Here is a 288,358-nt window from a genome sequence, read left to right on the forward strand (position 1 = left end):
TTATTCAAATAGTGAAGAAGACAGAAGGTGGAGTGGTCATAGTGGGAGTAAAATGGAAAATTCAAGTGACAGGCAAATGACAGTTCAAGATCACCCTTTGACACTGAATGAATGTATTTTTGTAAAGCAGTCAACATGCAGGCTTATTAGAAAGCAAAAATAATGAAAAATATCCCTACAATTCCTGAAGAAGGGTCTCAGCTCAAAATGGCGACTCTTTGTTCCTTTCCATAAGTGCTTCCTGACCTGGTGAATTCCTCGTGTGTTTTGTGGGTGTTACCCTAAAATTCCCTTAAGCAATCAAAACTGTCCATGGTGATCGACGAAGGGTCTCGGCCCGAAACATCGACTGTACCTCTTCTTAGAGATGCTGCCTGGCCTGCTGCGTTCACCAGCAACTTTTATGTGTGTTGCTTGATGATCCTGCTTAGGTTTAGCAGAATACTTGCAATGGAGGGCAATCCAGGGTTAATCACATAAAGGAATCAGCATTTTCTGAGAATGCCAAAAGTCAACCTTTCAAAGGTAGTTCAGCTGATGTCTTGCTCAGCCATGATGTCTTAGAGCTTGTGCCTTAGTTGCTTACTAAAAAGTGATCAGAAGAATCTTCAAATGAGCATTCTGGAATCCCAGTTTAAATTCCTTATAGGTGTTAATACTTTATTTAATTAGGGAGCTGGCCATCTAAACGAATATTCTGAACAGAATATTCTGCTCAATATTAATAATCTTGTAAATGAGTCCTAATGTCATTATTTATAAATCTATACAGTTTCTTGTTTTCACACCAGATTCACACTTGGTCAGCACCTACTGATTTAAAATAGATATGAAATTTATGAATTGCACTAATAATCTTAGATTAACAGTTATGGTTGGATATTTGACTCATTTTTCAAAAAAAATCATTTCCCCTTCATTTTGTTTAATGAGGTTTTGGGGTACTTGGAGACTACTGGTAAAATAAGTTGAAGTCAGCATGGTTTCTATTAAGGGAAATCTTGTCTGACAAATCCGTTAGGATTCTTTGAGGAAGTAACAAGCAGGGTGGACAAAGGAGAGGCAATGGATATCATTAACTTGGATTATCAGAAGGCATTTGATAAGGTGCCACAAAAGAGGATGATTAAAAAGATAAAATTCCATTACATTACAGAAAACATACTGGCATGGATAGAGGAATGGTTGACAGGCAGGAGGCAGCGAGTGGGAAAAAAGGGGGCCTTTTCTGGTTGGTTGCCAGTGACTGATGGTGTTCCTCAGGAGTCAGTATTGGGACAGCTACTTTTCACCTTGTATGTCAATGATTTGAATAATGGAATTGATGGCTTTGTGGCAAAGTTTGCATATGATACAAAGATATGTGGAGGGGTAGGTAGTGCTCAGGAATCAAAGCGATTTCAGAAAAATTTAGACAAATTGGAACACTGGGCAAAAAAGTGGCGGATGGAATATAGTGTTGGGAAATGCATGATAAAGCATTTTGGTAAAAGGAACAAAAGTGCAGACTATTATCTAAATGGGGAAAACTTTCAAGCATCAGAAGTGCAAAGGGACTTAGGAGTCCTCTGCAAGATTCCCAACAGTTTAACTTACAGGCTGAGTCTGTGGTATAAAAGGAAAATGCAAAGTTGGGGTTCATTTCAAGAGGAATAGAATATAAAAACCAAGGAGGTAAGGCTGAGCCTTTATTAAACACTAGTCAGGCCGCACTTGGAATATTGTCAACAGTTTTGGGCCCCAAATCTCAAAAGCAATGTGTCGTCATTGGAAAGAGTCTAGAGGAGGTTCACGAAGATGATTCTGGGAATGAAGGGGTTAACATATGAGGAGCATTTGGTAGCTTTGGGCCTGTATTCACTGGAATTAGAAGAATGTGGGGAGAGCTCATTGAAACCTACCGAATGTTGAAAGGGCTAGATAGGGTAGATGTTGAGAGTATGTTTCCTGTGGTGGGGGTGTCCAGAACTAGAGGGCACAGCCATAAAATTGAGCATTTCCCAACACTATATTCTATCTGCCACTTTTCTGTACAGTATCCCAATCCTTTAGAACAGAGGTAAGGAGGATTTTTTTTTCAGCAAGAGTGGTGAATCTGTGGAATGCTTTGCCACAGACAGCTGTGGAGGCCAAAACTGTGGGTATATTTAAACTGAATATAGATAGTTTCCTGATTGGTCAGGGCATCAAAGGTTATGACAGAAAGGCCATTGAGTGAGATGCTCTGTACTCACACGTTTGTTAGCATCTGTGACTGCCTTCTCGTGCTGTTTAACTCTCGCTGTTTCATCTGTAACTGTCAATGCAATTTGTGATATTTTCTGACATTCAGGCTCATATTCATCACCAATTTGTTGTGCCTGTGCACAACTATGTAAATATTAAATAAAAGCATGCATGTGGGAGATGGATTTAACTGCTGTATTCACATTGCAGAGAGAGAGAGAGAACAATGCACGTACGTAGACAACAGTGCACGCAGAGACAACAGACAAATGTCTAGTGCTGAGGGTGGTTTATTGCCTAAAAAAGATTGATCCATACATTACAGTTTGTTGCTCCAGATTCCAGCGTCTGCAGTCTCATCTTTCATTGTTTCAAGGATCTTGCCTGGATTAGTAAGCAACACCTTCCCTCTCAATATGAGCTCCTTCTACTCCACCTGCACTGACCAAACAGTCCATAAAATGGTGGGTTTCAGTCGTGCATTGACCCACCATTTGATATAGGCTGGGATACCTACTCTTAAAGATATTCTGGCAGGCTGCGTTTTTCTGAATAGCTTTGTTACCAGAACAACATTTGCAATGTCTGAAATAGGTATTTAAAAAATACCAGTTACTTTTGTAAATATCCATTGGCACTTTAATGAGCAGAGCTAGACACTTACTTTTTAAGGTTTGTCAATCACTATTGTTTAGATATAGTTACCACTTACTCTTCCAAGCTATAGTTCTAATACCTGGGACAGCCAAGGTCAATAACTTCTCCACATTAGGTAAAAACTTTTGCAAACTCCAGGAAGGGTCATCAAGCTAATGCTTGGGCAAGTGTCATGATTCATACCTGACTAATGCCCAATTGGAGGTCTAATTAGAAATTCAAACCCTTCGGTTCCACTTATTACCTTTCTGCATTATATTGCTCAGAGCAGCAGGCTAACAAAATAATTTAGACAGTCTGCTTCGACTTTCCAATGTGACATAGGTTGCTCAGAACATAATTTTTAATTAGAAGTGCAAAAACACACGTTATTGGAAAACTTTAATGGTGTATTGTTCAATCATTTAAATGTCATATTCATAATCAAACAAGCATTATTTAGCTGATGGAAAAATTCTACTGTGTGCTGCATGCAATCTCATAATCCTATCTAGAGTGAAACTGCATACAATGTTGTTACAAAACCAAGATGTCTGTTCTCCTTTAAATATGCAAGAGCTGTGTTGAGGGGAAATTTATTTAGCTATAGATTGTACATTGGAATGGAAATACTATGTATCCGTGAATCCAAAGCTCAAGTCCAGAATTCTTAAAAGATCCAAATGGTACATTAACAGTTGTGTAAGGAATTTTTAAACTATTTATCTCTAAGGGATTTCTTGTTTGTATTGTGCTGTCAAAATAATACCCAGTGGCGGAGTGATCATCCAGAAAGTTAATTAGGTGACTTGGATGGACTTTGAAAAATCCTTCTCATGCATACCTGGGAAGTGCTTCTATTATTCACTGATTGAAGCTATGAGCAAGGTTGAAGGATCAAGATGAATGGGGAAGGTGTGCACCAACTACCTGCCTTTTATTCGCTGATGGGTTCGCTCTGATGCTGGAGAGGAAGGAGCCTATTGCCGTGTCCAGAAAGTAAGCCTCTGCATTCGAGCAGTGTCTCTCTCTTCGAATGATGTTTGATAACAAATGAACCTTGAAACTTTTTCTTTTAACATGTAGCCCCCCGGCCACCCTCAGGGTCGCTCGGCTCGCTGTCGTCTAGGGAAACAGCCTCGGCCCCGCCAAACTGGGTAATTCGTTTGTGTGGATGCTGTGTGAGGTAACCCACCCCGCCCAAATAACAGACAATACACCAGATGCAATTAAATGATTTACAGTTTATAGATATTACTAATTCTATGACATTAATATGCATTTGATACAGAGAGGAAAGTAATGGGAAAAAAAAGGCACCAACACTTATCAAAGTTCAATCTCTTCGTGCACAAAAACCATTGGAGCTCAAGGACCTTCTTCTTCACCCTGCGACCCCCTCGGACCACCTCCACCAGCAGCCTGGGACCAACAACGGTTGTCGACCAGATGCTCCACACGAGTCCGTCTCCGTCTCCTCGCCGAACGTCCCGCTCGGGGTCCGACCCCGTTAGCGGACTCACAGCACCTGGTCCATCCTCTGTCTCGCTCTCCCCCCTTCTGCCCCCAAACCCCCTCGCAAACAGTATCTTCAAATACACCAAAACCATAACAACTATCCCAATTGGTTAATAGCACCCTCTTATCACCCTCTAAACCACAATAAGCTGCTAGCGCAAACTTTCTCAGCGTTAAAGCACAACAAAGCCGCATTCCCCAGATTAACATAACAAAAACACCATTTTAATTAGCCTCCGCAGTAACATAAAAGTCGAAACCCCCTTACAAACAATTTTGGTACATAATTAAGAGAGCTACTTCATAAATTAGTCAAGCGGAAGTCTGACATGGTTATTCCCTCAGAATCAGACCATATTGATAATTATGTAATTCTTGTCGAAACAGTAGGGCAGCCCTAGTGGAGGCGGAAGTGGAACAGGGTATAAAGACTGGATGGGGTACTCATAGAACCTTCCACAGAAACCCTAGACTCTACAAAGCCTCATTGCATCTGCCCATATTGTACATGGACAAGGAAGCTTCAATCTGACTATCACCCATTATACTCCCACAGCTGATCAGTCTGTGCTCTACCACAATGATTCCTGATAGTAGCAAGGACACAGGTGAAGTGGCTTGACACAAAGAGTTGACATTTTGTTGATAGCAGCAAAAAATGCTTAATGTATTTTGAGTGGGGGTTGCTTGACTATCCATCGCTGAGAATTGTGTTTGGTAGTATCAGCACACATCAAACTAGCTAAGACTTAAAGGACACTGGTGCTAGACTGGCTCAGTGGCAGATTGTGACAGAACTAATGTGAGGGATAAACTTATTTGACCATCCTCACCAAATCGTGGCTAATTCTTAAGACCGTAAGACAAAGGAGCAGAATAAGGCCATTTGGCCCATCATGTCTATTCTACCATTTGATCATTTTCCCCCTCAACCCCATTCTTCTGCCTTTTCCCACTAAGCGTTGATGCTCATACTACATACGAACCGGTCAACCACTGTTTTAAATATACCCAGGGACTTGGGCTCCACAGCCGTCTGTGGCAATGAATTCCACAGATTCACTGCCCTCTGTCTAAAGGAATTCTTCCTCATCGCTTTCCAAAAGGATATCCTTCTATTCTGAATCAGAGCCCCCTGGTCTTAGACACTCACAATAATGGAAACATCCACTCCACTTTCACTCTATCTCGACCCTTCAATAAACTCCAGCAAGTAAAAGCCAGAGCCATCAAACACGCCACATCATTAACTCTTTCATTCTGGAAGTCATCATGTCTCCTTTGGACATGCTCCAATGCCAGCATATCCTTTCTTAAATACGGGGATCAAAACTGCTAACAATTCTCCAAATAAATTCTGATTTGATGGAGAATGGACGTGAAAGCACAAAGGAACATCTGGAGAAATTTCTGAAACTCTCGTTCGCTGCGGTCGGGAATCTTTCGGAGGGTAGGCCTCAAAATCCCCGGCTTTTCCTGTTGTTGGCGACCGAGGTTGAGGTCTAATAGTTCGGACAAGATGGCGCTCAGTACTCGGTGTTGGAGAGCTGATCAGAGCTCGAAGTTTTCTGATGACTCAGAGTTGGACTGTGGTTGGCATGACAGGGAGAGTTCTTCCTTCTCCCGTCTGCGTGAGATGTGGGACATTTGAGAGACTTTGAACTTTTACTGTGCTCATGGACTTCTTCATCAAGTTATGGTATTGTTGCACTGTTGTAACTATATGTTATAATTATGTGGTTTTGTCAGTTTTTTCAGTCTTGGTCTGTCCTGTGTTTTGTGATATCACACCGGAGGAAATATTGTATCATTTCTTAAGACATGCATTACTAAATGACAATAAAAGAGGACTAAGTATCTTCATAATCTAAAAAAAAATGGACTGACCAATACTTTATAAAAGTGAAGCATTACATCCTTTTCTCTTATATTCTAGTTCTCTAGAAATGAATGCCAACTTTGCATTTGCCTTCCAAAATACAGATGCAGGCTGCAGGTTATTCTTCAGGGAATCCTGCCCTTGGACTTCCTCATCCTTTTGCTCTTCCAATTTGCAAACTCTGCCTCTGTTTAGAAAAATGCATGACCATACACCTCCCACCCTGCCACAACCTTGCCTATTCTTCTAATCTGTCCAAGCCCTGTACATTTCCTGCTTCTTCAATACTACCTACCTCTCTGTCCATCATCTGTAAACTTGGCTACAAAGCCACCATTTCTTTTTTTTTTATTTCAAATATTTTTATTGGTTTTATAAATAAAGAGACTATAGTATAACACAAGGAATTCTGCAGACGCTGGAAATTCAAGCAACACACATCAAAGTCACTGGTGAACACAGCAGGCCAGGCAGCATCTCTAGGAAGAGGTACAGTCGACGTTTCAGGCTGAGACCCTTCGTCAGGATAGTATAAAGAAGGTTTGTGCAGTTCATAACAAATGTATCAAATGTACAATTCAAATCTATGAAAGAGATGCACCCATAATACAATCATGCTTTAGTTGCCTCCCTGCCCCAACCCTCTCCACCAATCCCCATCTCCAAGCTATCATTGTATTAGCAAAAAGGGTAAACAGAACCTTTGTCCCCGCAGAGCTGCATTGGTATAGAGAAGTTGTATTTTCCTAATACATAAGCTGTTGTATGTTTACAAGTCTGGGTCAGTAGAATTTTACCGGGAAATGCTGAAAGTCAGGGATTTATGTGCAGAGGAAAGGAAGAAACGATGGACCTTTAGTTTGGCTAAAAATTCTGAAAGTATTCAAGAAAGCGTCCCCACATCTTTTGGAACTTTATGTCCGAGTTGAGAATTGAATAATGGATTTTCTCAAGATTTAGACTGGACATGATATCCCTGACCACTGAGCTGGGGTAGCATCCCTCCACCTGAGCAAATCTGGCCAAAAGAGAGGCAAAAGACAGTGTGCAACATTTGGTCGGACTTAGGTGCGTATCCTCCTCTCCTGGGGTGCTGAAAAGAGCAATCAAAGGGTTAGGTTCAAAATTATAATTAAGTATTTGGGATAGGACCCGGCTGGTAGCGTAGTGGCATCAGTGTCGGAATTCCAGACGAAAGGCCCCGAGTTCGAATCCAGTCGGCTCCCCTGCACCCTTTCCATCTGTGCTGGGTTACGAGTTAGTGATCTCTTTGGAAACTCACCTGGCAGAAGGCAATGGCAAATCACTGCTGTAACTTGCCTCATATGCGGTTCCCCACTACGTCAGAGAGGTGTGGAGGGAAATCGTCCACTAACCGGAGAAACTCTGGATGCGACGTACCTTTCCTATTTGGGATAGAGTTTGAAAAACATCGTTCCAGTATGTTTCCAAGATAAGGTATGTCCAGTACATGTGAATAAGGGAAGCCTCGCCCCTTTTGCATTTGTCGCAGCAGGGATTAACATCTGGCTAAAAGCGAGATAATTTAGTTTCAGACATATGGGCCCTGTGTACGACTTTGAACTGTAACAAGAAGTGGTAGGCACATAAAGAGGTTGAGTTAACCACGTTTGTAACTTAAGAACTGAATCCCATACATTGTCTGACAGTGAGAAATTTAAACCTTGCTCCCAGGCAGTTTTAATTTTGTCAAGGGGAGCTTGCCTCAGGACTGCTATCTTGTTGCAAATAGTAGATATTAGACCTTTGCATGATGGATTCATGCAGAGAAACATATCAATGACATTTGTGTCGGGTACCTCAGGGAAGTTTGATATCAAAGGGCTGATAAAATGTCCAATTTGCAAATATCTGAAGAAATGAGTGTTGGGTAGGTTAAACTTTGCAGGCAGTTGTTCAAGTGATGCAAAGCAGTTGTCTATAAAAAGATCTTCAAAGCGCCTGACTTCAATTCTGTACCAGTCTTGAAATGTTGAATCATGTATAGAAGGCTGGAAGAGATGATTATATAGAATAGGACTTGAAAGAGAGAAGCTATGGAGACCACTATGCTTTCTGAACTGAGCCCATACTCTCAGGGTGTGCCTGATAACAGGATAAACAACTGGTTTAGGCGTAAGAAAAGGGAGTGCGGATCCAAGAAGTGTGGAGGTGGAGAAATTCTTAATAGAGTTCAGCTCCATTGTCACCCATATTGAGCAGTCAGATTGATTGTAAAAATGACACCAAAAGATGAGACAGCATATATTAGCTGCCCAGTAATACAAGCGGAAATTGGGCAAAGCCATGCCCCCAATACTTTTAGATTTTTGAAGATGGACTTTATTCAGTCGGGGACGCTTGCCCTTCCATATTTAGGATGATATTACTGAGTCTAGCGAGTCAAAGAAGGCTTTAGGAATGAAAGTTGGTATGGATGAAAAAGGTATAAGAATTTAGGAAGGATGTTCATTTTGACATTAATTTGGTCCATCAGGGATATGGACGGGGTGACCACTGTGCTAGGCTCTGTTTTGTGTGATTTAACAAATTAATGAAATTTTCTCCAAAAAGATGATTATGCTTCCTTGATACTGTGATGCCAAGGTCAGTAAATTGGTTATTCACTACCTTAAAGGAAGGTTATGGAACTCTGATGCTTGTGCTTCTCCATTTATTGGAAAAAGTTCACTCTTGTGTAAATAAATTTGTATCCTGAAAACTGGCTAAATTTGTTAAAGAGTGAGAACATGGGGGGTAAGACGGTGATCGGGTTTGATATAAAAAGTAAAAGATCCTCAGCATAAAGGGAGACTTTGTGCTCAAATCCCTGTCAGATTCACACAAATGCGGAATGCAATAGCCAGTGGCTCAATGGCCAGACCGAAAGGTAGAGGGCTTAAAGGGCACCCTTGGTGGGTTCCACGTTTGAGGTTGAGAGGTTGGGATTGCTGAGAGTTGGTCAAAACAGAGGCGGTGGGACGCGAATATAACAGTTTAATCCACATGATAAGACTTGGTCCAAAATCAAATTTTCCTTAAGCAGTAAAGAGGTAATTCCATTCCACGTGGTCCAACGCTTTCTTTGCGTCTAAGGAGATGACACATTCAGGGATCCCAACTGAAGGTGAATATAAAATATTTAATAGACAGCATATGTTAAAAAAAGGGGAGGCAGTTTTTGACAAAACCGGTTTGGTCTTCAGATATAATTGAGGGTAGGATGTTCTCCAGTCTACAGCCCAAAACTTTAGTTAAGATTTTGACATCGACATTTATCAGAGAGATTGGCCTGTATGAGGAGCACTCTGTTGGATCTTTGCCTCTCTTCGCTATAAGAATGATGCATGCCTCATTAAGTGATGCTGGTAGTTTACCTTGTTTAAACCAATCAGATAGAACCAGGGTTAGTTGAGGTAAGAGCAGTGACGAAAATGATTTAAAGAATTCTACAGGGAACCTGTCGGGTCCTGGAGATTTACCGGTCTGCTGTAACGAGATGGCTATGGATATTTCCTCTAATGATATTGGCTCATTCAGTCTTATTTTGAGATCAGGAGAAAGTGTGGGAATATTTAAGCTGTTTAAAAAATTCTCGACCGAAATGTTATCATTTGGGGATTCAGAAGTGTAAAGTCGGGAGTAAAAATTCCTGAATGTGTCGTTGCTTTCAGAATGATTCGAGGTGAAGCTTCCATCTTCCATTCGAATTTTTGTAATGTGATGTTTAGCTTTGAGACCCCTTAATTGGTTGGCTAAAAATTTACCAGATTTGTCACCATGGATATAGAACCAGCTCTTGCTCTTCAAAAGTAGGCGTTCAATTGGAAATAAGATCAAATTTAGTTTGAAGTTCCACTCGTTTTTTGTACAGCTCTGGATTTTTAATTTGAGCATATTGTTGGTCTATTTCTTTAATTTGAATGGCCAGATCTAGTCGTTCTTTATGGGTCTTTCTTTTCGTGTTCGCAGTGTAGGAAATTATTTGACCCCTGAGATATGCTTTCAAAGTGTCCCAGACAACCAGGCTTGAGTTTTCAGGTGACATATTGGTATTAAGGAAAAAGATTATCTGCTCCTCCACAAATTTTACCAAATCATTATCTGACGGTAAGGTTGAATTAAAACGCCAATACTTATTTATTTGAGGAAGGTCAGGAAGAATTATCGACAGGACAGCCAGAGCGTGGTTTGATATCACTATGTTCTGATAAACACAGGAACGGACCGATGGAATCAGCTGGTTATCAATTAGAAAGTAGTCAATTCCAGAAAAGGTGTGATAGATGTGTGAGAAGAAAGAATATTCTCTCTTATTTGGATGGAGAAAGTGCCATACATCAGAGATACCATAGTTGAAGAAGGATTAAATTAATGAGGCAGATTTGCTTAGTACTCTGGGAATAGGAGACGATCGATCCAGCACTGGATCTAACCAACAGTTGAAGTCTCCACCTAGTATGAGAGAGTACAAACTCAGTTCCGGCAGCGCAGAAAAAGAATGTTCAAAGAAGTCCACATCATCTGAGTTAGGAGCATATATGTTAGCTGACACTACCAATGTATCATATAATTTCCCTGAGACAATGACAAAACGGCTGTTTATATCCTGTATTGTATTGTGGAGCTCAAAGAGAACGTTTTGATTTATGAAAATTGAGACCTCGCCCCCCCAGGCTTTAGCCTGAGAAGTGGAGTGTAAGTGCTGCCCTGCCCATCGTGACTTAAGATAGGAATTGTCAGAACTGCGAATGTGTGTTTCTTGTAGAAAAGCAATTGCTGTATTAAACTGTTTGAGATGTGAGAACACCTTCCTTCTTTTAACAGGGTGATTCAGCCCCTTGACATTCCAACTTACAAAATTTAACGGACTAACCATTCTCCTTTAAAAGAGATACAGCTTGCTAGACATAAGTGGTGTCAAGATTTCGGGTATAAGCTCTGAGGTAAAAGTATAAAACAAAGAGAAACAGGGCAGAAATAAATCCTGTATTTCAAGGACCTCTAAAGGTTCTTAAAGCAGTACCGGCATTGGAGTACCCTCCCCCCACCTACACCCCCAACCCACAACAAGACAGCTGCCAGAGAGCATAGCAGCAAGCTCTTAAGAACAATAATCAGCCAACAGTACAACTTCCTGTCACTCGTAGTGTCATCTTCAACTTCGTTATTGATATTTAAAGGAAACAGTAAGCATTCAACACTCCTAAACTGACATTGTGCTTAGTGAGACACAAAACAATTCCCCCAAAGCTTATTAAACGTAGCTCTAAAAAAGAACCATAAAACAGAAATATAAACTGATATTTGAAGAAAATAAATAAACAGACTTTACCTACTGCTCCTCCCACGAAAGGTTGTAGAATTCACTGAATTGAAGATAAAAGGAAATACTCTCTCAAGAGTCTGAATGAATATTATTCCACCGATTGTGGTAGTCAATACCTAACCCGGCCAAGCCAGACCAGACCTCGCTATCCAAGCACTGCTAACATTACCTGGCAGAAGTATGGGAGAAAAGTATTTTATGAAGAATTCGGTGTAGTGGGGAGGCTGTTGATGCATTTCCGTGCTTCGTCTACCGAGCGTAGCCACTTCTTGTCACCGCTGAGAAGTGTGATACAGAACCGTACAGGGTATAGTAGAGAAGGCCTTAGTCCTCGGTTGTATAGCCCCATCATTACTTATCTGTACTCGGCTCGCAGGCTCAACACTTTGGGAGAGTAGTCCTCTACAATCCGAATCTGCTGGTCGTGGTATTCTAGCTTCCCTCTCTGCCGGGCCTCTCTAACCAGATCTTTAATCTGGTAGCAGTGCAGGTGAAGAATGACTGGGCATTGTCTCTGTCCTGGGATTGGTTTAGCTGCTAGTGGTGGGCTCTATCAATCTCTGGTGGGGATGGGAGCGTCTCCTTCCTGAAGATCTCACAAAGCAGACTGGAAAAAAATACAATAGGATGCCCACCTTCAATAGATTCCGGCAGGCCCAGGATGCATACGTTCCGCTGTCTGCTCCAGCCTTCCAGGTCAATAACTTTAGCTATCAGCTTGATATTGTTTTCACGTAAGCTAGAGCAGATATTTTCCAGCTCACTGACGTGCTGGCTCAGGTCGTCCGTAGCGAGCTCGAGAGAGGGTAAGTGTTGGCCGTGGTCCTCCACTTTGCATTGGATTTGGTCGAGTTTCGTTTCCAGCAGGCTAAAAGAAGATTTAAACTCGGCCGCTAATGCCTCACGGTGTTGGTCTAGCAGCATGGAGATAGCCTCAATTGACAAACCAGCCGCCGAATCGTCTTTTTTCCCAGATTTAGTATTCTTTGAGGTCATTGTGAAATGAGCATAGTCGCAGGTAAGGGGAAGAGCAAAAAATCCAACAGTTTGGTATGAGAAAAAGGGGAAGAAGGAGTGTGGAAATAAAAAAGTGTAGGATAGAGTGCCCGTTCTCTGTGACTACTCCATGTGGCTGCCAACCGGAAGTCTGCCACCATTTCTGATATCCAGATCATTGATATATAATGTGAAATGTAGCAGACCTAATACCAATATTTGCAGAATAAAACTAGTCACTGGCAGCCAACCAGAAAAGGACATTTTTTCCCCACTCTTTGCCTTCTGCTAGTCAGCCAACCTTCTACCCATGCTAGTATCTTTTCTGTCATATTCTTGTTTAGGCATTCTACAATTCCTTTTCTTGAGATCCAGCACCAACATGATATTCCCAAACTACCTGCACGTTGACTATGACTATCCTAACCCGAAGGGTCTCGGCCTGAAACGTCGACTGCACCTCTTCCTAGAGATGCTGCCTGGCCTGCTGCGTTCACCAGCAACTTTTATGTGTGTTGCTTTTCTACTTTCTGTTTTAATTTGTACCCCACATGCAGGCTACTCTTTGGAGGCTTGTGTATCGGAGTTTCCAAGAGGATCTTTTTACCCTTACAGTTTCTATCCATAAGGATTCTATATCTTCCGATCAAATGTCTCCACTTTCTAAGTATTTGATTTCACTTTTTACCAAATCAGCCAACCCTCATCAGACCCCTGGAAAAAGATGCAGGCAAGGTAACAATTACATGGCAGATTATCTAAATAAGATCCATTCTTCGGCACACTCCTCTGTTTTTATGGATGTTTGCAAAGAAAAAGAATTTCAGGATGTATATTGTATACATTTCTCTGACATTAAATGTACCTATTGAAACTGATCGAAAGTTCTGCATGTAAACAACTAAAAAGTTATTTGGAGATAAAAGATGAAATATGACGGTAGGCTAGCCAATAATATAAAATAGGATATCAAAAGTTTTTTCAGATATATAAGAGTAAAAGAGAGGTGACTGTGGATATTGGACAACTGGAAAATGATGCTAGAGAGGGAGGAATAGGAGACGAAGAAATAGCTGTTGAACCAAATAAGTATTTTGCATCAGTTTTCACTGTGGAAGACATTAGCAGTATGTCAGAAAATCAGAGTGCCACTGGGCCGAAATGAGTGTAGTTGTTATTAATAAGGAGAAGATGAATGGTCTGAAGATGGATAAGTCATGAGTACCAGATGAATTACACTCCAGTGTTCTGAAAGAGATAGCTGAGGAGCTTGTAGAGGCATTGTTGATGATCTTTCAAGAAATTACTAGATTCTGGAGTGGTTCCAGAAGACTGGCAATTTGCAAATCTCACTCCACTCTTTAAGAATAGATGGATGCAGAAGAGAAGATATTGTAGGCCAGTTAGCCTAAATTCAGCAGTTAGGTAGATATTGGAGTCTATTATTAAAGATGAAGTTTTAGGGTTCTTGGAGGCACATGATAAAGTAGGTCAAGTCAGCATGGTTTCCTAGAGGAAATCTTGTCTGAAAAATCTGTTGGAATATTTTGAGGACGTAGCAGGCAGGATAGACAAAGGAGAGTCAGTAGATGTTGGTTACTTGGATTTTCAGAAGGTATTTTATAAGGTGCCACACTTGAGGCTGCTTAAAAACAGATTATTATTATGGTATTATAGGAACAGATGGAAGATTGTCTGACTGACAGGAGGCAAAGAATAGGAATAAGGGGATCCCTCTCTGATGGCAAGAGGCAAAGAATAGGAATAAGGGGGTCGCTTTCTGATTGGCTGCTAGTGACTAGTGGTTTTCCACAGGAAACACAGTTGGTATGGCTGCTTTTCGCATTACGTCAATGATTTGGATAAAGGTATTGATGGCCTCGTGGCCAAAATTGCAGGTGATACATAGATAGGTGGAGGGGCAAGCAGTGTTGAGAAAACAGAGAATCTGTTGAAAGATTAAACACCTTAGGAAGATGAGCAAGGAAGTGGCAGATAGAATACAATGTAGGGAATTATATGATCATGCACATCAGTAGAAGGAATAAAAGTGTAGTTTATTTTCTAACTGTGGAGAAAATTTAAAAACTAGGGGTTCAGAGGTACTTGGGATTCTTTGTTCAGGCTTCCCTAAAGGTTAACTTGCTGGTTGTATTGGTGGTATGGATGGCACATGCATGCTAACATTCATTTCGAGAGGACTAGAACATAAGAGCAAAGATGTAAGGCTGAGGCTTTATAATGCATTGTCATATCACACGAGCAATTTTGAGCCCCTTATCTAAGAACGAATATACTGGGATTGGAGATGGTCCAGAATGAAAGTGTTACCGTATGAAGCTCTGGGCTTGTGCTTGCTGGAGCTTAGAAGAATGAAGGGGGATCTCAATGAAACTATCTAATGAAAGGCTGAGACAGAGTGGATGCAGAGAGCATGTTCCCTCTATTTGGTGAGTTTAGAACCAGAGGGCACAGCCTCAGAATACAAAGTCCCTTTTGAACAGGTATAGGAAGGAATTTCTTTGTGGTGAATCTGTGGAATTCATTGCGACAGACTACTATGGAGTCCAAGACATTGTGTATATTTAAAATGAAAGTTGATAGGTTCTTGATCAGTTAGAGTGTCAAAGGTTACAAGGAGAAGATAGGAGAATAGTGTTGAGATGGATAATAAATTAGCCATGATGTAATGGCTGTGAAGGCTCAATGGGCTGAATGGCCTAATTTTGCTCCTATGTCTATGGTCTTATACTGTCCAATCTTACCTTTCTTTTACTTTTTACATTTCAGAATAAAGCTTGGTAATCTCTTTTATAAGCTATCTTACCTTAATATTTCATCTTTTCTTTCATTATTGCTTTTTTAGTTGTCTTCCATTAGTTTTTAAAAGTTTTCCAACCCACTTTCATCTCACTAATTTTTGCTATATATTATACATTCTATTTTGCTTTCATGCTTTCTTTGACTTCCATTGTCAGCCCTGGTTGCCTCATTTTCTCTTTAGGATATTTCTTCTTTGGATGAGCTGATCCTGTGCCTTCCGAATTTCTCCCAGAAACTCCAATCATTGCTGCTCTGCCATCATCTCTGCTAGTGTCCCCTTCCAACCAACTTTGACCAGCTACTCTCTCATGCCTATGTAGTTACCTTTACTCAACTGTAATTCTGTTACACCTGATTATCGCTTCTCGCTCTCAGCTTCAGGGTGAAATCTAACATTATAATCAATGTCCCTTAAGGATTCCTTTACTTTATGCTCCCTAACCAAATCAGTTTACTAACACAACACTGAATCCAGAGTTTCCTTTTCTCTAGTGGGCTTGACCACAAGCCGATCTAAAACTCTATCTCGTAAGTATTCTAGCAATACGTAGCCAGAAATGTAGATAAAATGTATGGATACTTCCAGCTAACACACATACCCATGAGATCCGTGTAAACAACTACACAATTATGTGAAATGTTGCTCCTACTCTATTCTTTTTGAAACCTCCAGGATATTTACCACCAGAGCTACTCTTATTACACAGTTTGGCCAAAACATTACCTCATCAATGTAACTGACTCTTACAAGTGCTCTACAGTGAACCAGCCAAGCCATCACTCTAGTAGCAATCATAGATAGATATCAAATACTGCCCTATCCAGTAAGACCCATGTCACTGAATGAATAAATAAAGAATGAAGAAGCTATTTAAAGAAGAGTTTCGGGTTTTCAACAGGTAATGGAAGTGGGAAAGTATTTAATCTTGCATTAACTGTGCTCTTTTCCAACTCTGATGCAATATTTGCCTTGTCCACATAAGTAAACTAAAATTGCAACTCTCCTGAAGTTACATCTTTTTTAATGTTAAAGTGTATCAAATTTGATGAGTTTGTTTACATGTCCATGCCGTTTCAAGAAAAATACCTAGCTGATAAAGGACAGAGAAACAGATCCTTCCCTCATCCTATCATGGGTGCAAACCTCGCATTGCTTGCTTCTGAAAAGGTTATTGTAATAATGGAGCTCATATCTCTTTGACAGATCTCCAGACAACACACGCTTTGATTTTGATAATTTGTCACGCATCTCATCTTTGAAGCCTTTCTGTTACTGTTGTTGAGTACCGTCGAGCTGCTGTCAATCGTTTAGTTGTCCATAGGCTTTTCGTGGCAAGATACAGAAGTAGATTGCCAGCTCTTCTGGGCAGATGTCTCTGCTGCCCAGGTTGGGACCTGGCCAAATTTGAACTCAGGACCCTCCCTCTCGAAGTCCAGTGCTGATGCCACTACACCACCGGCTGGCCCAGAAGCCTTTCTACTTAGAATTAAAAAGTCAAATTATGGCAAAGTTTGATTTATATCTTCCCTGATGTTTTCCATATTTTTCATCCATTTGTCCTAAGATTGCTGATTATGCCATTATCCCCTTAGGTCTTAGATTGCCTTCCTAGCTTTCTCTTGGTGGTTCTTTGTCCCTTCAAAGACTTCACTATTTTTACAGTTTTAGTTTTGCTCATGCTCATTTACAAATGTACAGATTATCCTCTGTGTAAAATATCCTAAGATTTTCACAGTATTTTGTGTAACATGAGATGTAAATGAGTTTTGTGACACTCTAAGTACAATTTAGCACACTCCCTTCCTCAGCCTTATAAGAATGAGGATTTTAATTCCCTCGGCTAAACTTACTTAATACAAGGAGCTTAGATGTTGCAGGCTTTCTTCGATTTACCCAGCAGAGACTTTTGAAACAGTACATGGAGACACTAACTAGAGTAGAAAACATACCGGACCTGTTTGGGGAAATGAGCCAAGCCAGGTACCAGACCTGACAGTGGGTGAACATTTCGGGATAACTCAACAAAGCTCATTATGTTTTAAGATAATTATGAATAAGAATACCTTTGGATCTTGCAGGAAGGTATGAAATTGGAACAGGGAAACTTACAACAGGATAAGACAGGAGCTAGGGAGCATTGACTGGGAGCAGCTGCTGTTGGACAAATCAACATCTGATCTGCGAAGTTGCTTAAAGACCAGCTGATCAGAATTTACTATCGGCATATTCTGGTAAGAAGTAACAACTAGGATGGAAAAGTAAGGGAGCCTTGGATAACCCAAAAGTTCCAAAATTGAGTCAGGAAGAAAAAGAAACTATTTGTAAGGTTTGGGAAACTAAAATCAGACTGAACCCCCATAGAATATAAAGATAGCAGCAATGTACTCAAACAGGTGATTAGGAAGGCCAAAAGATGCCATGAAATGTTCTTAATGAGTAGGATCAAGGAGAATCCAAAGGCATTTTATATTAAGAAAAAGAGGATATTAAGGAGAGGATAGATCCACTCACAGATAAAGGAGGGAATCTGTGCTTCGAGCCAGAGCAACTGCCTGAGGTATAGAATGAGTACTTTGTGTCAGTATGTACCAAGGAGAAGGAAACGGAGGACAGAAAAGACAGTGGAGAATGCTAATGTGCTGGGTCATTTTGAGATTGGGGAGAAGGTAATACTGGGTCTTCCAAAAAACAATACAGTGGATACATCCTCAGGGCCTGATGGCATATTGAACGAAGCAAGAGAGGAGACTGCTGGAGCTTTGTACATTAACTTAGTGTCTTCATTAGCAACAGGTGAGATTCTGGAGGACTGGAGATGAGAAAATGTTCTGCTTTGGTCTATAAAGGAAATAGAGATAATCTAGGTAACTGTAGGCAAGTGAACCTCACATCAGTAGTGGGTTAGTGGGAGAGGATACTGAAGGATAGGATTTACAAACATTTGGAAATAATTGGCCTGCTGAATGACAGTCAGCATGGCTTTGTACAGGGCAGATCATGTCTTACAAACTTGATCAGCTTTATTGAGGAAGTGAAAATATGCTTGTTGTGGGTAAAGTTGGGGACATCATCAACAAGGACCTTAACAAGGCTTTTGACAAGGTCCATCATAGTTGGTTGATGCAGGACACAATGATGAATTGGATCCAGGATGAATTCGGAACAGGCTTGCCACAGAGAGCAGAGATGGAAGGCTGTCATTCTGGCTGGAGGTCCATAACCAGTGATGATTGCAAGTATTAGTTGTCGTTGTTTGTGATAAATATTAATGATTTGGATGAAAATCTTGCTAGGTGGATTTCCTATGATGACACCAGGATTAGCGGAGTTGTGAATAGTGTAAAGGACAGAAGAATATAGACCAGTTACAGATATGGGCAGAAAGACGCAGACCAAGTTTAATCCAGCCTAATGTGAGGTGTTGCACCTTGAAAGGTCAAATGGTAGAAGGAAGTGTACAGTTAATCGTAAGCCCCCTAATGGCACTGAGTCACAGAGGGAGCTCGGAATCCAGGTCTATAGTTTCCTGAAAGCGATTCACAAGTGGATAAGGTGGTAAAGAAGGTGTGTGGAATGTTTGCCTTCACTGGTAAGGATGTTGAGTATAAGAGTAAGAAAGTCATGCTGCAACTAGTCAGACCGCACTTGAAGTATTGTGTTCTGGCTGTCCCTCTACAGGAAGGACGTAGAGGCTGTGGAAAGAGTGTAGGAGAAATTTGCCAAGTTACTACTTGGATTACAAGGTATGAGCTTTAAGGAAAAGTTGGACAAATTTAGGTTATTCTAGAGCATTGGAGTCTGAGTGCAGATCTGATAAAGGTTTTAAAAATAACGTACAGGGTAGGCAGTCAGAATCTTTACCCCAGGATTGAAATGTTAAATACCGAGGGTATCCTTCTAAAGTTAGAGTGGGGAAACTTAAAGCAGCATGAAGCTCCTTATGTGGAGTGGTAGGTGTCTGGACTAGATGATGAGGGATTGTAGAAGAAGCAGGCAGTTTGGTGGAGTTTAAGAGAATTTTAGACAGGCACAATGAATTTACAGGAATGGAGGGATATGGATGATTCTGATATTGAAGTATTATGGTTTAAAATCAATATATGCATTTTTTAGCAACACACATAAAACGCTGGTGGAATGCAGCAGGCCAAACAGCATCCATAGGAAGAAGCATAGTCGACGTTTTGGGCCGAGACCCTTCGTCAGGACCTGAATTTCCAGCATCCGCAGATTTCCTTGTGTATGCATTTTTTTAAATGGTTTATGAAATTTCATTGCTCCTGAGTCTCATCTATATGCTATTACCTTTATTTTGTCATTTCTGTAAGGCATTTAAAGCTTTAATTGGCATTCTATCTGTGAGAATTTTACAATATATTCTGTTACTCAACCAGTTTGAAGATATCGCTACTGCTCTACACTGACTTCCCCTGGAACTGGGGCCTGAGTGCAACTGATGTCAGAACAGAGAAAATACATACACCAGAGATTGAAGAGTCCAGGCTGCCTGATATTTTTATTATATTCCCAATCTTCCTGAGCAATCCTTGGGCTAGACCTCGCTGTATTGACAATGACTAACAGGTAGGATAGATGAACTGAAAACCATACCTACATTTGGAATCTGAAAACTATCTACCTGAGGTCCTTTTGATCTTTGGACACAGAGCTCGAAAAAAACGATGAAAAGGATTTTTAACATCGTAAACCAGTGGGTTGTTGTTATGTCTCCTGCTCGCTGTGAAAATGGGGGATACCTCCTTCTCCCTCGCCAAGGAGAGAGAGAACCTGTGGTTTGCTGAGTGTCGGATGAAATGCGAAGCCTTTTGGGTAACTTTGGTCTGTGTCTTTGCTATTGCTTAGCACATGCTTGGGCTCGGTGATGGTACAGATGTGCTTTTTTTTTGCTGGTGGGGGTAGGGGGATTGTTGCTCGCTGCCGCTTAAGCGCGTGGGGGGGAACTGAGGGGCTTCTTTGGTGTTCTCACATTTAACTTGTTCATTCTTTGGGGCACTTCTCTGTTTTTGTGGATGTTTGTGAGGAAAAAGCATTTCAGGATGTATATTGTATACATTTCTCTGACACTGAATTCGACCTTTGAACTAGCAAGTTACATATCTGAGAGAGTGAGGAAAGTTGCAATGGACCAAAGGCCAAGAGGTTACACAAAATTTTAAGAAATGGAGTACTATGTGGGAGAGTATGAAATTATCTACTTGAGTTCTGAAGGACAAATCATAATGTTTTAAACTCAAGAAATTCTGCAGATGTTGGAATTCACACAACTCACACAAAATTTCTGGAGGAACTCAGCAGGTCAGGCGATATCTAAGGAAATGCATATGCAATCAATGTATCATGCCAACATCCTTCTTCAGGACTGGAATGCAGGGGGGAAGATGCAAAAATGAGAAGGTGGGGGGAGGAGAAGAAGGAAAAGCTGGAAGGTGAAAGATGAGCCTGTTGTGTGGGGGAGGGGGGAGGAAGTATGAAGTTTGGAAGTGATAGGTGTGAAAGGTAAAGCACTGGAGAAGAAGTAATCTGTTAGGAGAGGACAATAGACCATTGGAGAAAAGGAAGGAGGAGGAGGAATGTGATAGGCAGTTGAAGAGAAGAGGTAAGAGGCCAGAGTGGAGAAATGAAGAAAAGCAAAGGAGGAGGGGAAGGAAATCACCGGAAGTTGGAGAAATCGATGTTCATATCATTAGTTTGGAAGCTATCAAGAGGCTATATGAGGCATTGCTCCTCAAACCTGACAGTGGCCTCTTTGTGGCAGAAGAGGAGGTTATGGACCGACATGTTGGAATGGAAATGGGGAGTGGAATTCTGCCTTTCGCAGGTAGAGCTGAGGTGCTCAGCAAAGTGGTCCCCTAACCTCTGCCAGCTCTCACCAGAGTAGAGAAGGCACCAGATACAGTAGGCAACCCCAAAACAGATTCACAGGTGAAGTGTTGCCTCACCTGGAAGGACTGTTTGGGACCCTGAATGGAGGTAAAGGAGAAAGTGAATAATCATGTCTAGCACCTCTGCTGCTTACAGGGCTAAGTACCAGGAAGGAGAATAGTGGGGAGGGACGAATGGACAAGGGAATCATGGAGGGAGCAATCCCTATGGAATGCCGAGAGTTGGGGGGAGGTAGTCATAGTCATAGTCATTATCATACTTTATTGATGCCGGGGGAAATTGGTTTTCGTTACAGTTGCACTATAAATAATAAATAGTAATAAAACCATGAATAGTTAAATAGTAATATGTAAATTATGCCAGGAAATAAGTCCAGGACCAGCCTATTGTCTCAGGGTGTCTGACCCTCCAAGGGAGGAGTTGTAAAGTTTGATGGCCACAGGCATCCTTCCTATGACGCTTTGTGTTGCATCTCGGTGGAATGAGTCTCTGGCTGAATGTACTCCTGTGCCCACCCAGTACATTATGTAGTGGATGGGAGATATTGTCCAAGATGGTATGCAACTTAGACAGCATCCTCTTTTCAGACACCACCGTCAGAGAGTCCAGTTCCATCCCCACAACATCACTGGCCTTACGAATGAGTTTGTTGATTCTGTTGGTGTCTGCTACCCTCAGCCTGCTGCCCCAACACACAACAGCAAACATGATCGCACTGGTCACCACAGACTCGTAAAACATCCTCAGCATCGTCCTGCAGATGTTAAATGACCTCAGTCTCCTCAGGAAATAGAGACGGCTCTGACCCTTCTTGTAGACAGCCTCAGTGTTGTTTGACCAGTCCAGTTTATTGTCAATTCGTATCCCCAGGTATTTGTAATCCTCCACCATGTCCACACTGACCCCCTGGATGGAAACAGGGGTCACCAGTACCTTAGCTCTCCTCAGGTCTACCACCAGCTCCTTAGTCTTTTTCACATTAAGCTGCAGATAATTCTGCTCACACCATGTGACAAAGTTTCATACCATAGCCCTGTACGCAGCCTCATCTCCCTTGCTGATGTATCCAACTATGGCAGAGTCATCAGAAAACTTCTGAAGATTGCAAGACTCTGTGCAGTAGTTGAAGTCCGAGGTGTAAATAGTGAAGAGAAAGGGAGACAAGACAGTCCCCTGTGGAGCTCCAGTGCTGCTGATCACTCTGTCGGACACACAGTGTTGCAAGCACATGTACTGTGGTCTGTCAGTCAGGTAATCAGGAATCCATGATACCAGGGAAGCATCCACCTGCATCGCTGTCAGCTTCTCCCCCAACAGAGCAGGGCAGATGGTGTTGAACGCACTGGAGAAGTCAAAAAACATGACCCTCACAGTGCTCGCTGGCTTATCCAGGTGGGCGTAGACACGGTCCAGCAGGTAGACGATGGCATCCTCAACTCCTAGTCTGGGCTGGTAGGCGAACCGGCAGGGATCTAAGTGTGGCCTGACTATAGGCCGGAGCAGCTCCAGAACAAGTCTCTCCAGGGTCTTCATGATGTGGGAGGTCAATGCCACTGGCCTGTAGTCACTGAGGCTGCTGGGGCGCGGCATCTTCAGCACAGGGATGAGGCAGGACGTCTTCAATAGCACAGGAACCCTCCAGAGCCTCAGGCTCATGTTGAATACATGGCGAAGTACTCCACATAGCTGAGGGGCACAGGCTTTGAGCACCCTGGTACTGACACCATCCGGTCCTGCAGCCTTGCTTGGGTTGAAACGTTTCAGCTGTCTTCTCACCTGTTCAGCTGTGAAGCCCACCATGGTGGTTTTGTGTGGGGAAGGGGTATAGTCATGAGAGCAGGGTGGGGGACTGTGAGGAGGGGTAGGAGGGGAGAGTGGAATATGTGTTGGTTGGGGGCTGACAACAGATGACTCATGTGGGGGATGGGCAGGGGCCACAATGTCATTCACAAAAGGTAAAGGTGTGTTTGGTAGTAGGGTCCCATTGATGATGGAGGAAGTTGAGGAAAATGATGTGTTGGATGCAGATGCTCATGGGTGGTAGATGATGACACAAGGAACTCTATCTCCATTAAGGTGGCAGAAAGATGGGTTGAACGCAGATGTCTGGGAAATCAAGGAGATGTGGCTGAGGGAACCATCAATGGTGGAGGAAGAGAAAGCCTGTTCATTGAAGAAGGAATGCATCTCTGATGTCCTGGAAGGAAAACCTCATCCTGGGAATGGCGTGTTTACAGGAAACAGGGTGGGAAGAAAGCCTTAACTATTAAGAGCTCCATCACAAAGGATTTAAAGCTTTCCATTTCTTTCTTGACAGCAGACTCATTCAGTTTCCACTACCCACTTCCATCTGACAGAACTTGTCCTCACCATCAACAATTTCTCTTCCAGCTCCTCCCACTTTCTCCAGTCTCAAGGTTTAGCCATGGACACCCACATGGGCCCCAGCTATGCCTGACTTTTCATTGGCTACGTGGGACAGTACATGTCCCAACCCTTTCCTGGTAATGTTCTCCAACTCTTTCTGTGCTATACTGATGACCCTTCTGCTATGATGAAGCCACTCTCAGGCTGGAGAAGAAATATCTTATATTCTGTCTAAGTAGCCTCCAACCTGATGATATGAATCTGAATTTCTATCCAATTTCTGATAATTCTTTCCCCCGCCTTCCTTCTTCAATTCCCCACTTTGGCCTCTTAGCTCTTCTCCTCACCTGCTCATCACCTCCCCCGTAGCCAGTCCTCCTTCTCTTTTCCCTATGTTGCACTTCCCTCTCTTATCAGATTCATTCTTCTCCAGACCTCCCAGCTTCTTATTTCATCTCCCCTCCCCTATTCACCTGTCTTCAGCTAGTGTGGCCTCCTTAACCTCCTCCCAAGCTCTTATTTTCGCAACTTCCCTCTTCCTTTTCATTCCTGATGAGGGGTCTCACCTCAAAATGTTGACTATTCATTTCTATAATCTGCCTGACTTGCTAAGTTCATCCAGCATTTTATGTGTCTTGTTCATAATGTTGTGTTTAATGTTTCTGGCTTAAAATTGTGGGCAGTCAAATGTCAAACTTTTAAGGACAAAGCATAAAGAAGATGGAATATGAAAATGGAACAGTTGGATCTGGATTCATGCTCAGTTTTAATTTCCTGGCTATCAACATGTTGAAGGATCTATCCTGGGTCCAACACATTGATGCAATCAGGAAGAAGGCACACCAGCAGTTCTGCTTCATTTGGAGTTTGAAGGGATTTGGTATGTCATCAAAGACACTTGCAAATTTCTATAGATGTACAGTAGAGAGCATTCTGACTAGTAGCATCACCACCTGATATGGAGGTTCCAATGCACAGGGTTATAAGAAAATGCAAAGTGTTATATATTCAATCAAGTCCATCTTGGGCACAGCCCATTGCACCACTGAAGGCATCTTCAAGAGATGGTGCCTAAGGATTATGACGTGCCACTTTCCTGTTACTACCAACAGGAAGGAGATACAGGAACCTAAAGACCCACACTTAATGATTCAGAAACTGTTTCTTCAAAATTCAAAAAATTCAAAGTAAATTTATTATCAAAATACATGTATGTTACCATATACAATTCTGACATTCAGTTTCTTGTGGGCGTACTCAATAAATCTAATAACCATAATAGAATCAATGAAAGACCACACCAACAGGATAGACAACCTATGTGCAAAAGACAACAAACTGTGAAAATAAAAGAAGGAAAAACAATAATAGATAAATAAATAGAGACAGATATAAACAAAAATAAATAAACAAATAAATAAGTATTATGGATTGCTAGATAAATAGATAAATAATAAATATTGAGAACGTGAAATGATGAGCTCATGAAAGTAATTCCATACGTTACAGGAACAGTTCAGTGATGTGATGGGGCAGGTGAAGTTGACTGAACCCTTTGGTTCAAGGACCTGATGGTTGAAGGGAAATAACTATTCCTGAACCTGCTGGATTGAGTCCTGAGTCTCTTGTACCTTCTTCCTGATGGCAGCACTGAGAAGAGAGCATGACCTGGGTGGGGGAAGTGTGTCCCTGATGACGAATGCTGCTTTCCTGCAACACTGCTCCATGTAGATGTGTTCAATGGCAGGGAGGGCTTTACCTAATATGGACCGGGTCGTATCCATTACTTTTCGTAGGATTTTCCATTTAAGCCATTTTGCTATACCAGGCAGTGATGCAGCCAGTCAATAAACTCTCCATCACACATCTATAGAAGTTTGTCAAAGTCTTAAATGTCATGCCAAAGCTTTGTATCCTTCTAAGGAAGCCGTGCTTCATTCATAATTACACTTAAGTGTTGGGCCTAGGACAGATCCTCTAACATGATTACACTGAGGAATTTAAAGTTGCTGACTGGCTCCACCTCTGATGCAGACTGGCTTACAGGCCTCTGGTTACTTTCTCCTGACGTCAATAATCAGCTCCTTGGTCTTGATGACATTGAGTGAGAGGTTGTTGTTGTGGCTCCATTCAGCCAGATTTTCAGTCTCCCTCCTACTTGCTAATTCATCACCACCTTTGATTCAGCCTAGACAGTGGAGTCATCAACAAAACTTAAATATGGTATTGGAGTTGTGCTTAGCCATATAGTCATAGGGGTAGAGCAAATAAAGTAGAGGGCTAAGCACATGGCTTTTGGGTGGACCTGTAGGGATGGGGATTGCAGAGCTGCTGTTGGGGTCTGTAAGTGAGGAAATTGGGGATCTAACTTCCCAACCACCATCAGATTTCTGGGCACTCCATGATTCTGTGAACACTACCTCATTATTCATTTTGCACTACTTATTTTGTAATTTATATTAATTTTATATCTGCTGTCACAAAACAACAAATTTCACATAATACAAAAAGTGATAATAATCCTGATTCTAATTCTGATTTTAATGTAGGACAGATAATTTGTTCCTAGAAGTGGTATTGTGCATATCTATCAATGATAGAGATAGCTTACATAGTCTAGATATGAATGCCTTATAATTTTGAAGATGGTGAGATGATCCAGTTCGGTGGTTTAGCATAGGAATAAACTTGGCAAATACAGAACACAATCTTTCTGTTGTCAGAACCCAGAACTGTGGGGCAAAGCCTAAAGTTAAGACAAGGCTAATTAACAAACAGATTAGGTTTTTCTTTCACATACTGTACATAATGTATATTTCATTGTAAAGTTATGGGTATTCAATTTTCATCGGTAAGTTATGGATATCAGTAATTTTAAATGTTGAGGACGGAAGCTCAAAGATTTATACTAGGTGGTACAAAAGATTACTTGCAGTAAAGAAAATGGCAACTGGAACTGCGAGGTAGATAAGACATGATTTCACTGAATGGCCTGCTTTTTATATATGTTCCCATGTTCCTAATGACATTATTATTGGGGAAGAAACTCAGGAAAGAAGATGGCAATGCGACGCAGTGCGCAGCGGCCACTCCGGTGAACGATATCTGTTATCTGTAAAGTAGGGTGCCGTGCACAATCCTGATTTGATGGAGACAGACGTGAGAGCACGGAGGAACATCTGGAGAAACTTCTGAAATGCCTTCTTCGCTGCCGCTGCTACTGTGTGATCCAGAATCTCTGGAGGAGAGGCCCCGAGTCCTCGGGTTTGCTTATTGCTTGGCGGCTGGGGTGGAGTCGAAGCACTCAGCCGAGATGGTGCTCAGTGTCGGAGGGCTGGTCAGAGGCTTGAAGTTTTCGGACGGACTCAGAGTCTGCTGTGCTCGGGTGCTTCCAATGCTTTGGCAGTTGTCAGCGCCTGGAGGTTTATGCCAGGGAGAGTTTCTCCATTTTGCCACCTGCTATCGGGTCTATCGGGAGTCGATCAGAACTTTGAGACTTTCTTTTACCGTACCCATGGTCTGCCCTTTATCAAATTATGGTATTGCTTTGCACTGCTGTAACTATATGTTATAATTATGTGGTCTTGTCAGTATTAGTCTTTGGTTTGTCCTGTTTTTTTTGTGCTATCACTCTGGAGGAACTTTGTACCATTTCTTAATGCATGCATTTCTAAATGACAATAAATGACATAATCTAATCTAATCTAAGAAAATATGCCTAAACATTACTAATTTTAAAAGTGAGTTTTGACCAAATGATCAAGTAAGTCAAATACTGTGACGTTTTGAAGAAAACAGGCTGATATGCTAGAAGCCCTAAGAAAGAGGAAATGCTGGACTTCTGAAAAACATTAGAACAGGTAAGCCCCAGGGCTGGATGGGATATATGTGAAATTACTGGAAGTGAAGGAAGATATTGCAACACCTTTGGAGATGATCTTTACACCCTCACTGGCCACAGGAGTAGTGCCAGAGGACTGGAGGGTGCCAAATGTTCATCCTTTGTTCAACAAAGGGAGTAAGGATAACTCTGGCAATTATAGATCAATGATTCTTTTTTCAGTGATGGGCAAATTATTGGAGAAGATTCTTAGAGACACAACAAAGAAACATTTGGAGAAGCATAGTTTGATTTCACTGAATGTAGTTTGTCAGCATGGATTTGTGAGGGGCAGGTCATGCTTCATGAGCCTGATCGAATTCTTTCAGGGTGTGACAAAGCATATTAGTGAAGCTAGAATAATACATGTGGTTTATATGGATTTTATTAAAGCATTTGGCAAGGTTATCCATGGTAGGCTCATTCAGAAAGTAGGGCGGCATGGCTGTGTGGTTTCAGAATTGGCTTGCCCATGGAAAGCAAAGGATGGTCATAGATGGAGTGTATTCTGCCTGGAGTTTGCTGACCAGTGGTATTCCACAGGGATCTGATCTGGGACCCTTACTCTTTATGATTTTTATAAGTGACTTGACTGACAAAGTGGTATGGTGGATTAGGAAGTTTGCAGATGATCCAAAGGCTGGTGGAGTTGTGGTTAGTGCAGAAGGTTATCTTAGGATATAATAGGATATTGACAGGATGAGAAGTTTAGCTGTGAATTGCCAGAGTAGACTGAAACCAGAGAAATGTGGAGCAATTCACTTTAGAAGGTTAAATATGAAGGCAGAATCCAAAATTAATGACGTGATTCTTGACAATGTGGAGGAGTAGATAGACCTTTGGGCCCTTGTGCATAGATCCCTCCAAATTGCCACGTGTTGGTAGGGTAATTAAGAAGATATATGGTATGTTAGCATTCGTTAGTTGGGGATTGAGTTCAAGAGCCACAAAGTAATGTCACTTTAAACCCTGGTTAGACCACACTTAAAATATTGTGTTCAGCTCTGATTGCCTCTGGAAAGGTGTGGAGGTATTAGAGAGGGTGCTATCTGGGAAGAAGAGCATATCTTATACGGATAGGTTAAGCCTGTTACTTTTCTGTTTGGAGCAAAGGAGGATGAGAAGTGATTTCAAAAAAGGATGCAAGATTATAAAAGCCATACATCGAGGGGTAGACAGAGGCTTTTTTTCCAGGGCAGAAATAGCTATTACTGGGGGCATAATTTTAAACTGATTTGAGTGAATTTAGTGGGGATGTCAGCTGTAAGTTCTTTACACTGAGAGTGGTAAGTGCATGGGAACTCTGCGACGGGTTGCCGGTAGAGGCAGATACATTAGGGGCATTTAAGAAAATCTTAGATAGGCATATGGATGATGTGGGAGGGAAGTTTAAGTTTGATCTTAGAGTAGGTTAAAAAGTCAGTATAACATAGTGGGCTGAGGGGCCTGCAATGTGTTGAAGTGTTCTTTGTTCTGTAGTCTATGTTAATTATGTTACAAGTCAGTTGCATATCTGAAAAAAATAAAAGATATATATGCTGGAAATCTACAATAAAATAAAAAATGCTGTCAGTAGCTGGTCAGATAACATTTTTTGATAGAAAATCTGAATTAACAGTTCTGGTCAATGACCCGTCATCAGAATAAGGAGTAAGTAAAAGATCAAAAAGAATATTTCCTAGTGTGATGAATGACCATTGAAATAAAAGCCCTATAATTTTATTCTCAAGAATGATTTGACTTGTGGAATATTTGCAATATCTCCTTTTCTATAACATAATATTACTCTTCGACTTGGGATTTGATCATAATAGCATCTATGACTTAATTTTACCTCCGCCTGTACAATCTCGTCCTACTATAATTCTCAAAATGTTGATATTGATGTTGGTATTCTTGATAGACGAGAGGATTTGGACGTTTAGACGAGTATGGGGCAATAACAGCAGTTACCAAAAGGCGGCGTCATTGAGCATTGAAACAGCCAGCCACTACACTGAGAAGTATCGTTGAAGTTCCTCAGGATTCATATTTCAAATTAAAATGGTTTTAATATTCGTCAAGACAAAGAAAAATTAGATTGTTTAGTATTTCCTATATATACAACACTAAGCCACATAAAGGAGTTATAACTCAACGTTTCTAACTATGAAGTTTGAAAAGCTTAAAATTATTTTCCATTGTTAATTTTGTGGTATGAAAATACTCGACTTTAGAAACGTTTCGGATATTTTATGGCACAAACGGGCTCATTTGTGTTCTTTTTATATAGAACGAAAAGTGTAGAAGGAATGAAGCTACTTCAGTAAGCAAGTGTTCAACATACCCTTGCCAATAAAGTACTATGCAATTATCAGTAACATTAAGACAACCTTCACTCATTCATTACAAACATTGCTTGAGTTTTTTATTTCTTTTTATTGATATTTTACTGAACAGAATCATTACAGTTCAGGCAGAATTTGTTAAGAGTATTCATTAGCGCCACTCTTCACAGGTTTGGAAGTGAAGGTCTGTGACATAAAACTGGAGGGACTGCCGATTACACTGAATCCACTTGAAGCAGACAGCGAGCTCGGTAGACAGGAACCAGAACCAGCGCTAACCTCGGGGGTCTGGCTTTGTGTCCCGTCCGAAGTAGGGCAGGGGAAATACGTACTGATGCGATAACATCAAATCATGTTTTGTTTGACTATCGTTTTCCCCATCAATAATTCAGATCGGGACTCCTAGATAAGAAGGTGTTTTATTTTACTTGGAGAAGAGCGATCTACAGGGACTGGTGGACTTTAAGGTGCAATGCAATATTTTCTGCAGGAGGTTCTGCTAATTCGTACTGGGATATCCAGATGTAGAACAGATTAAGTGGAGCTGCTTTTCGCTCGTACAGCAGGAACCCGAGGAGGAGGAAACGAAGTGTGTTGCGGGAGTGCGGCAGGGCGAGAAGGTTTGGTCCCGAGCTTTTGTTGGGCTTGTTGGTTTCTCGGCGTGGCCGTGTTGGAGACAATGCTGTCCATGGTGCTGATTGCAATGGGGTCTCTGGCACTCTGTACCGTGCCGGTGTTCGCTCAGAACGACACGGAGCCCATAGTCTTAGAAGGCAAGTGCCTGGTGGTTTGCGACTCCAACCCGACCGGTGACTCCAAGACATCCTCCTCCTCCCCGCTTGGGATTTCTGTCCGCGCTGCAAACTCCAAAGTGGCATTTTCCGCCGTCAGGAGCACCAACCACGAACCATCTGAGATGAGCAACAAAACTCGGATCATTTACTTCGACCAGGTAACCGGAGACATTGGAGAGAAACCACACACACACACACAACACGGGGATTCTCTTCAGAGCCAACGTTTTTAAACACGGATTAATAACGACGGCGAGATTGCTATATTGTTAAAACAGGGCGATTTAAGAGTTCTCTTATGAAAGCATGGGGATGTAATTGTATTGCGTAAAGGGTTAAGCATTCAGCATGCGATTCTCTCCAAAGGTCCGGTTGTCCACTCTTGTCTGGAAAGGATCCCGTTTTAAACGGGGTTGTTTAAAATAGGGCTCAAACGGATAAAAAAGCGCAACAAGTGTAAATGGAAAGGGAGAATGGGAGCGATTGTGTTGGTTAGAATATTATACCTGACGTTAAACCCACTGAAACATAACGATAGAGATTACGGTGAAACAGTAACCTACTATGTAAGGGCTGCATTTGTAAAATGACTTTTCCCGAGAATGTTTTCAACATAAGTGATTCAGAAAAAAATCATTACCAAGTAAATCGTGGAAGTTGTAGAGCCACTGGCATTCGATACTAACAGCAAAAACTAAATATAAAGCAATTCACTAAAATAACACATTATCTGCTCTTTAATATTCATTGGTTCCAATAGGTAATAAATCCCAACATCGAACCCACTCTCGCAATCTCACCGAGGCTCGATTTTGAAACTGCCCGTTTGCATTTTAATAGATAAATACAGTTACTGGAGAACAGCGGCTCCGGATTCAGGTTTCAGATTGTGGAATGATGCCTCCCGGGTGGGATTGGGTGGGTGTGCTTTGCTAAAAGAAAGCGCGCCGCGTCGGGGGCATTGGATGCTCGCTCTGCGTTAATAACTTCACGCACTCTTTAACGTCAGTTGGCCTAATTACTGCAGCAATTTGTTCCAGAGATGTAGGTGAAAAAAAAAACACAAGGTTTTAATTATCACAACAAGTGGAGAGACTTCTGGATCCAAGGCATTTATCATGGCTAGAAAGTAGCCCTCAGTGAGATTTGCATGCTCTTGGTTGATGAAGAAAGAATCCACTGCAATTAGAAACATCAGCCAGGTGCATTCCAAAATAGTTAAAGGATACTATTCCAAATGAGTTAAAAATTATAGCAATTTACTAAACTTTAGATGTACATTAAACATTAAGAATCAGCCAGTGATGTGGCGGTCTTATCTCTACCAGGTGTCAAAATCTAAATACAGGAGTGAAGAGTTTATGATATTTTTTTCCACGTTTAGTGGTTCTTAGGTAGTTCCACACAGTACGATAATGTTATTTATTATAAATTTTGCAGTAGCTTTGAAAGCCAAAGCTTCTCACCCCCCACCCCCCGCCACTCCCACCGTCAACCCCGGTTTCCAAATCGGACTGACTGACTTCCTTTTGACTCTCTTACAGATTTTGGTGAACGTGGGTAATTGTTTTACCCTGGAGTCAGTCTTTGTAGCTCCAAGAAAAGGCATTTACAGTTTCAACTTCCACGTTATCAAAGTATACCAGAGTCAGACGATCCAGGTCTGTATGTCTGTATTTATAGCTGCTGACATTTTGCAACGCGGCAATTCGATCAGTTAACCCTTACTGTTCTGAATTTCTTTCCTGCCTATTAAAATACGGAACAAAAACTTTAACCCCAATGCACATACCATGCATATTTTCCAGATGAATGCTAAAATCGTTTATAATACCTTGATGAAATAATGAATTTTAAACGCGTTTGTTGTCATAAGTCTACCATAGATGTCGCTGGATCACTGAAAGATACGTCAATGTGGCATTATTTTTATAGAATATTTAAAATATCTTCTAAACTGTGAACTTTTGTTATTTTATGTTATTTCCTGTAAGAAATATGCTCATATTACTGATAGGAAATTGGGGTCAACCCCTCTATAGGTACGTTTTATTTTCTCTTAAAATTAGCTGCCACTGGAATTTGCAGTTGACAAATTGGAACTATTTGCAGGTAAAATAAATCCAGGATTCATTGACCAGTGTGTAGAGAATTTGATTAGGATCACAACAGCGCAAAGCAGATCCAGAAGCACTCTGGCTATAGACAATTTATAAGGAATCTTTCAGCTGTCTTCATTTCTTCTCATGTTTTCTCGTAGTTTGTACCCTATAGCATCAGCCATCTCTTTCAGTATCATTTAGTTTATCCGTTAGCACTGATTTTAGCTTTAAACAGTGGATATTGATGCTTGACTTCCACCATTGTTAGATGGTCATCTAAAACATCTGATTTCCTTCATATTTACGATGCCTCCCATTGACACTTGTGTAATGAAGCATTAAATCATTTATGTTCATATGTAATTCGTGTCTTTAGTAAATCGTGCTGCTTAAGAAGGTTGATGAACATCAGAATTCATTGTCAGCACCAAATGTTCACTGGAGGAGTTCTCTCTGAAGACCACATGACCATAAGATATAGGAGCAGGATTAGGGCTTTCAGCCCATCAAGTCTGGTCCGATATTTTATCACGGCCGATTTATTACACTTCTCAAGAACATTCTCCTGCCTTCTCCCTATAACCTTTTATGCCCTGACTAATTAAGAACCTATCCGCCTCTGCTTTAAATATACTCAATGACTAGGCCTCCACAGCTGTCCATGGCAATGAGTTCCACTGATTCACCACCCTCAGACTGAAGAAATTCCTCCTCATCTCCGTTCTAAATGGATGCCCCTCCATTCTGAGACTGTGCCCTCTGGTCCACCCACTGTAGGAAACATCCTCTCCACACGCTCTCTATTTAAGCCTTTCAATATATGATCGGTTTTAATGAGATCACAGCTAATCTTTCTAAACTCAAGCGAGTACAAGGCCAGAGCCATCAACTGCTCCTTAAACATTAACACCTGCATTCCTGGAATTATCTCGTGAACCTCCTTTGAATCCTCTCCAATGCCAGCATATTTTTTCTTTGATAAGGGGCCCAAAACTGCTCACAATACTCTAAGTGAGGCCTGACCAATGCCATATAAAGTCTTAGCATCATATCCTTGCTTTTATATTCTAGTTCACTTGAAATGAATGTTATCATTGTATTTGCATTCCTTACTGCTGACTTAAACTACAACTTAACCTTTAGAGAATCTTGCACAAGGACTCCCAAGTCCCTTTTCGCCCCTCAGTTCTGAATTTTTTGCCCATTTGCAAAATACTCTACACTTTTATTTCTTCTACCAAAGTACATGACTAAACGCTTCCTTACTCTACTTTCCATCTGCCACTTCTTTCCCCATTCTCCCAATCTGTCTAAGTCCTTCTGCAGACTCCCTTGCTTCCTCAGCCCTATCTAACCTTCCACCTATCTTTGTATCATCTACAAACTTGCCCACAAAACTATCATTTCCATCAATCCAAATTGTTGATGTGCTATGTGAAAAGAAGCAGTCTCAATAGCAACCCCTGCGGAATACCACTAGTCACTGTCAGCCAACCACAACAGACCCTTTATTCCCACTCTTTTCCTCTGGCCAGTCTGCCAATTTTCTATCCATTCTAGTATCTTTCCTTTAACACCATGGGCTCTTATCTTGTTAGCAGATAAAACTATTTTAACAGAATCCAGGTCTACACCAGTATATTTTCCCAAGTCTATCAATATAAAAAGTTGGCAAAGTGTTTTTAAAATTATTCATCTTTTAGCTGATAACCTGTATGTGTTTGCTTCATTAAATTTCTATACTTATTTTAATGAGAGGTTCTTTGTTCTGTATCGTAATCAGTGAAATCCCAAAATAAAAGTGATGTTGTGTTAATCCAACCAACCATCCCTCCTCAAATTTACCCTTGCGCTTTACTTATAATGAGCTATTTGTTCCTCAAAAGGTGTCTCCTTTGCTCTTTGAGGGGCCCTATTCTCTCTCTAGTTACTCTTATTCCCTTAACAGACAGAAAAATCTATTTGAAGTTTTCTTAATTTTAGGTCCTTTTGCACATTGTTAGAATTGTATTATAGGCCCCCAAATTATCAACAGGAATTAGAAGAATTAATATGCAGCAAGATTGTGCAGAGTTTTAAGAATACTATGGTTGTCGAAGTAGGACCCTACAAGGAGAGGTCAAAGTGCAACCTACTCTTAGATGATAGAGGGGCAATGTGATTGAAGTGACATTAGGAGAGTACTTGGGACAGTAACCATATTCTATTGGTTTCAAAATAGTTATGGATAGGGACAGAACTGTTTCACAGGTTCAAATTCTAATTTTGGGCAAGGTGCACTTTGACTTCATGCAAATGTTGATTGCAGCTTTTTTTTTATACAGGCAAAGGGACCACAGGCAATTGGGAGGCTTTTAAAAGTGAAATTGTGAGAGCTCAAGGTCTGCATGTTCCTATTGGAGTGAAGCACAAAGCTGGTAGGAGCAGTGGACCCTGATGGCAAGGGATACTGAAGTCCTAGGCAGGAAAAAAGAAGGATGCATGGGTCATGGTTGGATCAAGTAAATACCTGGAGGAGTATAGGGAATGCAGGTTTGTACACATGAAAGAAATCAAGAGGGAAGAAGAGGGAGCATGAGATAACTTTTACAGAGAATACAAGGGAAAATCTAAAGAGATTTTATAATGAGACTACAGAAAGTAACTACACAGAGAATTGGGCCCTTCAAAGACCCGAAGGGAGTGGCAGGGGATGGGGTAGGTCCTTAATGAATATCTTTCCTCTGTTTTTACTGTGGAGAAATACATGAAGACTTCAAAACTCAGAAAATCAAATGGGGAGGTGTTTGTGAAAGCTCACATTACATCCGAGAAGGTCCTAGGTGTCTTTAGAGGTATGAAGTAAGACAAATCTCCAGGTCTGACCATGGTATCCAAGGGTAATTTGGAAGGCTAGGGAAGAAATGGCTGAGATATGTGCATCATTGTTAGCCTCAGATGAGATGCCGGTGTACTGGACGGTTGCAAGTGTTGTGGCTTTATTTAAGAAAGTTAGCAAAGAAAACCCTGCGATCTATAGGTCAGTAAGTACATCATCTGTGGTTGGGAAGTCACTGGAGAGGATTCAGAGGGATAAGTAGTAAATACATCTGGAAAGGCAGGAGCTGATTAGGTATAGTGAGCATGGCTTTGTGCATGTCTTGAACACTTGACTGAATTTTGATGAGGGCCAGGTGGTAAACACGGTTTATATGAACATCAGTAAAGCCTTTGATGTGGGTTCACATTGTATGGTGCTCTGGAAGGTGAGGTTGCATAGAATCCAGAAACAGCTGGCTAGTTGAATACACAATTGGCTTGGTGGTAGAAAGCAGAAGGTCATATTTGCTCCTTGAACTGGGGGCTCATTACTGGTGGTATACTTCAGTTGTCCATACTGGGTCCATCGTCATTTGTCATTTTTATCAAGGAGTAAGCTTACAGATGATACTAAAGTAGATGGTGTAGTGGACAATGAATAAATAGACTAGGAATGGCAAATGGAGTTTAATTCAGATGAATGTGAAGTGTTGCATTTTGGAAAGGCAAATCCAGATAGGATTTTCACCTTGAGCAGGAGGGGCCTGGGTAGTGTTGTAGAATAGAGAGGCCTTGGAGTACAAGTTCATGGTTCACTTGAAGTGGAGCCACTAGTACACAGGTGAAGAAAGATTTTGGTACACTGGCCTTCAGAAGTCAGGACACTGAGTATAAAAGTTGGGAGGTCATGCTGTGATTGTATAGCACACTAGTGAGGTTGCACTTGCAGTATTGTGTTCAGTTTTGGTTGTCATGCTATAGGAAATATGTCATAAAAGAGTGCAGAAAAGATTAAGAATTTGACAAGACTTAAGGGACTGAGTTATAAGGAGAGATTGGTTAGGTTAGGACTTCACTCCTTAAAGCATAGGAAACTGAGGAGTGATCTTATAGAGATGTGTAAAATGATGTGAGCTTACAGTGAAAGCACTCAGTCTTTTACCCACAGTTGGGACATCAAGGTCTAGAGGGTATATGTATAACAAGAGAGGGATAAAGTTTGAGAGGAACTTGAGGGCCAATCATTTTACATAAAGTATGGTACCTCTATGGAATGAGCTGTCAGAAGACGTAGTTGAGGCATGTAAAATAACAAATTTTAAAAGACATTTGGCTTGGTAGATGGATTGGAATGGTTTTGAAGGTTATCATGTATGGGAATATCTTGGATGGTCATGTTGGACAGCATGGACCATTTGGGCTGAAGAGCCTGAATGACTCTATCAGAATCAAGTTTATGTATCACTGGCATATGTTGTGAAATTTGTTTGTACATGGTTTCATTGTCCATTCAGAAATATGATGACAGCGAGGAAGAAGCTGTTCCTGAAAACCCTGAATGTGTGTCTTCAGGCTCCTGTACCTCCTCCTTGCTTGTAGCAATGAGAAGTGGCCACGTGCAGGGTGATGGAGGTCTTAATGATGGAAGTAAAGTACACTACAGACCCTGATTTCTCCCTGTTACTGTAATCTAGGTCTGAAAGCTTCAATTTTATGTTGAAGAGGCTGCACATTTGCCAGCGGGACTCTATGAAAACAGGTTAAGTGGATGCTGAGCCAACGAGGGAACTAATGTTAATAAGATGGGTGTGCTGGAGGGTGAGAGGAAGGTTTAGAAGACCAACTCTAAAGTATGCAGTATGGATGGTAGAATTTGTGACAATTGTTGCAGTAGAAGGTTGAGATTCACGAGTAACTGATCAGCAGAATCAAATATTGGAATGGGAGTTTAGGAGATAGCGATAAATGTGACTACTACAGATATATCAACCATTGCTGTTGCCTTAAGAATAGTAATTTTAATTACTCCAGGTTTAACAATTTTCTTGCTAAATGTTCCCACTTGGAACTAATCTCAGGATCCCTTATCCTATCCCTCTCTATCACCTAGCAGTGGCCAAAGTTAAACTAATTCCTTTTCACTGCCACAATTGATATTTTCTTCACAATGCACCTTCAGCCATGAACAAAGCATATGGGAAGTGATTGCATTGGTGAGCTATTTTGGAAGTGAGGGAGTAATTTTATAAAACCATTGAAGCGATTGAAAAAAATTGATAGGCCATTCATATTACCTATTTCCCAGTTTATCTCTTCTATTTCGGTGAGCTAAAGTGGTGTAAAATGGATGGTCAATCAAACTTCATGTTGACCACTAGGAAGATTGGTTTAAAATTACTGCACAGGACTTCTCTTGTCATTCCACATGTTAGCTGACATGTTCAAGTATTTCCAGTTTTAAGGGTAGAACATTATTCAAAAGTCTCAATGAGAAACATTTAAATTTTATTATATCATTATTATCTCTGAGACAATATCATTTTCTATCTCTTGCTATATGTGTCTTGATTTTCTTATGCCCATTCATTTTTTAAAGCATAGTGTTTTTGAGATATCCATTCCTTATGGACAAGTGGTAACATTTATTTAAAATAAACTTCCAAAGAATAACCTGAGCCGGGCCCAGTGAAGACTGTCTATCTTTGTAAATTTCAGAATAACTGACTATTGTTTCAATTCTCTCGTCTCTAATACTGCATTCCAATAACTCAGTCTTTCCATTATTATTCACTGGAGCTCTCATCCATCCTGCTTGAGTGACAGCATTATTTATTATGCACTTTATTGCCCATTTTGCTCTTCCTTATCTTTTCCTTTCAGTTTTGTGTCAAACAATTTCTTCCCTCTGTCATCATAACCATTTTCTTGAGCATATTAGCTTCCAGTATTTCACCCAGTGCTATTTCTACATACCTCTTTCATTCCAAATGTTGTTGCTTTTGTCATGGTAGTGTAGCCCAATGTATTTATATGACTATCTCATTGCTGGTCAGATTCATAATATTCACTTCTCATTTCTAAAATGGTGTCCTGTAGTATGGACTTCTAGCTGTGCTCAACGGTGATTATCCGAAGTAGTTTCCGGTTTAGAGTGGTGTGTGGCATTTCATGGTGGACTAGGTTTAGGAACACAATTATGAAATCTGTAGCTGTACTGGGATCCGTTGAAAAGAAAACTTGGAATTGATGTTTTTTTTATAGTTGGCTTACGCTTGCATGATGAGCCAGGTAAAGATTATGCTTTCTGTGTCCATAATGGCAGCTGTAATCCCTAATTTCTGACAGTGAATATATTTTAAAGTCAGGTCATGGATCATGAAGCATTTTGGGATGTTATTTTTTGAACAATCCTATATAAATGTTATATATTTCTTTTTTACGTCGGTTCATTATGAAATCAATAAATATCAATTAATGAAAATCTTAAATTAAGTTGCGGCAAATTAGTTATAAAGTTAATGAAACTGAAGTTCAAGATGTTAAGGAAATACAGGCTTGCAAAGTTTGAAAAATATATCCTAACAAAATCAATGGTGGTTGAAATTATAGTTTGGAATAAATTATTGATCAGGGATAAAGTCTAAGTGTCAGCAGGCATCAGAGGTTTTTTAGACAAAAGTCAAATTAAAAGTGGTAGGAGAGACTGGAAGCACATTGTCAGAAAAGGTAAACCACAAATAGTTGCATAAAATTGATTTGAGAGACAAAAATCAATTGGTTGTAGCAGCCAGAGACCTCATCATCTTTTTGTGGAGTCAGCTGAATTAAAGTCAAGACCAAGAGCTATTATAGTGTTGCAACATAGAGGCATAGAGCAATATGGTAGAGATACAGGTTTGTTCATGCTGACCACACATTTTCGTCCCAATATCCTGCGTTTGGCCCATATCCCAATCCTCAAAGATTTGCCCCTCCATATGCTTCTCAAATGATACTATCATACTTGCTTTCACCACTTCCTCTGACAGCTCATTCCATACACTCCCCACAGTCTACATGAAAAAGGTGCCCCTCAAGCCCCTTTTAAATTGTTTCCCTTTCACTGTCCATCTCTCACACTAAGTTTTGTACTCCCCTCTCTTGGGGAAAAGACTGCTACCAACATGATTTCACCCTTCATTCTACTCGGCTCCAAGGAGTAAAGTCCCAGTGTGACCAATCTCTCCATATTCAGAAATTCGGGCCCTTTGGTCCTTGTAAATCTTTTCTGCATTCTTTCCAGTTTAACTACTGCTTTCCTATGAAAGAGTGACCAAAACTATACACAGTACTCCAAAATGATTTATAAAACTGCAACATAAACACCCAACTCCTATACTCAGTGCCCTAAATGATGAAGGCTGGTGTGTTCAGTGCTTTTCTTACCACCCTGTCTACTTATGATGCCACTTTCAATGAACTATGTACTTGTACTGCTAGGCCCCCTGTTCCACTGCACTCCCTAGTGCACTACCATTTGTAGTGTAAGTCCCATGCTGTTTCGACTTTACAGTGATTGATGTTCTAGGTTGATGGTCTTCAAAAAATAAATTGATCGCAGGTAAATTATTCTCAAAGATGTTATTCTGTCTTGTATTAACTGATACACATTTTTCCAAGAAGAAGCATGCGGGATTGGGTAGCTGTCTTTTATTGAAATCTATCCCTGGAGGTTTTATCACATGGTATCCTGCCTCCGAGAACTTCATCCACTATTGGCATATCAGTCTGGCTAAATTAGTGATAGTTAACAATACCCGCAATTCCAGAAAGAACATTATAAGGTTCAGTTAGAGCACATTCATGGCTGCATCTCTGTGAGGACTGCGAATATTGCAGCTCTTTGCAATGAGTGATTTTTCATTTTGTATTCAGACAGTAATATTTAGGAAACTAAGTTTAATAGCAGGGACTCCAGTTTAATCTGACAGCTTGTGTATCACTAGCTTCATACCATGTAAAGCGCAATATGAAAAGTACAGTTGCAGCATATCCTTTAAATTTTCATTGCATAATATAGTTAAGTAAATCTCAACAATGTTAAAGCAGAGTATAATATTTGTTTGAGGCACAGCAATCGACTTCATTGAAATACGCTCATCAGTTTCAGGTTGCATTTTGCAAACATTCCAATCTTCAAGATTTTTGTTCTGCTCTTGGACATATTGCCATCATAGAATTAGTCTTCTTGCTGAGTTCCACTTCTGGCAATAGTCATAATGAGCCAAATTGTCATTCCGGGTAATGCCCCTGTTGTGTGGCAAATTGCCAACAATTCCCCCCCTGCAAGTTTCAGCATTTGGAACTCCTGCACAAACGCAAAGTCCTGAACATTCTGACCAAACTCTGCAGGGAATATGTCCTACCACTAAGCTTTACATCATGTTTGACAGAACTTGCTGCATTCCCCTGGACTAAGTCTGGTGTATCAGCCTGCAGAACCTGCGACAGGTTAGACCCAGTGCAGGATGTAGAAACGCTGAATTATTTGACTAAAATGTGAGAACAGAAAGGTAACATGTTATTAATATTTGCAATTCCTTTAATGCTTTTAATTTTTGAAAATAAATGTTTTTTCAGTATTTTAGAATATTTAGCTTTTTAATTTTTAACATTTAGCAAATTTTGAAATGCTTCTATTTGATTTTTGGAAAGTTATTGAGTGCTTCAGAATATCTGGGAATTCAAAAGCCTTCAAAATACTTGACAGCTTAGGTAAGCCATCTGACAAGTTTGTAAGGACAGAGTTATTTCTAACCAGCACACCTGAGCAGATCAGATATTACTGCACAAAACCTCATGCATGGCACCACCAAATGAGTACTGGATGCTTTGTCCAGCAGATTCACCCTTCCTGATTTAAATCAGGGTCACACATAAACTTACGGGAAATGTGTTCACAGACTTTCGTGGCAGGCATTAGGTACAGGGACTTACTGTCAAGGTGTGTTATGATTTGTAACCCCAACATATTGAACAAGTTGAAGGAAAAACAGAGCTAGGAATAATATATCTTAGTGCCATATTTTTTCTGTAAGTGAGGCACGTATGTGTGATGTGGTAGTGTAATGATGAATGCAATTCATTTAATGAATTACTTAAACAAATAAAGAATACTTACTTAATATATTTATGATATCACTGAAATATTACATTAAATATTAAATACACAACAAACATCCCTGCTTAGATGTATACAGTACCTGTAAAAAGTACTTACCTCCCTTGGAAGTTTTCATGTTTTATTGTTTTACCACATTGAATCACAGTGGATTTAATTGGTCTTTTTTGATACTGATCAAAAGAAAAAGACTCCTTCACGTCAAAGTGAAAACAGATCTCTACGAAGTGATCAAAATTAATTATAAATAAAAACACAAAATCATTGATTGCATAAGTATTCCCCTCCCCTTAATATGACATACCAACACATCATTCATACAGCCAATTGATTTTACAAGTCACATCATTAGTTATATTGAGATCTGATTTTGGAGACCTGTGTGCAGTTAAGGTGTTGCAATTGATTGTAGTAAAAATACACCTCTATCCAGAGAGACTAATGTTGGTAGTCAGTATCCTGGCAAAAACTACACCATGAAGACAAAAGATCACTCCAAGCATCTCTGTGAAAAGGTTATTGAAAAGCACAAGTCAGGAGATGGATACAAGAAAATCTCCAAGTCACTGAATATCCCTTGGAGTACAGTTAAGTCAGACTTCATGAAATGGAAAGAATATGGCACAGCAGTAAATCCGCCTAGAGCAGGCCATCCTTAAAAACTAAGTGACAGTGCAAGAAGGGGACTAGTGAGGGGGGCCACCAAGAGACCTATGACAACTCTGGAGGAGTTACAAGTTTCGGTGGCTGAGATGGGAGAACTATGCATACAATAGCTGTTGGCCGGATGCCTCACCAGTCACAGCTCTATGTGAGAGTGGCAAAGAGAAAACTACTGTTGGAAAAAACTCACATGAAGTCTTGGCTAAAGTTTGGCAGAAGGCATGTGGGAGACTCTGAAATCAGCTGGAAGAAGCTTCTATTGTCTGATGAAACCAAAACTTATCTTTTTAGCCACCTGACAAAATGGTCTGTTTGGCATAAGCCAAACTCTGGACATCATCAAAAACACACCATACCTATGGTAAAATATGGTGGTGACTGAATCATGCTGTGGGGATAATTCACTGCAGCAGGCCCTGGAAGGCTTGTGAAGATACAGGGGAAAACGAATGCAGCAAAATACAGGGAAATTCTGGAGGAAAACCTGATGCAGTCTGCAAGAGAGCTGCGACTTGGGAGAAGATTTGTTTTCCAGCAAGACAATGATCCCAAGCATAAAGCCAAAGCTACACAGGAGTGGCTTAAAAACAACAGAGTTAATGTCCTAAGTGGTCCATACCTCAATCCAATTGAGAATTTGTAGCTGAACTTGAATAGGGCTGTTCCCTCATAATCCCCATGCAATCTTACAGAGATTGAACAGTTTTGTAATGGGGAAAAACATTACAGTGTCCAGATGTAAAAGTCTGTTAGAGACTCAAGGCTGTAATTGCTGCCGAAGTGCCATCTAACACTGGCTTGAAGGGGGTGAATACTTATGCAATCAATTATTTTGTATATTATATTTGTACTTAATTTAGATCACTTTGTAGAGATTCACTTTGACACAAAAGAATCTTTTTTCTGTTGATCAGTGTCAATAAAGCCAAATTAAATCCACTGTGATTTAATTTTATATATATATTTCTTACTCTTGTGGGATAACTTCTTTCCTGACAAGGGGGGTCACTCTGCTTGGCAGGTGAGACTTGTGGCTGTGAAACAATCTCAGGTTCTGGGGCCTCCTCCGTGGTGGTCGTAGGAGTTGACTCTGGGTCTGCAGGAAGTGGTTCTGACAGCTCTGGACACCTTTCTTTGGGGCGTGTTGGCACACTGAACAGTGCATGGCAAGCTTCACTGGATGATGTGGATCATAATGTGTGAGTACAGTGTCCGACATTACCATTTCCTTTACCATTTTGAAAGCCACATCACACTGCTTTGTCCATTGCTATTTCTTCCCAATCTGTAGTAATGAATTCAAGGGGTGGAGCACAGTAGCCAGGCTCGGCAGGAACCTGGTATAGTAATTGACAAATCCTATAAAGGGCCGCAATGATGACATGTCCTGTGGTCTTGTAGCATTCACCTCTGCTTGAAATTTCTCTGTGCACCTGTGTAATCTTTGCCCATCAATAGTGTGACTGCACTAAGGAATGCTTCTTTTGAAGAATTAACACTTATTGCATTGTGTTCTGAGTCCATAATCTTCCAATCTTTGTAACACTATCAAGAAATTTTGGAGATATTCCTCGTCATTCTTACCAGTAATAGCAATGTGTGCCTAGGCAGCCTTGTAGCACCTTGTCCATTGCTTTCTGCCAGAATGCAGGTGGATATGATTCTCCAAAATAAGCCTATTATAGCAAAAAAGCCTTTTGTGAGTGTTTATGGAGAGAAACACTTTGGACTCTTGTTCCATCTCCAACTGTGGTAGGCCTCAGTTAAGTCCACTTTGCTGAAGTGTTTTCCCAGAAAGGTTTGCAACGATATCCATAATTCTGAGCAGAGGATATTGATCTACTTTCAGTGCCGGGTTGATGGCAACCTTAAAATCACCACAGATCCCGATAGATGCATTTTTCTTGAATACTGTAACAACTGGCATTGCCTTTGGGCTCCACTCAACCTTGGAGAGAGTTTCTTCAGCCTCATGTGAATGAGCTCACTGGCTACTTTATCACAGGTAGTATAAGAAACTAGATATGCTTTGCAAAACTTGAGTGTGGCATTTTCACTTAACACCATTTTATCTTTCATATGTTTGGGCTTTTCAAACGCCATCCTTAAGCATTGTTCTGATATCATCCAGAACCATTCTTAATTCACTTTCAGTTGAATCTACTGCAGGAGATGTGGCATGAAAATGATGGATAGATCTCCAAACAAGTTGTATTTGTTTCAGCCAATCATGGCCGCACACTGTGGGCCCTCTTGTTTTTTATCAGATAGAAGCCTAATGTGCCTTGCTGGTTGTTTTATTTCACCCTAATGAATGTCATTCCCACATGAATTATCTTTTTTCCAGTGTAAGTTCTGAGTTGGATACCTGTAGGTTTCAGTTTAGTATTTTTGAAATGCCATTCAAGTTTATTTTGTGGAATGACTGAAACAACTGACAAAGTGTCCAATTCCATTTTAATTAATTTACAATTCACTTATGATGTAAGCCACATTGCTTGTCACATGTTAGTTTTCAAATGATAAATCTCAAGGCTACATGGTAACTCCCATCATTATCAGATTTTTCATTAATAGTCTGCAGATTAGTGTTCTTTTTGAAACTGCAATTTGACTTTTTAGCTTTTTTTCTTTTCTGCGTAGTCCATTTATTTTGTCTGCCTGAACTGCCCTTGTTCAGGCAGAACTGAATTATGTGTTCTACTTAGTATTTTCTGCATGTTTCACCTTTAAATCTGCATTGGTCATGTGAAAGTGAGCCCCTGCCACAACAGTAACACTATTGTTCGGCCATGCCGATTTCTGTTTAGATGTTTCAATTTTGTTCATGTTCACTTTCCCTCCTACCTGCAATTCGGTTGTGTGTCTGTCTGTTGTTTCCATTGATACATCAAGTTCAGCTGCTCTTTTAAATGTAAGTTATGCTTCAGTTAGGAGCCATTTTTGAATTCTTTCTTGTAAGATTTCACAAACTAAGCCATCTCTCAGTGCATCATCAAACCCATTACTGAACTAGTAATGCTCAGCCAGTCTCTTCATTTTAGCCACGTACATTGAAATGGACACCCCTTGCTTTTGATTCCACTTATGAAACCTAAAGTGTTCTGCAATCAACAATGGTTTCAGTTCTAAATGTCCCTGCAGTGCTTTCACAATATCAGCAATGCTTATTTCAGCTGGTTTGGTTGGAGCAGTCAAACTTATAAGCAAACTGTATGCCTTTAAATCCAATTCACTCAGCAAAATTAGCCATTGCTTCTCATTGGCTATTCCCTTTGTTTTAAAATGCTGCATTATTTGCTCAGTATACAAAATTCAGTTACCTGTTGTGTAATCAAACATGTCAATCTTTCTGCCACATAGTTCTTCTCTTTGTTGACTGCAATCCAGTGAGGTTCTCCCTAGGGTCAGCTATTTTCCTTTGCATGCTCAACAATAGTACAACACATGAACTGAAGGACTCACTTGGTGGAAGACTTGTTTGTAGCTGTTGATGTGCTGGTATAAAACATTAGCCTACCACATTTTGCTTCATTAATATACCATTAAAGACGTGATTCAAGTTTAATAGCTAAACCGATTATTTTTAAGAAGTTGTAAATCACTAAGACCAGATCTGAAACTTCCTTTCTGACAGTCAAGTCATTTCCTTATATCTATTTAAATTAGCACCCGAAAGATTAGAGGATCACATCGACATTGCTCACTTAATGCACCCCATCTGCATTGCTCCTTATCAAGCTGGATGTTGGGAGAAACTGTGTGTACTTCCCAGGCCTGTTGGGTACTTGACTTCATTGTGCTTTTGGTATTATTAACCCAATTATCATAAGGAAAACTGTAACATTAATTTGCCAGAGTTTTACATTATTTGAAAATGGAGTTGGCATTAAAGCAGTCAAGCTTCTGAATTCATGAACACTGTTGAATGGTCCTAATTTTGGTTGTATACCAAGATCCAAACTTACAAGTTGTAAAATCATACAACAAAAACATTTTAATGAATTTTAGTTATAATGATATAAGATTAAATTGTTCTGTGAAATTACAATAAATATGAAGGAAAATTCAATTCCAAACAAATTTGAAATCATTTTTCACTATGATTTAATTCCCTAACATTTTTTATGTAACCGTCCTCTAAAGTAATGTTTTAGCAGCCAAACTTAGCACAGTGCGAGAAGAATTCTCAAAACATTACAAAACAAAACATGTCTTTCACTATATCTGATCTCAGTCACGTGTATTTTATAATGTAACTTTATTCTTCACATTGGCATTGAGAGAAAGAAATTGTTCTGTTTTCAATGCCTTAACCAGAGTATGAGCACTTTGCTACACCCTTCAAACAACATAAAAACAGATCAGAACTATGCATGCAAAGGAAAAGTATCCATATTCTGGTGTGTTCTTTTGATGTTTTAGGTATGGACAATAGTTGTTTCCTAAAGGAGACATTTTGAAGACAACATTATCATAACAGTATTTCACTTTTGTTATGCTGTGAATTCAAGTCTCCGTCGAATTTTCCAGAATGGTAACATGACCCCTTAAAATCCTTCTGAGGTGTTTTTATATAATCTTCCTCTAAATTGCTCGTTAAGCATCCAAACTCAGTATAATGTAAATCCTTTGCTTTTCAGTGCATCTCTATCGATGGCAATTAAATTAGATTGCCTGTGGTATAGTTTCACTGATTCATCCAGAATTGACTATTAGTGCTTACCTGTACTTTCTGATTTTCTTCTCTCCGGGGACAGTCCCCACTCTGAAATTCCTCCCTAGGTTATGAATGACCAACTTCTGTACAGTCAATACATACAAATGAGTATTTGAAAGACTGGTGGTGTGGATTTCTGCCTGCTGTCCAGCGCAGCTATCTTCTGGCTTGAGGAAACTTGGTTTGTGGCAACATCTAAATGTTTGAGTTAGATGACCTTGTTTAATGATATGCTGTGCTAGTTTGGCCAGTGATTTAATTTAGATATATTTCCATCCAGTATTTCGAAATTGTTAACTGTTTAGGTTATGAACTGTTCTCACGAATGAAACCCTGTTGGGAAGAGCTTGTTTCAGTAAGTGGGAATTAAAACTCTGTCTACCTCTCACTGGCTTAGACCTCCACTGGATGGTGAAAATAACAAAGCCATCAGCTCCAGCAATATGTTCTGATATGGATTGACAATGTTCAACAAATGGGTTTCTGTGACACTATTGTCTAGAAGGAACTACAAAATTTTCTTGTGCATTTTTATCCACATTTCTATTATATGAAACAATATGCATTGGTATCCATTATTTGTAAGATTAAACTAAACACTACACTTGGTTTACTTTTGAATTAGCTTTTAAATATGCTCCAAAAGCAAAATACTGCAGGTGCTGGAAACCTGAAATTAAACGTAAGTGCTAGAACTCACAAGATGAGAGCCAAATTGGTGCATGAAACTCCCTGTTTGCTTCCAGTTAAATCAGTTTCCAAATAGCTATGGTACTCCAGCAGGACAAACATTGCTAATCTTATCAATACGTTATGCTCTTAAACTGAGTGATTTAAAAGAGTTGATCATAACGTTCTAGCTGTGTCCCTATGTACATTTGAGGGTTTCTGAAGCTTGATCCTACCACTCTCTCAAGCTGGTTGTTCTTTGTTGAAAATCAGTGGTTAATATTTTTGGAAAAGTGATTAAAATTTATTGTTTCCTCTCTCAACTGATACTGCCTGACCTGTTGAGTGTTTCCAACACATTCTGTTTTATTTCAAATGTTTTCCTGTGGGATTTTACAGAATTTCTTCAAAGTATTTTAATTTATTTAAATAAATAATTGCATTGCAATACTATTAAAGGTTTTCCAAGGACCCAGAAGTTCATTTCATCTGAAAACAATGAACCAGAACTTGTGAAAGTAACATTTAATTATTGTGTTTTTGGTGATCTTCCCTGTGAAAAATGATATTAATCAACATTATTCTCAAAATTTTGAATTATTGACAAAATATTCCCCCGTGGAAAATGGTATTAATTTATATTATTCTCACAAGCTTTGATTCAAACCTAAAACCATTACTGATTTTAGGTTTGAATCAATGTTTTATTTTGAAAAGACTAATGCTATATTTGACAACAAATATACTCCACATCTCCTTTGCAGGTATGGGATTCAAACTACTGTGTCTTTGTTTTACCCGTGTGTTTTGTACCTAGGCAAGATACATATTTTACATGTTGAGAAGTGTTATGGTTCTAAAAGTGTTGTGGTAGATCTAGCCTGAAGGTTAACTTTGATGTTTCTTAATACCAGGTAGAAATTAGAATATTACAGCTCAGTACCGGTCTTTCAGCCGACAATGTTGTGCTAACATTTTAACTTAGTTCAAGATCAATCTAATCCTTCCCTGTCACATAGCTCTCTATTTTTCCATCATCCATGTGTCTCTTAACGTCCCCAATGTAACCACCTTTAGCACTTCCCCTGGCAATGTATTCCATGCACCCACCAATCCTTGTAGAAAAAATCTTACCTTTGACATCCTCCCATACTTCCTATAATCATCTTAAAATTATACTTCCCCGTATTAGAAATTATCATGCTGGGAAAAAGCCTCTGGTCAACTATTGGCCTATACCTCTTATCTTCTTTTACAACTCTATCAAGTAACCTGTCATCCTCCTTCACTCCAAAGAGTAAAGCCCCAGCTTGCTTAATCTATCCTCATAAGAAATGCTCTCTAATCCAGGTAGCATCCTGATAAATCTACTCTGCATCCCCTCTAAAGCTTCAACATTCTTTTAATAATGAGATGACCAGACTGAAAACAATATTCGAAGTGTGGTCTAACCAGAGTTTTATTGAGCTGCAATATTACCTTGTGGCTTTTGAGCTCAATCTCCCAACTAATGAAGGTCAATACATCATACCCTGTCTTAACAATCATATCAACTTGCATGGAGACTTTGAGGGATCTAGGGATGTGGACCCCAAGAATCCTCTGTTCCTCCACACTGCCAGGAATCCTACCACTAGCCCTGTATTCAGCCTTCAAATTCAACTTTCCAAAGTGAAACATTTTACGCTTCTCTGGATTGAACTCCATCTGCCACTTCTCAGCTCAGTTTTGCATCCTGTCAATGTCCTGTTGTAACCTATGACAACCTTTTACGCCATCTACAAAACCACCAAACCTTGTGTGAACGGCAAACTTGCTAACTCACCCTTCTATTTCCTCATCCAAGCCACTTATAAAAAATTACAAGAGCAGGGATCCCAGAATAGATCCCTGCAGAACATCGTTGGTTATCAGCACCAGCCAGAACATGCTTCATCTACAAGACAATGCTGAATCCACACAGACAAGTCTCCCTGGATCTCACATGCCTCCTGACTTTCTGAATGAGCCTACCACTGGGAACCTTGTCAAATATCTTACTCAAATCCATGTACAGAACATCCACTGCTCTACTTTCATTTATGTGTCTTGTCATATCCGCAAGGAATTCAGTCAGGTTTGTGGGGCATGACCTGTTCCTCACAAAGATATGCTGAATATTCCTAATCAGACTACTGCATGCTTCTCGAAATGCTCATAAATCCTATCCCTACCAATCTTCTCCCATCTGTTACATAAGCTGTACTGGTCTATAATCCCCAAGGTTATCACTACTCCCTTTCTTCAACAAAGGAATAATATTTGCCACCCTCCAATCTTCTGATACTAATCCCGTGGCCAGGGAAGACACAAATCTCATTACAAAAGGCATAGCAATTTGTTCATTCACTTCCCATAGTAGCCTTGGGTGTATCCCATCAGGTTCCAGGGATGTAGGTACCCTAATGTTTTTCAAGAGTTCCAGCACATCTTCTTTCTTAACCTGAAAAGTTCTAGCATATCAGCCTATTTGAAGCTCTCCTCACAAACATCAAGGTTCTGCTCACTGTTGAATACTGAAGTAGAATATACATTTAGGATCTCCCATATCTTCTCCAATTCTTGGCACATATTTCCTCTTCTATTCCTGATTGGTCCTACCCTCACTCTAGTTATTCTCCTGTTTTTATACATGCATGTAGAATGCCTTGGGACTTTCCTTAATTCTACTCACTAATGCCTTCTCGTGCCCACTTCTACATTCTTAAATCATTGGTTAAGCTCCTTCCTGGCTAGTTTATAACTCTCTAGAGCCCTGTCTGATCATTGCCTTCTAACCCTTAAGTCAGCTTTTTTCCTTCCTCTTGATTGGATATTTTACATCTCTTCCCACTCACAATCTCTTATGAAAATATATCCACAAATGTGTGTATGAACACATATTTCATTTTTGAAAGGAGGCAAATAGTCTTCTTCCTCATAAGAAAATAACTTGATTAATGTAATACTTACAATTTTATCCATCAGTTAATTTTCAAGTATGGATGTCAACCAGTTAGTCATAAAGGACCAATTGGCCATTATTCCTAAGCTCTATGAAGACTCCAAGCTAAATATTTTATTGAGAGAAAACCTGCTGATTAGCTTTTCTTAAGTACCACGTTTTTCCCTGGTAATTTACAGAAAAATGTCACTAGCTTTAATCTTTAAGAAAAACTCCTAAACATTTCCTACAATGAGTTGCACTCAGATTTATACAATGTTTCATGAAATTCAATAAATAATTTATGACCAGAGAATTCTGTCTTGTCTAGTATCTCATCGGCTGAGTGCACAGTGCATCCATTACTAAATTGTACGATGAAGAGATGTGTGTACTGGACAGACTGACTCAAGCTCTGGCAATAATGGGAGTAGGCAGTCAACAATCGCTTGCAAAACTTGGTGTCAAGTGTGTCTGGGATCCCCAGATTTGATCATTATATGCACGTGTATTTAACTATCAGGGGTGGCCTAGACTAGGCTTAGATGATATTCCAGAAGTTAACTGATGAATCTTATGAACGCATGCTTAGATTTTGATGTACACTAGTGTGAAAGGGTGTAGGAGTATTGGCAACATGTCTTATAGATCTCCTGATTTTAACTAACTTTGTTGGAAGAAGTAAGGCGAGATATGTAAAACAAAGTGGAAACGCTGCAGATACCCAATGCAGATGAAGGAAAAACATGATCTAGCCAAGATTGTCGACAGGTCCTGCTGAAGTATGAACCTTGTTCAAAGTTCAAAGTAAATTTATTGTCAAAGTGAGTTAATGTTAGTTCAGGAGCCTGATGGTTAAAGGTTAATAACTGTTCCTGAACCCGGTGATGTGGATCCTAGGGCTCCTGTACCTTCTTCCTGTTAGCAGTAGGGAGAAGAGAGCATGGTCAGATGTTGAGCGTCCATGATGATGGATTCTGCTTTCTTGGACAGTGTTTTAGCATTGACGCAAACAATAGTTCAGGTGCAAATAAAATCAGATTAGCATCAGTTTGAACTTTTCCCCCGTGTTTCTGCTTGGTATGTTGTATGTCATGAAATACAAACCTATAAAGATCCATTGCAATATGGAAATGCTTAAAACATTGGTCTGCTACCAAAGCCGCCATTGTCACTTACAAGATCATTCTGGCTTTGTGAAATGGAAATACTGGTTAAAAGGGAGATTCTACTGGTCAGCTCATCAATTTGTGAAATGAGCTTTGAACATCAAATGTTAACTATTTAATATACTGTTTTCCTTCTATGACATTTGATAATCTTTTTACAAAATAAAATTTAACTAAACTAGTGATTAACTAAAATTTGCCAAAACCCATGTGATCCCTGCTGATTGGGAATGCTTCCAGACTATTCAGATTTGCATTTTCAATGTCTTGTGTAAATTATTAATTATTTCAAAGTAATTGCTTGCAATCTGCAGCTATGGATAATACGAGTAAATATAATCTGCTGTCCAGCAGAGGTCCAAAGCATTGTGTCAGCAAAAGGTGGAATATAGTTCAGTGAATCAGCACACAGACTGTTGCTGTTCCTGGAGGAGCGTTGGTGGATGAGAGCGACCATCTCAAGCACTTTCACCAGGATGAGTGCCACTGGCTACAACCTAAGCAGGTGGACACGTTATACTTGAAAGGATTAAAATATGTTTGACAAATGCTCCTTTTTTTTCTCATGCCCCACAATCCAGCAAATTATCCCAAGTACTGGGTGGCTAGAAAGAGTCTATTTTCAGCTCTGTTTTGAGACACGGTGGTGAAGCTTCTTTTTGGAATATCCACAGGAAGAGAAGAAGGGGTTTAGAAGTATGATAGGAGCTACTTTAATATTGACATTATGATTATTTTGTTTTCTTGGTTACTTGGCTATCTGACCACAGAAGAAAAAAAAACACAAAACACGGTAGGCTTATTGCATCTGACAAGGTTCCACACGGTAGGCTTATTCAGAAAGTCAGAAGGCATGGGATCCAGGGAAGTTTGGCCAGGTGGATTCAGAATTGGCTTGCCTGCAGAAGGCAGAGGGTGGTGGTGGAGGGAGTACATTCAGATTGGAGGATTGTGACTAGTGGTGTCCCACAAGGATCTGTTCTGGGACCTCTACTTTTCGTGATTTTTATTAACGACCTGGATGTGGGGGTGGAAGGGTGGGTTGGCAAGTTTGCAGACGACACAAAGGTTGGTGGTGTTGTAGATAGTGTAGAGGATTGTCAAAGATTGCAGAGAGACATTGATAGGATGCAGAAGTGGGCTGAGAAGTGGCAGATGGAGTTCGACCCGGAGAAGTGTGAGGTGGTACACTTTGGAAGGACAAACTCTAAGGCAGAGTACAAAGTAAATGGCAGGATACTTGGTAGTGTGGAGGAGCGGAGGGATTTCGGGGTACATGTCCACAGATCCCTGAAAGTTGCCTCACAGGCGGATAGAGTAGTTAAGAAAGCTTATGGGGTGTTAGCTTTCATAAGTCGAGGGATAGAGTTTAAGAGTCACGATGTAATGATGCAGCTCTATAAAACTCTGGTTAGGCCACACTTGGAGTACTGTGTCCAGTTCTGGTCACCTCACTACAGGAAGGATGTGGAAGCATTGGAAAGGGTACAGGGGAGATTTACCAGGATGTTGCCTGGTTTAGAAAGTATGCATTATGATCAGAGATTAAGGGAGCTAGGGCTTTATTCTTTGGAGAGAAGGAGGATGAGAGGAGACATGATAGAGGTGTATAAGATAATAAGAGGAATAGATAGAGTGGATAGCCAGCGCCTCTTCCCCAGGGCACCACTGCTCAATACAAGAGGACATGGCTTTAAGGTAAGGGGTGGGAAGTTCAAGGGGGATATTAGAGGAAGGTTTTTTACTCAGAGAGTGGTTGGTCCGTGGAATGCACTGCCTGAGTCAGTGGTGGAGGCAGATAAACTAGTGAAGTTTAAGAGACTACTAGACAGGTATATGGAGGAATCTAAGGTGGGGGCTTATATGGGAGGCAGGATTTGAGGGTCGGCACAACATTGTGGGCCGAAGGGCCTGTACTGTGCTGTACTATTCTATGTTCTATGTTCTAAAACAAATTAACGCTGAATGCTGGTTTGGCTGGGATAGGAATAGAAAGTCTGTAATGTTTTAAAAATGAAAGTGTGTTTTAATTTAAGTGACCATGAATGTATTAACATCAAAAACAAGATGATATGGATCCAAACTGTCATTGAAATTTTGGGGCAGATAAAGTGTGTACATATATATCCATAAGACATAAAACCACAAGTTATAATTCAATGACTCTGAAAGATATACACATCATCGGCTTGCAGCTAATAAATTTTAATATTTCCCCTTCAAATTTGTGATCTAAAAAAATCAGTGTGTAGCAATGGGTCGTTAAAGTAGAGCATGCTTCATGGATATAGTAGTTCGAATTGTATAGATTATCTTTGATTAATACAGCATGGAAACAGGCCTTCTGACCTAACTCATTCCATGACACCATAATGTTCACCAAGCTAGTCCCATTTGTCCACATTTGGACCATAAACTTCCATGGCAGGGGGATGGGAACCAATATGATAGAACTAAGGATAAGCCAGCAGGTTTACAAGTAAATGATGGTTGAAACATGAATGGAAGGAAGGATAAGCCAATGATAGGGTACAAATACAGACAGGGCAAAGAGTTAAATTGTTCCATGGAGGCAAAATTCAAAAGGCGAAGAATCCATTATTCAAGGTACTGTATTTAAATGTGTGTAACATTTGGATTAAGGCAGATGGACTCAGGAGCAATTAGAGATTGGTGGATATGATGTTGTAGGCATCACTGAGTCATAGCTGAAAGAAGGCCCTTATTGGGAGCTTAACATCAAAGGATACATATTGTTTTGAAAGGACAGGCAGGAAGGCATAGGCGGTGTGGCTCTGTTGGTAAGTGATGGAATTACATCTTTAGAAAGTGGTGACATAGGGTCAGAGAAGATTGAATCTTTGTGGGTGCATTATGGAAATAATATATAGGCCTCTAAATAGTAGCTAAAGTGTGGGGTTGAGATGCAAATGGAGCTGGAAAAGACATGTAATAAGAATAATAACTCAATTGTAATGGGGGACTTCAATATGCAAAGGGTTTGGGAAAATCAGATTGGTGTCAGATTGCAAGAGAGGGAGTTTGTTAAATGCCTATGAGATAGCTTTTTAGACCAGCTTGTGCAAAAGTAAGTGGGAAATTGGATGATTGGGATGATTGTAAGATCTGACAAAAGGCAACTAAGAAAGCTATAAGAGAAAAGATGAAATATGAGGGCAAACTAGCCAATATTATAAAGCAGGATACTAGAAGTTTTTTTTTCAGTTATATAAAGAGTGAAAGGGAAGTGAGAGTTGATATTGGACCACAGGAAAATGATGCTGGAGAGGAAGGAATAGGGGGCAAAGAAATGGTAGATCAACTTATTGGGTACTTTGCATCTGTCTTCACTGTGGAAGATGCTGGCAGTGTGCCAGCACTCCATGAGTGTCAGGGAGCAGGAGTGAGCGCCATTTCTATTGTTAAGGAAACAGTGCTAGGCAAACTCAAAGGACTTAAGGTGGATAAATCACCTGGACCAGATGGACTATATTCCATAGTCATGAGAGAAGCTGCTGAGAAGATAGCAGGTGCATTAGTCATGATCTTTCAAAAACAACTTGGCCCCCAGGACTAGAAGATTGCAAATGTAACTCCACTCCTTATGAAGGGAGGAAGGCAAAAGAAAGGAAATTATAGGCCAGTTAGCCTAATCTTAGTGGTCCTGAAAATGTTGGAATCTTTTATGAAGGATGACGTTGCGGGGTACTTGGAGACGAATGATAAAATAAGACAAAGTCAGCATGGCGTCTGTTAAGGGAAATCTTGCCTGACAAATCTGTTAGAGCTCTTCGAGGAAGTAACAAGCAGGGTGGACAAAAGAGAGGCAGTGGATGTCATTTACTTGGATTTTCAGAAGGCATTTGATAAGGTACAAAAGCAAGGAGATAATGCTAAGGCTTTATAAGACACTAGTCAAGCTGCACTCGGAGTATTGTCAACGGTTTTCAGCCCCATAACTCAGAAAGGATATGCTGTCATTGCAGAGCGTCCAGAGGCAGTTCATGAGGATGATTCTGGTAATGAAGGGGTTAACATAAGAGAAGCGTTTGGCAGCTTTGGGTCTGTACTCACTGGAATTTAGAAGAATGCAGGGGGATCTCATTGAAAGTTGAATGTTGGATGTTGAAGGACTAGATAGGGTAGATGTAGAAAGGCTGTTTCCTATTGTGAGGGTATCCAGAACTAGAGGGCACAGCCTCAGAATTTAGGGGTGTCATTTTAGAATGGAGGGAATTCTAGAGAGTAGTAAATCTGTGGAATGCTCTGCCACAAACTGTGGTGGAGGCCAAGTCCATGGTTATATTTAAAACGGAAGATGATAGTTTCCTAATTGGTCAGGCAATCAAAGGATATGGTGAGATGGCAGGTGTATGGAGTTGAGTGGAATCCAAGATCAGCCATGATAAAATGGTGGAGCAGACTCGATTGGCTGAATGGCCTAATTCTGCTCCTATGTTTTATGGTCTAAGCCCCTCCTGACCATGTTCTTACCCAAATAACTTTTAGCAGTCATCCCACCCAAACATGTTGTACCACTAGTTTAAACATCTTGAAATCTGCTTTCAGTAATCAAATTTATTGACTGGTATATTTGGACTTAGGGAATACCTTTTGATAAGGTTTCATAGAAAATGTTATTAAATAAATAAGAGCACATAATTGAGTGTGATGTGTATGAATATGTAGATTGAAGATTAGTTAATGGACAGAATTTCAGAGGATCTGTCCTGGCTCCAGCACGTAAGTGCCATTATGAAGCATGGCAGTGCTTCTACTTTTTCAGAAATTTGCATAGAATCAGCATGTTATCTAAATCTTTGACAACCTTCTGTGGATATGTGGAGGAGAGTACACCGACTAGTTGCATCACAGCCTGCTATGGAAACACCATTGCCCTTGAATGAAAAAGCTTACCAAAGGTAATGAATATGGCCCAGTCCGGCAGGGGTAAAGCTGTCCCTCCCATCGAGCATATTTGCATGGATTGTTGTTACAGGAAAGCAGCAACCATCATCAAGGACTACCACCATCTTATTTCTTACTGTTGCCATCAGGAAGGAGGTACAGGAGTGTCAGGACACACACCTCCGGGTTCAGGAACTTGTATTATCCCTCAACCATTATCCTCTTGAACCAGAAGGGATAACTTCACTTACCTTCACTCACCCAACATTGAACTGAACATAATCTTTCAACTTACTTTCAAGGACTTTTCATCTCATGTTCTTGATAATTTATTGCTTATTTATTCATTTATTTGTTTGTTTGCTTGTTTAATTATTATTATTCTTTTTCACCCTTGTTGTTTGCCCATTATTGTGCAGTCTTTCATTGACTCTATTGTGTTTCTTTGCATTATTGTGAGTGCCCGCAAGAAAATGAAACTCAGGGTTGTATATGATGCCATGTATGTACTTTGATGACATATTTACTTTGAATTTTGAAGTTCAAGAATATATTGAGTAGAAAGGAAGGGATTGTTACGTGGTTGGAAGGCTATAACTTGAGTGATGCTGCAGGGATCAGAACCAAATTGCCAGCTGTCCACAATTGAAGTAAGTGATTTGATTGAGCAATCCAAGTGCGGTGGATAGAGATAATCTGATGATAGAATTTGAGTGTTGATGTGATCTGTGAGAATGCAGAAAAGCTTCAGGGGACAGGAAGAGTCTAAGTGAACAGGCCGAAGATAATGCAGATGGAATATTATATGGAAAGCGTGATGTTATCCACTTTGGCAGGAAGTTCAGAAAAGAGGAGTATTTTTTAAATTATACTAGCTGTTGGTAATCAACAGAACTTGGTTGTCCTTTACAGAAGAATCACTGAAAGCTGGCAAGTGGCTGCAGCAAGCAACTAGGAAGTCAAAGAGTATTGGCCTTTATTTTACGAGGACACAGCCATCAGAGTGAAAATGTCATATTGGAATTAGATAAAACACTGTTGAAAGTGCATCTGAAGTATTATGTATGGATCTGCTAAGGGATGTAGTACAGACACTGAAACAAAAACACATTAGATTGATGCTTAGACTGAGGGGTTGACATACTAGAAAGATTATGAAGATTGGGAAATGGCCCCTAGAGTTTAGATAATTGGGGGATGATCTAATTAAGATATGTAGGATTCTTAAGGGCTTTAACAGATGCAGGGTTGCTCTCATGGCCAGTGTTTATTGCAGTCAGGGATAGGCAATAAATGCTAGTTATGAGACTAATGTGCAAATCCTGAAAAAAAGATCAACTTTCAAAGGCAGAATTACTGAACCAAATGCTCTTTTTAATAACAACCCAATGCTTCCAGGAAACTATTGCACAATAGCACTTTTTATTTTGTAATCAACATTTTTATTTTATTATCTGAACAAAAATGCATACCTCCTGTGGTGGGGTTTAAGTGAACCATTTAGAGCCTTGGCTATTACTTCAATAACCTCTTGCAAGTCAAAGGACAAGATGTATAATTCGCAGTTCTCAATTTTCCAGAGGTTGTAATTAATTGAGAGAATTAAGAACAAGGTTTATTCTCATGAGTTTGAGCTTGAAGCTGCTCATTTGAAAGGCTGAATCATATTTGAGATCTCCCTGTCATTGAGAAATGCTGCAAGCTAGCCCAGTCTACCAATGGTAGATAAGAAGCCCTTTTGTTTATATTTTAATATTCTAATTAGAGTCATAGAGTCATAGAACACTACAGTACAGAAACAATCCTCTCAACTATTATTCTGCCTAGTCCCACAGACCTGCATCTGGAACATAGTCCTCCTTCTGCCTCCTATCCATGTACTTATTCAAATTTCTCTTTAATGTTGAAATTGAACCTGCATCCATCTCTTCCTCTGGCACCTCTTCTTACACTCGCATCACCCTCTGAGTAAAGAAGTTTCCCCAAGGTTTCCCCTTAAATATTTCACCTTTTATCCTTAACCTCTGCCCTTTAGTTCTGGTCTCACCCAACCTCAGTGGAAAAGACTTGCCTCCGTTTACCCTATCTATACCCATCACAATTTTGTATATCTCTGTCAAATCTCCTCTCATTTTCCTAGGTTCCAGGGAATTAACTTCTAGCCTATTCAACCTTTCCCTATAACTCAGGTCCTCAAGTCCCAGCAATATCTTTGCAAATTTGCTCTGCACTCTTTCAATCTTATTGATATCTCTGCTGTAGATAGATGCCCAGAACTGCACACAACATATTTCAAATTAGACCTAACCCATCCCATCTCCTGAACTCAATATTTTAATTTATGAAGGACAATGTGCCAAAAGCTCTCTTTGTGATCCTATCCCTCTGAGACGCCACTTTCAAGGAATTATGTATCAGTACTCAGTGCCAGACTGCTCACCATGTAAGTCCTATCCAGGTTTGCCACCTGCCCGCCCCCACCTTAGTGCAACCTCATAGCTTTTCTAGCTGGTCCAGATTCCGTTAAAACATTTGATAGTCTTTTTCGCTGCCTGCTTGCATGTAACCTATCTATATCTATCATAATTTTGTATATATCTCTCAAATCTCTCATTTTCCTGTGTTCCAGGGAATAAGGTCCCTATTCAACCTTTCCCTATAACTGAAATCCTCAATTCCTGACAAAATCCGTGTGAATTTTTTCTGCACTCTTTTAATCTTATTGATATCTTTCCTGTAGGTAAGAGACCAGAATAATCCAAATATGGCCTTAAAATCATCTTACACAACTTCAAAATAATATCCCAATTTCTGTACTCAATGTTGTGATTTATGAAGGCCAGTGTACAAAAATCTGTCTTTACGCCCCCATTTACCTGTGACACCACTTTCAAGGAGTTATGGATCTGTATTCCCAAATTGCTCTGTTCAACTACACTTCTCAGTGCCCTACCATTCAGTGTAAGTTCTACCATTGTTTGTACTCCCAAAGTGCAACACCTTACATTCAATTGCATTGAATTCCATCTGCCTTGCTGTGGTCCATTTTCAGTTTGTCCAGATCCTGCTACAAGCTTTTACTGCTTTCCTCACTGTCCACTATGCCCCCAATCTTGGTGTCATCTGCAGATTTTCTGTTCAAGTTAACCACATTATCATCCAGATCATTAATATTGATGATAAACAACAGCGGACCCAGCATTGATCCTAATGGCACACCACTGGTCACAGGCTTCCTGTCAGAGAGGCAACCATATGCTATTACTCTCTGACTCCTGCTAAGCAAATGTTGAATCCAATTTACTACTTCATCCTGAATGCTACGTAATTACACCTTCTTGACAAGCCTCTCATGCGGAACTTTTGTCAATCGCCGTGCTAACTTCCATGTAGACCATTTCCACTGCCTTTCCTTGATCAAGTTTGAGATAATGCTCTTGAGTAGAAATTTTGCTTACTGTTTCTACAAAAAAAAATGAATTCTGGTCCAAGTGTTTGAGGGGCTCTGATAGTATTGTATCCTTTGGTCATTTCAAGCATAGTTTCTTCTGATACTTTGTAATAAATATACCTATTTTTATATTTAAAAAAATAGCTTGCAGCTTTAAATAGTTAAGTTTGCAAGGTTTTTTTTAATGAAACATTCTTCAATCCCACTGTTCAATATGTTTAAGTTAAAGGAGCTAAGGGGCAGTTTGGATAGAATACAAGACCTTATGTATTCTTTTGCTTGCAATTAAGCAATTGTAGATAATAGCCTTGTTCCAATGCAGGTAGCATGAGGATTAGATTGCTAATAATTCAGCCATGAGTGAATAGTGAAGCAGACTCAATTAGCTGAATGGCTTAATTCTTCTTCTATATCTTATGGTCTCATGGTTTTATGGTATATTAAGCATCACTATGACTAACATGTAAACAAAATGAGCCTGTGTCTTGAGCACAATGAAGGTATAGGGTAGGGAACTGGGTCATTTGGGTTTCTGATAACAGCAGGCATCTCAGCAAGGGAAGTCAGAGAGGCAAATGATGAGTAAAGATCAGGTGATACATGGTCTTTGGAAATTGTCCAGAGGCAATGGTGGGAAAGTTCTAACTCTCTCCGGGTTTTCAATAGGAACAGTTCTATTCATATGTCCAGCAACTAATGACCAAATATCCCACTGAGGAAGAGAGAACAGGGTTGTTAAACAGTAAATTAAAATGTTTAGAAAAGAATATAGTGTTCAGGAATCACTAATTAGCTTTGGTCAAATATAATGAGTAACTTGTGATCTCTTTAGGATCATGCTCCTTCCAAAGTTTTATGGAACGTGCTTATTTAATTTTTCTGCTGTTACAACAGCTGCTTTTAGATGTGCTTTAAAATAATGCATATTTCAAGATAATAATTCACTCTGCATTAAGTATGATCAATGATCAATGTCTTCAACTCCAAAAGGAAATATTGGCAATAAAATTGAAAAATCAAAGGGTAGTTTTTCAAATTATCATTCTGACAGAAATGGCCATTTTTCATGTCTGAAATAATAAATCAAACCAAACCAGGTAATCAGTTAATTTCAGCAGTTACTCAATGACAATATGAATTTTGTTCCAAGCAAAAGACACCTTCTTGTCACGATGTATGTATACCTCCCACCGGGAAAACTTGTCATATACATCTGCTTTAATTATTGTCCTTCCTCATAAGTTCTGAGAGAGATTTCATGAAAAAAATTATTAAACTTAATCAGTCTAGTTCTGAGTGTCATGTTATAATTATGAACAAAGGGCTCAATTAGCTTGCCTCCCACAATGCTTTCAGAATTGACCTGTAAAAGCATTGGGTTCTACACCCACACATCAATGGTGGTTCTTGATTAGTCAGGGCATGAAGGATTACAAGTAGAAGACAGGAGATTGAGGCTGAGAGGGAAATGGATCAGTCATGATGAAATGGAAGAGCAGATTCTGTATGCCAAACTGACTAATTCTGTTCCTATATCTTATGGCCTTATGTCCATGTGCTGGAATATTGAGCTTGTTCGTCTGGTACCTGTTGATCAGCATCATCATTAAATCCTTCATAAATGATTAATTGAAACATAACTGTATACAAATAAATCAATTATGTTTGAATAACTTAACTTAGTTTTGGGTTTAGGTCACAGTAGCTTTGACTTTTATTTCTATTAGAAGAGAGCTCAACCGAATTTGGCTAATTAATATTAAAGTATAGTCATTGGTAGCACATTGCACTTCAATGATCCACAGTGTAGATATCTGCTGCAGGAGTCATTTCTTGGGAGAGCTTGACTGGACAATTTCCAAAGAGCAGACCCTGTATGGAGAATAATGAAAAATAATGGTAATTGGATATGGCAAGGCTATTGTAAAAGAAATTGTAGAATGTGCCAAGAATTACTTTTAAGTGCAATATGTTATTGAGCTTACCTAGGAACAAGTTATTTTAGTCTTACGTAGTAAGGAAAAGTTTGTAAAGAACATCATGGTTCAAGACCCTTGGGGGGAGCGGGGCATTAGTGGCAACATATGCTAGAATGCAGTTTGAGGATGAACACCATAACTTGTATTTTCATTTTAAATAAAAACACTTATAATGGTATGAGGGTGGAATTCTTTACAGTGGACTGGGTAGAAAAGCCACGAGATAGGTCAGTAGAGGAAAAGTGGCAGATATTGAAATAGCTGGTCAATAATGCAGATCAAGTATGTAACCCAATTAAAAAGAGAAATTCTATGAGAAAGAGGCACAATCCATGCTTAAAGGAGGTGAAATATAATATTACATTGAAAATTAAAGTGGCAAGGGCAGGTGGCAGACCAGAATTCTGGGACAGTATAAAAGGAATATATTCAGGGGAGACATAATAGAGGGATCAGACACTGAGTCCATTTGGGTAGAACTCAGAAATAGGAAGAGTGCAATCACAATGATGGGATTGTACTACAGACCCCCTAATATCCACCATGACATGGAGGAACAGATATGTAATCAGACTAAGGAAATGTATAAAAATAATAGAATTGTTATCTTGGGGGATTTCAACTTTCCCAACATAAACTGGGACTTTCTTAGTGTAAGGGGTTTAGGAGGGGCAGAATTTATTAAGTGTATCCAGGAGGGTTTCTCAAATCAATATGTGAACGGTCCAATGACAGGAGGGCCATATTGGACTGAATGTTGGGTATTGAGCCTGGCTAGGCGACTGAACTTTCAGTGGGTGAACAGTTAGGGAAGTGTGACCACAATTTTCAGGGTAGCTATTGATAAGGGTAGGTCCTTGTGGAAGAATTTTAAATTGGAGTAGTGCAAATTACAAGGCAGGAACTAAGAAGTGTTGATTGGCAACTCATTTTCTCTGACAGGTCCACGTCAGTCATTGGAAGGAGTTTAAAGATCAATTGCACAGAGTACAGGAAAGGTATGTGCCTGTTAGAAGGAGGATCGGGATGGAAAGATTAGAGAATCTTGAATGTCTAAAGAGGTGATGAATTTAGTCAAGAAGAAAAAGTATGTAAGGATTTAGAAGTCAGAGTCAAACGAAAGACATGGGGAAGAGAAAGAAGCCAGAAAAGAACTGAAGAATGGAATTAGGAAAGCCAGGGGGACCATGAAAAGACTATAAGACGTGGGAGCAGAATTAGGCCATTTAGCCTATTGAGTCTGCTCCGCCATTTAATCATGGCTGATCCTTTTTTTCTCCTCATCAACCCCAGTTTCCAGCCTTCTCCCCATAACCTTTGATGCCATGTCCAATCAAGAACCTATCATTGTCGGCCTTAAATACACCCAATGACCTCGCCTCTGCAGCTGCACGTGGCAACAAATTCCACAAATTCACCACCCTCTGACTAAACAAATTCCTCCACATCTCTGCTTTGAATGGGCACCCCTCTATCCTGAGGCTGCACCCCCTTGTCCTAGAGTCTCCCACTATGGGAAACATCCTTTCCACATTTACTCTGTCAACATTCAAAAAATTTCAATGAGATCCCCACTCATAGAGTATGAGCATTTGGAAACTCATGACCTAATTAGGGAGAGCCAGCATGGCTTTGTTCAGGGCAGGTCATGTCTGATCAACTTGATTGTGTTACTTAACAAGGTGACGAGAGAGATTGATAAGCGTAGGGATAATGTCTACATGGATTTTAGTAAGGCATTTGACAAAATCCCTCATGGGAGGCTAATCAAGAAGATTAGGATGTCTGGGAGCCGCGGTGAATTGGCTATTTAGATTCAGAGTTGACTTACGCATAGAAGACAGAGAGTAGTGTTTGAAGGGATTTATTCGAGCTGGAGGTGTGTAGTTAGTAGTTTTCCACAAGAATCTGTACTGGGAACTCTGCTGCTTGTAATACATAGAACATAGAAAAGTACAGCACAGTCAGGCCCTTTGGCCCACAATGTTGTGCCAACTCTCAAACCCTGCCTCCCATATAACCCCCCACCTTAACTTCCTCCATATACCTGACTAGTGTATCTGCCTCCACCACTGACTCAGGCAGTGCATTCCACGCACCAACCACTCTCTGAGTAAAAAACCTTTCTCTAAAAGCCCCCTTGAACTTCCCACCCCTTACCTTAAAGCCATGTGCTCTTGTATTGAGCAGTGGTGCCCTGGGGAAGAGGCACTGGCTATCCACTCTATCTATTCCTCTTACTATCTTGTACACCTCTATCATGTCTCCTTTCATCCTCCTTCTCTCCAAAGAGTAAAGCCCTAGCTCCCTTAATCTCTGATCATAATCCATACTCTCTAAACCAGGCAACATCCTGGTAAATCTCCCCTGTACCCTTTCCAATGCTTCCACATCCTTCCTATAGTGAGGTGACCAGAACTGGACACAGTACTCCAAGTGTGGCCTAACCAGAGTTTTATAGAGCTGCATCATTACATCGCGACTCTTAAACTCAATCCCTGACTTATGAAAGCTAACACCCCATAAGCTTTCTTAACTACCCTATCTACCTGTGAGGCAACTTTCAGGGATCTGTGGACATGTACCCTCAGATCCCTCTGCTCCTCCACACTACCAAGTATCCTGCCATTTACTTTGTACTCTGCCTTAGAGTTTGTCCTTCCAAAGTGTACCACCTCACACTTCTCCGGGTTGAACTCCACCTGCCACTTCTTAGCCCACTTCTGCATCCTATCAATGTCTCTCTGCAATCTTCAACAATCCTCTACACTATCTATAATACCACCAACCTTTGCGTCATCTGCAAACTTGCCAACCCACCCTTCTACCCCTACATCCAGGTCGTTAATAAAAATCACGAAAAGCAGAGGTCCCAGAACAGATCCTTGTACTGTATATAAATGACCTGGATGATAATGTAATGGGTTGGTTGGTAAGTGTGCAGGTGATACCAAGATTGGTGGAGCTGTAGATATCGTAGAAGGCTAGCAAAGAATACATCACAATAAAGATCAGTTGCGAATATGAGCGGAGAAATGGCAGATGGAGTTTAAACCAGATCCCTGTGAGGTGTTGCAGCTTGGTTGGACAAATGCAAGGAGACAGTAGACAGTAAAGGGCAAGATCCTTAACAGTGTTGCTGAGCAGAGAGATCTTGGGGTTCAAATTCATCACTCCATGAAAGTGGCTACACAGGTCAATAGAGTGGTAAAGAAAGCTTATGGAGTACTTGCTTTTATTAGTCGAGGCATTGAATTCAAGAGTCAGGAAGTTATGTTGCAATTTCGTAAAACTCTGGTTAGGCCATATCTGGAATATTGCATACAGTTCTAGTCTCCCCACTATAGGAAGGATTTTGAGGCCTCGGAGAGGGTGCAGAAGAGGTTTACCAGGATGCTGCCTGGTTTTGAGGGCAGGTGCTATCATGAGAGGCTGGATAAACTTGGGTTGTTTTCTCTGGAGTGCCAGTGACTGAGGGGAGATTTGATAGAAGTTTGAACGATTATGAGAGGTATAGATAGAGTGGACAAGGAGTATTTGTTTCCCAGTGTTTAACTGTGTAATACCAGAGGGCATGTATTGAAGGTGAGAGCAAGAAGGTTCAAAGGGGATGTGAGAGCCTTGGATGCCTAAGAGCGCTATCTGGCATGGTGGTAGAGGCAAGTACATCAGAGACTTTTATGAGACGTTTGGATAGGGGCATGGGTGTAAGGAAGATTGAGAGACATGATCATGGTGTAGGTAGGAGGGTTTATTGCCTGGGTGTTTTTGATTTGCTTCTTAGCTGGTTCAGCACAACACTGTGGGCTGAATAGCCTGTTGCTGTGCTGTACTCTTCTATGTTCTATGTTTTTAGGATCCAACCGCAGAAGACCAAAAAGTTCATAAGAGAGAAAATGAAGTTTGAGAGAAATCTTTCATGTAATATAAAAACAAACAGTAGTAATTTCTGTGGTCATACAGTACACATAGAAAGAGGGTGGGGTCTCTAAATTTGCTGTGAATTTATAACAGCAAACAAATAAATGGAAAATACGTTGGAATAATTTTTATATCAATTTACATTGTGGAAGACACTGTTAATATCGTAAAAAATCAGACCAGCTAACTTAAAATAAAATGTGGTAGAACTCTCACAAAGTGGCTGCAGAAATGGTGGACCAACAGGCTGAAAACCTTTGTAGCATGTTAAATTCTGGGATGGTTCCAAATCCTTGGAAACTGCCAATGTGACTCCCTTGTTCAAAAAGGAGAAAAGCAGAAGGCAGCAAATTCCAGGCCTGTTATTTTAATGGCTAATATTGACAAGTTACTGGAATCAATCATCAAAGAGGAAACAGCTAATCATTTAGGAAAGCTGAATATAATTAAACCTCGACAAGATAATTTTCTGAAAGGTAAATCATGTTTGATAAATTTGCTTTAATTTTTTGAAGATGCAGCAGAGAGAGCTAATGAAAGGGAACCTGTAGAGGTGGTATATAAGCTTTTCCAGAAAGCATTTGACAAGGTACCACATAAGGAGACCGTAGGAAGAGGTGCAGTCGACGTTTCAGGCCGAGACCCTTCGGACGAAGGGCGAAGGGTCTCAGCCTTAAACGTCGACTGTACCTGTTCCTAGAGATGCTGCCTGGCCTACTGTGTTCACCAGCAACTTTGATGTGTGTTGCTTGAATTTCCAGCATCTGCAGAATTCCTGTTGTTTGAGTTAGAATGCATGGATCTTTTTCCAACTGGAAAGAGGTAACTCACTGCTGGGATCTGTTCTTGGCCTACAATTGTGCTCTATTTACACTCATGATTTGGAGGAAGTTGTAGTATGTATGGTTTGAAATCTGCCAATGATTTGAAAATAGGTAAAAGGACACAAATACAGATATAGTGATTCAGCAATGGAAGATAGATCAATTGACTGGATAGAGTTTAATGTAGGGATATATGAGGTCATGCATTTAGGAAATTAAAGAACACGTTATCATCTAAATCTAGGGAGACTGCAAGTGGGTGAAGTACAGAGTACTTCTAATATTCTAGTATTCTAATGAATTAGACCTGAATTCCTTGGAGTATAGATGAAAAAGGGTGACTACATTCACCAACTTTCTTCTCCCAGTGTTCTCTGCTCTGGAAGGTTGTAGAAGCTGGATTATTAGAACTGTTTGAAGTGGATGTGGATAAATATTTGATAGTTTGTGGAACAGAGGTGTATGGAGGTATAACACATCAGAAATCTTGATGCCAACTTTGATCAATCATGATCATAGTAATTGATGGACAGGCTTGAGGGGCCCGATAGCCTACACCTGCTCTGATTTTCTTGTGTTCTTGTGTTGGATTGTGTGTGATTGGACAGCCTAGCAAGTGCAGGAGGGCTCTACATGTCCAGTGGTTCTAGACAATGAACTATGATCTGAGGTAACTGCTGACAATGCAGGAACCAGCCGTCACGTGCAGAGCCGAAAGCCAATACTTTTCTTAGCTGAAGGAAACAGGCAAAAGGTGACATACAGTACTACAGGTGAAAATTTTGAGGTAGTTGGAACACGTTGTTGTGTGTATGGTGTACAGTTCAGTCACCACACTACAGGTAATTTGCACATTATAGTTGGGTTGTATTCAGAATGAGAATCATGTTTATTATCACTGACATGTGACGTGAAATTTGGTAACTTAGAAAAGATCTTAATCACGATTTTATGTAACGTAGTCACATCATCTGCATGTACTTCAAAAATGCTAATAAAAATTGCTTATTTGCTAATATTTTAATATAAATTCTGTGAGACCGTATTCTATTCCCTAACTCAAATATTTGCATATAGATTTATGAATTCTGTAAAAGCTAATTTCTGTTTCTCAAATGGCCATAACATGTGGGAGGGGGTTGTCGTTGTATTTGGAAGCATGTGATAGTACTGAAATAAAAAAAGGAGTTCTTTATTAATGGAGAGAGTCTAGGTAAGCTGGATTTATTTACATTGGAGTAGAGGAACCTAAAGGATTCTGATAGTGGCGAACAAAACTATGACAGGAAACATAGAAACATAGAAACATAGAAAATAGGTGCAGGAGTAGGCTATTCGGCCCTTCGAGCCTGCACCGCCATTTATTATGATCATGGCTGATCATCCAACTCAGAACCCCATCCCAGCCTTCCCTCCATACCCCCTGCCCACCGTAGCCACAAGGGCCATATCTAACTTCCTCTTAAATATAGCCAATGAACTGGCCTCAACTGTTTCCTGTGGCAGAGAATTCCACAGATTCATCACTCTCTGTGTGAAGAAGTTTTTCCTAATCTCGGTCCTAAAAGGCTTCCCCTCTATCCTCAAACTGTGGCCCCTCGTTCTGGACTTCCCCAACATCGGGAACAATCTTCCTGCATCTAGCCTGTCCAATCCCTTTAGGATCTTATACGTTTCAATCAGATCCCCCCTCAATCTTCTAAATTCCAACGAGTACAAGCCCAGTTCATCCAGTCTTTCTTCATATGAAAGTCCTGCCATCCCAGGAATCAATCTGGTGAACCTTCTTTGTACTCCCTCTATGGCAAGGATGTCTTTCCTCAGATTAGGGGACCAAAACTGCACACAATACTCCAGGTGTGGTCTCACCAAGGCCTTGTACAACTGCAGTAGTACCTCCCTGCTCCTGTACTCGAATCCTCTCGCTATAAATGCCAGCATACCATTCGCCTTTTTCACCGCCTGCTGTACCTGCATGCCCACTTTCAATGACTGGTGTATAATGACACCCAGGTCTCGTTGCACCTCCCCTTTTCCTAATCGGCCACCATTCAGATAATAATCTGTTTTCCTATTTTTGCCACCAAAGTGGACAACTTCACATTTATCCACATTAAATTGCATCTGCCATGAATTTGCCCACTAACCCAACTTATCCAAGTCACCCTGCATCCTCTTAGCATCCTCCTCACAGCTAACACTGCCACCCAGCTTTGTGTCATCCGCAAACTTGGAGATGCTGCATTTAATTCCTCCATAGCAGAAATAGTTAAGACCAGAGCAGATAGGTAAGGGAAAGGAGGATTAGAGGTAGTCTGAGGAAGAACCTTTTCTGATACAGGACGTTTGGAATCTGAGCTGCACTGGCTAAGTTGGCAGTGAATTCCCGTGCTATCACAACTTCTAAGGTTTTAGTCAAGCACTTGAATTGCCAATGTATAGAAAGTAACTTTACTTTATTGTCACCAAACAATTGATACTAGAGCGTACAATCATCACAGCGATATTTGATTCTGCGCTTCACACTCCCTGGATTACAAATGGATAGTAAATATTAAAAATTTAAATTATAAATCATAAATAGATCATAGAATAGGGAAAGTAAGGTAGTGCAAAAAAAACCGAGAGGCAGGTCCGGATATTTGGAGGGTATGGCCCAGATCCGGGTCATGATCTGTTCAGCAGTCTTATCACAGTTGGAAAGAAGCTGTTCCAAAATCTGGCCGTACCAGTCTTCAAGCTCCTGAGCATTCTCCCAGAGGGAAGAGGGACGAAAGGTGTGTTGGCTGGTTGGGTCGTGTCCTTGATTATCCTGGCAGCACAGCTCCGACAGCATGCGGTGTAAAGTGAGTACAAAGACGGAAGATTGGTTTGTGTGATGTGCTTCACTGTGTTTACGATCTTCTGCAGCTTCTTCTGGTCTTGGACAGGACAACTTCCATACCAGGTTGTGATGCATCCTAGAAGAATGCTTTCTACGGTGCATCTGTAAAAATTAGTGAGGATTTTAGGGGACAAGCCAAATTTCTTTAGCTTTCTCAGGAAGTAAAGGATCTGGTGGGCCTTCTTGGCAGTGGACTCTGCTTGGTTGAACCAAGTCAGGTCATTTGTGATATTGACCCCGAAGAACTTAAAGCTTTTGACCTGTTCCACTTGCAAACCACCGATGTAAATTGGGCCGTGCGGTCTGCTACTCCTTCTGAAGTCAACAATCAATTCCTTCGTCTTACTGACATTGAGGGATAGGTTATTATCTTCGCACCATGCCACCAGGTTCTTAATTTCCTCTCTGTACTCAAACTCATCATTACCGGAGATACGGCCTACAACTGTCTTGTCATCAGCAAACTTATATATTGAGTTAGATGGAAACTTGGCTACACAATCATGGGTACACGTGCTGGTAAACGGGATTAGTATTGGAAATGGAATTCAAATTGGAATTGAAGGTGGTTCACTATTGTTACGGGTACCAAATATGGTGAAAGGCTTTTGTTTGCATACTATGCAAACAAATCATTCTGTACATAATTATATCAAGGCAGTAAAAAAAAAAGATATGAGAATTCAGAAAGCAGGATATAGTGTTAGGTAATCAACAGGAATTCTGCAGATGCTGGAAATTCAAGCAACACACATCAAAGTTGCTGGTGAACGCAGCAGGCCAGGCAGCATCTGTAGGAAGAGGTGCAGTCGACGTTTCAGGCCGAGACCCTTCGTCAGGGTCCCGGCCTGAAACGTCGACTGCACCTCTTCCTACAAATGCTGCCTGGCCTGCTGCGTTCACCAGCAACTTTGATATAGTGTTAGGTAATTACTTAATGATCAGCATGAAAATGGAGGGGTAAAGGGTCTGTTTCTGTGCTGAATAACTACCATATATGTCTCTTTGATTCTATTATTCAATGACTATGAAAGTGGAAGAAGGAATCTGGCAACAATACTGTTGCAAAACATGAGATAATAAAGATACCGAGATAAAAATGAATGAGGAATGCTGCAGAGAATTTTACAGGAGTGAAATATAAAGAGTCTTGTGCAGTAACTTGGCTCCTGGGCTTAGCCTGATACTGCTGATATAATTGAGGACAGTGCTGTGTGGGAGATTGCAGGAGGAAAGAGAATTTAGTTTTGTCAAGGAGTTCCAGCTCATCTAGCTCTTAATGTTTCAAAGAGAAATGGTGTGAAATGTGATAAAGATGTAGAAAAAATTCAGAAATTGGAAAATGCTGGAAATAGTCAGCAGTTCAGTCCAGATGTGTGGGAAAAGAAACAAGGTCAACATTTCAGATCAAAGGTGCTTCATCAAAACTGAGAAAGAGGCAAAAGTAATTTGACCTGAACTGCTGAGTATTTCCATCATCTGTTCTTTTTAAAGAATTCTAGCATCTGTAGTATTTTCTTACTTTCCATGTAGAAGTTGAGGGACCAGTATTTTCTCCGTATGCATTAAAGATGGATACATGTCTTCAGGACACATTATGCATGGGTGTAACAAGAACAAAAACTGGAAGCCAAAAATGGGGCACTGGAATACTCCATGTTGATCATGTGGGTTTGGAGGAAGTAACCATTGCTCCCACAAACCATTGACCTTCATTAGATCAATAGCTTCAGCTTTTAACATAGAGCATAGAACACTGAACAGTACAACTCAGTACAGGCCCTTCAGCCCACAATGTTGTGTGGACTTTTTCATCAACTCTAAGATCAATCTAAACCTTCCCTTTCAAATAGCCCTCCATTTTCCCACACTTATGTGCCTGCCCAAGAGTCTGTTAAGTGTCTCTAATGTATCTGCTTCTTCTTCCACACCCAGGCATGACAAGCTATCTCTGACCTCCCCCTATACTTTCCTCCAATCACCTTAAGCTAACGCCCCCTCGTATTAATTACTTCCACCCTGGGTAAAAGTCTGTGGTTCCCTACTCAACCTATGCCTCTTATAATCTAGTACATGTCTATCAAGTCACCCCTCATCCCTCTACACCCCAAAGAGAAAAGTCTTAGCTCATTTAATCTAACCTTATAAGACATTTCTCGCCCATGCAGAATCAGAATCAGATTTAACATCACTGGCATATGTTGTGAAATTTGTTGTTTTGTGGCAGCAGTACATTGCAATAATAAAAAATACTATCAATTACAATAAGAAATGCAGTAGTGTAAAATGAGACCAAAATAGTGAGGTAGTTTTCATGGGTTGGTTCATTGCCCATTCAAGAGTTTGATGGTAATGGGGCGGAAGCTGGTCCTAAAATGTTGAGTATATGTTTTCAATCTTCCTTACCTCCTATATGATGGAAGTAATAAAAAGAGAGTGTGTCCTGGTGATGGGGATCCTTAATGACAAACACTGCCTTTTTGAGACATCATCTTTCGAAGATATCCTTAATGCCGGGAGGCTAGTGCCCATGACGCGCTTGCACAGTCTTGCCCCGATCAAACCGCTGAAGAGATAACTTATCTATGAAAAAGAAAATACAAACAACTTGTGTTATTATTGTGCCATTCACAAACTTAGGATACTCTAGAGATAATTAAATACTCCCTAAATATTTTGTCTCTCATAAAATTTGGAAACTGAAACCAATTATGCAAGATGAGGTCCTATAAGTAGCAATGTGAAAATGGCCAACCAATCTATCTTTGGGTTTTTGTTAAAGTTTTGGATTTTGGTGGATGCTTTCTTGTGAAGATCCCACCTCTGCTTTGATAAGGTACAGTACTATGTGAGAGTGGATGAGTTTTTATTTGGATGTTTCACCTAGAGGATGATACCTCAGACAGTCTAGTGCTCTGTCAGCATTGCACAGAGTGTCACTTTGAAGTGGGACTTAAATCTACCAACCCCAGAGGTGGTTATGCAATTGAACACATATTCTTCTCATATGAAGAAAGAAGCATTGTAAAGAATTCCATTGAGAATGTTATGGGTTAATGCAATTACCCCGGTTTGCAGAAACAAAATGTCCTGAGGATTATAACTGGAACCGTTTTTAATTCTTATTTTTAGCAGAGAAATTGACTTTAATCTTTATTATACAATGCACAAGCATTAATCTGATAGGCATCACAAGATGATGGAGTTCAATGAAGCGTTTGAAAGGGAGAAATATGAAACAGTTGGTAAAATTCTAGATTTAGGTAAGACTAACTTTAACGCGATGAGATGGAACTGTGCACATCAAACTGTGCAAAACTGATAAAGGAAGATCAGCGGGAGGCCTTCAGAAAAGAGATTAATTATAAACAGATTAGTTTACATCCACAAGCATAAGAGCTTCACTTGCAGAAAAAAGCCAAAGAGGACATGAAACATGGGATTACATCAAACTAAGAAAACAACAACATAGTCTCCTGGTCACCAGGAGAGTAAAAAAGAACAGTAGAAAAAAGTAGAAATTAATATCAGTGAAAGTAAAAACATAGTACTTAAATAATCTGAGAAAATATCAAAACTGTTGTTTATTTTAACCTATAAAAGGCGATGGGGTAACAAACTCCTGAGAACTGGTTAACAGTAATTTTGTATATTAAAATAAGTAGTGGACATCTTGAACAATAACTTTGCATCTGTGTTTACATTCGAGAAAAAGGCAATCGACCAGAAAACACCAAAGGACAACAGGTCTGAATTATACCTATCTCTAGTTCTTTAGAGGTCTAATCAAAGTAGCTTCTTCGCTGTCTTTGACTTCAGCAGCTGGAAGTCAGAGACAAACTGGAAGTCAAATATGGCTAATCTGACATCTTGCAATGGCATTGGATCGCTTCTGAATCCAGGGATGGAGCACTAATATTCTGAGTGGGTGGCTCATCCTCATTAAAGAGACAAGTACTGGTAACTGTTTTACTTTAACTTTACATTTGTAGCCAAATTCTCATGGCTTAAGATAGTTTAAATGCATTTATTTTTTAATACATTTTTTTTGGCGTGTACCTGGGCGCGTGCGAGCCTGTGCGTGTGCATCTGTGTATGCGTGCATCCGTGATGATGATGTCTTTTTCATGGCTTTTACAAGGAAAGAGAGAGAGAGACTGTGTGGCGCGCCACTCCTCTCACAGACATTTTTGCAGTACTTTCCCTTTATTTTACGAGGTCGAGTTGCGATCTCGACACTCAACCCGGCACGGATGGAAAGTGTACTCGGGAGCGGACCCGACTAATTTTGTTCCCGGGTCCGGCGCCAATGTCGTTGCGCCACCAACCAGCCCTTTTTAATATATTTTAATTGTTTAAATCTATTTGAATTGTATTAAATAACTCTGACCATCTGTGACTCTTAAAAGAAATATTTGAAGACATTGACAACTCTCAAAAGATTGCTGGAGCCTTCCAGGACAATTTTAAATAAGCTTTACTGGGTTTTGTAAGTCTGAAGCTTTTTTATACTTAGCCATTAGCACGAACCACAGAATTTTAAATCTATGAGCTGATGCTACTTAGTACACTCGCCTTTAATAGTAAAAGGTGCATTTGGCAGTTCCAGTTAAGTGACCTTATGGTCTAGTCTATGTCAGTTTTTTCCCACTTTTATCATGGGTAGAATAGTTTCTGTCTTATTTTTTAACAGGGTCATGATATACAGGTTTAACTTTTCTTTGCCTTAATTAAGGAACTATTTTGTATCAAGAGTATAGATTAAATAGATAAATAAATCCCATCTCATTTAACTTAGCAAGTATTGACATAATATTTTTGTAATTTACCGTGAAGCTGCAGGTATACATAAATTACCATCATCGTTATTATCAATATGTGTAGTATTCTAAGACATGAGTTATCATTTGACCATGATTGTTCTTGGCAAATCTTTCTACAGAAGTAGTTTTCCATTGCCTTCTTCTGGGCAGTGCCTTTACAAAATGGGTGACCCCAGCCTTTATTAGTACTCTTCAGAGACTGACTGCCTGGCGTCAGTGGTCGCATAACCAGGACTTGTGATTTGCACCAGTTGCTCATATGGCCATCCACTACCTGCTCCAGTGGCTTCCTGTGACCCTGATTGGGGGTGGGGGGCGGGGTGCTACACCTTGCCCAAGGGTGACCTGCAGCTTAGCAGAGGGAAGGAGCTCCTTGCACCTGCTTTGTTAGAGACATATCTCAAACCTGCCACCCAACTTAAATTAAGTTAATAATAATTATTGTACTTGTTTTCAGCTAGTGTCAGAGCATAGGATATACCATATTTCTTGAGGTAATATAATTAAGTATTGGGACTCTAGAGATAAGATTATATCTTCAGTTTTGATGCTATTCTGTAATATATTTCTAATTTAGTATCATAATGCAACTGAGCTTTGGGTTGCCTATGAAAATATATTGCTGCTGCAGAAATAGTATTGAAGTAAAATAATAGTCTGGCAATACCACTAAATCTCTGTCAACAATGTAATATATTAGTGGTTTTGGGAGAGTGACACAGAATATTATTGCTCAGAGGACACCACTGATATACAGTGGATTCTGGTTAATTGGGATACATACGGACAAATACATTTTGGTCCAATTAAGTGGTTTTCAAATTAGCCAAAGATTTGTGGAAATAGTTAAAAGGTATGAAAAAGACAAACCACCGTTTAACTGAGTAACAATTTATAAGACCATAAGAACATAAGATATTGGAGCAGAATTAGGCCAACTGGCCCATCGAGTTTGCTTTGCCATTTCATCATGGCTGATCCATTTCCCTCTTGGTCCCAATATCCTGCCTTCTCCCTGTATCCCTTCATGCACTGACTAATCAAGAATCTATCAGCAACTGCCTTAAATATACCCAATGACTTGGCTTCCACAGCCATCTGTGGCATGGAATACCACAGATTCACCGCTCTCCGGCTAAAGAATTTTCCTTCTATTCTGAGGCTGTGTCCTCTTAATTTAGACTCTGCCACTATAGGAAACATCCTCTCCACATCTACTCTACTGAGACCTTTCAACATTTGATGCTTCTCAGTGAGTTCTCCCCCTCATTTTTCAGAATTCCCATGAATATAGGCCCAGAGCCATCAGACACTGCTCATATGATATGCTTTTCAATCCCAGAATCATTTTTGTGCATCTCCAATGTCAGCACATCCTTTCTTAGATAAGGGACCCAAAACTGTTCACAATACTCCAAATGATGCCTCTCCATTGCCTTATAAAGCCTCAACATTACATCCTTGCTTTTATATTCTAGTCCTAGCAAAATGAATGCTAACATTGCATTTGATTTCATCACCACTGACTCAACCTGCAAATTAACCTTTAGGGAAACCTGTACGAGGACTCCTAAATCACACTGCATCTCAAACTTTTGAATTTTCTTTCCAGTTAGAAAATAGACTATGCTTTTATTTCTTCTATCAAAGTGCATGACAATATACTTCCTACCACTGTATTCCATCTGCCACCTCTTTGCCCATTCTCCTAATCTGTCTCAGTTCTTCTGTACCCTCACTGCTTCCTCAACACTACCTGCACTCTACCTATCTTCGTATCCTCTGCAAACTTGGCCACATTGCCATCAATTTCATCATCCAAATCATGGACATATAACATAAAAAGAAATGGTCCCAACACAGAACCCTGTGGAACACCACTAGTCAATGGCAGCCAACCAGAAAAGGTTCCTATTATTCCCACTCTTTTCAACCAATCAGCCAATGCTGTATCAATGTAGAATCTTTCCTGTAATACCATAGGCTCTTAACTTGTTAAGCAACCTCATGTGTGCAACCTTGTCAAAGGCCTTCTGAAAATGCAAATACACAACATCCACTGATTCTCCTTTGTCTATCCTGCTTGATATTTCTTCAAGGAATTCCAACTGATTTGTCAGGCAATATTTTTCCTTTAGGAAGCCATGCTGACTTTGGCCTATTTTATCATGTTTCTCCAAGTACCCTGAAACCACATCCTTAACAATTAACTCCAACATCTAACAGGCTAACTGACTGGCCCTTCTTCTGCCTCTCTCCCTTCTTGAAGAGTGGAGTGACATTTGCAGTTTTCCAGTCCTCTGGAACTATGCCAGAATCTATTGATTCTTGAAAGATAATTGCTAATGCCTCCACAATCTCTTCAGCCACAGAAATACAGAAGAAATTGGAACAACATAAATCCCTCTACAGTACTATAAAACTGTGTATTATTTCCTAATAGTTATCGATGGAGGAATTAATCCAGTGTACGCTGCTCTGGTCTTTTGATTGACTGTAAATGAAAAAAAATCAGCACAGACACCTTGTGCAGATAATGGACTCCCTTCCGGAAATGCTTTGGATGATTGCTTCCTCCAAATCTTCATTTTCATTGTAACATTAAAGATGATTGTCAATACCTTAGAATTTTTCATAATTCCTAACTATTTGAAATTATGAAATCATTTCGTTTTCACTCCCAGCCATTTCTGACATCTTCAAGCCTAAATGCTTGAAACTGTTGTGAGCAAAGTGGCTCCAAATTGTCTTACTGTTTATTTCTCACCAGCTGTAAATGACAAAAATCACTGCGTTTGAACACACACAAATGATACTATTTAAAAACTGATTGCTCTAAGCACAGTGTAGTGTCTAATGGCCATGCACGTGCATATGACTGGCACTAGTTAGAAACTGTTCAGCAACAGTCTCTTGCTCAAATTAAGTGACAGTGTGTCCAGCTATTTTCACAATTTAGTTTTTGTTCTTAAAGAGCTCTCCCCAATAATCAGCTGCCCAATTAACTGATGGCTCAATTAATCAGAACCCACTGTATATTCATCGACTGGAGATCAAGTTGTGATTTATCTATGTTCTGCACATGTTACTTCACTCCTTATGCTCTGGAATACATTGGTTCTTTGAGGTTAGTATTGGAATGCATTGATAGTGGTCAGATGTTTCAGTGCAACATTAGCTCTGACGTGTTCTGTCTGGTGCTGTAATACGTTGTAATATATTGTTAACATATAAATGTATAGTATTTCTGGAGAAATGCTCTAAAATCTTCGGCCAGATCAAAATGACAGACAGCTGACAACTCTGAGGAGAACTTCTAGATGCTCATCTAAAGTGCTGTGTCAGATACAGAAGTCTGGAATTACCTGAAGACAGTGGCAGACCAGAAGGCATGCTGAAGATAGGACAGGTACACCTCCCAACTGCTCCTCCAGCAGGCTAACACTAGGCTGGCTAGCATATGGATTTTGGCCCCATTTGCTTGGACCTCTCTGCCATATCGATGAAAGGAGATAGTGCAAGCAAGCACTTGCAGTAATTCACTAAAATTTCATTAGAGTATTGATTGTGCTTTTAATTCTTCAAAATATTTTTTGTATTTTTCATTTATTTAACTCAATAAAAATATGAGAATAATCTATGCAAATAGGAGTAAGAGAAGGTCACTCATCCCCACCATACAATAAGATCAGGGCAGATCTCACTGTAACCTCCAGTCTCCATTTCAGAGTGGAGTGAACCCCATATCCCTTGGCTATCAATAATCTACCCAGCTTAAAAAGCAGTGATGGACTTTGTATCCTCTGGACTTTAAGAAAGTTTTATGGATTCTCCAAGTTAATTTTTATATAGGCAACCCTTGTTTCCGATTCTCCCACAAGAGGAAGTATCTTCTCCATGTTTGCTCTGTCATGGGTCTTCAAGATTTTATATATTTCAAAGACTCCTCTCACTGTTCTAAGTTTTAGTGGTTACTAATTTCTCAGGGTAGCCTGACTATTTGAGTTTTCTATCTGGTAAACCTTCTTTGAACTGTTTCCAATGTAGTAACATCCTTCCCTAAATAAGGAGATATAATTTCATTGCAAGCTTATGTAAATTAAAATACCATGAGACCATAAGACATATAGGAGCAGAATTAGGCCAGTTGACCCATCAAGTCTGACTCACCATTTGATCCTGACTGATCTATTTCCCACTGAACCCCACTCTCTTCCCTTCTCCCTTAACCTTGCACACCCTGACTTATCAGGAATCTATCAACCTCCAACTTAAGACAACCCAATGACCTGGTCTCCACAGCTACCTGTGGCAATGAATTCCACAGATTCACCACACTCTGGCTAAAGAAATTCCTCCTTTATTCTGAGGTTGTGCCCTCTGGTCCCAGACTTCCCCACTATAGGAAACATCCTTTCCACATTCACGCTGTGGGGCCTTTCAACATTGGATAGGTTTCAGTGAGATCCCCGCTCAACCTTCTAAATTCAAGCAAGAACTGGCTCAGAGCCATCAAACGCTCCTTATATGATAAGCCTTTTATTCCCGTAATTATCTTCGTGAACCTCCTTTGAATCCACTCCAATAACTTACTTTCTTTGATAAGGGGACCAAAACTGCTCACACTACTCCAAGTGAGATCACACCAGTGGCGTATACAGTTTCAGCATTACATCCTTGCTTTTATATTCTCGTCCTCTTGAAATAAATGCTAACATTGCATTTGCCTTACTCACCACCAACTCAACCTACAAGTTAACCTATAGCAAACCCTGCACGAGGAGTCCCGTGTCTCTTTGCACCTCGGATTTTAGTATCTTTTACCCATTTAGAAAATAATACATGTTATATTTTTGTTCCCTCTATCAAAGCGCATGACCACACACATTCGGGCACTGTATTCCATCTGACAATACCTTGCTCATTTTTCTGATCTGTCTAAATCCTTCTGCAGCCTCCCTGCTTCCTCAATACTACCTGCCTCTCCACCTATCTTCCTATCATCCATAAATGCGGCCACAAAACCATTATTTCTATCATCCAAAACATTGGCATATAATGTAAAAAGAAGCGCTCCCATCACCGATCCCTGGAGAACACTACTAGTCACTTTCAGCCTGTCAGAAAAGGCTCCGTTTATTCCCACTCTTTTCCTTCTGCCAAAAGCCAATCACCTATTGGTGTTAGTATCTTTTCTGCAATATCACAGGCTCTTGTTAAGCAGCCTCATGTCTGGCACCTTTTCAAAGGCCTTCTGAAAATCCAAGTACACAACATCCATTGATTGTCAGACAAGATTTTCCCTTGAGGAAACCATGCTGACCTTGGCCTATTTTATCATGTGCCTCCAAGCACCGGGCAACCTCATCCTTAACAATCAACCTCAACACATTCCCAACTATTGAGGTCAGGCTAACTGGCCTACAATTTCCTTTCTTCTGCATTCCTCCCTTCTTGAAGCATGGAGTGACATTTGCTAATTTCCTGTCCTCTGGAACTATGCCATAATCCAGTAATTCTTTGCAGATCTCTTCAGCTACCTATTTATAAACCATGGGGTGCAGTCCATCTGGTCCAGGTGATTTATTTACCTTCACACCTTTCAGCTTCCCAAGTGCCTTCTCCTTAGTAATAGCAATTGTACTCACATCTGCTCTCTGATACTTGTGAACTTTCGGCATACTGCTAATGCCTTCTGTAGTGAATACTGGCACAAAATTCTATTTCAGTTTATTTGCTATTTCTTTTTCACCCACTCCTACCTCTTTAGTATCTACTGTTGCCTCTCTTACTCTTTATGTATCTGAAAAAAAAACTTTCGGTATCTACTTTGATGTTATTGGCTAGCTAACCTTTATATTTCATCTTTTCCTTCCTTATGGGCTTTTTAGTTGCCCTCTGTGTATTTTTAAATGTTTCCCAATCCTTTAACTTCCCACTTATTTTTACTATATTATATGCCCTCCCTCAGCTTTTATGTTGGCTTTGTCTTCTCTTGTGAGCCACTGTAGTATCATCCTGCCTTTAGAATCCTTCTTCTTTAGGATCTATCTTTCCTGTACCTTCCAAATTGCTCCCTGAAACTCCAGCCATTGCTGCTGTGCTGTCATCCCTGCTAGTATCCTCTTCCAATAAATTTTGGCCAACTCCTCTCTCATGCCTTGGTAATTCCCTTTACTCCACTGTAATATTAATATATTTGACTTTAGCTTCTCCCTCTCAAATTTCAGGGCGAATTCTCTGATCACTGATTCTAATGATTCCTTTACCTTAGACTCCCTAACCAAATCAGGTTCATTATACAACGACTGATACAAAACTCATCCCCTAGAGGGCTCAAACACAAGCTGCTCTAAAAAGTCATCTTGTTGGCATTCTACAAATTCTCCCTCTTGGGATCCAATATCAGAACCAACCTGGTTTTCCCTGTATCTGCCATGACTACTGTAACATGCACTTTCTATCATGATTGCGATTTGTAGCCCACATTCTGCTAGTGTTCGGAGGCCTGTATATAACTGTCATCAGGGAGTCTTACCTATGTAGTTCCTCAATTCTACCCACAATGATTCTATATCTTCTGATCATATGTCGCCTCTTTCTAAGGATTTGATTTCATTTTTTTTTAACAACAGAGCAACACCACCACCTCTGCCTATCTGTCTGTCCTTTCGATACAATGTGAGTCTTTGGATGTTAAGTTGCCAACTGTAATCTTTTATCAGCCATGATTCAGTGATGCCTACAACATCTCATCTGCCAATCTCTAATTGCGCTACAAGATCATCTATCTTATTATCATACTATTAGTGGTTAGCACAACACTTTACCGTACCAGTGACCTGTGTTGAATTCCCATCACTGCTTGAAAGGAGTTTGAGTGTTCTCCCTGTGACCGCGTGGATCTCCCCTGGATGTTCTGGTTTCCTCCCACTGTCCTAAGGTGTACAAGTTGATAAGCTAATTGATCACTGTAAGGCTAGGGTTAAATTGAGGGATTGTTGGGCTGCACAGCCGAAGCGCTGAAAGGACTTACTCTGTGCTGCTTATCAATAGAAAAAAATATTCTGTATGCTGTGGGCCTTCAGTCCTGTACTTGTCACCCTTCTTGATTTTTGTCCCCCTGTTACACCGCAACTCAGCCCAATGACTGCAATCTTGCCCTGTCATCTGCCTGACTTTCTTGACAATTGCACTACACACTGCCTCTGCTTGTATACAAACAGCCCTATTCTCAGCCTTCTCAATTCAGTTCCTATCCCCCTGCCAAATTAGTTTAAACCTTCTCCAAAAGCTCTAGCAAAGATTATTGGTCCAAGTCAGTTTCAGGTGTAACAAATCCCTTTTGGTTCCTAATGATCCAGAAATTTGAAACTCTGCTCCCTGCACTAGTTCATCAGCCAAATGTTCATTGGCCAAATCATCCTATCCTTACTTTCACTGGCACATGGCACAAGCAGCAATCCAGAGATTAGTACCCTGGAGGTACGGCTTTTCAGTTTTTTACCTAGCTCCATAAATACTCTTTTCAGGTCCTCCTTCCCTTTTGTATCTATGTCATCGGTGCCAATATGTACCAATAATACTGACTCAAACAACAGGAATTCTGCAGATGCTGGAAATTCAAGCAACACACATCAAAGTTGCTGGTGAACGCAGCAGGCCAGGCAGCATCTCTAGGAAGAGGTGCAGTCGACGTTTCAGGCCGAGACCCTTCGTCAGGACTAACTGAAGGAAGAGTGAGTAAGAGATTTGAAAGTTTTAGGGGGAGGGGGAGATCCAAAATGATAGGAGAAGACAGGAGGGGGAGGGATAGAGCCAAGAGCTGGACAGGTGATTGGCAAAAGGGGATACGAGAGGATCATGGGACAGGAGGTCCGGGAAGAAAGACAAGGAGGTGGGGGGGCGGAACCCAGAGGATGGGCAAGGGTTATATTCAGAGGGACAGAGGGAGAAAAAGGAGAGTGAGAGAAAGAATGTGTGTATAAAAATAAGTAACAGATGGGGTACTACTGACTACTCACTTTGGAAAGTTGTGAACGCAATCCAAGACATCCCTGACCCTGGCAATTGGAAGGCAACTGATGATCCCAGTATCTCTATCGCATCCTCAGAATCTTGTGTCTACTCCTCGAGCTATGGAATCCCCTATCACTCCTGCACCGCTCTTCTTTCCACCCCTCCCTTCCCTCCTGAGCCACAGCCCCAGAGTCAGTGCCAGAGACCTGGTAGCTATGGCTTCCATTGGTAGGTCGGCCCCTTAACAGTATCTAAAGTGATATACTTATTATTATGGGGAACAGCAACAGGGGTATGGCTGCCCATATCCTTTCACTCTCCTGACAGTCACCCATTTACCTGCCTCCTGCAACTTAGGGGTGACTGCCTCTCTGTGGCTCCTACCAGTTACCTCCTCAGTTTAACATATGAGCTGCCACACCAGTTCTTTAACACATCCTCTGTTAACACAGCTCGGTGCACCTGATGCAGATGTGGTTATCCGGGAGGCTAGTTGTCCCTGGAGCCATTAAAGGTTAGCCTTCAAAACATTCCTTTGAGTGGGCATTGACTTCCTCCCTATTCTTGATCAGTTCACCTCTGTTCTTCACCTAAAGTAGATGGGTGTCTTGAGAGTTAGAGCAACTGATGAGCTTAACATACTGAAGCTAAAGAATACATGCATGTCATGTCTATCAGTGAGCTGCTGAATATTCTGTGCTCTTTCCATCCATTATTTTTTTCTTTAGGTCACTTGTTGGCTTTACTTCCATCTTCAGGCACCCTTAGAGTTGTTTCTTTTTTCTGCGAGGAATGATGGAACTTCCAATCCGCTAACACCTTAAGTTTGTGGTGAATTTCATATTTACATCAAAGCTATCTTTGCTCCTCTTGGTAGGGAATGCAAGAATCTCTCCTCGGATTCGAGTTACAATGGACTGTGGTCACTCTGCGGCTCCTGTAGGACAGCACCTGCAAGATCATCCACAAAGCTCTGTCTGAGAACAATGGGATCTGAGACAGTGTAGACGTTCACCTTCTTGTTTCACTCTTCTAATTCATTCTGATATATTAGGACCAGGTTGATAATTGCTATCAAATTCCTTCTGGAAAATCAAGTTTGATATATACTCTATCTGTATTTTATTTTTATTTTTTCTCAGTTTTTCTCATAGTGGGTCTTTCAAACATTAAAGTTAATGCTGGCTTTTACAGCATTCCCCGCTTAGTTTTTTGTAACCCATTCTATTTCAGATGCTTTGATTCTCTGTCACCTACTACACAAGGTGTAATTCATAGAAACCAATTAACTTACCACAATGAATTCAGATGTTATACATGAACGCATACAGTATATGGAATAAAGCAGATGATCTGGTAGTGCAGTTAGAGACTGGTAGGTATAATGTGGCCTTTACTGAGTCATTGCTGAAAGAAGATCATAGTTGGGAGCTTAAAATACAAGGATACACATTATATCAAAAGGACAGGCAGGTAGACAGAGGGTGTGTGGTGGCTCTGTTGGCAAAAAGTGAAATCAAATCCTTTGAAAAATGTGACAGTGGATTGGAAGATGTAGAATCCTTGTGGGTAGAGTTAAGAAAGTGCGAGGGTAAAAATAACTTGATCGGAGTTATATACAGGCGTTATACTCAGAACAGTAGGCAGGATGTTGGAAACAAGTTACAATGGGAGATAGAAAAGGCATGTAAAAAGGATTATGTTACAATAATTATGGGTTAGTGCTGGATACCAAGAGAAGGAATTTGTAGAATACCTAAGAGATAGCTTTTTAGAGCAGCTTGTGGTTGAGCCCAGTAGGAAAAAAGCAATTCTGGATGGTGTGTTGTGTAATGAACCAGATTTGATTAAGGAGTTTAAGGTAAAGGAACCTTTAGGAAGCAGTGATCATAATATGATAGAACTCACCCTTCAGTTTGAGAGGGAGAAGCTACAACCAGATGTATCAGTACTACAGTGGACAAAGAGAACTACAGAGTCACGGGAGGGGAGCTGACCAAAGTTGATGAGAAAGGGTCACTAGTGGCGACAATGGCAGAACAGGAATGGCTGAAGTTTCTGGGAGCAATTCGGAAGGAGCATATAGATATTTTCCAAAGAAGTAGTTTTCTAAAGGGAGGATGAGGCAACTGTGGGTGATAAGGGAAGACAAAGACAGCATAAAAGCAGAAGGGAGGGCATATAATGTAGCAAAAATTGTGGGAAGTTAGAGGATTGGGAAGTTTTAAAAAAACAACAGTAGGCAACTAAACAGCAATAAGGAGAAAAAAGATGAAATATGAAGGTAACCTAGTCAATAATATAAAAGAGGATACCAAAAGTTTTTCAAATATATAAAGAGTAAAAAAGGTGAGAGTGGATATCAAACTGCTGGAAAATAACACTAGAAAGGTGGTAATATCTGACAAAGAAATGGCGGATGGATTTAAGAAGCATGTGGTGCAAGACTTCACTGCGGAATGCACCAGCAGCATGCCAGAAATTCAATAGTGTTTGGGGGCAGAAATGAGTGCAGTTGCTACTACTATGGAGAAGGTGCTTGTGAAACTGAAAGGTATGAAGGTACATACATCACTCAGACAAGATGGATTAAGCCTCATGAGTCTGAAAGAGGTTGCTGAAGATATTGTGGAGACTTTAGCAGTGATTCTTCATAAATGAATAGCTTCTGGAAATTTTCAGGAGGACTGGAAAGTTGCAAATGTCATTCCACTCTTTAAGAGGGGAGGAAGGGAAAAGAATGGAAATTATGGCCCAGTTAGTCTGACTTCAGTTGTTGGAAAGATGTTTGAGTCCATTATTAAGGATGAGGCTTTGGGGTAATTGGAGGCACATGATAAAATATTCCAACTTCAGCACTGATTCCTTAAGAGGAACTCTTACCTGACAAATCTATTGGAATTATTTGAGGATATATCAGACATGATAGACAAAGAAGAATTGGTGGATGTTGCATATTTGGATTTGCAGAAGGCCTTTGACAAGGTGCCACACATGAGCCTACTTAACAAGATAAGGGTACATGGTATTACAGGGAAAATACTGGCATGGATAGAACATTGGCTGATTGGCATGTGGCAAAGAGTGGGAATAAAAGCAGCCTTTTCTGGTTGGCTATCAATGACAATTTTGTTCAGCAGGGGTGGTGTTGGGACTACTTCTTTTTAGATCATATGTCAATGATTTTGATGATAGAATTGATGGCATTGTGGCCAGGTTTGCAAACAACACAAAGAAAGGTAGAAGGGTAGGTAGTTTTGCGGAAGCAAGGAAACTGCAGAAGGATATTAGACCATAAGGCCATAAGACATAGGAGCAGAATTAGGCCAATTGGCCCATCAGTTCTGCTCTGCCATTCAATCATGGCTGATCCTTTTATTTCCCTTTTTCAACCCCACTCATCGACCTTCTCCCTGTCACCTTTGACAAATTCACCACCCTCCAGCTAAAGAAATTTCTCTGTGTTTCTATTTTAAAAGAACACCCCTCTATCCTGAGGCTGTGCCCTCTTGTCCTAGACTCCCCCACCATGGGAAACATCCTTTCCATACCTACTCTGTCTAGGCCTTTCAACATATGAAAGGTTTCAATGAGTTCCCCTGTCGTCCTTCTACAGTCCAGCAAGAACAGACCCAGAGCCTTTAAATATTCCTGGTATTATAACCTTTTATTCCCTGAATCATCCTTGTGAACATCCTCTGAATTTGCTCCAGCACATCTTTTCTTAGATGAAGAGCCCAAAACTGTTTAGTATACAAAAGGTGAGGCCCCACCAATGCCTTAAAAAGCCTCAACATCACATCCCTGCTCTTATATTCTAGACCTCTTGAAATGAATGCTAACATTACACTTGCCTTCCTCATCACCGATTCAACCTACGTTAACCTTTAGGGTGTTCTGCACAAGGACTCCCAAGTCCCTTTGCATCGCAGTTTTTTGGATTTTCTCTCTGTTTAGAAAATAGTCTGTACAATTATTTCTTCTACCAAAGTACCTGACCACGCATTCTCCAACATTGTATTTCATTTGCCACTCACTTGCCTATTCTCTTAATTTGCCTAAGTCCTTCTGCAGCCTACCTGCTTCTTCAACACTACCTACATCACCACCAGTCTTCTGATCTTATGTCACATCTTTCTAATGATTTGATGCTATTCTTTACCAGCAGAGCAATGCCACCCTTTGTCTACCTTCCTATCCCTCTGATACAACATGTATCCTTGGACATTCAGCTCCAAACTACATCCTTCCTTCTGCCATAATTCAGTAATGGCCACAACATCCTACCCAACAATCTATAAAAGTGCAGCAAATCATCCACCTTGTTTCTTATACTCTGTGATTTGAGATATAACATGTTGAGTGATGTATTAGTACACTTTTTGATTCTGCATCCCTAATGAACTGATATTCACTCTGCTGGGTGCAATTTTGTTTTCCATCCATCCTCTCCTGAGTCCCTACACTCTGGTTGCCAACCCTCTGCCAAGTTAGTTTAAACCCTCCCCTATAGCTCTAACAAACGTGCCCATGAGAATATTGGTCCCCTAGGGTTCAGGTGCAAACCATTCCTTCTGTGCACGTCATGCTTCTCCTAAAAGAGATCCTAATAGTCCAAGAACCTGAGGCCCTGCCCCCTGCACCAGCTTGTCAGCCACACATTTATCTACCAAATCATTCTGTTTCTACCCTCACTTGCATGTGGCACAGGTAGTAATCCAGAAATTACTACCCTGAAGGTCCTGCTTCTCAGCTTTCTGCCTAGCTCTCTAAAGTCTCACTTCAGGACCTCTTAGCTTTTCCCTCCTATTTCATTGGTACCAATATGTACCAAGCTCTCCCTACCCCTCCAAGATACAGGCTAGACGGATTAGAAGAATGAGCAAAGAATAGACAATTGGAATACAGTGTCGGGAAGTGTATGGTCATGCACTTTGGTAGAAGGGACAAAAGCGCAGACTTTTCTTCTAAATGATGAGAAAATTCAAATATCCAAGGTACAACAGGACTTGGGAGCCCTCATGGAGGATTCCCCAAAGGTTAATTTGCAGGTTGACCCAAAGATGAGGAAGGCAAATGCAACGTTAGCATTCATTTCATGAGGACGAAAATATAAAACTAAGGATGTAATACTGAGTCTTTATAAGGCAATGGTGAGATGTCACTTGGAGTATTGTGAATAGTTTTGGGCCTTTATGTAGCCCCCTGATAAGCCTCAGGCTTGCTCAGCTCACTTTTGTCTAGGGGGGCAGCCTTTGCTCCTGCCAAACTGAGTAATCAGTTTGTGTAGATGCTGTGTGATGTGCCCCACCACGCCAAATAACAGACAGTACACCATATGCGATTAAATGATTACACTTTATAAGTCTTACTGGAACTATGTAATTAATAGAGATACAATATAAAAGGGAAAGTAAAAGGTGCCAATCTTATCAAAGTTCAACAACTTTGTGCACAACAGTTGGAGCTCAATTAACGGAATCTTCTTTCCACCATTCGATCCCCTCCTACCTCCTCGACCGACCACATGGGACCAACCACAGTGGTTGACCAGACGCTCCACATGAGTCTGTCTTAGTCTCTTTTCCTCGCCGAAGACCCTGGGCCTCGGACTCCCACTCGGGGTCCGTTCCGTCGCCCAACTTACAGCATCGCGTCTCCTCTCTCTGTCCTCATCACACCTTCTCCTCAAAACCCGCGAAAACAATAGCTTACAGACACACAAGAATAACATCTATCCCAATTGGTTAGCAAATGAATACAGTTCTTGTTATGAGTAATTATAACCCAAAAATAGCTGCTAGAGAGAAGCACTTTCTCAGTAGTTAACATAACAAAGAAGCCATTTTATTCTAACATAACAAAGAAACCATTTTTATTAGCCTTAGCAATAACATAAAAGAAGAAACCCTACACATATAAGAAAGGATGTGCTGACACTGGAAAGGATTCAAAGGAGGTTCACATAAATGATTCTGGGAATGAAAAGCTTATCATATGAGGAGTGTTTGGTGGCTCTGTGCTTGTACTCACTGGAATTTAGAATAATGAGGGAGGATCTGATTGAAACCTATTGAATGTTGAAAGTCCTTGATAGAGTGGATTTAGAGAGGGTGTTTCCTATAGTGGGTGAGTCTAGGACACAGCCTCAGAATAGAGGAGTGCCCTTTTCGTGTGGGGCTGAGGAGGAATTTCTTTAGCCAGATGGTGGTGAATCTGTGGAATTTGTTGCCACAAGTGACTGTGGAGGACAGGTCACTGAGTTGTTTTAAGGTGGATTTTGAAAGATTTTTGATAAGTCAGGGTGTGAAAGGTTACTGGGAGAAGGTATGAGAATGTTGTTGAGAGGGATAATAAATCAGCTATGTTGAAATAGCAGAGCTGCCTTGATGGGCTGAGTGGCCTAATTCTGCTCCTATGTCTTAATTTTAATGGATTTTTTGATGTGGGAGAAAGCTAAAGCAATCTGGGCATACACAGATTTCACACCAACTGCTGGTTCACTGGAGCCCTGTGCCAGCTCTGTTAACTGTAGCTACACTTGCCACTCCAGCACCTCAAGCACCACCAAGAACAAATTAATCAAACATAATTTCTATTGAATTATTGGAATATATTCTTAAATTGTTGACTTGTGTTAAACATTAGATTTTTCATATGGATCAGCAGTTGATGAAGAATTCGTTTTTCATATTTAGAATACCAAATGCCTGAATCAGGATTCAGTCAAATTTCAGAGGCTTACTGAAATTATGATGTTAATACAAAGCAGGGCATAATTATCCTGCTGAATGTTACCAATGATCAGAACAACTGGCAAAGACAGGATTGGAATTAAACCATGTCAAAAATGAAGTTACAGTGATAAGAATGAGAATCTCCTGGTAGGATTAATAAATGTAATATTACACATAATTGATTTTCTCCCACGCATCTTTGGAAACATATATCTAATTAGTGCAGATACAACTGACTGAGAACCTAAAGTTTCTCATTTCACTGCCAAAGGTTTACATTACAAAGCAAAGCATAGCTTCTCATACATTTAAATGGTTTTACATGACCCTTCAGCAAAGTGTTTAAGCTCTGTAGTGGTGCTCTTCATAAGGCAGGGCCAAAGGCAGCAGTGTGATATTCAATTTATTGTTGGCTGGAATATATTTCACCAGCATGTCATATCCACTTCACAAGTGCTTCAGGCATCTGCTAAATTTACTGGAAGTGTCTTAACTTAGCCATTCTTTATTAAAATATATTAAAAGTGTAGGTGATTTCAGTATTTAAGAAGTAACCCCTTGGAACAGTCTTTTATATGTGAAAATATTTGTGTAGAAAGAACACTTACTCTCTTGCATCTGACTGTGTAAAACAGACAATAGACTAAATGAGTTAAACTTGGCTGTAACGAAGCCTGCAAACAGCCCATCCGTTGATGCAGAATTTTTTTTTAGATTATGAAGACACGTAGTCCCCTGTTATTGTCATTTAGTAATGCATGCATTAAGAAATGATACATTATTTCCTCCGGTGTGATATCACAAAAACACAGGACAAACCAAGACTGAAAAACTGACAAAACCACATAATTATACATAGTTACAACAGTGCACAATACCATAACTTGTTGAAGAAGTCCGTGAGCACAGTAAATTTCAAAGTTTCTCAAATGTCCCATATCTCACGCAGACAGGAGAGGGAAGAAAAACTCTCCCTGCCATGCCGACCACAATCCGATTCTCAGTCATACGAAAACTTCGAGCTCTGATCAGCTCTCTGACACCAAGTACTGAGCGCCATCTCTGTCCGAGCAATTCGACCTCTTTCTCAGTCGCCAAAAGCAGGCAAGGCCGGGGGTAATTTGGTGACCAAAACTGAACACAATACTCCAGATTCGGCCTCACCAATGCCTTATACAACCTCATCATAACATTCCAGCTCTTATACTCAATACTTTGATTAATAAAGGCCAATGTACCAAAAGCTCTCTTTACGACCTTATCTACCTGTGACACCACTTTTAGGGAATTTTGTATCTGTATTCTCAGATCCCTCTGTTCTACTGCACTCCTCAGTGCCTTACCATTAACCCTGTATGTTCTAGGTTGGTTTGTCCTTCCAACGTGCAATACCTCACACTTGTCAGTATTAAACTCCATCTGCCATTTTTTAGCCCATTTTTCCAGCTGGTCCAAGTCCCTCTGCAGGCTCTGAAAACTTTCCTCACTGTCTACTACACCTCCAATCTTTGTATCATCAGCAAACTTGCTGATCCAATTTACCACATTATCATCCAGATCATTGATATAGATGACAAATAACAATGGACCCAGCACTGATCCCTGTGGCACACCACTAGTCACAGGCCTCCACTCAGAGAAGCAATTCTCTACCACCGCTCTCTGGCTTCTTCCATCGAGCCAATGTCTAATCCAATTTACCACCTCTCCATGTATACCTAGCGACTGAATTTTCCTAACTAACCTCCCATGCGGGACCTTGTCAAAGGCCTTACTGAAGTCCATGTAGACAATATCCACTGCCTTCCCTTCATCCACTTTCCTGGTAACCTCCTCGAAAAACTCCAATAGATTGGTCAAACATGACCTACCACGCACAAAGCTATGTTGACTCTCCCTAATAAGTCCCAGTCTATCCAAATGCTTGTAGATTCTGTCTCTTAGTACTCCCTCCAATAGCTTACCTACTACCGACGTTAAACTTACTGGCCTATAATTTCCCGGATTACTTTTCGATCCTTTTTTAAACAACGGAACAACATGAGCCACTCTCCAATTCTCCGGCACCTCACCTGTAGACAGCGACATTTTAAATATTTCAGCCAGGGCCCCTGCAATACTAGAGAGGTCCAAGATATGAACAACAGAAAGCATCTTCTGGGGTCTGTAATTGAACACAAAGATCCAGACATCATTGTCATTGATAGGGTTTTCTTTCACCAGATATGTTGTTTTCTTTATCAATGTAATGAAGTCAGAATTGGTAGTTTGATGGGAACTTCGAATGTTTATGCTTGATTGTCTGTAAGTGCTACTGAAAATACAAACTTTGTTAAATGTGTTAACTGTGTTTTCAGTGTCACAATAAGATAATTAAAGGCTTGAAACATCACAGGGACTAGAAATATAATTGCACCAATTTAGCATGCAATTCCTCATGTATTTCCTTGACATTAAAATAGATAGAATCTTTGTTGATCCCAAAGAAAATTACAGTGTCACAGCAGCAGTCCAAGTGCCCAGATGTACAAATATACAAATATTACGTAACACTCAGCTATATTGGCTGGTGTATGTCTAGGGAAGACTCTGTCCACCACACGCCTGGATGCTCCCGGTTACGTCGGTTGCTGTACAACTGACACCGAATTCAGCTTCAAACATCAATCATCAGCCAGCACACACTGTACGTTTTACCAATTACACTTTATAGATACTACTAAGTCTATGAAATTAATATAAGTTCAATACAAAAAAAAGAAATGGAAAAGGCGCCAGACTTATCAAAGTTCAAGTTCTTCATGAACATGTTGGAGCTCAGGAATTTCTTCGGGACCCCTCTGACCCCGGCGACTCACGGCTCGGGAACACCTAGAGTGATGGACCTGAGTTTTCCCTCACGTCCGTCGTCCTCACGGTCTCTCCTCTGACTCCTCGCCAAAAGCCCCTGGTTCCCAGTCATATGAGACAGCATATCACCCCAAGAAAGAATAACATTGACACCCATTGGCTGATAGTACCTCTGCTCTCTGTATTAACCCAAGCAAATGTCTAGCTGGAGACTTTCTCAGCATTTAACATAACATAGAAGCCATTTTAATCCACATACGCAGCAGTTTAAAAGATTAACATAACAAAGAAGCCATTTTACATTTAACATAACAAAGGAGAAACCCCGTACAATTAGAAGAGAAGTAAAAAAGAATAAACAAAAATTATCTCAAGCAGTCTAACGGGACGGTTGGTCACTTCCTTGGCTATAGGTTGACTCATTATAGAGCCTAATGGCCAAAGGTGAGAATAACCTCATATAGAACTCTTTAGAGTAGCACAGTTGTCTTCGTCTATTACTAAAAGTGCCCCTCTGTTCAGCTACAGTGACATGCAGACAGTGAGAAACATTGTCTGGAACTGCCAGGATTTTCCATAGGGTCCTTTTTTCTACCACAGCTTTCCAGTTTGATGTCTATAACAGAGCAATCCTTTCTAATCAGCTTGTTGAGCCTGCTGGCATCTCTTGTGTTGATACCATTGCTCCAGCACACCCTCACATAGAAGATTATACTGGTGACAAAAGATTGGTAGAACGTGTGAAGGAGAGGCTTCCATACTCCAAAGGACCTCAGTCTTCTCAGGAAGTAAAAGTTACTCTGGCCCTTCTTGTACAAAGCTTCTGTGCAGGTGCTCCATACAAGTCTGTCATCCAGGTGCACCCCCAGGTACTTGTAGTTCCTCATCGCATCCACATCCTCACCATCAATAGTAACAGGGAGCAGTGCAGGCTTGGTCTTCCTAAAGGCCATCACCATCTCATTTGTCTTACTGATATTTAAAAACAACTCACTTTTTAAAATAACTTGTACTGTTTCCACTGTTACCTGAATCCAGTGTGTTAACCTTTTATATGTAATGTGTCTATAAACACATGGTCCCTTCTTATTTCCTGTTATGCTGCCTGTCAGGACTTGTCAGGATGTTTGATGGTTTTACTGTGTCTGTGTGCAGTTAATCTCCTACAATTTTCCAAAATAAATGTCATATGAAAAGAGAGCAATCAGTGTAAGAGAGCCTGGTTAATCTTTGTGGCCAGCATTTTATGAGATCATCATTAAGTGCCGATCCTTTGCTGCTGATCAAAAGCATGGTGTGACATCTGTAATGTTAATGACTTTGTAGGACAGATGTAAGTGTAAAGAGTTGGAAGAGAGTCTACCCCAGTGGAATAATTTTGAGGAATTTTAACAGTTCCGCTGTTGAAATCTCATTAACCCACATGTAGTGGAAGTCAATAAGTAACCCCATACCACCTTACAAAGGCATCTCAGAGTGCTCCGTGCATGCTAAGAGCAAATAAAGATACAAAACAGCAATAATACAGTATGACTTGCCTAACACACTAAATTCTATGCTGGTGGTATGAAACCTTCCAAAGGAGAGACTGTGCAGAAAGAAATAGTAAATTGACCTTGACTGGTCAATATAAGCAGAATGATTAATGCTTTATATGGTTTTGTTCTGGTCTGACACATTTCTCAATGTTCCATAATTTCAATAATTGATCAAGAACCAGCATATAGAAACAATAAAAAGGACCTGGCAAATCTGACTGCCATTTAGTTCATTTGTTCTTCCATCTGCTTATGTTATCTGCTTAACTATTAAGTAAATAAATGTCCAGGAACCTCAAAAAAGAGTTCAGACTTTATGAGTGTTTTCCAGGTGCATTGTTTCATTTTCGTAGGCTGCATGGTGGTGCAGAAGGTAGTGCTGCTGCCTCACAGCTCAGCAGACCCAGTATCCTTGACCCTGATGGTTGTCAGTGTAAAGTTTACCATTCATTCTGTGGCTGTGTGGGATTCCCTTGGATCCTCTGGTTTCTTCCCACATCCGAGCTACTCTGGTAATTTAACTGACAACCATAAATTACCCTTTTGTGAAGATTAATGGCAAAAAATGAGAAGGAAATTAGTGAGAACCAATGAGAGAGAATAAGGGTACAAGGAAATATAATGGGTGAATGTCAATAATGGAATCACTCCCGAGGCAGCCAGTACAGACCCCATGAGCAAAATGGTTTCCCAGATTGTTATGAGATTCTCTTTCAAAATTGCTATTCAATTCAGAATACCACACATTAACAGAATAGTTCTACCAATGCATCTTACCTACATTACAAGGTTTCCTAAAGTCAATCTGTCATATGTACCTTTAATATACGTATCAGTAGGCAGTGACAATAACCTTAAGGTGCTTAACATCCATTAGTTGCAATATAAGCTGGTGCCCCAAGCAATCGCATCCTGTATTTAATCATTTCTTTGGTGTAGGGACATTCCAAAATGCTTCCTAGGCAGGAAAGAGAGATTAGAAAAACTGAACTGAAATGAGGTCACATAGATGGATTTTCTGCAGACTTCTGTCAGCATAAGGATTTGAGGTGATAGTTCCAATGAATCATGAGTTCTGCAATGGGGCAAAGAATCATGAGTTCTGCATTTAAGTGACAGGGAATACAATTATTCTGCAAAATGAGCAGGCACAATAGTTTAATTCTTGATCTCCTAGCTTGTGCAGAACATTACTCAATAAGTAAGGTTGGTTTAATCGGGGGTGGATATTGTGGGCACACATTATGAAGTTAAACTCACAGATCTATTTCAAAATAAGTGGCTAAGAATTCATCCTCAGTCAGTACAAGAAAATATGTTATGTAACAGTGGGACTGCATAGTTTTCCACTTGTGAAGCTCACTTCCAATGATTTCAATACCATTGAAATTTGGACGTGAAGCAGAGAAGGCAGCCATCACTGGAAAATGCATTTCTAGGCACCGGATTTTCAACAAGAGTTATCAAACAATGGAATCAGTATACATCAGCGAGGGTAAGAATGTTGGGTGAGCAATATTCAGTGTACAGCAGATCTCAAGCCCATGAGAAAATGCTGGAAAACGTGCAGGCACAGAACTGCAATTCTGCCTCTCCTTTCTCTGCAGTCTTAATTTTTTCATTTTCTGACTTTTCTCATGAAGGTCACCTATCTAAATTTTTAGCAACACAAGAGACTGCAGATGCTAGAATCTGGAGCAGCACATGAAGTGGAGGAACTCAGTGGGTCAGGGAGCATCTATGGATGGGAAAGGACAGATGAGTTTTGGGGTTGAGACTGTTCATCTGGACTGGATATCATCTGGGCTTCATCTTGCCCGGATGAAGGGAATTAACCCAAAATGTCAACTGACCATTTCCCACTATAGATGCTGCTTGACCTGCTGAGTTCCTCCACTGCTGTATGTGTTATCACAGATATTAACTGTGTTTCTCTCTCCACATTTGAAATATTTTCAAAATTTTACAGTATTTTAATTTTTTTGGAAAATGGTTCATGGGAGACAAATAAAGAGGATCCCTTATGAAACAATAAATTTTACAGTAAACATTATGGTCTCTCTCCATATGAAAATATGTCTCTTGAAATGTGATTTAATCTGAGCTGCATCATTATAATTTGGATAGACCTTTGTTAAAATCAAAGATGAGAAAATCTTCAGATGCTGGAAATCCAAGCAATGCACATAAAATGCTGGAGGAACTCAGCAGGCCAGGCAGCTGAAAAGAGTAAACAGTCATTGTTTTGGGCTGAGACTCTTCATCAGGACTGGAAGAAAAGATGAGAATTTAGCGCAATAAGGTGAGGATGAAGTACAAGGTGGTAGGTGATAGGTGAAACCAGGAGAGGGGGAGGAATGAAGTAAAGAGCTGGGAGACTGATAGGTGAAGGTGACTGAAGAAGAGCGAATCTGATAGGAGAGGGTAGAAGTCTATGGAAGAAAGGGAAGGGGGAGGAGTGCCAGAGGGAGGTGAAGGTCAGTAAAGAGATGAGGTGAGAGAGGGAAACCGGAATGAGACTTGTGAAACGGGGGTAATTATTTGAAGTTCAAGCAATCACAGTTCATGCCACCAGGCTCAAGGCTACCCAGACAGAATATAAGGTGTTGGTCCTCCAATCTGAGTATGGCCTAATCACAGTACTAGAGGAAACCATGGACTGTCATGTTGGAATGGAAGTGAAAAGTAGAATTGAAGTGGGTGGCCCCTGGGAGATCCTGACTTTCTGATGGACGAAGCATTGGTGCTCAGCAAAGCCGCCTCTTAATCTACTTCAGGTTTCAGTGATATGCAGGAGGTCTCACTGGGAGCACCGGATACAATAGGTGACCCCAACAGGCTCACAGGTGAAGTGTCAACTCAACTGTAAGAACTGTTTGGGACCTTGAATGGTAGTGAGGGAGGAGGTGTAGAGGTCAGTATGGCACTTGTTCTGCTTGCAAGGCTAAGCACCAGGAAGAAGATCAATGGGGAGGGATGAAAGGACAATGGAGTTGCGTAGGGAGCAATCCCTGTGGAAAGTGAAATGCGGGGGTGGTTGAGATATGCTTGTGGTAGGATCCTGTTGGGGATGGCAGAAGTTATGGAGAATAATGTGCTGAATGTGGAGGCTACTGGGATAGTAGTTGAGGACAAGAGGAGCCCTATTCCTGGAGGGGTGGCAGGAGGATAGAGTGAGGGCAGATGTGCACGAAATAGAAGAGATGCAGGCAAGGGCAGCACTGATAGTGGAGGAAGGAAAACCCCTTTCTTTGAAGAAGGAGCATGTCTCATTGGTTCTGGCTGGAGGTTGGATGAGCAACACCTTATATTCCGTTTGTGTGGCCTCCAACCTGGTAGCATGAACAGACATTTCCTGAACTTCTGGTAATTGGCCCCCTTCACCATTCCCATTCCCGTTCCCTCTCTCACCTCATCTCCAAACCTGCGTATCTCTCTCCAATGCTCCTCCTCCATCTCTTTCTTCTGTAGTCTTCTGCCCACTCCTATCAGATTCTCCCTTCTCCAGCCCTTTATATTTTTCAACAATCAACTTTCCAGCTGTTTACTTCACCCCTCCCCCTCTCCGACTTTCACCTATCACCTACCAGTTGTACTTCTTCCTCACCTCCCCGCACCTTCTTGCTCTGACGTCTCAACCTGTTGAAAGGTTACGGCCGGAAACGTTGATTGTTTACTCTTTTCCATAGATGCTGCTTGCTGAGTTCCTCTAGCAATTTGTGTGTGTTATTTGCTAAAATCTGTTCTGTTCAGAGACTCATAAAACATAGAACATAGAAAATTACCACACAGTACAGGCCCTTTGGCCTATAATGTTACACTGACCTTTTAACCGACTCAAAGATCAATCTAATTCTTCTTGCCTATATAGCCCTCCATCTTTCTATCATCCATGTGCCTATCTAAGAGTTTCTTAAATGGTTCTAATGTATCTGCCTCTACCCCGCCCCTGGCAGGCCGTTCCACAGGGCTCATAGAGAGATCCAGCATGGAGATGCCTTCTTCAGGCCGATAAGTCTAGCCTGACTATTGTGCATCCTTTTACTCTAATCTCACATTAATCCTTTTTTTAAAATTGTCACCACATTCTTGTCAACTCCCCTGAAATTTGATCAATTACCAACAAACAAAGGGCAATTTACAGTGGCCAATCCACCTACCCAATTATATGCCTTTGGATCGTGGGAATAAACTGGAGAACCTGGAGAAAACCCATATCGTGATTGGAACAATATGCAAAGGCAGTTCCCAAGGTCAGGACGGAACCTAGGTCTCTGGTGCTCTGAGGCAGTGGCTCTACTAGCTGCAACACTGATATGCAAACATTTTCCAAAGTTCAGAGTGTAGTATATTGAGCACATGTTCAGCATGCCAAAACAGCATGAGATTTAACTCATTGTTATCCATTGATAAATCACTATTGCACCCTCACTAGAAGTGCATGTTGGATAATGGTTAAGTAGAAAACAGAAACTTTTGATAAAATTACAGCTGTATGGTAGTTTTGGGTCCCTGACTCATATATATATATCTTAATTTGACATATTATCTTGCTTAAGTTTGCAACGTGGAAAATGTACAGGCTGTTGCCTAAGAACTTGGATTTCATCTTGATTTGGCATGCTGAACATGTGTCAATATAACACAGTCTGTGATCTTTGGAAGGTGTTGAGCAGCCTGCTGTATTTCCAAAGCTGCCTTGTCAGGTCTCCTGATGTCAGTGGAGGATCCGTTTGAACAGATACAAGTGTAATAAATTCATGCCCCATGCACTCCTACTTGTACTGTGAGTGTTCAACAAAGGTCATAGAGGGTTCTTGAGAGCTTCAATTTAAGTCAGGAAGGGAGGAATCGTGTGATGCGTCACTTATCATCAGGTACGTGACTAACACTGACAGGCGTGCTAGGGTGGATTGCTCAGTGAACTAAATGGCCAAATTCCTGAGGGGAGATTTCACTTGGAAATGATTGTTAGCATAATCTAACCGTGGTTAAATCACTTTAATGTATGATTTGTATGTAAAAATAATATTATTACTGTATCAAAATTCTTGGCTGTATTTGAAATGATATGCTTCGTGTTTACATGTAGTTTCTGGCATTGTATGTAACACAGTCCTGAGATGCCATCTGCATTAAGCTTCCAGCACATTCCAATCTGTAAAGCTCCCTTCAGCGAGGCCTCTGTCAGTCAGGGTTGACCACAGATGTTGCAACCTAGCTTTTCAGACACAGAAGCCTGGGAAGTACGATATAGAGAGCAAGCTGTTGTCCACATGGAAAGCTCCCCCACCCCCCCCCACGCACCTGATGAACCTGAAGGAATGTCAGAGACCGATACAGTTTGGTACCAGCAACATTGCAGGAGTTTCCAGTCAGCGTTCAACTCAACTTAGGATTGCCTTAGGGACTCTAGCTCCAGATTTTTACCTCAGAATTACAGTACTTCTGAAACCTTCCCCATGAGTGCGTATAGCCACAAGACAGCAGAGGTTTGAGATCAGGGTTTTCCTTCTCCTAGATGAGAGGCCAACCCACCTTTGTCCCTTCTCCTGTCAGTAGAAACGGTTCAGCCAAGCTTAGTAGCCAAGCCACACGTGAAGGACAGGAACTGGACTTGGTTTGTCAGAGGCTATTTGAGGCACACACCATTGGGAGCATTTAGTAGGTAGTGGGAGCTTATCCCCACTACCACCCATCTTAAGGAACCCAAGTCTCTGTTAGTAAGCATTATTTAGGCTCTGATTGTTCTGTGATTTGGTTTAGTTAGAACAATTCAATATTTATGAGAATGAAGGATCAAGATTGAAATAATCCCTGCTTCTGCAAATATGCTATAATTCTATGGTCCAATTTTCCTCAGACACCATTATATATTTCAAAGTTCATTGGTGACTAAAAATATTTAATTGGCTCTAAGCTCCTTAGAGCACAGACTTTACCAGGTGCGGCTAAGCTGGTGCTTTTCTAGAAACATGTGCAGGTGTTTTTATTGTACTATTCTGTATGCATTTACTCTGACAGACAAGGAGGCCATTCAGCCCATGTGGTTTGTACTAGCTCATAGAGTAGCCCATTTTCCCCATTAATTTTTCCTGTAACCTGTTGTCTCAACATTCTGATTAGCTCCTCCCAGATTCTACTGCTCACATCAATCTGCCAGATCTACTCACATGCTCCCAGATCAATCTGCATATCTTTAGGATGCAAGGTAGAATCAGAACCCTTGGGAGAAACCTACAAAGTTTTACGGTGGATGTGCAAATTCCACATAGACAGCACTAGAGAATAGGGTGAGACCCGAAACACTGACGCTCGGAGGCAGAAGCACTGTTCCGCACAGGTTTTGAAATTGAACAAGTATTTCAATAACTTGGACAAGTTTATCCTTTAAAAGACACGATACACAAGCAAGTCATATATCTAATTGCAAATTGTGGGACTTTATAGTGCGCAATCTGGTGACTACATGCAGAGCCGTAAATACTCTGTAATGCTTTTGGAGATTTCTGGAGATTTGACTCAAATTAAAGATTTAGTTTCAGTTCCTGAGGTTACAGGGGGGCTAATAGTTATTGTTGTGTTTAATTACAAGGTAATTTATTTCTCTGAACTGCTGCCTCTGTACAGAAAGCAAACACAGAATGGCATGATTGATTTTTGTGCTAAACCCACATATTTCCAATAAATGCAGCGAGTGGTGACATTCTATTATATTACACAAGTCCTGAGAGCTGCAGTCAAATGACTGGCAATGTGAGTGGTCTGCATATAGAGTATTCATACAGCTTAACTCTCTTGATTGCTGAGTAAGCTCACAAAAAGTGGTTTTGCAATGGCTTTTGAATCATTTTGAACAGCAGGTAGACCCAACACATTTTTGAAGTATATGAACCATGACCTTTAAATTCATAATACAGGAGTTGTGTTGTAGTCTCAAAATATTTTACATGTGGAATATGTATAGCTGGACTGCCACAACAATATGGTTTGGCAACTGACTGTCATGAGTTGTCGGTGTACTTAATGGCAAATGTCAAATTAAAGATTTGATTCCAACAATGCATATACTTTTCTCTCAAACCTCACTTAAAGACTGAAAGAGGATTTATGTGCAAGGAAAAGTAACAATACATAACCTACTCTGTAACAATTGCAATAGAACTCTATTGTTTAAAGGAGGAATGATCAGAAGTCTAGTTTTGCAATTGGAAGTAAACTTCATATTGGTAGATTATAATGGAACTTAAAATTCTTTTAAGTCTTGTATTCTTCTGTTTTTACCCAATATTAGTTTAATCTTCATTGTGGCCATAATTCCTTCAAGTTTAAGTTCAAGTTCTTGTTTATTGTCATTCATACATGTACAGTATGCTGCCACACAAAATGACGTTCTTCCAGACCTAATATATTGCACTGTATCTCAGTGAACGTATAGTGCACAGCACAGTACATGTAACTCACACACAACACAAAGGTAATATTACCACAAATAATCAAATGCATTAACAATGCAAGTCAAAAGTAAACAGTGTATGTGATGAAAAAGTGAAAATCTGCAGATGCTGAAAATCCAAGCAACACACACAAAATGCCAAGGGAACTTCGTAGACCAGGCAGCATCTATGGAAAAGAGCACAGTTGACATTTCGTGCTGAGACCTTTCAGTCCTGCTGGAAGATATTGGCCTGAAATGTCGACTGTACTCTGTTCCATACTTGATGAGACCTGGGCGGTGGGAAGAAGTTCAGTAGTCTCATGGCCTGGGGGTAGAAGCTCTTTACCATCCTAAGAAGAAGTTCTTGTCTTAATGCTGTGATAACTCCTGCCTGATGTTAGGATTATAGAACAGAACTACATCAAAAAAACATTTTGGCTACCAATCCTAGATTCCTAGCATCATCAGTGATAGCAATATCTTCAAAGAATAGGAATATTAATACCTGTGTATCTCACTAAGGTATTTGCGTAAATTGTACTGACACCTTCAATGCCTGGAGATTACTCTTTAATAAAATTTACATGAATGTTTTGTAATCAAAATGATATGTAATTCTTAAGAGATTAAGTCTGACCTAAATTCAATCTATTATGATAAATATGTACATAGCATTCATTTAACTGAACCTTCATACTGACCAGCAAATCACTGATCTGAATTGGTAATAGCATTAAATCAGATGTGGGATTCTAATCAGCAGTGGTACCCAACAGTTAAACTCCACTGTCACTCACTATTTTCAATGGATATGGTTCATTAACTATTGTTTGATCCTCAAATGGCTATGGCATGCTTTAGCATCAGATTTTTAGAAACCAAAGTGCTTACAGTTCTCCTGCTGATAAATGGCATTTGGATGCTTGTTTATCTATTTACCGTATGACAAGGATTGAATAACTTGCAAGCTATTTCATTAAAGGTGCTGAGTGTAGTTTGCATTCCACTCTTTTGTGTCTGTATACAAACTCTGAAGCCAGATAAATGGAATACATTTTCATTCATCTCTTCTGCTAAAGATATCTTTATGAAAGTTGCTTCCATTATAAAGCAGTAACAGGGAATCCTCTAAATTAATTGTAGTGTAAGAATTATATAAACTTACAGAAAAATTGGAAGCTTGAGGTCAACTACTATGAAAGGGGACTCTGTATCTTTGCAACTTTGCCAGATGGGTTCTGGTTAGCCACTTTTATATTGAAGTAAGAAATAAGTTATTTGTTTTCCTGCTGAAGATCTCTTGGTCACTTGTCCAGCATTATGCCCTCAGTTAACACCAGTTAAACCACATCTTGCTTTTGGGATTGGATGCAAGCAGAGTGCATTTTAAAGTATTTATTAGGACAATGCATTCAGAGAACATGCAGTTGCTCAAAACCTCCTCTAATAACCTCAGACCCAAAAAATACATTGTGGAAAAACAGTATTTTAAATATAGTTTGAAATCACTTAAAATGCAATTACCTGTCCAAGTATTTTAGCAGGTTGACACCTCTGGTGGAATTTGCTCAGAACTGGCCTAGGTTTAGAGGAATTTACAAACAATAGCTACCGGTAAGTGTTGCAAGAACGGGGCTGAGGATGAACCCAAGCGCAGGACATAGGCGCGGAGGCAGAGTCATGAGGCGTTAGCACCGCCGCGAATGGGGAATCGGTATCCAGGAGAGTCTTTACACGGAGACAAGGTTTATATAGAGAATCCAGGAAATGATAAGGAGCTTAGAACTGACAGTCCCAAGGAATCAGGAAATGAGATTTACTCACACTAGAGTCGACCAACGAATTGGCAAAGCATGTCTGTGCCGCCTGAGTTTTACCCTGTATTCACTAACGGGAACCAGGTGTGCTGTAATTAGTGGAACTGGGAATGTTGGAAATCAGACGAGGGGATTAAGGCCCAACTAAGGAGGTAATAGCAAGATGGGGAATTGCCAGACGGGACCATACATTATCTCTCCCTCAACGGGAGCCTCCAGGCGATCCTCCAGACTTGTCCGGATGGTCCCCATGGAAGTCTTGGATGAGGGAAGGGTCTAGGATGAAGGAGTGGGGAACCCGGGAACGCTACTCTGTGCCGTACCCTTCCCAGTCGACCGGGTATTGGAGGCCCCTGCCTTGACGGCACACATCTAGTAGCCGCCGGACGGTGTAGGCTGGATGGTTGTCGATGATCCGGGCGGATGGAGGGGTTTCGGTCGGAGGATGCAAGGGGCTGACGGAAAGTAGTTTTAATTGGGAAACATGAAAAGTAGGGTGGATGTGCATAGATCTTGGTAGTTTAAGTCGGACTGCTGTGGGGTTGATGATACTTTCAACCTTGAAAGGTCCCAAGAAGCGAGGGGCGAGTTTCTTAGGCTCGTTTTTGAGAGGAATATCTTTGGATGAAAGCCACACCATCTGCACAGGTCGATACTCAAGCGCAGGAGGCCGGTGTCGATCGGCAATCCTCCTATTGTGATTGGCTAATCTGAGCAGGGCCGTGCGTGTGTCCTCCCAAACCTTGCGGCACTGATCGATATGGGCCTGAACAGACAGCACCGCAATCTCCTCTTCTTGCGTGGGGAACAGCTGGGATCAGTGCCCAAGGGAGCACTCAAAGGGAGACCTTCCGATGGCAGTACTAACCAGAGAGTTGTGGGCGTACTCAACCCACGTGAGGTGGTCACTCCAGGTAGACGGGTTCTTGGCTGTAGTACAATGTGCCATCGCCTCCAAGTCCTGGTTGACCCGCTCCGTTTGCCTGTTCGTCTGTGGGTAGAAGCGGATGACAGGCTGACCGAGGCACCTAAGGCTTGACAGAAGGCCTTCCATACCTGCGAGATGAATTGGGGACCTTGATCGGAGATGATGTCCGCAGGGATTCCATGGAGGCGAAAGACGTGGTGGATGAGAAGGTCTGTGGTTTCCTGAGCAGAAGGGAATTTAAGGAGGGCTACAAAGTGCACCGTCTTGGAGAACCGGTTTACCATAGTGAGTACGGTGGTGTTCCCGTGTGAAGGGGGTAGACCAGTGACGAAATCTAGGATGATGTGCGACCAAGGACGACCAGGGACAGGTAGGGGATGAAGTAATCCTGCAGGTGGCCAATGGGAGGCTTTTCCACGGGCACAGACGGAACATGCAGAGACATGTTCCGCCTCTATGGAAGGCCACCAAAAATACCTTCTCTGGAGAGCCAGGGTCCGATCACTCCCGGGGTGGCAGGCGAACCAAGATGTGTGCCCTCACCGGAGAACCTGAGATCTGATGGAATCAGGCACAAAAAGGCGATCGGCGGGTTCATTGCCAGGGTTAGGGTCATCCCGTTGGGCTTCCTTTACTGTGGACTCAATCTCCCAAGTGAGGGTTGCCACCACACAGGATGGTGGGAAGATAGCCTCTAGGCTGGCAGTGTCCTCCTTGGAGTTGTATTGGCGGGAGAGCGCGATAGATTTCCCATTCTTGGATCCTGGATGGTATGTGAGGGAAAACTTGAACCGTCCAAAAAATAATGCCCAACAGGCCTGGTGGGAGTTCAAACATTGGCGGTCTGAATAAATCCCAGGTTCTTATGATCAGTCCAAACAATAAACAGGTGTTCCACTCCCTCCAGCCAGTGCCTCCACTCCTCCAATGCTAGCTTGACCGCCAGTAGTTCCCGATTCCCCACATCGTAACTCCACTCGGCGGGGGACAGTCGGCGAGAAAAGAAGGCACAGGGATGAAGTTTTTCGTCCGGACTTGATCGTTGGGGTAGGACTGCTCCTACCCTAGAGTTGGAGGTGTCAACCTCAACAATGAATTGATGGAAAGGGTCCGGTTGGACCAGGATGGGAGCGGTTGTGAACCACCTCGTCAGGTCAGTGAATGCCGAATCAGCCTCAGAGTCCCAACAAGAAGGTGTGGTAGGCGAGGTAAGTCGGGTAAGGGGCACCGCCACCCGACTGTAATCCCTGATAAATCGGCGATAAAAGTTTGCAAACCCCAAAAACCGCTGAAGTTGCTTGCGAGTCATGGGTCTGGGCCATTCTTCCACCACCCAGATCTTCTCGGGATCTGCCCTCACCTGCCCGCTCTCGATGATGTAGCCCAGGAAGCTGACCAAAGAGACGTGGAACTCACATTTCTTTGCCTTCACAAATAACTTGTTCTCCCACAGACTCTGGAGGACCAGACAGACATGGTGAATGTGTTTCTGGGGGCTGCTAGAAGATATTAAGATATCAACTAGGTAGACGAACACGAAGTGAAAAATAAAATCCCTCAGTACATCATTGATTAGCGCTTGAAAAACGGCGGGAGAATTGATAAGGCCAAACGGCATGACCAAGTATTCAAAGTGGACCAAAGGTGTATTAAAGGCCGTCTTCCACTCGTCTCCCTTCCTCATCCTGACCAGATGGTAGGCGCTACGAAGGTCCAACTTTGAGAAAATGGTGGCTCCGTGAAGTGGTTCAAATGCTAAGTTAATGAGGGGTAGTGGGTACTTATTTTTAACTCACAGCACGCTGGAGGAACTCAACAGGTTGGGCAGCATCAGTGGAAACGATGAGTCAACGTTTCGGGCCGGAACCCTTCGTAAGGACTGAAGAAAGAAGGAGGGGGAGGATTTGAAGAATGCTTGTCGGTTCAGTTGAAAAAACAGTAATTTGAAAGACAAAGGGGTGGGGGAGGGGAAGCAGTGACGTCATAGGCAGGAAAACAATAGGTAGCAGAAGAAGGAGGTGGAACCATGAGGGAGGTGATAGGCAGCTGGGGGAGGGGGCAGAGTGAAATAGGCATAGAGGAAGGGAGTGGGAGGAAATTACCGGAAGTTGGAGAATTCTATGTTCATACCAAGGGGCTGGAGACTACTTAGACGGTATATGAGGTGTTGCTCCTCCAACCTGAGTTTAGCCTCATCATGGCAGTAGAGGAGGCCATGTATGGGCACATCTGAATGGGAGTGGGAAGCAGAGTTGAAGTGAGTGGTTACCGGGAGATCCTGTCTGTTGTGGCGGATGGAGTGGAGGTGCTCGATGAAGCGGTCCCCCAATCTGCGTCGGGTTTCACCAATGTAGAGGAGGCCGCACCGGGAGCACCGGATGCAATAGATGACCCCAGCAGACTCACAAGTGAAGAGTTGCCTCACCTGTAAGGACTGTTTGGGGCCCTGAATGGTTGCAAGAGAGGAGGTGTAGGGACAGGTGTAGCACTTACGCTTACAGGGATAAGTGCCAGGTGGGAGATCCGTGGGGATGGACGTGCGGATAAGGGAGCTACGGAGGGACCAATCCCTGTGGAAAGCGGAGAGGGGTGGAGAGGGAAAGATGTGCTTAGTGGTGGGTTCCTGTTGAAGGTGGCGGAAATTGTGAGGATAATGTGCTGGATCTGCAGGCTTATTTTTAACTGTTATATTGTTTAGGCCTCAGTAATCAATACAGGGACGAAGTGACCCATCCTTCTGTACAAAGAAGAAACCGGCGCCCACCGGGGAAGATGAAGGTCGAATAATGCCCGCCGCAAGGGACTCACTAATGTATTTCTCCATGGCCTCGCTCTCCGGTTGGGATAAGCTATAAAGACGACTGGTGGGTAACAAGATCCTGGGGTGAAGGTTGATAGCGCAATCATACGGCTGGTGCGGAGGCAGGGAAAGAGCTCGTTGTTTGCTGAATACCTGTCCCAGGACATGGTATTCTGCGGGGACTCCGGACAAGTCGAGGGGTTCCAAGTCAGGTGCGGTCTACTGGTGAGCCCTCCCTTTTGGCCGCAGAGGACAGGTATCCCTGTAATGTCCCGGCTGGCTGCAATAGTAACAATCTCTAGCTCTCTGCCTCCGAAGTCGTTCGGCAGGGGAGAGACGGTTCCGTCCCAGCTGCCTCATTTCCTCCCCCAGGGTAGTAGGGACGGTCGGAGCCGGAGCATTACTTGGAGCGGCTGGGGAAGGGAGGCTGGCTGAAGGTGTTAAGGTGGGACGTGGGATGATCCGAGGAGCGGGGCGACTGGTCTCTTCTTTCAGATGCTCTTGAAGTCAATTATCGAGCCTGGTGGCTAGAGAGATCAGAGAGTCCAGGCTGTCCGCGTCATCTCTCACTGCCAGTTCATCTTTCATCTCATCTGAGAGGCCCTGTCGGAACACTTCCAGTAGTGCCTCGTCATTCCACCCAGAGTCAGCTGCTAATGTTCAGAACCCGATGGAATATTTTGCCACGCTTCGCGAACCCTGACAGAGAGTTAGCAAGTGCTTAGCAGCGTCCTTACTGTGAACGGGCTGTTCAAAGACCTTCCTCATTTCAGAGACGAAGGAGGGGAAGGAGGAACAGACCTCTGGTTGGTTGTCCCAGATCGCGGTGGCCCATGCCAAGGCATCCCCTCGTAGCAGCCCCATGATGTATGCAATCTTTGATCTGTCCGAGGCGAACGTATGTGGCTGTTGCTCAAAGACCAAAGAGCATTGTAATAAGAATGCCCAACACTTTCCTAGGTCCCCAGCGTAGGGTTCCGGTTCGGGTACGTACGTCTCTCAAGGGGATTGTGTTGCCGATCCAAGGGTCGTAACCATCCCGGGCTGTGCGGTTTGGTCAGTCAGGGTTTTTGGAAGGGACGGAGTAAGGGAAGCGGATACCCGGTCAACCTGCTCACTGACCATCCTCACATTCGTGGACAGTGCACAAAGGTTTTTCGTGACCTCTCTGAGCAGTTGGTCATGGACGCCCAGTTTCATCCTATGTTTGCTAATGGGAACCAGGTGTGGTGTAATTAGTGGAATGGGGAATGATTTGGAAATTAGACGAGGGGATTAAGGCCCAGTTATGGAGGTAATAGCTAGATGGGGAATTGCCAAATGGGACCATGACAGGAAGGCCTTGTAGAAATCTTAGTCCATCCAGAAAGCTACATGACCAGTAATATCAGATCCAAAAACACTATTAAGCATAGAGTGCCATTCCTCAGACTTAATACCATAGGTTCAAAAATTCAGTCGCACCCATGATAAAATGCTAGAGCATTAACAGCAGAGCACTAATTCCAGAACACTACCTTCATAGCACTCATGATATGGGAGATTATTTACAGGATACTACTGATATACAGCATTCTTCCATAATATTCTGGGCCAAAGTTCAAATAGAATGTTACCTTGAGGGTGCTGAAAGAACACAAACACTTTTTCTATTTTGATACTATATCTGAGCTGGACCATATTGGATCTCTTTAAGCAATATGAAGCATGTAATCATCTGACCTTCTGCATCTTGTCCATGGAGCAAATAATCTTCAAGCTGCCGAGGCCCCATTCTGAAAATACCCTGAAGACCTCTGACAACTTGTTAATAAATTAGGTTCTTGATAGAGATATTTGAACACTATTGAATTTGAAACAAAGTAATAAAGACATATTATCTGAAGGGTGATAGAATGCAGACCACTGAGATGAAGAGGGATTTGGGTGTTGTTGTACGTGACTTGTACGAGGCAAGTAATTGGGAAAGCTAACAGAATGCTATTATTTATTGCTTGGGGAAAATGAATATACAATTAAGGAGTATTTGCTCTGGTTATATAGCACATTCATGAACATCACGTCTGGTGTACCATGCACAATAATAATCTAGTTATTTAAGGAAGCATATTAAGAAGTTCAGAGAAGGTTTGCTGTACTGGTTGTATTGCCTATGAATGATTGGACAGACTACAACTGAAGTTTAGAAGACTCCTTTTGGGCAGCGTACTTTATAAGTGTAACGTTCCGTTTTATTGGCTCATGTATGTCTAGGGGAAATCCCGCCCAGCACTTGCTGCAACACTCCCCTTAGGGTCAGTCGCCACCCGAGTCAATCACAAACATCAATCATCAGCCAGCACACCCAGTAAATTTTAACAAATACACTTTATAGATATTACTAATTCTATGACATTAATATGCATTTGATACAGAGAGGAAAGTAATGGAAAAAAAAGGCGCCAACGCTTATCAAAGTCCAAGTTCTTCGCGCGCTACCATTGGAGCTCAATTCGACGTCAGACGACCACCCGAATTCCGTCGACTCATGGCTCGGGACCACCCTTAGTGATCGACCGGAGCCTCTCCGCACGTCCGCGGTCCTCCTCGTCTCTCCTCCGACTCCCCGCCAAAACTCAGTCCACAGTCATATCATACAGCATGGCATCCGAAAACAAAATGATACATAACCACCTATTGGCTAATAGAACCTTGTTATCTTATTTTAAATTAAACAAACTGTTAGCGCAAACTCTCTGCAGCGTTAAAACACAACAAAGCCGCATTCCCCAGATTAACATAACAAAATCGCCATTTTAAATGTGACAAAAGAAAGACCCCGTACATAAGAAATAACCTGGCTGACCACTTAAGATCTGCAGAGACTTGAGGTTGCATGAGGAGACAATGGTCCCTCTTGCGGGGGAGTCAACAACTTGCGGTCACTACTTAAAATTAAGGAGTTGCCCACTTAAGACAACAGTAAGCACAAGGCTTTCTCTCTGAGGGTTATGAATTTTTGGGACTTTCTCAAAGGCTGGTGGAGTGTACTGGGGAACACTTAACAGATCAGCCATGATATTATTAAATGATGAAAAATTCTTGAAGAACCAAGTCGTCTAGCTCATCAAGAATCATACACCAAGGAAGCAGCCCACTGAGTCCCCTCATTTATACTAATCCTTCATTAATTTCATATTTTATTCACCTGCTTGGGGACGCTGTTATTTCTCAGTTCCCCCTTTAAATCAAACACCATCCTAATGTGGACATATATTCCTGTTCCTTTATTATTTCTGGGTAGGCCATCTTAGACACTGAGGTCAAAATGATGGATTGGATGTGGGCACAGGTGAGGGAGGAGTGGTAATATCTTCATACCACCGACTGCGGTACTTTATGAAGGCAGGCATCTTCTCGAGGGTACCTGGGGTGTCTTCGCAGTAGTGCTCACATCCTGACTATCAATCAAAATAGCTACACCCGTAAAGCAGAATAAACAGAAACAAAAATCAGAAAAACAAATTGCACATGGATGAGACAAAATAATATGTTGAATAATAACTAAACAACTAATAATTAAATACATGCATGGCAGAATAATTTCCAATAATATTGTGACTTGTACCGCAGTCACCATTCATAAATATAATGAAAGTAAATTATAGTTTTTATAGCTGATGCACCAGAATTAAATTAGATTTATTATCACTGACATATATGACATGATATTTGTTGTTTTGTGGCAGCAATACAATGCAAGGTTATAAAATTACTATAAGTTACAAAAAAAATGCAAAAAAAATGGAATAACAAGTAGAGCTTATGGGTCCAAGGATTGTTCAGAAATCTGATGACAGAGGGAGAAAAGTTGCATCTGAATTATTGAGTGTGGGTCTTCATGCTCTTCTACCTCCACACCACTGAGGGAAAGAAAATGCAAAGTTTATCTCTGTAACATCTGCTAATTTGAATGTTAGCACTGCCAAGATTGGAGCGACTTGGGTTGTATACTCTGGAATTTAGAAGGATAAGAGGGGATCTGATTGAAACATTTAAGATTATTAAGGGATTGGACAAGCTCGAGGCAGGAAACATGTTCCTGATATTGGGGGAGCCCAGAACTAGAGCCCACAGTTTAAGAATAAGGGGTAGACAATTTAGAATGGAGTTAAGGAAAATCTTTTTCACACAGAGGGTTGTGGTTCTGTGGAATGCTCTGCCTCAGAAGGCAGTGGAGGCCAATTATCTGGATTCTTTCAAAAAAGAGTTAGATAGAGCTCTTAAAGATAGCAGAGTGAAGGGATATGGGGAGAAGGCAGGAAAAGGGTACTGATTGTGGATGATCAGCCATGATCACAGTGAATGGTGGTGCTGGCTCGAAGGGCTGAATGGCCTACTCCTGCACCTGTTGTCTATTGTCTATTGTCTAATATGGCAGCTGATGTGCTTATATACATCTGCAATATTAATTGGTTGAGGGAAAAGTGGCCTGCACTTCCTAGAAGTCAGAGGATGAAGAGAGGATCTAATTTTCTGTTTTCATCATCGATTTCCAGCATCTGTTTTTTTCTCATTGTTTCCCTCTGTAGCTGTGGGTGGATATATTACGGAAATATTGTAATAGCACCCTTTCACCAATTAGATTAGATTAGATTATGAGGACATTCAGTCCTCTTTTATTGTCATTTAGAAATGCATGCATTAAAAAATGATACAATGTTCCTCCAGTATGATATCACAGAAACACAAGACAGACCAAAAGACTAAAACTGACAAAAACAACATAATTATAACATATAGTTACAACAGTGCAAAGCAATACTGTAATTTGATAAGAGCAGACCATGGGCACGGTTAAAAAATTCTCAAAGTCCTGATAGCCACAACATCTCACGCAGATGGTAGAAGGGAGAAACTCTCCCTGCAATGAGCTTGCAGCGCCACAAACTTGCCGATGCAGTATCCTGGAAGCACCCAATCACAGTCCGACTCCGAGTCCGTCCGAAAACTTCGAGCCTCCGACCAGCCCTCCGACACTGAGCACCGAGTACCATCTCTGCTGAGCGCTTCAACCCCGACCTGGCCGCTGAGCAACAAGCAAAGCCGAGGATTCGGGGCCTTCCCCTCTGGAGATTTCGGATCACACAGTAGCGGCGGCAGCGAAACAGGCATTTCAGAAGTTTCACCAGATGTTCCTCCATGCTCTCACGTCTGCCTCCATCAAATCAGAATTGTGCACAGCATCCTACTTGACAGATAACAGATATCACTGGAGAGGCCGCGCGCACTGCGTGGCGCCGCCATCTTCTCCTCCACCTTATATTAAACTTCATGATCCCGGCAGCCCCAGCTCAATTATTTGAAGGCTGAACTTGCATGAGAGCAATCTGAGTTTCCTAGGTAAGTTTTCGAGTTTTCACTGCAGCAGTCACATATTCCGCCTGTCCTGCAATGGAACTTGAGGCATTGAATACCTGAGGTATTCTATGTTTGCAGGTGTTGAAATCTTGTTCGCTTTCCACAATGTTCACTCCTCTCTCCAGGGTGTGGAGCCTTTTGCTGTTCTGTTGTTGGGTCAATTTGAATGCTGGATCAGACAGACGGAAAAGACAGGGTATCTGTCAGGATGAGAGCCGATTCTGCTCCTTCTCCATGATAGTCATCTCCATGGTGCCGAGGCCATGAAGACTACCCCGGTTGCTGTACACCGTGCCTGCTAATATGATCAACTGATAAAGCGAGGCTTTGAGCCTGCTCTGAGGTTGGAATCTGAGGACTCAGTTTGGTTCAGAATGTTGTTGCTCACTTCAATCGCTTGCATGGTTTTTTCCCCTTTCTCTTGTGCCGATCGAGGTTTATTATCTTTCCTTAATTGGGTTCTTTCAGGTTTCTTGTTTTGTCGTTACCTTTGAGCAAGCAAATCTCAAGGTTGTGTAATTTATGCATTCTTTGATAATAAATTAATCTTGTATCTTGAAATGACTGCTGCCTCTGAGTTGACAGAACAACCCACTTATCAAATATTTGTGTAGGACACAAATAGGCTTGTTCTATTCAGCTAGTTTGCAGCAGATCACATCCTGCTTCGGTGTGCTCTGAGTACAAAGGGTTACAACATGAGTTGGTGACTTTGGGATTGGATGCCTTGATTTTAATTCTTGCATTTGAACTGCTGTGAATTGAGAGAGTGTTAAGGAAGGCGTATAGGCAAGCTTGCCTTTATTAGTCAGGGCACTGAGTTCAATTATCAGGAAATCATGTTGAATTTTTATAAAATGCTACAGTAGCTAGGCTATACTTGGAGTATTGCACACCATTATATTTTGTGTATGGAGCTATGAAGAATAAGCTTAAGAGGTTTACCATAAGACCATAAGATATAAGAGCAGAATTAAGCCATTCAGTCCATTAAGTCTGCTCCACCATTCCATCATGGCTGATCCCGGATCCCACTCAACCCCATACACCTGTCATCCTTTACAAGGGTGCCTACTAGATTAGACAACATATGCTATGAGGAGAGGTTGGAAACCTTTGGATTGTTTACACTGCAGCAGGGTGGTAGCTGGTAGTTTATAATATTATGATAGTAGTTTATAATATTATGAGAGACATAGTTAGAGTAAACTGCCAGTTCCTTTCTCCGAGGGTCAGAATGTTAGACACTAGAGGGCATGTGCTTAAGGTGAGAGGGGGAGAATTCTGTGGGGTAGGTTTCTTACACAGAGAGTGGTGGTGCCTGGAATACAGGCCAGGGTGGTGGTAGAGGCAAACACTATGGAGGTATTTAGGAAGGATTATGTGCCATTAGTTGTGCACCACATCACAGTTGGGCAGATAGGACAGATGGAGGGCTCTTTATCCTTAATAGATTCAAGACAAGGAGTAAAGTGTCAACTACTTCCATCATGGATCTCCAATATGAGGACAACAACGCCATTGTCGCTCACTTCGAGGAGGATTTGCAGCATAATGGATGGCTTTGCCAGAGCATATAAACTCCTGGGACTTGATCTAAACATCAAGGAAACCCAAGTCCTGCACCACCCTGCTCCAGATCAAGCTCCTAAACCTCCAATCAACCAAGTTGTCAATATCCTTTTGGAGAACTCTGATAATTTTTCATATCTTGGCAGTCTTTTTCCTTCAAGAGCCAACATTGACCTTGAAATAAATGGCAGAATAGGCTGTACCAGTGGAGCTTTTGCCAGATTGAGATGCGGGGGAGGTGGGTGGGGGTGGGGGAGGTTTCTGAAGATTAGGAGAGCAAGACCAACCCTAAACTTCGGGTCTATAAAGCTATAGTCCTCCCCTCCTTGCTATATGGAACAGAGTCATGGACAACATACAGCAGGCATACAAAATCCCTAGAAGCTTACCATCAAAGATGCCTCCAAAAGATTCTGAGAGTTAGGTGGAAGAACAAGTGTACTAACTCCAGCATCTTGGAGGAAGCTAATATTAACTCTATAACCACAATTATGACTCAACACCAATTTTTATGGGTTGGCCACATCATCCATATGCCTGACTCCTGCCTCCCCAAACAAATCCAAGTTCAGCCAACTGAAGGATGCAAAGTACACTCCTGGAGGGCAGAAAAATCCCTCCAAGACAATACCAAAAACCACTTGAGGAAGTGCCACATCAACCTGAATGGATGGGAGAAACTAGCACATGATATGAAAAGCTGGAGAAGGACTGTCTATGAGGGGACTGCACAGCTTGAAGAGTACCTCCACCATGCTGCTGAGACTAAGGAGAGACTGGGAAAGGCCTGACCAGCTACATCCACCACTTCAATGACCCACACCTGCCAAAACTGTGATAGGACTTGTGGATCACGGGTTGGCTTCTTCAGTCATCGTAAGACCCACACGTGACCAGATCAACCACCAGGAGAAGAATCATTCTTGACTACAAGTGATTGTTGATGATGGTGATGAGCAGGCTGAAAGCGGTGATCCTGTGCTATATTCTATTTAAAGACTATGGAAGTTGCCACTTGAAATTGTTTCTCACTTGCCTAGACAACAGATATTAGGTCATTGAACATTTCTTATTACTGCAGGTGTACTTGACGCCACTGTCCTGGCTTTCATCTTAACTATTGCCACGTTAGCATTTGACTGGAGGGTTGAAGACGGAGGAAACTTTTCCGGCTGTCCCAGCTTGTCTACTAAGAATTGTAGTAATGCATTTGAAAGCTGTGGTGCCTATTCTCGCTCACGTTCTACCATCCTTCCTGCAAATCTTGCAAATGCTACGGCATCAACAGTGATTTCCTCCAGTGGTTTCAACCTAGAAGACCTTTGAGTTGTAATCACAGCTTTATACATCACCACTTAGGTTAACCTGGTGCTAATCCCTCATAACATTGTATTCCATGGGAATAACATGAATCAAGGCAATAAAGAAGGCATTAATGAAAAAGCAATACAAATATTGAGTGCATCCTGCAGGTTAGTTATACATTGCAATCCCGTTAGATCCTTTTCAGCACTGTTCAGTTTAGCCCACAATGTGCATAAAAGGCTGAAATTCTGATGATGCTGTCAAAAGATTCAAGGAACCTGCTATGTAATACTGCTACCTTGTGAGAAATGATAACCTCCTACCTCGTTTCACTGAACAAGTGTGGCTCAGGGAAGTAATGGTGTCAGCGGATTAGTTATTGCAGAGCAATCACCTTGCACTCTAACCTACATATCCACTTTTTGAATTTTGTATTGTTTAGGTTATATTACATGGAGTACTCATTGTTCAACACTGTTTGTCTCCTCAATTTCAAAACTGCAGTAAAAATATCGAAAGCACACTGAGAAATCTGACATCATTCACACTTCATGCTTCTTTTATTAAGTCTGTAGAGCTGGAAATGAGATAGTAGCATAAATTACATTTCTAAAAAAAACGCACCCAACAATAACCCACCCTGATTCTTCAAACCAAATAGAGTACCTTGAAAGCAAAGGGAGCAAACCATAGTGACTACAATCACATATTTGCTGGAGAATATGTATAATACAGAAAGTAGGCTGTGAAATTAAGATGGTATCCATATATGTCTCAGAGCACAGATTTTACCTGAAGAATTTAGCTTTGATGCAGAGCCAGAATATTTCTACCCAAGAACACAATACAGTGTGAATAGAGCCAAAGAGAACTGAGCACTTTGATCAAATATGTTGGTTTGAAGATGAAGCCCAATATGTATAACATTAACTGGTTTGTTCTGGGTTAGCTGTTTGTTAAGTTCAAGTGTAATTATCGTTCAACATTGCATGAATATGCATGAATACAGCGAAATGAAACAGTGTTCCTTCAGGGTCAATGTGCAAAGCACAGCACCAACAGTTATACACAGCACAAAGCAAATATAGCACATACAAGATAGCAGTAAACATACAGTCATACAAATATATATATATATAGGGTCTTTTAAGAGACTCTTAGATGGGTACATGGAGCTTAGAAAAATAGAGGGCTATGCGGTAAGGAAAATCGAGACAGTTTCTGGAGTAAATTATATGGTTGACACAACATTGTGGGCCGAAGGGCCTGTAATGTGCTATAGATTTCTATGTTCTATATAACCCAGGTTCCTAGGTTACATGTCCTATGAATTAATAGTGCATGAGTATTGTCGGCAAGAACAAGCAGTTCTCAGCAGTACACAGATGAATGTACAGATACACCGACACAACCCAGCTTGTCTCCTAGCCAGCGAACACTGGGGAGCAGCACCAACACAAAGGTCCAAACCCCAATTGTATTTTAAGCCTAATCCTCTGACTGCCCTATTTGGTATTTTTGGAAGGAAAGATATCATCTTGAAGACATCTGATTTGCACATTCTGGCTTTTACCTCTCTTATGGCTAGGAGGATGCTTTTGTTTAAATGGAAGGATGCTGTTCCGCCTAATCATGGTTACGGGATGTTATGGCATGCCTAAATTTAGAAAAGATCCATTGTTCAATTTCTGAATCTAACCAAGATTTTCAAAATATGTGGGGGCCATTTTTAAATTATTTTCATAATCTTTGACTTCTGTTAAAGTACAGAAGTTGGTTAACAGCGTATTTTATTATCTGATAAGGTTTTTTTTCCCAAAACAGCCTCGACTTTGGTAGTGGGTATAGATCTTTGTTTTTTATAAAACTGTTTCTATGCTAATATAGGAATTAATCTAATCTATATGAATATAGGGTAAGGAGTTTGTTAATGTGATTCAATATACTGTATCTGGTATTATTATACTTTTTATTTTGTTTCATAATATTTATTCTCTTGGACGCTGTGTTCTTCTATATAGAAATCAATAAAAATATTGAAAAAGAAAGAAACCCCAATTGAGATTGAATGCCACACTAAACCACCTCTGATGTTTCCCTTCCTGGACTATTACAACAGCCAATCCTGAGGCATGAGGCCTAGTCCTCATTATAACTGAGGTCATGCAGCTCTCCCGCCATCAATCTCGCCAATAAACCAGTGAACCAGATTTGCAGTATTTGACATTACCAGTATCAGAGTCTTGCAGTTATAAGAGAAAAGCCCAGGACAATCATTTGCAGTTAAACTGCACACCACCTTTGCACGTTGACTCTGATGCCTTTCTGTAGTGGACAACAACATGGTCTGCACCGTCCTTCGCCAGTGAGTGACTGTGACCTGCAGTGCTTGAAGTTGTTAATGCCCAACATTGCTTTGCAATTGTAAAAAGAAATTTTTAATAGAGATTAAAACACTTTTGGTTGGCCACGAAGATGCTGCTGCATCCAGTGAACAGAAATAAAATCTAGAAGAGTTTAAACAACACATCTGAGTCTCTCCAGCCACTGTTGCCTCACATCAAAATGACCACTTTTGAGATTATATATCTCCAGCTGATACTCTCTTATATGCTTGCACATGCACATTTCTAATATACTTTTTTTGCCCAGGACATTGGGCTGTTGAGCTTTATACTGGATATTTTTACAGGATATGCACAGAAAGATTCTCAGGTCCAATAACACAAATGCACTGATTCCTACCCGACAGTGTTGTGCTCACTGATTTTAGTGCAGTAAGAAATAATATTACTTACAGCATGAGTGAGATAGATGATTAAAGATAATCACAAAATAGTTCTGTTTGGATGACTAAATATATGAATATTAATTATTATAATTCCTTTCTCCTGTAATTTTACAGCAGGAGACAAATTTAAAATTTAACTTTCAATTAGAACTCACCTTTTATTATTTGCATTAATTCACCGGTACCTTCAACCATAGAAAAAACAAGCAAGGATTCGTGCCTGACTGTTGAAGATAATGATTGAGATGAGGTTGCTAAAGAGTATTACAAATGAAATAGATGAAATAATAATAGAGAATTACTTTTCAATACTATATGTAAAGGAACATAACAGTTTAGGTGACAAATTTATATTCTCAAGTAATTGTTGTTTCACGGCCCCAGGTTTGGCATTTTATGAACTGATTTTTAGTTCAGTATTACAATTTTGTGTTTGAACACAATTATTATAATTCTAGCCATTATCATTGTAATTCTTAATCAGTATTTAGTAATGCTCTATTGAGGCAATAGAACTCCACTATGGCAGCTTGATCTCTAATTGTACCAATGATCAGTTTGGTCATTGACACATCACTGAAAAATTCAGAATCAAAGCTCAAAAGTACTGTGAGTGACTTGACAGCCCTTACACACTTCCCTTCATCTTCTGTACCATTGTGGATCATGCAAAGAAAACCTGCAGCTAGGAGCAAGACAAATATGAGAAAATCTGCAGCCGCTGGAAATCCAAAGCATCACATAAAAATGCTGGATGAACTCAGCAGGCCAGGCAGCATCTAAGAGAAAAAAGAAAACAGTTGACATTTTGGACTGAGACCCTTCATCATGCGCGATAGATTTGGGCTTTGGTTCTGAATTTTTCAGTGGTATTCTGATGAAGAAGGGTCTTGGCTGTTTTTCATAGATGCTGCCTGGCCTACTGAGTTCCTCTAGCATTTTGTGTGTGCAGCTAGGAGCAAGATGCAGGCTGTATCCAGGGTTTTGGCAAGGTCTTGGGGAGGACACCTGCCTGTCATTTGGTTAGAATTATAATAATTGTGTTCAAGCACAATGTTGTAACAATGAACTAGAAACCAGTTCATAAAAAGATAAACCTGGGGCCGTGAAAGAACAATTATTTGAGGAGATAAACGTCTCCTAAACTGTCAATTTTATTGACATATAATATTGAAAAGTGATTGCATTTTTTCTCGTCCATTTCATCTCATACTCTTTTCCTTAGCAACAACAACATCTGTTAGAGTGGGACCTAGTGGTTGACGAAGCCACTATTCAGTCTCTGGGAGGTAAACAGTGACTTAACTTCCACTGTGAATAGTAACTGGAGTTCTGCACTGGGGTCACTTGAGACTATCAGATATCCCACCTCTCCCGGAAGTTCCAAGAGTCTCCCGCATATTAATGGTGGCTTCCTGATGCCCGCAAATTATATATAACATCACGGATATCAATTTTTTGAGACAGAGCGCACGAGAGAGCCAGTGCAAGAGCAAGAAAACAAGCACAAGTGAGAGTGACCACGAGAGAAAGCATGATAGTGCGCACGCGAGAGAGAGAGAGCGAGAGAGCGAGAGCAAGAGCGAGAAAGCAAGCGCGAGAGAGAGAATGAGAGCGAGAGCAAGAGCAAGAGAAAGAGAGTTCCAAAAAAAGTCAGAGTGGCAGAGTGTTCCAAAAAAGGAAAACAGAAAACGTACGTCACCCCAGACTACACTAAAGTGTATCCCTGCTTAATAGGGGTCAAAAATAATGACAGTGTTGCTCACTGCAATGTTTGGAAAAAGTGACTTTTCTATTGCCCATGGTGGGTTAAGACTGTAAAAGACATGTTGAGGTGAGTTTAACAGTTGTCATTTGTTCATTAGCATAGCTAACGTTATTTAAACTAGCTGGCTAGCTGCTAAGGAGCTACTCTATTGCAGACATTCCACCTCTCCCACAAGTTCCAGGAGTCTCCCACAAACTGATGGTGCTACCTCCCTGAAATGAGTTTATGCAGAGTGGGATGTCTAGACTATGCAGCAGTAAATGGGATCTGAATAATGTAATCGGGGATATACACAATGTCCTTAGAATCAAAGAACTCTGGCCTAAGCTATGACTGGGCACAATGTCCACATACTGTGAATTGGGGCCTTGCAGTTGGATGAGAATGTGGTTGAGAATAAGTCATTAAAATAGAAACATAGAAAATAGGTGCAGGAGTAGGCCATTTGGCCCTTCGAGCCTGCACTGCCATTCAGTACGATCATGGCTGATCATCCAACTCAGAACCCTGTACCTGCCTTCTCTCCATACCCCCTGATCCCTGTAGCCACAAGGGCCATATCTAACTCCCTCTTAAATATAGCCAATGAACTGGCCTCAACTGTTTCCTGTGGCACAGAATTCCACAGGTTCACCACTCTCTGTGTGAAGAAGTTTTTCCTCATCTCGGTCCTAAAAGGCTTCCCCTTTATCCTCAAACTGTGACCCCTCGTTCTGGACTTCCCCAACATCGAGAACAATCTTCCTACATCTAGCCTGTCCAATCCCTTTAGAATTTTATACGTTTCAATAAGATCCCCCCTCAATCTTCTAAATTCCAGAGAGTATAAGCCTAGCCGATCCAGTCTTTCATCATCTGAAAGTCCTGCCATCCCAGGAATCAATCTGGTGAACCTTCTTTGTATTTCCTCTATGACAAGAATGTCTTTCCTCAGATTAGGGGACCAAAACTGCACACAATACTCCAGGTGTGGTCTCACCAAGGCCTTGTACAACTGCAGTAGTACTTCCCTGCTCCTGTACTCGAATCCTCTTGCTATGAATGCGAGCATACCATTCGCCTTTTTCACCACCTGCTGTACCTGCATGCCCACTTTCAATGACTGGTGTATAATGACACCCAGGTCTCGTTGCACCTCCCTTTTTCCTAATCGGCCACCATTCAGATAATAATCTGGTTTCCTGTTCTTGCCACCAAAGTGGATAACCTCACATTTATCCACATTACATTGCATCTGCCATGAATTTGCCCACTCACCTAACCTATCTAAGTCACCCAGCATCCTCTTAACATCCGCCTCACAGCTAACACTGCCGCCCAGCCTTGTGTCATCTGCAAACTTGGAGATGCTGCATTTAATTCCCTCGTCTAAGTCATTAATATATATTGCAAACAACTGGGGTCCCAGCACTGAGCCTTGCGGTACCCCACTTGTCACTGCCTGCCATTCTGAAAAGGTCCCGTTTATTCCCACTCTTTGCTTCCTGTCTGCCAACCAATTCTCTATCCACATCAATACCATACCCCCAATATGGTGTGCTTTAAGTTTGCACACTAATCTCCTGTGTGGGACCTTGTCAAAAGCCTTTTGAAAATCCAAATATACTACATCCACTGGTTCTCCCCTATCCACTCAACTAGTTACATCCTCAAAAAATTCTATGAGATTCGTCAGACATGATTTTCCCTTCACAAATCCATGCTGACGTCATCTGATGATTTCACAGCTTTCCAAATGTGCTGTTATCACATCTTTGATAACTGACTCTAGCATTTTCCCCACCACCGATGTCAGGCTTACCGGTCTATAATTCCCCGGTTTCTCGCTCCCTCCTTTTTTAAAAAGCGAGGTTACATTAGCCACCCTCCAATCCTCAGGAACTAATCTGGAATCTAAAGAGTTTTGAAAAATTATCACCAATGCATCCACTATTTCTTGTGCTACTTCCTTAAGCACTCTGGGATGCAGACCATCTGGCCCGGGGGATTTATCCGCCTTCAATTCCTTCAATTTACCTAACACCACTTCCCTACTAACATGTATTTCCCTCAGTTCCTCCATCTCACTAGACCCTTGGTCCCCTACTATTTCCAGAAGATTATTTTTGTCCTCCTTAGTGAAGACAGAACCAAAGTAGTTATTCGATTGGTCTGCCATGTCCTTGCTCCCCATAATCAATTCACCTGTTTCTGACTGTAAGGGACCTACATTTGTCTTAACCAATCTTTTTCTTTTCACATATCTATAAAAGCTTTTACAGTCAGTTTTTATGTTGCCTGCCAGCTTTCTCTCATAATCTTTTTTCCCTTTCCTAATTAAGCCCTTTGTCCTCCTCTGCTGGACTCTGAATTTTTCCCAGTCCTCAGGTGTGCTGCTTTTTCTGGTTAATTTGTATGTTTCTTCTTTGGAATTGATACTATCCCTAATTTCCCTTGTCAGTCATGGGTGCACTACCTTCCCTGGTTTATTCTTTTGCCAAACTGGGATGAACAATTGTTGTAGTTCATCCATGCAACCTTTAAATGCTTGCCATTGCATATCCACCGTCAACCCCTTAAGTATCATTTGCCAGTCTATCTTAGCTAATTCACGTCTCATACCTTCAAAGTTACCCTTCTTTAAGTTCAGAACCTCTGTTACTGAATTAACTATGTCACTCTCCATCATAATGAAGAATTCCACCATATTATGGTCACTCTTACCCAAAGGGCCTCGCACAACAAGATTGCTAACTAACCCTTCCTCATTGCTCAATACCCAGTCCAGAATGGCCTGCTCTCTAGTTGGTTCCTCAACATGTTGGTTCAGAAAACTATCCCGCATACATTCCAAGAAATCCTCTTCCTCAGCACCCTTACCAATTTGGTTCACCTAATCTATATGTAGATTGAAGTCACCCATTATAACTGCTGTTCCTTTATTGCACGCATTTCTAATTTCCTGTTTAATGCCATTCCCAACCTCACTACTACTGTTAGGTGGCCTGTACACAACTCCCACCAGCATTTTCTGACCCTTAGTGTTATGCAGCTCTACCCATATCGATTCCACATCCTCCCGGCTAATGTCCTTCCTTTCTATTGCGTTAATCTCCTCTGTAACCAGCAATGCCACCCACCTCCTTTTCTTTCATGTCTATCCCTCCTGAATATTGAATATCCCTGAATGTTGAGCTCCCATCCTTGGTCACCCTGGAGCCATGACTCTGTGATCCAAACTATATCATATTCATTAATAACTATCTGCACATTCAATTCATCCACCTTGTTAGGAATGCTCCTTGCACTGACGCACAAAGCGTTCAGGCTTGCTTTTACAACACTCTTAGCCCTTATAAAATTATGTTGAAAAGTGTCCCTTTTTGATTTTTGCCCTGGATTTGCTGGCCTGCCACTTCTACTTTTCACCTTACTACTTTTTGTTTCTACCCTCATTTTACACCTCTCTGTCTCTCTGCACTTGTTCCCATCCCCCTGCCACATTAGTTTAAATCCTCCTGAACAACAGTAGCAAATGCTCCCCCTAGGACATTGGTTCCAGTCCAGCCCAGGTGCAGACTGTCCTGTTTGTACTGGTCCCACCTCCTCCAGAACTGGTTCCAATGCCCCAGAAATTTGAATCCCTCCCCCTTGCACCATTCTTCAAGCCACATATTCATCTGAAATATCCTCCTGTTTCTACTCTGACTAGCACGTGGTACTGGTAGTAATCCAGAGATTATTACCTTTGTGGTCCTACTTTTTAGTTTATCTCCAAACTCCCTAAATTCACCTTGTAGGAACTCATCCCATTTTTTACCTTTATCGTTGGTACCAATGTGCACCACGACCACTGGCTGTTCACCCTCCCACTCCAGAATGTCCTGCAGCCGCTCAGGGACATCCTTGACCCTTGCACCAGAGAGGCAACATACCCTCCTGGAGTCTTGTTTGCGGCCGCAGAAACGCCTATCTATTCCCCTTACAATCGAATCCCCTATCACTATAGCTCTCCCACTCCTTTTCCTTCCCTCCTGTGCCACAGAGCCACCCATGGTGCCATGAACTTGGCTGCTGCTGCCTTCCCCTGATGAGACATCTCCCCCAACAGTATCCAAAACAGTATATCTGTTTAGGAGGGAGATGATCCCAGGGGACTCCTGCACTACCTGCCTACTGCTACGCCGTTTAGTGGCCACCCATTCCCTTTCTGCCTGTGTAGCCTTTACCTGCGGTGTGGCCAACTTACTGAATGTGCTATTCACGACTTTCTCAGCGTCGCGGATGCTCCAGTATGAATCCAATCACAGCTCCAGTCGCTCAATGCGGTCTGCCAGAAGCTGCAGCTGGACACATTTCCTGCACACATAGTTATCAGGGACACTGGAAGTATCCCTGTTTTCCCATATGCTGCAGGAGGAACAAACCATGGGGCCGATCTTAGCTGCCATGACCTACCCAATACGCTACAGCCTCGCCGCCTTCCTTGCTTCAAATAAAATACCGCTGCAGACCATTCACCTTTTAGAGGAACTTACTCAGCCTGACCTGACTTCGAGTGAAGCTCGTCCTCAGCATCTGCTCGCCGAAGCCTCTCAAGCCAAAGCCTTCCTACTCTGTTTCCCTCTACTCCGTCGCCCGCTACGTAAAACTGCTCTCTTTTGAATACTCCCGCTGCTTCACGGACTGACTTACACGCGCTTGCAGGGGGATGGCTGGTAGTCTGTCAAGAAGTTAGTGGATAGCTGTGGCTAAGATTTTCTCAGGTAGGATCCCTTTAGATCATAGTGCACAGCAGTGCAATTACAATTCTGCCTAAGTATTTGCATATCTTTGAATCAACAAATAAACTTCTGCAGCAAAATAAGTTGGAGAAACTCAGCAGGTCACACTGTATCTGTCAGGGCAAAGGGATAGTTGACATTTTGGGCTGAGATCTTGCATCTAGATCTGCACCTTCTCTGATACTCTAAAGAAATGTTCGAGATGAAATGACAGAAACAAGTCACTGGCATATTAGCATGTCATGCCTGGATGTACCTGACTGAATTTGACCCAGAAATTATTGTAATTCCCTTCCACCTTAGGGAAAAATATTCAGCTCTGAAATAAATAGCAAAGCACATTTAACTTTTAAAGCCAAAGTGTTTTTTTTAAATGTTAGAACGTGTTTTAAATGTACAATCAATCACACACAACTGCATAAAAGCTAATTACTTCAGCCCATAAGGTTGAAGGAATGGGAAGATCTAGGCAAGGCCAATACTTTGATGTTTTTCCTGCTGCTTTACTGAAAAAGACAATCAAGCAGTGAATAGTCATCTCCAGCAGTAAACATTGTGAAAAGTGATGTCTCTGAATAGAAATTATGGAGGTCGGGATTATCCTTATAGAAAGTAAGGATAATAGAGTGGATTTGTGCCCAAACTCAAACTTTCTTCAATAGGCATTTACTAACCTGCTGCAAATTAGATCTCTAAATTCATATTAGAGATACGAATTTATCTCTAATAAATTAAAGATAAATTATTGTCTCTAATAACTTTATCGCGATAAATATAGAGATATTTATAGAGATAAATACTCCAAGTACAGCCTGACTAGTGTCCCTTAAAGGCTCAGCATTACCTCCTTGGTTTTATATTCTATTCCCCTTGAAATAAATGCCAACGTTGCATTTGTCTTCTTTACCACAGACTCAACCTGTAAATTAACTTTCTGGGAGTCTTGCATGAGAACTCTTAATTCCCTCTGTACCTCTGATGTTTGAACCTTCTCTCCATTTGAATAATAGTCCGCACTATCGTTCATTTTTCCAAAAGGCATTATCATATATTTCACAAAACTGTATTCCCTCTGCCATTTTTTTTCCTATTCTTCCAATTTGTTCAATGCTTCTTCCTCAATGCTTCTGATCTGACTCTCAGCAGATTATGCACCTCTTTGTTCATTCAGGGCTTCTGGTTGGGGAAGACTCTGAATGATTTTATGGGGACTCACTTGTCTACAACTGTTTTAATAAAGTCAGTTACAAGCATGGCGCATTCACTCAGATCTACAAATGAGTTCTCAAACATGGCCCAGTCCACCGACTCAAAGTAATCCCATAGTTGCTCCCCTGCCTCTTCTGACCACCTGCTTGTTGTCCTAATCTCTGGAACTTTGCTCTTTAGCCTCTGCCTGTACACCAGTAGGAGCATAGTCAAATGATCCAATTTACCAAAATGTGGCCTCAGCATTGAACTGTAGGCATTCTTTATTTTAGCTTAACAATAGTCTAGTATTTAGACCCCTGCTGCTATAGGTTATATGCTAATATTAATTGGACAGGGTTTTCTTCAAACAAGCATAGTTGAAATCCTGACTATCATTTGAAATGCATTGAGATGAACTGTTTCGTAATTAGAGATGGCATCATGCAGTATCTTACGTGCTTGATTATAGTTGACCGCTGGTGGTATGTAAACTGCAGCCAGGGTTATGGAGGAGAACACCCTAGGTAAATAGCAGGGATGCCGTTTGATCATTAGATGGTCAAGGTCGGGTAACACAAGTTTGACTAAACTGCTACATTGGAGCACCACTGAGAGTTTATCATGAAACATACACTGCCACCTTTTGCCTTTTCCGTATCAGTAGTTCGATCCATTCTGTAAACTGAGAAGCCATCTCTTCATGCATATAACCTGAGGAAAATGAATTAGCAAGAGCTATGCAGACTTAATCTTTGGCGTAAGATATCAAAAATAAAGTAAGCATGGACTCAGCATTTTGTTTTCAGGAATAACTTGGATGGTAAAATTTAGGTAAAATGAAATGTACCAGAACTTGTTCCCACAGATTACAAGTATAAACACTACACTTCTGTGGATCAGATAATGTTTGTTCTGGTATTCATTGCTGTATCCTGAGGATGAAGCTTAGAAGAGTGGTGGAGCCCTGGGTGATGTAATTCGATTATATGAATGGGTTAAGACATCCACAGAATGGCGGAAAAGTGTTGACCATTGAAAAGTTCCAAAACTTTTAAAAGCTATTAAAAGGCAGAACAACTACCTGAATGTCTACTCTTTTCCAAAGTGCTCAGAGATTTCAAAATGCTTTTGACTATTCCTGATTAAAAATCAATGCAGCAATTTAGAAGTTCTAATTAGTAATTAAAATAAATAATTTGATTAGATGTGCTTAAAAATATTCAAACAACCAGAATTAAGTAAAACAGAATAAAAATTACTGTTTTTTTTTCCTCCTAGTCATTCCTCTGGATTCAGAATTAGAATTGGGTTTAATATCACTGGTATATATTGTGAAATTTGCTGCCATATGTTGTGAAAATGGGTTCACATGAATTAAGCTCAACTTTCTAGTGGCAGATTTGACCTGTCACTGGTTGAATGATCCATTTTTCTGGCATGAATACCAGGAGGTGGCAACACAGTTGTCCAGTATCAAAGGGTATCTGTGAATGGTAGAGCTTGGCCTCCAAATTCAGGTCTTGCAAATTCCAACTTGTTATTACTAATGATGGAAAATATTTGCGGTTTGGCATTAAACTGCTGGTACTTAATATCAAGTTCTAGACCAGTAGCTGCTAATAAGAAGATAAGCAATTGTTGATTTGACCCTGATCCAGTCATTGGTGGAAAGTTGAGAAGGTCATTTTGACTGCAAGAAGCCACAATTTTACCTACAAAAATGAAGACAATTTGGCCATTTAGAATGAGCACATAGAGTAAGTATTAATTCTAAGTGCTAGCTATTTATGTAGGTATTTGCTCTATCTTGCTTTATGTTGTTTTGAATAACCTATGAGCTCTTTATTAAAATGATTTCCCACTGCAACTGGATCCTTGACTTCCTGACCAACAGACCATAATCCTTACTGGAAAGGTAGCAATACCTTCACCACGTTTATTCTCGACACTAAAACTCCATAGGGTAGAATCACCAGTTTCCTACTCTACACCCTGTAAGTTCATGACTGTGTGGCCAAATTTTGCATTAGCTCCATCTACAAGTTTGAAAGTGACACCACTGTAGTGGGTTGCAGCTCAAATAACTATGAGTGGAGTACAGGAAGGAGATAGAGAGCTTAGTGACATGGAGTTATGAGAACAACCCTTCCTCCAATGTCGACAAAACAGGTCATTGTCTTAATTTAAAGAGTGGTGCCCAAGGTCCTATCTGCATCAACAGTTTTGATGTTGGAAGTTTGCATTCCCAGGAGTGATCTGTCCTGATCCAACCACATAGATGCCAAGACAAAAAAGCTCACCAATGCCTCTAGTTCCTCATGAGGCTAAAAGATTTGTCATGTCCCCATTGACCCTTACCAATTTTTATCAATGCACAATTAAAAGCATTCTGTTTAGATGATAATGGCTTGGTATGGCAATTGCTCTGCACATGACGACAAGAAATTGCAGAGAGTTGTGAGCACAAATCAGCGCATCATAGAAATCAGCCTCTGCTCTATGGACTCTGTGTAAGCTTCACACTACCTCAGTAAATTAGCCAGTATTACCAAAGACCCCACACACCCTGGTCATTCTCTCTTCTCCCCTTCTCCATTGGGAAGAATTTACAAAAGCCTGAAAATGCCCACCAGTAAGCTGAGTACAGTTTCTGACCATAAGACCATAAAAACATAAAATATTGGAACAGAATTAGGCTACTCGGCCCCCTGAGTCATTTCATTTCCATTATTTCATTATGGCTGATCCCCTTTCCGACTCAACCCTATTCTTCTGCCTTCTCCACCATAAATACACCCAATGAGCTGGCTTCCACAGACTCTGTGCAATGAATTCAACAATTCACCATCCTCTGGCTAAAAAGATTCTTTCTTAACTCTGTTCTAAATGGACGTCCCTCTATCCTGAGGCTGTTCCCTATGGTTCCAGACTCCCCCATTATAGGAAACATCCCTTCCACATCAACTCAATCTATCCCTTTCAACATATGATAGGTCTCAATGAAATACCCCCTCAATCTTCTAAATTCCAGAGAGTACAGGCCCAGAGGTATCAAATGTTCCTCAGATGATAAACCTTTCATTTCTGGAATCATTCTCATGAACCTCATCTAGACCCTCTCCAATGTCAGCACACCCTTTCATAGATAAAGAGCCCAAAACTGCTTATAATACTCAAAAGGAGGCCTCACCAGTGCATTATAAAGCCTCAGCGTTGCATCCTTGCTTTTATATTCTTGCCCTCTTGAAATAAGTGCTAATAATTGCATTTGCCTTTCATACCACCAACTCAACCTTTAGGGAATCCCACACGAGGACTCCCAAGTCCCTTTGCATTTCAGATTTTTGAATTTACTGCCCAGTTAGAAAATAGTGTATGCTTTTTTTCCTTCTACCAAAGTGCATGACCATACACCTCCTGACACTGTATTCCAGCTGCACTTCTTTGCCCATTCTCCTAATCTGACTAAATCTTTCTGCAGCCTCCCTGCTTCCTCAATGCTACTTGACCCTCCACTTGCCTTTGTATCATCAGCAAACTTGACCAAAAGCCATCAATTCCATTATCCAAGTCATTGACATGTAACATCAAAAGAAGCGGTCCCAACACTAACCCCTGTGGAACATCACTAGTCACCAACTGCCAACCAGAAACAGCTCCCTTTTTTCTCAATTTTTGCCTCCTGCCAATCCATTCTAGTATACTTCCTGTAATACCATGGGCTCTTATCATGTTAAGCAACCTCATGTGCGTTACTTTGTCAAAGATCTTCTGAAAATCCAAGTACACAACATCCACTAATTCTCCTCTGTCTATTCTTAAATAATTCCAACAGATTTCTCAGGCAAGATTTTCCCTTAAGGAAATCATGCTGTCTTTGTCTTATTTTATCATATACCTCCAAGTACCCTAAGACCTCATCCTTAACAATCGATTCCAACATCTTCCCAGCCATTGAGATCAGGCTAACTTGTGTATAATTTCCTTTCTTCTGCATCTCTCCCTTATTGATGAGCAGAGTTTTATTTGCTATGTTTCAGTCCTCTGGAACCATGCCATAATCTACTGATTCTTGAAAGATTATTACCTGCACAATCTCCCCAGCCACCTCTGTCAGAACCCAGGGGGGTAGCCCATCTAGCACAGACCTTTCAGTTCTGCTGATATCCCACTGATATAAGACTATTAAATGGTTCTCTAGTATGATAAGATGGACGCTTGACATCATATCTACCTTGCTATGATCTTGCATGTTATTATTCACTTGTACGATACTTACTGAATTCTGCATTCATATTGTTTTACCTTGTTCAACCTCAATGCACTGTATGATGATTCTATCTGTATGACTAGTATGCAAGACAAGCCTTTCACTGTATCTTGCTTTGTGTGGTAATATTAAACCAATTTCAATTCCAATTATAGAGAGCAAGCATATACACAATATAAGTAATTTTCAACCTTACTTGATTTATGGCTGTGAAATACAAAATAAGCTGGACTGTTTGAAATCTGTGTATTGAGTTACTTTCAACTAAATAAGGTAGGATATACAGTCTAAAAGTATTTAAGAGGCATTCAGGGAGGCACATGAAACTTTCAGGGAAAGGAGAGATATGGGGCAAGTTGAAGGAGATAAGTTTAGTTTAATTTAACATCATGGTCAGCACAGACATTGTGAGCTGAAGGGCTTGTTCCTGTGCTGTACTATTCAACCAAAATATCTTTTACAAAGGTGTGTGTACATTCATAGATTATAGAGTCATAGAAAAGTACAGCACAGAAACAGACCCTTCAGCCTATGTAATCTGTGCCAAGCCATTTAAACTCCCTACTCCCATTGACCTGCATCAGGACTATAGCCATCCATACCATCCCTGTACCAATCCAAACTTCTGTTAAACATTGAAAGTGATCTTGCATGCACTATTTGGGCTGGCAGCTTTTCCACTCTGCACTACTCTCTCAATGAAGAAGTTTCCCCTCATGTTCCCCTTAAACTTTTCAATTTCACCTTTGTCCTATGACCACTCGTTGTAGACCCACCCAACCTCAGTGGAAAAAGCCTGCTTGCATTTACCCTGTCAATACATCTCATACTTTTCTATACTTCTTTCAAATTTCCTATCAATCTTCTCCGAAGAATAAATCCCTAACCTATTCAATCTGTTTCTGTAACTCAAGTCCCCCAGACACGACAACATCCTTGTAAATTTTCTCTGCATTCTTTCAATCTTACTTACATCTTTCCTGTAGATAGGTGACCAAATCTGCGCACAATGCTCCAAATTAGGCCTCACCAATGTCTTGTACAACTTCAACATAACATCCCATCTCTTGTACTCAATACTTTGATTTATGAAAGCCAATATACTTAAAGCTTTGTTAATGCTCTATCAACATGTGATGTCACTTTTGATGAATTATGGACCTGTATTCCCAGATCCCTTTGTTCTACTGTACTGCTCAGTGCCCTACCATTCACTGTGTAAGACCTACTCTGGTTGGTCCTACTGAAGTGCAAAACCTCACACTTTTCTACATTAAATTGCATCTGCCATTTCTCCATGCTGGTCTAGACCCCGTCGCAAGCCGTGGTAGTCGTTGTCGCTGTCCATTACACCCCCACTTTTGGTGTCATCTGTAAATTTGCTGATCCAGTTAACCACATTATCATCCAGATTGTTGATACAGATGATAAACAACAACGGATAAGGCACCGACCCCTGTGGCACACCACTAGTCACAGGCCTCCAGTCAGAGAGGCAACCATCTACTACCACTCTCTGGCTTCTCCCACAAACTCAATGTCTAATCCAATTCACTAGCTCGTCTTCAATACTGAGCAACTGAACCTTCTTGACCAGCCTCCCATGCGGGACCATATATTCATGATTTAAGTTTGGCAAACTTATTAGCCTGAAATTGGCATGCCCAAGTTCTAAAGTACAGTCATATATATATTGAATGTATTATAAAACCATGACTCAGCACCTGGAAGGTGGATCAATCAAATAATATACACACTTGAAATATTTCTTTGTCCTCAATTCTTGCCAATTTTCTTTTTTGGAGTTTCCGTCACATAAACACTGGCAAGGATTAGCAGGGTAATCTTCATGACCCTCAAAGACAATTATAGAAGCATTTCAAATACTAACTCCCTTTGTCAATGTGTCCACATTATAAGCAATGAAAAGAAAGTCAAATTCTCGTTTTCTCATTTTGACCAAAATCCCATGTAGCAGTCTCTCTGATTCTGATCATCTTTACCTCCTAGAATAGAAGCAAGCAAATCAGCATTCTACTGTTTCTTACCAAGAACAAAACTAAACAATCCTTGACTTATCACCTTTTGTGAATACCCTTAATACCTGTCTCATATATGCTTGTGCACTATATCCAGTGTCTAATGAAGGGATCTTTATTCCAGTGAAGGATGACCTAAGTGACCTTATCATCTTTGTGCAGAGGTATTTTGTACTGAACCATCCATTTAGCAGCCTTGGCAGATCAGCTGATGGGCATCAGTAAGGTCACAGCTCGATTTGAAACAGCAGGAGTAGGAGTGTTGTCATGCTAAGAGATGACAGATGATGGGAAATACAGGATGTTGCCAGTTTTTTATACCATGGTCAATATGCTAAATCGGAAACCCAGAATTCCAAGAAGTAATTCTGAATTGAAGCATGATAACTGAGCATTTTAATCTCAAATGTTTATATAATCATACATAATAATCAGTAATAAATTGCTGGGTTGCTGTAAAATCACATGGTTCTTTAATTACCTTTACTGTATATTACAACAATAGTAGTTCAGTTTGCTATTAGAGATGGGAAGTAAATGCTGGTTTTGAAGGGAGATAGAGCATAAGTGAGATGCTGCAACTCTGCTTCAATTCTGAATGTTATTGGGACCATTTCTGGATTACCTGGACTCAAGGATTAATGTTTGCCAATGCAGAAAGCACCATAATTGACTTATGTGCCCAAAGCTTTGCATAAATTATGCATAGAAAAATCTTATAAATACAGTACCGGAACAAACATCTGTAGGTACCCAACATAGTGGCATTTTAGCATGTGGAATTGAATTTCTATGCCAGAAGTCATCCCTGAGTGGCAGCACATAGCTGGCTTTACAGCAATGGTGATATTTGTACTCCAATTGACTTCAAGACAACCAGGTTTCAGAAGCAGAATGCAACTTGCTTTTGCTTATCTATGGTGTGCTCAATGCTAAAGACTGTGGATCAACTTCTAAGTAAACACAGAGAAGCTTGTTGGGAAAATGAGATCTGGAGTTGTAAGGTTCTTCACAAACACTTGTGAAAAATACTAAGGAATGGTTATTTTTCTCTTTTAATAGCAACAACAGTTGTATTGGGATTCAAGAGTGATGGAAATATTGAAGAGCGAATGAAAGAGTTAGGAATTGCTGGATGCTTCTGACAGTAGAAAAGGATGAGACAAGTCAGAGTATTTGTGAGCAAAGGGCCATGAATGGTTGCAGCTCTGCATGAACCATGAGGTAGAGATAAGGAATTCATAGGGGCTAGACTACAGGGAAAAGACTACAATGTGGGGCTTTAAGAGTTTATAGAAATAGAATAGATTAATGCCACTGCGGAATCTGTAAACAATAATGTAAACTTTGAACACAGCCCACAGGGAGATGAGATTCAGAACGTCTTCAATTAGATTTACAGAAGAATCAAGCAGTGATAATACTTCAAATGCTTTGGAGGATCAAGGCTCTCAATAGGCAAGGATTGACCAAGAGGTTATAGAATGATACAACGATTAAAGCAAGGTATAGTGAGGAAATACTAAAGGACCATAAAGCTTTGAATATACCATGCAAAAATAATTTCACCTAAGAACATGAAATGGAAATGAAAGTTTTGCTCAGCATTTGTAGTGAGACTGATTTGTAATCTTCTGCTTCCCACCATTTTCTTCAAGCCTGCATTCTCTATTCTTTTTGAATCAAGAACCTAAATCACTTTGTATTCTTTTTAATTATTTCAGCTGGCTCGATATTTCTGTGGCAGGTTCAAAACTACAGCAGAAAAACACATTCTTTAGAAGGAGAATAATTGTAAATACGTTTTGTATGATGGATTTGTTATTCTCCTACATGCAATACACAAGAATATTTTCCCAGTTATTGCTGAGATTTATACAGCTAACAATGTTCAAGTTTATACAGCTAACAATGCTATCATATTTACTTCTTGTTAATAACAAAGAATGCCTCCATTTTTCACTTTATGATTCGAAATTTAAAAAAATTAACTTTTCCTCTCCAGAATAAACTGAATAAATTATGCGCCTTCCTATTCACGCACAACTTGGAAGTTTATTTTGTTTTTTCATGAACTTTTTGGTTTTTCATGAACATAATGAACATAATTATGTCTGTCTGTAAATGTAGTAAATATTTCATACATATTACTTTATTAGTGTATTGGTTTTGTTTTCTTATTGTCTCATGCAGTGAAACATTATATATATTGGTCAGTTGATGAGATAATGTCCACGGTGGGTGAACATCATGATAATCTTCTTTAGTCTCCTGAGGAAACAGAGGCATTAGTGAGCCTCTTTTGGCCATGCTGCCTACATGGTTCGACTAAGTTTGGCTATTAGTGATGTTCACTATTAGGAACTTGAAGCTCTCAACCCTTCCAACCTCAGCATTGTTGATGTATACAGGAGCATGTGCAGTGCCTCCCCCTTGAAGACAATAACCAGCTCTTTGTTTTGCTGACATTAAGGGAAAGATTATTGTGATGACACTATATCACTGGTCTTTCTATCTCCTTCCTGTACTTTGTCATATTGTTATTAGGGATATGAGTCCACTCCAGAGGGATAATCTGAAGACTTGCAGGTTGAGTTGGAGTACTCATGAGTGTGGAAGGAGCAGAGTAGGGGGTTGTCAACACAGCCTTATAGGGCACCAGTGTTGAGAATAGTTGTGGAGGTGTTGTTGCCTATCCTTATTGATTGTGAATCAAGAATCCAGTCCCAAAGGGAGGTGTTGTGTCCCAGGTCCACGAGTATGCAGATGAGTTTGCTTGGGATGAATGAATTGAAGGCAAAATTGCAGTTAATAAACAGTAGTTTAATATAACACACATAAAAGTTGCTGGTGAACGCAGCAGGTCAGGCAGCATCTCTAGGAAGAGGTACGGTCAACGTTTCAGGCCGAGACCCTTCGTCAGGACTAACTGAAAGAAAAGCTAGTAAGAGATTTGAAAGTGGGAGGGGGACGGAGAGATCTGAAATGATAGGAGAAGACAGGAGGGGGAGGGATGGAGCCAAAAGCTGGACCTTCTGAGGATCCCAGGTACTCTCATTTTATTGACTCTGCTTTGTTCACCAGCAACTTTTATGTGTGTTGCTAGAAATTCCAGCATCTGCAGATTTCCTCGTTAATAGTTTAACGTAGGTGTCTTTGCTGTCCAGATATTCCAGGGATGATTGCAGGGCCATGGAGATGGCCTGATTCAGTTGTAGGCAAATTGTAATGGGTCAAGACTGGAACCCTGGAGTTAATCTGTTCCATGAACAGCCTTTTGATGCAGTTCATGATGATGGATGTCAGACATTGGACTGTAGACATCAACAGACATTACCTTGTATTACTCTGGTATTGAGATGAATGTGGTCTCAGACTGAAGCAGGAAGAGGTTAAGAATATCTGCAAATACCATGCAAGCTGATCTGTGCAGTGTCTAAGGACACAGCCAGGAACATTCTCCGGGCCAGATGCTTTCTGCAGGTTCACACTCTGGAAGGCTAACTGTGGGTTCAGGTGCACCGGAAGCTGTTGGCTTGCGTGGTGACATTCCAATCCCCTTCTGTTCAGAACATGCTTGAAGTCCATTATGTTCATTAGGAAGGAATGTGCTATTTTCAGTAATGCTGACTACCTTTACTTTATGGCCCATGATTGCAAGAAAACCCTGCCACAACTGACAGACAGTTCGTCTGGGACTCAGTTTTGGAATGGTATTGTCTCTTGGCATCCTTGTTAGCTTTATAGAAGTTGTATGTTTATATCTAGTTACATACTTCTTTTAAATTTAAACATACAGCTTAGTAACAGGCTCTTCCCGCCCAAAGAGCTTATGCCACCTAATTACATTCATGTAACCAATTAACCTACTAACTAGCACATCTTTGGATGGCTACTTGTTACTATTGTTTTAGCCCTGATTGTCTGGAGACTGCAAGCACATTTTTTGCCTATTCATTTTTTGAGATCTAAGCATAATTGGCAAAGCTGCATTTATTACTTTCACATTAGATGGCTTGCTAGGCCATTTCAGAGTGCATTTAAAAGTCAAGCACGCTGGTGGGTCTGGAGTCACATATAGGCCAGACCATATAAGTGCAGCTTAATCCTTCTATAAGGACAATAGTGAATCAGACATGTTTACAGAACAACCCAGTAGTCATGCAGTCATGATTATTAATGACTAGTTTCCTTTTGAAATTTCAGTATATAATATGAATTGCTCAGCAGCCACAGGGATTTGAAGTTAAATCCCTAGATTGTTGTTCATGTCTCTGTATTATCAATCCAGTAATTTCAACACAGCAGTACTACCACCAAATCCCTGCTTTAGGAACCAATAAGGTATTGTCTCTTGTTTTTAATTTTTTCCTTCTCTGGCTGCTCCCTCTACTCTCCTCTTGTTGTAGCTATTTGTAATTTTGGTTCTCTAAGTTATAAATGCACCCTTTGTTTTCTGGGATATGGCAGCTATTTCTGACTTGGGACTTTTATCAAGGCTCATCAATTAATCATTTTTACAGGAATCCAAATACTTGACCATCACTTTATAAACTGATCAGAAGTAAAACTATAAAAAGCTTTCACATTGCTAAAATCATAAGGATCATCTTGGCTACTCAGTTCCTAGATTTAGTGATGGAGATCGCAGTAATCAACTCATACCATATGCCAGTAATTTTCCATACAGCTCTATGTAATTTACAATTTCAGCAATTCTGCTCGTATTACCTGTAATACCTCATATGACAGTAATAAAATAAGTTGAAAGTGGGGAGAAAATGTACTATCTCCTACTATCGATTATCCACTCTATAGCACCAAACATTCACACACCGGAGACAATTTAAAACAATATTTATAAATGACTGGGAGTGAATGTAAAGGAAATCAGATGCGTAGGAACATTTCCTGATGAAAGAAGTTTAGTTTTCCTGCAAAGTTATAAAGAGTTGCATAATAAAAATAATGCAGATAAAATCAGTCCCAGTGACCTGATACCTTACAGCGGTGATGTAGCCAGACATGATTGACAGGGGAGGAACTGGGGGAATTATCCAACATTGTTCAATCAATTGGAAAGGTGTTTTCATTATGTGATACACTTAACATGTAATAAGGGTGTGATAATCCATCATATTCATTTACATAGCATTAGCATTTATAATTATAATTTAGCTCCCATCACTGAGGAAAATAATTGTCAAATACATACGTTAGTTTTGATCCTGTAGTTTGAATGTTTGGCTCCCATGACGGATGTGATGAAAATTCCTTCTGAAAACAATATGCAGGATTGCACTTGGCAACTCCTACATCATCAAAGAATTCTTAGTTATCAGATAGAATCTATCTTTCATAACTCATATTGAGCCTACTGCTGACAATTTTACTATTTTTTCTTTCACTGTTTGAGATGTTTTCCCATTGACAATATCAGAGCAGCAGGAATATAGCTTTGAACATTATTTTTAATTTTACCGCAGCAAAGACAGATCTATTTCTCGATCTTTTAAATTTGTTCCTATAATATGTCATTTTACCTTAGTATCCATTAAGTTCTGGATTTATATTAAATTCCTCTGGGTAAATTCCCTTGTACATCATCAAAGTTTAATCATTTGACATTCTAATTAAAATTTTTATGTTTTACAGTTACACTGCTTTTTAACTTGAAGAGGTTCACAACTATTTTTGCTGATGATTGGAAAGGCCTAGATTATATATTTTGGCAGTAATCAGACTAAATTCCTCAAGCATACATATCACACTTCAGTTGAAAACTCATTCATAGATTTCCAAGGAAAATTGACAGTAGCAACTAGGTAAATATAAAATAAACCAGTTATGATTTTATATTTTGTTGTGTTTCTTAACCTAACTTACAACAATAACTAGTTTAAAAGAATAAATTAGATGCCAGTCTGAATTATAATCCATAAATAATATTTTAATAAACCATCAGAATATGAGTTTTCTGCTTGTGATAAAAATGTTACCACAGTTTACTGTAATTAGGTACTATGTATTAACAAAATAATGTTTAATTTATATGTCTTATATTGAAAAATGTTTAGAATGAACTGAATGTTTTTTCTTGGAATAAGCTACAAGAGTATACAAAGATGATTTTGCAAGGTAAATTCGAAAACTTAGATTTTTCTATCCCTCAAAGCATTAGATAAGCTGTTATAGAACTTTATTTGCTGTTGTATTAAAAGTTTTGTCATAGAATGATGATGAATTTATGCATGCCCACTTATATTAAAAAGTTAATGGCACAAGACATCTGCTAAAACCATCGGTGAGCTGTCCTCACTTATCACAAATTGCAATGCTTAGTTTACAACTAACTTTCCCAAATACCTTTAGTACAGTATCAATTTACTGGCACATTCTTTAATGGTGAGATCTGGATGCACGAGTTTTGTAAGGTAACTGAGCTACAAGGCACAAATAACTGAAAAAGATCTGTTGACTTGTTAAGCCATGCCCAGTTTAGCCAGCTGCTAAACTTCTCAAAAATTATGAATGTTTCAGAATGTCTTTGATATTTGACATGAAAAAAGTCAAAATTTAGTAAATATTATTTAGTCAATAGTATTAAATGCAAAATGGTGAAAACCAACTAAAACATTTGACTGAATGAAGTTAAAAATGAAAATTAACTATACTAAAAGTAAGATGCTGGAAAATCTCAGCAATTTAGGTAGCAGCTATGGAAAGGGAAAGTCAATATTCTGATTTTTAAATTAACTAAACCTCTAATCTGTCAAAAATATATTTTCGTCCCCAAATGGAGACACAGTTTATGCCCCAGGATGAATCTAGAGTGCAAACTTTCAGGCAGATTTTGGTACTTGGTACAACTGCATCCAGAGTCCAATGTTTGTTCACAGTGCAGAATTGATGAACGTATTCTGGACTTCCGTGTTGAACTTGCACGTGTGGGACTGCAGGATGTGACGCAATATACCTGCAATATCAGCAATCATCAGACAACAAGTTCCAGCATCTGCACACATACAGATTAACTCTGAAGTTTGCAAGTTCTTTTCCAGACTGTCCTGATTCTTCACAGATTTTGCAGTTACAGTGTTTCACAAGCAATGCATATGTGAAGGCTATGACGTTTCTGTACTTACCTGAACATGCCAGGGAAGGGTATGGGTATTCCTTTCAACTGTGGTTACATTTAAAAAGTATACATCTTAATTACATTGTACTCTCTTTTCTGCTACAGATAATTAACCTTCACAACTGCAAAATATTAATTCTGCATGTTTTAATTATTGTTGCTGGGGTCATTGCAGCACTGGCTGTGAACAATGATGGTTATTTTACAGCTGCCACACAGATAAGAGCTAATCCTTCTAAATTACAGCTTTCTGTAAGTTTTCCTAGTAGATAGATGTGGAAAGAGCACTTGAAAAAAAACACGTTATTTGAGCTCATTGTGTCTGCTGTGGATAATTCTGTACATCCCCCACTTGACTTCACTACAGATTAGGAAGTTTCTCCCCCTTATTTACTCTGCCTATTTCTGAGCATATAACCTGGTGAGTTGGATTCCAGGAGTAAAGCTATGGTTGAGAATGAATTGAAGCTTTAATGTCAAAGCATGCAATTTTTCAGAGATTTCTCAACTAGAAACTATTCAGAATGCCAGGCTTGACTGCTTATTTTGCACTTGTAAAAATTAGTTTATGGTGGCATATAAGTTGGAGTGATGTAATTAAGGTGTACTTCACTTTTAAAAGTTAATTACTCTTGAACAGATTTCCCATAGCTATTTTAGCATGGTTATTGGGTATCTGGTGCATAAGTATAGAAACTTCAAGCTTACATTGCTGAACTACTGTCAGAAGGAGCCAGATGGTCTCGGCGACAGCTTGCTAACTACTGAACTAACGTGCATGTGCGCAGGTGCAGCAATTTGCTGTCTGATGAGTGCTGATTATTGTAGGTGTTTTACATCACATTCAACATTCCCACATCTGCACGTGTCAAATAGTGTTTGGGAATACTGCTTCCAGGTCGAGGTGTGGTAAGAAAAGGGCAATGCCTTTAAGAGAAGTGGATACACCTTGCACAGGAGGGGCAAGTGATCACAGGTGAGGTTGTAATCTCAAAGGAAATTTGGAGAGTGGTTGATGACTGTGTAAAATGCTGGTCAATAGTCACAAAGGGACCCTGTGTTTCTATGAATGTTTTTGGTCTGTTAAGAGGATCAGAAACAATCATTGTGAAGGCTATTTTCCTGTACATATATACCTGGTCATGGCCATACTGACTAACTATTTATGTGCTTCACACTCAGTTTAAGCCCAAATTGCAAATTCAGTTCATTTGCTCTGAATGTTTGCTTCATCAAGATTAATAGTTCACTACAGACTTTAACCTTGTTCATTCAGTGAATTACTCCAATCAGCAGACAATATACTGGGGTTTCAAAACTATATTTTCCAAAGTTGAAAGCAGGTTGGGTATCTTACTTCTCTTGGTTCTGTAATAAAACAAGAAATGAAAGATAAATGACTCCCATTCCCCTGGAACCATTCTTATCATGAATGCTCCAGATTCATCATAGGCTGTCAGTCAGTATGGCTTCTATCTGGCCTTCCTACCCCAGCAGTTCCTTGACAGGAACTTGATGAGACCAGCAGGCTGTTGTTGCACAGGCATCAAATATTGGAACAAAAGCATCAAATTATTTGGAAGACAAGTTCTGTGAGAAGATAATATTCAAAAACTCAAAAAAATGTACTTTTGTTTGTTCTCCTATGGATGATCGGAAGTTGTTAGTCTTCATTAGTCATGTCGTGCATACAATCTCCTGAGGCAATTTGTAAAACATTTGTGAAGATGAAGTCATAACTTGATGGTGTGATCTGAATCCTGATACCTTATTTGGTTGATGAAGATGAGCAAAGTAAGTCAGGAATTGTGATTAAGGCTGATGTTCGCTCACTTGGCAGATATTACAAAAGATATTCTGAATGGACTTGTTTCATTCTATGTTAAGTTGGTAGTATATTGCAAATGTTGCATTTTATAATGTTGCTATCTGTTATCTAAAAAACTCCTTTATAAGAACAATGAGCATGTTCACCTGCTTTTCTCTTTCTAATCTGCAGATTTCCAGCACTTTTTTATAATAGTGTAGCAACAGGATATGAGTTCAGAAAAAGAGCAACTGAAGTGGAGAAATACTGCATATTTACCTGCTTGTCACAGTGAATAACAAGCAATTAAGGACAGTCAATTGAACAGCAATGTTAGCAACAAATAAGTTTATTTTCATCTTGGCAAAGTATAACTACCTGTCAATCAGAATATGTGTTAGAATTAAACAGACATGCATTGGAATTGATTCCAAGGAAACTGTGAACTCACATCCCATTCAACCCAGTGGTAAGAATAAGCAGATAAATTATTTTATTTATGTTCCAAATGCAAGTAATTAATTATATTTGTAGTTTAAGATTATTAATAACTATTAATAATTATTGAAACCTGAAACACTAAACCACTAAGCACTTCATTTCCTTTTAGTTTCCCTTTCACAAAAATAAACTAATATAATAATGAGTTTGAATCGTACGAGATAACCTAACAAATAGCGAACAAGGTGGATGTAATATCAAGGCATGCATCCTAGATTTATATCACAGTAATTTAAAAAAACACTTGAAGACTATGAAAATCTGAAATAAAAACAGAAAATGCTGGGCACATATCAGGTAGCCACCTGAGGAAAGAAAACTAGTTAATGGTTCTGGTCTGGAACTCTTCATGATAACTCAGAAAGAAGAAATTAGTATTGAGGAAAAGCAAAAATGTGAAAGAGATAGCTAGAACAAAGGGAATATCTCTTTTCATTGCACATTCTGCCAATTGGATTCACCCTATTTGTAATAATCCTTTTGTTCTATCCATTCCTCCCCCACCATCCCTACTACCGAAAACTAATTTGCTTTTATCTTCAGATTCTAACAGGGCTTCTGAATCTGAAACACTAACCATTTCTTTCTCAGCTAATGCTGTCTGACCTCCTGAGTGTTTCCAGTGTTTTCTGTTTTATGTTTTTAATCTGCATAGTCATAACTTATTTCTATCAAAAATTTCCTGTAATAAAATATGAATTATATTGTCCTTACATGGTCAATTTATACTTTAGGGATTCAAAATACAATTATTGATCTCCTTTCAAAATATTGTGTAATGTTTTGTGCTAAAATATCATATGATTTTAAATCTCCACTCCCTTTTATATACACATTGAGGACCCAATCCTTCGTCATTATACCTTATATCCCAGATTTCTATTATGAGTCATTCTACAGCTAATGCAACAGCTACAATTATATGGCATCATGGTGAAAAATAAACATTACTTAAGATCACAAGACATAGGAGCAGAATTAGGCCATTTGGCCCAACAGGTTTTCTCCGCCATTCAATAGCGGCCGATCCTTTTATTCCCTTCTCAACCCCATTTTCCAGCCTTCTCCCCGTAACCTTTGATACTGTTATATATCTATCGACAACAGACAAATGAGTTGATTCTAGAGAAGAGCTGAGTTCAGTGACAGGAACACAGAGGCAGGAGTAGGCCACTTAGCCCCTCAAACCTTCCTTGCCATAGCTAATATGCCCCAGGAATCAATTCCCGAATCTTACAAAAATGTACTTGGTTTCTCTTCAAGTACCCTCTGGAGTATGAGAATTCCAGAGATCCGGAATCAGAATCAGGTTTATTATCACCAGCATGTGTCATGAAATGTGTTAACTTAGCAGCAGCAGTTCAATGCAATACATAATATAGAAGTAAAAAGTAATAATAATAATAAATAAATAAGTAAATAAATTACAATATACGTATATTGAATAGATTAAAAATCGTGCAAAAAACAGAAATAATATATATTTAAAAATTGTGGTAATGTTCACGGGTTCAATGTCCATTTAGGAATCGGATGGCAGAGGGGAAGAGGCTGTTCCTGAATTGCTGAGTGTGTAACCTCAGGCTTCTGTATCTTCTACTTGATGGTAACAGTGAGAAGAGGGCATGCCCTGGGTGCTGGAGGTCCTTAATAATAGATGCTGCCTTTCTGAGACACCGCTCCTTGAAGATGTCCCGGGTACTTTGTAGGCTAGTACCCAAGATGGAGCTGATTAAATTTAAAACCCTCTGCAGCTTCTTTCAGTCCTGTGCAGTAGCCCCCCACACCCCCATACCAGACATTGATGCAGCCTGTCAGAATGCTCTCCACGGTACATCTATAGAAGTTTTTGAGTGTATTTGTTGACATACCAAATCTCTTCAAACTCCTAATGAAGTATAGTCACTTTCTTGCCTTCCTTATAACTGCATCGATATATTGGGACCAGGTTAGATCCTCAGCGATCTTGACACCCAGGAACTTGAAACTGTTCACTCTCTCCACTCCACCCTTCATGAGAAATTCCTAGACACCTCAGTTTTAAATAATCAGCCCTTAATCCCATTACCATGTTTCCTCAATTGTAATTCTCCTGCCAATGGAAACATCTAGATAGCTTCCCTGCAAAGCCTTCATCTTACAGCTTTCAATGATGTCACTGTTTATTCTTCCCAATCCAAAGAGTATAGATCCAAATGGTTTAGGACAACCCTCTTAAACAAAAATACTCAAGAATCTTTTGGAATACCTCCAGTGCCAGTACTTCCATTCTTAAATGAGGGGACTAAATCGCAGCCAGTGCTCCAGGTTATCTAATGGTCTGAAGTACCTAACTTGCCAGGTTCTTGCAGCACCATGGTCTTGAAAAGATCAGCTTCACTGTCATTCTTACACTTCACCAACTAAATGTTCCTGCATTGGATGGGAGTGGAATTCAGAGTGGGGAAATATAATAAACCTAATCACTTACACTGCACTACACACTCAGCACTTCTGAGTTTGTCAACAATTATGCTTTTTTTAACCTGATTGCACAGACAGCAATAATGAAAAAAAAACACACACACACAGCTTAATAAGTGCTGATTCAATTGTTTTGATGAAAAGAAATTGGGAAAATTTACAAGTCAGCATGTAATAAATGAGCTTATGAAAAGAAAATGATTTACTGGTCAGGATTTATAAATAATACATCTTTCCAAGCTGCTGCTCTCTACAACTTTTCCCAAACCCTTCTCACCTGCAATCACCTTATTCGCCAGACACAATTTACTTATTAAAGTTAACAGTGACACCATATTAGTGCAAAGAATCCAGAATGAGATAGCCTAGAGTCAATTCAAGAAATGGGCCCATTCTGACACTGAGGTTCTTTACTGAACAGCTAGTTATGATGAACTAAATGTCAACACATTTTGGGACTTCTAACTGTGCTTTCATCTGAGATTCTTGGATTAAACTATATTGTTTTTATTATTGCTAATATATTGCTTTGAAGATTTTACAATCACAAAAGTACTAACAAAATTTACATGAAGATCCATAGGAAACATCTAAACAGTTTGCTTCAGATAATGAAGTATGGTTCAAAGAACTCTGCAATGTTGATAAAGCATTGTGTAAAAAACTTCCCATTCCAATGAGCTCAATGAAATAAATTTTCTAGGGTTAATTCATGCAGAGTTGGTTTTGCTTACAGGCTTCTTGCAACTAGCTTCATGAGGCATGACTTTAACATCATGCAATATCACTCCTGCAAAATCCCATACAGAATGATGAAGAAGGCTCTACTTTGTCAGGAGTTTGAGGAGATTTGGTATGTCACTTAAGAGTCTTGCAAATTTCTATAGTGACTGTCCTGATTTCTTACATTAGAATCTGGTATGGAGAATCCAGTGCACAAGACTGCAAGAGGCTGAAGAAGCCAGCTCCATCACCGGCACAACGTTCTCCTCTTTCGAGGACATCTTCAAGAGGGGATGTCTTAAGAAGATGGCATCCACCATTAAGGATCCTCATCATTCAGAACTTGTTATTGCCATGAGGAGGGAGGTACAGGAGCCTGAAGACACACCCTTAATTATTCAAAAACAGCTTCTCCCCTGCACCATCAGATTACTGAGCAGTCTATGAACAATACCTAAATTTCCATTTTTTTCCTGCACTATTTATTTATTTATGTATTTACGTATGTATGTATGCATTTATTTATTTATTCTGTAGCTAAGTAATTTTATTGTGGCACTGATGCCACAAAACATCAAATTCCATATCATATGAGAGCAATAATAAAGCTGATACTAATTCTGAAGAAGCAAACAGATAATTCTTCTCTGTCATCCAATGACAGCACTAAAGAAGAAGAGAAACTCTTAGAGTAAGTTAAGTTAGCCTGGTAACGGGTATGTGGGTATATTTTTCAATTAACTTATTTAAGAAGGCTCTATCTTTGGTTGAAGAGAAGTGAGATTTGAACACCTATGTTACTGTGAAGTCATTGACCAGCAGCTTATAAAGGAGTCCTGGTAATGGATCTCCTCCCAAAACATCGACTATTTATTCCTCTCCATATATGTTGCCCGACTTGCTCAACAATTTCTGTATGTTCCTCTGGATTTCCAGCATCTTCATAATCTCTTGTGTTTACAGATTTTTGCTTTTCCTTATCTTGTTGCAGTACTTTCGTTCACATTTGCATAGATTAGTGCACTTAAGAGCTTTTTGATAGAGAATAAAACATCAGATGCAAATGTGTGACATATGCACCACAAAAGCAAAACATAGAAAAAAGATCAATACAGAAAAATAAGAGGCACTATGGCCCATGGGAAATGATTTAAAAACAACTGCATCTAATGTAACTCTTGCAAATACTGTACATTCATTCAGATGTTAGGACAGATATAAGTGCCTTTAAAAGTAAGCCAATTTAAATTGACTCTGAATGGAGATGATAACTAACACACTATGTGGAGAACCAGACAATTGTTACACTCCCAACGTTTTTCTTACAGGAATAGAAAGTTCCTCACTATCTCCCAAAATGTTAAACACAAAATTTGTAATTGTGTCTAATCCTATATTTTCATTTTGTTGCACAAAATAAAGTTAATGGCTACTTCAAAAAAAGACAACGAGACACACAAAAAAACTTGGAAATATTCATTAGCTTCTGACAAAATATGGAATGGAACCAAGAGCAGAGGTTTTGCCACCTCAAGATTTTTCTGCTTTTGATGCTATCTGTAGAATTTCCATATTCTCCCTGCGACCCCATTGGTTTCCCCTGAAAACTCTGCTTTACTCCCACATTCCTTAGTAAGGAGCACCAGGCTATTGTCTCCCACACCAACACTAAGGAGCACCAGGCTATTGTCTCCCACACCAACACTAAGGAGCACCAGGCTATTGTCTCCCACACCAACACTAAGGAGCACCAGGCTATTGTCTCCCACACCAACACTAAGGAGCACCAGGCTATTGTCTCCCACACCATCACCAACTTTATCAGCTCAGGGGATCTCCCATCCACTGCTACCAACCTTAGAGTTCCCACACCCCACACTTCCTGTTCTATCTCCTACTCAAGATCCACAAACCTGCCTGTCCAGGTAGACCCATTGTCTCAGCTTGCTCCTGCCCCACCGAACTCATTTCGGCACACGTCGACACGGTTTTATCCCCCCTTGTTCAATTCCTTCCTACCTATGTTCCTGACACTTCTCACGCTCTGAATTTTTCAATGATTTTAAGTTCCTTGGCCCCCACCGCTTTATTTTCACCATGGACATCCAGTCCCTGTATACCTCCATCCCCCACCAGGAAGGTCTCAAAGCTCTACGCTTCTTTTTGGATTCCAAACCTAACCAGTTCCCCTCTACCACCACTCTGCTCTGTCTAGCGGAATTAGTCCTTACTCTTAATAATTTCTCCTTTGGCTCCTCCCACTTCCTCCAAACTAAAGGTGTAGCCATGGGCACTTGTATGGGTTCCAGCTATGCCTGCCTTTTTGTTGGCTTTGTGGAACAATCCATGTTCCAAGCCTATACTGGTATCTGTCCCCCACTTTTCCTTCCCTACATCGACGACTGCATTGGCGCTGCTTCCTGCACGCATGCTGAGCTCGTTGACTTCATTAACTTTGGCTCCAACTTTCACCCTGCCCTCACGTTTACTTGATCCATTTCCAACGCCTCCCTCCACTTTCTTGATCTTTCTGTCTCTGTCTCTGGAGACAGCTTATCTATTGATGTCTACTATAAGCCTACAGATTCTCGCAGCTACCTGGACTACTCCTTTTCCCACCCTGTCTCTTGCAAAAATGCCATCCCCTTCTCGCAATTCCTCCATCTCCGCTGCATCTGCTCTCAGGATGAGGCTTTTCATTCCAGGATGAAGGAGATGTCCTCCTTTTTTAAAGAAAGGGGCTTCCCTTCCTCCACCATCAACTCTGCTCTCAAACGCATCTCCCCCATTTCACGCACTTCTGCTCTCACTCCATCCTCCCGCCACTCCACTAGGAATAGGGTTCCCCTTGTCCTCATCTACCACCCTACCAGCCTCCGGGTCCAAAATATCATTCTCCGTAACTTCCGCCACCGCCAATGGGATCCCACCACCAAGCACATCTTCCACTCCCCCCGCCCCGCTTTCTGCAGGGATCGCTTCCTATGTGACTCCCTTGTCCATTCGTCCTCCCCCCCCCCATCCTTTCCCACTGATCTCCCTCCCGGCACTTATCCTTGTAAGCGGAACAAGTGCTACACATGCCCTTACACTTCCCCCCTCACCACCATTCAGGGCGTCAGACAGTCCTTCCAGGTGAGGCAACACTTCACCTGTGATTCGGCTGGGGTGGTATACTGCGTCCAGTGCTCCCGATGTGGCCTTCTATATATTGGCGAGACCCGACGCAGGTTGGGAGACCGTTTCGCTAAACACCTACGCTCTGTCCGCCAGAGAAAGCAGGATCTCCCAGTGGCCACACATTTTAATTCCATGTCCCTTTCCCATTCTGATATGTCTATCCACAGCCTCCTCTACTGTCAAGATGAAGCCACACTCAGGTTGGAGGAACAACACCTTATATTCCATCTGGGTAGCCTCCAACCTGATGTCATGAACATTGACTTCTCTAACTTCAGCTAATGCCCCTTCATACCCCATCCGTTATTTATTTATTTATTATTATTTTAATTATTTTTTTCTCTCTCCATTTTCTCCCTCTGTCCCTCTCACTATACTCCTTGCCCATCCTCTGGGCTTCCCCCCTCCCCCTTTCTTTCTCCCTAGGCCTCCCACCCCATGATCCCCTCCCTTCTCCAGCCTCGTATCCCTTTTGCCAATCAATTTTCCAGCTCTTAGCTCCATCCCTCCCCCTCCTGTCTTCTCCTATCATTTCAGATTTCCCCCTCCCACTTCCAAATCTCTTACTATTTCTTCTTTCAGTTAGTCCTGACGAAAGGTCTCGGTCCGAAACATCGACTGTACCTTTAGATGCTGCCTGGTCTGCTGCATTCACCGGCATTTTTTGTGTGTGTAGTTAGAATCATATTAATGTTAAAATGGGAGTTTGATGGTCAGTGCAGACTTGGTAGACTGGTGGCCTGTCTCTATGTCCTATTTCTCCATGATTTTTTCTCTGTAAGATCATGGCTAACCCTGTGCCTCAAATCCCGCATCCGGTAACTTCTATTTTAATGTAAAAAACAATACCTACATCAATCTTGAAGAAACACAATGACCCTAATCTCATGAAACAGTTCTTTAGATTTAATACTATTTTTTCTGCATTTCATTATTTACCTTTGTAATCCCCTTTAGAATTTTCACTGAGATTTTTTATATTCTTGTTTTTCCCATATGCCCTGAAATGAGATCACATCTTATCCTACAGATAAGAAGATACTCTCAACCAATTCATATTAATCTCCTAAGACTTGCATTATCAAGGTATATTAGGCGGCAGACCAAACTGTCAGTACCTCCAGTTGAACTCTGTCTTTTCCCATCTATCACTCTGTGTTTTTGTATTGCCATGTGCCCTTGTTTGTGTTCATGCCCCATGTGCTCCTATCCCTGCCTCTGTTCTACTCTGGCCCCTGTATCACTGAATACCCTACCCCTCAACTGTTTCCTGTGTTGCTGCCACCTGTGTCTCATTGTGCTCCACCTATCATCTGCCTCTCTGATTATTGCTCAGTGTATTTTAATCTTATGTTTTCACTTGTGTTTTGCCAGATTGTGCCAGTGAGTTTCCCTGAGCCTTTCCAGCATTCATATCTAAACTCTGTCTTTCTGAGTATTGACCCTACCTGTTTATCCTGGTTGTTCTGGTTTTTGACTCTGCCTGTGTCCTGATTCTGATTTTTGGATTTCTCTGTATTTTTTGATCTCTGCCTGAACTCTGATGCCAACTTTGTTGCCCCTCTGGATTTGTTACTGAATAAATATCACAATGTGTATAGTACTTGGTCTGTGATTGGGTCCCTGCTCCAGTGCTCTGCCATAAACACTAGTAAATGCGATTAAGATGGGTAGGTACTTGATGGCTTTCATGGACATGGTGGGCAAAATAAACTGTTTCTGTGCTTATTGTCTATATAATTAGCATGTAATGTTGATATGGCTCAAAGTTGACAAGGCCCATCAATAAGATTCCTCTAACTAGGAGAAAGGAAGAAGGTCACATAGAGCAAACAAGCTGTTGAAAAAAATGAGAGAGGAAGTTTGTTAGGAATGTGGAATAGTCTTCCCAGAAGATCATATTCAGGTTTTTCAATAGGGTATTTTCTAGCTGGAATCTCTCTAATATCTGTGCCACATTCAATTATTGTCACTAAAATCTTATGACCAGTGGTACCTGAGAGCAGGATATAACCCCATTGACTCAGAAGGGGACAATGGAAATAAGCTTTCTCTAGTTTTGTCTTTCCATCATGATGATGGGAATTATAACAATGTCTTATAATTTAGTGCCCTTTATTTGCTTGGGTGAGGTTATCTCTTCGCTTTCTTCTGAGAGACAAAATACAGAATTGAATCTCTAGGATATTTCCTGAAATGGAGAGATGTAGTTATGAGAAGAGGTTGGATAGGCTGCATTTACTCTGACTGGAACATAGGGGATGAGGAGTGACTTTTTCAAGGTTTGTAACATTTTGTGGGGCATAGTTAGGGTAGAGGAGTCCAGAATTAGAGGGTACAAGTTTAATGCAAAGGGGAAATATTTAAAGGTGTGTCAAGGAGTAAGTTTTTCACACAGAGGGTGGTGGTTATCTGGAATGAGCTGCAAAAAGATATGGCAGACACAGATAAAATTACAACATTTAAACGGCTTTGGACAGGTATTTAGAAAGAAAGGGCATAAAGGAATAAGGCCTAAAGAAGGAAAATGGAATTAGTGTATATAAAATTGCTGTACGCATGGACAAGTTGGGCTGATGTGGTCTGTTTCTCTGCTGTATGATTCTTTGGATTTATAATTCATATTTAACCTGTGTGACACCATTTCACATTGAGAAAATGGGCAGTTCATATATTGGAATTGTATTGAAGGATCAGACTGGGCATGATGAGACATTGACATGAGAGAGCAACCAGTATTGCTAATGGGTGATTGGTCATTATGATGTTGGAGTTAGAAAACCTACAATATTGAAGCAGAAAGTGTACCTCCACGCTGCATGCCAAATGGAAAAAAAAGGCTTTACTTGGAAAGAACATGTTGTTCATTTGCTTAGAGAAAATTGGTGGCTTGTTTCAATGGACAGAGAGAAGGATGTCCCCAAACTCAACCTCAAGCAGACAGACCATCATCCTACAAGACAAACCCCATGAGTGTACTTTGGTGTTCATGTGAGCTCTAAAGTTGCAGCAGAAACATTAACCATGCATTGTGTGGATGTAGATGTCAAAGTATACATGCATGTCTTATACTTGGAGGCCAGTGAATCAATTTAACTTTGTGAACTCAGACTGTGCTTTGCACTTCTACTCAGTTGTGTAGGGAATGAAAATAAAGTCAATATAATTGAAATTCATATCAAATTTTATCAGTGCTCTCTACCCTTTAAAGAAGCTTAACCTTAAGACTGCACATAATCTCACCGGTGTGTTGCATGTGATATGAATGATCTGCTTAGGATTCTAAAGGGAATAGATGATATTGGCTATACTAAGCATTTTCACCTGGATCAGAGTATGGAAGAAAAAGTCACAGCAAGTTCCTGAAGAGGATTAAACTCAAATCCATTGGTGAATGTGGTCAATCAATGGAACTGGGTCCCTGGAGAAATGGTAGAAATATTTGTATTGATTTGTTTAAATATAATTTAGATGCATTTCATAAAGTAATATTTCCATTAAAAAAAACTATGTCGATAGTGAAAGATTCAAAGTAATTTTAGAATGTGCTATGTGAGAAGTGCATCAAGTTAAAGGAGACTAATGACTTTGGACATGAGCCTTTCAAAGCTACTGGGCTTTCCTTGCATCATGTAGGTTGTTTATGGACTAATTGATGGAGATTGATTGCTGTGTCCAGCCAACACTCCATTATCATCACAGAAGATGACTGCTATTAAAATGTGAACTGGATGGGCCTTGGCCATTTTACATCGATTAGTTCCTGTTTTCCTATGCCTAACCTTCAGTGCTGAGTGATTAATCAACATTGCAACTGTGAGTAAGATATAAAACTCGTGCAAAGCTTAGAGACAATTCCAAATGAGAGCATGTTTACTGAAATATTTAAATGACAATGATTGGAAATTCTGACGATGATATTTCTCTTCTTCAATTTTGAGCCTGCCACTGTTGAAGAGGAAGGCAGTCAATCTTAATAATAATGATAAAGTCCCAGATAAAAAGCAAATTAGATTCTGACAGCCATCTGTCATCCAACTTGTAAACATTCTAAATGAAGCACACTCAAATGTGGGGTCCTTTATTTAGTTAACATTAAATCAGGAAGTTGACACAGTTTATTCATCATTAAGATTAACGCTATCTTAACATCAAAGGGTAAGAAAAAAAATCAGCCCCCTTTAGCAATCAACTGTAGTTAAAGTTTCCAAATTATTGTTGGCAGTTAAATTTTTATTAACAATTACACAACTTCCAAAGCTAGAATTCAGATTATGACAGTTTGCTAACCACTTGTAAAATGACTTTTCAAGAGGCAAACACACAATATGGTTTATATTATTAAGCAAAATTAAGTAATGAGCCTTGAGTTACACTTCACAATGTTATCCCAATGCAGGAGATCAGTTATTAATCTACAATGTATAGTGAAATCTGTTGTGTACATTGTAATTTCTGATTTTACAGTTAGCTTAATTTTCACATATCATAGCATCATATGGACAGGGTTCACTCTAGCTGGCACACTACAGCCTTGTAAGATCATGCTATTTCCTGTTTTTATGTGATCTGATATACATAATAAACAGAAAGTGATTTAAAACTGGGCAAATTCTACATTAACAAAGTAATCTGCTTTTTAAATTGGATTTCACTAGAAGATCCCAGGTAGTTCCTGCATCCAACAAATATACCTTTAAATAATTCAGTTAATTGGCTTTTCTTTAAGCTCCCTGCTCTCACTGCTGCCTCAGAGTGATAGCACTCATTTGAACCAAACACTTTTCACTAAACCTCCAACCTAATCTTCCCATCTACCAACTAATCCACCAAAAATCGAACAAACCAACAATCATCATCCCTCTCGACCAATGGAACTTGTACTGGAACTTGACTCCTCTCTACCCCCACCCATTCACTGAACCCTGACCCAATCACTCTATCGATCACACTTTCCAAATATTCTCCTTAATCTGCAGGAATCTTTTGCAAATCCCTTTAGCCTGAACATACCCACTTGTCTTAATGCATCCTGTCAGTGCACTGAGGGTGAAAGGTATACTTAATCCAGGGCTTGTACAGCAATGTATAGAGCCATAGGCTTAGGATGCAATTGTTTTTTTTAGATATACTATAAGCAAATTGCTTGTGAACTGCTTAATGGCACTAATAGAGTTCTTGGTCCTTAATTTTCTCTTCTCATTCGTTTTCTTGACCTTGCCCTCTCCTCCCATCTGTCTCTCTCTTTCCCATCCTCTATATATAGTGTTAATGTACTTACAGTAAGCTTACACCACACTAGTGAGTTTGTTTATTTATGTTATGCATTGGTCCTGAGGTTCTTTGATTATGTGCACTTAATGGCCACTTTATTAGGTGCACCTGTACACTTGCTTGTTAATAAAAAATATCTAATCAGCCAATCATATAGCAGCAACTCAATGCATAAAAACATGCAGACATGGTCAAGAGGTTCAGTTGTCATTCAGACCAAATATCAGAATGGGGAAGAAATGTGATTTCAGTGACCTTGACTGTGGAATGATTGTTGGTGCCAGATCCGGTGTCTGAGTATCTCAGAAACTGCTGACTTTCATGCACAGCATTCTGTAGAATTTACAGTAAATTGTGAGAAAAACAAAGTGAGCAGCAGTTCTGTGGGCAAAAACACATTGTTAATGAGAGAAATCAGAGGAGGATGGCTATACTGGTTTAAGCTGGCAGGAAGGTGACAGCAAGACAAATAACTATGTGTTACAAGTGTGGTGTGCAGAAGAGCACATCTGAATGCACAACATGTTAAACCTTTATGTGGATGGGCTACAGCAGCGGAAGACCAGGAACATGCACTCAGTAGCCACTTTTACAGCTACAGGAGGTACCTAATAAAGTGGCCACTGAGAGTATGTGGAATGTGGGTTACATGGAAAGGGAAGGAAAGGGAGCTTGTGGGCTATTTGATCCACCAGTTTTCTTCCCATTTATTTTGTCCATGTGGGTTTTTAGGTGATGGATGCTTATCCCCAACTCAATTCATCCTGATATCATCAAAAGAGGAAAGAAGGAGTAATGGGCTAAATTTCTCTTGCTAATTCTGTCATGACATTGTACAGTATGGCTTTGATCTAGAGAGAAATGATCATATAATGACCAATTACAAATAGAGAGGTAATAACTTTGAAATTGATGGTTTTCTTTTTAAGTTACTTTTGAGTATGATGGGTTTGAGAAGTGGAAATGTACACTTCTGGTATTCTATGTATACAAAGGAAAGAGCATTCAGGAAGTACTGAGAAAACTGCAGCCACCTCACTCTTGATGCCTATCCTTCTGCCCCTCCCTAGCTTTCACTTTTTGTAAACTAAAGGGACATGGAAGCTCAGTGGGAAATTAAAACTAGAAGCATCATTGAGGAGAAAACTCAATGTAGTGAAGAAGCAGCTTGGAAGTCATAAATATTAACAATTTATAAACTCTACTGTATGACAAGTAGTCAGGGAAATGTACTGGCAGAGAAAATTCATTAATAAAAGAAAGCATTTTCATTTACATTGCAGAGTGATGAGTCAGAAACATCTGTCAATTCAAATTCATACTATTATAAATTAAAACAGATATGTCATAGCTATTTCAATCTGCATACGTTTATTGATACTGAATCAAAGCCTGTGAATTATTAAAGTCACTTTTTGTTTTCTAATATATGTTGCAAATCATATTCCATAAGTGCATCTAAAATCATTCACTTATAGAAATGTCATAATGTACATTAATGTTCCACATCTTAAACTGCACATACATTTTAAGCAAATAAGTTGTCCATTTGCAAAGCTTGTTAATTAACTTTTGATTGTGTAATCCATGCTTTAAAGTCTAAGTAAGTTTACCTGTGTAACTCTTGCTTTGGCTAGCGGCTTAATATAGGGGCAATCGCCCCCGGCCCGGCCAAACTTAAGAAATCTCGCTTGGGTGGATGTTGCGCGATGTGTCCCCTGTTTCAAATCGGTACCGCGAAATAACAAACAGTACACAATATGCGATTAAACGATTAAGCTTTATAATTCTTACTTTGACTATATAGTTAGTAAAGAAAGGAAAGAAATGAAAAAAAGGCCCAATCTTATTAAACAGTCTGTTGCGCAATGTTGGAGCTCACTGATAAGCCAATTGTCCACCATCGACCTTCTCCGATCTTCGCTGCCCTGCGGACCCTCGCTCCAAGTCTGGCGGTCTACCCACTCTCTCCATTCGCGTCTTCTCTCCTCATCTCTCTCCAGCAAAAGACTGTATAATTCGAGTCTTCCAGACTCACAAGAAAGAACAACAGCCTTCCAAACCCCATTATCTATAGTCATAACCCAAACATTGCTGCTATAGAGAAACCATTACATTATCAGTGAAACCTTACAGCATGTTACACCCGCATTAAGAAAAGAAGGTGTACTGACTGATCTCAAACAGCAGCTTGAGATTGCTGCCTGTTTGGAGCCATGAAGAACTCCTTAATTCAGCATGTACTTGAGTTTATGGTCTGCTTCTGGGCAGTGCAATAGCACAATTTCCCAAAGTGATGTAGGTTTACTCCTTGCCTCCAGTACTATCTGTCTAAAGTTTGGATGTTCTCACTATGACTATATGGTTTTCTCCTGGGTGTTTTGCGTTCCTCCACATCCCAAAGACATGCAAGTTGGTAGGTTACTCGTCTGCTATAAATTGTGTGTAGTCTGGAGGTGAGTGCTAGAACTAGGGGAAAGATCATGGGAATGTGGGGAGAATGAAATAGTATGATTAGTGCAGTGGGTCAAAGGGCTTGATCCATCCTCTACAAGTCCATGACTCTATAAGTAACTGGCCTCTGTGCATGCGTAACTGTATAGGTGAAAAGAGATGAAGAAAAAAACAGGAATTTACAGCAAATGTAATGCATTGGTCACTCATACACAGGAAGTCCAATCTACAATAGATGATGTGTGCAACTTGGTGGCAACTTAAGTCCATAAAGCAGAGTTTGCAAACTAGAGTCCATCAGGCATCTGTTATAACACTATGTATACAGTGCATGATATTAAGGATCATTTCTATTGTAGATGCCCCCACCCGGTCTTTAAAAAGCTCCCAGCATGATTTCCAGCAATTGTGCTAAATCTAGTGGCTGCTTTTCCTTCTGTGACTGTCTTGACTGCAGAAACCATCAGATTTAATGTGTGCGATATGCCTCTTAATAAAAGAGCAGATACTGAATTGGGATAGTCGTCACCACAGTGGTTGTAGAGCCAGCTACGAGAGAGTGGTGGTGGCATCCATTAGTCTCACGAGACTATGGATCTGTGCCTGGCAGGTCTCCAGAGTGCAGGCCTGGGCAAGGTTGTATGGAAGACCGGTAGTTGCCCATGCAGCAAATCTCCCCTCTCCACAACACCGATGTTGTCCAAGGGAAGGGCAAGGGCTGATACAGCTTGGCACCAGTGTCGTCGCAGGAGTTGCCAGAACAAGGTTGAAGGCAACATCGGACTGCCTAAGGGACTCCAGCTCCGGATTTGTCCTCAGGTTTTACTCCTGAAGCCTTTCCCATGAGTGGGTATGGCCGTAAGGCAGCAGAGGTTTGAAATCAGAGTTTTCTCTCTCTTAGATGGACTGCCTTCCCATCTACCCAAAGCACCAGTTTTAAGGCGCCAGGACCTGCCTTCGCTCCTTCTTCTGTCAGTAGCAACAATTCCGCCGGGCTTGGAGGCTAAGCCACACGAGAAGGCCAGGAGTTGGACTTGGTTGTCAGAGGCTATTTGAGGCGCATGCTGTGAGGGGCACTTTTAGGTAGTAGAGAGAGTAGGCAACTTTTAAATCAGGAGTAGTGGGTTCATATCCCACTCAAGATGAGCACCAAAATCTAGATAGATGTATTAGAGCATTAAGGAGGGAACACATCATTGACAGCAGCTCAGTCATGCATTTGATTGTTTAAACCTAGACTTTGTTTGCTCCTTCCAATAATTGACATCCTTTGGTATCCTAACCAATATTTATCACTAATGGACTTTTGCAACACATTGATGGTATGCTTAGGCAGTGTCAATCACTGTTACATCAAAACTTTTGCATCAAATAGGACAGTGAGCAGCCAGAAGTCTTGGTGCATATTGCCACCAATGACATAGTTAGACTATGTGAGGAGGTCCTGAAGAGAGATTTTAGGGAGCTAAGTAGAAAGCTAAAAAACAAGACCTCCATGGTAGTAATCTCTGGATTGCTGCCAGTACCATGCACCAGTGAGGGTAAGAGTAGGAAGGTTTGGCAGGTGAGTGCGTGGCTGAGGAACTAGTGCAGGGAGCAAGGGTTCAGATTTATGGATTATTGGGACCTCTTCTGGGGAAGGTATAACCTTTTCAAATGGAACAGGTTACACATGAACCTTAGGGAGACCAATATCCTTGTGGGCAGGTTTGCTAGAGTTGTTCAAAAGCTTTTAAACTAATTTGGCAGGGGGATGGCAGTGATAATGCTGAGGACGAGGTAGTTTGTAAACAACAGCACTAATAGTGAGACTAGCAATGAGAGGCTAATGATACAGTAAAATTGCAGTCAACAGGATGAGTTGCAATGTAAAAGATGGACAAAATTGAAAAAGGTGGATACATGACTAAAGGTGTTATATTTGAATGTGTGCGGTATATGGAATAAGTTGTAGCACCGTTACAAACTGGCATGAAGGGGGAATGAATTGGTCAAAAATTGATTGGAAAAGAACACTGGCAGGGATGGCAGCAGAGCAAAAATAGCTGGAATTTCTGGAAGCAATTCAAAAGGCACAGGATTTATACATTCCAAAGAGGAAGAAGTATCCTAAAGGCTAACAAGAGAAGACGAAGCCAACATAAAAGCCAAAGAGAGGGCATATAATGGAGCAAAAATTAGTGGGAAGTTTGAGAATTGGGTTGCCGGCTGGTGGCGTAGTGGCATCAGTGCCGGACCTCGGAGTGAAGGCTCCAGATTTCTAATCCAGCCGACCCCTTGCACGCTTTCCATCTATTGCTGGGTTGAGTGTCGAGCTAGCAACTCGGCCTTGTAAAAATAAGAAAGCCTGCTAAAAAAACGCCATCATGATGACGGCGTCCCGATGACTCCACTTGGAGTTAAGCGCTTTCCTCTTCTTCTTCTTCTTGAGAATTGGGAAGCTTTTAAAAACCAACTGAAGAAAACTAATAAAGCCATTAAGAAGGAATAGATGGAATAAAAAAATATAGCCAATAACATTATAGAGGATACCAAAAGTTTTTCCAGATACATAAAGGGAGAATGGATATCAGACTGCAGGGAAATGATGCTGGAGAGGTAATAATGGGGGACAAGGAAATAGCAGACAAACTGAATAAGTATTTTGTATTAGTCTTCACTATGGAAGACACTAGCAATATGGTAAAAGTTCCAGAGTGTCAGAGGTCAGAAGTGTGTGAAGTTGCCATTATTATGGAGAAGGTTCTTAGGAAACTGAAAGGTCTGAACGTAGATAATTCACCGGATGGTATACACCCCAGGGTTCTGAAAGTGATGGCTGAAGGAATTGTGGTGGCATTAGTAATGATCTTTCAAGAATTGAAAGATCAAGCATGGAATTGTTCAAGCAGATTAAAAAATTACAAATGTCACTCCACTCTTCAAGAAAGGAGAAAGGCAGAAGAAATGAAATTTTAAGCCAGTTAGACTGACCTCACTGGCTGGGAAGATGTTGGTGTCAGTTGTTAAGGATGTGGTTTTGGGGTACTTGGATGTGCATGATTAAATAGCCCATAGTCAGCATAGTTTCCTCAAGGGAAAATCTTATCTGACAAATCTGCTGGAATTCACTTAAGAAATAACAAGCAGGATAGACAAATGTGAATTGGTTGATGTTGTGTACTTAGATTTTCAGAAGGCGTTTGAAGGCCATACATGATTCTGCTTAATAGGTTAAGAGTCATGACTTTACAGGAAAGATACTAGCATGGATAAAGCAGTTGACTGGCAGGAGGCAAAGAGTGGGAATAAAGGAAGTCATTTCTAGTTGGCTGTCAATGACTAGTGGTGTTCCACAGGGCTCTGCGTTGGGATCGCTTCTTTTTACATTATACGTCAATGACTTGGATGATGGAATTGATGGTTTTGTTGCAACGTTTGCAGCCAATACGAAGATAGGCGGAGTGGCAGGTCATTTTGAGGAAGCAGGGAGGCTACAGAAGAACTTAAATAGATTAGGAGAATGGGCAACGAAATGGCAGATGGAATACAGTGTTGGGAAGTATATAGTCATGCACTTTGATAGAAGAAATAAAAGATTTGACTATTTTCTAAATAGAGAGAAAGTTCAAAAATCTAGAGTGCAAAGAGACCTGAGATTACTTGTACAGAATTCTCTAAAGGTTAATTTGCAGCTTGAGTTGGTGGTGGCATTTATTTCAACAGGACTATACTATAAAGGCGCGTGGCCAAGTGGTGAGATTGTTGGGCTCACAATCTGAAGGTTGTAGGTTCAAGTCTCGGCCAAGGCAGCATGTTGCGTCTTTGAGCAAGGCACTTAACCACACACTTCTCCAGCCCACCCAGCTGAACCTTGCGATAGACTGGCGACCTATCGGGGGGGGGGGGGTGGAGTCTCGTACTCTCAGTCGCTTCACGCCACAGAAACCAGCATATGCACCGGTCTGATGGGCCACAAGGCTCGGGACAGACTTTAGTTTTAACACTATAAAGGCAAGGATGTAATGTTGAGGCTTTATGAAGCACTGGTGAGGTTTCACTTTGGTTATTGGGAGCAGTTTTGGATCCCTTATCTTAGAAAGGATATGCCGACACTGTAGAAGGTTCAAATCAGGTTGAGGAATAATGATTCCAGGATTGAGCAGCTTGTACTTCGAAGAGTGTTTAATGTCTTTGGGCCTGTATTTACTTGAATTCAGAAGAATGAAGGCTGACCGTATTGAAACCTATCAAATGGTGAGAGGCCTTGTTGGTATGGATGAGGAGAGGATGTTTCTTTTGATGAGAGAAGCTTGGCCCAGAGGGCATAACCTCAGAATAGAGGGCGTCCTTTTAGAATGGAGATGAGGGGGAATTTCTTTAGCCAGAGAGTGGTGAATCTGTGGAATTCATTGGCATAGATAGTTGTGGAGACCACATTTTTATGTATATTTAAGGCAGTGGTTGATAGATTCTAGATTGGTCATGGCATGAAGGGATATGGGGAGAAGGCAAAAGAGAGGGAAATGGTTCAGCCTTGATGAAATTGCGGAGCAGACTCAATGGCCCAAATGGCCTACTCCTTTTCCTTTTCTTATGGTCTTATCGTCTAAAATTCCAGTGTCCTGGGGTTTGAACCTGATCTCATGTGCTGTCAATGTGACATTTGCATCATCTCCCTGTGCCTGCATGTATATTCTTTGAATGCTCAGTTTCCTTCCACATTCCAAGGAATCGTTGGTCAGTAGATTGCTTGACTGCTATAAATCCTCCCTGGTAGGTGATTGGAGAACAAGGGAATTTAGTAGGAATATGTGAGAAGTGGACATAAATTCAATAGGTCAAGCAGCATCCTTCCATGTCATGAGAAAAATGAAATGGAAGTATGTTTGAGAAAGAAAACCATTGCTGTTTGTTGCTGTTTGTTGGAGCTTGCCTGCAGAATTTGACAGTAGTATTCCCTACATGACAGCAACATGAACATAACTTTGTTGGCTTTAAAATGTTTTGGGATAGTCTAAGGCAGGGGTCCCCAACCTTTTTTGCACCGCGGACTGGTTTAATATTGACAATATTCCTGTGGACAAGCCAATGGGGGGGGTTCAAGTTCAACAGTGCATGACAGGGATTGAGGAAAGGTGTAGCTGACTCATGTCGTTTCATATCGCCAAATCATATCGTTTCCTCGCAGCCCGGTAGCACATGCTTTGCAGCCTGGTGGTTGGGACCACTGTTCTAAGGTATTTTTTTTATTTAAGTTAGTCATGTAGCATGAGAATGACAAGCTAATGCCATGCATTAATTACTGGGCTGTTGACAAACAGCTGCAGAGAATTTTGAGTCTGCAATCCACTGGTTTGCCCTGCTTCCGCTCATGCACTGGGAAGCTAAAATTCTGCCATTCCATTTATATCATGTGGAAGATGTATCGTAAGGAAAGGGGATAGAATTATAGGGTCACAGAGCAGTGCAGCACAGAAGCAGGTGATTCAGCCCATCTAGACTATCCTGGCCTATTATTCCACCTCGTTCCATCGACCTGCTCCTGAACCACAGTCCTTCATACACTTCCAATCCATGCACTTATCTGAACTTCTCTTAAGTGTTAAAAGCAAGCTACATCTACCACTTCTGCTGGCAGTTCATTACACCTTCTCACCACCCTCTGCATGGAGAAGGTCCCTTTCATGCTCCTGTTAAATATTTCATCTTTCACTCTTAACTGATAACCTTAAGTTTTAGTCTCACCAAACCTCAGTAGAAAAAGCCTGCTAACATTTATCCTCTCTATATCCTCACAATAAGATCATAAGACCTTAAGACATCGGGGCAGAATTAGGCCATCTGGCCCATCGAATCTGCTCTGCCATTCAATCATGGCTCATCCTTTTCTCCCCTCCTCAACATCATCCCTCGGCCTTCCTTCCCATAACCTTTGATGCCATGTCCAATCAAGAACCTATCAATCGCTGCCCTAAATATACCCAATGACCTGGCCTCCACAACTGCCTGTGATAACAAATTCCACAAGTTTACCACCCTTCGGCTAAAGAAATTTCTCCACATCTGTTTTAAATGGATGCTCATCAATCCTGAGGCTGTGTCCTCTCGTCCTAGACTCCCCCACCATGAGAAGCATCCTTTCCACATCTACTCTGTCTAGGCCTTTCAACATTCGAAGGGTTTCAATGAGATCCCTCCTCATCTTTCTAAATTCCAGTGAATACAGGCCCAGGGCCATCAAACGTTCCTCGTATGATAACCGTTTCCTTTCTGGAATCATCCTTGTGAACCACCTCTGGACCCTCTCCAATGCCAGCACATCTTTTCTTAGATGAGGAGCCCAAAACTGTTTTCAGTATTCAGGGTGAGGCCTCACCAGTGCCTTATAAAGTCTCAACTTCACATCCCTGCTCTTGTATTCAAGAACTCTTGAAATGAATGCTAACATTGCATTTACCTTCCTCACCACCTACTCAATCTGCAAGTTAACAAGGACCCCTAAGTCCCTTTGCATCTCAAATTTTTGGATTTTCTCTCTATTATTTACAAAATAGTCTACTACCAAAGTGCATGACTATGCATTTTCCAACATTGTACTTCATTTGCCACTTGGTTGCCCATTCTACTAATCTGTCTAAGTCCTTCTGCAGCCTACCTGTTTCCTCAAGACTACCTGCCCCTCCAACAACCTTCATATCATCTATAAACGCAGCTACAAAACTATCTAATCCATCATCTAAATCATTGATATACAGCATAAAAAGCTGTCCCAACACTGACTCCTATGGAACACCACTAGACAAAGATCCTTTTATTCCCACTAGCTGCTTCCTACCAATCAGCCAATCCTCTTTACTTGGTAAGCAGCCTCATTTGTGACACCTTGTCAAAGGCCTCCTGAAAGTCCAAATATACAAAATCCTCTCACCCTCTTCATCTATTCTACTTGTAAATCCTCAAAGAATTCCAACAGATTCATTAAACAAGATTTTCCATTAAGGAATACATGCTGACTATCTCCCATCTTGTCCTATGTCACCAAGTACTCAATAACCTCATCCTTAACAATTGAATCCAACTTCTTCCCAGCCACTGAGGTCAGGCTAACTGGTCTATAATTTCCTTTCTGCTGCCTTCCTCCTTTCTTAAATTGTAGAGTGACATTTGTGATTTTCCAGTCCTCTGGCATCATGCCAGATTCCAATGATTTTTGAAAGATCAATACTTATGCTTCCACAATCTCTACGTTACCTCTTTCAGAACCCTAGAGTGCCATTCTTCTGGTCTGGATGACTTATGTACCCTTAGGTCTTTAAGTTTTTTGAGCACCTTCTCCCTTGTATTAGTAACTGCACTTACAGTAATTCTCTTCCTTCACACACTACAAAATCGGGCAGACAGCTAGTGTCTTCCATGGTGAAGACTAATGCAAAATACTCATTCAGTTCATCTGCCATCTCCTTGTTTCCAGTTATTATTTCTCCAGCCTCATTTTCTGATAGTCCTTTATCCACTCTCATCTCTCTTTTATTTTTTACATACTCGAAATAGCTTTTACTATCCACTTTGATATTGTTTGCTAGCTTGCTTTCATATTTCATCTTTTACTTCCAAATGACTTCTTTAGTAGCTCTCTGTAGGTTTTTAAAAGCTTCTCTATCCTCCATCTTGCTGCTAATTTTTACTTTGGTATATGCCCTCTCGTGCTTTTACATTAGCTTTGACTTCCCCCGTCAGCCAAAGTTGTACTATTTTGCCATTTGAGCATTTCTTCATTTTTGGAATGCATCTATCCTGCACCTTCCTCATTTTTCTCCGAAACTCACACCATTGCTGCTCTGCTGTTATCCCTGCCAGCAGCCCCTTCCAATTTACTTTGGCAAACTCCTCTTTTATACCATTGTAATTTCCCTTACTCCACTGAAATACTGCTATGTCAGCCTTTACTTTCTCCCTATCAGAGTTCAAGTTGAACTCAATCATACTATGATACTTAATTTTGTATACCTCTATCAAAGCTTCCCTCATTCTCCTGTGCTCCACGGAATAAAGTCACAATCTATTCAACATTTCCTTATAACTCAGGACCTCAGCCCTGGCAACGTACACTTCTCTGTGCTTTTTCATTCTCACTGATATATTTCCTGTAGGAGGGTGATGAAAATTGCCCACAATACTCCGAACAGGAGCCTCACCAATATCTTATGCAACTTCAACCTAACATCCCAACTCCTGTTCTCAATTCTTTAATTTACGAAGGCTTAGGTGCCAAAAGATTTCTTTAAAGCCCTATTAACCTGTGACACCACTTTGAAGGAATTTTGAATCTGTATTCTCAGATTCTTGTGTTCTACTGCACTCGTCAGTCCCCTACTGTTCATTGTGTAAGTCCCACTCTGTTTTGTCCTCCAAATGTAGAACATTCTGTACTTTTCTAATTTAAATTCCTTCTGCCATTTTTTCAGCAGCCACAGATCCTGCTACAATCTTTGATAGACTTCCTTTCTGTCCACTGCACACCCAGTCTCAGCGTCATTGCAAATATACTGATACTGTTTACCACATTGTCATCCAGATCTTTGATATTGATCGCAAACAGCAGAGAGCTCAGCACTGATCCTTGTGGGCATTCCTAAACACCGGCCTTTAGTCAGAGTGGCAATTCTCTGGTTTCTCCTCCAGAGCCAATGTTGGATCCAATCTACAACTTCATCTTGAATACCATGTGAGTGAACCTTCTTGACCAACCTCCCATGCTGGACTTGTCAAAGGCCTTGCTAATGTCCATATAGACTGCATCCACTACCATTTCTACATTAAATTTCTTGGTAACTTCCTTAAAAAAACTCCCTAAAAATGGTTAGGCACAATGTACCATGCCCAAAGCCATGTTGATTGTCCCTCATTAGGAACTGTCTATCCAAGTATTTATATATCTGCTCCCTTAGAATACCTACCAATAACTTACCCATCACTCACATCAGGTTCACTGAACTATAATTTCCCGAGTTAGAGCCTTTCTTAACAACGGATCAACAAAAAGCATCAAGAGGTGAAGGGATTCAGACAGGAAAAGTTTAGCAGAAAGTGACACAAGTTGAAGGAGGGGCAGAAGAAATAAACGAACAATATGTCAGAAGTTAATAGAGGATTCTGAAGACTTAGGAGTCAGCAATGGCTTTGAGAAATTAGATTTTTTTCATAATTGTTTGACGTAGCCTGTTCCAAAATAGTGGGTCAAGTCTTAAATAAAAAATATATTGTATTAATATTTCAAAAGATAGAAAGATGGAGGGCTATGTAGGAGGAAAGGGTTGGTTAAAAGGTCAGCACAACATTGTGGGACAAATGGCCCATACTGTGCAGTAGTGATCTAGGTTTCATCTAAAAGATATGGAAAATACCTCTATATTTCAGTAAATAATTTCAACTGAGCGTCAGAGAATGATGAAAACTTATAAATTAAAAATGCTGGAAACACTCAGCAGATAGGCAATGTAGATGGATCAAGAAACATCCTTCATCATATGGGTTGGCACAACATCGAGGGCCGAAGGGCCTGTACTGTGCAGTAGCATTCTAGTCTCTAGAGTCTAGTGTCTAGTGTCTAGAATTGGAATAGAGTGAAAGCCAGTTAATGTTAAGTCCCAGAAATTTTGGGGGTGAAGAGTGGGGAAGGGAGGGGTAGGAGAAGGGAATGATCTCTTATAGGGCAAGGCCAGGGTTTCTGTGGTAATAAGCTGTTGATAAAGCAATTGGATGATGAGTAGTTAGAGAATTAATAAAGGAACTTGTAATAATATGCCTTGCAGGTCAGAAGCTGTAGAAAATGCCCATCTGCTCTGGGAATGTTAAACATAGAACATAAAATAGTACAGCACAGTACAGGCCCTTCGGCCCACAATGTTGTGCCGACCCTCAAACCCTGCCTCCCATATAAGCCCCCATCTTAAATTCCTCCATATACCTGTCTAGTAGTCTCTTAAACTTCAATAGTGTATCTGCCTCCACCACTGACTCAGGCAGTGCATTCCACGCACCAACCACTCTCTGAGTAAAAAACCTTCCTCTAATATCCCCCTTGAACTTCCCACCCCTTACCTTAAGGCCATGTGCTCTTGCATTGAGCAGTGGTGCCCTGGGGAAGAGGCACTGGTTATCCACTCTATCTATTCCTCTTATTATCTTGTACACCTCTATCATGTCTCCTCTCATCCTCCTTCTCTCCAAAGAGTAAAGCCCTAGCTCCCTTAATCTCTGATCATAATCCTTACAGTCTAAACCAGGCAGCATCCTGGTAAATCTCATCTGTGCTCTTTCCAATGCTTCCACATCCTCCCTATAGTGAGGTGACCAGAACTGGACACAGTACTCCAAGTGTGGCCTAACCAGAGTTTTATAGAGCTGCATCATTACATTGCAACTCTTAAACTCTATCCCTTGACTTATGAAAGCTAACACCCCATAAGCTTTCTTAACTACCCTATCCACCTGTGAGGCAACTTTCAGGGATCTGTGGACATGTACCCCGAGATCCCTCTGCTCCTCCACACTGCCAAGTATCCTGCCATTTACTTTGTACTCTGCCTTGGAGTTTGTCCTTCCAAAGTGTACCACCTCACTCTTCTCCGGGTTGAACTCCATCTGCCACTTCTCAGCCCACGTCTGCATCCTATCAATGTCTCTCTGCAATCTTTGACAATCCTCTACACTATCTACCACACCACCAACCTTTGTGTCGTCTGCAAACTTGCCAACCCACCCTTCTACCCCCACATCCAAGTCGTTAATAAAAATCACGAAACGTAGAGGTCCCAGAACAGATCCTTGTGGGACACCATTAGTCACAATCCTCCAATCTGAATGTACTCCCTCCACCACCACCCTCTGCCTTCTGCAGGCAAGCCAATTCTGAATCCACCTGGACAAACTTCCCTGGATCCCATGCCTTCTAACTTTCTGAATAAGCCTACCATGTGGAACCTTGTCAAATGCCTTACAAAAATCCATATAGATCACATCCACTGCACTACCCTCATCTATATGCCTGGTCACCTCCTCAAGGAACTCTATTAGGCTTGTTAGCCACGATCTGCCCTTCACAAAGCCATGCTGACTGTCCTTGATCAGACCATGATTCTCTAAATGCCTATAGATCCTATCTCTAAGAATCTTTTCCAACAGCTTTCCCACCACAGACGTAAGGCTCACTGGTCTATAATTACCCGGACCATCCCTACTACCTTTTTTGAAGAAGGGGACAACATTCGCCTCCCTCCAATCCTCCGGTACCATTCCCATGGACAATGAGGACATAAAAATCTTAGCCAGAGCCTCAGCAATCTCTTCCCTCGCCTCGTGGAGCAGCCTGGGGAATATTCCGTCAGGCTCCGTGGACTTATCTATCCCAATGTATTTTAACAACTCCAAAACCTCCGCTCCCTTAATATCAACATGCTCCAGAACATCAACCTCACTCATATTGTCCTCACCATCATTAAGTTCCCTCTCATTGGTGAATACCAAAGAGAAGTATTCATTGAGGACTTCACTCACTTCCACAGCCTCCAGGCACATCTTTCCACCTTAATCTCTAATCGGTCCTAACTTCACTCCTGTCAACTTTTTTTTCTTCACATAATTAAAGAATGCCTTGGGGTTTTCCTTTACGCTACTCACCAAGGCCTTCTCATGCCCCCTTCTTGCTCTTCTCAGCCCCTTTTTAAGCTCCTTTCTTGCTTCCCTATATTCCTCAATAGACCCATCTGATCCTTGCTTCCTAAACCTCATGTATGCTGCCTTCTTCCACCTGACTAGATTTTCCACCTCACTTGTCACCCATGGTTCCTTCACCCTACCATCCTTTATCTTCCTCACCGGGACAAATTTATCTCTAACATCCCACCAGAGATCTCTAAACATTGGCCACATGTCCATAGTACATTTCCCTGCAAAAACATCATCCCAATTCACACCCGCAAGTTCTAGCCTTATAGCTTCATAACTTACCTTTCCCCAATTAAAAATTTTCCTGTCCTCTCTGATTCTATCCTTTTCCATGATAATGCTAAAGGCCAGGGAGCGGTGGTCACTGTCCCCCAGATGCTCACTCACTGAGAGATCTGTGACCTGACCCGGTTCATTACCTAGTACTAGATCTAGTATGGCATTCCCCCGGTCGGCCTGTCCACATACTGTGGCTGGAATCCGTCCTGGACACTCTTAAGAAACTCTGTCCCATCTAAACCCTTGGAACTAATCAGGTGCCAATTGATATTAGGGAAGTTAAAGTCACCCATGATAACAACCCTGTTATTTTTGCACCTTTCCAAAATCTGCCTCCCAATCTGCTCCTATGTATCTCTGCTGCGACCAGGGGGCCTATAGAATACCGCCAATAGAGTAACTGCTCCCTTCCTGTTCCTGACTTCCACCCATATTGACTCAAAAGAAGATCCTGCTACATTACCCACCCTCTCTGTAGCTGTAATAGTATCCCTGACCAGTAATGTCACCCCTCCTCCTGTTTTGCCGCCCTCTCTATCCCTTTTAAAGCACTGAAATCCAGGAATATTGAGAACCCATTCCTGCCCTGGTGCCAACCAAGTCTCTGTAATGGCCATTACATCATAATTCCATGTATGTATCCAAGCTCTCAGTTCATCACCTTTGTTCCTGATGCTTCTTGCATTGAGGTACACACATTTCAGCCCTTCTACCTTACTGTCTTTACACCATTTATTCTGCTTCTCTTTCCTCAAAGCCTCTTTGTATGTTAGATCTGGCTTTACTCCATGCATTTCTTTCACTGCTCTATCGCTCTGGGTCCCATCCCCCTTGCAAATTAGTTTAAACCCTCCCGAACCATGCTAGCAAACCTACCTGCAGGGATATTTCTCCCCCTCGAGTTCAGGTGCAACCCATCCAATCTGTACAGGTCCCACCTTCCCCAGAAGAGATCCCAATGATCTAAAAATCTAAAACCCTGCTCCCTGCACCAACTCCTCAGCCACGTATTCAACTGCCACCTCTTCCAATTCTTACCATCACTGTCACGTAGCACTGGCAGCAATCCAGAGAACGCCACCCTTGAGGTCCTGTTCTTCAGCCTTCTGCCTAGTTCCCGAAACTCACACTTCAGGACCTCATCCTTCTTCCTGCCTATGTCGTTGGTCCCAACATTTATCACGACTTCTGGTTGCTTTCCCTCTCATACCAGGATTTCATGCACCCGGTCAGAGACATCCCGGACCCTGACACCCAGGAGGCAACAAACCATGCGGGTGTCCTTCTCATGTCCACAATATCTCCTGTCTGCTCCCCTGACTATATAGTCTCTAATGACGACAGCTCTCCTCTTCTCTGTCCCACCCCTCTGCACCACAGGGTCAGACTCAGTGCTGGAGACCCTGCCACCGTGGCTCACACCTGGTCGGTTGTCCCCGCCAACAGTATCCAGGATGGTAAACTTATTATTCAGGGGAATGGCTACAGGGGTGCTCTGCACTACCTGTCTGCTCACCTTCGCTTTCCCCCCTCTGACTGTCACCCAACGACCTGCTTCCAGCAGCCTAGGTGTGACTACCTCCCTGTATCTCTCATCTATGACTGCCTCATTCTCCCTTATGAGTCGAAGGTCATCCAGCTGCTGCTCCAGATTCCTTACACGGTCTTCCAGATCGCCCAGCCATATGCACTTCTGGCAGATGTGACTCTGCGGGAGAGGGGAGTTCCCCCAAGACTGCCACATCTCACATGAGAGGCACATCACCGTCTCAGGAGACATTATAAAAACTAACAGCGAGCTAGCTTGTCCTCTGCATCTTCTCATCAAAGCCTCTCAAGTCAAAGCTCCACTCCTTCACCGGCCGCTTAGCTTGAGCTATCCCTCTATTTATCTGTTTGAGCTTTTCAAAATGTTTGGTCACCTGACTTCGACTGCCCAATCAGCTGCTTTCTGCTGAGTGTGAGCTATTCAAATCTTGATTGTCTAATTAATAGAGGGAGTAAATGAGTTTACATAACAAATGAATTATCTTTCATCAAAACTGTCAAATCTGACCCAAATGGAGAAAACAAGTTGCCTGAAATTGTTGAATTCAAAGATTGTGATGTGCCCAGACAAAGATAAGATGCTATTACTCAGTCTTCCATTGGGTTTCAATAGCACAGTGCAGGGGAGGGGATGGTTGTTACATGAGGTGGACAGCTACATTGGTCAGAATGGGAGAGGGAACTAAACTGCTGGGCAGCAGGAAGCTCAGGATCTCCTCTGCTGAAGGAACAGGGAAAAGTCAAGTGAAACTGAGAAAGATAAGTGGAACCAAACTAAATGTCATGCACTTGTATGTGAGACAAAAGGATTGCCATAAGAAAAGACTCCAACAGCTTTACTGTTGGATTCTAATTTGTTCTTTTCTACAAAACCCCATCAAAAAGAGGAAGGTAGCAGTGTATATAATAGAAAGGGATAAAAGAAGATGGGGGAATTTTACAGAGGTCACAATGGGAAAAAACAAATATAGAATGAAAGAAAAAGAAATGGAAACTAGAAAGATGGGAAGCTGGTTTGAGGTGCAACACGGAGTTGTACAGAAATTATGGTATAGGTGGAAGATTTTAACCAATCTGTGTATTAGAGATGAGTATAAGACATAATTAATGAAAAGAAAACTTCAGGTTGAATAGAAGCAGGAGAGTTCCTCATTGCTCTTAAAGGATTCAGGTTGTATTCTTGGACTCTTCTGGGTAATACCAGAGGAGGTTAGTTTTTAACAGAAACTCATTCAGTATGTGGTATGTATTGTATTTTTCTTTTCATTATCCTGATTTTCCATGTAAAGATCTTTGCTGTCTAACACATCAAGTTGATGGACAGCGTATCTTACAACAAAACCTCTGTGTATTTTTGTAAAATGTCATCACCAAGCTTAATTTGTGTCTTGTAACTCAACATGGATTAGGCTGGCTTCAAAAGATTTAATGCAGAACAACTGTTATGAAGGAACATGATCTTTCCCCAAGGGAAATAAATCACATCTTCTCATGTCATCTGCCAAGTTCAGAGCGTTTCTTTTTTTCACAGTGTGCTTCTTGTGTTAAGATTAAGATTGTAGTGTACCATTGAATGAGGTTAGGTATTGTTATAATATTTCAGTCCTTTTTTCAAACATAAGAAGCAATTAAGATTCTCAGCATTGATTCAGGATTCAAGACTCAAGCAAGTTTAATGTCATTTCCAATACACAAGTGTGAGGGAGAATGAAATAATTGCCACTCCCGATCCAATGCAGCACAAAAAAGCACAATAAGATGAAGAAGGCAATAATAAAAAACACAATAAATATAAATACATAAGACACATATTGATTGTATGTACATAAAGGGATGCCATGTGCAGGAGTGAATGTACATAAGGTGACTGACAGGAAATGATCTGGTTGTGGGGGGTTTGATAGGATAGGTTAATGGGTGGAGGTGCTGATCATCTTTACTGCTTGAGGAGTGAGAGGGGTGAAGAAGAACAATAAGTTTTTGTACTTTAAGTAGTTTAAAAGACAAAAAAAGTTGACAGTAACACTTCTTTCTGTGTGTTGTCTGTCCCTATGTGCCTGTTGCAATCAGGTTTTTCATTGTAATTATTCTTGTGCAGATGACAATAAACTGGGTTCAGCTTGAAGTTTAACTGGCACTTGATCACGCTGGAGCCATGTTTGGTCCATGGAATTATAGAATGTAGTAAATTTCTGATAATTTGGCATCATTTTATTCAGAAATCCTGATAGTCTAGCTAGCATCTCTCTCACTCACTAGCCAAGAAGGTGAGCTACATTTCTGGAGTGTGGCCAGGACAGGGGTTCAAACAGTGAGTAGGTTTGCAACCAGATCCAGGGTGGGTATATACACTGCCCTTTCATATTATTAGGTTTATAAAAATATTTATTACAGTATGTGACTATGGAACAGAAATAGTTATTATGTGACTATGGAAGGTTCAATCATTAGGTATTAATATTGAGAAGGTTCAATCGTTAGGTATTAATATTGATGTAGTAAAATGGATTCAGCAGTGGCTGGTTAGGAGACACCAGAGAGTAGTGGTGGATAACTGTTTGTCAGATTGGAGGCCGGTGACTAGTGATGTGCCTTAAGGATCTGTACTGGGTCCAATGTTGGTTGTCATATACATTAATGATCTGGATGATGGGTGGTAAATTGGATTAGTAAGTATGCAGATGATACTAAGATAGGTGGAGTTGTGGATAATGAAGTAGATTTTCAAAGCTTGCAGAGAGATTTAGGCCAGTTAGAAGAGTGGACTGAAAGATGGCAGATGGAGTTTAATGCTGATAAATGTGAGGTGCTACATTTTGGTAGGACTAATCAAAATAAAACATACATGGTAAATGGTAGGGCATTGAAGAATGCAGTAGAACAGAGGGATCTAGGAATAATGGTGCATATTTCCCTGAAGGTGGAATCTCATGTGGATAGGGTGGTGAAGAAAGCTTTTGGTATGCTGGCCTTTATAAATCAGAGCTTTGATTATAGGAGTTGGGATGTAATGTCGAAATTGTACAAGGCATTGGTAAGGCCAAATTTGGAGTATTGTGTACAGTTCTGGTCACTGAATTATATGAAAGATGTCAACAAAATAGAGAGAATACAGAGAAGATTTACTAGAACGTTACCTGGGTTTCATCACCTAAGTTACAGAGAAAGGTTGAACAAGTTGGGTCTTTATTCTTTGGAGCGTATAAGGTTGAGGGGGGATTTGATAGAGGTATTTAAAATTATGAGGGAGATAGACAGAGTTGATAGGCTTTTTCGATTGAGCGTAGGGGAGATTCAAACAAGAGGACATGAGTTGAGAGTTAAAGGGCAAATGTTCAGGGGTAACATGAGGGGGAACTTCTTTACTCAGAGAGTGGTAGCTGTGTGGAACGAGCTTCCAGCAGAAGTGGTTGAGGCAGGTTCGATGTTGTCATTTAAAGTTAAATTGGATAGCTATATGGACAGGAAAGGAATGGAGAGTTATGGGCTGAGTGCAGGTCAGTGGGACTAGGTGAGAGTAAGCATTCGGCACGGACTAGAAGGGCCAAGATGGCCTGTTTCCGTGCCGTAATTGCTATATGGTTATATGGTTATAAAAACTGAAGTAAAATGTGGTTGTGTACTAAGAGAAGAAATATCCAATGCTCAGAAAAATCTGTTCATCCAGTCTAGAGTCCCAAGATGCAATATTTTGCTGTTTGTACTGAGTATACATTTCCTGCTCTTCGTGCCAATCTCTGTTAATTTGTTCAGTTTGGAATAGATAACTTTTAAATTAAGCTGTGAGTAAAATGTATACTGATGTTGACTGTCCAGATAAAACATTTAAAATCCTAATATTTAGCTACAGCCTTGTGGAGAAAAGGTGAAAAAGGCTTTCTACATCCTGTCCTGAGACAATGCCCTTCTTGATACTTCTGAGGTATCAAAAAACAAATTAGTTTGGCACACTGACAGATAATTGATTTATATTTTGTAAACAGCAGTGGTATTGTACTGGCACAGTAACTCCTGTAATTGGCTTGCAACCCAGGATTCTGAAAGATAACTATGGGTTACCAGCCATTGTGTAAAAGGCAGGAATACCATGTTCATCCTTGGCAAGTTTCTCTTGTGATGGAATATGCCACGAAATGTAGAAGAGTCTCAATGGCTTAGCAAATTCGTTTAGGCTACTGTTTTAATCAAGTCCCTTTAGCCACTTCTGAAGGAAAGAACATAACAAAGAGAATAGCTGAACAATTGTAAACAGGCATTTTCCCTATTCTGTACATAATCCTCTTAACTCATTACCTGCAATCTTTCATCTTAGCATATTAAGTGCATTTTATGGGTTTACCTACTACATGCAGCATTTGAATAAAAGTTAAAGGGAATTGAAAATGCCACTGTTTGATTCAGTAGAAAATGCCACTGAAGACTCCCTTAATTCTATATTTTTCAAGGTGACCATCACTAAAATAAGCTGCTGTGTGTTGTAGGAGTTTTTAAGACATAAATTCAATAACAAGACAAAAGGAGTAGATGCCTTTAGTAGTGTTGAGGTAAGCCTTAATTTTAAAGGGAAAAATTACATTTCATTTTCAAATTTTACAGCACTGATGCAGAAAAGTAAAATAATACAGAATTCATGAGATAACTGAAGTAGAAAAATAAATTAAACCTTGCAATGGTATATCAGTGGCTACACACATATATTACACTTTGAAAATTATTGGCATGGAGACAGATTCTGTTGTTTGAACTACAATAAATTTAAAAATCAGGAGAATAATAACCATGAACACTGAGATGAAAATTAATTTTTGTTACTGAAGCTATAAGATACTAAGCTAAAGAACAAGCACTTACAGAGAGTGGCAGATCTTTTCTCCAGAAAATAACACAGAATTATCCATAAAGATTGTCCATAAAGCTATTTGATTTTATTTGTTGATTTTATTGTTTGGATCCCATAATTAATACTGATTATAATAAATTAATACTTTAGAACTGGTTTGCATATTTAATAGTGTTTGTCATCTAGCATAGCTGATCTATTATTGGTATCCATTTCCTTAATAGTTAGGATTGAAATTCCTTTTGGAATTGCTTGCATCATCAATGTTAGCTTTTCTAAGCATTTCAAAATTTCAATGACAAATTTGAAGTAAATATAAACAAATTATTCTCAGCAACATTACTTGTATTGGTTACATTGGATGTAGGTAAGCAGCCTATTGTCTAAAAGCCAAGAGCCTCTGTGAATTGGTTATATCTGATTACTCCGCTGACATTATATCAATGATATTTAATGAATGATATATTGCATTAAGGAGAAACAAGAAATTGACAAAAATGAAAAGGAACTTAAACTAACAGAGAGCATAAAAGTGTTCAGTAAAAACTTATTCAAGTCTGCAAAAAGGAAAGGATCCATTAGGGTCCCTTACTGTAGGGAAATAAGGAACAGGCAAAAGAATTAACAACTATTTTTGATCTATCTTTATGGAAGAAGACACAAAAACCCATCAGAAATGTTGGAGGAGCAAGAGTATAACATACAAAGAGAAAATGCTGAAGCTAAGTATTAGTTTAAAAAAAGTGCTACAGAAATTTGTGAGACAAAGCAAATATGAAGGACTTGATGATGTATAATTCAAGAGTTTATAAGTAGGTCATATAGACATAGTGGGTGTTGTAGTTACCATCATCCAAGGTTGACTTTTGAATTAACCTTGTGGGTTTGTGGGTAGTAAAAGTGAACTCACTACTTGGAAAAGGAGGGAGAGAGAAAACAAAACTACAAACTTGACAATCTTATGTCAAATGCTGGAATTTCTAGGAATACTAAGATTGAGTGGATTCAACGTGGAAGCAAAATCACATTTGTCTCATCAACAGGTTGGTTTTCCTTAATGATATAACTGGAACTACAGGGAACAACTGTGGTGTACTTGGAGTTTCAGAGGGCTTGATAAGGTCCCATATATAAGTTTGGTTGACAATGTTAGCGTACACTAGGTTAGAGGCAACGTTACGATACAGCTTGAGAATAGGTTAACTGACTGGAAGCAGAGTATAGGAATAAATAGGCCATCCTCAGGTTTTTTTGGCTATGACAAGGGGATCAGACCTTAGTTTCTAATAATTCATAATCTATGTCCACAGTTTAGCTACATGGATGAAATTTCCAAGTTGGCTGATGAGATAAAACTAGGTAGAATTATGGATAGGAAGGATGATATAAATAAGCTTTAAAGGGATATAGACAAACTGTGTGAACGGACAGAAATATGTAAGATGGAATTTTAGAGCATAGAACCTAATACAGCACAGAAGCAGGCCCTTTGGGCAACAACACTGTGCCAAACTTAATAAATTAGAAATTCAAGGCCCAATTAAACTGATTCTTTCTGTCTACATAATGTCCAAATCCTCCCTTTTCGTGCACATGCACATGTCTATCTAATAGCCCCTTGAACTCCCTTTTGTATTTTCCTCCACCACAACCCTAGGCAACGCATTCCAAGTACCCACTGCTCTGTGTAAAAAAAACATGGCCCCACAATTTTCCCCTATCACCTTCAATACATGCCCTCTGGTATCAGACTTTTAAATCCTAGGAAATGCCTCTCATATTCTTATAAATATTTATCAGTTCTCTCCTCAGCCTTCACTGCTCCACAGAAAGCAATGCAACTTTTTCTACTCTCTCCTTATAGCACGCACCCTTTATTCAGATAGAATCCTTGAAGACCTCTTCTGCACCCTTTTTGAAGCCTCAACATCCTTCCTAAAATGGGGCAACCAAAAATGAATGTAATACTCCAGGTGTAGTCCAACTTGAATTTTATAAAGCTGCAACATAACTTCCCAAACTCTTGAACACAGTTCCTCAACTAATATAAGCAAGTATGTCATATGCAACTTTACCACCCTATCAAGGATCAATTTCATTCACATATGCATTTACATGTATTACAAAATTATTGTGGTGTGTTGTCACTATGTGCAACAAAAGATGAAATATTCAGCAATTATACAAGATAAAAAATTATATAAAAATAAAGTTAGAAGTATAGGTATGGAATAAAATGTGCATAAATACCAGCATACATTTGCAACATAAATAGCATCATTACAAATTCAAAGTTCAAAGTAAATTTTATTATCGAAGTACATATATGTCACCACAAACTCAATAAATTTTCAGAATAATAACTATAATAGAATTAATAAAAGACCACCCAACAAGGGTATTCAGCCAGATTGCAGAAGACAACAAACTGTGCAAATACAAAAAGAAAAAAAAAGAAATAAATAAGCAATAAATATCGAGAGCAAGAGATGAAGAGTCCTTGAAAGTGAGTTCTTTGGTTGTGGGAACATTTCAATGATGGGGCAAGTGAGTGTAATTATCCCCTTTTGATAAAGAACCTGATTGTTGAGAGGTAGTAATTGTTTCTGAACCTGTTGGTATGAGTCCTGAGGCTCCTGTACCTTCTTCCTGATGGCAGCAGTGAGAAGAAAGTATGTCCGGGGTGGTGGGGATCCCTAATGGTGGATGCTGCTTTCCTGCAACATTGTTTCATTAGGGTTGCTGTATTCAATGGTTGGGAGGGCTTTATCCTTGATGGACTGAGCCGTATCCACTGGTTTTTGTAGGGTTTTCCATTCAAGGACATTGTTTCCATATCAGACTGAGAGGCAGCCAATCTACACATCACATCTACAGAAGTTTGTCAAAGTTTTAGTTTTCATGCTGAATGTCCGTAAACTCCGAAGGAAGCAAAAGAACTGCCTTGCCTTCTGTGTAATTGAATTTACGTGATGGACCCCGAACAGGTCCTTGGAAGTAATAATACCAAAGAATTTAAAGTTGCTAACCCTCCCCACCTTTGATTCTTCGATGAGGACTGGCTCATGGACCATGCTCATTTATAATCAGTTCCTTGGTCTTGCTGATATTGAGTGAGAGATTGACACAAACAAAATGCTGGAGGAATTCAGCTGGCCAGGTAGCATGTATGGAAGAATGTACAGTCAGCATTCCAGGCCAAAACCATTGTCGACTGTACTTTTCTCCATAGACGCTGCCTGGCCTGCTGAGTTTGTCAACCTGACCGTGTTGCTCAGATTTCCAGCATCTGTAAATTTTCTCTTGTTTGAATAAGATGTTGTTGTTATGACACCACTCAGCCAGAGTTTCAATCTCCATCCTATATGCTGATTCATTACCACCTTCGATTCTGCCTATGACAGTGGTGTCGTCAGCAAACTTAAAATTGGCATTGGAGCTGTGCTGAGCCACCCAGTCATAAGTGTAAAGTGAGTAGAACTGGGGGCTACGCACACTCCTTTTTGGTGCACCTGTGCTGATGGAGATCGTGGAGGAAATTACAAAAATGTCTTAGTCTTTAGATTGGAGGAACTGAAATAATAGATAGAGTGAAGGGGAGGTGCTTCTTAGAATGATTGATCAGATTAACTGCATGGGGGAAGAAATATTGTTTTTCCTCTCCATGCCTTGTGGCACATCTGGCGCTAACCCATGGAAGGTGTGAAAAGAGCTGGCCAGATTCGAATTTGTGACCATTCGCCTCAACGTCCAGTGTGGATGTCATTACATCATCGGCCAGCAAACTTTTATGATGGCGTGGTTTTTATTTTAATAGCACTGTAGGGCTTTCCAGAAGGGAACGTGTCCTGCAGTGATAGTAGACTGCAGCCAATGATCTTTTCAGCTAACCAGCCAGTTTGCAGTAGTTCTTGTACATTGTGAGAAGATGTTGCACCAAACTAGACAGTAATGTATGATAGGAGGATGATCTCTATGATGGCAGCGTAGAGTGCACCAGTATGTTCTGGGGAAGGTGGAATTTTACGAACTGCCACAAGAAGAACATCTTCTGCTGAGCCATTTTGTTAATGGAGGGAATATGGTTTTCCAAATAGGGTCCTGCAAAATAATGATGCCCAGAAGCATTAACATTGAAATGATGCTAACTAGGATTGTTAAATGAGTGGGTGGTGAATAGACACATTTCTCCTGAAGTTGATATGCATCTCCTTGGTTTTGAGAGCATTCAGCTCCAAGTTATTGTGGATACACCAGTACACTAGCTTGTTTACTTCCTGGTGCTTCTTGCATTCGTCGCCTCTGGTGATTAGTCCTATGACAGAGGAGATGTTCACAAGCTTTATCAGTTTAACTGATGGATGATTGGAGATACAGTCGTTGGTGCCTAGAGAAAATAGGAGAGGGAATAGAACACCAGGTGGTGCATCACTGATGAATGAGCAGGATGTGGAGATGTGCTTACCTAGTCTCATATACTGCCTCCTGTCAGAGCGCAAGTTTGAGACCCACCTGATGATAGGACCTGGTATACTAAATTTGGAGAGTTTCCCTTGCAGAAACTCAGAGATGTTATACATATGACAAGGTTCTGTAGCATAAAGTTCTGATTGATGTAAACTGCATCATTTGCAAATCTATTGATTCTGTAGATGAACTGCAGTGGATTTAGATATTTTCTGAGTTATGGAATTAACCTATGTAGCTACTTTCAGGGAACTATGCACTTGGACTCCAAAATCCCTCTGCTTATCAACACTGTTAGGTGTCTTGACATTAACAGTGTATTGTCTCTTGACATGCAATCTCCCAATCTGCCACATTTCACATTTGCCTGGGTTACTCTCCACCTGCCATTTCTCTGCCAATATGTGTGTATATACAGTATATCCTGTGCTTCTTAATTTTCCGGTCATCAACTTCAATAGGACTTTGTCAAACAACTTATTGGAATCCATGTAGATATTATCATCCACTGACAATGCAGTGACCTCTGCCCTCTACTCACTCCCAGTTGGAGAATGGTGTCTCTGATATCAGAATGCTATTCATCAACTTCGGTTTGAATTCAATGAGATTAGTCCTTAGAAGCTTGTGGATAAACTGTCCTTGTTGGAACTCAATGTCTCTGTCTGAAAATGGATCTTGGAGAGACCTTAGGCAGCCCATGTTGACAACAATATTTCTAGCTCTATCATGCTGAGAACCGGTGCCCCGCAGGGTTGTGCGCTTAGCCCACAATTCATACTGCTGATGCACAACTGTATTGCTAGATCCAGCTCTAACCATATCATAAAATTTCCTAATGACAAAACAATGGCTGGCCTCATCAAGAAACAATGACGAGTTGGCATACAGAGAGGAGGTAGAGCAGCTTGTGCACTGGCGCAAACCACTCGAGTCTCAGCATGGACAAGACTAAAGGGATGATATTTCACGTAGGTATAGACTGACCACTTCCCACAGCACATCAGCACCAAGTTTGTTGGAGTGCACATAGCAGATGATGTCAACTGGTTCCTCAACACCATCCTTTCAGTCAAGAAAGCACACAGTATCTCCAGTTCCTGAGAAGATTGAGGCGATCAAGCCTCCCTGCCCTACATTCTATGGGAGCACCATCAAGAGTGCCCTGACCAGCTGTATCAACATCTGTATAGGAATTACAAGGCCTCACCACAAGACCCTGTAACTCATGGTGATAACTGCTGAGAGAATCACCACGGCCTCTCTCCCTCCATCCAAGACATATACCAGAAGCACTGCATTCACAGAGTCCTCAGTGTCATCAAAAACCCCTCCCATATGTCCTACAATCTCTTTGACCTCTTGTCACCAGGCAGAAGGTGCCGCTGTATAAGAACAAGGACTGTTAGGCTGGGTAACAGCTTCACCCACTAGGCTGTGAGACTTCTGAACACCTTGCTACCATCCAGTACACATTATTTATGACAGCACTATTCTGTTGTACTGTATATTTAGCTATATGTTGTATAGTACTTTATGTCAACTTCTATATCCACAGAATATTTTGTTATTTTCTGTTAATATCATTGTGTTAGCATTAATTCATGCACTGTACTGAGGTTTGCACCTTGGTCTTGGAGGAATGTTGTGTTGTTTTGTTGTACATTGTACATGTGTACAGTTGAATGACAATCAACTTGATCAATCACCTCTGTTATCTCTTCGAAAATCTCAATCAAATTAACAAAACAGAACCTCCCCTGCATAAAGTGATCCTGACCATCATGAATTTAGTAATGTTTTTCTAATGGCTCATAAGTCCTATCCCTCAGAATAGGGGATGCTGTTCATTCAAAGGGATGTAGGTACTCATGTACAGAATTCACGGAAAGCCAATATGCAGGTAAGACAATTGATTCAGAAGGAAAATGCTATTCTGGACTTCAGTGCAAGAGGATTTGAATACAGATCTCTTGCTGTAAATATCTAGGACCTTAGACATACAGATTTAGTCTGCTTGTCCGAATAAAGAATACACTTGTCATAAGCGCAATGCAGTGAACACTCACTGGGCTACTTCCATTAATGGCAGGTGTGTCATATGAGGCGAGCTTTGGCAGATCAGGCCAATATTCTCTGGAGTTTAAAAAATGAGAAATTTTGTTGCAATTTACAGATTTCTTGCAGGAATGATATGAATCCTGACTAAGGAATCTTGAACCAATCATCGTAATAAGTCATTATTTCTCAAAAAATGTGAATGAATAATTACTGGGTCATTTATAAATAGCATCAAGAGATGTTTCTCTTGAAGGCTCTGTCAGTGAGTTCATACAAAGCAGACAACAATAGGTTTCTAGATATTGAAGTCATCGAGGTATGGTGCAGGAAAATATCAATGAGGTAGACAGTTTGCCTTTGATTTTCCAGAACTAAAGTTGCGGAGTCCTTACTCAAGGAGAATATAGAGAAGCAATTGAAAGTAAAAATATAAGGGTGAAGAGCCTGTATGGACGTAAGAAAACTAAATGCTACTTGGAGCTATTGGAGATTGGGAGAAGCAATTAAATGAGACCTTAACTCTATTTCACTGTCTACATATGCTGCCTAACCTGTTCAATGTTTTCAAACCTTCATTTCTTGCAGTGATACACTTTACAATTATTGCCCGTAGAACTGGTCATGGCTCAATGTGAACCATTTGTCATCTTATAAATTTATGTGATCTCATTTCATTCCACAATTATAACTATGTTCAAACTGTGTGCACCAATTTAGAAAGATTGCTGTTAGGATTGAATGTTGTTTTACCTTTCCATATCATACAATGGTTCAACATTTACTCTTTGTTCTTAGGAGGCCCTCAGTGTATTTTCGTCTGAACAATCCTTACTTTATTTCAGAAGGACATGAGAGCATAGAAACTAGAAGCCATAGTGGGCCATTTAGCATGCCGTGTCTATTCCACCATTCAGTGAGATCAGAGCTAATGTATTACTTTAGTACCATTTTCCTGCAATAGTTTCTCAATTCTTGCTTCTCTGACTATTCAACAATCGATCTGTCTTGAATATGCTCAGAGATTGAGCTTCAAAACCCAAATGGGTAGAGAGTTTCTTACGGAATTCCCTGTCAACTAATCCTTAATGGATAACCCCTTTTTAGAACATGACCCCTCATTCTGGATATCTCTGCAAGTCGAATCACCATCCTTCCATCCAGCCTGTGAAACTCTAAGAGACACAAGAGTTTCTGTAGATGCTGGAAGTCTTGAACAGCACATGCAAAACGCCATAGGAATTCAACAGGTTAGGCAGCATCTATGGAGGGAAATGAACAGATGACATTTCAGGCTGAGCCCTACGGAACAAACTCAGCCTGAAACATTGACTGTTCATTTCCTTCCATAGATGCTACCTGACCTTCTAAGCCCCTTAATACTTTTGTATGTTTCAATGAGATCACCTTTCATCCTTTTATTCCTCTAAACCCTGAAGCTTCCTGGCACATTCTGTGTGGATTTTCCTCATACAACAAAGTCAATACCTCAAGAATCAATTTGGTGAATCTTCATTGTACTTCTGTTTGAAGTAAATTATTTTATTAGTTGAAAGACCAGACTTCTATACCAATATTTTAGATCTATATTCCACAAAGTCTGATAAAGGACATTTGTCGTAACATTTGAACTCTAATCCTCTTTCAGTAAATCCAACATGCTGCTTGTCTTCCTAATGGCTTGCTCCACCTACATCTTAATTTTCAGTGATTTTTGTACGGCACCAACATTCCTTTGAACATTAACAGTTGTTAATCTGCCACCTTTAAAAACAGAACACCATTTTCTATTTTGTTTCCAGCCTTACAGGGATATATTTTAGAATGAAGGTCTCTGTTAAATACATGCAGATTCATTGACAAAATTAAGATTGGTAGACTAAAGCAGGTGTTTAGATAAATTCATTACACATTTTATATATTTTCACTAAAGGAAATGAATTGAAGAAAATCTGTATTTCAGCTTTAAAAGCACAATTTATTCACATATATTTTTGACAAATAACTGAAGTGCAAGTACATAAAATATAAGAAGGAACTGGGAATGATTTATTTCTCTCCAAGACTGGAAGCAACAAGAAATATATGAGTCTGACTAGTAATCAATATAAACTCACAAGCATTTAATTTGGAAGACTCTCATCCTGGATGCTTGTTCAGATTATCTGGAATAGATACAGCTGTCTTGTGATGAATAAAGGGAGCTACATTCTGTAAGTGTGCTACATGTTATTATAAAGTGCAAATTTCAGTAAAGATGGATTTGCAGTCCGGCACTATAAACATACTTTGTTGATTTATTTCATCATAAATATCAGTTAATTATTTAAAATTAATGTATCTATGAATTTGTTGTTGTTTTCTAGCTGAATGATTTCCATCTGACATCTCTCTGAATATATTTTTAGAACATATGTAAGAGGGTTTCGACTTTTATGTTACTGCGGAGGCTAATTAAAATGGCATTTTTGTTATGTTAATCTGGGGAATGTGGCTTTGTTGTGTTAAACGTTGAGAAAGTTTGTGCTAGCAGCTTATTGTGGTTTAGAGGGTGATAAGAGGGTGCTATTAACCAATTGGGATAGTTGTTATGGTTTTGGTGTATTTGAAGATACTGTTTGCGAGGGGGTTTGGGGGCAGAAGGCGGGAGAACGAGACAGAGGATGGACCAGGTGCTGTGAGTCCGCTAACGGGGTCGGACCCCGAGCGGGACGTTCGGCGAGGAGACGGAGACGGACTCGTGTGGAGCGTCTGGTCGACCACCGTTGTTGGTCCCAGGCGGCCGGTCGAGGTGGTCCGAGGGGGTCGCAGGGTGAAGAAGAAGGTCCTTGAGCTCCAACGGTTTTTGTGCACGAAGAGATTGAACTTTGATAAGTGTTGGCGCCTTTTTTCCCCATTACTTTCCTCTCTGTATCAAATGCATATTAATGTCATAGAATTAGTAATATCTATAAACTGTAAATCATTTAATTGCATCTGGTGTATTGTCTGTTATTTGGGCGGGGTGGGGTACCTCACACAGCATCCACACAAACGAATTACCCAGTTTGGCGGGGCCGAGGCTGTTTCCCTAGACGACAGCGAGCTGAGCGACCCTGAGGGTGGCCAGGGGGGCTACACATAGAAGAGTGATTGGATTAAAGCAAATGGTAACAAGGGGGTTACTTTCACAGAGACCATTACTATTAAATATGACACCATGTAACGAATAGAAGACACTATAAATATTTGAGTATAAGAAAGAAATATGACTACAATAAACAGGAATTCTGCAGATGCTGGAAATTCAAGCAACACACATCAAAGTTGCTGGTGAACGCAGCAGGCCAGGCAGCATCTGTAGGAAGAGATGCAGTCGACGTTTCAGGCTGAGACCCTTCGTCAGGACTCGGCTTGAAACGTCGACTGCACCTCTTCCTACAGATGCTGCCTGGCCTGCTGTGTTCACCAGCAACTTTGATGTGTGTTGTGTGACTACAATAAACATTTTTTGTAGTCGAATGACTAAGAGCAAAATATAAATGTCAACTTCCTATAAATATGTATAAGCAGAGAAATCCAAGAATAGCCCAATGATCAGGACATTGGAAGTCATACATCACAGAAGAGGTGTGCAAAATATTGTATTTATTTTATCTTTTGTGTAGACAATAGAGTCTGTAATTAAAGAGGGATTATTATTTGGTTATACAGGTCCACAATCCCTTATCTGAAATCCTTGGGGCCAGTTGCATTTTGGAATTCAGAATTTTTCGGATTTCAGACCTCCCCCCCGATACCAAAAAACACGTATGCTCAAGTCCCTTATTTAACCTGTCTCAGTGCAGTGGTCTCTAGGACCCGGTGGCACACCAAACCTATGCACATCCTCCCGTATACTTTAAATCATCTCTGGATTACTTTTAATACCTAATACAATGTAAATGCTGTGTAAGTAATTGTTATACTGTATTGTTTAGGGAATAATGACAAGAAGAAATTTTATTTCCAACAAAAACATTCAATAAAACATAAAAATATACAGCTTCAAACAAATCAAATCAAACACATGGTAGATGACTTATTGGAATAAATGTAGAATATCACTGTCACTGTCACTATAAAATTTCAGTACCTTGTCTTTCTGTTTATTTAAATCATATACAATGGTAGTTCCGACAATATTTTCTTAGTAAGACGCCGCACAGATACACCACGATCAAGCTTCTGTAGTAACCCCACTTTCTGCGCTATTGATAGAGAAGATTCCTTCTCTTTTTCTCATTGTTACCCATAGGGGTATCTGTAGCTCTTTTTGACATTTTCACAGTGAAATTAAACACAAAGTCAACAGTGAACACAAAATATCAGTGAACAGCAAATGCACGTGTAACCAATACGAGCGCTGAGCCACAACTGACGTCTGGCGGCCTCTGCTAGTGCTGCCACGTCACACCTGAGTGATGTCAGCTGTTGGCGAAAAAAGCTTCGGTTTTCAGAGCTTTTTGGATTTCGGAATTTCGGATAAAGGAATGTGCACCTGTATTGTAGTTATTTATACTACTGAGTTTTGATCTTGTTTGGCACAAAGTACCACAAATGTTAAGTATTTACATTCCCACCTCATCTTGAGAGAGCTGGAAAAAAAACTGTGTTTTGGCCTATATTAGATTGTAAAAACTTAAATGAGGTGAAGATATTGTTTACCTGGATTTGCATGCATTGCTAGAAAAACTAAATGCTGCAAATTAGTGTTATTAAATTAATTTTACAGACAGATTACAATTCATTCATGCTACTCCATAGAATATTTAGCAGTGTTGACTGAAAATAAACTTTAAGGCGGTCAGTCCTTTGTGACAATGGGAGCTATTCTTTTTAGTATCTGTACGCCCTTAAGTTGTGAGCTCCAAAGGTTAGGCTTTAAAATAAGAGTTGGTTAATCACTCAGATTAATGATTTAAAATACAACTTGGATTTTTTTTCCACAAGCATGAATGATTAGGATGGGGAGGATTGAATCCTGGGAAGCTCATGTAAGAAATAAATATTGCTTTGTTTAATATTCTATTTATCATGATTCATTTATTCAGATACAAATATAATGACAAGATAGAATAAACTAACATTCTTAATATAAGGTTGTGACTCAGCAATGATTCCCATGTGATGTGGATTTAGTGATACACTAAAACATGCATAAAAATGATATTGTGTAAGAAATCTGCAGTAATTTTGCCTTGTTTCCATTCGAGCATGAGATTATGTGTGGGTTGTTATGTTTTGTAATTCCAGAAATTAAGTGAAAGATAAACATGGAAGCCCGGGGAAATACCTGTGTACTTAGTTTGTCTTTTAGTGAGGTGGTCACATATGATGTGATGATGTAACACAGTATGCAATTCAGGCACTTCTTACATATAAAGTGATGCTGGTGTTGGAGTGGTGTGGCTCTACTAGTAAAGAGTGGCATCAAATCAGTAGAAAGATGTGACATAGGATTGGAAGATGTTGAATCCTTGTGGGTTGAGTTAAGAAACTGCAAGGGTAAAGGACATTGCTGGCAGTTATATACAGGCTGGGAGGTGGACTACAGGTTGCAACAGGAAATAGAAAAGGCGAGTCAAAAGGATAATGTTATGGTAGTCATGGGAGATTTTAACATGCAAGTCAATTGGGAAAATCAGGATGGTAATGGATCTCAAGAAGTGAGTTTGTTGAATGCCTAAGAGTTAGCTTTTTAGAGCAGCTTGTGGTTGAGCCGACTAGGGGATCAGCTATACTGGATTGGGTGTCATATAATGGATGTTGTATATTTGGACTTTCAGAAGGCCTTTGACAAGGTGCCACACAAGAGGCTGCTTACCAAGTTAAGAGCCCATGGTATTACAGAAAAGTTACTAACATGGTTAGAGCATTGACTGATAGGTAGGAGGCAGAGAATGGGAATAAAACAATCCTTTTCTGGTTGGCTTCCAGTGATTAGTGGTGTTCTGCAAGGGTCAGTATTGGGACCGCTTCTTTTGATGCTGTATATCAATGATTTAGGTGATGGAATAGATGGCTTTGTTGACGAGTTTGTAGATGATATGAAGCTTGTTGTAGAGACAGATAGTGTTGAGGAAATAGATAGGATGCAGAAGACATTAGACGGATTAGGAGAATGGCAAGAAAGTGGCAAATGAAATACAATGTTGGAAAATGCGTGGTCCTTGTGGAGAACAGCCTAAAGATTAACTTGCAGGTTGAGTCGGTGGTGAGGAAAGTAAATGCAATGTTAACATTCATTACAAGAGGTCTTGAATACTAGGGGTATGATATTAAGACTTGATAAGGCAGTGGTGAAGACTCACCCTGAGTATCGTGAACAGTTTTGGGCTACTCATCTAAGAAAAGAAGTGTTGGCATTGGCGAGGGTCCAGAGGAGGTTCACAAGAATCATTCCAGGAATGAAAGGGTTATCATACAAGGAATGTTTGATAGCTCTGGGTCTGTACTCACTGGAATTCAGAAGGATGAGGGGGGATCTGATTGAAACATTTTGAATGTTGAAAGGCCTAGACAGAGTAGATGTGGAAAGGATATTTCTCATGGTGGGAGAGTCTAGGACAAGAGGGCACAGCCTCAGGGTAGAGGGGCATCAATTCAAAACAGAGATGCGGAGAAATTTGTTTAGTCAGAGGGTGGTGAATTTGTGGAATTTGTTGCCACGTGCACCTGTGGAGACCAGGTCATTGGGTGTATTTAAGGCCGAGATTGATAGGTTCCTGATTGGATATGGCATCAAAGGTTATGGGGAGAAGGCCAGGAACTGGGGTTGAGGAGGAGATAGAAAAAAAGGATCAACTATGATTGTATGGTCTAATTCTAAGACTTGATGGGCCAGATGGTCTCCTATGCTCCTATGTCTTATGATCTTATAACCCAAAAATAAATTTTGTAAACAAACAAAGAATGCTTAATTGAACATCATACAGAGTTACAGTCTCACATTCTGTGGCCCGCCTCCGTGGGTTTGTAGGAGTTGACTCTGGGACTGCAGGAAGTGGTTCTAAAAGCTCTGGACACTTCTTCTCTGACAATTGACTCTGCTCTCCTCAATTAATCGATGTGTCTAGATCAGGGGTCCCCAACCTTTTTTGCACCGTGGACCGGTTTAATATTGACAATATTCTTGCGGACCGGCCAACGGGGGGCGGGGGGGGGGGTTGTTCAAGTAAGGTTAAACTCACCCCAACATGTCTTTTACAGTTAGGGTTGCCAACTTTCTCACTCCCAAATTAGGGACAAAAGTAGCAGTCAAATCCCGGGACACTTGTGTTTACCCCAGGAAAGACTACTATGACCATGAAGCCTTGCGTGGGCAACTGTGTGCGCATGCGTGACATGCGCATGCACGTACGTACTTTTTTTTTTCCACAAATCGGTTTTGGCTTAATCTTCCCCATTATACTGTACATACATTATTTCTACTTTATATAGGCTGTGTATTTATCATATCATTCCTGCTTTCACTATATATTAGTGTTATTTTAGGTTTTATGTGTTATTTTTTGGGTCTGGGAACGCTCAAAAATTTTTCCCATATAAATTAATGGTAATTGCTTCTGCGCTTTACCCCATTTCGGCACAAAAGGTTTCATAGGAATGCTCTACCTTAGCGGGGGAAATATGGGACAAGGGCAGTCCCATATGGGACAAACCAACTTAGCCCAATATACGGGATGTCCCAGCAAATACGGGACAGCTGGCAACCCTATGTTCAAGTTCAACAGTGCGTGACAGGGAATGAGGAAAGGTGCAGCTGACTCGTATCGTTTCCTCGTGGCCCAGTAGCACATGCTTTGTGGCCTGGTACTGGTCCACCGCCCGGTGGTTGGGGACCACTGCAGTGTAGTGATATCAGACATAACTTCCACTCTATAGGAGAGTTGTCTTAATCTTTTCAAGTACCCACCTGGATCATCACTGTAGTCCCTCATCAGGACAGCTTGTCAAAACTTCTTGTTTGAGGAGCCTCAATTTGTCTCAGCTGCATATCCTTTCTGAGACTGGGCTTGAGGAGATCCAAGTGAGAGCATAGTGATGACCCTGGAACAGCATTACTTGTAAGTTGTTGATTGTAGATGGTGTTGCTTTGCAATAAGTAAAGAGGAAATTGGCGAGTTTCTGGTTCAGTGTCAGTGCAGTGTGTTCTGCTGACATTGCTCAGTGCATTCTTTAGACTCTGAACAAAACTTTCTACTGAGCCATTTATAGCTGGGTGAAACCATGCAGATGTAGTATATCTTATTCTGTTCATTTTCGGGAATGACTGAAATTTTTCTGCAAACAAACTGTGGTCATTTGTCACTGACTAAGTGTTCTGGAACACCAGTCTGTGAGATAACGCTGCTCAATTTATTGATCTATCCCAGGCCACCTGACAAATCTTTGAGCCAACACTTTCATTTTGACAACACCTAAATGACGAGCATGTTGCTCATCCAACACTCAGTTTGGATGGAACAACAATGCTCAATCCCCACATAAGGCAAATCCTGGCAAGGACAAGTTCATTCGGGCACTGGTAAATATGGGGGAACTGGAATTTCTGTTACACATTCCAGTTATTTTGGGGTGCCATGTAGACCTGGGGTAGTATCAAGTCTTCTCTGGTTTCTCTTTGGATCATCTCTGCTGTAATAGGGGACTTCCGACTTGCATTAAAGAGGATACATCATGAGGAGTGTCTACTTCTCTGAATTATGTAAATAAACAGGACAATACATCAGGATTTCCATCACTAGTTGTTCTCTTGAATTCAATCTTGTCATTGCAACCTCCAAAAAACAGAGCCCATCTCTGCACTTATGCTGCTGTGTTAGTGGAACACTTTTCTGTGGATTGAAAATGGACACCAATGGTTAATGGTAAGTAATGCGGGTAAACTCCCTCCCATACAAGTACTGGTTAAAACTTTTAAGAGTTTGAAGAGACTTAGTATGTCATTTTACATTCCAAACCAGACTCAATACCTCTGTCAATCTGTGCGTAATTTGTCTCTGCAGAGGTAGGGGAACAGGAAGCAAAGGCTGTGGGGCATTCACTTCCTTCACTTATAACATGTGACATTTCTCACCTATATGATAAGACAAAGCATCACAGGCAAGCTTCACTGGACGCTGCGAATTATAATGTTTGAGTACAGTGTCTGACATCACAATTTCCTCTTCCTTTTGGAAAGCCATCTCTTCCTGATTTATAGTACAGAGTTCAAGTGGTGGAGCATAGTAGCCAGGTTAGGTAGAGTTTATTATAATTATAGACAAATCCTCAAGAGGACTGAAAAAGTGACACATCCCTTGGTCTTGGGGCATCCACCACTGCATGAATTTTCTCAACACTCTTGTGTAAATCTTGTGCATCAAAAATTCACACTTGTTCCATCGTGCTCTGAGTCCATAATCTTTTTTTTTAGATTATGAGGACACTCAGTCCTCGTTTATTGTCATTTAGAAATGCATGCATCAAAAAACGATACAATGTTCCTCTGGTATGATATCACAGAAACACAAGACAGACCAAGACTAAAACTGACAAAAACCACGTAATTATAACATATAGTTACAACAGTGCAAACCAATACCATAATGTGATAAGAGCAGAGTATGGGCACGGTAAAAAAAAAGTCTCAAAGAACTTTTTGAGAAGGGAGAAGGTAGAAGGGAGAAACTCTCCCTACTATGAGCTTCCAGCGCCGCAAACTTGCCGGTGCAGCATCCTGGAAGCACCCGACCACAGTCCGAATCTGAGTCTGTCCAAAAACTTTGAGCCGCCGACTAGCCCTTCGACACCGAGCACCGAGCACCATCTCTGCCAAGCCCTTTGACCCCAGCCCCAGCTGCCAAGCAATAGGTAAAGCCAAGGATTCGGGGCCTTCCCCTCCAGAGATTTTGGGTCACATAGTAGAAGCAGCAGCGAAGCAGGCATTTCAGAACTTTCAGTAGATGTTCCTCCATGCTCTCACGTCTGCCTCCATCAAATCAAAATTGTGCACGGCCTCCTACTTGACAGATAACAGACATTCATCACCAGAGAGGCTGAGCGCGCTGCGTCGCGCTGCCATCTTCTCCTCCTCCCGAGAGTCTTCTACCCTTTTTAACAGTATCTTGAGATTTTAAAGATGTTCCTTGTCATCCTTACCTGTAAAAATGATGTTATCCAAGTAGCACTTAGTTCTAGGGTAGCCTTGCAGCACCTGGTCAATAGCTTTCTGCCAGAGTGCTGGTGCAGATGCCACTCCATAAATAAGCCTATTATCTCATGATAAAATCCACTGAGAGTGTTTACGTTGAGAAACACTTTGGACTCCTCTTCCATCTCCATCTGTAGGTAGGCCTCAGCTAAGTCCACTTTGTTGAATTGTTTCCCTCTAGAAATGTTTAAATAGATACCCTCTATCCTGCACGGAGGATATTGATCTACTTTCAGAACTAGGTTAATGGTGACCTTAAAATCACTACAGACCTGAAAGACCAATTTTTCTTGGCTACTGGGACAACTGGTGATGCCCATGGGCTCCTCTCAACCTTGGAAAGAATTCCTTCAACCTCTGTGCAATCTAGTTCAGTAGTTCTTTATCATAGATGGTATAAGAAACCAGAGAAGCTTTGTAAAACTTGAGTGTGGTATTTTCACTTAATGCTATTTTACCCTTGATATGTTTGAGTTTTCCAAATTCATCCTTGCATACTGCTCTGGCATCATGCACCACCTTTCTTAATTCCGTTTCAGTTGACTCCATTGCAGGGGATGTGGCATGCAAATTGTGGATGGATCTCTAAACAAGTTGAAGTTGTCTCAGCCATTCATGGCCCCACAATGCGGACTCTCCTGTTTCTACCACACAACCAATGTTGCTTGTTGGTTGCTGTATTTCACTATTACAAATGTCATTTCCACAGAAGTCACGTTTTCTCCAGCATAAGTTTTTAATTGGATATCTGCAGGCTTCAGTTCTGTATTTTTGAAATGCTACTCAAACTCACTTTGTGGATTGACTAAAACAGCTGACCCAGTGTACAATTCTATTTTGTTTCATATGCCCTTCACTTCTGGTGAAAGCCATACTGCTTGGCCCTTGTTAGTTTTCACATGGTAAATCTCAAGACTAACTAGTCCTGTGTCACTCTCATCATTATCAGATTTTTCATCAACAACATGTAGATTGGTACTCTTTTTGAAAGAGCCACTTGACTTTTTATGTCTATCTCTTCCCTGTGCAGTCCTTTTATTTTATTATGTTCTTTGTATGTGTCCTTTAAACATGCATTGGACTGGTGTATGTGAGCCCCTGCCACAATGATAACACAATTTGTTCGGCCAGGCGGGTTTGCACTAACTAAATGATCTCTCAGTGCATGATTAATCCACCACTGAATTGGCAATGCTCAGATAACTTTTTCAATTCAGCCATGTAAGCTGAAATGGACTCCCTTTCGTTTTGATTCTGCCTATGAAATCTGAAGCATTCTTCATTCCACAATGGTTGTTATGTTCATGATAATAGCAAAGCTAGTTTCGGCTGGTTTGGTTGGAGTAGTCAAACTTCTAAGCGATCTATATGTTTTTCTGTCTACTGCAATCAATAATGCTGCCACCTACTTTTCATTGACTATTTCATTTGGTTCAAAATACTGCTCAAATTCATTCGGTATACATCATCCAGTTATCTGTTGTGCAATCAAATGTATTTATCTTTCCAATATAGCCAGCCATTTTTGATTTTTACTAAATTTACCATTATTATCACTGGTACTCACTGTTTATGAACCTGTTAATTTTGTCTCTTTTCTGCCTTTTTTTGAACTCGACCATCTTTCTCCCTTTTCAATGAAACAAATGTTGCACCTTTTTTTGTAACTTAAATGTCCCGCTCCCACTTCCGAAGCAAAACGTGCTGCACTTCAACAGGTACAATAGTTAGTCATTTTCGGTTAATTTTAAAACCTCCCTGTTGCCACTGTAATGCTTTGTAACTCCAGAAGCTAAGCAAAAGACAAACATGGGAGTCTAGGGTGCTTGTCTACTTAGTTTTTCTTTTAGTGAGGCACTGAAGTATGATGTGGTAGTATGATAGCATTTGGTAATTACACACTCTTCACATATAATCCAGAATGAATTATGTAAACAAACAAAAAATGCTCAATCAAGCAATGTACTTACATTTTTCAAATTTACTGAACTATCAAATATACTACATTGGTATCTTATGTGAGTACTTGAGAGCAGAGAAAGTGCCTGACTTCATCCTTTCTCTTTTAGCATACGTTCTCCAACCCTTGCCATAACTTTGTGTTATGTCAGTGTCATTTGAAGAGGAGCTGACCATTGGATTCAGCCATCAATACTGTGCTGTACGGGTGCACTGACAACAATGCGTGGGTTAATGACATCCACTTCACTGATATTGGCCTGGAGATCCTAATGAAGAGTTAGTTATCTGGAAGGATATATGCACACAGGAAGTTACTAATGGATAAAATGGTCCCAGAATGAGGTACTAGACATAGAGCTAAATTGATGGAATCATTCTCTGATGATAAGTGCCCAGAGATGGAAAATATTGACTGAACTTGTACAGGTGTCCAAAGTCAGTGGAATTAGCAACAAAAGCCATCAGGCAACAAATGCAATGCCATGCCTGCATGTTTTCCACTCTTCCTGCGCTCTCACACTGTCTTTTCACATCCTCTTGCTGTGGTGTGATCTAATAGGTATAGGATGCATTTACTTTACAAGATTCATTAAATCTACTCTCTCTTTTGCAAGTAGCATTGGGTTGTTGGGTATGTTCTATGCTGTAAGAAATTATGAAAATTATATGAAATGGCAGCATCAACAGATAATATGTTTGATTAGATTAATCATCTGGTTGGAGGTTATTGGTGATGATTGGACTTGACTGCCACAGGGTAAGTGGACAGCGGAGGCTTCGAATTCATGGAGGATCCTGATTGCTCACACCACAGTCTCCTTCTCAGATTGCACAGCCTCCTTATCCCACAGTCATTTCTGCTTTATGAAGCACAAGTTGTTTACAAATACCCACCTCACCTGCAACATCTCCTCACCATTTTCATGCACTTTTCATTAAAAATACACACTACCCACACCACTCTTTACATTGGCGGCACAGCAGTGGAAATTGCTAACAGTTTCAAACTCCTGGGAGTGCAAATCTTGCGTCTCTCATAATCCCAGAACACTTCCTGCACAATCAGGAATACTCACTAATGCCCCTAGTTTTGTGGTGGTTGTAGAGACCTGGACTATACACATCTACAGTCAAGTCATTTTACAGGTGCGCAGTAGAGAGCATCCGAACATTTGCATCACTGCAATGTATGGGAACTGCACTGCAGTGGACAGGAAGATTCTACAGGGGGTAATCAAAATTGCCCAATATATCATTGGTACCAGTTACCCACAATGAAGGACATATACACACAAAGATGCAAGACAAGGACCAGTAACGTCATGAAGGATCCCACCCACCCTGCTCATGGACTGTTTGCCCTACTCCCATCAGAGAGAAGGCTACTAGGACTGCTAGACTCAAATCAGTTACTTTCCCCAAGCAGTTAGGTTGATGAGCACCTCCACCACAGACCCCACTACCACTACTTTATTATTTCCTGTCAGTCTCCTTCTGTACTGCCACGCCTCTGCCTATTATAACCTCAGAGTCAGAATCAGGTTTAATAACACTGGCACATATTGGGAAATTTGTTGTTTCACAGCAGCAAAACATTGCAATACATAATTATAATAAAAACCTATAAATTACAATAAGAAGTATATTAAAAAAAATTAAACTAAATAATTAATGCAAAAAAGAGCAAAAAAAAAATAGTGAGGCAGTGTTCATGGGTTCATTGTCCACTCAGAAATCTGATGGTGGATGGACAGAAGCTGCTCCTGAAACCTTGAATGTGTGTATCCTGTATCTTGTCCTTGATGGTTGCAATGAGAAGAGGGCAGGTCCAGGGTAAAAAGGGCCCTTCATGATGGATGCCACATTTTTGAGGCAATAACTTTTGAAGATGCCTTCAGTGCTGGGGAGGCAAGTGCCCATGATGTAGCTGACTGAGTTTCAACTTACTGCAGCTTGTTCTGATTTTGCAGTTCCCCCCTCCCCCCACCCCCCATAGCCGACAGTTTTGCAACCAGTTAGGATTCTCTCCACGATACAGCTGTAGAAATCTGTAGGAGTCTTTGATGACATATCAAGTCCCCTCAAACTCCTAATGAAATCCAATCGCTGTCATGCCTTCTTTGTAATTGCATCAATTTGTTGAGCCCAGGATAGATCTTCAGTGATGTTGACACCCAATGACTTGAAACTGCTCACCTTTTCCACTGCTAATTCCTCAATGAGGACTGTTGTGTATTCCCCTGACTTCCCATTCCTGAGATTCCTCAATGAGGACTGTTGTGTATTCCCTTGGCTTCCCATTCCTGAAATCCACAATCAATGTCCTGGTCTTACTGACATTGAGTGCAAGGTTGTTGTTGGGACACCACTCAACCAGCTGATTTATCCCACTCCTGTACTCCTCTTCATCACCATCTAAAATTCTGTCAACAAAAGTTCTGTCATCAGTAAACTTATTGATATTTTTTGTGGATGATATGGTCATATAAACAAACTATGTATATTAGCTATCTTATGTATTCATATTTATTGTTTTTTTAATTATTGTGTTCTTTATCTTATATATTTTTTGTGCTGCATCAGATCTGGAGTTGTAATTATTCCATTTTCCTTTACACTAGTGTACTGTTAAACAATCTGGAAATCTTGAATATAATTGCCTGGAAGTTGAGGAGAAAATAGACATCAACAAAACATTAGAATCATGGGTAGGAGGAGGTATAGGCTGTTCAGCCTTTCATACCTATTTTGCTTTCAATTTCATGGCTGATCTTTTACCTCAGTACAAAGTTCCTGCATTAACCCCCACCTGCTTTGATTTTGTTCATATCTAAAAAAAACCTATTGCTCTCTGCCTTGAATATACCTAGTGATTGTGCTTGCACAGGCTTCTAAGGTCGAAAATGCCAAAGATTCATTCCCCTCTGGGGGAAGAAATTCCTTCTCATCTTGGTCCTGAATGATCAATCCTTTATCTTGAGATTATGACCCTTGGTTTTAGCCACATAAGCCAGCAAAATCAACTGCTTTGAGAATTTTGTATATTTCAACAAGATCAGTAAGATCATGAAACTTGGTGTGTCAGTTCATCCATCTGCTCAATTTCTGACATTTAGTGGAATTAGAGGTTTGATCTGCACATGGTGATTTATCACCCAGGGGTGGGCTACGCCCAGGCTAAGGGTTCATATTGGTCAAGTGCCAACTCTCTGGAAGGTTAGTTTATGTAAATTTTCTGTAATGGAGAGTTCACATGAAGGCTAAAATCTGATAACCAACAGATGAAGGCTGATAGTGCATACATCCCAAAATGCTTGAGCTATATCCAGTTTACTTGCTTGTCCAGTTTTAGTCATGCAGTTCTTTGTATGGAGCCCGGAGCCGATGCTTCTCAGCAAGGAAATGGTGACTACTACAATGCCAGCATTCATGGCCCCAGCCAGTGTGTGCAGCATCCAATAGCAGAGGTCAGCGCCTCTCTACTAAACGTGCAGAAACTATCTAATGTATGAGGAGTGTAGTAAAAACTCTCACTCCTTCCTTCCAAATTCTACTGGTTGCCATCCTACCTCAGAATGCTGTATCCTTGTCTGGTGCTTTGAGGATTTTGAGAAACTGATGGTTCAGTAGGTCACTCATATAGCCGATGTGCTAACTGAGAGATGGCAATAAACAGGCTCCCACCTACCACTGCTGTCACTCTAACACTGTGGTGGCTGTTCAGTCAGCTGGCACCAATGTTGCTGCAAGAATTTAACCAGCTTATACCAGCTGTATTTAACATAATAAACTCACATCCATTTGACCTGCAACCCCCTCAATAAACCTGCACTAATTGCAGATGCTTGCATCTGTGGCAGAAGCCTCACTACCATCCCCCACTTCCACTATTCATACTTCCTGGTATATGCATTCAGTGTGTGCTGACTGCATGAAGCCAACCCGTTTTCCAAGGATGGCAGCAATGGATATTGTGCAATTATTGATGTCACGTCCCTATGCTCTGCTTTGTTTGTGAAACTTCTGCATGCATGGAGTTGCATAATTGAAAATTTGCATTAAGCACTATCAGTTCCTGATCACACTTTTTGATCGATTTTATGCTGCAAATTAATGCTGTAGTGCAGAAAAAATTGCTGTAAGTGATTAGATTTCTAGGTCACAACCTTATAATTAATTCTCAGTGAGTAGTCTTAAATAGACAGTATGGCAGCATCAAAGGAGCTGGATTTTGAAGGCAAAATTCAAAGTATTGTATAATGTGCTTTATTTTGGTGACCAGGAATGAGTTTCTGGCTGGTGCTTTTTATCCTGTGATGCAAGTGCATGGAGAAATGGTTAGCTGACTGTGGTTATCAGTAGGAGCTGACAGGGCATGAGAGCAGATATAGATACCATAGTGAGTATTTTTTAAAGTTTTATGATATTTACTCTGTGTTCTTTAAAATCATTGCACATGTAGCAATTTTTGTGGTTTTTATTTTAAGATTTTTTTTGCAAGATGGAAGTACAAGAGACCCACATCAAATAATAACTGTGAGAGGCTGAAATATGTTAGGTCATCAACTTCTAACTGAATCACATCTCCAAGTTCCCAGTTTGGAGAGAAAGATTTATGAGCATTCAATAGCTACTTAAAATAGTGTTTTATATCTCCTTGGGAAGTATATGTCCCTTTCAATATGGAAATCAACGACTTTTTGGAACCTTCTGTGATGCATATATTTGCAAGGTTCCTTGCTTCAGTGATGCAGCAGAGGAAGTCTTGATGCAGAATGAATAGGTGCAAGTCCCTGTCTGCTAAAATGTTAGGCAGTCACCCAAGGAAATATTGAAACTGAAGATGATCGTGAACATTACCACTGACTGAAAACAAAAGATGACCTTGAAATGCAACACAGATTTAGGTATAAATGACTGAATGCTTCTCAGATATTGAAAGGCTGAGTAACAATACTGCTGGAAGATTCAGTATAACCCTCAAAAATCACCTTCCGTTCAGCGACAGTACTGAGCTATATCTTTGCAGAGAAAATGCGACTGAAGTGATACATATATATTCTCTTCAATTCCCTCAGCTAATGTTGGTTTTTGTAACAGCTGAAACTTATTGAGTGGAATCTAGCTGGTGTAAGTAGCTATCTTTCTTCAGGAAGTTTCATTAACGTAAAATATGAGCCAACAAACAAAAAATGAACAAAAGAAAAACAGGCCATTTTCACCTTGGCAAGCTATAACCAACAGACTGCTCTGGGATTATTTTTGAGACCTTAGTTATTTATAACAAACATTAATAAGGTGGAAGACAGGGCTGTATTATAACCAAATTTGTGGACAATACAAAGATAGATGGTGACATGTGAGAAGGACACAAGAAGCGTGCAGAGCAATATACACTAGGTCAACTTTGAATTAGAAAGTATAATTTTCACATAAAGTATATAACATATGGTTCTTGCAAGGTAGCATTTGTATTGTTAATGGCCTCTTCATTAAAAGAAGGTCATTATTACAATAAAAAAAACAATGATGGTGAGCTAGCTTGATCTCTTGGATGAAGTGGGTTGCCATGCAAGGAAATATTGAACAGAATGGTCTGTTAGACTCCCCGGGCCTCCAAGATATCCTACCTGGTGCTGCTGGTGTTCCTCTTCTTTCTTTACTATGGCCAGAAAGGGCTGACCAAACAGTCCCACCTATCAGTAAAATAAGGAGCCTTATTTACTCTGCTAGCAGAGTGGTTAAAAAGATACTAGATGGAAAACATGACACCATACTTCTTTTCCAGAAATAAACTTCATTCATAGTACATATAGTAAATACAATTTTCTATGTGCATCATGCCAATATATTCTCCTACCATGTGTCACTCATGTTTCCCCTTAACAAATGCTTCCTTGAGGTATTTAAGAAGCTGTTACACAGGGCCCATAGCAATAATAGGCAGAATTCAACAGTGTATGAGGTACAGTATGTATGAGGTGATATACTTTGGGAGGATAAATAAGGGTAGGTATACACAATGTATAGCAGCACATAAGGGAGTACTGAGGGAAGAATGACATCGGTGTACAAGAAGTCCATGAAAATGCACCACAGTTTAAAAATAGGTGAAGAAGCCATATGACAAACAAGAGAAAATCTGCAGATGCTGGAAATCCGAGCAACACACACAAAATGTGGAAGGAATTCAGCAGGTCAGGCAGCATCTATGGAAAAAAGTACAGTCGACATTTCCGGCTGAAATCCTTTGGCAGGACTGGCAAAGGGTTTCGGCCTGAAACGTCGACTGTACTTCTTTCCATAGATGCTGCCTGGTCTGCTTAGTTCCTCCAACATTTTCTGAAGAAGACATGTGGATTTTTTGTGTGGCATAGAATATAAGAGCAGGTATGTCATGGTACAGCTTGCTGTGTGCAGTTCAGGTCACTACACTATGGGAAGAAGGTAAATGTAATGATGAACACATGAAATTCTGCAGTTACTAGAAATCCAAACAACACACACAAAATGCTGGAGGAACTCAGCAGATCAGGCAGCGCTCATGGAAATGAACAAACAGTTGATGTTTCAGGCCAAGACCCTTCTTCAGGATTCAATGTAATGATAGTTGCCTTTAATTACCTCTCTTACTTAATTTACAAGTTCTACTAAACAAAGCATATAGGGTTGACAAATGTATGTCCCTGCACCATAATTTGACAAGTTTTATGGGCTATCCTTACCAAAAAATTTATCATCCCTGCTAACACGGTGCATGGCACTCTGCATCTGAAAATCGTTCCATTGACCTCAGAGGAGTGAATTTCTGAGGTAGAGTACTATGGGCTGTTGTTATCATATAGTTTGTTTTCAGCTATTGGCCAGCAAAGAATTTCGGGCTACCATTATTTCCAAAATTGCAGTAAGCTATTGAAGTAAAGGTTTCAAAATTATACTCTAATTAAGACCATAAGATATTGGAGCAGAATTAGTCCATTTGGCCCATGGAGTCTGCTCCGCCATTTCATCATGGCTGATTCATTTTTCCTCTCAGCTCCAAGCTCCTGCCTTCTCCCTGTATCCCTTCATGCCCTGACTAATCAGGAATCTATCAGCCTTACCCTTAGGTATGCACTATGATTGGCCTTCACAGCCGCCTGTGCAATGTATTCCACAGATTCACCACTCTCAGACTAAAGACATTTCTCCTCTTCTCCATTCTGAAAGGACAACCCTCTATTTTGAGGCTGTGTCTTTTGGTCTTAGACTGTCCCACCAGAGGAAACAACCTCTCCACATGCACACTAACAAGGCTTTTCAGAATTTGATAGGTTTCAATTAGGTCACCCCTCAGTCTTCTGAGTTGTAATGAGTACAGGCCCACAGCCATCAAACACTCTTCATATGACAAGCCATTCAGTACTGGAATCATTTGTGAACTTCCCTTGAACCCACTCCAGTTTCAGCACATCCTTTCTTAGATAAAGGGCCCAAGACTGTTTAGAACACTCCAAGCGGGGCCTCACCAATGCTTTATTATGTCTCAACATTACATCCTTGCTTTTATATTCTAGTCCTCTTGAAATGAATGCTGGTATCACATTTGCCTTCCTCACCACAGACTCTACCTACAAAATAACATTTAGGGAATCCTGCAAAGGATTCCCAAGTACCTTTGCACCTCAGAATGTTGTATTTTCTTTCCATTTAGAAAGAAGTCAACTTTTTTTATATTTTTTCTACCAAAGTGTATGGCCATGCAATTCCTAACACAGTATCTACCACTTCTTTGCCCATTCTCCTAATCTGAGTCCTCCTGTAGCCTTTCTATTTCCTCAAAACTACCTTCCCCTCCACTTATCTTTGTATCTTCTGTAAACTTTGCAGCAAAGCTATACATCCCATCATCCACATCATTAACATCTAATGTGTAAAGAAGCAGTCCCAACAGTCCTGACAGTCTGACCTCTATGGAAAACTACTTGTTACCAGCAGACGATCAAAATAGGCCCCCCTTTATTCCAATTCTTGGCCTCCTGCCAGTCAGCCAATCTTCTACTGATGTCAGTATCTTTCCTGTAATACCATGGGCTGTTATCTTGTTTAGCAGCCTCAGCTGCTGAACCTTGTCCAAGGTCTTCTGAAAATCCAAGCAAACCACATTCATTGAGTGTCCTTTTTCTATTCAGTCTGTTATTTCCTCAAAGAATTCCAACAGATTAGTCAGGGAAGATTTTTGTTTAAGGGAACCATGCTGACTTTGGCCTATTTTATCATGTGCCTCCAAGTAACCTGAGACTTCATCCTTAATAATCAATGCCTACATCTTCCCAAAGATTGAGGCCAGCCTAACTGACCTATAATTTTCTTTCTTTTGCCTCCCTTCCTTCTTGAAGAATTGAAAGACAGTTGCAATTTTCCAGTCCTCTGGACCCATGCCAGAATTTGGTGAGTTCTGAAGGAGCATTACCAATACCTCCACAATCTCCCCAGCCACCTGATTCAGAACCATGTGACATATCCACCTTCAGTCTTTTCAAATTCCCAAGCACCTCTCTCAAGTAATAGAAATTGCTGTCACCTCTGCCCCCGACTCTCTTGAACTTCTGGCACACAGCAAGTATCTTCCACCATAAAGACAGATGCAAAATACTTATTTAGTTTCTGTACCGTATCCTTGTCCCATATTACTACATTTCCAGTGTCATTTTCCAGCTGCTCCATATCTACTCTCACTTCTCTTTTACTTTTCCTGTATCTGAAAAAAAACTTTTGGTATTCTGTTTGATATTATTGGCTAGTTTACCTCTATATTTCATCTTTTCCCTCCTGGCTTTTTAGTTGCCTTCACTTGGTTTTTAAAAGCCTCCCAATCCTCTAACTTTCCTCTTACTTTTGCTCTATTGTATGCCCTCCTTTTTTTTGTCTTTCTGTTGCTTTGAATTCCTTTGTCAGCCAGAGTTGTGTCATTTGACCTGAAGTATATTTCTTTCTTCTTAGGGATGTATTTATCTGCACCTTCTGTATTGCTCCCCGAAACTCCAGCCATTGCTGTACTGCCATCATCCCTTCTAGTGTCCCCTTCCAATCAGCTTTGTCCAGTTCCTTTCTCATGCCTTTATAATTCCTTTTATTTCACTATAATACTGATACATCTGCCTTGAGCTTCTCCTTCTCAAATTGCAGGGTGAATTCTACCATATTATGGCCACTGCTTCCTTAGGATTCCTTTACCTTAAACTCCTTAATCAAATCTGATTCATTACACAAAACCCAATCCAGAATAGCCTTCATCCCTGTGGGCTCAACCACAAGCTGCTCTAAAAAAAATCTTGTAGGTATTCTACAAGTTCTCTCTCTTGTGATCCAGTATGAGCCTAATTTTCTCAATGTACCCACCTATTGAAATCCCCCAGGACTATCATAACATTGCAGTTTTGACATGTGTTTTCTATCTCCCATTGTAATTAGTAACCCATATCCTGGTTGGTATTCGCAGGCCTGTATATGTAGTTCCCATCAGGGTCTTTGTACCCTTGCAGTTGCTTAACTCTGTTCACAAGGATTCTACTTCTTTTGATCCTACGTCACATCTTTCTAAGGATCTGATTTCGTCTTGTTACCAACAGACCCACCTCACATCCTTGTCTAACTGCCTGTCCTTTTAATACAATGTGTATTCTTGGATGTTTAGTTACCAAGTATGATCTTATCAGCCATCACTCACAATGTCATTCCAACCAGTATCTAGCTGTTTTAGAAGATTACCTACCTTATTCCACACACTGCTTGAGTTTAAATGTAACACCTTCAGTACCGTATTCATCACCCTTTGTGATTTTACATTTGGATAGATTTTGTTAATGCAGTTCATTGAGGCATCCTACTGCCTGAGCCAACACAACCTGTGAAAGACATAGGACAATTGAAAAAGTTTATCACGTAATGAGTGCCTAATCAGGTAAGAATTCCATGAATATGATAGCATTTTGTCATGTTTTAAAAAATATAGCACCATAAAGATATCTACAATACCGAAATGTAAGACTTTAAGAAGGAGTTTGTATTTTAGGGCTGATAATTGGTAATTGATCATTGGTTTATAACTTCTGTTTGCATGCTATCCAAACAGATTATTGCATACATAAATGTATCCAAACAGTAAAAAGTAAAAATATAAAAATGCAGACTATAGTGTTACAGTTACAGAGAAAGGGCAACACAGACAAAGTGCAACAGCCACGACCAAGTATATTGAGAGTTTAAGAGTTCATCCTTGTTGCATAAGAAGTCCATTCAATTGCCTTATAATAGCAAGACTGAAGCTGCCTTTGAGCCTGCTGCTTAGTGTTCCCAAACTTTTGTATCTTGCAAGCAATACCATAGCAAGTGAAAAGACAAAGGCATAAAGATCTTTCAAAACATCAGTTAACAACAAACCAGTTTTATGATGTCACTAGTTTCAGCTTGAACAGCAAAGTTGCTTGGATCCATGGTGTAGCTGACCATTGGAGCCAAGGTTAGTTGGTTAAGGAATTTTGAGCATCAAATATATTTAGAATAGATCATGTTGATAGAAAAATACATTTAAGGATTTAGGGTGGCACTTAGATCTGGCTTTGATAAAAAGTTAATCTGTTTGGAATATGGCAGATTTATAATAATCCACTACATTCCGTGTCTACTTTAATAGGTACTTCGTGTACCTAATAAAGTAGCCCCTGAGTGTATGTTTGTGGTTTTCCACTGTTGTACTCATCCATTTCAAGGCTGTGCATTCAGAGATGCTCTTCTGTACACCACTGTTGTAATCTGAGGTTATTTTTTACTGCTGCCTTCTTGTTAGCTTGAATCTGTCTGGACATTCTCATCTGTGTTTTCTCATTAACAAGGTATTTGCACCCACAGAATTGCTGCTCACTGGATGTTGTTTTGTTTTTCACTGTAAGCTTTAGAGGCTGCTGTGCATGAAAATCCCAGGAGATCAGAAGCTTCTGAGACACTCAAACCACCCTGTCTGGCATTAACAATCAAAGTCAAAGACACTTAGGTCACATTCCTTCCCCATTTTGATATTTGGTCTGTAAAACAACTGAACCTCTTGACTATGTCTGCATGCTTTTATACATTGAGTTGTTGCCTCATGATTGGCTGATTAGATATTTGCATTAATGAGCAGGTGGACAGGTGTACCTAATAAAGTGGCAACTGAGTATATATTTTGTTGCTTAAAATGATTTTTGGGTTCTCAATATGTGGTAATCAACTGTTTTCTTTCTTTCTAATCACAGGTCAATCTTATGCTAAATGGTAAACCAGTAATTTCAGCCTTTGCTGGGGATAAGGATGTGACTCGTGAAGCTGCCACTAATGGAGTCCTGTTGTATTTAGACAAAGAAGATAAAGTATATCTGAAACTGGAGAAAGGTAACCTGGTTGGAGGATGGCAATATTCAACATTTTCTGGCTTCTTGGTTTTCCCTCTGTAAAGACCAACTGAATACCCTTGAATCCACATACGTAATTTTCTTGATATGAACTGATTGTCCTACATGTTGTTTTTGAGGATTATTTAAAAATTGTGGATCATTGTTCCAAATCTTAATCTGGACTATACCTGGTCGTATGAAGCTAACAGTCTGGTGGATCTGAATTGTCCGTTTTCTTTTCCAAACTGCTTCAAAGACCTTTGGAAGAAAAGGGAAGTTTTCAGTCCCTTATCTCTTCCCTGCAAACCGGATAGGACTTAAAGTAGGGTAAACAAATGGTACGTACCCTTGCTGCAGTGGATGTAAAGTGAAACAGTTTGCCTGTAACATTAGTGACAAATTGTCTGGACTGAATACGTCTGTGTACCTTCACAAATATTATTTTGCCTTTAACAGCCTTGCTAATAAGGTTAAATGCATTTAAAATGGCTTAAATTTTTGTTCTGTTATTTAATATATCAGAATGAGGAGAACAATATACTAATTTACCATAAATGTATTGTGGATTTGGGATGCAATATGTTCATTCCCATGCTATGTATGCTTACATTGCCTTAAAATACATGGAAATAGATGTACACTTCTACTTTGTCATAATGTATTCTTAATATTGAAAACTGGATTGTTGCTTTAGGTTTTCAATGCACTCTACCCGAGGATTCTCTTATTTTGAAATTAAATGATTTTAGACCAAATGAACTTTATTAATTACATTCAAGAATATAAGCAGAATACTGTGGAACAATATTATTTGCTTAATGGTACAGATGTAATGCCGCCTTCAGAACATTTAATATCAGAGAGGATTTCCAGCTGATGCAGTTTGAAAGTGGTGAAAATTGCCACATATGGTAGCATTGTTTCTGGCACATGCATGTAAACCTGAAATGGCTATATACTGAGTTAACATGTGGAAAAAGGTCAATAATATCCCAACTCTGTTTATTGTTGCACTTTCTTTTCAGTTCATGACTCATTTACTGTTGAGAAATGAGAGGCTTGACTCATTTATTAATAAAGCTACATTGCTCCATGTTTAGATTCTCAAACATTTTGTTTTCTGTGATCAAGTTTATATAAATGTGATAAATGCATTTTGTTACCCATAGAACCACAGCATAGTCTTTGAATTTTAACATTGATTATTATAATAGTAAGGATTTGGTGAATCTGAAACTGACTTTACTACTGAGCTGAATTCATATAATTTAGTGGAATGTCTTGCTAGCATAATTTTCAATCTAGTTCATTTCCCAACTGAATGAACAGGAAACAAAATAGATGAGTTCAACATATTTTATATAGTTTTGCCTGACAAAACTAATGGGAAGGAGTTCATTAGTATCTCAGATCAAGAATAGTCCAACTTCATAATGTCATTGTTCCTAAAGATTTAACTAAGAGTAGTAATGATGCAAGAACAATATAATTGAACAAATGATTTATTCAATAATGTCCATAACATAAATATATTATTTCTGAACACAGTATTGGCATACTAAATTTGTGGTTGGTCCTTTTGTAGCAATAGCTTAATATTTGAAAAAGGATCTAGTGCCTTCCCGGCGTAGATGACGAATAAACTCTTCTCAAGCTTCTATCTGGGTACAGATATCAATTAACTGATGTTTCGATGACCAACCCTGCCATCTTCATCAGGGATAATCAATACCTATACCCAGCTGGAACCCCAAGAAACGTTTATTCAGCTTAATATTTACACGAAGATTCCCTTTATTTGAGTATAGTGTTGATTTTACCAGAATGGAGGCAGAATCAATTTATTAACCTGGAATAAACTAATGGTAGCAAAATGCAAACACATTGTCAGTTAGCAACGGTCACCAAGAAATAGCATTCCTACTGGACTTTGTTTTTTCCCTAACTGGAAATAGCAAAAATACAACTATAATTGTGCAGAAAGTGGTTTTCAGATTTCCTGCATCTGTAGTGTTTAGCATTTGTAATCTTTTTGTTTCAATGTTGTTGTTTCAGATGATTGAAAGAGCAAGAAATCTGGTAATCACCTGTTAAGAGAGCAGCATGAGCCAAACAAACACATCTTTGTTTCATTGGTGTGCAAGATGTACAAAAAGAGCTTATTGATAACTATTAAACATTCTTTTCCTGTTGGTTTTGATATACTTATATAGGAAACAAATGAGCAATGCAATTGTATTAGTGTGCAGGTAATATTTGAAAGCAGAACTAAAATAATAATTGAGTTTGGTATTCATAATTTGAAAAATAAATGATCTCTTTCTCTTTTGAACTCCACTAGAAGTTTCAATTGCAGTTTAAATAGTGAGTGTGGATAAGATCGATAATACTTTCCACATGATATGGAAGTAGGAACAGTGCAAAAACAAAATTCTAATGAACAGTCTCCAGAGAATATTTCAATCTTGTTAAACTTTTTTTTTCATTCTAGTTGCATGAGCACATATTAATAAATCAAAACATGTCAAAAATTAATCCTTAACCATAAGAACATAAATATGTTGACCCTAGTAAGACAACTTCACAGAAATGTCAGACATGTTTCCCATTCCATTTGTGCCAAAAGATCATGTCTAAAATAGAATGAACGATAGTTGGGTGACTTACATGTCAACAAGGTTTTTCTAAGCTCAATGTCAGTTCTGTGGAACACTTATTAAAACTAATCAGTTGTGGATATTTTCAACATAAATATAAAATTTGTGAAGTGCATTGAAACTTTATCATATTCAATTTTACTGTTTGAAACTTAACGTTTGTTTGCAATAGTTCATAATGAATTCCCACTTTTAGACATGTTGAACAGTGAGCAGTTGCTTGCTTCCTGACTCAGCGGAAAATGGGGGGGGGGGCTCTAATGAGTGCTATTTCCATAAGCAGCAGACTATAAAGTATGCAGCAGAATTAGATTATTTGGCCCATTAAGTCTGATCTGCCATTCCATCATGGTTGATATATTATTCCTCCCAATCCCATTCTCCTGCCTTTTCCTGTAACCTTTGGCACCCTTACTAATTAAGAACCTATCAATCTTCACTTTAAATTCTCCCAGTGTCTTTCCTTCGACAGCCACCTGTGACAATGAATTTCACAGATTCACCACCCCCGGCTGAAGAAATTCTTCCTTCCTTCTGTTCGAAAGGGATGTCCTTCTATTCTGAAGCTGTGTCCTGTGGACCTAGACTCACCTACTATAGGAAATGTCCTCTCCATATCCATTCTAATTAGGCTTTTTAATATTCCATCGGTTTCAGTGAGATCCCCCCAGTATTCTTCCAAACTCCAGCAAGTACAGGCCCAGAGCCATTAAAGGCTCCTCGTACATTAACCCTTCTATTGTCTGGATCATGCTTGTGTGCTTCCTCTGGACCCTCTCCAATACCAACACATCTTAGGTGAGGGACCCAAAACTGTTCACAACACTTTAAGTGCCTCAGCATTACATCTTTGCCTTTATATTCTAGTCCTCTTGAAATGAATGCGAAATTGCATTTGCCTTCCTCACCACCGACTCTACCTACATGTTACCCTTTAGGGAATCCTCCCACAGTAGTTCAGTGGTTCCAGCTCAGTGCGTCAGAGTTCAGAGTTCACTTCTGCTGTCCTCTGCAAGAATGTTTGTACGCTTTTCCCATGTGCGTGTGTGCTTCCTTTGGTTCCCTCCCACTGTCCAAAGGCAAACCAGTTAGTAGGTTAACTGGTCATTGTAAATTGTTTTATGATTTGGCTAGCGTTAGATATTGGATTGTTGGGCAGTGCAGCTCATGGTGCCAGAAGGACCTATTCTGCACTGTAACTCTAAATAAATACAATAAATAAAATAAAAGCTCTCTTTGCATCTCTAGATTTCTGTATTTTCTCCCCATTCAGGAAATGGTTGATGTCTTTATTCCTTCTAACAAAGTACATAATCATACACTTCCCTGCATTATATTCCACCTGCCATTTCTTTGCCCATTCTCTGAATCTAAGTCCTTCTGCAGACTCTATGCTTCCTCAATACTACATGCCTCTCCACCTATCTTCATATCATCTGCAAACTTGTCCACAAAGCTATTAATTCCATTATTTAAGTCATTGACAGATTTGTCAGACAAGATTTCCCCTTAAAAGAAAATCATGATGACTTTGGTCTGCTTCAACATGTGCCTCCAAGTACCCCGAAAACTCATCCTTAAAAATGATCTCCATCTTCCCATTCGCTGAAGTCAGGCTACCTAGGTTTATAATTTCTTGTCTTTTGTCTCCCTCCCTTCTTAAAAAGTAGAGTGGTAGAGCTGTAGATTATGTGGCTCACCTTTACTGTCCTAAATCTTCAGTTATAGAAAGTCTTCAGAATGGGGTAGGAAAGCAAATAAATGTTTCAAATGAAAATGGTTCATATTGTAAAGGAATAGACAAAAAGTCATCAAATCAGAAAAAAAACTCAATGTTTGATGCTAAGCTGTTTAAAGTGAAAAATGGCCCAAATGGTAGATTATGAAAAGACATTCTAGTGATTTTAGCATAGTTTATAGCATACCCAGTTTGCTTTACAGGAATGTTGACAAAAAAAAAACAGTTTGGTTTTAAATTATGAGGTGGGGTTGGTAAAGCAAAAATGGTCAAGAGGATTAAAGCACATGGCATGAATATATTTTATGCAATGGAATATTGAACGATTAGCCATTTAAAGATTGTAGCAAGTGAGCAGATACTCACTATAAATATTATAACAGCATTCAGAGTACAGCTTCCAAAACATTTCTCTCTCTCTCTAGAACATTGATGCTTGTCTCCACGAGGCAGGCACATAAACAGGAAAAGGATATTTGTCCCTCTTCTGTGCAATAAATCAGTTAGTTTAACTTATCCTCCTAAATCCTACAAAGTGATAGTGATACAGAGTCAGAAATGTATAATAAATCCATAAAATTTAAATTTCCTGCCTGAACATTAAGGTAACCCATATATGCACAAGCTGCCTAATTCAAGTGAAATACGTGCCACACTAAGGAGGATGCCTAAGCCATTGGGTTTCTAAGCAAGCATTTCACTTAAAGAATGAAGAAAATGTAAAAATAAAAGAATTTATAAATATATATATCTTAAGTTGATCATCAACAGAAAAAACAATTATATCTCATAGACTAGGAGGGTCTTGTCAAACCATGGAACATCATTTAATATCAATACATTGCAGGCTGAATAGAAATGAAACACTTGACCAGTACTTGTTTTTCCCACATAATCAGGAACAGAGAAACAGGGAGAAATCCTTTTATAATTCTTAACAGGGATGATATAATCAGAAGGAGGTATTCCATAACTCATACAACATAGGTAGAACATAAAGCAGAAAATACAACAGTATTGTGCAGGAACAGCCCATTCAGCCCACAATTTTGTGCCAAACCAGCTAAAAAGCAACAAAAACACTCCAACACTTATCCCTCCTACCTAAACCATGTCCATATTCCCACATCTTCTTTACATCCATGTGCCTATCTAAATATATCTTAAAAATTCTAATATGTTTGCCTTTACCACCATACCAGGCATTCAGGCATCCACCACGCTCTGAGAGAGAAAAAAAAGATGAAGAGTTAGTGTTTCAAATCAGCGCCCTACATTAGAAGCATCAATGCTTTTCTGGAATCACTGATTAGAAGGGTAATCTTGTGATAGTGGATTATTTCTGGAATCTGGAAATCCAACCTGAGAGAGCTGCAACTAAGCGAAACAGAGATGACATAAAATAGAGATGCGTGGAACCATTTAAAGCTTAGGGAATTGTCAGGTGGTCAGCAAAAAGAGAGGAAGCAGTGAAGTACAAGACAAAAGGTAGAATACTGAAAGTACAGCTGAAGTCAGACAGCTCTTACGTGTATCATGGACAAAAATATAGCAATTGTAAAAGAAATGTACCATGTTTGGAGAAAAATGTGCATTATGTAGATTGGAAACTCAATCCTATAAATATGGCACCATGAAGAGATGATCAAATGTCCAAGGAGTGGATGAAATAAGCTGTGAGGAAATTAGATTCAGATTTCCACTTGAACACAACGGCCTCATGCCAAGATGGAAGACCCACTGGATGCATTTACGCTAAGGTATTGATGTAAGGGCAATCTGTGATATTTCATCTCTCGCAGGAGCAAAGTACAATGTCCTCAAAACTGGCAACCAACCTCAAGATTAAAAACAGTGAGACCTGCTGTTGCTCAACAACAAGACTATACTGAAACCTGTAGAAATGCTCTCCAAGAGTGGAAGTCCAAAAAAATAATGATAGATATCAGGTTATTTTCATCATATGATTGGAGAGATGTCACACCCCTATCTGGAAGTAATGTAGTCTAGCGGATGGGAGTAATAAAGATATATTATGACAGGACACTAGAAGCATCTAAAAATGACACGTTCACCATACAGGAACTGAAGATCTGTCATGATTTAGGGATGCAGTTATAATGAGAATGAAACCAGCATCAGACATCAGGCAAGCAGTGTTGCAACCTACCTCACACTCCAGATCATATGAGGTTATGGTGAATGAATATTCTCAATCAGCAGAATCATTTTAGGAAGACCATTGGAGAAATTTTGTGGATAAAAGCAGGTATTGAGCTACTAGAGGATGCATCATTCAGCAGTAAAGTGAGAACATAATAGCTGAGTATGTTCTGCGTTGTATTCATATAATTATCTGCCAAAGCATAGACTTTGTTTCTCATTATTATTAAAAAATGCAGCATGTATAGTGCATATCATTGGTAATATTAATGTTTATCCCCTTAAGGATTATATCATGTGATTTGGGTACAATCCAACAATGTTGAGAGAGTAGGTTTCAGAAGATCTATTACTGATTGTCTATTTCAAATTTCAAACGGATTTATTATCAAAGTATATATATGCCACCATATAATACCCTGAAATTCATGTTCTTGCAGGCAATCACAGTAGAACAAAGAAATACAATAGAATCAATGAAAATCCACACACAAAAGAGACTGACAGACATCCAATATGCAAAAAAAGATAAACTGTCCAAATGGCAGAACAAATAATAAGAAGAAGAAGAAGAAAAAGAATTAAATAATTAATACATGAGAGCATGAGTTGTAGAGTCCTTGAAAATGAGTTTCTAGGCAATGGAAGCAGTTCAGTGTTGAGATAAGTGAAGTTATCCACACTGATTCAGAAGTCTGATGGTTGTAGGGTAACAACTGTTGGTATGTGACCTAATACTCCTGTACCTTATCCCCTACATCTATTTACAGTGAGCACACAGCAAAGAAAAGACATAGGCCGCTTTGGAAGTTTTTATAAACTAGGCAGGTCCCCATCTGGCATGTGAGAGTTGTTTAAAGACCAGGTGATCAGATTTCAGGGCCAGCATGTTGCCATACTATAAGGAGGAAGGACAAGGTAAAGGAACCTTGGATGGCAAGAGAGATTGTGAATTTAGTCAAAAGGCAAAAAAAAAGGAAGCATGTATAAGGTTTACATAGTGAAAACTAGACAGGACCATTAATGATATGAAAAATCAGGAAATAAATCAAGTAGGGAAATAGAAGGGGCGAGAGGGCAATGAAATTCCTTGCATTTAAGCATATCCCAAGACATTTTTAAAAATGTCTACTTTGTGATGGGATTCACCAAGGAGAAGGATGTGGAAGATAATGAAAGTTGTGTGGCATACTAATATGTTAGGTTAGTTGGAAGAGCATTGTAGTGGATACATCCTCATCATCTGAAGAAATATATCTAAGTTACTAAAAGAACTAAGAGAGGAGATTGCTGAATCCTTGACAAAGATCTTTCTAACATCACTGACAGCAGGTGAGGACACAGAATACTACAGAAAGGTAAATGTTGTTCCTTTGCTCATGAAAGGAGATATAATAATCCATGAAATTATAGGCCAGTAAGCTTCATTTAGTGATTGGGAAGCTATTGGAGATGATTCATAGGGATAGGATTTCACCACATTTGTAAAGATTTGGCCTGATTAAGGTAGTCTGTATGGCTTTGTGTGAGGCAAGTCACGTCTTCCAAACTGGAATGAATTTTTGAGGGGGTTTGGCTTGCCATAGAAGACAGACGATAGTGTCACAGCTAAGAATATTGGAATATAGGTTTGAGCATTTTAAAATAGAAACTCTGCTTAACCACGGCAGTGAGTTCAGGGTTGAATGTACTGTATGTGATACTAGTTAAGAGTTTATATGGCACTAGTTGGGATGCAAGTTTACAAAAGTGTAGAACAAGTAGCACTGTCCTAAGATATATAAGATTATTAATTATACAGGTAGCAAAGTCACAGTTCAACATTCCAGGAGAAATTGCATAAATTGAATGGGGTGAAGGGAGATGCTATGAAAGTGGTAACAGAAGGTTTTATTATGGCAAGGTTATATAGTCCAATGTTTATCATTGGATCTGTTTCCAAAAAGCTGTAGGGAGAGAGATGAAGTCATGGCTCAGGAAGGGACCAAAAATAATGGGGAGTATACTTCTGGGAGAGATATTTTTCTGCATCCAGTGCTGAATGTTGGATAATGAGGGAGAGGGATTGAAACAGTATCTAGTGAGGTAGAATTAGGTGATGTCAGTGTGCTGTTGGAAACTGTTGCTATTTTTGGATAACTGTTTTGAAGGGCAGTGTGTAGTTGAAAAATAGGAAAAGACAAAGCATGGATTTCTGAGGAAATACCGAAGGTAAAGATAGAGGAAGAAAATTCATTGCCAGTGGTGCTCTGAAAATAAAAATGGAAGTAGGTACACATCGCCCCATTTGAATAATGGTATGGTCATTTCTAACAGAATATTGCAGATAGATTGAAAATGGAAGTTTTAGTCAAATTTAGGTAAGGTGTCAAAATTCCCTTTTGTTCAGTGAAATTTCAGCACAACTGCAAAGGAAGAACACTGAATGCAAAATTCAGACATGATATTTGAGTAAAGGATGCTCAAAGTTGAGATCATATAATACATTTCTATGTTCCTGTGAAGAAAAGGCAAGGCTAACTTGATTTTCAAGAGATATTGAGGTCCTGGTTAAGAAGAAGAAGGAGGTGCATTGCAGGATTAGGCAGCAAGGAAGTAATTAAGTATTTAAGGAGTAGAAGAAATACAAGAGAGCACAAAAAAAAAAATTAGGAGGACTAAAAGGTTGCTCTACCAGACAAGGTGAAGGACAAGGCTGCGTTCTAGTTCAAATCTAATTATCATTCAACCATAGATGAATAGTCCTCTGGGGCTGAGGTGAAAAACAAATTAGCAGCAGCACACAGCACAAATAGTTACGATAGCAGAAAAACATAATTACAAAAGAAAATAATATAGCCCAAGTCCCTAAATGGCATACCCTGTAGATTGATGGTGCTTGGGATGTTGTCCTGGTCTTGTCTGTTCTTCAACCAAGCGAACACTGGAGAGCAGAACCAAGCAAACACTGGAGAGAAGCATTGAGTAGACACTGGCGAGCAGTACTGACTGAACACTGGAGAGCAGCTCTGAGTGAACACTGGAGAACAGTACTAACTGAACACTGGAGAGCAGAACCAAACAAACAATGGAAAACAGCACCAAGTGAACGCTGGAGAGCAGCACTGAGCAAGCACTGGAGAGAAGCACCCAACCCAGTACACATTCCAGCATGCCTACAGAGGTCTCTGCTCTCTCCCACACCAGCTCCAGCATTTTCTCCCTGGGTGGCTGCAGCAAGCATCCACGCAGTGTAAGGGCCTAGTCCATCCCACAACCAAGGTGATGCAACTCTCCTACCGTCAGTCTTGCCAATGAACCAGTGAACCAGACTTGTAGAATTCTACATTCCCAATTTCCAACAGGGTCTGACAATCGCAAGAAAAATATCCAAGACAAATACCCATACCACCTGTTGGACGGTGCACAGCTTCAGCACAATAACTGCGTGCAACAAGCCCAGGCCACAACATGACAATGATACGCAATAATTCCAGCTTCTTCGCTATCAAGCAGCCCACTGATGGGGTGGGCTGCAGTACTTGATGTTCTTAATATCCAGCAGTATCTTGCAATCATAAAAAGTCATAAAGGATGAAAAGTTGCACATTTAGTTGGACCCAGAGGCACCAATGCATACAAGTACAATGCCATCTTAAATAGTAAGAACCAAAGGACAGCAAGGGGCACAAGTGGCCCTCTTGAAGACCAGCATGGCCATCTATGCATGGAGCCTAAAGAAATGTGGAGGATATTCAATGGTTTCTTGCATTTGTATTTACTTGGGGGACAGATGCAGAGTCTACAGAACTAAGGCAAAACAGCAAGGAGGTCATGGACCGTATATAGATTTCAGAGGAGAAAGTACTTGATGCCTTGAGGAAAATTAAGTGCATAATTAAGAAGATTAAGTGGATAAGGCAGGAGGAGAGAGAAGCAGCACGCCGCGCGTGCGCAGCCCTCTGGTGAAAAATGATATCATATTTGTTGAATAGGGGCCGTGGACAATTCTGATTTGATGGAGATGGACGTGAAAGTACAGAAGAACGTCTGGAAAAATTTCTGAAACGCTCATTCGCTGCTGTCATTACTGCGCGGTCAGGAATCTTTAGGAGGGTAGGCCTCAAAATCCCCGGCTTTGCCTGCTGTTGGTGACCGAGAAGGCGGTCAAATCATTCGGATAGAGATGGCGCTCAGTACTCGGTGTCGGAGAGCTGATCAGAGCTCGAAGTTTTCGGATGACTCAGAGTCGGACCGTGGTCAGGTATGGTTGGGAGAGTTTTTCTTCCTTCTCCTGTCTACGTGAGATGTGGGGCATTTGAGAGACTTCGAATTTTTACTGTGCTCATGGACTTCTTCATCAAGTTGTGGTATTGTTGCACTGTTGTAACTATATGTTATAATTATGAGGTTTTGTTAGTTTTTTTCAGTCTTGGTTTGTCCTGTGTTTTGTGATATCACACTGGAGGAAATATTGTATCATTTCTTAATGCATGCATTACTAAATGACAATAAAAGAGGACTGCGTGTCTTCATAATCTAATTCCCGAGGACCTGACTAAGTGTCCCCTCTGAACTAGTGGGAGGTGAGTGTAGAAATTGCAGGCGCTCTAGCAGAGATATTTAAAATATCTTTAGCCACAGGTGAGCTGCCAGAAGGTTGGATGAGAGGGACTGTTGTTCTGTTATTTAAGGAAGGCTGTAAGAATAAGCAAGGAAATTGTAATCCTTAGAGCCCGGTGCTAGTAGTGGGTATGCTTTTGAAGGTATTCTAAGACCTTAAGACTATGAGAGAGAGGAACAGAATTAGGCCATTTGGGCCATCGGGTCTACTCTGCCATTTCATCAAGGCTGACTTATTTTCCCTCTCCACAAGGATTTTCTTACTTTCTCTCCATAATCTTTGATGTCCTGACTAATCAAGAACCTATCAACCTCTGCTCTAAATATACTCAATGATTTGGCCTTCAGAGCTAATCGAGATAATTCCACAGATTCATCACCTTCTGGTGAAAGGAATTCCACTTCAACTCTGTTCTAAGCACAAGCCCCTCTATTTTGAGGCTGTTTCTTCTAGTCCTCGAATCACCCACGACAGAAAATATCCTCTTCACATCTAGGCCTTTCAGTATTTGATGGATTTCAATGAGATCCCTACTCATTTTTCTAAACTGCAGCAAGTACAGGACCAGAGCCATCAAACGCTGCTCATACATTAACCCTTTCATTCCCGGAATCATTCTTGTACACCTCCTCTGGATCTTTTCCAATGCCAGCACGTCATTTCTTAGATAGGGGGCCCAAAACTGCTCACAATTCTGAGTACATCCTGACCAATGCCTTATAAAGTCTCAACATTACATCTTTACTTTTATGTTCTAGACCTTTCAAAATGAATGCTAACAATGCATTTGTCTTCCTTACCACTGACTCAAATGCAAGTTAACTTTAAGAAAATCTTATATGAGGAATCCTGAGCGTTTGCACCTCTGATTTCTGAAATTTCTCCCCATTTAGAAAATAGCCTACGCCTTTATTCGAACTGTCAAAGTGCATGACTATACTCTTCCCTGCACTATATTCCGTCTTCCACTTCTTTGCCCATTCTCCTAATCTGTCTAAGTCCTTCTACAGATTTCTTGTTTCCTCAATGCTACCTGTCTCTCCACCTATCTTCATACCAACTGCAAACTCGGTGACAAAGTCATCAATTCCGTCATCCAAATCACTGACATATAACATGAAAAGAAGCAGTCCTAAAACGGAGCCTTACAGAACACCACTGGTCAACCAGCAGCCAACCAGAAAAGGCTCCCTTTATTTCAAATTTTTGCCTCCTTTCAGTCTACCAACCTTCTATCCATGCTAGTATTTTTCCTGTAATATCTTGGGCTCTTATCTTGTTAAGCAGCCTCATGTGTGGCACCTTATCGGTAGCCTTATCAAAATCCAAGTAAATAACATCCACTGATTCTCCTTTGTCCTCCTTCAAGGAATTCCAACAGATTTCTCAGGCAAGGTTTTCCCTTAAGTAAACTTTGCTGACTTTGGCTAATTTTACCATCTGCCTCTAAGTACCTCAAAAACTCATCCTTACCAATCAAGTTCAACAGGCTCCCAAACACTGAGGTAAGGCTAACTGCCGATAATTTCCTTGCTTCTGCTTCCGTCTTTGCTTGAAACATGGAGTGACACTTGCAATTTTTCATTTCTCTAGAACTATGCCAGATAAGCACTAATGCCTCCATAATCTCTTCAGCTACCTCTTTCAGAAACCTGGTGTGTCATTCATCTAGCCCAGGTGACTTATCTACATTCACACCTTTCAGCTACCCAAGCACCTTCTCACTAACTAGAGCAACTGCACTCACTTTTGCCCCCTGATGCTCTCAGACTTCCAGCGTACTGCTAGTGTCTTCCACAGTGATGAGTGAGGAAAAATTCTTAATCAGTTCATCTGTCATTTTCTTGTTCCCAATTACTATCTCTCCAGCGTCATTTCCAGTGGCACGATATCTACTCCTGCCTCTCTTTTGCTCTCTATATATCTCAAAAAATCTTTTGGTATTCTCTTTGATATTATTGACTAGCTTTTATTCACATTTCAACTTCTTCCTTCTAATGGCTTTTTTAGTTACCTTCTGTTGGTTTTTAAAAGCTTCTCAATCTTCTAACTTCCAACAAATTTTTGCTCTGTTATATGCCATCTCTTCTGCTTTTATGTTGGCTTTGACTTCCCTTGTGAGCCAAGGTTGTGTTATCCTGCCTTCAGAATACTTCTTCTTTGGGATGTATCTATCCTGCACCTTCCAAATTGCTCCCAGAAACTCCAGCCATTGTTGCTCTGCCATCTCCCTTGCTAGTTTCCTCGTCCAATCAACTTTGCCCAACTCTTGTCTCAAGCATCTGTAATTCCTTTACTCCACTGTAATATTGATAAACTTGACTTTAGCTTCTCCATCTCAAATTGCTGAGTAAATTCTATCTTATTATGGTCACTGCTTCCCCAAGTTTCTTTACGTTTAGCTTCCTAATCAAATCCCGTTTATTTCACTGCATACAATTTAGAATAGCTGATCCCCTGGAGGACTCAACCACAAGCTGCTCTAAAAAGCCATCCTGTAGGCATTCAAGAAATTCTCTCTCCTGGGAACCTTTTTCTCCCAATCTAGCTGCGTATTGAAATTTCCTATGATTATCGTAACATTGCACTTTTTGGAGATGTTCTTTGTCAACCACATTGGTAACAATGATGTTATCCATGTAACACTGAGTGCCTGGATATCTTTGCAGCACCTAGTCCATAGCCTTCTGCCAGAGTGTAGGTGCAGATGGTACTCCACAAATAAGCCTATTATAATGATAAAGCCCTTTGTGAATGATTATGGTGAGAAACACATTTGATTCTTCTTCAATCTCCATCTGCTAGTAGGCCTCAGTTAAGCCTACTTCACTAAAGTGTTTCGTTCTAAGCAGTTTAGCATAGATATCCTCTATCCTAGGCAGAGGATATTGATCTACTTTCAGTATTGGGTTCATGGTGACCTCAACATCACCACAGATCCTGACAAATCCATTCCTCTAGGCAACTGGGACCACTGGCATTGCGCAGTCAACCTTGTAAAGAACTCCTTTAGTCTCCCTGAGATCTAGCTCACTGGTTGCCGAATCACAGATGGTATAAGGAACCAGACAGGCTTTGTAGAATTTGGATGTGGTGTTTTCATTTAACACTATTTTATCCTTGATATGCTTGAGTTTTCCAATGCCATTCTTCAACACTGTTGTGGCACTATCCAGTACATTTCCTAATTTGCTGTCAGTTGATTCTCTTGCAGGGGTTCTCCAATCAAGTTGTAGTTGTCTCAGCTATGCACAACCTCACAATGTAGGCCCTCCTCTTTTACTACATATAAGCCCAATGTGGCTTGTTGATTGTTGTATTTCACTGTTATAAATTTCATTTGTGTTGGTGTGTGGCCAGGTGGTTAAAGTGTTCGTCTAGAGATTTGAAGGTTGCTAGTTCGAGCCTTAGCTGCGGCAGCATGTGTGTCCTTGAGCAAGGCACTTAACCACACATTGCTCTGCGACAACACCGGTGCCAAGCTGTATGGGTCCTAATGCCCTTCCCTTGGACAACATCAGTGGCGTGGAGAGAAGAAATTTGCAGCATGTGCAACTGCTGGTCTTCCATACAACCTTGCCCAGGCCTGCGCCCTGGAAACCTTCCAAGGTGCAAATCCATGGTCTCATGAGACTAATAGATGCTTATTAAAAATGTTATTCCCACAGGAATAATGTTTTCTTCACCATAACTACTGAGATGGATACCAACAGGCTTCAGTTTAGTACCCTTGAAATGCCATTCAAACTAATTTTGTGGAATGGCTGAAACAGCTGAGTCAGTGTCCAGTTCCATTTTAATTAATTTGCCGTTTACTTCTGTTGTAAGCCATATTGCTTGCCTGTTGTTATTTTTTACATTGTAAATCTGAAAGTTACTCAGTCATGTGTCACTCTCATCATTATCAGATTTTTAGCGACATCAAGCAGATTAGTGCTCTTTTTAAATCCGCAATTTGACTTTTGATCTTCTTCTCTTTCCTGTGCAGTCTGCTTATCTTTGTCTGCCCGACAGCTCTTTGTCAGTGTCCTAATTTGTTGCTTTTTCTGCAAGTTTTCCTTTAAGCTTACATTTGTCTGGTGAATGTGAGCCCCTGGTACAACAGTAACACAATCTGGTCACCAGGCTTGTTTCTGTCTAGACGCTGCAATTTTGTTCATGCTCACTTTCATTCCTGACTGCAACTCAATTGTATCTCTCACTGCTGTTTCGATTGATACAGAAATTTCAACTGCACTTTTAAATATGAGTTGTACATCAGTTAGGAGACATTTTTGAATGCTTTCTAGTAAGATTCCAATAACTAAATTATTTCTCAGTGCATCATTAAGCCCACCATTGAACTGATAATGCTTAGACAATCTCTTCATTTCAGTCAATTGGACTCCCTTTCTTTTTTTATTCCACTTCTGAAATCTCAAGCATTCTGCAATCAACAATGGTTTTGGTTCTTGCATTACTTTCACCATATCTGCAAAGCTCATTTCAGCTGGTTTGGTTGGAGCATTTAAACTTTGAAGAAAACTGCATGCCTTTAATTTCATTGAACTCAGCAGAATTGGTACTTGCTTCTCATTAGCTATATAATTTCCTTCAAAATGCTGCTCAATTAGCTCAGTGTGCACAAGCCAGGTATCCATTGTGTAATCAAAATGTGTCAATCTTTCCGATATGTCAATTTTGATCTTTTTATAATTATTATCACCCAGTATTCACTCTTTATGAGCCAGTGAATTTTTTTGTTTACTGCATTTTTTTCTTCTTTCTCAATCATCTATCCTGTTACAAAGGATACTTGCTACTCAGAGGAATAAAAATGAGCTAAGCTTTCTCTTAACTCCACTTTTTCTCTCTGCACTTTGCTTTTAACTTGAATGTGTTACTGCACTTCAGTGACTAGGTGGTTGTCTCAGGTTCATTTTAAAAATATTTCATCACCACTGTTACTTCAAAACATAAATCTAATTGCAAGAAAGAATATTACTTTAAGTGAGTTACACACAGAACATTTGGTCGCATGATTGCATATGCCAGTTAAATACTTTTACACATAATCCATAAAACATTATTTAAATAAAAAATAATGCTTAATGAAACAATAGATTTACAATATAACTCAAATATTACTGAAATATTAGATACTTATCAAGAGGTGTTTCTCTTTGGGAGGACATACCAGGGTGGAACTTTCACAGTGAATGGCAGGGTACTGAAAAGTGCAGTGGAAAAGAGGATCTGAGAATACAGATCCATAGTTCCTTGAAAGCGGTGTCACAGCAGACAGGAGAAGAGAATTTCTCATAAAGAGAAATTTTGACATATTGATCTCCAAAAATCATAATATTGGGTACAGGAGTTGGAATATTATGTTGATGTTGTTTAAGATGTTGATAGGGCCTAATTTGGAGTATTGTGAGCAGGTTTGGTCACCTAGCTACAGGAAAGATATCAATAAGATTGAAAGAGTACAGATATAGCTTACAAGGTTGAATAGAGGAAGTTTGAATAGATTGAGAATTTATTCCCTGAGCATAGGATAATGGGGGGGGGGGGGAGATTTGTTAGAGGTATATGAAATTATGAGGGGTATAAATAGGGTAAGTACAAGCAGGCTTTTTTCACTAAGGCTGGGTGAGATTAGAACTAGAGGTCATGGGTTGGGGTGAAAGGTGACATATTTAGGAGGAACTTCACTCAGAGGGTGGTGAGAGTTTGATGAGCTACCAGCAGAAATGGTGTATTTGGGTTCGGCTTTATTATTTAAGAGAAATTTGAATTACATGGATAGGAGGTGTATGGAGGGCTGTGGTCCAGGTGCAGGCTGATGGGACTAAGCAGAGTAATTGTTTGGCACGGTCTGGATGGGCCTGTTTCTGTGTTGTAGCGCTCTATGGCTAATACTACAACTCTATATTTAAGGAATTCGGAGAGGAAATACAGATTGAGCAGTTATTTGTAAGGTTAGAGAGGTCAAGTTCAGTTTCTCCTTTGAAGAGAAGAAATATGGTGCTAGATTTAAGGAGAGAAAGAAGAACAAAAATTAACAATTTCAGCTTGAAAGTAAACCAGGGATAGAGACTGTGATTTATTCTGGGTTCCAAATTTATTGGTTATTTTTCTATATTATCCTATTATCCTCATAAGGGTTTTCAAATAGAGTAGGTTGCCTATTTTGTACCTGTGTGTTACCTGAAGAGGTTGGAAATTTAGATCTAGGAGGGTTTTGGGCATCCTGATTCTGATACTGGACAAGTGAAAGGTGCAAACCACCAACATCCCAGCTGCCCTGTACTCAGCCAATAAGGAGCTATTTAGTTTCTGGTGCCTGTCAAAGTTGTTTCTGGATTGTCATTTGGATCACAGTTCCAAAGTCAGCATAAAAACATTACTTATATGGGCTTGTACCATTAGATGAAAGTCGAAGAATAATTCCTTAGCATTATGAGAAATAATGAGAACCTTAGGGAGAAAAGATTGCCTCTTAATGAGATGTGATGAAATATCATGTTGGTGCAGAAAGTGGGAGTTCTTATGAAATTGAAATTTGATGTATTAGTTTGATTTACCATGCTTTTAGTTATAATGCCTGCCCACCCATATTTGTGACTTGTGTAAATGTAGTAAGAATTTTTTCAATGTTTTACAATTAATTTTTAATAAATATGAAATATTAACAGAACTTACTTCTTTAAGCTGCTTTTCCATCAACCCCATAGCTAGATTGGGCAGCACGGTAGTTTAGCGGTTCCTGGAACACTACTACAGTGCCAAAGATTACTGATTGGGGTTCAATTCTCGCTACTGCCTGTAAGGAGTTTGAAAGTTCTCCCAGTGATCTCATGTGTTTCCCTCTATATTACAAAGTTGTACAAAGACAAAGGGTTAGTGGAGTTGCTGCCATGTTATTTTGGCACCTGAAGTATAGCGACACTTGGGGGGCTGCCCAGCCCAATCCTCACTGATTTAATTTGACACAAACGATACAATTCTCTGTGTTTTTTGATGTACATATGACAAATAAAGTGAATCATTAATCTTTCATATTCAGTTTGAAATTCTGAAATGTACCTTGACAGTTAACTTGCCAGTATTGAAAATATTTTACCTATACTTTCATAGAATAATAGTTTTCTCTTACTTATCTGTCATAACTACAAGCGTGCAAAAACATTTCAGGCAGTATGTCACCTTCTTGCTTTTTGCTGATTTAATGATTGTAGCCTGGAGCCAGAATTATCTGCACTATTGATGCCACTATCCTGTGGGTCTTCCACTGCTCAAAAGTGGGCTGCACCTTGAAGGCGTTAGGAGAAGCAGTTCAATCTGACCGATGATGAAATTCATGAAACCTAATTTGATGTGGGAAAGTTGCATGAATGATGCAACACAGGGAAGAAATTATTTCTGACTTTGCAATGGAGAATTTGATGAAGGAGAAGATGCCCAGGAGGCCCCTCTCATATAGGATCATCTTTGAAAATCAGTGCTCATTAGACATGAATACCATGTCACAAAAGTTAAAGTACCTGATAGGTGAGATTATGATGAGAGATTGCTTCTTCAAAAGCCATACATCATTAGCTTCAGTTATAACATTTTTCACCTAATAATATCTATATCCTTCAAGGCTCATGCCTTATACGTGTGCCTTAATATGTACTGAAATATTTAGCACTTCTGCAAGTGGTTTTTCCACATCTCAAGGCTGGCATCACTGCAGCTTATTCAAACAAAATAATGAAATTACTCAAGTATATTTTGTCACATGACCTAGGCTCGGGCAAAGAGTCAAACTGACAAGACAGAAGATGATGGTATCATCAATTCTCCTCATCACCCACAATCTGACTTCTTTCTCATATCTTCAGCTGTTTCCTTCTGTTTAAAGACTTTTCTCCCCTCTCTTATGTCACTGTGTCAGTGCCCGTGATAAGAAGATATGGTCCAGGTGCAAGTTTTTTTAGTCTCAGAGCATCTCAAGTTTTGTCCTCCAAGCCTCGTCCACTGCAAGTCAGCATCATTTCAACATAGCAGGGTATTTTGCATAGAAACACAAGAATAATCACAGGTACACAAAAAAGGAGGCCTCAAGAGAATGTTAGAAAGTGATTAGTTCTATGTGGCACAGGATGTTTTTAATTATAATAATTATTTTGTGTTGGATTTTAGCTTTAATTGCAGACACATGAAAACTGTGAAGATCAGTTAGAGAGGGAAGGTGCTGTTACTGATCAATGGGAGATCAAGGTTTCATTTACTAGCATCCTCAGTCGGATGAATTATTCTCAGAGAGCCTAGGAAGGTAAATTAGATTTGTCCTTCCTCTTCCTCCTCATGCTAATACACATTTGCCTGCAATATAGTGGTGGCAGTGACTGTGATCTTCTAAAGCAGACTTGTGAAGCACACAGCACAGCCTTCCAAACCTTGGTATCTGTTCTGCAGTGTTGGTCAAGTGGTTCAGAACACAAAGTGTTGCTGCACCACAGAGCTGCCTCCTCCAACACATTCTATGTGGTGGCATAACATTTGTTCTGTAGATACCACTTGCAGATGCAGCAAAGCCTTAATGTTGAGGGAGGTGCAATAAAGAAGGGAAAACATAATACATGGCAGATGCTTAGTAGTATGGCAGAATAAAGGGAGTGTGCACTCGCAGCTTCTTAAATCATTCCACAGGCTTTTATTTAAACACGCTTATTTAGCTATCTTGTTTAATTGAATAATATTGTTCAAAAAGCAAATGGGGTGATTTCTTTCATTAGCTGAGATTGTGAATATAAGATCACGGAGGTTATGGTAAGACTGATTAGCTCCTGTGTAGAGTTCTGATCACCACAGAGATATGTTGAAAGTATGAGTAGTTGTAGGCCTTTTGCCCTATAAATCTGCCTCACTATTCAATAGAATCAAGGCTGATCATCCAAATTCTGTACCCTGTGGTGCTAAGAGCTGTTATGGAACTCCTTCTTAATATTTGTTAATGACTTGGCCATAAAAAGACTGTGTAGAGAAATTTAGCCACACAAGACATTGCCCTTCTTTCAAACTGGTACATGGCTTACCTAATATACTTACAGTGTGGCCCTTGATTCTGGAACATTGTTTCTGCACCCATGATATCCATTCATATCCTTATAAACTCTTGAGAATACTGTATAATTAACTGCCAACTTTCACACAAATTGATTAACTTCCTAATGTAAAAAAAATCCCTCAGAACCCTGCACTGTTGTTATTAATGCAACACAGTTTCCTACAAAAGTATCTCCTGTAATACATATGCATTCAGAGGAAGAAAGAGGGAAATAGTTGGCTTGCTTCAACATGCAGCATGCTTCTGTTCTTGTTTGACTTGACCAGTTCCCTTCATACCTTCAATTGTCCAATTTCTCTGCAATTCAATCATATTTAATACAAATTCAGGAGCATCAGACTACTAAGTGGAACATGATATTGTATTTGACTGAAATAATGTAAGACATATCAACAATGTTGGAACCGTGAATTATACTAAAATTTCTGAAAGACATTTTATGTGCTATTTGATGGCAATGGTTCTTTTCAGATGAAGCTACCAGATCTTACCTACACAGACTCAAAAAGAAAATTAGCCATGATGGTTCTTAAGTTATAAAACCATTTTATCTCTGGAGTTCTTTTAGATTTTACTTTACGGGACTTTAAGAAAGACAGAACAGCAATGGATCATCTTTCTAGGTAAATACAAACTCCATCAATAGCTGCCCTTGTGACTATTATTTTCACATAAATGTAAATCAAATGCAGTGTAAATTCAAAGAAAATAAAATATTATAAATTGGAAAATTATCCTTTGAACAGGTGCATTTTCTTTAAAATAAATAGAAGTTATAAATTAACTTTGTCTGTAAGTATACAAGACATAATTGGCAATCAGATCCCTAAGTAGTTTCAGATTTTTTGTATGCAAGAATGCAGTTATGTATGATTACTGACACGGTACTTTTGATGCCTTTTGATACCTTTTAAAGGATGTTTTGCAATGTCACATGATGGGAGTTAGTAAAGATCATTCGCTGCAATTGCAACTTGAAAAGAAAAAAAAGTATATTTGCAAAATGAATGTGGTGAACTATTGTTAAGGACACAAATCTGGTAGATTGAGACCAACCAATCAAAGATAATTTCAAATTATTAATATATTAATGTGATGGTTTTGCCCGTATTATTGTACTGAACTTCAAATGCTGGTAGTGAGATTCTGTATCTCTGTTTATTTCTTATGACAATAAAACATCACAATAACCATCATAGTAAAAGTGTGCAATTATCATTTAACCACTGTAAAACATGTGTCAACTGCAATGTTGATTTTATTACAGTGCATCTTACTTTGTCTTTTGCTAACATAGTATATGCAAAATGTTTTCTCTCTTGCATAATAATGAATATAAATCTATACGACTTAAATGTGGATGGATTTCTTAATTTCTTACAGTTGGGAATCTCATTGGATAATGATATTGATATAATAACTTGAATGTATTGTTATAAGAACTTTGACTTGAAAAACAAATCGAATTTATTACTTTACATTATATTATATCGTAGCTCCCCCTCCCCCATAAATAGAATGGCATCTTTCTTTCAAGACGTTTGAATAAGCAGAATGAATTTGTCAGGTTCATAATGTCTTTCTTGCAAATCAGCCAGGACTAGATTGTTTTCCTGCTTGCATGTCATCAAGCATTGATTCAAGATTCAGGATGTATTTGAGAACATAATTTAAGCTGTCTAATTCACTGATTCTTCTTGTATGCATACGAATCATGCACTTTGACAGCAGAACTGCAAAAGAAGATCCAGGCAGTAGAAATGAGATGCTTCAGAAGGTTCCTCGGCATCTCCTATACAGACCACGTCTCAAATGATGAAGTACGAAGAAACATCACCCTGCACATGAGACACTATGAAGATCTACTGTCCTCGGTAAAGAAGAGGAGACTGAGTTGGTATGGCCACGTAAAAATATCAAGTGGACTCTCAAAACCATTCTTCAGGGAACGGTGCGGGGAAAAAGAAAAAGGGGCAGACAGTGGAAGAAATGGACAAGTAACATTGCACAGTGGACTAGAGAGAGCTTTGTTGCAGCCCAGGCACTCTCCCACAACCGTGAAAGATAGAGGCAACTGGCACAACGCTCATCTGTACAGTGCCCCTATGACCCAAGTGGGTTGCAGGAACCATAACCGTAACCTTCATTGATACCCTGGAGGATTTCAGAAGTCCTGCCTTTCAAATGAGATTTCAAATTTAGATGTATCTTCCTAGTCAGGTGGATATACAATATGTGCTATTGGTTGAGGAAAAAGTTTTTTTTTAAAACATTCCAGATTATTATCGCAAACTTGCAAATATAACCAAAGTCCTTGCCCTTCATTCATTTGGTATCTGCCGATTTTTTCTATAGTTACCTGAATACAATTTACTATACCTTCAAACATTTAAAAATATTTTTATGTATCCTACATGTTAGTTAAATATTGAAACATTTAAGGAGAATCTGAGGAGATACTTCTTCACTCAGAATGTTCAGAATGAAGTACAAGCTACCAGCAGAAGTAATGAACGTGTTTGATTTCGACAGTTAAGAGAAGCTTTGATTGGCACATGGATGGGAGGGATAAGGTGCAACTCAGGTGCACGATGATGGCATTAGGCAGAATAATACTTCGGCGCATACTAGATGGACCTGCTTCTGTGCTGTAGTGCTCTATCACGCTACAATACAATTCTATTTTTCCTTTTCAACAGGTCCAAAATTAGGGACAACAACCATGTTTAGACAAGAGATTCCTGTGTGATAAAATCAGAAACATCTGGAAATACTCATCAATTTAGGCAGCATCTGCAGAAAGAGAAACATTGTTAATGTTTCAGATGGATGTCTGTTCATCAGTTGTTAAATTTCCAGCATTCTTTTATTTTGTTTTCTGAACTTCAGAATTAATGTTTTGCTTTAATGAGTGGTAAATTAATTGGCTCAAATTATTTGCAATTCATCTAAAAGAATTAAAAACATTGTGGTTGCAATTTGCAAATACAGGTTCACTGCTGACAGTTTTACCATGCATATTTGATCAATAAATATCTTTCTTTTCTTTATTATAGTTTGCTCATCTCTCCTTTCTTCATGCACTGAACCCAGAACATTATTTTGCTTATTGCAGACAGACTAATGTAATTCTTCCCAATGAATTGACACCGAACCCTTGGGGAGAATACTGCATAGTAGCGATGACATTTGTTTTTAATTATAGTAATTGGAATTAGGGGTCTGTTGTTTGTGTTAGGCTTTATAGTGTAAATCGCTAAAATATTAGAGACCTGCGTCATCCATCTGGCCACTTGGAGAGTTCATGTTGTGACTTAAATTATAGAAAAAAAACTCAGAACTCTTTGTAAGAGTATGATGTTATTCTAATCCAACTTTGAGCTTTTTAAAGAATACATTGGAAAAACATAAAGATGGAATTTCAGTTTTATTACTACTTCCATGGAATTTCACTGAATTCTTTACTTTTAAGGATATACAGATAAATGTTATCATTAATTCTGGATGGATTTCCCCTATGGATTAGGATCCCTCATTCAGTATTCCAATGCAATCTAGATCTGTACTGTCCTCTTGTGAAAGGCTTCCGACAGTAAAAAAGTTTATAAGGTTAGTGAGCCATCAACTCAATTCTCATTAAGTGCAAGACTACAAATGAAAAAAAAACTACCTGAAAGCTGTCAGAATTGAAGGTTGAATTGGTCACTGCAAGAAGAGGCCACCGTGGGAAATGTCACAACAGTCAGGTAGGTTGCTTCTCTGCATACTTTAGGAGATTAAATCATTTAGGACACAATGTTAACTGCTACCTAGCTGTGTTCTGCCTGGGCATGGAACATTTCGTGTTGAAATCATGTGACCATAATAAAAGAAAACTCTTAATTTTCTGGCACAGACTTCCCTCTGCTTAATGAATGCAATCTAACACGAAATAATAAATGATGAGATTCCAATCTGTGCATGTTTTCACATGGAACAATTTAAAGACTAACACTACCTTTAAATTTTTGATTGATGTGGTGGATATGAAGAATACTGCAGTTAAATACTTTGAAGAGAAATAAAAGTTGCTCTGGATTATCAGACATTCATTTAAGTCTATAGTGTGGAACACTGCTCAGGAAACTTGTCAGACAATTTAAAAGGTAAGAATAAGCCAAATTAGGGAGTCCTATTCTCACTTCTCATGTATATTTGGAACTGACTGGTCACAACGTTTTACCATGCCAGCGACCCAGGCTCAATTCCTGCCACTGTCTGTAAGGAGTTGCAAATTCTCCATATCACCACATGGGTTTCCTCCTACAATCCAAAGACCTACCAGTTGGTAGGTTAGTAGGAGGGTAGGAATTGTCCTGTGATGAGGCTAGTGTTAAATTGGGGGCTGCTGTGCAATGTGGCTTGTAGGGATGAAAAAGCCTATTCAACATTGTATCTCAATAAATAAATAAATCTTAAAGAAGTGATTTATTCCATACTTGACTCATTTCCAAAGGAAATAGAACAATTCCGATTGGGAATACAAAAAAGCCTATGCTTGAAGAAAGACACAAGAAAGATTAATATATTTTACGTTGGTCCATTTTGGGGGGAATATCATCGGATTAGAAAGTCTTGTCTCATCCTTACTTTCTGTCCTTCTTACCATTTATTGTTGAGACTTCTTACATCTCAAGTTGAGATTTCTTACGTCTCAACCCAAGCACGGCTGCAGGACCGGATGGTGTCAGTACCAGGGTGATCAAAGCCTGTGCCCCTCAGCTATGGAGTACTTCACCATGTATTCAACCTGAGCCTGAGGCTCCGGAGGGTTCCTGTACTGTGGAAGACATCCTGCTTCATCCCTGTGCTGAAGACGCCGCGCCCCAGCGGCCTCAATGACTAAAGACCGGTGGCATTGAACTCCCACATCATGAAGACCGTGGAGAGACTTGTTCTGGAGCTGCCTATGGTCAGGCCACACTTAGATCCCCTCCAGTTCGCCTACCAGCCCCGACTAGGAGTTGAGGATGCCATCATCTACCTGCTGAACCGTGTCTACACCCACCTGGACAAGCCAGCGAGCACTGTGAGGGTCATGTTTTTTGACTCCTCCAGTGCGTTCAACACCATCCGCCCTGCTCTGCTGGGGGAGAAGCTGACAGCAATGCAGGTGGATGCTTCCCTGGTATCATGGATCCTTGATTACCTGACTGGCAGACCACAGTATGTGTGCTTGCAACACTGTGTGTCCGACAGAGTGATCAGCAGTACTGGGGCTCCACAGGGGACTGTCTTGTCTCCCTTTCTCTTCACTATGTACACCTTGGACTTCAACTACTGCACAGAGTCTTGTCATCTTCAGAAGTTTTTGGATGACTCTGCCATAGCTGGATGCATCAGCAAGGGAGATGAGGCTGAGTACAGGGCTACGGTAGGAAACTTTGTCACATGGTGTGAGCAGAATTATCTGCAGCTTAATGTGAAAAAGACTAAGGAGCTGGTGGTAGACCTGAGGAGAGCTGAGGTACCGGTGACTCCTGTTTCCATCCAGGGGGTCAGTGTGAAAATGGTGGAGGATTACAAATACCTGGGGATAGGAATTGACAATAAACTGGACTGGTCAAAGAACACTGAGGCTGTCTACAAGAAGGGTCAGAGCCGTCTCTATTTCCTGAGGAGACTGAGGTCCTTTAACATCTGCCGGACGATGCTGAGGATGTTCTACGAGTCTGTGGTGGCCAGTGCGATCATGTTTGCTGTTGTGTGCTGGGGCAGCAGGCTGAGGGTAGCAGACACCAACAGAATCAACAAACTCATTCGTAAGACCAGTGATGTTGTGGGGATGGAACTGGACTCTCAGTGGTGTCTGAAAAGAGGATGCTGTCCAAGTTGCATGCCATCTTGGACAATGTCTCCCATCCACTACATAATGAACTGGGTGGGCACAGGAGTACATTCAGTCAGAGACTCATTCCACCGAGATGCAGCACAGAGCGTCATAGGAAGTCATTCCTGCCTGTGGCCGTCAAACTTTACAACTCCTCCCTTGGAGGGTCAGACATCCTGAGCCAATAGGCTGGTCATGGACTTATTTCATAATTTACATATTACTATTTAACTATTTATGGTTTTATTACTATTTATTATTTATGGTACAACTGTAACAAAAAACAATTTCCCCTGGGATCAGTAAAGTATGACTATGTGAATTAAGATAGTGGAAATGATGATGAATTAGACTATCTGATGTAAATGAAGTGCTAACAGTACCATAATGCCGAACTGGCTCTAGTTAAACAAAGCTCTTTCTTGACAAACTGCAGCATCCTTGATGCTGGCATTATCTAACATTTGGTGTGTATCAGTACTCAGCTATTTCGAAGCTAAATTTTATTTATTTATTTATTGAGATACAGTGCAGAATCGACCCCTCCGGCCTTTCAAGCTGCATTGCTCAGCAACCCCCGATTTAGCTCTAAACTAATCACGGAGCAATTTACAATGACCAACTGGTAGGTCTTTGGACAGTTGGAGGAAACCCACGTGGTCACAGGGAGAGCATACAAACGCCTACAGGCAGCAGTGGGAATTGAACCTGGGTCACTGGTACGGTAAAGCGGTGTGCTAATGATTATACTACCATGCCACCCTTGTGCCCCAACCTGATGTTATCTTGGTCATGGTTGCACATCAACTTACTAACTTTAAATACTAAATTTTACTGTTCTTGAGGGTGAAGGAAATTAACACTGGGAAAAGGAAACTTCTTAGATCACTGATACAATGCATTCCCTGGCTTTATTTACATTATTTCTATTGTGTGCAATATCTTACTCAGTGCCAACATTAACCTTTCTTCTCTAAAAATCTTCTGCTGATATGGGGTAGAACCAACAGGTGAAAATATAAACAGAAGAAATCTAAGAATTTTTCATTCCACGGGATACAATATGAAATATATTTTGATATCAAAGAAACTGAAAGCATTCAGTAGTCCAAAAGGATTGACTTTCCTGCTGGAGTTGTTATAGCTCAAGCATGAGAGAGGGCAGAATAAAAACCCAATGTTATATCCCAATGATCTGGCTTGAATACGAACCCAAAAAATCAAATAATTTGCAGTAACACCACTGCTTAACAGTAACAATTTCTATTATAAAATATCTTTTCTGTTTATCCTAGGCTTCTTTAGAGGAGAAATATCCATGCCTGCTGTTACTGAGCTACATACTGAGATAACATGCACAGCAAGTTCAAACACATTTTAAAGGAAAGAGAAATAAATGGGTACAAAAACCTTAAAGGGGAAGCCTCAGATCCTGGGATTTATGTTAGCTGGTGGAACTCACATCCAGCAATGATAATGTCATTAGCATTGGAGAAGCGTAAGAGGGCAGAACTGGAGAGCAGATATCAGAAAGGTTTTGAGTAGAAGGGAACGGGAGAAAGGAGGGGTTAAATCAAAGAAGGATTTAAAGACTATACTAAGAATTTTCTGCCATCTCGGCCGGCTGGTGGCACAATGACATCGGCACCGGACCCAGGAGTGGAGGTTCCTGGGTTCGAAACCAGTCGGGTCCTCTCCCGAGTACACTTTCCATCTGTGCCGGGTTGAGTGTCGCAACTTGACCTCCTAAAATAAAGGGAAAAATACTGCAAAAACGTCTGTATGAGGAGTGGCACGTCACACAGTCTTGCTCTCGCTCCGTGCCTTGTAAAAGCCATGAAAAAGACATCATCATGGATGCACGCACACACAGACGCACACGCACAGACTCGCACACATGCAGGCACATGCCAAAAAAAAAAATTCCGCCATCTCCAATGGGATCTCACCACCAAGCACATAATTCCCTCCCCCCCTCTTTCTGCTTTCCACAGGATCACTTTCTACGCAACTCCCTTGTCCAATCATCCCCCCCCGTCCCTCCCCACTGATCTCCCTCCTGGCACTTATCCTTGTAAGCGGAACAAGTGCTACACCTGCCCTTACACTTCCTCCCTCACCACCATTCAGGGCTCCAGTCAGTCCTTCCAGGTGAGGCGACACTCCACCTGTGAGTCTGCTGGTGTGATATACTGTGTCCGGTGCTCCCGGTGTGGCCTTCTATATATTGGTGAGACCCAACGCAGATTGGGAGACCGCTTCGCTGAACACCTATGCCCTGTCCGCCAGAGGAAGCAGGATCTCCCAGTGGCCACACATTTTAATTCCATGTCCCATTCCCATTCCGATATGTCAATCCATGGCCTCCTCTACTGTCAAGATGAAGCCACACTCAGGTTGGAGGAACAACATCTTATATTCCGTCTGGGTAGCCTCCAACCTGATGGCATGAACATTGATTTCTCTAACTTCCGTTAATGTCCCTCCTCCCCTTCTTACCCCAAGCCTATTTTTTTTTCTCTCTCTTTCCCACTCACAATAACTCCTTGCCTGTTCTCCATCTTCCTCTGGTGCTCCCCTCCATCTTTCTTTCTCCCAAGGCCTTCCATCCTATGATACTTCCCCTTCTCCAGCCTTGTATCCTTTTTGCCAATCAACTTCCCAGCTCTTAGCTTCATCCCTGCCCCTTCTGTTTTCTCCTATCATTTCGGATCTCCCCCTCCCCCTCCCACCTTCAAATCTCTTACTATCTCTTTTTTCCATTAGTCCTGACAAAGGGTCTCGACCCGAAACATCAACTGTACTTCTTCCTATTGATGCTGCCTGGCCTGCTGCGTTCCACCAGCATTTTGTGTGTGTTGCTAAGAATTTTAAAGTTGATGTAAAGTTACTTAGTCAGGCATAAGCTTAAGTCAGTGAACATTACTGGGTGAACGAGATGTTCTCCTTCTGAAGTTAAAGAAAAATGAATTCTACATTAGCTAATTTGAGTTTGGTGTGTGTGTCAGTTGACCAATTTTGATATTGAATTGGATTGATCTTTCTATCCACTTTTTTTTTCTTCTTCTTTGGGAATGGAGGAAAAGCCCAGTTTGACTTGCCAGGCTTGTCTTGCTGCTCTCTATTTCACAACTCCTACATTTATTTGAAGATGTACTATCATCAATATTCTCATTGATTAACTGCTCCCATTCACATATTGATCATATGATCTTGCTTAAACCTAATGCTTATGGTCGTTTTTACCCTATCAGAGATATCGCTCTCCCTCATTCTCTTGGGAACTCAACACATTTCATTTGTCTCCTTCTTAGGTCTGACAAAGAGTCTTAGACATGCAATATTAACTCTGATTCTCTTCTCCCACATAGGGCTTGACCTGTTGAGTACTTAAAGATTTTCTTTCATTTATTTTAGATTTACGACATCTGCATTTTTTTAAATTTTAAGGCTGCTAGGTACAAATGAATCACTCGACAAATTTATAAGAAAGTTAAGAGCGGGCATAAGAAAGCGAGGAGGAGAAATAGAGGGAATGAGATGGATTTGGCAGTCAAAGTTAAAGATAATTCCAAGAGATATTTCAGTTTTATTACCAGTAAGAGAGTGACAAGGGAGAACTAAATCCTCTTAAAGACCAGCAGGACTGAAAGGAGCCACAGAAAAGGGCTGAGATTTTTGACTGTCTATTTCTCTTTGGTGTTTATTATGGAAAATATTATAGATGCCAAAGAAATGAGGATAACAAGTCGTGAGGTCTTGGGATATATCCCCAGGGTCTCCTAGTCATCCCCAGATAATGAAGCAAATTTCTCTATAAGGGCTTCCACAATTTCTTCTCTAGCCCCACATAAGTTCATCCACAGACCCTGTGGGAGGCTAGAGAAGAAATTAAGGAAGCCCTTACAGAGAAATTTGCTTTGTCGCTAGCTATGGTGAAGTTCCAGATGACTAATGTTGTTTCATTATTCAAGAAGTAAGGACCCACTGGAGAAATACAGACTAGTGAGCCTGAATTCATTTCTAGGGAAGTTAGTGGAGGCAATTCTGAGGGAGAAGATCTACCATCACTTGGATAGTTGAGGCCTGATCAGGAATGGTCAGTGTGCCTTTGTGTGTGGGAGGTCATATCTGATGATTTTTTTTGAGTTGTTTTGAAGAACTAATGAAGGGGTTAGATGAAGGGTGGTCAGTGGATAATTTCTTTGTGGACGTTAGTTAAGCTTTGCCAAGGTCCCCCACCTATTTCTACCTCCTTCAGGCATACTTTCTCCTTGACTCCTTGATCTACTCATACCTTTTCCCCTCACCCGTCTCTGGAACTTGCTGCTGATATTTTAGAAATTCCAAAACATGTTCCTGCATCTTTTTCTTTATCACCATCCAGGGACCTAAAGAGATTTTTGAGTTTGGCAAATATTTACATGCATCCCCTCCAGCATTGTCTATTCAAATTGGCACTCACAATGTGGCCTCCTTTACCTTGGTGAGACCAAGTGCAGATGAATCGACTGGTTTGCAGAACACGTGTGCTGTGCAGAACATAGTGGAGATCTTGAATTCCTAGTTGCATCCCATTTCAACTCCTTTCCTATTCCCACATTAAACTGTCCTTCTTCACTCCAAGCTGAGCCAAATACAAACTAGAAGAACAAACTATCACATTCTACCTGGGTAGTCTAGAACCCAATGGTAGGAACATTGTATTTTCTATTTTCAGGTAGCCCTCTCCTCTCTTTCCATCTGCTCCACCTTCAGTAATATTATATACTTCATTTCCAGCCCTCTATTGTCCTCCTTGGTCCATCCACCTATTAAGCACACTGTTCACTCACTGTATCCCCTCCATAAAGAGATTCCACCTGCACTTCACCTCTCTCTTAAATAGTTTGTGTTGCCACCTTTCTTATTAGATTCCAGCACTTGTCCCCTTCTTGCCCTCCAACCTCTGTCTCCATCTTTACCCTCCCATCCTGCCATCTTGCAGACCTATCCCTTTTTATTATTGATGATTCCCACTGATCAGCCACATGCCTTGTCTCCCACTTCATCCCTCCCCCTCTCCTCTATTGCTCCACCTGGCCATCTATCCTCACCCCTTCTTATTCCACCTTCTCTGACCCAGTGCTCCCCTTCTTCTTTTATACTGGCTGCCTTCCTTCTCCACACAGTCCTGATGTAGGGTCTTGACCTGAAATATTGTCAGTTCCCTTCTCCTCACAGAATCTGCTTGACCCATTGAGTTCTGTTGGTAGTTTAATTTTTGCTCCAACTTTCAGCCTCTTCAGTCTTTTGTGTTTCTGAATTATTCTTGGTCGATTTGCTTCCCTGTCTTTTTGTCATGTGCACCAACATGGGCATAGAAACTTTGATAGTGGCAAGTTTTTTACCGTTAACTCTTGCTTTCACTTGCCATAATCTTCCAGATTAATTAAGCTCCCATTCCACCTTATCCTGGAGCAGGTGAGTAAGGTAACTTCTTTCCTCAGTTGCATCCAAATATTCACTTTACAGTAGCCAATGAATTGGTGAGATGATTGAGACAAATAGCTTTTGATATGGTGATGATAGAAAATTCACCCTCCAAATCCCATTAAAGCAAAAATGAAACAGAGTACAGCATGCATTTTTTAGTTAAAGCATACAATCAATGGGGAATCTCAACCCCATGACCTTTGTAGATTAGGAGAATTGATTTAATTGTTGAACAGAAATAGGAATGGATCCCAGATGTAAGCTTTTTCATCCTTACCAATGTGAGGGTTTGGTAGAAAATCAATGTAAATTTTCTATTAACCTGCTTGACTTCCATTTTCAACACAGTCAACTGCTGGATATTACATATGAACGTGTGTCCAAATAGAATAATTCCAACATATTACGAATGTGTTTGTTGTCATTATTATGTTCATTTTATTCTATCTCACAGTCACAGGGCCCAGAATAGGAGAAAAAAATATTTAAATTCTGAATGCAAATATATTTTAGCTAAATTTATTCATCTTAATTACATCAGAATTCTAGGTCACAAAATTAACTGTAAGGTCTACAATCTCAATATATCCAATTTCTGGAAGATATTTCAATTACACTGTACCTTCAAAAGCAGATTCTTATTTAAGTTATTTAACCGGGCCTGGATCTTATCAGTTCCATGCTACCATTCACTCTTAGTGGCCCAGAAATTTTAATGAACAGGGATGAGTGTACTGGATGAACGCAACAGCTGAGTGCTAATGAGTAGTTTGTACATGAGTCCATACTGCAGAATTCAGTAGTATCTGAGTTCCAAAGCCTCAGTTGCTTCGATTTAATTTTAAGAATTCAAAAGAAAGCTTAGGTCCACGGTTTGCAGAATGCACAAGCTTGGCAGCCATAAGACAAGGATTGGATTACCCAAGAAGACAAGTGTCCGGTGGACATGCAGGCAATGATTTGCATGATTCTGGACCAAAGACTGAAGACAGGGACCAGATAAGTAAGTGGATGGATTTGGTTGTGGAGATAAATGCCCCTGAACGGAAAAGCTTACAAAAACTAGCAGTTACAGCTCAGTCCCTCAGGGATAACGTCCTCCCCAGCATTGAGCATTGTAACGTTCCATAACTCCAAGCATAAAATTAATTGAAAAGAAAGCAAAGGATTCTGAAATGTGAATATAACTTTGTGATTACCTTAATTGTGACACACAGGAACCACGTAGTTGCATGATGATGTATTTTTTCAGGTAACCAGCAGTGCATTATAAACCATCTGGGAAAAAGCACTGCAGCATATCAGTCAGGACCAACAGGTTCCAGGACAGCTTCTTCAACCAGGCCATTAGACTGATTAATTCATGCTGATATAATTGAATTTCTATGTTATATTGACAGTCCTGTTGTACATACTATTTATTAAAATTACTATAAATTGCACATTGTACATTTAGATGGAGAAGTAACGTGAAGATTTTTACTCCTCGTGTATGTGAAGGATGTAAGCAATAAAGTCAATTCAATTCTATTAATCAAGAAAGAATGTTTAATAAACCAATATATTTACAATATTAGTCAAATATTAAATACATTACATACCTCCCTGCTAAGTCATAAATTCCAAATCAAAATAGAGTGCATCTCAACTATATACTCAGTATACTATATAATGCAACAACAATATGGACACCCCCAGCATGGTAAATTTTAAATTCTGTGGTTAAGAAGGCATATGGTGTATTGGCTTTCATCAATCGTGGAACTGAATTTAGGAGCCGAGAGGTAATGTTGCAGCTATATTGGACCATGGTCAGACCCCACTTGGAGTACTGTGCTCAGTTCTGGTTGCCTCACTACAGGAAGGATGTGGAAACTATAGAAAGGGTGCAGAGGAAATTTACAAGGATGTTGCCTGGATTGGGGAGCATGCCTTATGAAAACAGGTTGAGTGAACTGGGCCTTTTCTCCTTGGAGTGACGGAGGATGAGTAGTGACCTGATAGAGGTGTATAAGATGATGAGAGTGATTGATTGTGTGGATAGTCAAAGGCTTTTTCCCAGGGCTGAAGTGGCTGCCACAAGAGGGCACAGGTTTAAGATGCTTGGGAGTAGGTACAGAGGAAATGTCAGGGGTAAATTTTTTTATGCAGAGAGTGGTGAGTGCGTGGAATGGGCTGCCAGCAATGGTGGTGGAGGCGGATACGATAGGGTCTTTTAAGAGTCCTTTGGATAGGTACGTGGAGCTTAGAAAAATAGAGGGCTATGGGTAACCCTAGTAATTTCTAATGTCAGGACATGTGTGGCACAAGTTTGTGGGCCGAAGGGCCTGGATTGTACTGTGGGTTTTCTGTGTTTCTAATTGATCGACATGTCATCTCCAGATGATATCAGAAGCAATTTCCGCTATGTAGAAGAGTGGTCTAGTTCTGTCCTTAATCTTTCGGAGCACCCAGTTTTGATCACCTCTGTAAACCCTCAACAGAAGGCTTGTCCAGGAGTGAAACATCAAACCTCCTTGCTTGAGAAGCCTTCAGTTCGTCTCAGCTGTTTATCCTGCATACTCTTCAGACTGGGTTTGAGGAGATCCAGGCATGAACAAAAGCACAATCCAGGAACAGCTTAACTAGTGAGATATTGCTTGTGGAGTGTGCTGTGCAGCGATGTGCAAGGAGGAAATTGGTGAGCTTCCGTCTTGGGACAAAACTTTCCAGTAAGCTATTTGCAATTCAGCAGTACAGCACATATGTAATATGGCTTATTCCATTCATTTTCAGGAATGACTGTTCTGCAACAAATTATAGTCCATTGTCACTAAGTGTTCTGAAACACCAGACCTTGACAAGAGGATTCTCAACACATCAACAATGTGCAAGGTTGTAGTGGAGGCTTTTGGGAACACTTCTGGCCACTTTGAAGCTGTATCCAGGACTGCCAAGAAATCTGTGCTCTTGTATGGTCCAGCAATATTAACATAAATCCTCTGCCGGGGCAATGCAGGTTGTTCACAGGGATGAAGAACTGCTGCTCCAGGGATCTTCTGCACATGTTGGCATCCCAAGCAGTGCCTAGAAAGATGATCAAAACACCAATGCTCCTCTCCTGAATGGAAAAGCCTACAAAAAGTAGTGGATACAGCTCAGTCCTTCAGGGAGAAAGTCCTCCCCACCTTTGAGCATTGTTATGTTTTGTAACTCCAAAACATAAAACTCATTGAAAAAATCGAGCCAACATTTTCATTTTGACCATGCTTAGGTGACCAGCATGTAGCTCCACAATGCTGTAGCTCAGCTTGGATGATACAACAGCTTTCGGTCACCACATAAGACAATCTTTGTCAAGAGCAAGTTCATCCCAGAGCTGGTGAAAATAGAAGGACTGTGATTTCTGCTGCACAGTCCTTCCAGCATTTTGGTGGCCATGCAACCCTGAGACATCATTATCATCAAACGTTTGTTACACTGCTGGCATGTAGGACAGCAGACCTGAAATAGTATAGAGTCTTTTCAGTTTTCTCTTGGATGATCTCTGCCGTAATAGACTTTCGATTTGCATTAAGGAGAATACATCAAGAGGAGAGTCCTCTTTTGTAATTTTTTTCAGGTATTTCCTTTTCCAAGGGTGAACAGGACAATGCACCAGCATTTCAATGATTAGTTGTCCTCTTGAATTCAAACTTGTCATTGTGTCCTCCAAAAAACAGAGCCTATCTCTACAGTTGTGCTGCTGTTTGTGGAACACACTTCTGTGGATTGAAAATGAACACGAAATAGTAATGATTAGTAATAATAAACTCTCTCCTATATGAGTACTAGTTAATTTTCTCTGCAGCAGCAAGGGAACATGTTGTAAAGATGTTCACTTCTATCACTTGTAACATGTGACATGATTGCACCTATATTATGATTATCCATAGAGTATGACTACCAGAAGGTGAGGCATCACAGGCAAGTTTCACTAGACTATGTATATCATAATGTGTGAGTGCAGTGTCTGACATCATCAGAATCAGAATCAAGTTTATTATCACCGGCATGTGGCGCGAAATATGTTAACTTAGTAGTAGCATTTCAATGCCATACATAATATAGAAGAAAAAAATCAAAATAAAACAATAATAATAATAAAGAAATAAATAAATTACAGTATACGTATATTGAATAGATTAAAAATAGTGCAAAAACAGAAATACTATATATTAAAAAGTGAGGTAGTGTCCAAGTGTTCAATGTCCATTTAGGAATCGGATGTCAGAGAGGAAGAAGCTGTTCCTGAATCGCTGAGTGTGTGCCTTCAGGCTTCTGTACCTCCTACCTGATGCTAACAGTGAGAAAAGGGCATGCCCTGGGAGCTGGAGGTCCTTAATAATTTATTCTGCCTTTCTGAGACACCGCTCCTCGAAGATGTCCTGGGTACTTTGTAGACTAGTACCCAAGATGGAAGTGACTAAATTTACAACCCTCTGCAGCTTCTTTTGGTCCTGTGCAGTAGCCCCTCCATACCAGACAGTGATGCAGCCTGTCAGAATGCTCTCCACGGTACAATTATGAGTGCATTTGTTGACGTACCACATCTCTTCAAACTCCTAATGAAGTATAGCTGCTATCTTGCCTTTATAATTGCATCGATATGTTGGGACCAGGTTAGATCCTCAGAGGTCTTAACACCCAGGAACTTGAAACTGCTCACTCTCTCCACTTCTGATCCCTCTATGAAGATTGGTATGTGTTCCTTTGTCTTACCTTTCCAGAAATCCACAATTAGCTCTTTCATTAACTGACGTCATCATTTCCTTAACACTGCTTTGTCCATTACCATTTTTTTCCAATCTGCAGTAATTTGTTCAAGGGGTGGAGCACAGTGGCCAGGTTTGACAGGAACCAGTTATAGTATTTGATAAATCCGGCAAAGTACCACAACTGAGACACTTTGACTCTGGGGCATTGACCACTGTTTTAATTTTCTTACCACTGGAGTAATCCTTGGATGTTAATTACGTGACCACAGTAAGTGATGCTTGGTTTAAAGAATGCACACTGTTGCTGTGAGCACTGTGTGCTCTGAGCTTATAATCTTCTAATTTTTTTAACACTGTCTTAAAATTTTTGAGATGTTCCTTGTCATCCAGGCAACACTGAGTACCTGGGCAGCCTTGCACCACTTGGTTTGTAACTTTCTGCCAGAGTACAGGTGCAAATTCTATCCAGAAATATGCCTATAATAGCAATAAAGCCTTTTGTGAATGTTTATGTTCAGAAACACTTTAGACACTTCTTCCATCTCCATCTGTAGGTAAGCCTCAGCTACTGTAAGTCTAGATTGCTGAAACATTTCCCTCTAGAAAGGTTTGCAAAGATATCCTCTTTCCTGGGCAGAGGGTATTGCTCTACTCTCAGTACTGGGTTGATAATGACCATAAAGTTACTACAGATCCTGACAGACCCATTCTTCTTGGCTACTGGGACAACTGGCTTTGGCCATGGGTGCAACTCAATGTTGCAAAGAATTCCTACGGCCTCCATGCACTCTAGCTCACTGACTAGTTTATCATGGATGGTATAAGGAACCAGATGGCTTTTGCAAAACTTGAGTGTAGCATTTTCATTTAACACTATTTTGCTCTTGATCTGCTTGCGTTTTCCAATGCCATCCTTGAACATTGCTGCAGCATTATCCAGCAGCTTTCTTAATTTGTTTTCAGTTGACAGTATTACAGGTGATGTGGCATGCAAATGGTGGTTGGATTTCCAAAGAAGTTGTAATTGTCTCAGGCAATCACGCTCCCACAGTACTCTCCCTCCTGCTTTGACCAAATACAATCCCAATATGGATTGTTGGTGGTATGAATATCATTCCCACAGGAATTATATCTTCTCTAGTATAAGTTCTTAGTTGGAAATGTGCAGTCTTCAGTTTAGTACATTTGAAATGCCGTTCAAAATCATTTTGTGGAATGACTGAAACTGCTGAGCCAGTGTCCAATTCCATTCTAATTAATTTGCTGTTCATTCCTGGTGTAAGCCATATTTCTTGTCCCATGTCAGATTTTGTGTTGCAATTCTCAAGGTAACCCAGTCTTGCATATCTCTCGTCATTATCAGGTTTTTCATCAACAGCGTGCAGATTACTGCTCTTTTTGAAAATGCAAATTGACTTCTTAGCTTTTCCCTCTTCCCTTTGCTGTCCATTTATATTTGTATTCTTTGTATGTGTCCCTATTTGTTGCATTTTCTGCAAGTTTTGCCTTTAAATCTGCATTAGTCTTGTGTACGTGAACTTCTGCCCCAACAGTAACACAACTTGTCCGGCTTGTACTTCTCTGGTTTCTATTTAGATGTTGCAATTTTGTTCACGCTATCTTTCAATCCTGAATGTAACTCAATTGCTTTTCTGTCTGCTCTTCTCATGTACTGCAGTTGTTTCAACTGTAGTTTTAAATATAAGTTGTATTTTAGTTAAGAGCTGTTTTTTGAATGCTTTCTTGTAAAATTCCACAAACTAAATGATCTCTCAGTTCATCATTAAACCCATTACTGAACTGACAACGCTCAAACAACTTCTTCAATTCAGCTATGCACGCTGAAATGAACTCTCCTTCCTTTTCATTCTCCTTATGAAACATGAAGCAATCTGCAATCAACAATGATTTTGGTTCTAGATATTCCTGCAATACTTTCATAGTCATGGCCATAGTCATAGTCATAGTCATAGTCATAATTTATTAATCCCTGGGGAAATTGGTTTTCATTACAGTTGCTCCATAAACAATAAATAGTAATAGAACCATAAATAGTTAAATAGAAATATGTAAATTATGCTAGTAAATTATTAAATAAGTCCCGGACCAGCCTACTGGCTCAGGGTGTCTGACCCTCCAAGGGAGGAGCTGTAAAGTTTGATGGCCACAGGCAGGAATAACTTCCTATGACTCTCAGTGCTGCCTCTCAGTGGAATGAGTCTCTGGCTGAATGTACTCCTGTGCCGACCCGGTACATTATGTAGTGGATGGGAGATATTGACCAAGATGGCATGCAACTTAGACAGCATCCTCTTTTCAGACACCACCATGAGAGAGTCCAGTTCCATCTCCACAACATCGCTGGCCTTACGAATGAGTTTGTTGATTCTCTTGGTGTTTGCCACCCTCAGCCTGCTGCCTCAGCACACAACAGCAAACATGATAGCACTGGCCACCACAGACTCGTAGAACATCCTCAGCATTGTCCGGCAGATGTTAAAGGACCTCAGTCTCCACAGGAGATAGAGACGGCTCTGACCCTTCTTGTAGACAGCCTCAGTATTCTTTGGCCAGTCCAGTTTATTGTCAATTCATATCCCCAGGTATTTGTAATCCTCCATCATGTCCACACTGACCCCCTGGATGGAAACAGGGGTCACCGGTACCTTAGCTCTCCTCAGGTCTACCACCTGCTCCTTAGTCTTTTTCACATTAAGCTGCAGATAATTCTGCTCACACCATGTGACAAAGTTTCCTACCGTAGCCCTGTACTCAGTCTCATCTCCCTTGCTGATGCATCCAACTATGGCAGAGTCATCAAAAAACTTCTGAAGATGACAAGACTTTGTGCAGTAGTTGAAGTCTGAGGTGTAAATGGTGAAGAGAAAGGGAGACAAGACAGTCCCCTGTGGAGCCCCAGTACTGCTGATCACTCTGTCGGACACATAGTGTTGCAAGCACACGTATTGTGGTTTGCCAGTCAGGTAATCAAAAATCCATGATACCAGGTAAGCATCCACCTGCATTGCTGTCAGCTTCTCCCCCAGCAAAGCAGGATGGATGGTGTTGAACGCACTGGAGAAGTCAAAAAACATGACCCTCACAGTGCTCACTGGCTTGTCCAGGTGGGTGTAGACACGGTTCAGCAGGAAGACGATGGCATCCTCAACTCCTAGTCGGGGCTGGTAGGCGAACTAGAGGGGATCTAAGTGTGGCCTGACTATAGGCCGGAGCAGCTCCACAATATCAGCAAAGCTTATTTCAGCTAGTTTGGCTGAAGTAGTTAAACTTTGAAGCAAACTACATGCCTTTAAACCTAATCACTCAGCAAGATTACACTTACTTCTCAGCAGCTATTCCATTTGCTTTAAAATCTGTTCAGTATACAAAATCCAGTTAGTTATGTGATGGATTGTATTTCTCTTTCTGAAGTTGCCAACCATTTCTGCTTTTTTTGTGATTATTATCACCTGGCACTCACTGTTTATGAATCCATAAATTCTTCCACTTTTTGCCTTTTTAAAAATTTGATTGTCTTTCCTTTGATGAAGAAAGCATACTGCTTCAAAAAAGAAGTGTGCTGTGTATTTTTTAACGACTGTTTCTCGCTGTGTGTCTTTCTGTGCTTCAACATGTAGGTAGTTGTCTCAGGTTCTTTTTAAAAATACCTTGTTGCCACTGTTATGTTTTGTAACCCAAAACCTAAAATTCGTTGAAAGAAATTCAAAGGGGTCTGAAATATGAGTCTAAATTCGTGTTTACTTTAAGCAAGGCAAGCACTTATTATGAGGTGTCATAATGATATATGCCATTTATGTTTTAAATGCCCTGATTAAGATTTCTACTGCTATGTTGTGTGTTTTTTATTTTAGCAGTTTTCTGTTAAAACAGTGTGACCTGCTAGAAAGAGTGTTTTGGCTTTGGCTAAAGACAAGGAGCCATATTGTGTCAGCCAATCAGGATTGTCTTGGTACATGTTGTAATTTCCTTCCCAGTGGGATGCGATGGAAGATTAGAGAGGGCTGGGGCGGTTAGGTTTCTGAATGACTGTAGTCTGGTTTGGGGTCTTGTTGCCAGGAGTGGGGGACAAGAGAAGATGCCTGCTGAATGCTGCCTGAATGAGAGACCCTGTTGTAAGATGTGCTTTGTGCAGCTGAATGGTTTAAAGGAAGAAGTGCTAGTGGTGTCCTTCACACAGAACATCGTTTCAGCACATGAGTAATCAAAACAAAGCATCCCGACTACTTCAGAGACAAGCTCCAACGTTTATGTGCACAATTGCTCCTGGTTTAACTGTAATGGGCCCTTTTATGTATTTATTTTTCTTTTCTTGTTAACTATTTGATAAAGTTGAATGTTGGCAAATATACTTCCTTTATAATTTTATGCTGCTGTATGGTCTGTCATTTCTTAGTGATGACAGGAGGAAGAGGAGAAGATGCGGCCACTTCAGTGGTGATGTTTGTTATTTGTCAAGTAGGGCCCCATGCACAATTCTGATTTGATGGAGACAGACGTGAGATTATGGAGGAACATCTGGAAAAACTTCTGAAATGCCCGCTTCGCTGCTGCTGTTACTGTGGGGTCTGGAATCTCCAGAGAAGAAGGCCTCAAATCCTCGGCTTTGCTTGTTTCAGCAGCTGGGACGAGGTCGAAGGCGCTCGGCAGAGGATAGCGCTCGAGAGGCTGTATTGGAGGGGCTGGTTGGAGTCTCAAAGTTTTCGGATGGAGGGGCTCAATGTTGGCTGTAGTCGGATGCTTCCAATGCATCGGCAGTTTTTGGTGACTGGAGGTTTATGGCAGGGAGTTTCCCCCTTTGCTGCCTGTTATCAGGGACTCGGGAGTCAATCGACTTGGGACTTCGAGAATTTTTTTACCGTGCCCATGGTCTGTTCTTTATCAAATTATGGTATTGCTTTGCACTGCTGTAACTATATGTTATAATTATGTGGTTCTGTCAGTGTTAGTCCTTGGTTTGTCCTATTTTTCTGTGATATCACTCTGGAGGAACATTGTATCATTTCTTAATGTATGCATGCATTTCTAAATGACAATAAAAGAGGACTGTGTGTTATCATATCTAATCATTAGTTGTGTATGGGCAGTACTTGCACAGCATTCACTGCAATCAATGTTCTTTAACTGGAACATTCCAGCTTTCCTGTTTGGTGAACCTTAAATCATAGCGACTGTAGTCGTATATTGTTTATGAAAGGTAAGTTTGTATCTGAAACCTGGTGAGAGAGTTACAATTGTGGGGGCTTGTCCAGGGTTTAGATGCTTCATAAATGGTGATTAAGAATTGAGTAAACGGTGTAATTGTGTTTTAAACTAGTGCTTGTTTTGAAGTAAGATGTACTGAAATTAAGGAACTTTATTATGGATACTGCGGGGAATAAGGTCTGGTGCAATTCGAAGAGGGTATCTACACATAATGCTTGTGTTCAGAGTGGGGTGGATATCTGAATTCCCGATGAACTGCTACTTAGAGTGCTGAGTACAGTACGCGTTTCTGAGGAAGTTACACTGATTGAATGACGTTTTGACCAATCAGCTGGTATTGATGTTGTGTTGTCCAGACTAACAGTGACATGACTGAATTTGTGCTTCCCAATAGGTTAGAGGCACCTGAGAGGCGGGGCTCTGGTCAGTTCATATCTTTAGAAAAGTGGGGAATGTAGCTCAGGGTGAAGACATTAAAGACAAGTTGTTCTTATTTCTGCAAAGTGAGGGAAATGAGTTGTCTGATGTGAAATGCCTAATAAGTCCTTTATCTTTTGATTTAAGTTCTGAGCTGACCTCAGCTATTGCAACACTGGTTAATAAATATAAAAGTTACCCTTGGAGAGCCAAAGTTATTGTAGGCTGAGAATGTTGTTTGGAGTCAAGCCTACACTCGATCGGGAAGAGGAATATGATGCTTAGGCAGAGAAGACATCTCAGTTACTGGATGAATGGCAGTGCTCAGATAATATGAAAAAACAGAGGCTGGTAGAGAGGTTAAAGGGTCCAGCGGCTGATACAGTGACGATCCTAAAGTCAGAAAACCCATTAGCCATTTCAGTTAATTATATACAAACTCTGGAAGATGCTTTTGCCACCTACTAATAGATCAGCCAATTTTATGATAAAGATTAGGTATACATTCCAGGAGGAAAGAGAGAAGTTGTCTGCCTACCTGTTCAGTTTGTAGGAACTGCTGCACTCTCTGTGCCACAAAGTGGGTATTCAACTGTCTGACAGAAATTGCTTGAGGGTGGTGCAATTTTTGAATGGTGTGCTGTGTGTGTCACACGACATGATTGCTCAACATATTTGAATGAGCTACAAGATGCACCCTCCTCCATCTTTTACCAAGTTACTCAGAGAAGTTAGAGAGGAGGAAAACTTGACTGAGAAGCGAAATGTTTCCAAAAGCCGAGAAATGTCTTTAGTTGTAGCTTCTGCTTCTAAAGTGACCCCCGATGCCATAGAAATAGTGCTTTGGAGGAATGAAAACCAATAAAACTGAGCTGACTCGATGGATATCTGCTAATGTTTCAGCTGTGGAGTAGTTGAAGCTGTAGAAGCTGAAGATGAGGTAAAGAGGTCACAGAGATTCAGGAAACCCCCAGATAGGCTGGCATGTGATGCACTGGGGAAACCGGGTGTTACATCCATCCCAATAGTGAGATATGTAATTTCCATTCACAAATGGATTGGGCATCCTGATGTCATGACATTCATTTGAATACTGAGTTATTAATAATGGTGTATTAAGTTCCAAAGTCATGAGGACATGAGTATTTTTGGTGGGGGAAGAATGTAATGTCCTGTTTAAAATTTCTACTGCTATGCTGTGAGGTGTTTTTAGTTTAGCAGTTTTCTGTAAAAGCAGTGTGTCCTGTTAGTAAGAGTGTTTTGGCTTTTGCTGAAAATAAGGAACCTTGTTGTTTAATATAGGAATATTGTGTCAGCCAGTCAGGATTGTCTTGGTACATGTTGTATCTTTCTGCACAGTGGGATGCGATGGAAGATTCAAGAGGTCTGAGCTGGATCTAATTTCTGAAGGTCAGGAGTCTGGTTTGGGGTCCTTTTGGTGGGAGCGGAGGTCAAGGGAAGATGCCCGCAGAATGTTGCCTGAAAGTGAAACCCTGTTGTATGAAGTGTTTTGTGCAGGCCAACGGTTTAAAGGAGGAAGTGCCAATACCTCTGAGTTAGCCAGTTTGTTCGAAATGGTCTTCAAGGAAAGTTTGAACTGTGGCTGGTGTCCTTCATGCTGACTGTGGGTTCAGCACATGACTAATCAAAGTGAAGCATCCCAATTAGTTCAGATATGAGCTGCAACATTTATGTGCACATCTGTACTGGTTTAACATATTGAGCCCTTATGTGTGTGTGTGTGTGTGTGTGTGTGTGTGTGTGTGTGTGTGTATATATATTTCTTTTCCTGTTAACTGTTTGATAAAGGTGAAAATTGGCAAATATACATTCTTTATAATTTTATGCTGGTGTACAATCTGTCATTTCTTAGCAACCATTAATTGTGTATGGGACAGTATTTACACAGCATTCACTACAATCAATCTTCCTTAATTGGAATATCCCAACTTTCTTGTTTGGTTGAAACCAAAATCATTTTTTAGACCATAAGCCCATAAGGTATAGGAACAGAATTAGGCCATCTGGCCCATTGAGTCTGCTCCACCACTTCATCATGGCTGATCCAATTTTCCTCTTAGCTCCAGTCTCCTCCCTTCTCTTCGTATCCCTTCATGCCCTGACCAATCAAGTATCTACCAACCTCCGCCTTAAATATACATAAAGACAGCCTCCACAGCAACCTGCAGCAAAGAATTCCACAGATTCACCACTCTCTGGGAAAGTAATTCCTCCTCATTTCCATTCTAAATAGATGCCGTCAATTCTGAGGCTGTGTCTTCTTGTCTAAGGTTCTTTCACCACAGGAGAGATTCTCTCCACATCCACTCTATCCAGGCTTTACACCATTTGATAGGTTTCAATGAGGTCACCCCTCATTCTTCTGAATTCTAGTGAATACAGCCTCAGAACCATCAAACACTCTTCATATGATAAGCCCTTCAATTCTGGAATCATTTTTGTGAATCTCCTTTGAACTCTCTCCAGTTTCAGCACATCCTATCTAAGATGTGGGGCTCAAAACTGCTCACAATACTTCATATGAGGCCTCACCAGTGCTTTATTAAGTTTCAACATTACATCCTTGCTTTTATATCTTGGTCCTCTTGAAAATAATGCTAACATTGCATTTGCCTTCCTCACCAAGACCCAACTTGCATATTAACCTTTAGGGAATCCCGCACAAGGAATCCTAAGTCTCTTTATGTCTCAGTTTTTTTTTGTATTTCCTCTCTATTTAGAAAACATTCATTTCATTTCTTCTACCAAAGTGCATGACCATATATTTCCCAACACGGTATTCGATCTGCCATTTCTTTGCCCAGTCTCCTACTCTGACTTAGTCTGTCATGGTCCGGTCCGTGAATACCGCATTCCGGTTCACGGTCTTGTCCATCGCTCCTTATTCCAGGTTTTCTGGTTTTTCCTTGTCCTGTTTTGTACCTTAATTGAGGCACATGATTCCCATTTTGGGCTGGCTACATAAACAGCTCCTGGGTTCAGCTTCGGTTGCTGGACTGTTCCCTTCCCTTCTGCTTCCTTCTGTAGCCTCGCCTGCTACCTTCACCTGAAGCCTCGCTTGTGTCCACGCTGCCGCTAGGTAGATCCGGCCGTTTGCCGTTACCTTCTGTTGGGAACCATCTCTTTGTGCCCTCGCCTCCGCTGGGTAGGTCTGGCCGTTGGCCACTACCTTGAGTGGAGATTTGTCTCTCAGTGTTCTGTGTATGAGTCCCGGCCCTACGTTCTGTTCTCAAGGAGGGGTCCTGGCTCTGTGTTCTATGTACCTGTCTCTCAAGACCAAGGCTCTGTGTTCTGCATTCCTGTCTCCCAAGATTACTAAGGCTCTGTGTTCTGTGTTCCTGTCTCCCAAGATTACCAAAGCTCTGTGTTCTGCATTCCTGTTTCCCAAGATTGCCAAGGCTCTGCACTTCAGCCCTCCCTCAGCCAAGGCTCTGCGTTCCTGTTCTCCCTCGGCCAGGTCAAGGCTTCATGTTCTCATCCTGTCCATGTGCCTCACCCAGCCCAGGAGTACCTTGCCCAGCCCGGTGCTGGGGTTCCCTCGTCCTGTCCAGGAGTCTCACATCCAGTCCTGTAGCCACATCTTGTCCTCGCCTAGATCCGGGGTCCGAGCCCGTATCAAGACCCAGGTTCCGGGTCCCTATCCAGTCTCTAGCTTGGAGTCCTAGCCCACGCTCCTTGTCCCTAGTTCCTTGTCTGGGTTCTGTGTTTCCTGTCCATGTCCTAGCCTAGGCCCTGCATCCTAGTCTCATCCAGGGCCTGTGTCAATGTCCAGTGTCATTTCTTCCCCACTTCCCTTGCTTGCTTGACTCACCTAGTCCTGTTCCTAGTACTTCAGTGTCTGTGTCTTGCATTTGGGTCTGCTCCCAGTGCTCCCCTTATGACATAGTCTTTCTGTTACCTCTCTACTCCCTCAAAAGCCACCTGCCCCTCCACCTATCTTCATATTATCTGCAAACTTTTCAACAAAGCTATCAATTTTATCATTAACAAATATCATATAAAAAAATTGGTCCCAACACCGACTCCTGTGGAACATCACTAGTCACTGGTAGCCAGCCAGAATAAGCTCCCTTTATGCCCATTCTTTATCTCCTGTCAATTAGCCACTGCTTCATCCATGTTAGAATCTTTCCTGTAATACCACTGGCTTGTAGCTTGTGAAGCATCCTCATGTATGGCACCTTGTCAAAGGCCTTTGAAAGTCCAAGTATATAACATCAAATGATTCTTGTTTGTCTATTGTACTTTTCTTCAAAGTATTGTAACAGATTTCTCAGACAAGATTTTTCCTTGAGGAAACCATGCTGACTACTGCCTATTTTATCATGTGCCTCCAAGTACCCTGAGAACTCAACCTCAATAATCAACTGCAGCATCTTCCCTACCATTGAGGTCAGGCTAACTGGCCTATAGTTTCCTTTCTTTTGCCTCTCTCCCTTCTTGAAGAGTGGAATGAAATATGCAATTTTCCAGTCTTCAAGAACCAAACCAGAATCTCGTGATTCTTGAAAAATCATTACTAATGACTCCATGATCTCTTCAGCCAGCTCTTTCAGAGCTCTAGTGTATACACCATCTCGTTCAGGTAACTTATCTACTTTCAGGTCTTCACATTTCCCCAAGAACATTCTCTCTAGATATGGTAATTTCACACACTTCATACCCCCTGACACCTGAAATTTCCACCATACTGCAAGTGTCTTTCACAGTGAAGACTGATGCAAAATACTTATTCAGTTCGACTGTCATTTTGTTGTCCCCCATTACTACCTCTCCAACATTGTTTTCCAGCAGTCCGATATTCACAGTTCTCTCTCTTTTACACTTTATGTATCCGAAGAAACATTTGGTTTATGAAAGGTGGCGTTCTCACCGTTGAGTCATGTGGCTGTTAGCAGAGTGATTGAACGAGCCAATTTTGTACATGAGCAATGGTGAGAAGGTTACACGTACTTTTACAGATATCATGCAATGCATTACGTAAACAATAAAGAATGCTTAATTAAACAATATATTTAGAATATTACTCAAATATAACTGAAATATTAAGCACACAACAAACCCAACACTGAACTGTTCCCACAACCTATGGACTCACTTTCAAATTCTCTTTGTTTTGTGTTCTCAATATTTACTTCTTAGTTATTTGTTATTATTATTATTATTCTGTTTATTTTATTTATTTTTGTATTTGCACTGTTCATTGTCCTTCGCACATTGGTTGTTCATCCGTCTTGTGCGTAGTGTTTCATTGATTCCATTGAGTTCTTTGTATTTACTGTGAATGCACACAAAAAATTAATCTTAGAGTAGTATATACTAACATATGTAGTTTGATAATAAATTTACTTTGAACTTTGAACTGCCTCCATTAGGGGCCTTCAGAGAAGGCTGGATCAGGTTTGGAGTCTTGTTTGGTCTTCAGAGGCCGTTAATAAATTCAGGGCAATAGAATGGGCCTCAAAGACTTAGGTCCATCTTGAGAATCAAAAGGTCAGGAGGGATATTGGGGGAACATATTTTAAGGGGAGAAATCAGATTGTCCAGGAAATCTCATCAGCTGTGTGATGGTAACTTGTGGTGTAAAAATATTCAGAAATGATCTGCACATTTAGCTATGTGGCCAGATTAATGAAGATGGAGTTGATTTTCTTGGAAAAGAGAAGACTGAGAAGGGATCTGGTAGATTTGAAATATTGAGTATTCAAAATACTGAAGCCTCAAAAATAAACATCAGGACAGAAACCTTCCACTGACTGAGAACCAAAGGATAATGAAGGTGCTGGGAAAAGAACCGAAGGTGACATAAGGAGAAAGATATTTATGGAATGAGTGATTGATCAGGAATGTACTAATGGTAGTAGTGGATGTGATATTATTTATACGTACATTCTTTGATAATAAATGAATCTTGTATCTTGAACCTTGAATCTTGAAGTACTCCCTGGTCCACAACAAGCCTATAAAATTTCTCCCTGCAATTTTCCTGACCTATTCTGCAATATGTTTCAGTGCACTGCCAACACCATCAGCATCACACTTCACCTTCATCACTGATGATATTATTTAAAGAGCACATCATTTACAGTATGTGATCCTGTATATGGCTTTGTTATCTTTGCTACTTGGTTTTTTTTTTGTGCTGCATTAGATCTGAAGCAACTATTATTTCATTCTCCTTTGCACTTGTGTACTGGAAATGGCATTAAACATTCTTGAATCTTACATCATCTTCGGTGCAGCTACACATGTCTTCTATTCATAAACTTGCTTCAATAGATTATAGCTCATTGTGCCAGAAGTGTTAGCTAATGCTGACTGAAATATTGAAAATGGTTGCGAGAATTCCCAAGGTTTGAGTCATAGTACAGTAACTGCGTCCTCAGACCTATTCAGACGGGGGAGATATTCGAGCAAAAGAGTCACCTGATTAGCCAGCCACTGGTCTTGCTGAGGAAGTTGAAAAGCTACAACAGTCCTTAACATGAAATGATTAAGCTGTTGGTGAAAACAATGAATAGACAAGGAGGATAAAAAAATAAACTACAGAAAGTTTGACAGGAGCTGGAAGCAAAGGCAACATATGTGAGAGGTATGTGTTCATTCAAAAAAATCTTCAGTGATGGGCAGTGGTTATCCATGCATTGTGCAATATTATTACAAAGATGTTGATGAGGTAAAAGAACAAGAAAGGATTACAAAGCATAAAGGCAGTAAGATGTGGGGGCGAGTGATGGAATGTGAATACTTGCATAATTGCCATGAAGCATTCTGGATGAATAAGCTGAACAGGATTAAATTTCTTGATCATAAGCCTGAAAAATGGGAAGCCAAGACAGCTGAGAGGTAGACTGCTAGCTGCTTCAGTGGCAAGAAACTTTATCAGATTGGAATCTTGTATTAAAACTACTCCGCAAGCAGCAAGGAGTGTTTTTGACTTGCCAATCGGTTGCCAAATGGAGAAGAAAGAAGAAATGGAAAAGCACACATCTATTTTAAATTGAATCTAACAATGAAAGCATATCGACATGCTGTCTTTGTACTAGATAGCATATCCTCCTAAGTTACACAAAGTACAAGTTATACAAAGAATGGAAAAGCATAGGATTATAGTCCATAACAGCCCTGTTAAGATGGAAGCCTGAGGTGTTTGTAACTGGCCTCGCATAAATGTCATATGAGACATTTTGGGCTTGGTAACAGCTGTTTCATGTTGTTAATGCTCCTTGTTCCTAAGTGTTATCTGGACCACAAAAGCACACTATGAACAAAGAACACACTTCAAGAAATATGCAGAGGCTTAGACTGTGGCTGAGATTCTATGTACTTTAAAAGAAGGGTCTAAAATGTAATAGATATGTAATTTAAAATAGTGGTGAAACTTCTGTAATAACCATTTTTGAGTTCCCTTGTGTGTTACTGCAGTCCAATTGTGTACTTCCCACCCTGAGTGAAAAACTTGCAACGTATCTGAATCAGGTGATATTATTCCCAAATGCTATCTTTGGAACATTGCTGGAGCAACTACTTTTTACTAGGAGTGCACCAAACTAACTTACTTTGGGAATTCCCTCCTACTCAAATATTACAAATCTACTGCTTCCGCAACCCACTGATTTCACCCTAAGCTTCCTCTGTTACCCATGAGCCCCAGTATTTAAAACACCTGATTCTCTGGTCATCACTGATCCTATATACTCTTGATAACCCCATCAATGATCAAACCACACACCACCTACACATGTTCAAATTAACCCACACCAGGGATACTGTGAACATTTTTTGTTACAACATTTTAAGATAGATAATGACCTTTGACCTTTTATAATTTTACTATAATTCCAACTGGAGCTTTGGTGAAACATTACCAAATCCAATGTTATATATATTAGAAATTCAAATGATTGATTTGAATAATTTTTAAATTTTTACAGGGAGAAGGTGAGAAACAAGTTATAAGGAGACAATTTAAAAGTTTGAGCATTGCCTTTTAGCTAGAAATTTGGAACTCATCTGCAACTGGGAACAGATTATTAATTTTAAATCTGAGATGAATAATTGCTTTAAACCAAGGGAATAGAGGAAAGGAAAATATATGCGTTTAGGTTGCAATTCAACTATAATCTCATTGAAGGGCAGAACATCATGGATGGGCTGAACAGCTTAATTGGGAGTCCTACCTAGGAGTAACTCAGTTGCCTACTTTTACCTCTGCTGAAGCTGTGAGGTTTGGGGGAAGTAAAGGTTGGGTGAAACAAATTAAATTACCTTGAATGTGTTGGAAAAATTATGTTAAGTTTCCAAACTTTAAATCTCAAATCGTAATTGTTTTATAATTTGGGAATACTTTCCCACCATGGCAAATCTAGTCACAAGTTGAAGAGGAATGGAGAAGGGCTGGTTTTGTAAGGAAGGTTAAAGTACTCTGAAATTGAAGCAATAATGTAAACAGCAGACACTGGATTATGCCTGTCACATTCCTTTCCTTATTTTCTTTGTCACCCTGATCACTCCATTCCCTGTTTTACCTGTAGGTTCAGTCTTGGCTATTGTACAGAGAAGTGTGAGCCATTACCATTCTGGTGGAGCAAACAGAGGGCATCTCCAGCTCTCGTCGTGAAAGTCAATCATACATTTTCCTTCAAATAAGCGATTAACATTGTTTGGAGTAACTAACTGTGAAGTGAGATCAATCTAAAACATGCCACCAACGCACAGAGAGCTAACGATAGAAATCTAAAGTTTTTAGAATGAGATTTGCTTCTTTTATTTGCTGTAATAATACTTGTCAATTGATTATGAATTGCATTCAAATCAATTCATTAGCGTGTGTAGATCACTACTCAACCAGCTGTAAAATTAAACCAACTATATTAGAAGTAGATGAACTATTAGAAGCATTACTAGTCAAGGAATCAGAATCATAGAGATACAGGATGGGAAAAGACCCTTGAGCTCACTGTGTCCATTCCAATCATCAGGCACCCACTTTTACACTAATCTTGCCCTAACTACTTTATTTTCCTTAAATGGCAGTAATATACTATTATAATAATTGTGAATAATGTTCAGTTTTACATAGAACATAGAAATTTACAGCACATGACAGGACCTTCAGCTCACAATGTTGTGCCGACCACTCTAGACACCACCTAGAATTACCCGACTGCATAGCCCTCTATTTTTCTAAGCTCCATGTACCTATCTAAGAGGCTCTTAAAAGACCCTATTGTATCCACTTCCACCACTGCCGCCGACAGTGCATTCCACACATCTACCACACTCTGAGTGAAAAGCTTACCCCTGACATCCCCTCAGTACCTATTTCCAAGCACCTTAAAACTATGCCCCCTTGTGTTAGCCATTTCAGCCCTGGGAAAAAGCCTCTGGCCATCCACATGATCAATGACCCTCATCAACTTATACACCTCTGTCAGGTCATCTCTCATCCTTCGTTGCTTCAAGGGGAAAAGGCCAAGTACACTCAACCTATTCTTATAGGAACGCCCTATAATCCAGGCAACATCCTTGTAAATCTCCTCTGCACTCCCTATATAGTATCCACAACCTTCCTGTAGTGAGGTGACCAGAAATGAACACACTACTCCAAGTGGGGTCACACCAAGGTCTCATATGGCTGTAACATTACCTCACGGCTCTTGAACTCAATCCCACAGTTGATGAATCCCAACACACCATACGCCTTCTTAACAAGACTGTCAACCTGAGCAGCAGCTTTGAGTATCTTATCGACACAGACCCCAAGATCTCTCACATCTTCCACACTAGCAAAAGTCTTAACATTTATATTATATTCTGTTTTCAAATAGGACCTACCAAAATGAACCACTTCACACTTATTTGAGTTGAAATTCATCTGCCACTTCTCAGCCTAGTTCTGCATCCTATCGATGTCTCACTGTAACCTCTGACAACCCTCCAGACTATCCACAACACCCCCAAGCTTTGTGTCATCAGAAAACTTACTAACCCACCCTTCTACTACAGAATACAAACCATCTACAACCACCCTTTGCCTTCTGTGGGCAAGCCAATTCTGGATCCACAAAGCAAGGTCTTCTTTCTGAAGGAGGCTTGCATGGGGAACCTTATCAAATGCCTTACTGAAATCCATATACACTACATCCACTGCTATACCTTCATCAATGTGTTTTGTTACATCCTCAAAGACTTCAATCAAGCTCATAAGGCACTACCTACTCCTGACAAAGCCATGCTGACTATCCTTAATCAGATTATATCTCTCCAATTGCTCATAAATCCTACCTCTTAGGATCTTCTCCAACAAATTGCCCAACACTGAAGTCAGACTGAGTGGACTATAATTTCCTGGGTTATCTCTACTCCCTTTCTTGAACAAGGGAACAACATTTGCAACCCTCCAGTATCTGATACTTCTCCTATCCCTACTGATGATTGACCTTGTTTGCTCGAGCAACCTCATGCCTTCCTTTATCCCTCCTGGTTTCCTTCTCAAGTGTTCTCTTACATTTCTCTTTCCTGCATATACCTTCTAGACACCTACTTCTTCTTCTTAACCAGGCCTCAATATTTCTCGAAAACCAAGGTTCCCTAAATCTGTTAACCTTTCCATTTATTCTGACAGGAATATATAAACTCTATACTCACAAAATTTCACTTTTGAAGATACACCTTTGTCAGAAAACAAACTGCCATAATCCACACTTGCCAGATTCTTCCTAATATCATCAAAATTCTTTGACTTGCAAATCTTGTAGATCTTATTTTTAAGATAACATTTTTATTCGTTCTTCTCTTCTAATATTTGTATATCTGTGCAATTTTAATGCTACTGTGACACTGTAATTTCTTTTGGGATCAATAAAATATCTATCCATCTTCTCCAATTTAGAATCTTAACCTGAGGGCCAGGAAATAGAGATGGAAACAGGGTGGAGCTGAGGACAATACAGAGGGACCTGAAAGCCAGGATCAGAGAGGCTAAAGACAGGTATAGGAGGAAGCTTGAGTGGAAACTACAGCGGAACAACATGAGAGAGGTCTGGAGTGGGATGAGGACCATCACTGGGTTCCGGCAAACTGGCAACAGAAGAACTGAAGGCAGTGTGGACAGGGCCAATGAACTTAACCTGTTCTTTAACAGATTTGACATTGTGGCCCCTGCCCATCCCCCACATGATTCATCTGTTGTCGGCCCCCAACCAACACATACTCCACTCTCCTCTCCTACCCCTCCTCACAGCCCCCCACCCTGCTTTCATGACTACACCCCTTCCCCACATGAAACCACCACGGTGGGCTTCACAGCTGAACAGGTGAGAAGACAGTTGAAACGTCTCCACCCAACCAACGCTGTAGGCTCGGATGGTGTCAGCACCAGGGTGCTCAAAGCCTGTGCCCCCAGAGTACTTCACCGTGTCTTCAAACTGAGCCTGAATACCCAAGGGTTCCTGTGCTGTGGAAGACATCCTGCCTCATCCCTGTGCCGAAGACGCCGCGCCCCAGTGGCTTCAATGACTACAGACCGGTGGCATTGACCTCCCACATCATGAAGACCCTGGAGAGACTTGTTCTGGAGCAGCTCCGGCCTATGGTTAGGCCACACTTAGATCCCCTCCAGTTCGCCTACCAGCCCCAACTAGGAGTTGAGGATGCCATCGTCTACCTGTTGAATGGTGCCTACGCCCACCTGGACAAGCCAGCCAGCACTGTGAGGGTCATGTTTTTTGACTTCTCCAGTGCGTTTAACACCATCCGCCCTGCTCTGCTGGGGGAGAAGCTGACAGCGATGCAAGTGGATGCTTTCCTGGTGTCATGGATTCTTGATTACCTGACTGGCAGACCACAGTACGTGTGCTTGCAACACTGTGTGTCCGACAGAGTGATCAGCAGCACTGGGGCTTCACAGGGGATGGTCTTGTCTCCCTTTCTCTTCACCATTTACACCTCAGACTTCAACTACTGCGCAGAGTCTTGTCATCTTCAGAAGTTTTCTGATGACTCTGCCATAGTTGGATGCATCAGCAAGGGAGATGAGGCTGAGTACAGGGCTACGGTAGGAAACTTTGTCACATGGTGTGGGCAGAATTATCTGCAGCCTAATGTGAAAAAGACTAAGGAGCTGGTGGTAGACCTGAGGAGAGCTAAGGTACTGGTAACCCCTGTTTCCATCCAGGGGGTCAGTGTGGACATGGTGGAGGATTACAAATACCTGGGGATACGAATTGACAATAAACTGGACTGGTCAAAGAATACTGAGGCTGTCTACAAGAAGGGTCAAAGCCATCTCTATCTCCTGAGGAGAGTGAGGTCCTTTAACATCCGCCAGATGATGCTGAGGATGTTCTACGAGTCTGTGGTGGCCAGTGCTATCATGTTTGCTGTTGTGTGCTGGGGCAGCAGGCTGAGGGTAGCAGACACCAACAGAATCAACAAACTCATTCATAAGGCCAGCGATGTTGTGGGGATGGAACTGGACTCTCTGACGTTGGTGTCTGAAAAGAGGATGCTGTCCAAGTTGCATGCCATCTTGGTCAATGTGTCCCATCCACTACATAATGTACTGGGTGGGCACAGGAGTACATTCAGCCAGAGACTCATTCCACTGAGATGCAACACAGAGCGTCATAGGAAGTCATTCCTGCCTGTGGCCATCAAACTTTACAACTCCTCCCTTGGAGGGTCAGACACCCGAAGCCAATAGGCTGGTCCTGGACTTATTTCCATCTGGCATAATTTACATATTAATATTTAACTATTTATGGTTTTATATTGCTATATTTATACTCTATTCTTGGTTGGTGCAACTGTAATGAAACCCATTTTCCCTCAGGATCAATAAAGTATGTCTATCTATCTATCCGGGCCTATCCCTCTTCAATTACTATCTTGAAACTAATGGCATTTTGATCACTAGATGCAAAGTGATCACCTTCACAAACCCTGTCACCTGCCCGCTCTCATTCTCTAATAGCAGATCTAGTATTGCACTCTCTCTACTTGAGACCTCCATGTATTGATTAAGGGAACTTTCCTGAACACATTTGACAAGCTATCATATCCAGTCCATTTACAGTATGGGAGTCCCAATCAATATGTGGAAAGTTAAAATTACCTACTATCACCAACCGTGTGTTCTGTGGAAGTCATAGTAAGGCAAAGAATGCTTGGCACTGTTGTAGTGAAGTGAGATCGTTAGAGATATCTCTGCTTACTACAGATGAGATAGTGTGTACTCGAGTGAAACGTGTGAGGTCTTTTCCAGAAAGGTCTTCCTAATGCATAGCGCCTCTTTACTCAATAGGGAATGCTGGGGATAGACGAGAGAACAGAACGATGTGACACATACCAAACAACTAAGGCTCTATTGACTTTAATAAATTCAAAAACAACTTGTAGAGGGTCTTGCATTGGAGTAGATTTGGGCTGGTGGAGGCTTTCACTGAACAGCCTGCAAAAAAAAAATCTCTGGACAACTGTATAAGGTGAACAGTGAAAGCCATTTCCCTACCAATCTAAAGAAAATACTAATCCATATCCTAATAACCAATCCATTGCTCCAAAGAGATAATGCACAGGCAGCTAACAAACCCATAGTTCAAATGGCTGCTTGAAACATTTGCAGACCTATCCTTTACTGTTTTTAACAACCCACTTGCATCTAAATCCACGTACTCCAAATTAAAATGACCTCTGTTATTGCTATGTTAATGAGTAATAGCTCTTTGTATTAACATAAAAGGAGCATTAGTTGCTATAAATGTGCCTAAAATTGATTTTTTCAGCTCAATTTATTTCTAATGGATACTAATACACATTTCGGTCTTAACTTTTACTTGTTAAGTGCTTGTTCACAGATATTAACATACACCCATGTGGATTTATCTCGGATTCACTTCATTCCCATGTGATGTTACCTTCTCTCTTTAAAGCTGAAACACAGGAACAAATGTGAGTGGTGAGCAGAGGAGATTATAGCTATTATCTAAAAAATTACTGACAATAATGCTTTAGGATAACTTGCATCAAGTCCTTTCATACTAAATGTTTTGGAAAAATAAAAGACCAACACTCAATGCACAAGGGGAAAAAAATCATGCAGACAATTGAAGCAAACTACAGCATTCCAAACCAAAATTGAGTCCTTAGGTCCGAACGCCAGAGCAGCCCGGAGGTGGTTCAAAGCTTCACTTGTCAGTTCATCATATTAGTGGGCAAGGAGCACAGCAGCTGGGATAGTCTTCATAGCCTCAGCAACATGAAGGTGACCATCGTGGTGAACGAGTGGAATCTGCTGTCCTCCTGACCGACTCCCTGTCTTTTCAGTCTATCCGGGCCAGCATTTAAATTAACCAAACAACAGAATAACGAAAGACTCTGCGTCCTGGAGAGAGGAGTCACCATTTCAAAGAGTGAGTGAAATTGGCTCTCAGCTCTGATCTGGGCTGGCGTTTAAATGGTCTAAACAGTGCATTTTACCTCACGAGGACTCAGGCACCACTGTTGCAAAAGGCTCTGGGCCCAGATTTCGCTGCCCAGCAATGTTCCGGACCCAGATTTCACTACCTAGCAACGTTCCAGGCCCAGATTTCGCCACCCAGACCGAAGCCACTCTCAAGCTCTTCAAATCAGATTGGCACCCAGAGCGATCCAACCTTGCACCTGAGCCAGCAGTATGGGCACCCAATCTCTCCTGCCCCAACTTCTCCTTTCAGCGCCCAGAGATAACTAACCCCACACACGGGCCAGTTGAACAAGCAAGGGAGCTTCTTCTCCTGGAATTCTGCAACACACCATCTCAGATTATCCCTTGAACTCACTTTGGCATTGTTTGTCCCTTCACTGTTTGTGTCCATAATTTAACACAATTTCCTTAGGAAAGGTATTTTTAGTGATGTTTTTGTCAGGTTTCTTAGCTTCTTGACCATCAGAAGCTGTCGCACACATTCAGTAGCACCATCTTTGGTAATTCCTCAACCGTGTTGGGTAGGTGAAGTTAAATGGTGTGAAAGAATCCGAGAACACTTTTTGCGATAGAGGACCAACATATGAATACAAAACAAAGCTGAAACACTTGCAATTGTGCTTTACCAGAACTACAGAGAACTCTACTATCACAAAAGCAAACAGAGGCAATGTGTAGTGAGGAGAGGCTGTTGATAGGACAAAATTGCAGTCGACAGGATGAGTTGCAATGTAAAAGGTGGACAAAAATCAGAAAGAGTGAATATAGGACTGAAAGTGTTGTATTTGAATGCGCACAGTATCCAGAATAAAGTAGATGAACTTCCTCGGAGTCAGTGGTGGTACAGAGTGGTCAAGGTCTCCTCGCTGCAGCCCCACTCCTTGGCTGAAGTCTGAAACTCAATAGCAGAGTCGGCTGGTGACCAACGACTCTGACACACCTTCATCAGATGGTCCGAGGGTCTGTTAGCTCCGGCGAGATGATGGTACACCCTCTTTATGGTGTCCTTGAATTCTTTTGAATCAGAGCAGATCTCCAACTGCCGTCTTCAACATGAAATGTCCACACCAGTGTGCGCCTGTTCAGGAGGGAGATCACAAAGGCCACCTTTCCACCCTCTGTAGGGGCCTGGGACAGTTGGAAATTCAAACACAAGCTAACACTGAGTGAGGAAGCCACGGCAAGAACCCGGGTCATTGCTGAATCTCTCCAGGGTCAGAAGATGGACCGACTCTGCAGAGCGACTGACAGCCTCGCCCAAGCAATTCTGGTTTCCTCCTAATGACAGTTGGTATACGGCAACCTGGAGGTCATGTACCTCTCGGGTCTGTCTTGAAATTTTCTCGCGGTGGATGCCCATAGCTGATGAGAGGCTCCAATACCCTGCGGGTCCATGTTAGGCTCAGTCATACTGTGACAAGACACCCAGGCAAGGATGGTTAGGGCCCAACTGCTGGCATATCCGGGACTAGAATCAAGACATGATACAAGACTGAAATGAGGACAGGGTTCTGAACAAGTCGCTAGTGGAAAATCCAAAGCTGATCTGACGATTGAGCACCGGACCTCAGTTCAGGTGCTCTTTAAATATCAAAATCCTGGCACCAAAACATGGCCTCAAATCAGTGGGTCAGGCTTGAGTCTTTAAAGGAGCCATGCCAGCTATCCATATTTCAGAGAATTGGAGTATCTAAACCCCGGAAGCTGGTGCAATTGGGTGCATACCGTAATACCTTTAGCCCATTGCTGCAGAAAGCAGGACACCATCTTCTGAAGGACAGTAAGGAGCAGGCAATAATTGCTGGCTCTGTTGTGAATCCTGATGAATGGTTAAATGAAAAGATAGTTAGAGTGCTTCTAATTAAAATGCACTAATTTTGTTATAATGATTCTTTGTTGTTTTCTTGCACAGGTTGGCTGCAAGCAATGAGTCCCAGACACATGCATTCAATAATAAATATCTAAATGAGGAATTAGCAGGTGATGCATCTTTACTGAGACAAAGCTTCTTTGAAGCTGGAGCACGTTTATCTAAAAGAAGGCTTTAGAACACTATTAATGTTTCCAATGGAAAGAGTTATTCATAGTTCAATACAATTATATATTCAGTGCAAATTCTGGAATTCCTATTAACTCCTGAGTCTGCTGTGGATTTATGTCATTGTATTACTTTCAAATTTCCCAGAAAAAGTTTTTCTGTATCAATGTAGCTTTGTTACACTAGTTTTGTTGACTGATTGGCACTATTCTGTGTTTATGCCATTGATTTCTCTTTGATTCCAAATGAAAGGTGGAAAGTTTTCACAAATTTCGAATTATCTTTGTTCTATATTGTTTTTCAAAAGTTGTGAGCCCTTTTCCCTTAAGCACTGTCTCTGTGAGAAAATGAATAAAATAAAATATTCCTTTGTTTTGCTTCCATGTCATTTTTTTCCCAAAAGATTGTCAAATTAGTTGTTGGTCTGGATCTTCTCGGACTTGAACTGTTGATTGAAACTTCAGCCAGTAGACCATATTAGTTCATGCTCCCCTGTCTGGATACAGAGGACGGGTGTGACTGCTCCTTCACATCCTGGGTTTCCATGGTGAGTGGGAGTCACATGACATACCACATGGGCCCACCGTTAATAGGAACCTGACAGACTTTCACTCAAGGAAAAGTTGGAGGCGGAGCTTGTATTCTTTCATTGCTTTCAAGGAATTTAATGATTTTTAAATGCTTTTTCCAGTCACAGACACATAAAAGCTGTTAAATTGCAGCCAACAATTAAATTAAAAAAGTAAAACATTCTTTCAAATGAAAGCAAATACTGAAAGCACATTAAAACAGAAATAAATAAAAGCATTCATCTAGAGTAAATCATTTAAAAATAAAATTACTTTTTTCTAATTTTTACATTATAATCTAATCCCCATTCAGTGCAGTGCAGTCTCTGTAAGATTAAAAAAAGGATTCCTCAGAAAGGCATGATAGGGCCATTGGCAGACCATCATGCCAGGTAATCAATACAGCAACAAGCATAAAACTACAAAACTGTGCAAAGACTATGATGAAATCAGAAGAAATAGAGAAACAAATGCTCAAGTGAAAATAATGGAATTAAGTATCTGGAAACGTGGTAGTACCACTGAGATAGGGTTTTGAAAAAGATGATTGGTTCAGAAGTCTAAAAGAAGTGAGGGAAGAAGCTGTTCTCATGACAATTCGCTTAGAAGTTCAGATCCTGTATCTTCTCCCAGAAGGTAGAAAAAAGAAAAGACAATGGCCAGAGTGCCAGGCATCCTTGACAATACTGCTTTTCTTTCTGAAGCAACACACCTTGAGGATGGATGGGATGGAAGAAAGTGATGAACCTGTGTTGGATTGAGCAGCGTTTACCATACTCTGCAAGTTCTGTCAGTCCAGAACAGAGTAGCTACCATACCAAGCAGAAATCCAACCTTTCAGGACACTTTCCATAGCATTTCTGTAATAACTAGGGTAGAATAACTGAGAGAATCATTGTGTCCAAGCCATATCTTTGCTATAAAAGAAAGGATGTAATTTTAAGGTATTATAAGACACTGGTGAGGCTTCACTTGGAGTATTGTGAGCAGTTTTAGTCCTCTCTTCTAAGAAAGGATGTACTAACACTGGAGAGGGTTCAAAGCATATAGATGAAAATGATTCCAGGATTGAATGGCTTGTCACATGAAGAGCATTTGATGGCTCTGGACCTATACTCACTGGAATTCAGAGGAATGAGCGGGATCTCATTGAAATCTATCGAATATTGAAAGGCCTCAATAGAGTGGATATAGAGTGGATGTGGAGAGGATGTTTCCTATGGTGGGGGAGTCTAAGACCGGAAGATGCAACCTCAGAATACAGGGATGTCCATTTAGAACTGAGGTGAGGAGGAATTTCTTTAGCCAGGAAGTGTTATTTTGTGGAATTTGTTGTCACAGGTGGCTGAGGAGACCAATTCTTTGGATATCTTTAAGGCAGAGGTTGATATATTCTTGGTTAGTTAGGGCATGAAGGGATACAAGGAGAAGGGAGGAGACTGGGAATGACAGGGAAATGGATCAGGCATGTTGAAATGCCAGAGCAGACTAGATGGGCCAAATGGCCTAATTCTGCTCCTAGATCTTATCACCTAATGTCTTTATCTTCTCAGATACATCAAAAAGTACATATGCCGATGTGTTTCCTTGATTGCATAAGCCTGGAGGGACCAATTGAGTTGTTGTTGATATTGATGCCAAGGAACTGGAAGCTGTCAACCAGCAGTTCCATGGAAAAGAACACAGTTGTGTTCACTTTCCCTGCTGATGCTAAGGTCTAAATTGTTTGTTCTGACACCAGCCTAAGATATTCATCAATTTGATTTACGATTCTTGCCCTGTTCAGCACAATAGCTGGGAAAGCTGCCAACTAAACCAGCTCACAACTTTTCATGAATGAATCTCAACCAGATAACCCCAGAATATCTTATGTGTGAATGCTCACAGGAAACCACTAAAATAAGACTTCAAAAGTTGTCTGTTGTTCCAGAGTTTCATTGACTGCCTGATTAACACTAGGTGGTCTCAGTAATATATTGTGTTGTTTTGTCTTGAAGGCACTAGGTAGCTCTCTGTCAGCTAAGGATACTACTTCTTTGAGAATTGATACTTGTAATAAAATCTGTGTCTACAGTATATTACAAGCATATTATTATCTGAACCGAAATTCCCTGCTGGGTTAAATAGTTGTTGCACTCTTTTGATTTTATTTACTTTCTCCTTTCTCAGCATTACTAAAATCTACATAGAAATACAAGTTGATATTATATCAGGGTTAAGGAACAAAAATACTCTTGCAAATAACCAGTTTTCCTTTCTTCTGATCTCCAAGCAATAGTTTTTCCACAGTAGAAAATCAAGGTTGAACGATAGGGGCTAGAAGATCTCTGAAGATTATTTAAAGATCTTCCGGTCAAGATAGCGCCAGCATATGATGCTCCCTCTGTCAACATCTTCCACATTGCTCACGAAAATGTCTTTTTTTACTTCTTTTATGTCTGTTTTACACCTTAAGTGTGTTTCTGGGACTGTTCGAGACTGCAATTTACAGTTTGCAGTTTATTGGAGTGATCCAGCGCTTTGCCGTCTCCAACAAGATTCCGGAAAGAAGGCGAATACTCAGATGCCCTCGATGCAAGGAAACTTTGAATTGGGGTGCAAAGTCTATTTCACCAGTTAAAGTGTCCATTAATTGCCAATTGAAGCATTGAGGAAGATTGAGACAATAATGCGAATGCAGAAGGCGAGCGAGAACTCAGCACTGATTGCCTTCCTTTTGGAACCAGTAACAGATCCAGTAACTCTTGAATTTTTTTCACTGAAACCAAGCTTGAAGAAAAATTTAAAAGCAGGGAACCAAAATCTCAGTCATGTTTGATGACTGTCTTTTGATAAATTTTCCTTGTAGAATTAAAATAAAAGCTGCACTGAGCAGTAAAAATTCTGGATTGTGAAAAAAAATTAAGTTTAACCAGGTGCTGAAGCTGTAATCAAATTTTTCAGGATCAGAAGATTATGCTGCAGTTGGACTTGTAGATATGCATTAAGTTTTTCAGAAGCAAGTTTAAAAAGGATATAAGTGGGGAAGAGGGGAATAACGATATCAAAGCACCTTCAGAAGCACCACACTAAAGGGTGGCTACAGAAATTCATGAACAATGGGGAAGACAAAGACATCAGCCCATGATGATAGGGCTGCTACTTTCACCAGTTAATTACCTTACTTCATTATTGAGAGAATGCTAGCTGAGTTGCAAAACATGGAAATTATTTGTCAGCTTACGATTCCAATGACTTCTGCTTTGATGACAAGACTAAGATGTTATGGTGTAACACTAACCTGTTAAAAGACACATTAAAATAGCAACTTAATTTAAAAAGGTAATCCAAGGCTGTACAAGGCATCTACACTACAGTTATTTAACTGTTAATGTAGATAACTAAATGTGTCCTTGGTGATAATAAATTGAAATGAACTGTTTAGAATTCTTTTTCTTCTCTCTTTTAATTAGGACTATTTATAAATCAGAACTTTGTTCTTATAATTTCACTACGCTGGCAGTAGGACCAATGTTACAATGTTATTTGGTCTATAAATCCAAATGAATTATTATTTGACTTTTTAAACTTAGCTCAGGTCACGCAGAATGCTGGCATCCCCATAACTTCTCAGCTTTTGAACATAGTGAGCCATGAAGTATTCTGTTTCTGCCTCCCTAACCCAAACTGCAAGAGAACCTGATTTTGCAATTGTTTGTGGAGTTTTTAATCGCCCAACACCCTTCAACTCCTAATCCCAGGTAGAACTCATCTATTTTCTGCACCATTGCAAAGAGGTCTAATGCACAATTGAGGAACAGCATCGCATTATCCCTCTTGGAGGTTTCTGGACTTGATATTGAATTCTACAACTACGGGTAACTTGATTTCTGTCTGTATCAATCATCCTCCTGCCATATTGTTCTCAGCCCAATAAATAAGGCACAGTTGCATTTAGCTATTTTAATGTTAGTAATACCTTTGTGTACATAATAGATTTTTGACACCAAAATGAATACTCCTCCAATTAAAGTCCACAAAGAGTAAATTGATTAGTATATTTTGATTGTTTCTATACACATTGTTTCATGGGAGTTTTTTAATTGACTTCAATTGGAATAAAGTAGAGTATATCACTCAGAATGAATTTGTAGGATGAGTTGTAATGAGCTGGGTTGATCAGACTCAAGGTATCCGAAGGTCCAGAAGATAAGGTAATAAGTGTACAAGCACAGCAAAGTAACTTAAGCCTAATTTATATCATAAAATAGAAAGCACAATTAAAGCACACACAATACTATGTCATAATTCACAAAGATTTCCACAACAATTTCAGTGTTTATGATTCTTAGTCACCACTTGATTGTCGCAGTTGTTGGGGGAACTCTGAATTCCAATTTACTTGTGAAATCACAATTGGTCCTAGGCACCAATAGCAATTCTTTGGTCTAGGCTAGGGTTTCCAAATTTGGGGTCCATGGACCCCTTGGTTAATGTAGCATAAAAAAGATTGGGAACTCCTGGTCTAGGCGAAGTTCAAAGAACCAAGAGAAAGGTACCCCAATAAATATGAGTTCCACAAGCATAGGGAGACACACAGTGACAGACAAACTTCTTGTTCTTTTGTTCTCATGCTATTAATTCAGACTGGTTTCTTTCATTCAAGCAACTCATATGTCCATTAAGAAACCATTCAGTATAGCCTCATAAATGAATTAGACACTTTAATGGTTCCATCAGTTCACCATGTTTTGGACTTGGGTTACAAATGAACATTAATATTACATTTAAGTGATATTCCTGAGTCCGAGTCCAAAAGAGAATTCATCAAGCTAATCTGACAGACACTAAGACATAATACATCAACCTAGCTCTCAAAGTGACCAATAGACAATCAGTCATTAACAGACATCCACTTGTTGCTGGTGCTTGAGAGCAAGAAAGAATCCAACTGCTATCAACAAACATTAGACATTCACAAACCTACCGATTTTAACTTGTACAGACACACTATATGCTGCGAGCTCACAAAAAATTAAACTGTCATTTTAAACTGTTCAGACAGTCATCCAATATATTACAACATTTAATACAACACACTAGTCATTTGCTGTTTACTGGCTAGTTAGCATCTGTTTACTCTTATTATTATGGAAAACATTATAAAATTCACTTTGTTTAATTGAAATTCATTTACAAGAATATCTGATGTTCATGAGGTTCAGTGCAAATCAGTGATCATTTGAGGAAGGAAGAGGAATTAGTTACTTTCTAAAATTCTTAGCAATGTGGAAGAACAGAGATATTTTGGCATATACATCCATAGGCCCCTTAAAGTTGCCACACAAGTTGATAACGTGGTTAAGACACTATCAAAGACATCCTCCCTTCTCCACCCTCCCTACGACTTGACAAGTTTTACTGTTTCTTTCTCAATTCTTATGAAGCTTCTTTAACCTAAACATTAACTCTTATAAAGATGCCATCTAACCTGGTGAGGGTATTTTTAACATTTTTCTGTTTTCTTTTAGATTTCTAGCATCTGCAGTCATATTTGATTCACCGCTTTTTAATAAGTTTTGTTGTTTTTCCAAGTATCAAGTTTAACATCCTCACTTTTTCAACTGTGACCAACTGTATGTTTCCTTCTGTTTTCACTGCTAATAACTCCAAGCTTTAGTAGTACCTTTCTAACCACTTACATTGGTTTTAATTCTCATGTTCAAAATTGTCCTACACTTGTCTCGTTGCACTCCTCTTCACCTGCCATCCTCTTTCTACTTCTCATACACTCCAAAACGAAATATTAATGACCTAATATGATGGGAAGTTCTTGCAATGTTGCTTTTCTGTTGTTAATTTGGGATGTTTTGTTATTTACTGTTGCACAGAACGATTTTGAGTTGTTGCTGAACAGTGTGCTTGTGTGTCAACTGAGGGAAGCTCTAGCTGAAAGCTAATGACTTGCTGCTACCTTAAGAGATGGCTTGTAAGTGCTTTTACCTTGCATAACAGGAAGATCAGCTGGCACAAAGGTTATGCTTAATTGATGCCTCCTGTCCGTATGTGCTGTGTATTGCAGATTTTTGCTATATTTAGCTGGGATTTACATGAACTCATTATGACCAGAACAACCAAGTAAACACAGATATTCACGACAGTCAGCCTTCAACTGAAGTGTACCTTATACTTTATGCTTTATCGTTGCCAAACAATTAATACTAGAGCGTACAATCATCACAGCGATATTTGATTCTGTGCTTCATGCTCCCTGGAGTACAAATCGATAGTAAATATTAAAAAATTAAATTATAAATTATAAATAGAAAATAGAAAAGGGAAAGTAAGGTAGTGCAAAAAAAAACGAGAGGCAGGTCTGGATACTTGGAGGGTACGGCCCAGATCTGAGTCAGGATCCGTTCAGCAGTCTTATCACTGTTGGAAAGAAGCTGTTCCCAGATCTGGCTATATGAGTCCTCAAGCTCCTGAGCCTTCTCCTGGAGGGAAGAGGGAAGAAAAGTGTGTTGGCTGGGTGGGTTGTGTCCTTGTAGTCATGATCCAATGTGACAAGTTTTAAACAGTGATTCTCATTGGATGGTAATAACCCACAAACCAGGCACTAATGACAGACACCTTATTACTTCCCCTTTAAAAGGGATAAAAGTACTAATAAAAATATAATATGCTGGAAGCTGATGTACACTGAAAAGTCAAAGTAGATTAGGTATAAACTTGCAAATTTCAAAAACTTAAATGTGGTTACATTTCAAGAACTTATCCACACATGATATACATAATGGTTCTTAGGCAGTCCCTTGGGACAGAGGATGATGTTCCTTCATTGAAATTGTGATGAGTGAAGAATAACTTTGTGTAAATTATTTTGATAGGAAGTAGCTATTGAACACCAGTTTTCACATCTTGAACTTTCAATCTTTTCCTTGATTCGCTCTCTACCTGCTACCCTAATCCTCTCTCTGCAATATTCTCCTCTTCCTCAGCTGCACTCCCCCACCAGCCACTATTTCCTTGCCTCAGCACCCCTATCCTAACATTTTCTCCAGTCCATCTCTCACACCATCTCAACTCCCTAACTTTTCATTGATCTTTACCCATCTCAACCGCATCATCCATCACATCTTCTCACTCTCATCTTTCTACCCTTACCCAATCTCTATGTGCTGACTCATTGCCCTTTCTAAAAGCCTTTCTCATTAAGATTTGTACCCCTTCAGTTTCCTATCTCGCTTTGGCCTTTGCTCTTTTTTCTCTCGAATCCCCCAGCACCATCTCCCCAAAACCCTATTGAGTGCCATGAACTAGATGACACTCAGGTCTGGTGACCAATCAGCATATAGAAGGGAGATTGAAAACCTGGTTGAAATGTGTCACAACAACAACAGCCACCTCTCACTCAACGTCAGCCAAACCAAAGAGCTAATTATTGACTACAGGGGGAAGAAGCTGGACCCCCATGAACCAGTCCTCATTTGGGGATTGGATGTGGAGAGAGTGAGACAGTAACGTTATGTTCTTTGGTATTATCATATCAAAGAACTTATCCTAGGACCAGCACATAAGTGCCATCACAAAGACAACACAACAGCACCTCTATTTTCTTAGAAGTTTATGTAGATTTGGCATATCATCTAAAACCTTGACAAACTTCTATAGATGCACAGCGAAGAGTATCCCAACTGGTTATATCCCAACCTGGTATGGAAGCACCAATGCCAAGAAACAGAAAGTGGTGGATACAGCCCAGTCCTTCAAGGCAAAGCCCTCCCCACGACTGAGCACATTTACAAGGAGTGCTGCCACAAGAAATCAGTATCCATCATCAAGGATCCCCATCAATCAGGCCGTGCTCTCTTCTCATTATTACCATCAGGCAGGAACAATTATTATCCTACAGCCATCAGGCTCTTGAGCCAGCACGAATAATGTCATTCACCTTGTCTTCATTTGTACATTGGGTGTTTGTTAGTCTACACTTCTGTACACTTTTTTTAATAAATTCTATTGTATACCTTTATTTTCCTGTAAATTCATGTAAGATGAAGCTCAAGATAGTACTGCATGTGGTGACACACTGTATATGTACTTTGATAATAAATTTACTTTGACTCAGGTTTGGAATACCTGTCATTATTCATCTATTGACCTGTCTCTCAGCTTACTTTCCCATTCTACCTTAGACATCTCCACCTTCAGTTAACTTATCATTAGAATTGACCTTATTGAAATTGAAGTCAAGGGCTTTGTTCCTGTGCTGTTCATCCCCAATCTGTATACGGAGTTATTTCTCCTCATGGTCACTACCTCCTGAGGTAGGATGGTAAACCATTTTGAGATCGTGTACCCAAATTAGAATAATCTTGCCAAAAAATAAATTCCCTTGCATGCCATGGTAACTTTGAACAGAGAATATCATTAATTAATAAATTAGTAACAATAATTATTGACTCTTTTAAGGATGTTCTGTTGTTTATTTACGTGTGTTCATTGTTTTACTATTTACAGGAGTATAACAGAGGTGCATCTTAGAAAACCTGTTCAAAAATTATTAATGTTAATCTTTTAAAAGTCAATTGAAGTAGAACATCATTTCAACTCCTGAAAATCTCTGCTGGTTCTTCAATTATTTGAGTGTTTTTGTTTCTATGCTGCTGTAGCTGACATGCTAATCAAGGTGAAAAGGGTAGACACAAATTAAAAATATCTCACCAACAAATGCAGATAGCATAGTCTTGCTAATATAAATAAAACAGACACAAATACAAATTCAGAATCATGGTAATTATCATGGTACGTATACAGCAAAACCTGCAGTGACAAACAACACAACTTAAGAATGTAGTGGGGCTAGCCCGCAAGTATTGCCATACATTCCAGCATCAGCATGGCATGCCTATGACCCTCAGCAAAGCAACACAGAGCTCAACAAGAAACACAACAACAACAGCAAAGCAAGTCCATTTCCCTCTCCCACCCAGCCACTTATACACACTCACACCATCTCCAGTCTACAGTCTCCAGTGGACCCGTGGACTCGCAGACACTGGGCCTTCAATCTGCCCTGTAGATACACCAACTTATAACTCCGGCCATCGGGCCTCGACTTCAGGACTTTGATCTTCAGTACCGATGCCAGAACCCACCAATGATGTTGAATGACCCTGGATTCTCCAATGATTGAATCCCAAACATAAGGCCTCAAATTCCATTCTCGCCAACTTGCATACCTAGGGGGCCACTGGTTCTCATGCCTCCTGCTGCATGGAACTCTGAATTTGAATTTGAATTGAATTGACTTTATTACATCGTTCACATACATGAAGATTGAAAATCCTTACGTTTCGTCTCAATCTAAATGTGCAATATGCAATCATAGTAATTTATAATAAATAGAACAGTCAATATAATATAGAGTACACTCAAATCAACGTGCTTTTATCAGTCTGATGGCCTGGTGGAAGAAGCTGTCCCGGAGACTGTTGGTCCCAGCTTTTACCAGATGGTAGCAGCTGGAATAGATTGTGGTTGGAATGCTTTGATCCTGGAACCCACAATCAACCCTCATCCTCACTGGTCTGCTGGTCCAATATTTGACCACAGATGTCCTTCATCACACGTCCATGTCACTGGCCTTCAAATGCAAATGTGGGACTTGCAGTAGTGGCCTGGACTCTTTCCTGATCTCCAACTCCCTTGCATCTCTGTCCCTAAGTACTAACCTGAGCCCTAATTTCCCTCTTTGTCTCTAAAACCATTGCTACAAACTTACAAAAAGCACAATTCAATCAAAGCCTTGATGGAGACCATCTTGACCAGAGTTTAAGATAAAATATGCTTATTGCAAAAAAAAATTCATGGGGGTGCTAAACTATATGCATAGTATTTATCATTATTATCACTGAATACCCAGTGTTCACACACAAAGGACAGAAAAAAGAAAATAAGCAGAACAAAGTCAATGCCAACTGTCTCATCTGCTGCAAATACCAGGTCCCTGAGGATTTCAAAATGCATCATTCAACGTCAACTGTTCTTGCAATGATCTAACTGGCACCAAACCAGTGTGAGACACTTCCTGTGAAAACATTTCACTACTCTTTGGTTGTAAAACATCATTTGCTGCTTCATTTGGCAGGAAAGATGATCATTGTGTATCTTTTTTATTATAGGTGATTAGGCAAGGTGTAAAGAATCAAGGGGTGACTTTGCATGCCACATGCCAATACCTTTTGCTCACACCATCATGGGAATGCATGCCATAGGTTCACCACCCCGGTATTTTTAACAAAAATATCTCTTATTACTCCTTGTTCATTATTCATGACAAAATCTAAAATCGCTCGTTCCAAGTAAAATCTAGAAAATTGTAGGAAATGATCTGAAATGAACCACTCAACTTTTTTGACACCTCTGCAAATCAATTCACCCAGCTAATGTGCCTTTCAAAATCACCCATAACACTTGCAGTCTTCTTCAAATATTCCCTAGATAATGAATAAACTCTTCTCAGGCTTTCAGTCAGATAAAGGTATCAATTATAAGTGACATTTTGATGACAAACTCTGCCATGCTCTTCAGGATGATGGCTGGGCCTGTCCAGTTTAGTGGTATTTTTACCCCCATAATCCATCCCTTCTGATTGGTTAGTTTTCATCCAATCAAGTTTCCACTCTCCCATCTTGTTTACAATCAAGTTCCAGTTCTACTTAGAGCGAGAACTTAGAGGATTCCCTGTGAATGTGGAGCAACGTATATCAGCCTGACAAGATGCACAGTGGAAACCTACATCAAGGAGCATAGGAGGTGTATCTTTTTGGGTTACCTGGAGAAGTTGGTAGTAGCAGAACCTTGCAGTCACAACGGCCGGAGGATTGACTTCAATGACACAAAACTACTATGGTACGCCAATGGCTTTTGGGACCACCTGTAAGGGAAGCCATTGAAATAAAACTAGAGGAAAAGAATTTTAACAAAGATGAAGGTCTTGTTCTAAGTAAGAATTGGAATTTGATTGTAAACAAGGTGGGAGAGCAGATACCTGATTGGATGAGGACTAACCAATCACGAGGGACAGGCTATGGGAGTGTAAGTACTACTGGACTAGACATGTCCAGACATCATCCCTGAAGAAGATGGCAGAATTTGTCGTTGAAACATTGGTTATAATTGATATCTGTACCCAGATGAAGCTTGAGAAGAGTTTATTCATCATATACACTGGGAAAGCTCTAGACCCTTTTTCATTCCCTAGATATATCCCCATATTGGTTCTCCTGATTGATAGATCAAATTCTGGAGACCTATGGACTACTCCCACACATACTTTCTTTCTCCTGCTGTTCATGAGTTCAATCTGAATTGATTCTACTTCAATATCCAGGGCCTCCATGTCACTATTTTACCCAGTGTTGTGACTCACTCTGTCCTTACTGATCTACTTCCTTCATGTCTAGTTACATAGATCTACAGAGTAACAATGCATGGAAAAGGACTCTCTGGCTCAACTGGGCCGGTCATCCTCCGTGCGGGTCTTGGTAGACCACATTCAGACCATGACTCTCCAGACATCTCCCCTTCATGAACCTATCCAAATACCTCCTCAATATTGAAATTGTACCCACCTTGACCAGTTCATTCCAGGTCCTCACTACTCTCTGTGTAAAAAAGTTATCAAATATCCTCTATTTTGTATTTCCCAACCCTGGAGAAAAGACTATGACTGTCCTTGCTATCCATAGCTCTTATGACTTGATAAACTTTAATGAGGTCACCTCTCATTCTCCAATCCTCCATGAATAAAGATCTGGCAGGGTCAACCTCTCCCTGTAATTCAGGCCCTCTCGTCCAGACAACATCCTCATAAATCTCTTCAGCACCCTTTTCAGATTGTCAATGTTTTTTTCTAAAAATAAGGTGACCAAACTGAGTACAATACTCCAGGTGCAGTCTGAATAATGACTTACATGACTGCAACATAATATCCCTACTATTAAACTCAGTGCCTTGGCTGATGAAAGTCAGCCTTTGTCACCACCCTGTCTATTTGTGCAGCTGCTTTCAGTGAACTGTGCTCTTATACTCCCAGGTTCCACATCACTCATTAATACTGTACCATTCATTGTATCTGACCCATCCTGATTTGAATGTGCAAAATGCATCACCTCACACTTACCTGAGTTGAAATCCATTTGCCAATCCACAGTCCATCTCCCTAAATGATAAAGATCTCTCTGTAGGTCATTGTACTTTGCATCACTATCAACAAGCCCCCCCCCCCCGCCCCCCCCGCGCCTAATTTAGTATCATTAGCAAACTTGCTAATCATACCATGTGCATTCACATACAAACCATTTAAATAAATAATGAATAATGGAGGTCCCAACACTGACCCCTGGGACACATCTCTAATCACAGTTTTCCTGTTGGAGAGTCAACCTTCAATCATCACTCTGTTTCCTGAGGCTGAACTAAATCTGAATCCAATTTGTTAGCTTCTCCTGGATCTCATTCAACTTAATGCTCCAGATCAGCCTGTCAAATGGGACCTTGTCAGAGGCAGAGTTCATATAGACAACATACCTGGCCCTACCTTTAATTATCCACTCAGTTACTTCTTTGAGAAGCTCCAAAATATTCAACAGTTATGACCTCCCATGCATAAAGCCGTGCAAACTATTCCTGATCAAGCCTTGACTACCCAAATAATGGTAAATCTTGTTCCTCAGAATGCCTTCCTATGGGTCAAAACACTGCATAAAGAAACATTCATCCCCCCCCCCATAGATTCTGCACAAGCCACAGAGTTCCTCTAGTAAATTTTCTCTTGCTTTAGATTCTAGCATTTGCAGTCTTTTGTGTCTACAAATCTGCTTCTCTTCTTCTGGTTAAAACTTTAGTGCAAACTTGCAACTTGAGGACTTGTATCCTGCTGACTGCTGCAAAGCATATTCATACCTTTCACAACCTCTGGATGTAATTTATCTGTGGTTACTGTTTAATTCCTCAGCATACAGTACCTTGTATCCACATGCATCCGTTGTTAGCTTTATTTGTCACAAATACATTGAAACTTTGAAACATAAAGTGAATTGCAACATCTATGTCAATGAGCAAGGCAATCTGACAATTCCACCGCTTGCAGCCCAAAAGTATCACCATGTTTCTGGTGTCGTGCATGTAGTTTACTAACCCTAAGCCATTCGTCTTAAAACATGGGAGGAAACCTACACATTCACTATTTTCACTATGAACATAGAGTATAGAAAAGTAATGAACAGTAACATGACCTTTGGCCAACGACTTGCCAAATTAATTAATTTAGAAACCAAATGCCAATGAAACTTATCCCTTCCGCTTTGCACAATGTCCATAACCTTCCATTTTCTGTACATTTATGTGCCTATCTTAGAGACTATTGAATGCTTCCATTCTACTTACTTCCACTACCACCTCTGGAGTGCATTTTAGGCATCCGTCACTCCCTGTGTAAAAACCTTCTGCATAATCTCTTTTGAATTTAGCCCCTCTCATCTTAAGTGCATACCTTCTTGTTTTAGACATTTCAATGCAGTAAAAATACACTAATCCATCTATGCCTCTCATAACCTTATAAAGTTCTATCAAATCTCCCCTCAGTCTTGGTCGCTCCAGAGAAAACAACGCAAGTTTGTCCAATCACTTGTTGTAGCAAATGCCCTCTAATCCAGGCAGCATCCTGATAAACCTCTTCTGCACCCTCTCCAAAGCTTCGGCAACCTTCCTATAATGGAGCGACCAGATCTGTGTGCAGTTCTCCAGTTGTGCCCTAACTAGAGTGTTATTAAAGCTGCAACTTAACTTCCTGGTTTTTGAGCCTAATGCTTTGACTAACTATGGCAAGCATGTCACATACCTTCATCACCACCCTATCAAACTGCTTAGACACTTTCAGGGAGCTATGGACTTGATTCTCGTGATCCCTCTGCACATCAACACTCTTAAAGGTCATGCCACTAACAGAGTACCATCCCTTTACATTTGATCTCCAAAAGTACAACACTTCACATTTGGCTAGGTTAAACTCCATCTGTCATTTCTCTGCCTATATATGCAACTGATCTTTGCTCATTCTCTACGTTATCCAAAACACTATCACTTTCATATCATTTGCAACCTTTCTGTCTTTTTCATCCAGGTTATTTGTATCTAACACAAAAAGCAGAGGACTCAGTATGGATCCCTGTGAAACACTATCAGTCACAGATGTTTGGCCAGAATAAGCCCGTTGACAACTACACTCTGTACATCAATGGACAAGCCAATTCTACATCTAAACAGACAATACACTGTGCATCCCTTCATCTTAACCTGGATGAGGCACTCATGAGGGACCCTGCAAACACCTTACTAAAATCCATGTGGACACCATGCACTTCTTGTGTAATTTCCTTTCTTGAATAATGGAACATCATTAGTTACTCGTCAGTCCTCTGGACCTGACCTATGGATAGAGAGGATGCAAAGAAAATGGTCAAGGCCCCAGAAATCTTGTCTCTTGCCTCTCTCATTAACTTGGGGTATATCCCTGTTAGTACCTCCAATTGAACTCTGACTTTTTGTGTGTTTTCCCCCCAGCTGTCAGTCTGTGGTTTTTTATTGCCATATGCTCTTGTCCCCAGTCCTGCTCTACTCCATCCCCTGTATTACTGAAACTCCGTCTCTCATCTGTTTCTCATTATTACCTGTATTGTTGCCACCTGTGTCTCATTGTGCTCCACCTATCACCTGCCTTTCTGTTTATTTCTCAGTGTATTTCAGTCCTGTGTTTTAACCTATTTGTTGCTAGATTGTGCCAGTGAATTTTCCTGAGCCTTTCCAGCATTTGTATCTGTACTCTGTCTGAATATTGACTCTGCCTGTTTCCTGATTCTGGTTTTTGAAATTCTCTGGATGTTTTGATCCCTGCCTGAACTTTGATGCTGCCTTTGTTTGCACCTTGGGAGTTATTACTCAATTAATATCACTGTGTGCACAGTACTGGGACTGCAACTGGATCCCTGCTCCAATGTCCTGACAGTACAATCTGGCCATAAAGGATCCAGAAGACCCCGGTCATCTGAGAGCTGCCCTAGAACAACAGGGGGTGATGCTGGGGAGAGAACAGAACCAGCTGGACTTTGTTCAGGGCAGTGGAGTTGCTTTCTGCAAATGTAGCCAATTTTGTGGCCCAAACTCAGTCACTCCAGCTGTCCCAGAGCTCCCATCAACATTCTGCGACTACATCTTCCACCCTGCCCTCTGTGTTCTCGCTTACTCCTCCAGTCCAAGAGCCCTGTCTGCCTCCTCCAGAAAAGTACTCAGGTGAGCCAGGTACCGGATGCTCTTTCCCTTCCCAGTTCACCCTCATTTTTGAATTACAACCAACAACCTTTCTGACTGATCGAGCCAAGGTGGCCTACGTCATCACCCAACTGTCTGGTTGGGTGAGAGAATAGGGAACAGCTATCTGGGAGGCAGGCTCACCTTTCTGCATCAGTTTTCAGTTATTTTCTGAGCAGATGAGAAAAGTGTTTGATCACTCCAAACATAGGAGAGAGGCTGCCTGTGAAATGCTGCACATGCACCAGGGACACAGATCTGTATCAGATTACGCCATCGAGTTCTGGACCCTATCCACTTCCTGCGGCTGGCACTCGGAGGCAGAGTACAACACCATCCTGAATGGCCTCTCCGAAGATATCAAGGATGAGCTGGACACGCAGAACCTTGCTGCCACCTTTGAAGCCCTGGTGGATTTGGCCATACATATTGACGTCTGCCTTCAGCAGCGCAACAGAGGGAGGGATTCCAGATGCTCTCTGGGGGTGCTGGGTGAGTTCCAAGCTCCTCGTCAATCTATATTGCCCTGCCATTTGCCCTCATCTACAATTTCCATTCCAGAGCCCGAAGCTATGAAGGCTGACTGTACACACCTGACGCTGACTGAAAGACAAAGGAGAATCAGCACCTGTTCCTGTCTGTACTGTGGCCAACCAGATCACTTCATCTCCATCTGCCCAGTAAAAGCCAAGTAGGATGAGGAGTACTGGTGAGCGTGGCCCCAGTCTGGCATTTCTCAATGCCACCCACTCATACCTGCTTCTCTGAAGTGGGGTGTCCAATGGCGAGCAGTCTCCATCTTAATCAATTCTGGTGCAGAGGGGTGTTTTATCCATTCCAGCTTGGCTGCCTAGTGGGGATTACCCACGGCTGTTCTCCAGTCACCATTGATGGCCGACACCTTGAATGGTCAGAGGCTGGCTAACATCACTCATGTCATGGCCCCGGTGAGTCTCAGTTTATCCGGCAACCAACATGAACAGTTAACCCTTTATGTTATTGACTCTCCTCAAGCTCTCATTGTCCTGGGTCATCCCTGGTCAGCTAAACACAACCCCCACATTGACTGGCTCAGTCACAAGATTGTAGGCTGGAGCCCATTCTGTCACTCCCACTGCCTCCAACATGCTCAGATCCCCTTGTCTCCAAGCCCAGAACTTCTTTACCTCCCCACCCAAGGAATTTCTGTATGTTAGTTCCATCCCTCCTGAATACATGGACCTCAAGGCTATGTTCAATAAGTCCCGGCCACTTCTCTACTCCCTCATCGTCCATATGATTGTGCCGTTGACCTCCTGCATGGCACATCTTCCTCAAGGGACTGCCTGTATTCCTTGTCTGTACCTGAAACAGAAGCCAGGAGTAAGTACATTCAAGAGTCTCTGGCTGCAAGCATCATCCGGCCATCTTCCTCACCTGTTGGTGCTGGATTTTTCTTTCTTGAAAAGAAGGATAGCTTCTTGTGTCCATGAATTGATTACCAGGGACTGAATGAAGTCACTGTTAAGAACCGTTAGCCTCTTCTGCTCATGACCTCAGCATTTCTACTGCTGCAAAGAGCCTCAGCTTTCACCAAGCTTGATCTCCGTAACACCGACCATCTTGTCCGCATCAGCAAAGGGGACGAGTTGGAAGACTGCTTTCATCACCACCTCAGGCCATTATGAGTATCTGGTCATGCCATTCGGTCTCACCAACACCCCTGCCGTATTCCAAGCCCTGGTAAATGACATTCTCAGGGACATGCTGAACCAATTTGTTTTTTTGTATCTCAACAACCATAGAACTATAGAAACTACAGCACAGAAACAGGCCTTTTGGCCCTTCTTGGCTGTGCTGAACCATTTTCTGCCTAGTCCCACTGACCTGCACACGGACCATATCCCTCCATACACCTCCCATCCATGTATCTGTCCAATTTATTCTTAAATGTTAAAAAAGAACCTGCATTTACCACCTCGTCTGGCAGCTCATTCCATACTCCCACCACTCTCTGTGTGAAGAAACCCCCCCCTAATGTTCCCTTTAAACTTTTCCCCCCTCACCCTTAACCCATGTCCTCTGGTTTTTTTTCTCCCCTTGCCTCAGTGGAAAAAGCCTGCTTGCATTCACTCTATCTATACCCATTATAATTTTATATACCTCTATCAAATCTCCCCTCATTCTTCTATGCTCCAGGGAATAAAGTCCTAACCTATTCAACCTCTCTCTGTAACTGAGTTTCTCAAGTCCTGGCAACATCCTTGTAAACCTTCTCTGCACTCTTTCAACCTTATTTATATCCTTCCTGTAATTTGTTGACCAAAACTGAACACAATACTCGAGATTCGGCCTCACCAATGCCTTATACAACCTCATCATAACATTCCATCTCTTATACTCAATACTTCGATTAATAAAGGCCAATGTACCAAAAGCTCTCTTTACGACCCTATCCACCTGTGACGACGTTTTTAGGGAATTTTGTATCTGTATTCCCAGATCCCTCTGTTCCACTGCACTCCTCAGTGCCTTACCATTAACCCTGTATGTTCTACGTTGGTTTGTCCTTCCAACGTGCAATACCTCACACTTGTCAGTATTAAACTCCATCTGTCATTTCTCAGCCCATTTTTCCAGCTGGTCCAAGTCCCTCTGCAGGCTCTGAAAACCTTCCTCACTGTCTATTACACCTCCAATCTTTGTATCATTAGCAAACTTGCTGATCCAATTTACCACATTATCATCCAGATCATTGATATAGATGACAAATAACAATGGACCCAGCACTGATCCCTGTGGCACACCACTAGTCACAGGCCTCCACTCAGAGAAGCAATTCTCTACAACCACTCTCTGGCTTCTTCCATCGAGCCAATGTCTAATCCAATTTACCACCTCTCCATGTATACCTAGTGACTGAATTTTCCTAACTAACCTCCCATGTGGGACCTTGTCAAAGGCCTTACTGAAGTCCATGTAGACAATATCCACTGCCTTCCCTTCATCCACTTTCCTGGTAACCTCCTCAAAAAAACTCCAACAGATTGGTCAAACATGACCTACCACGTACAAAGCCGTGTTGACTCTCCCTAATAAGCCCCTGTCTATCCAAATGCTTGTAGATTCTGTCTCTTAGTACTCCCTCCAATAACTTACCTACTACTGACGTTAAACTCACCGGCCTATAATTTCCCGGATTACTTTTCGATCCTTTTTTAAACAACGGAACAACATGAGCCACTCTCCAATCCTCCGGCACTTCACCAGTAGACAGCGACATTTTAAATATTTCTGCCAGGGCCCCTGCAATTTCAACACTAGTCTCCTTCAAGGTCTGAGGGAACACTCTGTCAGGTCCCAGGGATTTATCCACTTTAATTTTCCTCAAGACAGCAAACACCTCCTCCTTTTCAATCTGTACAGTTTCCATGGTCTCACTACTTGATTCCCTCAATTCCATAGATTTCATGCCAGCTTCCTTAGTAAATACAGACGCAAAAATCCTATTTAAGATCTCCCCCATTTCCTTTGGTTCTGCACAAAGCCGACCACTCTGATCTTCAAGAGGACCAATTTTATCCCTTACAATCCTTTTGCTCTTAATATACTTGTAAAAGCTCTTTGGGTTATCCTCCACTTTGACTGCCAAGGCAACCTCATGTCTTCTTTTAGCCCTCCTGATTTCTTTCTTAAGTATCTTCTTGCACTTCTTATACTCCTCAAGCACCTGATTTACCCCCTGTTTCCTATACATTTCATACAACTCCCTCTTCTTCTTTATCAGAGTTGCAATATCCCTTGAGAACCAAGGTTCCTTATTCCTATTCAATTTGCCTTTAATCCTGACAGGAACATACAAACTCTGCACTCTCAAAATTTCCCCTTTGAAGGCTTCCCACCTACCAATCACATCTTTGCCAGAGAACAACCTGTCCCAATCCACACTTTTTAGATCCTTTCTCATTTCTTCAAATTTGGCCGCCTTCCAGTTCAGAACCTCAACCCTAGGACCAGATCTATCCTTGTCCATGATCAAATTGAAACTAATGGTGTTATGATCACTGGAACCAAAGTGCTCCCCTACACAGACAACATTTTGATTTTTTTTTTTCTAAGACCCTTGCTGAACATACAGTCACGTCTGCAGAATTCTCCAGCACCTTCTGGAGAACCAGCTCTTTGTGAAGGCTGAGAAATGTGAGATCCTTTGCAATACTGTCTCCTTCCTGGGGTATGTAGTTTCAGATGTTTCCATTCAAGTGGACCAACAGAAGGTCAAGGTGTGGTTGAATGGCCCCAACCCTTGACTCATTGGGAGTTGCAACGCTTCTTGGGCTTTGCTAAATTCTGTCGCCGCTTCATCAGAAATTACAGTACACTGGCTGCACCACTCACTGCTCTTACCTCATCTGCTGTCACATTCTCCTGGTCCCCTGCTGCTGAAAAAGCATTCTCTGACCTGAAGGAATGTTTCACCTCTGCCCCCATCCTGATTCAACCTGACACCAACCAGCAGTTCATTGTGGAGGTGGATGCATCTGACTTTGCTGTAGGAGCTGTTCTCGCTAAGTGCGCGGCCAAGGATGAGAAGGTACACCCCTGCGTCGCCTTCTCTCACCGCTTCACTCCCACGGAATGGAATTACGCTGTCAGAAACTGGGAGCTGCTGGCTGTGAAGCTAGCTCTGGAGGAGTGGAGGCATTGGCTTGAGGGAGCCAAGGTGTCATTCTTAGTCTGGACTGATCACCAGAAACTGGAATATATCTGTACTGCCAAGTGTCTCAACTCCCGTCAAGCTTGTTGGTCTGGGTTCTTCTCAAGATTCAATTTTACTCTGTCCTTCCACCCCAGTTCCAAGAATGGAAAACCTGATGCCCTCTCTCGGAGATTTCCCCCCTCTGACACCCCAGCAGTACCCGATGTCATCCTCCCTGCTCACTGTCTTGTGGGTGCAGTGCAATGGGTCATTGAAGCCATGGTGCAAGCTGCTTAACAGAGCGAGGCAGCCCCTAGTCAATGCCCCACTAATCGTAAACACAAAGCAATCTGCAGATACTGGAATTACAAGCAACACACATAAAAGTTGCCGGTGAACACAGCAGGCCAGGCAGCATCTCTAGGAAGAGGTACAGTCGACGTTTTGGGCCGAGACCCTTCATCAGGACTACCTGAAGGAAGAGCTAGTAAGAGATTTGAAAGTGGGAGGGGGAGATCCAAAATGATAGGAGAAGATGGGAGGGGGAGGGATAGAGCCAAGAGCTGGACAGGTGATTGGCAAAAGGGATATGAGAGGATCATGGAAACAACAGGAATTCTGCAGATGCTGGAAATTCAAGCAACACACATCAAAGTTGCTGCTGAACGCACCAGGCCAGGCAGCATCTATAGGAAGAGGTACCGTCGATGTTTCAGGGCGACATCCTTCGTCAGGCTTGTTGAGAGGATCATGGGACAGGAGGCCCAGGGAGAAAGAAAAAGAGGAGGGGGGAAAAGCCCAGAGGATGGGCAAAGGGTATAGTGAGGAGCACAGAGGGAGAAAAAGCAGAGAGAGAAAAAGAATGTGTGTGTGTATATAAATAAATAACGGATGGGGTACGAGGGGGAGGTGGGGCATTAGCGGAAGTTAGAGAAATCAATGTTCATGCCATCAGGTTGGAGGCTACCCAGACAGAATATAAGGTGTTGTTCCTCCAACCTGAGTGTGGCTTCATCCTGACAGTCGAGGAGACATAACAGAATGGGAATGGGACGTGGAATTAAAAGGTGTGGCCACTGGGAGATCCTGCTTTCTCCGACGGACAGGGAGTAGGTGTTCAGCGAAATGATCTCCCAGTCTGCGTCGGGTCTCGCCAATATATAGAAGGCCACATCGGGAGCACCGGATGCAGTATATCACCCCAGCCAACTCACAGGTGAAGTGTTGCCTCACCTGGAAGGACTGTCTGGGGCCCTGAATGGTAGTGAGGGAGGAAGTATAAGGGCATGTGTAGCACTTGTTCTGCTTACAAGGATAAGTGCCAGGAGGGAGATCAGTAGCCTCACTAATTGTGTTTATGTTCCCAGCTCTGCCCGCTCACAGGTATTGCACTGGGGTCATTCTTCCTGGTTACCCTGTCACTGTGGAATCAAGCGTACTCAGGCCTTCATCAGTCAGTGGTTCTGGTGGCCCTACGTGGGAGATGACATCCGCAACTTCTTCTCAGCGTGCATGGTCTGTGCTCAAGTCAAGAACTCTAACCGGTCACCCGCTTGTCTGTTATAACCCCTATCTACCCCCAAGAGACCCTGGTCTCACATTGCCCTGGATTTTGTCACCGGTCTTCCCCCATCAGATGGTAACACCACCATTCTCACAGTAGTTGATCATTTCTCCAAGTCTGCACACTTTATTCCTTTACCTAAACTTCCCTCTGCCAAGGAAACAGCCAAATTACTAGTACTGCATGTTTTTAAATTACATGGTTTACCTGTAGATGTTGTCAGACAGGGGCTCTCAATTCACATCCAACTTCTGGAGGGCATTCTGTAATCTTCTGGGTGCCTCCGTGAGTCTGTCTTCAGGATTCCACCCACAGACCAATGGCCAGACCGAATGGGCCAACCAACAGCTAGAGACAGTATTGTGGTGTCTGGTCTCCCAGAACCCCTCTGCGTGGAGTCAGCAGCTACCCTGGGCCGAATATGCTATAAACTCTCATCCGTCCTCATCCACTGGTCTGTCCCCCTTTGAGTGCTGCCTTGGCTACCAACCTCCTCTGTTTCCTGCCCAGGAGGAGGAGGTTGGCATCTCATCTGCTGTTGTCAGTGGATGTGGAGGCACACTCGCTCTGTCCTTCTCCGTGCCTCTGCTAGAATCAAGGATCAAGTGTCAAGCTGACTGCTATCGCTCCAAGGCCCTCGCATTAGAACTTCGAGTTATGTTCACTGTTTCCTAACTGTTCTTCCACTGAGTAGTCAGTCGATTTGCCAGGTTCATTACACAACATCTGATCAAATACAGCCTCTCCTCTTTTGGACTTTCTACATAGTGATTTAAGAAACCTTTCTCAATGCACCGAACAATTTCTGCCCTGTATAAACCTCTTCCACAAAAGTGGTTCCAGTCTATATTAGGGAAGTTGAAGTCTCACAGTAAAACAGCCTTGATGCATTTACACCTTTTCCTAATCTGCCCACATATCTGTTCCTTAATATGCCAGTGGCTATTAGGGGGATCATGTAGTATAATCTTATCAGAGCGATTTTTGAGCTCTAACCATATAGGCTCAGTGGATGAGCCCACCATCATGTCCCCCATGGATGATACTGTAATACTGACCATGATTAGTAATGCAACCCCACCCACACCCACCTTTACCTCCTTCTCCATATTATATAAACATCTAAAACCTGGAACATTAATGATCCATTCCTGTCCCTATCTCAATGAAGTCTCTTCTATGGCTGAAAACCTGCTTAGGCTTTGTTCTCTACTGGTGTCAATATATTGCCAATTATTCAATGAACCCCCTGTTAATAGCAGTGTCATACTCAGGGTATAGTCTGTTACGGTTTGTGGTGTTTCTTCCCCCGGATATTCAACAAGCATGTAACTCTCTTTTTTTTCACCAGAGTCTGCAAAACTTCTCCTGTTTATGTGTGTCGATGCTGATAATAAATAAAATAACTAACTCGACCCAGCACACATGCACACTTATGACTCAAACATATTATATTCTACTTGTGCACAAGGAAACCAGCATGGCTACTGTCACCATATTGTTCTGATATCTGGAAATATGCACAGAAAACTGCAACTCTATACAATAATGGCTTATTAGCTACAGATATTGACCATTTGGTGAACCGTGTATCCTTCACCTCTACCCTCCATTTTATTCTGATGTCTTCCCCCACCCTTTCCAGTCCTGAAGTACAGTTTTGGCCTGTAAAGTTGATAGATTGTTCATTCTCATGGAAAATCCTGACAATTCTGGACAATGTTTCTCACCTACTATACGCCACCTTAGTTGAACAGAGGAGCACTTTTAGTGATAGATTAAGACAACTGCGCTGCTCCAAGGAGTTCTTACCCTTGGCCATTATACCCTATAATGAACAAACCTATAGCCAGGGAAGTGATGACTCCCTAGTGCTTGTCTGTTTGTGGTAACTTGTTTTTCTATTATTTTGCTTCTCTTCTAATATTTTTATCTGTGCACTTGTAATGTTACTGGGACCAATAAGGTATCTATCTATCTTTTCATAAAAACTGCCTGACCTCCTAATGTTTCTCCAGAATTCTGTGTAGGTTATTTTGGATTTTCAGTATCTGCAGAGTTTCTTGAGTTAACTTTATCCTGTGCTTCCTGCGGGACCTAACCTGGGCCAGTGCTATTTTTTCCTGTGCTTCCTGTGGGACCCCAGCAGAACAGGCACCCCTTTTTTAATGTTGCAATTTTCCTAGGTCAGTGGCTAAGATGTTGGCGTAGCTTGACTCCTCCACACAGGAAGAATTTGCATTCCAGTAGCAGACTTGGTCCCTTGCCCAAACATCAGCCACTGAGAATTTAGGACTGATCAGTTCGCAGGGCTAAATTCCTTTCTCCAGTGTAACAAAATCGAAGGTTAGCCATCTCAGTGGAACTTCCAAATAACTGTTGTCACTGATAATTAAATAAAGTATCTAACTGGACCTAGAACACAAGCACACTTGTGACTCAATCACACTTTAATTTACTTGTACACAAGGAGGACAGCATTGCCCCTGTCTCCACACTGTTCTGAAGTCTGAACAGAAAACTGCTATTTTCATACAGAATTGGCTGATCGATTATGGAAACAGACCGTTTGGTAAATTGTGTAGGTTTGAGTTTCTTACTTGCAAGAACAATCACCATCCACAATACAGTTGTTAAAACTCAATAGAAACTACAACCTTACAACCAATGATACTATGAAGTTAGTAAAACAATTATCCCTTGAAATTGCATATGCCTTGAAATGCTTAATTTTTTCTCCAGGACCCTGGTGTGCAAAGAGAAGCTTTGCTCTTCAAAGACCATCCTTGCCTGGGCTGTCTGCACTCTATGTACAGGCTATCCTTGCCTGGATATCATGTTAACCCTTACCTTGCTGCAAGTTCCATATGTGTATAATAGGTTCTTTACTATTTATTAGGGAGTCCTTTATGAAGTGAATCCTTTGGGTATTTTACCCCACTACTGAACAGCAGTGGCACACATTGCAGTGTCTTTTTTGTTTCAATACTAGTTGTGAATCCAGTCTTCAATCAAATCACTAACAGTGGTGTGGTTATCTTGCAATACTCATTCCTCAATGTTACAATTATCTCTAATGTTGGGCTGAGCTCGCCAGGTGAATTTTAGATAAACCAGGGATTCCCAATTCTCTGTAAACTGGTAGTGAATATCCAATTCAATGGCAATTTTAATAGTGACCCTCTTCAGTTTGCAGATGTAAGCTTCCTGGTTTCCTAGAAATTGGTAATAGGATCTCTTTTGCAATCCTATTTATTCTCTGATTTATTCAGCTTTCTTCCCACAGTTACCAGGTTTTCCATGAGAAACCACACATGTAATCAGATCCTAATGGACAAGAAATTGCCGATGCCATCATTACTGCACCTGCAGCTTTGCTCAATAAGCTAATTAAAGGTGACTTCCTTTAGTAACAAATATTGCACAGTGGAAGACAATGACATTCAGCTCTAGAAACGTATTAAAAAGAATCAAAATGCAGTAAGTATTGAATTGAGACTGTTGATATTAAGAAAAATTGGGAAACCAAACTGTGAAGAAGCCACTTCATTGTTTTTTAAATCTCTAGACACAGTGTTTATCTGAAACATTTCTAGTGAAATGTTTCCAATGAACCTATATTTTAAATTCTAAAGAAATGTCCATTGTGTGTATGCAAACACAAGGAAATCTGCAGATGCTGGAATTTCAAGCAACATACATAAAAGTTGCTGGTGAAC

At 40.6% G+C, this 288,358-nt stretch overlaps 1 protein-coding gene across 1 annotated transcript; it reads left to right on the forward strand.

Annotated features, from left to right (window-relative positions):
- The first annotated feature begins 30,565 nt into the window (after positions 1 to 30,565).
- cbln4 (cerebellin 4 precursor) lies at positions 30,566 to 204,030 on the forward strand. The gene is made up of 3 exons (XM_072276725.1): positions 30,566 to 30,838; positions 32,225 to 32,341; positions 203,833 to 204,030. The coding sequence occupies exons 1-3, from the start codon at positions 30,566 to 30,568 to the stop codon at positions 204,028 to 204,030; spliced, it is 588 nt and encodes a 195-aa protein (XP_072132826.1).
- The last annotated feature ends 84,328 nt before the right edge of the window (positions 204,031 to 288,358 follow it).

The sequence above is a fragment of the Mobula birostris genome, chromosome 2 (assembly GCF_030028105.1).
Source record: "Mobula birostris isolate sMobBir1 chromosome 2, sMobBir1.hap1, whole genome shotgun sequence".
NCBI lineage: Eukaryota > Metazoa > Chordata > Chondrichthyes > Myliobatiformes > Myliobatidae > Mobula > Mobula birostris.

What these genes read in the sequence shown, in the direction of transcription:
- cbln4 (XM_072276725.1), top strand. Translation starts at nt 30,566, where the DNA reads ATGCTGTCCATGGTGCTGATTGCAATGGGGTCTCTGGCACTCTGTACC. An exon ending in GGATCATTTACTTCGACCAG is followed by an intron (nt 30,839 to 32,224) that starts GTAACCGGAGAC and finishes ACTCTCTTACAG; the next exon opens with ATTTTGGTGAACGTGGGTAA. An exon ending in ACCAGAGTCAGACGATCCAG is followed by an intron (nt 32,342 to 203,832) that starts GTCTGTATGTCT and finishes TTCTAATCACAG; the next exon opens with GTCAATCTTATGCTAAATGG.